The 288,358-nt window shown below is 39.8% G+C and overlaps 3 long non-coding RNA genes across 23 annotated transcripts; 2 read left to right on the top strand and 1 right to left on the bottom strand.

Moving 5' to 3' along the window:
• Positions 1-119,523: 119,523 nt before the first annotated feature.
• LOC309368169 lies at positions 119,524-132,690 on the top strand. The gene is made up of 4 exons (XR_014167587.1): positions 119,524-119,667; positions 121,313-121,596; positions 129,186-129,317; positions 132,136-132,690. It is a non-coding gene; the product is annotated as an uncharacterized lncRNA (long non-coding RNA).
• Positions 132,691-163,085: 30,395 nt separating this feature from the next.
• Positions 163,086-286,632, bottom strand: LOC309368212. Of its 21 annotated transcripts, XR_014167601.1 has the most exons (8): positions 286,527-286,625; positions 285,311-285,384; positions 279,408-279,454; positions 215,568-215,703; positions 209,597-209,730; positions 170,847-170,949; positions 170,347-170,380; positions 163,086-164,357 (listed from the first exon to the last, which is right to left on the bottom strand). It is a non-coding gene; the product is annotated as an uncharacterized lncRNA (long non-coding RNA). The 21 variants fall into 21 exon arrangements; XR_014167596.1 differs by lacking the exon at positions 285,311-285,384 and having other exon boundaries at positions 286,527-286,632; XR_014167598.1 differs by lacking the exons at positions 209,597-209,730; positions 215,568-215,703 and adding an exon at positions 282,746-282,885.
• LOC309368217 lies at positions 238,187-244,392 on the top strand. The gene is made up of 2 exons (XR_014167645.1): positions 238,187-238,437; positions 244,012-244,392. It is a non-coding gene; the product is annotated as an uncharacterized lncRNA (long non-coding RNA).
• Positions 286,633-288,358: the final 1,726 nt, after the last annotated feature.

Here is a 288,358-nt window from a genome sequence, read left to right as displayed (position 1 = left end):
GCCCAAATAGGATAGGTTTGTGGGGGGCCCTCAGTTTTCCCAGCTGTCAGTGGGACACCCACTACTTGTTCTGAAGCCCCACAATAGTTGGATAATGCCATTGTACAGCAGCACTTTGCCCTCCCAACCCATTCTTGCTATGGTGGCTACGTTATAGGGGAAAGATGCCCTTGTAACGAAGATTTTGGTAAGGGAGAAATCATTTCCACAATGAACACTAAAAGCAGCCATCTACAATTAGAAGGTGATGTACATTTTGTCACATTTTCATAGCTAACCTTATTTTATACTGAATGATGTTAATACATTAGCACTCCAAGTTAAGAATATCATTTACATAAAATCTCATTTTTACTTACAAAAACAAAAAATCAACTGGCCTGATTATTATTTTTCTGTGAAAAAAGAGGATAATAAGCCTTGCTGGAGTTCAGGCTAGCACTTTTATTGCCCAGATTTCAGATGCTATTGTTGCTTTTCTTCCTCTCTTTCTAATGATGCATTGCCTACAACAAGCCTGGTAAGCTTACATGATGTATATGAATCCTAAACGAAATGAAATTAAAAGTGAGCAGCTTAGGGCGCAGCGGGCACTATGGAAATATTGAATAGGGTTAACAGAGTACAAGCCACAATAATGGTGTGAAATCACAAATGTTTTATTACTCACTAGCAGAGCAATCCCAAGTATAGGAAGCTACTGGTTTATTTATATTCACATGCATTGATCCCAGGGTTCTTTTTTGATTTAGCATGTGCTTTCAGGTTGAAAGGTCTCTTCTGACATTCACATTGGGTATGGGTTCTACCTTTGGGTTGCTGATTTGCTGGATTTTTTCTCACTTGCCTTGGATCTTTCACAAGTGAAAAACACCCAAATCTCACCCATCCCTTCTTGAACAAAGCTGTATTTCCAAATAGCATGATCCACTGAGCAATATCTGAGTACTTATAACATCACTGTGTGGCTCACCACTGAGCAGTACACGCAACTCTCAGCTGTACTTGCCAAGGGAGAAAGTGGTTTTTTGGCTTCTGAAAAAGCGGTTCACAGAGCATATACAGATTCTGGATCCTGCCCACACTTCTTCTCTGCAGCTAATCTAATGACAAACATTGCCAATGTTTAATTCATTTTGGCCATTTTCTCTCCTCTCTCTCTCTGCATGTTTGGCTGCCATTAATTAACTTTGCCACTCTTCACCTCAGTGCTGCCATCTGATCCATTCCCCTGCCCCCGTTGCTGCATTTTGGCCCATGTTTGATGTATTGCTGCCATTTCATTAACAGACCCTGCCATTTAATTTAACTTTTGTTTTCTGCTTTATTTAATTGCGGCAGCTTGTGACCATGTCACAGTTTTCTTGGGCTTCTTGGTTCTTCCCTCTTTGCCACTAGCTCCTTTATCTAGTGGGATAAGATCAGAAATTCTCACTAGAAACCATAACATTATGCCACACAATGTGCCCGTCTGACACAAGGACACACTATGGACCCATACAATAAGGCAGAGCTTTAAAAGTGACTTTGCCACAGAAGAAAGCAGAGCACCTTTTCTAGGAGCTCCAAGATTAGTAGGGAACCCCTCTCCCATTTAAATTGACCTTTCTTTAAAAGCTTATGGAAACATGTATGGTGTATGTAGATACATAAATATTCCCAATCCCTCAGCCGTGTTATAGGGCATTTTGGTAAGATTCACACTTAAGCAATAGCTCCATATTTATTTGACTACATATTTATTGCATATTATGAATCTGTGATGCTTTCTCTTTGGAGCAAGCAAATTACAAAACAGGACAAAAGAATTTTGGCTATGGATGTTGACCATTACATTACACACTTCGAGATGCCATGCAACAGAGTTTCCTGCACTATAGATGCTTTATGGTTCATCATTTTACAGGCAAGGGGCTGTGCAGTTTGTTTCCTCCACCCTATTTAATTTCTGTTGTGGAGCATCCTCACTGCATTTTGGTTATTTATTGTTCCTTGCATTGTTTGTTCTCAATCCCTCATGCATAAAATGATCACTGCCTTGCTCAGTGAGAAATCTGTAGAGAGCAATAGCAGAATAGGTCATGCACAAATTGTCTATGTTTCATTAAATATTAACACAGCCACAAACTGTACATAATTTAAATTATACTATCCTTTTGAAGTTTGGGGGATATTGACAAACAACTTGAATTTTAATGCAGTGCTATTCATATCTGAATACTTAGTGGATACATTAGAATATATTTTATTTTATTTTATGGAGCAGTTCAATTTTTTTAAAAAAACCCACACATTTTCTTTATGGCTTACATTTCTCTCTACCTGTTCCTTACACTTTCCTTTTGTCAAAGCTCAGGTTGCAAATAAGCAATTCAAAACTCTTTTTCTTTCTTGTGTCTCCTAACCATTAATTTAGAGTACTTTGGTTTCCATCTGGTGGGAAGATGTATTTTTGTAAAAAGACAATGAAAAAGATTGCTGATTACTTTGCATCCCAAGTAGTGCTGGTGCTTGAATATTATAACACTGCTGGTTAAAGAAGTGAATTTGCCAACCTAGGTAATCACTCTCTAGATATTCATTGAGGAAAGGTGCCCTGTAATGCATAGTGCAAGGTTCCCTTCTGAATTTTGATTTGAAGTGCTTATGGTAATGTCTACACTGTTGCTAAATACACATAGATTTGGACTGGGGTGCTTATACATTGAACTCTGTGGGACTTTCTTCTGAGTAGACATGCTTAGGACTGCTCCGTACATCTTCCAGTTGCATGTGCTGCAATGTTTTCCAGTGTTTCCTCCTATAAATGTATTCCACTGTCTCCTGTTGTAAATAAGATTGTTTTATATTCATTATTCTGTGTGGCCAAAAAAGAGGTATAATTATCAATGATGAGAAAATGTCCAATTATAGAAATAATATTTTGCAAAACTGTCAAGACCATGTTTGTATGTTGGCTTCTGCATAATTAGATGATAATCAAATAATTGGATTGGATTTGATTTGTTTAGTAAAAAGAAAACACCTAGCTTCTACCAGGCCAGAAAAAGATGAATGCATGAAATCTATCATTCATCATTATTTTTATTTTTTAAAAGGTTGAAAGCCAAGAGAACAGGAAAGCAATAAGACTACTAATTCCTGAAAAATGTGAGGTGAAAGCAGCAAACCCTGCTTGAAAATATTGAGACATATTCTGAGGGTGTTGCTGCTGCATTTTTCTAAAAGACCTCAATATATTCTTCACTATGAGTCACTGTCCTGTTGCTCAGTTATATTCATATACAATTGAGTGCCTTTCAAATATATTTTTAAATTTGTAGAACAAACATACTTTGTGTGTGTGTGTGTGAGAGAGAGAGTGAGTGTGTGTGTGAGTTCACTTTATGCCATTTATGTTTGTTTTAACAGGTGATGCTTCACGGCTTGTTAAATGTTATATTTTGCATTTTTGTGGGGTGGGTGGGAAAAGCATATTTTCTTTACCTTTACCTGTGTTGTTACAGTCCTCATCCCCCCAACACTTCCTTGAATGAAGGGCTGTTCCAGGGGTAGTGTTGTTTGGGGATTTGATTTCCACTGGAGGGTGACTCACTTACTCTGTTTTAAAATAAATATACACTGGTCTTATGTAGAAATATACAAGTAGAGCATACATGGAATTAAGCAGCAAAAACAACAAGCAGGCTGCTGCCTGATTTGCTACCTCAAATCAAATCCCCAGAGGTTCATAGCCTGCATCCCAAAATGCTTCAAACCTTCCGCTTTCTCTCTGCATTTCTGAGTATAAGCCCTATTCAAATATTTATCATAGGACATAAATGAACACTCAAGGAGAGGCCAGAATGTTCAGTTCTGCCCTCCGCTCCTCATCCTCTGCATTGTCCATGATGACTGCAATGGGAAAACCTCTTGAGCCCATGAAAACTTCTCTGTATTCTGTGGTTGCAGCATGGGGTGAGAACGTCCTAGCATGGCTTTACATAACCTTCTCTACTTGCACATTCAGTTTAGTTGCTAACGTACACCTAAAGAGGGCTTATCTCTGTCTGAAAACTGATTTCATCAATACCTCTCACAGGGAGACCTTCCATCAGCTTCATCCCCTTACCCGTATCTGTGTGTGTAGCAAGGGGTTCACCTTCTAAGCAGCCACTCTCATTCCAAACTGCATTAATATCTCATTAAGCTCCATAGGATTATTTTGCAGCTTCTCTCCAGAGGATATGTTTCATTAATTGTGCTTTCATTCTTTTTTCGTCCCACTGGAAAGTAGAACATTTTAGGTCAAACCAATCTGCTATGTGGAATAACATTTTAACGTTCCATAACTGAAACATCTCCTAAGCACATTGTGAAGAGCATCCCAATCCTAAATATTTGCTTAGGGAAGCAGTAGCTTGCAACATTGCCATAACAAGTGATATCATGAACTCAGAAAGTGCGTGAAGAACAACATAGCTTTGGTTTCTTCCAGTAACAATCCAGATACTGCAGAACCTCTTTTCCATGTATAGATGAATTGTGCTAGTTCCCTTGACTTCAGTGAGGCTGAAAAGCTGCTGGTGTGTTGTGTAACAAGTTGACAGTTGCCTGCTTGCAGCTACTGCAGGGTTATCCTACTGGCGTGCACATAGTGGCACAAGTTGGCTTTCTTCACTGGCAGATGGAGCATTTTGCCCTGGTTTAGGTGCTTCAGGGTCAGAGAGCTGATTGATGAGATCAGACTGCAAATGTAATCGTTTCTGTTGTACTTACATAATAGCTGAAATTGTGATCTCCTATGCGCAATGATCCCTGTTGACCTTACAGGAACTGCAATTCAAGCAAACAGTTTTATCCTCTATGTACACACCCTATAGATTTACAAATGCATTTGCCAACCTTAATCAGTTTTAATCAATTAATCAATTAAAAAACTATTGAAAATGGAAAAGGTTCACCTGAATCATTAAGCAGCTTTCCCTTCCTTCCTTCCTTCCAGAAACATGTTACAGTTATACCTTGAGTAGAATGTGCTTCGGGTTGAGCGCGTTCGAGTTGTGCTCCGTGGCAATCGGGAAGTAACGGAGTGTGTTACTTCTGGGTTTCACTGCTCGCGCATGCCCAGACGCTCAAAATGACATCATGCGCATGCGCGGAAGCGGTAAAACACAACCCGTGCACGCTCAGACGCGCCGTTGAGTCTTACATTCCATTCGGGATGCGAATGGGCCCCCGGAACGAACCAAACCCAGCAGATCCATTCCATCAACCTGGGGTTTGTGGAATGATGAACTGATCCTGGGACTCAATGCCATGCCAACCCTTGCCCTGCCTGCTGCTGTCAGTACAGATTTGGCCTCATTTTATCCCATTACTGTTGTTCAGTCTGGTTATTTTGCTGCTCTCATGGGTCACATAATATGCCTGCCTGGGCAAATATTCATAATAGTATCACATTGAATTCTACCATATTGTTTTAACCCATATGCATTTTGTGTGAATTAAATTAGATGGGTTGTCAAATCCAGCCAACTGTAATCCTATGGTCCCTAAGAAGGCATCACAGAGGCCATAGAACACATCAGTTCTCCCTTTATGTAGGTGGACGGAGGTCTGCCCTTAGAGAGAGCCAGCATCTGTTGCCTTCATCTGCCTTTGGTGCTGCCTCCCTGCTTTTTTAGAATTGTAAGATTTCACTTCTCCACATTTTCCCCATAATCAGATGACAGCCTTATTTTTGAAAGGTCAAAAGGTATAATGACAAAAATGTCCAAAATGCATGGAAATGTCTCATTTATAGAATCGTGGACAATTATTTTACTGCTTAGACATTACAGATTTTATTCTCTTTGAACAATAAGAAAAATGGCTGACCTGTCTGACTTTACCTGGGTATTGAAATTGGCTGGTCTGTCCATAGAGATATTTCTTCCATATAGTTGAATGCACCAGTTACCCCACAACAGGGATTGTTTTTAATGGATGACTGAAGCACAGCTGGTAGCAGGTTCAACAATCATTGCATGATGTGTCCAACCTTCTGGAAAAGACATTTATGCCCTTTTTATTGAACACAGTTAAAAGGAAATTTTAAAGAACCCTGCTTCACAGAAGGAGCATGTCTTCTCTCAACAGTGCATATACATGCACTCCCTTGCCAGTGTGATGTGGGGGTGAGAATGTTAGACCAGTTCCATGACCATCAGGGTACAAATCCCCACTCAACTGGTATGAAGCGTACAGTTTGCATGACATCTCCTTTTCGGATATTTCAACACTGAAACCTGAATACCCTCCAGAATTTGGCACCCCAGGGGTTAACAAACACAACAAAGTCATTTTATTGCATCAAAAGGAAATTAGCATATTTATTAAATATGTTAAACAGAATCAATTGACAGAGACTTTCATAAAAACACACTAATTATATGCTAAATTTGAAAGAGTTTAAAACTAATATAGGAATTAAAACTAGGATGCAGTGACATTGCTTAGGGTAAGAAAGAGGATGGTGGCTGAAATGAGGAGAAAACGTTGATTTGGCTGAAGTGTGGAGGTGCTAACAGGAGAATTTTGGATCATGACTAGAGTCATTTGCTTTATAAAAAGGAGAGGTGGCCCGAGGAAGATGGGAGTTTGGATAGTGATTTTGTTTTCAGGAGAAAACTGAAAGTTGGGGGAAAGGGACTGAGAGTAAGAGTTTAGTTTCTGCAGTAGGTGATTATAAGCAGTATGCGAAGGGACAGGGCAGAACAATGGAATAGAAAGAGCAGATCATCCCAAGACAGAAGGACGTGACAGAGATTGAATAAGAATGGATGAAAAATTCAATTCAGTTCTCATTTAAAGGTTAACTCACATAATTCACACTTTCCAGAACAATATGCAAACCAAAACACACCCACCCTTCAAAAAAGTCACTTTCCTGAATTTGTAGTGCAGCTCTCCAGACAAGTAATGTGTACCGAAATGCATTGGGGTAAAATGTGCATGTACTTTAGTAGTGAAAATAGCATCCAAAAATGCATTATATAGGACAATTATTATTTTTTTGCAAAAGAGGCAAAATCACATACATAAATATATATGAGGACACATTTGCACTCAAATGCTGGTGGATTTTCACAAGATTTTTTTTTTAAAAAAAAAATCTTGAAAACAGATAAGGAAATGTGTAGAATTGAATTTAAGATGGGGGGGGGTGAGAAACTAAGAGAAACTGAAATTGACAGATTCATCCATCTCAAAGTTTGATTGGGGAAGCTTGGGGAAGGTGGAAATGACTGGCAGAGTCTCAGTGAGACTGTGATGGTGTGTGTGTGTGTGTGTGTGTGTGTGTGTTCAAAATATAGCAACCCTAATTCTAGACCAGGTGGAAAGAGGCCTATAAGGCAGGGAGCAGGACTCCTTTGGAGGAAGTATTGCAGGGTGAGGCAAAGCAGGAAATAGAACTGGCAAGCAAATGGGCTTTCCAGAAATGAGGGAAGGGTTGTATAACACCTGTCCTTTTTTCTAGTTACAATTAGATAGCCGTGTTGGTTTGCTGTAGTTGAAACAAAATCTTCCAGTAGCACCTTAGAGACCAGCTAAGTTAGTTATTGGTATGAGCTTCTGTGTGCATGTATATCTGAAGAAGTATGCATGCACACAAAAGCTCATACCAATAACTAACTTAGTTGGTCTCTAAGGTGCTACTGGAATGATTTTTTTTTATTTTGTCCTTTTTCTGTGAGGCTGGAGTTCAATATGGATGAGCTTCAGCACCAGAATGAAATATAGCAGAAGGCAGAAAAGAGGATAGGAGTGGCTGTTGGTCCATCAGAAGTGCTCTTGTGTAAAAGCAATGAGGTTTCTTTAGGAATTACAAATTTCAGCCATATTTGGAGCACAAATGTGGAGTACATACAGTGTTGGAAAATGAAATCTGGGTTACTGTTGCGTGTCAAGACCCCGAGGCCTGCCCCTTATGTTGAATAAGAATGAACAAGAAGGGAGATCCTCTGGCCACGTGGTTGCTTAAAAAGGGGCAAGCCGTGCCCCCCCCGCCAACTGGATTGGCCAGACGGGGGCCGTGATGTGGCCAGGGACTCCCTGATAATATGGGGCTTCGCCCAGCCCCACTGTGTGTGGAGGCCACGTGGCCTGACCGCAGGACCACGCCACCCGGAAGTGGAGCAGCCTTGTCTGCTTCAAATGGTAGTAAGTCTACAGAGTCTCAGGCCAAGAGATTTCCTTGTACCTGGAAATTTCAGGAATGGAACTTGGGACATTCTCCATACAAAAAATGTGCTCTGCCACTAAGTTGTGGGCCATAGCATATGGCCTCTTTATGTTTATTGCCCATTACCTTGGCTTTTATGGAATTATCTAGACTCTGGACTGCCTTGGAGGCCCTAAAGTGAACTGAAATGTGAGATTTAATATGTTTCAATACATAACAATAACTTGAAAAAGAATTGCAACTTTTTTCATATTCAGAGCTGGGAAACTTTAATAGTACTAGTAGTAGTAGTAGTAGTAGTAGTAGTAGTAAAATACCCTTTAGCCAAAGATCACAGGGCACTTTACAACATCAAAATGAAAAATGAAAACACAAAATACATATTGTGACAATAACCAGCAGTAATCCCCTCCCATGAACACATTTACAATGCAATAATGTTATCGTTGATGTGAATAATATTATTCAAGGCATAACACATGGTAGCTTCTCCCAATCTGGTGTTTTCTTGACTCCCATCAGCCACATCCTGAAGGGCACCAGGATGGAGCAGGCTGCTGTATAGAAACACAGCATCCTGCCCAACAGATAAAATATTTATCCAACAAAACAGCATTTCAGACTATCTGTGTATATCTCACTGTGCTCAGTAGGACAATATTATGCCCAAGTAAGCGTGCATAATATTGCAGTTCTAATTTTGTTTTATAACAATAGGCATTGAAACACATCTTGGATATAAAAATACTGGATTTTTTTCCTTACTTCCCTTAAACAATCAGGTTGATGTATGCTTGTTGCCTTATCGTACTATTTGCTCTCGTGGTATTTGGTAATTTCCCAGAAATGAGAGATAAATGCCCTTTTGGCTGTTTTAAACCACTTTAGCTTCTAAATCATTTTAAATGAGTCATTTTATTTAATTTGCTTAGCCATTAAAAGGTCACTCTAAATAAACATGCACAGTACCCAAAGGTTTCTTTGCTGTCAAACAGAAGGTTTTATTGCTATAATTCTACAGATTCTTTCAGCATATATTTAATTGATATAAATAAACCTACACAAGGTGCCTACTTAATGTGAACAGAAAATACATCTGGATTCTTTCTGAATCCTAATTATGTCTATGTGTCTAAGACATTTACAGAGATCAAGAATAGAGCTTTCTACTTAATTGCAAATATAAGTCATATATACTCTTATTTATATTTAACAAATACTTTGCAATTAAAATGTAAATTGTTTGGGGCAAAAGTGGACCCTAGTGATAAGGTAAAGACAGAGTAAAAAATGCTTTCCTTACATAATAGTATTCTTGGTCGTTCTTGTATTTAGCATTACAATTAACAGTATCTATACTGAGACAGGAGAGGTGAGCCTCCTTCTGTGGCAAACTTTGCCCCTACCACCCCAAAATTAAGGCATGAGTCATATCAAACAGATTTAACTACAGGCTACAACTTAAATAACTGTTATGTCTAATATATATGGCACATGTGTCATACTTAAGTATTCTGTTTTAGACACCTGATAAAACCACCCCTTCCGAGCAAATTTACCCAGATATATAATTATATACACTATACCCTTAAAGTGTCCTGATTTTCCAGGGATAGTCACAGAATTACAAAAGCCACACTGGCTTCTGATTTGATCTGGGAATGTCCCTATTTCCTCCCCCAGTGTTGCCACCATTGAGCTTGAGGATGTCTCAAGGCACTCATCTAAGTAACACCCCCATCCCCATTTCGACTCATGCTGTACCTGCCTTGTTTAGGCCCGCCTGCCAACAACAAAGTCACACAGGTCTCATGCATATGGTCCATGTACAGAGGACCCACATAAAGCCTGTGCATAAAGCCTCAGACAACCAGCTGCATCTACCAATCAAGTTGCTTCTTCTTGCTTTGTCCCATGGTGCAACAATTTTTGATGGGGAAGGTGGAGGAAGAAGTAATTGAACCCTTTTTGCTCAGCCATTTCTCGCCCAACAAAAATGTGGAGTTGGCAGCAAGCAACTGCGAACCCTGAGGAGGAGCTTTCTCTGCAAAATGTGTGTGGGAGGGGACAGAAGGATGGAAATCACCCCATTTGCTCAGCTATTTCTTGCCCACCAGCCAAGTGGGCACTGGTAGTGTGCAGTTGTTTAGCTCCACAAAGGGAGTTTAAAACAACAAGTGAAGAGGCAAAAAAGAAGTGATGTGGATCACCCTGTTCATACAGCAGAAGGGCTTTCTTAGATGAGAAAGATGATAGATGATAGATATAGATAGATGATAGATAGATAGATAGATAGATAGATAGATAGATAGATAGATGATAGATAGATAGATATGTGATAGATTAGATAGATAGATAATAGATAGATGATAGATAGATGTGTGATAGATTGGATAGGCCAGGACTAGCCGCCTGAGAACCAGTTTGTACGCAAATGCAATTCTAGTTCTAAACGCAGCATAAGGGGTCTCTATAGTATCGTGTATTTTAAAATGGGGTTTCAGAGTTTTTAGGGGGTTTTGAATGTTTTATGTAGTTTTGTAGTAGTTTTATGTAGTTTTTCAATTTCATTGTTCTGCATGGGACAATGACAATAAAGATATTGTATATTGTATATTATAGATAGATAGATGATAGATAGATAGATAGATAGATGATAGATAGATAGATGATAGATAGATAGATAGATAGATAGATGATAGGTGATAGATGATAGATTAGATGAGATAGATGATAGATAGATGATAGTTATAGATAGATAGATAGATGATAGATAGATAGATAGATGATAGATAGATAGATAGATAGATAGATAGATAGATAGATAGATGATAGATAGATAGATAGATGATAGATAGATAGATAGATAGATAGATAGATAGATAGATAGATAGATATAGATAGATGATAGATAGATAGATGATAGATAGATAGATAGATAGATAGATAGATAGATAGATGATAGATAGATAGATAGATAGATGATAGATAGATAGATAGATAGATAGATAGATAGATAGATGATAGATAGATAGATAGATGATAGATAGATATAGATAGATAGATGATAGATAGATGAAGATATCTTACATGTGCCCTGGTAGAATTCTGTCAGTTTCCTGGGACTTGGAACACATAAATGCACATGCAGAGGCACCATAGCAGTCACGGGGCACAGAAAACATGTTCAAGGAACCACTCAGAGAATGCACTACTTTTGAAATTGATGATTCAACTGTTCTTAAAAATTAAATATATTCAACTTCTTTTCAAAGTCCTTATAGACAGTTTTGACTTTCAGTATGAGGTAACTATGAGGTTGTCATGATGTACCACAGAAAGCTTATTTTACCTGTTTTCTGGGCATGGATATTAACTCTAAAAGCACAGAAGCTGAAATGACAAACTTCCTTGGAGGAGTCTGCAGGGAATAGGCTGCTACTATCTAGACCAAAATGCATAATCCTCTACTGTTTGAATAGTATGAATAGAAGTATTAGATTAAAAAGAGAGAGCCAACTCAAGCCTCAGCACATTTAGCTCCTACAAAGAGACAAGGAAGCCAATTGTGTTAGGATGAATAACTGGAGCATCTGCAGATTATGTTATCGCAAGCAGGATGCCTGACACATTTTGGATTTTAAGCTTTCTGTCAACAGCAATGGTATAAGTTCTCTCATGTCATTTGAGTTTATGGCATAGCATGGTTTCTAAATATGGATCCAGCAATTGGCTTTAAAGGGATACTCTAGATGAAGGAGCTAGAAGTTCTCAGTTTTCAATTCACAATTTGTCTTCCCAATTGTTTAAAAATAGCAGGAGCAAAATAATGTCCCTCCCCCCCAAAAAAATCACACACATCTATTAAGATGCTGAGTTTAAGAAAGAAAGCTTAGGTAACCAAGAATGGATTTTTGTTTGGAAGGATTGCGAATTCTGCTCAGTTCTGGTACTCAGAACAAATCCCTATGTTCAGTAGCTTCTCAGAAGCACCACAGTCTTTAATTCTAAGTATATGTATTTGTTCTGGGCCCTATGGATCTTTAGTAAAACATAAAGTAGATTCCATAAATCTGAATAAGCCCTTCTGTGCCCTACCACATTTAGAATATTCAAGCTGGGATGGGAGAAAATTTCAGTTCAGTTCACATTTAATAGTGAACCTAACAAAACCGCACTTTCCTAACCAAGACAGGAACTGTCATCCTTCAAAAGTTGCACTTTTCTGAATTTTGCAATGCTTTTGTCCAGCCAAGTAATGTGCATGAAATGTATATTTCAGTGAAGATAGTGAAAATTTTGCTTTCAAAGCAAAATGGCTGTGAGCTCCAAGGAGAGCTGCCCTATATAGGCTTTCCTCTCCCCTCTTCAGCAAGGGCTCATGGGACAGCTTTTCTCCATGAGCGCATCACACAGAGAAGACACTGGACAAAACCTTGCCCAGTATTTTGTTGCAATCTATGGGCCACAGTGCCACTGGGCAAAGGCATCCTGTTCTTATTAGGCACGGAACGGGGCTTCAAGAATGCACCATAATAAGGAAAATTGCATACATAAAATGTGTATATTTAGGGGAAATTGAATACAAAACTGTTATATATGAAATGCACACCCAAAAGCTGGTGAATTTTCATGAGGAACATTTTAAGGAAGTTCACAAACTGAACTTAAAACAGGAAAAACCGAGAGAAAAACTGCAGCACTGCACCCAGACAAAAATCCATGGCTTGCACAGCCACTCCTGATTTAGATGTTACAGAGAATAGAACTGGTTGTCATCAGCATACTTATGACACTTTGCTCCAAATCCCCTAATGTTCTATCCCACTGGAAACAAAAGTTTCTTGTGATACCCCACATCACATATGCCAGGGGACCAACAAGTGGTCTCCCAATACTTTTCTCTAAAACTGGCCTTGCAAGCAAGATTGGAAATACTGAAATACAGTGCCTCAGACATCCATCTCACAGTTGGCTCAGTAGGGTAATATGCTTATGTTGGACTAATACCCACTGCACTGCGAGAGAAAAGGAATTATGAATGGGTTAATGTACCTAGGCCCAAAAAGCTAAATGGACCTCCTGATGTATGAATAGTTTCTCTTATTTCCTCCTTGCCTTCTGCTATAGCTAGCAATAGCTGATGTCATACCCTCCAACTTCCCTCAGATGAAAATAGGGACATCCTATTCTACACCAGTATCACTGACAGGGGAGGGGACATTTTAACATTAAGATCTTTATTTAAAAATTGCATGATACAGACAGTCTCTCCCCCCACCCCTCGGAAGCGCAGCTAGCTGCAGCACCCACCCTCAACCCCCATAACTTACATTTTTAAAAAGCTAATATGAAATATATGGTGCTTCAAAAGTTCACAGGAATAGACTGTTCTTTCAACTGCTTGGAATTTTTGAAGTTTTAAAAACTTCAAAAACGGAACATTTTTAAATGAAATGTTTTAAATAGAACATTTCATACCTGCATGATTCATATCAAGATTATTGTTTCCCAGTTGCTTTGGATTAACTACTACTCCAAACAAATCTTATTTGCATTAAAGCAGAGTTTTAATTAAAAACTATGTATTAAAGAAAATTAGTTTACCCAACTGCATACAAATAACAAAAGTATTGCTTGTTTCATCATCAAGTTGCTCTTTCTGGTGAAATTATTTTCAGTGACTATCAAACCAATAAATTGTGGTTGTATTTTCAGTTCATTAAATATACAAGAGGATAAATCTATGCTTGGGGAGTGGGGAAGATGGCAGAGATAGTTTTTTTAGGCAGATGATTCTGAGGGGAAGAAATATGCACTGTATTGAGGAATAATATTTTTTTCAGTGAAAGCAAAATATCACCAATAATACAAGGATGAAAATGAAGAGGGAAAAAAATATAATGACAAAAATTCTTTTTGATATATAAACATTAGTAGAATAAGAATATAATTTCTTAGTTTTAAAAGAGTGGGAAATATAAACGTATCACCTTTAAGGAGCTTTGAAGTAGTAAATGATCATTTTCATTTGCTGGGCTGGACAACCACCACCATATTTGACTCTCTAATCTGCTGTTCCCCAGCAACAAGCTTCTTTTATGTTCCTTAATGTGTCACTCAAATAATGAAATAATCCCTTTGAAATTCCTTTATTTCACAATGGTTTTTCCTCATGGAAGATAGTGACCGGGATCCAAAGAACCATCTGAAAATAACAACAACTCTGGCAAATATGAATTCGGATTTAAATCTTCCTGACTATATCTATCGTTTGTGAATGTGTTCCATTTCAACATCTATCTTTCTCTTTAGAATTGCAAAAGAAATGCATTTTCTACTCAGCTGTATGGCTAACTGAAAATAAATATTCCTGAATGCCACATTCTGTGTAGTTTGTGATGTTTTTCAGGGACTGTTCTTATTTTCCTGCAACTTTTCCCCTGAAGTGATGAAGCCTGATGTATCAGAAGGTCATTCATCTTGGGGTCTGGACTTTGGCCAGATCAGTTTCTTTGCCATAGTTTAGAATAATGTTTGTAATGGCCAGCTCCTTAATATACTCCATTGGACAATGACAAAAGGAAGATTCAGACTAGGAATGGGGGATATATTTAATTTATTTTTCATTCAAAGACCAACTCACCTATTTTATAATACCTGAAACAATCTGCGGCCCAAAGCGCAGCTATCTTTCAAAATGCACACTTTTTGAATTTTGTAATGCAGTTCTCTAGCCAAATCATCTGCACTAAAATACAGAGCATATAATAGGGTAAATAAATGCATGTATTTGTGAGAGTGCCATACAAAAATATAGTTAAGAGGAAATTCACATGGAAATGCTGATGAATGTTCATGAGGACAATAAAACAAAAAAGCACTAACTGATATGGAATGGTGGAGAACTGAACTTAACATTAGAAAAATTGGAAACTGAAGGAAGCTGAAATTGGCAGATTCATCCATTCCTTGTTCAGACTACCTCCCAAATGTGTCAAAAGAACCCATAAGAGGAGCTGTGGGCTGCATGGATTATTCCATGCCTTCCATACTGATGTATGTTCACAGAGCTCCTCCACCTGAGGAGGGGACTCCAAAAGTTATCCTAATTTTCACAAATGCATATATCTTAATTTCAGAATGCAACTTTGGTATGTAATAAATATGAGTCATAGTATGAACCTAATATTTGAATAGATGTGCAATGAAGCTTAAAACTATGGTGACAGCAAGCAGCCTGGCATCCCATACCAAATAAATATGCAAACGAGCTTAATGCTCTGCTTATTAACTCCTATTTTCTGATAGGTCAAGGATGAGATTAGGGTGTTGGTTTGAGCTACCCCGTAGAACTAATGGTTCCCCCCCCTTATATATTATGCTCTGAATAATGCAGTGACCTTTCAGTGGTAAGTGTTCCTGGGCTAATTATGCATTTGTGTTTAATTTGCATGCCAATTATGCAGAAATCTATCCAACTAAACTGAAACTTTAAGCCTTGTACAATAAATAAGAAAAAATAATAATGGCTGTCTTGTCAACTGGAACATCACCCTTGCATGTTTTAGCTAGTTAAACCTGGACAAAGTGACCTATGCTGAAACTAAAGAGGGATCATCTTTGCTATTAAAAATGGGTGCTCTGATGTATCATGATTGACTAAAATAGATATGTAAAGGAAACTCTCAATTCAGAAAAGGAACCATACCAAATGCAAGCATTGGTATGGTATTAGCAATGTTGTTAAGGAGTGACCATATTTAAAGATTTTTTTCTTTCATTTAAGGGTATCCCTGACGCACTATAATATCATTATTATGTTTACGTTTAGCAGGATCACCAACTTTTTTGGACCAGTGCCACATTTGAAATTTTTTTAAAGTGCTGTGGGCAGCAGTCACAAAATGGCTGCTATCTCAGAGGCATAGCTGTCAAGCATCCCTTATTTGGAGGAACAGTCCCTTATCCCAGTGCCATGTCCCGCTGCTGTCCCTTATTGATGGATGTCCCTTAAATTTCCCGGGTTTCAAAGGAAGCAGCTCCTCTCCCTCCCTCCCTCCCTGCCAGCCAGGGAGGAGGGAGGCTCCAACTGTGTTGCTTGGCTGCCTGGCCCGCCCCCCTCTGGCCTCCTCTCACCAGCCTCAGCCCCTGGGAGCCCCTCCCCACTGGGACTGGTGGGAGCCTCGGGCCTTTCCGCCGCCATCCTTCTCGTGGCTGCTGAACTGAGCATCTCTGCCTGGGGCCTCCCCTGTGCCCATTGCCGCCACTCCCGCTCCTGCTAGGCCGTACTGCGGCTGTGCCACTGAAGGACCCGGATGAGATGGGTAGCCTGGCATGGCCTATGAATTGCTGAGGTGCCTTGAGAGGAGAGGGCAACCATAGAGAAAGCAGTTCAGAGAGAAGAGGATGAGGCGGAGGCGTGGACAGGTTTTCCAAGGGCTACAAGGGAAGGACCGCAAGCACTTCTCCCATAGATTTGTAGTGGTAGACTAGCGTAGATGGTCTGATCTGCGGGTTTACTTCAGGCACTATTCCCCCCCCCCTTCCTCCCGCCCTGCCTGATGGAATTGAGAGCTGCAGATGGAGCATGAGAGAAAAGATACAGAACTGAAGCAGCATCTTTGTAGCTTGGACTTCGTTTTGCGTGAAAAGTGGTTGCTGCTTGTAGTTATTTAATTGCAGTGTTTCATCAGCTGGTGTCTTGAGCAGCAACCTCTGGAAACGAAGGGCTAAAAACTGGTGCTGCTCTCCAAAATTATCTGGTCCCTTTTAACTTTGTATTTCAGCTGGTTGTCTAAAATCCCTTATTTTGGCTGCTGGTCCCTTATTTTCAAATCTGTAAGTTGACAGCTATGCTCAGAGGAGGGGGGAAATGTATCCGAAGTGGAAATGTTCAATATAGGAGAATCAGATTCTGATTCTGGACTTCTCCTGTCACAGACAGCTCCTTCTCAATAAACCTTGCTATCTTTTCAGATTCCATCACCTCCTCTTTCTAGTCTTCCCCCTCTTCTCCCAGGCTCTGAGTCGTCTTTCCTTGGGGGTTCCCCAGCTGGTTGCTTCCACCATTACTCTGTGTCTAACCACTCCCTGGATTTACACAACACCTCTAAAAGAAACCACTGCTTTTTTTTTTAACATCATGTTTGTTTACTATTACCACTTCCAAGTGTACATTGCATATTCTCTTTTTCATGGGTAGAGTCAACATAGCGATCCATAGTTTAAAGTAGAAGTCGGCAAATGTGTCCTCTTTTTATGGCAACCTTGACAGGACAAAACTAGCTGGTGATTTTGTGGTTGTAGAAGTGGGTAGTCTTCTGTTCTCACATGCAACTATGTTCCTTTACCTATGTGTACACAGTGGGAATATTTGTGTAATGCTTGTGAATATCAATTGCAGCATTAAAAGATAAAGGTAAAGGGACCCCTGACCATTAGCTCCAGTTGTGGCCGACTCTGGGGTTGCGGTGCTCATCTTGCTTTATTGGCCAAGGGAGCCGGCATACAGCTTCCGGGTCATGTGGCCAGCATGACTAAGCCGCTTCTGGTGAACCAGAGCAGCACACGGAAACACTGTTTACCTTCCTGCCGGAGCGGTACCTATTTATCTACTTGCACTTTGACGTGCTTTCAAACTGCTAGGTTGGCAGGAGCAGGGACCGAGCAACGGGAGCTCACCCTGTTGCTGGGATTTGAACCACCAACCTTCTGATCGGCAAGTCCTAGGCTCTGTGGTTTAACCCACCCGCGTCCCTCTAATTGCAGCATATAGCAGGTTAATTTTCAAAAGGGTAATCTATGGCTTGATCTATGGATGGCACTGTGTTGCAATATGGAGCTGAACTGAAGAATTCTAGTTCCTCCAGCCCATGGCTCTATGATTCTTTGCTGTCACTGTTGCCTACCATTTACTCCAGCCAGAGTGCTGAGTTACAAACCAACCTTCTGCTGTTTGCAGCTCTGTCTTTCCTGTTGGAAATAAATTGCATATTTAAAAAAGCAAATGTAGCTGCCTAATCAGTTGCACATTGTGCCACAGCATGAATTATAGATAAACACTGGTACAAAACAATTTAATAGGTTCTGTGATTTTATAGAGCCTGAAAAAAGGAAAACAAAATGCAGTATATCTGTGCATATAAGTGTGTGATGCATTCAAAAGGAGCAGATGTAAAGCTATGGCAATATAGATTTTAACATACAGTTTAATTGCAAGAGCACTAGCAAATTGTGTAAAGAGAGGAGGGGAAAAAGAAAAACTGTAAAACTAGGCACACACAGTATTTTGCAGATGGCTGGCAATGACTCAAGGGCCTTTAGTCAGCAGCTGTAGAAAGGGCAGATCTGGCACACACAAAATGTATATGAACTATCATTGGTTATCCATGGGTCGTCTCTCTCTGCATCTCTTCTCCAGTAAAATATGTACACCATTGGAGGCTTATGGCTTCATATGTGTAAGAGTTTTGCCAATATTTGCTTGGGGAGAAATGCTTAACAGGAAACCTATTCTAAAGTTGGACTTTATGCTATATGTGGTAGGTGCGAAGCAATGTGATACAGCTACATTTTGATAGGACAGCATTTTAAAAATAACATTGTTGACGACAAGTGCTCATATGTGTGGCTAAAACAGTTAGGCTATAACATTTGGATCAGCACAGACTCAGCATCATCTTACAACTTATAGCACAATGGCTGGGAAACTGTAACTACAGATTTCCTAAGAAAACACTGTTGGTTTAAGGTAGATACACATGCAAGCATATGACCCTTTTGAAGACAGCAAGTGGCCTTGATCACATTCCCAAATTAAGGAATATTTCCTCTTCATTTTAAGAAATGATAATCTTGAATATTTGTTTTCTTAAGAAAAGTACTTTTAAGTACTCTGGCTAGCATTACATTCTTTTTAAAAGTGATTCAAAGTTTAGCCAGTCTGAAGTATTGGGATTCAAAATGTTTTGGGCTACATTAAGGGGAGGCGATTTCACAACATGGATTATGCTAACATGTTAGAATGTGTTTCAATATGTTCTTACACCACTGTTTTTGTATTTGCTTTAAAATCTGTTTGGTGAATTTAGTGCATTTTATGTTTTGTTCTGCAAGCTGCCATGTGAGAGCTATGCACATTCCCCCCGCCCCACAAAATTATGGGCACCGTAGTTTATATAGCCCTTAACAAACTAGTGCCCAGAATTTTCTAAGGAGGGAAAGGTGCTCTGAATGTTCCTTGAAGCTATAATGTGTGCATAGCAGAGTCAAGGGAAAACCCAGAAATATAAGAGTGAAGTTTACAGATGATACCATGAGATCATGGATACTGATGTCATCCTAACTATCTTTGCCTATACCTATAAGTAATTCTCATTGATTGTAATCAAACCTTTTATCATGTAATACTTTCCTACGATTAAGACCTATTGGACTCATTGGAACGTATTTCTGAATAGACATGTATAGGATTACTTTATTAGGATTTGAAAGATCACCTCCATGAGGCCATCATCCTTAACTTACATTCCAGTGGAATCTGATGAGTTTGCCTTGCAGGGGACTTTATTCCCCTGATACTTTATATATATATTAGTTGGAAATAATCACCAGTGAGATGAACAGCAGTACTGCTAGGCCATGCACTTAGAGATGCATCATCTTGTATCCAGAAGCTTTAGCTTAATTGACTTGTGAATTGGACTGTTAATCACCCCAACTTGAGATATGATAAGAAATTTTAAAAAAATCATCCACTTTTCCTATATAGCAATGCAGTTATACAAAAATAACTGCTAAGTAGTCAGTGAATAAGCAAATTGTTAAAATCTGCAGTTTTAAGAGTCCATTTCTTCAGCAGAAAAAACCCCTTTCATTTCATATGCTAAAGTGATGACAATGTATTACTATTCAAAATGACAGAGTGACAAGAATGTAGTGATTCTGTAGCTTAGAGTAGCAAGGTTTTTTGTTAATTTAAAAAATGCATAGGCTTGTCATTGTAACATATTTTCCTTCTCTTTGGCTTTTCACAATAACTCTGCATGCTGTTGCTGTATTCCCGCCAGAAATAATATCAGAAAGGACTGTTTTCTTTTGAAATCACCTGGTAAGTGACTCACACAAAAGGAGTATAAACCAGAACCTCCCAAAGAATCATATCAGTGTTAGTCTGTTTTGCGAAGGAGATGTTTTTTCAAGTGTACCCTGGTAATGACTGCTTTTCTCTGACATGGTTGAAAAATTGATTGATAGGGGGAATTGCTAGCTGGCCAATCCTGCAGCCAGGCTCCTTGCCTGCAGCCAGGCTAGCTATACAACAAATTCAATTCTCACAGCTTTCACAATCTATTGGTTATTGGCTCTTGCTCTTGCTAGCTCAAAGCATGATTTATGTGTCCATTTTAGTACCTGCATGCCACAAAGAACACTCCCCTCCACAAAAATTAATCCAGTAAACCTCTATTAAACTATGTTTCTTCACAGGCAAGGTGCTCTCTGCCAGTAGGAAATAATAATTTCCACCAAGGAAAGTATTGTCCTTGCTAAATATGAAATGAAATAGTAATCTATGTTGCTGGGTCAAAATAACCACAGTTGTTACACACAGACCTCAACATGGAGATTGTGAGGCAGGAATTTTCAAATCTCCATCTGCATGCCTGAACTGGCATCCCAAGCAGTGGTGGTTGGTACCCATTGGGACTGATAGGGTGGAAAACAGGTGGAGCCACAACCAATGACAGCAGAACCAACTGATCTTACTTCTATGAAGACAAAACTGAGAAAAGGAGGAGAAAATCAACAGCTGGGACAACATCCTGGGGCGGTTTTAAATAAGAACACAGGAAGGTAGGGGGCTGGTTAAGTGCACACTGAGCTTTGTGGGGCAGTGCCCCATTCTCTCTAATTTGAAAGCCTCTAATGATCACAAGGGATGCTGTTCCAGGAGACTCCACTCTTATCAATGCTATTTTTCTAGGGGAAAAGGTGCCAGAAATCACCACGGACTCTTCTCTTGTTCTCTTATAATGGCAATGGTGCCCATCAGAGAGGTGGCAGAACTGAGTTCTGGTGAGTTCTAGCTGGGGGAAAAATCCTGCTTCTTACAATCACCAAAGAAAGAGGAGTTTTTCACTAGAAAATGCTTAAAATAACTACTATGATTCAGCTGCCATTCTGCCTGAAAACCCCAGATATCAAACCCACCTCATGTCACTCTCTATAAGTTCTGAAGACCTTTACACCATATCTCAAACAAAATCTTAAAGTTACTCATTCATTTCACCTAAATACTTCAATCTGGTAATTTTGTATTTGATGCAGTTCTCTCTTTTTCTTAGGATAGTTCGCATATTATTTACTTCGCTTAATTTCTCCACAATTGATTATTATATACTTTGTCGTTTACAGCTGAACGTGTGCCAGGACTGCATTGAAAAATACCACATCTGAGGTGGTGTTAAATCTTTGACAGCCCATTCATCACTGCATGCTTCAGTAATCAAGCGCTGAAAAATTACTGCAAATAGGATCACCAATCATCACAACCAGGTTTCTTTGAGGCAGCATGATGCAGTAATGCCACACAAATGCTATGACTTTCCAAATAACTTCTGACCCAATTATAAGACTATAGCTGTCCTTAGATGGTTCCCTAATCACATGGGGAAGGAGTATGCATACACACCCATGGGTCCATGGGCAGATCTTTAGAATTTTGCACAATTAGAGCAAAGCTCTGAATATGGTTTTTAAGCATATTTGATTGAGCACATGGTAAGAAGGTCCCCAAGGGCAGTTATCTGGATTTAACAGGATTTCTGATCATGTGGGAAAAATTGTCAGTATGTTCAATGGAACCCTGAAAACCCTATTCAGAAAAACATCTCAAGAGAAGTTGGTGTACTTGGGGACATTGGACGGGCCCTGCTTCCAGCTCTGCAAATTGTGTGTTCAGGCAAAGACCTCGTGGTTATTATTACTAATTTTATTTATAGTTTATTTTTTCTTCCAAAAGTGAACAAAGCAACTTATAAACATTTTAAATAGTGTTTTTTTAAAAAAAGTAAAAACAACCTAAAATGCAGCAATATGCATAAAAGAGAAAATCCAGCTTAGACCCACCTCCACTTAAAACAAGTATGCAGTAAACTAATCTCCGGAGACCTGGGTGAATAAAAACAAAAAAGTGATATGTCTCTATGGGGAAAGTGCTCTAAGAAGAGGGATTTTCCACTGAGAAGGCCCACTCTCCACACAAAGAAGGGCCTCAGAAGACAACTGCTGCTGAAAGCAAGATAATGATATCCTTATGATTGCGAAGTGTTAGCATAAATACTTGAAGCTCAATCATGGCTGCTAAACCTAGAAGGAAAATATACTGCTAAACCTAGAATAAGAAGAATATTTTCAAAGGGGTGTATATAAAATCAAATGTTAAAAAAGAGGCAAAGATCCAAAGGGTAAGCTTGTGTAAATAGAAACACTTTAAGCCAGCATCGAAAACTAAACACAGAAGATGCCTGCCAAAGATAGAAAGGCAATGAATCCCACAATCTAAGTGGTGCTGTGTTAAATGCTGCATTCCCTTTTGCTGCCAAATGGATGTCACAAGGGTCATGTGGCAATATTCCTCTACCAGATCTCAAAGATCTATTACTGAACCTAATAGAAGGGCTACATCCTGTGGACCAGGAACAAGTCCATTAAAAATATTTCCCTCAGCAACTGAGTTTCTATTAAGGGGAACAGAGGCAGGGGCACCAGCTCCGGAGAAACCTAAGCATTTTAGGGTTCGTGCAAACCCAGAGCTCACAGCCAGCCAGATATACTAGGCTTTTTCAGTACGACTGCATTCACTGTGCAACTTCCTGTAAAATAAAAAATAAAAACCAGATCACTTCTAATGGAACAAATGGAAAGCTTTTATCAGGGAAATGATAGATCTAAGTAGTCTAAGAGGCAGACCCAAACATCACCTTTCTGATAGCTGTCTTTGTAAGCTAAACTAGATGATAAATAGTGGAGGCAGTGTATGAAAAGGCCAGCCAAAGATAAATGGCAGCAGTACTATGAGAGCTCCTCATCCACACAATAATCAGGAAACAGAGCTGTCAAGCACACTGAAGCCTCTTGAGCCAATGGGAGGTTTGCCACAGACTTCACTGGAGCCAGCAGTTTATCCAAGTGACTTGTTATTCTGCTGCTGTCTCATTATAGAGTTGACTGACTTTTCCAACTATGACTCCATTTGGAGGTGTAGAGACAAGAAGTCCAATGTAGCACAATTAAATTCTGTTCATGTCCTCTGCAAAGTGCAAGACCCTTTACATCATGAATGTATATCTTTTTGACCTAGCAATGTGTGACCTTTCCTGATGTTTCCAAACATCTCTTCATCTAAATATCTCCCTAGATTTTGGAGTACCAAATTATCCAGCATTTCTTTTGAAGCTGAACCAATAAATTAGGGATACTCTAGCATTTTAACATTATTCTTTCTAAAATTTTAACACAGCACTGCCCATGGATAATTTGGCTAGATTTTTTTACCCAAGGCAGGTGGACTGATTTGAAGCTTTAGCTGGAAAAACAAATATTCCCAAGTACAGGTCCACTTAAGAGATTTTGTACTCTTGCCAGGGACTGACTGGGCAAGGAGGAGTGGTGGCAGCCAGTTGCCAGGAGGTGCCAGAGGGTGACATTGGGGAAGAAGACTTTGAACCTGATTCAGCCAGGTGGGGCAGGAAGGCACCATCAATAAAGGGAACAATCAGGGAAGCATTGGAGCCAGAGGGTGGGGGTGAAGGGGAGAGGCTCAATGTGGGCACAGACTATGATACGGAAAGAGTAGGGGTTGTGTCTCCTGCTCTGCAAGACAATCCTGTTCTGGGTCCTTCCCCTCCCCCTTTCTCAGCTCAAGAACGGAGGGCAGAAAAAAAGAGCAAAGTATTAAGGAAGGCTGGGTCACAGTGGAAGACAGTTGTCAGGGAATCTTAAATGAGGGGAGGAAGGGCTGGAGACCCAGCTTCTGCAACTCTCATCTGAATCATGTTTGTGTCCTGGGTATTAAGCAATAGAAGTTAATTGCTGTCAAGTCTAATGCCAGCTTCTGATTTATAGGATCAAGCAACGGTCAGCAGGGCTATCCTGACAGCCTGACTTCTCTTGTCTTAGAGCTAGCTGGGGAAACTGCTACACTGCAGGGTTTCATCCTAACCTCCTTTCCAGAGAAGCAGACCCAGATATTACAGAAATTCCAACAAATATTTATTTGGGACTGGAATATTTCAAATTATGCTTTGAAGGTAAATTGGTTTCTTATGTCCTATGCCATATAAACCCAGATCTCTCATAACTCTATGGTGTCTTGTTTCACCTCAACTCCCAGCAAAGTTACAGTTCTGTCTCCACACATTGCTTTTGGCCTGTATTCAACTTGAATTGGCCTCCATAATCTTTTTCCAGTAGTCTAGTCCATATTACAGGGCCCATGTCTTTGTTTTGGTATTTCAACTTTTTCCCTAAGCCTCTCCATGCCTTCCTTTTTGACTCCTCTCTAACCTCTTACCCCCTCCGTCTTAAGTCCTGGAGCAACTGGCTGTACTCTGTTAAATATATATTAAGTATGCATAAAATGTAATGTTTGTATGTATTGAAGTTAGTTAAAAAAAATAACTGAAAGGTTTGCATTTTGCAAAGAGAAGTTTGCATTAGGCAAGTTAGTTATGTGTAACATGTTTGGGTTTAGGTTCCAATGTGCCATATCATGTTTAGGTGGAATCTACACACATATAAAAACTGTTTTGAAAATGCTTTTTTTAAAAAGCATTTTTTAAAAATTCATTGAATTTCCCATAAGGCTCACCCTGGCCATCTAGTGTCACATTTTATATTGCACTTAAAAAACATTTTAATGTTTTATTTGTAACTGTAGAGCTAAATCCTTCGTGTTTGCTGTTAAACAGTAGTTTTCTCTAATTGAAAACGGAGAAGAAATCGAGACTTCCGGTCGGCGCCAGCGTTTAATGGCGGTCCTTGCTTCGAGCTCCGAAGCAGGACTGCTCCACGAGTTCGGGTCTAACCTGCTACGGCGAGCGGGGGACCCCTAAAATCACAGGCGCAGAAGCCTGTGAACAAGGAGATTCGGTGGGCACCTTTTGCGCCCCCCGGTATCGTGAAAGAGCCTTTTTAAAGGCTCCGGAGCGGCATCGGGTGTGAGCGCGGTGCTGAGAGTCGCTACCCAGCCCGTGGAGTGAAGCCGCGTCGCCATGAACGGAGAGCGCCGATTCCTTCCTGAAACTACAGACAGACTGCAACACCCGTGAGTAAGATTGGGAGACTTAACGGGACATCAAATTCTGACATTTGGCTGAAAACGGGAAAGGCACAAATTAAGGAAGTCTGCCTCCCCGAACTGCATGATAAACAAAGCAACGAAAGAGCAAGCTGCATTTAAAAGAAAAAATTCTTTGTTAACCTGTCAAACCTGACATCGAACTTAGACCTCCCCCCATCAGGCAGGAGAAGGGGGGAAGAAAATTGGACTTTGTTAACCTGCATTAAAATAATCGGATGGAAAAAATCTTTCACTGCCAAATCCCCTGGGTCGGGCTGCCTGAGTAAGGCACCAGGAAAGCGAGCTATCAAATCAATTTGGATACAAAGTGGGACTTTATCTGAAACAAAGTGACAGGACTTTAGTGGAATTATTTTGTTGAACTTTTGGTTGAAACAAAGTGAGGATTTACAGTTGGACTCTTGAACTTTTTCATCGCTCTATGTTTCCTTGTTTCTTTGTCTCTTATTTCCATTTGGATACAATTGAATGCTCCCTCTAGAGGGTTCAGAGGGAAACAGTTACATTGAAGAAGAAACAGTGGGATTTTCCACTTGTAAACTTTTCCTGTGAGAACGACCTTGAGGACATGAGCGGCCCAGTGGATGAGATATCAACCAGATCTAAAGCAAAGCTAGCACAAAAGAAAAGGGGCTCAATATCAGGCACAACACCAGCTGCACAGGAGAAGGCAACAACAGCATCTATGGATTCTATGACACAGGCACTGCTTAAAATAAACCAATCCTTGGAAGCACTGACAAAGCTGTATACAGAAAATTCTTAAAAATTGACAGAACTGACAGCAAGATTGGACTTGAATACTGCAACTGTGACATCTAATACAGATTCTATCAACAAATTAATTCAAGAAAGCTCAGAAACAAGAAAGATTGCTGAAAGTGCTAAAAGTACCGCAGAGGAGACAAAGGAAAAGTTTGTGCCGATTGCAAAAAAAGTGAATGAACATGATGCAACTTTGGCCTTAATGGAACTGCAGAGGAAGGAGAAAAACCTGAAATTAAGACTGGTTCCTGATAGTGAGGGGGACAACCTTGCGGAATTCCTTACAGAGAACTTTGCAGAATTTTGGCATGATGAATTGGAGGAGGAAGATGAGTTCGTAATAACTACAGCCTTTCGGCTGGGCAGGAGGCAGGGCAAGAAACCAAGGGATTGCCTAATTACATTGAGATCCAAGGAAGAAAGAGATAAAATATTGAACCTGCATTATCAAAAGGCACTGGTGATTCAGAATTGTCAAACACAGATCTTCAAGGACATCCCTAAATACATTTTGGAGGTGAGAACCTTCTATAAAAATCTAGTCGACCTGCTGAAGGAAAATTCTATTCCATTCAGGTGGGAGTTCCCACAAGGACTGTCCTTCAACTTTAAAGGAAAGAAGATTAAAATAAGAACAATTCAAGATAAAGAACAGTTTCTGGAGAAATACTCAGAAGATCTGCAGAAAGGAACTGTAGGGGAGAAAGAACCAACTGACATTGCAAACCTATCATTTGGACTCCTCCCAATACCATTGGAGGAAGAACAAAAGCTTGGAGCAGTCGGAGGAAAAGGTACCTAAAAACAAAATGTCTCTGCAACTTCTCAGCTGGAACTGTAATGGTTTGAACCTTCCCCAAAAAAGATGTCAAGTTTTTCATATTTTAAAGAAAGAACAATTAGATCTAATATGTCTGCAAGAAACCCATATTGCCAGGATACACAGGAAACTTTTGATAAATAAGAGACTTGGACAGGAATTTATCTCATCAGATAAAGTTAAGAAAAGAGGCGTGGTGATCTATGCAAAAGAAAAATTGGCTCCAAAAATGATATTTAAAGATGAACAAGGAAGATACCTGGCAATTGAAATACAAATTCAAGGAGAAAAAGTTTTGATAGTTGGGGTTTATGCACCAAATGAAGGGAAGGCTGAATTTTTTAAGAAGTTGCATGAGACCTTAATGGACTTTTTAGACTATAAAATCGTAATGATGGGAGATATGAATGGAGTTGTCTTCACAAACATGGATAAAGCACAGAGACAAGTGATTTCCAAGGAAGGGAGACTGCCAAAGACCTTTTTTGAAATGACTTTATGACTATGGACTTTATTGATATTTGGAGAATAAGGAACCCTCTTAAGAGAGAGGGAACTTTTTTCTCTGAAGCAAAAATGACATGGACAAGAATTGACCAAATTTGGATTACTAGTAGCCTGGCGCCAAGAATTAAAAAAATAGAAATCTGCCCAAAAAACTGCTCCGACCATAACCCGGTAAAGATGGAGATGAAACTAACAACAACTGGATCCTTTAGATGGAGAATGAATGACACCCTATTCAGAGATGAAGAGATCTATAAGAAGGCCCAAAAAACATTGAAAGATTACTTTGAGATAAATTTGAGAACAGAAGTGGAGAAAAGAACAATCTGGGACGCTAGCAAGGCCGTGATGCGTGGTTTCTTAATTCAACAGAACTCGATAAAGAGGAAAAAACAAAATGAGAAGAAAGAAAAAATCTTGGAAAAAATGAAAGAAGGAGAAAAGAAACTGAGATCTAAACCAAAGTCTCAAGAGATTTTAAGAGAAATAAAGTATTATCAAATGCAATATATGGAACTGATGAATCAAGAAATAGAATGGAAAATAAAGCAAATGAGACAAAAGACATTTGAATCGGCAGACAAATGTGGGAAACTTCTGTCATGGCAATTGAAAAAGAGGCAAAAATTGAACAACGTGACAAATCTTGAATTGGATGGAAAAATTATCCATAAGCCGAATGAGATAAGTAATTGTTTTCAAAGTTATTTTAAGAAATTGTATGCACAAGGGCCAGTTAATGAACAAGAAATAGAAGAATTTATTAAAAAATATGGACTACCAAAAATTTCAGAACAAAGTAAAATGATCTTGAATGAGAAAATTACAGAACAAGAAATAGAGGGTGCCATTCAGAACATGCAACTGGGAAAATCAATGTGTCATGGGCTCAGACTAACTGCCAAGTTGATGCAAATGATTTAAGGAGTCAGTGGTCCGTGATACTGTGGCACTCTATGTGCTTTGCCCTTTAAATACACAACGGTCCTTTATGGCAGCATTATTTTTTACCCAGTGTGGAGAAGTGAAATGTTGTGTCAGGTGTCTTCCAACCGATGGAGTAACATAAAATGTGCCAAGTATGCACAAAAATGCCAGCTGAGTTGGGAGGCAAGTTAAAGAAATTGTCCAGTAGCACAGAACACCCATCTGTCAGTGCACAATGCCATGTGGACTAGGGAAGAGTTGCCAATTCTGTCATGTGACATTGGACAGCTCCAGAGGTCTTTGCCAAAGGTCTCACAATTATTAAGGCAGACAATACATTGAGATATTCAACACCTATATGCCAATGGTATGATGCCATTGAGAACATTGTTGATATGCTAGCTCTCAAATTATATTTCAGTTCCATTTGGCTAGTAGCAAGTTGGATTGGTTCATTTCACCTGCCAATAAACATGCATAAGGTTAGTCAAGTTGTTCTCTCTCTCTCTCTCTCTCTCTCTCTCTCTCTCTCACACACACACACACACACACACACACACACACACGAGAACCTGGTTATTATTATTTTTACAGCCTTCAGGACTTCTTGTTTCCATTAATGGTTAATAATAAATAATACAAAATTCCTCTAGAATAAAAGCAACCTGCTATTACATCAATTTACTGTTTCCTCGGAATGTATAAGGTGGTATAAATTTTGGAGGCCTATACTGAAATAGCATATATGATGATGTCAGGGATGCCCTGGAGATATGCTGCACAAATGGATCTACTCTAAGTTACTCAGTTAAAGATATGACCAGTGAGATGTACCTATCATCCATCTGCAAAGTGAAACATAGGGTTGTCTTTTGAATGATAAGATCTGCATGGACCTAAATCAATCAACTGTGTGCCCTCCAGAAATCTTAGAACAGCCCCAGCAGGATGGCCAATGGGCAGTGATGATGGGACTTGTAGTCCAAAGCACTTGGAGGGGAAACTTGTTGTAGGATGCTGGCCTAAAAGACTGAGAATCTAGGAGAATTTCTGGACCCAGATAGTATTACAGTCTCAAGTTGATGCCATATGGTTAAATTATCCATGACTCTAAACCTCATGAGCCCCAGGCAGCACTGCAAATGGTGATGGGTGATGGGAGTTGAAGCCCAACCACATCTGAAAGGCCACAGGCTCCCTCCCCTCCTTCTTCATACACTTATGGAAGAACATAGTTGCAGAGGGGTGGGAAAACAGTTGAGATCATAATACAGAGAACGACTTTAAAGAGTATAGATATCCTATAGAGAGAAAAGGAGTAATTAGATTTGTTAAATTGGTTTTAATTGTTAATATTGTAGTTGTTAGACGATGTGATACAACCATGAACAAATAAATAACTTCAGTGAGTATGTCAGCAATGAACTGTGTGTGTGTGTCTGTGTGTGTACGTGCATATGTGTGCATGCACTGAATAAAATTAAACAAAAATCTGATAGCAGCTGAAGGTCAGTCTCTTAGGTATCTTGCATCACATTATGTTACTGGATGAGTTCACTCACTCATCATTTTTTACTGATTTCTTCTATGAAATACATGCTGTGTTATTTTTTCTCCAACTTCTTACAACATAAGATGGTAAAAATAACGCAATCCAGCATATGGTTAAATTGCTTCAAATTATACGTTGTCATGCCCTGCTGGCTAATTGGCACATAGAATTATCTTGACCCCTATCTCAGTGTACACATTTTGCTCATTGCAGCAATTGTTTTGAAAGTACAAGATTTACAGCTTGTTGAATATAGTTATTTTCTAAAGCTTATGCAAATATTCCCAGAAATCAACAAACAAGTGAGAGTGGTTAATTACTCTTCTGCTGTGAAATATACTTGGTGAGAATATGAAGCGGGGGGGAGCTGCTCTCCACACAAAAAGGGAAAGGAACTGGAGATATTTCTTACTGCTTGATTAGTGTGGCCAGGCTTATAAATACATGCCCATTGCTTATTGCTCAGTAAATGCATCAAATGCTTCTGTAGTAGAGCTCTCAAACACAATGGGTTGGATCTGGCGCAGTCCTGGGGCAATCATTCTGGTCAGCCTCATATAGATGTAAAGCAATATTTGCAGCAAGATGGAGCGTTGTAATACTCCACAAGATGAACCTTAAGAAGAGGTGTAGTCACTTAACCTCACCTTCCAAGAATACAGTGGTACCTCGGGTTAAGAACTTAATTCGTTCTGGAGGTCTGTTCTTAATCTGAAACTGTTCTTAACCTGAAGCACTACTTTAGCTAATGGGGCCTCCTGCTGCCGCTGCACGATTTCTGTTCTCATCCTGAAGCAAAGTTCTTAACCCGAGGTAATATTTTTGGGTTAGCAGAGTCTGTAACCTGAAACGTATGTAACCTGAAGCGTATGTAACCTGAGGTACCACTGTATGCAGAAAGGAAGGGAAAGAACCCTGTAGGACAGTGATGGCCAAACTTGGCCCTCCAGCTCTTTTGGGACTACAACTCCCATCATCCCTAGCTAACAGGACCAGTGGTAAGGGATGATGGGAACTGTAGTCCCAAAACAGCTGGAGGGCCAAGTTTGGCCGTCACTGCTGTAGGAAGACCAAAAGCTTCCGCCAATCTGGTATGCATGTCAGCTGAATACAACTGAAGGTCAATATGAACAAAGTTGCTGATAACAAATTCATCAATAAAAGCTGCTCCGCAGCTCAGCTGTCAGGTGCTTGATCAAGATTGCCACCAGGGCTAAAAAGGCAGATTTGCTTTCCAAATGTAAGCCCAGCTGAATGAATTAACAAAATCTGTCTCATGGTTTGCAATTACAGTACCTTACCTATGAATGGATGACATGAGAATGCAGCCTATAATTTACAGGATCATCTCCAAATCATGGACTGTTAGCAAGCATTCACAAAATCCTCCAGAAATGTGCCAATTTTTGCTGGCAAGATTTAAGTAGCCAGGATGGGCCAGGACCCAGAAACCCTGTAGTGGCAGCTTATACTTTTCCAAGCATGCTATCCTTACCCTCAGGAAGCTTTGGCAAAAGCAGATCTAAACGGATAAAAGCATTTCAAAATATTTGGCAACCCTCTAGCTCTTGGGAGTGAGTTTTGATTATGCAAGATCTAGTCCAGATTTTTGAAGAACATCTAAGTGCTGTCTTACAAATAAAGTGGAAATATAAGTTAGGAGAGAACAAATAACAGAGCACTTTACAGGTGATAGGCACATTCCAAGGTCCCATGACCCAAACGTAAGTAAAAGTCTCCACATAGAATTGGCTTTTAGAAGCACCATCCACCAGGAGCTCTTTCTACTCAAGTACCATTAAAATGAGTGAGAGTATGGCTGTCTCTCACACCAATGTCTGACCAGCATTATGGGTGAATGTCTCCTGACTCACTTCAACATTAGCTCAGGGTGTTTTTTAAAATCTCAGAGAATTGTTGTTTAAAGGGCATTTCTTTCAGAGAGTTCATTATGTTGTAGGATCTCTTTCCCATTTTCCACCACCATAATGTAGCTTGTGAAGGTCAAATGGCAGTAAGGTGCTGAGGGCTTGGAGGATAATGGAGGCCTCATATTTAAAGGATGCTGAGAGGGACCAACAATCACCCTAAGTGAGCCTCATAAATTGAGCCCCCGGTGCATTCTGACTCAATCCATTGTTAACTACATTTCTTTCACACTATTGCAGCAATAGATCATCTGCATGTAAGAATGGACCTCAAACCTGAGGCCTCTGCTGTTAGCACTCATGCCATCACACCCCTGTTCTTCATAAGGATATGCTTTGAAAAAGGGAGACCAGAAGTGAGGAAGGTACAAGCACTGGGGTGAGCCCATTAGAAGCAAATCTCAGCTCATAATGAGCTTGGGGGCTGATCTCTTGAGCATATTATTACAAGTTCCCAGTTATTGAGTTTGGTGTCAGCACTAATATGTACCATTCTACATCTGTATAAAGAACAAAAGACACAGCTTCAATTTATTATTTTTCCTGTTTTTAACTCAAGAATAAGTTTGAACTTTTATATTTCTTAAGAAATACATCCAAGGTTTTGTTAAAGTATTAATCTCCCACCCTCTTTTAGTAGCTATAGGATAGCTGGCCATATCAAGATAATTGAAGCCAAGGAAAATTGTCGGTGAGACCAGAAATAAACTATACCATGACAGTATTTGCACAGATTTAAAACTGCAGGGACAGCAAAAAACAGAAAGCAATGAAAAATGCTAAAGGTTTTCCCCTGCAACTCCCAATGTGGATGATCTTTTCTTTCAGTGAAGGAGCAGAAACCATCTGCTTCAAAACATGTCTTTTTGTGCAATGATCTGTAAACACAGCTCTGGGGGCCTGAATCAGAAAGTGCCTGTAGTTATGAATTATCTCAAGAAAATATGATGCATGGGCAATGATTGTGCTCATATCAACATGATGCTTATAGATGGGTCCAATGCCTCCTAAATATGAGGGTGAAATTTGTTATTTATTGTTACTAAATATTTAGCATTTTATTTATTTTAAGTCCTGATGAAAACTCATCAGCCAATTTATCCTAATAGACACATGCCTGTATGAAATTATGCCAAATAAACGCATTTTGCAGAGCAGTTACTAATATATGCATTTTTATGCTCACTTTACCCCAATATGGGCATTTTTACACATCACTTGAATGGAGACCAGCATTGCAAAATTTAGAGAATTTTGAAGGGTGGCTGTGTTTTCACTTTTTAGACAGTTTCAGGAAGAAGAAGAAGAGTTTGGATTTGATATCCCGCCTTTCACTCCCCTTCAGGAGTCTCAAAGCGGCTAACATTCTCCTTTCCCTTCCTCCCCCACAACAAACACTCTGTGAGGTGAGTGGGGCTGAGAGACTTCAGAGAAGTGTGACTAGCCCAAGGTCACCCAGCAGCTGCATGTGGAGGAGCGGAGACTTGAACCCGGTTCCCCAGATTATGAGACTACCGCTCTTAACCACTACACCACACTGGCTCTGTGTGAGTTAGCGGGGTTCACCTTTAAAAGAGAACAGGATTTAATTTCTTCCCCATCCCTACTGCCTGCTAACCAGCTTGGAATAAATCTGGGGTATAAATTTAAGAAAATGAATAAAAGCAGGTCCATTACTGCTTCCTTCTGCATAAACATAATGTAAATACAAATACAGTAGCTATATGAACCAAGTCAGACCCTCCCATATTTCTTTTCTTCCAGTATTACAAGGATTTATCGAGTAACTGCTACAGTGTACTTATCTGTTCTCTACTTTCTTAACTGCAAGTAGCAGTAGGTGCTACTTTGACACATTAAACCTTTTAAAATAAATCACCATGTTTCTTTTTTAAACATACATACACATACTATTCCACCTTTGATACACTTAATACCAAAGGACTATAGAATAATAATACAAAAAAACTGTATGCCCTACAAAGTTCACAAGAATATAAACATGGACATCTTAAACACACCTCATGCAATTATTTCTTCCCAAGCTGATTTAAAGCAACATTGTATGTTTCTCAGTGCAGCCAGTATTATGAACATGTGAATGGAAAAAAAATATTTCTGCATAAAAATAGATCTACTGTAGCAGAAACATATTTTGAAACAGGAAAACACCATATTCAGCCACTAAATTCAGAACTTAGTCTTCCTATCTGTACTGATCAGCTGCTTGGGAGAATGAAGGTGAGGCATCAAGACTCAGTCCTGGTTTAGTTTTGTGCCTAGCTTACAAATTGTTTTGCAGTTGTGGAAATGAATAGACCCATATCCCTTCCTCTCCACCAAGCATGCAATTTTTCTCACACTTTTTATGAAGTGGGAAATTTTGTGATCCTCATGCATATGGACTTCTTTCCTAACAGATGGCCCAGGCCATAGATTACTTTAAATGCATGGTGGAAGGAAATAGGAATATGCCCACTCTGGCACATCGTAAAGGGATCAGTCAGTTCAAGAAACTTTCAAGGCAAGCAGTGTTCAGGTGCCTGCAAAACAAGGGATGGGACAGGAGTGCATACGTAAGTCTCACCACAAAACCAGGTGCATCAGCTGTCTTTGATGTCTTCACACAATTAGGAAGAATGGCTGAAGATAATTTTAAAGTGCATTGAATTGAATATGCTTAGAAACATCCCCTCAAGTTTCCGATCATGAGGAAAGTGCATTTAAGTCAAAGAGACTAAAAATTATCTTCAGATCTTCACATGGATTGCATGAAGATATCAAGAGCAGCCATTGAACCTAGCAAAATGATCGGGGGGGGGGGATTAGTCTTGTGTGAACACCCCTTCCCCAGTTTAACTGCTTGTATGATCAGGCAAATGACTGAACACAGCTTATGGGTCAGTAGAAAAAATAATGGTTGTGTAAGCAAAGTGGTGAGAGACAGGAGCGTAGTTCGGGTTGTTGGCACCCAGTGTACATGTGCACCAGGGATGAGGTCTTTGACGGCCACAAGGAGAAGGAGGTGCCATCTTAGCCATGAAGGCTCAGCCAGGGGCATAGCTTGGCTTGCCTCCCTGCAGCTCCATTCTTGATGAGGGAGCCTGTCATGGGGATGCCTGGTAGGGATGCCTTCACATACCCTCAGAAATCTGCACCCAGTGCCATGGTCCCCCTGCTCCCATGCTACAGCCCTGGTGAGAGGTGGCCTCCACAGAAAGAGCAGCAAGCACTTAAGCGTCATTCTTCACTCACTATATCCTCATAAGGCCAGTGCCAGGCATATTACAGATACTCATTTCTCCTCCAACCAAAATCATATCATTAATTTAGTTTAAGGAGACTTCTGTATTGCTACCAGTGCAATACCTGTTGTTTCAATACAATAATTTTGCCATTTTTACAGGTAATAATTAGAGAAACACCGAGACCTGTTTAATCCATTTTCCTAATAACAGTGCTCCTATTCAATCATATCTTCATGCCCCCCAAAATGAAGCTTTATAAAATCTCTAGATTACAGCTCTTTGCAATTTATTTTTAAATCTGCTTAAGGCTTTAAAAAGGGAGAGTGTGAATTGGGACAGCATGGAATACAATTCTGATAGGCTAGCCTTTCCGGGGGTGGGGGACGGGACTATGCAATGCATGCAAATTCAGAGACTTTTCTATTAAAAAGGTGAATGTGGTTAGTAAATACTGAGAATGTATCCTGCTGTCAATCCATATTAAAGTATTATTGTTTTTGTTAAGGATATGGATAAAGTTTAATATCCTGAGTGTTTTGATAGGAGCCACATCTGAAAAGTCTAGAATGAATCATAAACATAACTTTGCTCCTTATTTTGTTCCCCTGTAGCAATACTTGGTTGCCAATTCCTGTCATATCACCTGAAACACTGGGTTTTGTTTTGTTTTATCAGAGTGACTGAGTGGTTGACCTAAAATGAAAGGGTTATATTCAGGGACAGATTCTTAAAGTCCTATACAGCCGCCAATACACATCAACAAATCAGCGAACGCCCAAGAAGATCTACTGATTTCCATGCAGAAGAATCCAGATTCAATCTTGGCATCTCCTGAAAAGATAAATATCATCACCTGATAATTGCTGCATATAAAATAGTTCTTAAAGGTTCAACTTCAGCTTCAATGGTCACCGCAAATGTTGGCTTGCATGCTCAGTGTCTATGTCACAACTGTGAAGGTCACAGGCATTTATTTCCAAAGCTATTGAAGCATTGTACTTAGGGTGGCACTTAGGAGTCCTGCTTTATTTTATAGTGCTGAGTAGTTCCAGCAGGACTTATGCCCACGTTTTACATTTGGGAAAGTTGGTTCCTGATTACCAGTAGTTCTACTGAATGGTTCATCAATATGTGATCAGAGGTTTGGGGTGAAACCCTTTCTGGTATGCTTTAATTATTAACCAATAATGGCATTTTACATAATATTTGGAATTTTCAGTTCCCCCCCCACACAAAAAAAGAAATTCCACATGTTCGTATGATTTAGTACATATATGTATACCTTATGATATGCATATTATTGCCTTCAATTAGATTTTTGTGTGAATATGAGAACTAGTGTGGTGTAGTGGTTAGTGTTGGATGAGTTCGAATCTTCACTCAATCATAAAGCTCACTGGGTTCTCTTGGCCCAGTCACAATCTCTCAGTCTAACTTACCTCACAGGGTAGAATGGAAAGTGAGATGCGTGCATGTGCTTTTCCCTTGAAGGAAATAATGGTACATAGATGTAATACATAAATTATTATCAAAAATTTATTGCCTTCCATATATATGTATATAATTCTCAAGGTGATGTACAAAATACAATTAAAAACAGTTAAAGTCAGAATGTGATTTTTTTTTAAAAAAAAACAATATAAAATGGACGCACATGGCAGAAACCTAGCTGTGAAGGCTTGTCAGAACAATATTTTCTTCATTTGTTGATAGTGGGCACCTGCTATATTCAGAATACTATTCCACAGAACAGGCACAATCTCAGAAATTAGTGAAATTCTCCAGTTTTTAGAGGGCTATAGCCCCCTCCCATATGGTGGTAATAATTTTCCCCTGTTTCTTGTTCAATAAACATAAGAAGCAGTCTCTATGTGAAACTTGATAAAAAAGGGCGGGGGGGGGGACTAATCATGAAAAAAAATCATGCTGTGTAGCTGACTGTTTTCCTCTACTTTGATTAAAAGGGTTTCCTGCCTTGGGTGGGGTGAAGAGTGTCCCCCATTGCTACCTGTAGGCACACATTTAGTATTATTATTATTTTATTTCTTCATTGCTTATAAGATCATTAGAAGTTATGCATATAATCTTCCTTATACTCTTCTTTATTCAAGTTAATAAGCAGCTATTTATATGTATTATCTTGAATGAAAACTATACATATTGTATTCAGCCGCGACTCTCGGGAGCTTTGAAAGGTCAAACAAACTGTGCATTTTAAAAGAAAATGTTAAATTACATGGCCACTTCTGAACCTGCTGTTTTTTGATTAAGTAAATGGTTATGGGACTAACTTTGCCCACTGTGGAACCTGGAAACAAACACTAATTTGCTTCTTTGTAGAAGGACAGGACTCATTGCTTGCAGCAATTTACACTATAGGGGCCTTGCATAAAGAAATATAAAGCAATCTCCAACTGCTTTATTATGTAAGCCATCAAAACAAATACTTTCATGTTTGAGATTAAAGTAAAATATACTTCAGGTTAACCATGCTGAAAAGCTTTTCCCCCCTCCCATCATCCGACTTTCAGTTTGTAAGGCGGGGGGAGCCCATTCCCTTTACTGAAAACAATGCTGAAACTTCTCAAAAATAAACCCAAACAGATTCAGACTGAACCAGAAAAGGTGGCAATAAGGCCAGTTGCAGGACTGGGAAATATGTAGTGGTGAAGTCACCACCCGATTTCTCAGTTTCTAATGTGTCAAGAGAACTGAACACTATCTAGCTGTTAAGCACTTAAAACAATTAAAAAAATATAGAAATGCAATTAGACATTTGCCATCACATCTCCTTTGGCTCTTACATTCCAAAAAAGCTTCCTTGGGTGTTACTCAATGAAACCACATTCACACAACTAGTTGAGTGAATGGCTCCTAAGAAGTAAAATTGCAGGTGTGTGGGCCCAATGTAAATAGAGCCTTTGGATTGGTGAAATACTAGAGCAGTTTTGATCCTTTGCCCTCAGCAATGTTCCCTGAGGAAAATATGCCACTATTTTTTGTTATTGATGGAGTGATGCCTCACACATTAGTTATTTTACCTTAGCTATGATCTATTTTATTTTTGTTTGATCGGGTTTTTTTGGGCAACCATCTGTCTTGAGGCAATGGAAGAGTGTGCTTTTGGGGGTAAAGTCAAACCATTGGAGAGTCACAGTGCCTGCCGTGGCTGTGTAGACCAGTACAGGAGACACATGTTTTATTGACAGTGGGACAGATGAAGGCATCTGATTACGCCGCTACAGATGCAACACAGTGTTTCTTCTTCCTGTGCTCCTCCCAGCGGTCATTTTTCTTCTTGCCTATAAAGTCTTTCAGGCTTTTCTCAGGTCTTTTGTGGCAATCTCTGCTGGAATTTCTCAGAACTTTCATTGCATTTTTACTCTAGTGTAGCAATCTCTGTTTCCTGAGGTTCTAAATAAAGTTGCTAAGCATTGGCTGAGCATTCCCTCTAGAGTCACAAGCTCTTCTCAGCATTAGCCAATGATAGGATTGCCATATTTTAGGAAGACCCCAGAATTGTTGAGCTTTTTTTTTCAGTTTGGGTATAATTCTACTTCATCATTGGCATACAGCTATGATCCAATAGGGCAAGGTATATAGCCCATGAACTGATGATGAGAACTCATCAAGTTTTGGCCCCTTGGTGTCTGCATAATATGACAGAAACTTCATTAGCAGAACCCTGGTTTGACCAAGTTAAACTGTCACCCTGCTAGTATCTCCACAACTCCCAGCAAAAAATTCCATGCAGCTATGTATAAATCCATATATATATCCCTCAAGTAATTAAGGAACAAAAGAAGAAAAGGCACACTAGCCTGGGAACTTCCTCTCTGCCCAGAACATTGGAGGCTATACACCACACCCCCTCAACAGTATTTATAGGAACTCAAACACTGAGATCCTGCTCTGTTCCAGTAACAAGAAGCCGAAAGCACCAGCCTGAAGATGACGAGTGAGACCTCGTCGAAACGTCGCCTAGACACCCCAACTTTTACACGGGAAGACACCCGAGGACACCAAAACCTGCATTCCTGTACCCGTGAAAATCTACGAAAGCAAATATATATATGTAAATAGAGCAAATATATATATGTAAATGATCTGGCTGACACAGGCCACAAAACCACAGCTCGCCCCTATACACGAAGCCAAGCCAGAGCACAACTAAGTGCAGTACAGCCATCTTCTCAGAAAAACTCTTCACAAAGTTCAAGAGGTCAAGACACAAAGACTTTAGCAACTAATCCACACCTAATGACCCACCTAAGTGGCACTCAGGATATCACTCAAGAAATCACTCAAGATATCCCTCAAGTAATTAAGGAACAAAAGAAGAAAAGGCACACTAGCCTGGGAACTTCCTCTCTGCCCAGAACATTGGAGGCTATACACCACACCCCCTCAACAGTATTTATAGGAACTAAAACACTGAGATCCTGCTCTGTTCCAGTAACAAGAAGCCGAAAGCACCAGCCTGAAGATGACGAGTGAGACCTCGTCGAAACGTCGCCTAGACACCCCAACTTTTACACGGGAAGACACCCGAGGACACCAAAACCTGCATATATATATATATATATATATATATATATATATATATATATATTGATTCCTCCATAATTCTTCTTCCTGGATTGGGCCTCCCTCCCTGTTTTTGCATTAGGCTGGAGGAGCCCTCATTTGAATTAACTGTGTTAATGGTATAACATTCATAAGGCCTAGATGTTTAAAGATCAGATTTCAAAGTACTGATTCTACAGCATGGATTCTGCAGTGTTGCTGCTCAGATTATATTTTAAATATTCTGCTAAAGCTTTGATATATTAACATTTAAATGAATGTTCCATGGTTAAGTCTGCTGGCAAGCTATATGCCATCAGATGAAAATTGTTCATATGCTATATTCCCACCCATTCCAAATAGTCTGTGGTATAACTTTAAAAATAAGATCAGATTATTCTGCTTGGCCCTGTATTCCAATTAAATTCAGCATCAATACTTCCTACATATATTATCCAACCACAAGAATGTGAAAGTTTGATTTGACTTTATTGTAGAAGAGAAAACTAACTCCTCAAGGCTTTGAAGTGCAAAACATAGTTTAGCAAAGAAAGATGAGAGCAGCATATATAACTACACATAGCTTGTTCATTTGACATGTAGAAATATACAGATATTTCACTTGAGTTGACAGAAGTCGCTCGACAAATGAAACTTTTCTAAAGCAAAATTACTTTGCCAACTTTGCCAAATGTGCTGCTTTTAGTAAAACTGCATAAATATTGGAGGCTATTCTGAAATTTTTGTTGCATAACTAGAACAAACCAATCTGTCAGTCATTGCACCTGCACAAACAATACATGTAATTACAAAGGAGCTGGTGAATGTCTTCTCAACTATCCTGTGTTTCTATTTTGGTAGCTTTACGGCTGAAATTTGCATTTGAAGCTTATTATAAATTTGGGGAAATAAAAATTCACCCATTTGCATTTCTTTATTTCCCTTTTTGATTTGCCAGCTGTTTGCAGCCAGATCCTCAAACACGTTTAAATCAATAATAGTCCTTAGGTTAAATCGGATTCACTACAACACTCTTTTTTTCTTCTGATTAGTATATATTGGCCAGATCCAGATATCATACAGGCATCTGTTGTTTTCTGTTAGCTGACAGGAAAAAAATAGAGTGTTTTCCCTGAAGGTAAGAGGGGTGGAATGGGAATACCTACACCCAATATATAATCCAGGTAGAGAACAGATATATCCCTTGACAAATGACCTTCAGATTCTTCCATGAAGAAAGTTCTAGTTCCAATCCCTAGTATCTGCAATCCCTAATTTCTCCAGGAAAGGCTCCTGTATGCTGCCATTCAGTGTAACAACACTGCACTGGAGGGGCAAATGGTCTGATTCTGTACGAGATCTCCCTGTGTTCCACAGCTCGCAAATCCATTATCTAGGACTGAGGGTCTCGTTTTTAAAGAACTCAAGGTTTCCTGTACGCAGCTTTCTGAAGTTTACCTCATTTGACAGCTTTACTTTCCTATATTCAGTTCAGTCATTCCTAAGTTAATAATTTATTGCTTTGAAAGCAGCATTTATTTTTATCATGGTCTTACAGACAGCAGCTGAATTCTTAAGGCTAGTTATCACTTAAGCTTTCGTTACTTTCACCTTCCTGTTCATGATATTACAGTTAAGGGACTTTGAGTGTTCCCATTATAAGCTCTTGTTATCAGTGCTTTTTAAAGCTTAGCATTGAATAATACCACATAGAACTGAAAGATGGTATGTAAGGATCCTTATTCTAACCCGAAAGTAGTTTCTGGAAGGTAGAAGTGCTGACACAGCATTGACACTTCTTGAAGATCTGGATATGGAGAATGGGCCCAGCGCGGAGCTATTAGTATTAATTACTAATAATAGAAAGCAGTGGTGCTACCCTTACCTAAGTCTAACTACTTCATTCAGTTCTCATCTAATTTTACTGTTAGAAGTTTCCTTCTGATTACTCTTCTGTGATTATTCATTAAATCAATTAGTAAACTCTTAGCCTACAAATACTAGGGGTGAGGTTTGGCTTTGTGTGTGAGTCTATGACAGATGGACGTTGGTTCAGCCTCTTCTCTTGCTTTAATACATCATCAGAGCAGGTGCAGTTATTATTTAATATTATATTTTTTAAAAACTGATTTTCTGAGATTCTATATGCTGCTTTGGGGAAATACTGCATTTATTTCAATGAACTAAACAAACAAACAAACTACTCCTGGTTATGTGAGGCAGCAAAACACATAAAAAATATTAAAGGTCACTGACTTGGGGAAACAAGGATAATATTGGACTTAATGGGACTACCTAAGAAGGTGGTAGCTTCTTTGTCATTGGAGGTTATACTAGAATTCTACAATTCTTTAACTCTGTGACTTACTTGTGAGCAGACAGAGGCTGTGAAATGTATAAAAAGTCCAAGGTATCTCTGCAAAATCGAGTATTTTCTTTTTCTTTTTTTAAGATTCAAGATGCAAGCTTTTAAAATTAGTGCTGGCATCTGATTCCAGGATAAATACTATTTGTTCAATAAATATATTTCAATACTTCATTGTCCTAATTAAATGTGTATTGGCTTAGGTAATTTTGTTTGTGCGTTAATAAGAAATTTGTCTTGTAATCATTTTGCAACAGCCTTTTGTACTGAAAGAGCTGGCAGACAATAAGAACAACAATAGTTCTAGAAATTTATGTCAAAATATTTCTACTTATGTTTGGGTGCCCTGGTTTCATGCCTGTGATCTCTCTTGTGCCACACTTAATAGCTAAACCTTTCTGCATTGGCCTTGTTGCCTCTACATTTTTTTCTTAAACCAGACTAGAAATTTTAATCAGTGTAGATTCACCCTCCTATGATCAGTCAATGCCAGCTTTTATGCTTTTCCTGCAAAAAAACCCAGTGCATTAAAGGTGAACATTGAGTAGAATGATAGGAGGTGAGAAATGAGGGAAAATACTACTTTGTAAATTGAAATCATCCAGGCTGTTTGTACATTTGTCAATAATAATAATAATAATAATAATAATAATAATAATAATAATAAAAAATTTATTATTTATACCCCGCCCATCTGGCTGAGTTTCCCTAGCCACTCTGGGCGGCTCCCAATCAGTGTTAAAAACAGTACAGCATTACATATTAAAAACTTCCCTGAACAGGGCTGCCTTAAGATGTTTTCTGAATGTCAGGTAATTCTTTATCTCTTTGACATCTGATGGGAGGGCGTTCCACAGGGCGGGCGCCACTACCGAGAGGGCCCTCTGTCTGGTTCCCTGTAGCCTCACTTCTCGCAATGACGGAACCGCCAGAAGGCCCTCGGCGCTGGATCTCAGTGTCTGGGCTGAACGATGGGGGTGGAGACGCTCCTTCAGGTATACAGGACCGAGGCTGTTTAGGGCTTTAAAGGTCAGCACCAACACTTTGAATCGTGCTCGGAAACGTACTGGGAGCCAGTGCAGATCTCTCAGAACCGGTGTTATGTGGTCCCGGCGGCCACTCCCAGTCACCAGTCTAGCTGCCGCATTCTGGATTAATTGCAGTTTCCGGGTCACCTTCAAAGGTAGCCCCACGTAGAGCGCGTTGCAGTAGTCCAAGCGTGAGATAACTAGAGCATGCACCACTCTGGCGAGACAGTCCACGGGGAGGTAGGGTCTTAGTCTTCACATACTCCTCATCAGTCCTCTACAATAGATAGGTAAAGGTAAAGGGACCCCTGACCGTTAGGTCCAGTCATGGACGACTCTTGGGTTGCGGCGCTCATCTCGCTTTACTGGCCAAGGGAGCCGGCATACAGCTTCTGGGTCATGTGGTCAGCATGACTAAGCCACTTTCTGGTGAACCAGAGCAGCACACGGAAACACCGTTTACCTTCCTGCCAGAGTGGTACCTATTTATCTACTTGCACTTTGACGTGCTTTCCAACTGTTAGGTTGGCAGGAGCAGGGACTATGCAATGGGAGCTCACCCCATCATGGGGATTCGAACTGCCGACCTTCTGATCGGCAAGCCCAAGGCTCTGTGGTTTAACCCACAGTGCCACCTGCATCCCTCTACAATAGATAGCCGAGTATAATAACAGGCTGGAGCTGGTGTGTGTGTGGTTGCTCATGCTAATGCGGACTGGAAGAAAACATTTGAGCATAATTTTGTGTGAACACATTAATTCAATTCTTATTTGTCTGCAGCATGTTGCACCCTCTGAAAAGGACAGAGGAATCCTACTGAGGAATCACAGAACACCAGGTTCATCTACAGCCCTATGCCCCCCCTTCCCACCCTCCACCCCAATTCCAGGCTGGTACAGTTAATTTACCTAAGGATAAGTCCCCTTGGGGAATCTATGAGGCTTAGGATCAAGCAGATCCAAAACTTCCAGAATGTTGGATCTACCCAAACCAAATTGCTCTATTTGGGGAGTTTGTGCTAGCTGCCACTGCAAGAAATCCCACTCCAGTAGCTTCCCATCCACCAGGGTGAAGCTTGGGATTTTTGCCATGGCAGTGTCCCACCACCAACAGTCATGAGTTTTAAAAGTTTGCTTCATTCTTTTCCTTTTATCCTGAAGATGTGGAGGCCTGACCTAGTGCCAATATAGATCGGATCACATGGTTATTGCCCACATTGGCTGAATTTTCCTTGCAATGGTCTCTTTGCAGTAAGTGGCACTTTTTAGTCATCCTGGAACTGGATTTTGGCAGAAATCCAACCCATATCAGATGCACACATTGGGCAGTATACAGGGAGTCTCACATGTTCTTTTCCTTCAGAATAAAAGTTGCAGCCGTTATGGATGTGTACACTGTTCAAAGGCCTTTGTGTGCTGTGTGTCCAAAATAGACATTAACACTTTCCATAAGTGACTCTTACGGCATAACCCATCTGGCTGGGCCTCCCCAGCCACTCTGGGCGGCTTCCAACAGAATATTAAAAACACAATAAAACACCAAACATTAAAAACTTCCCTAAACAGCCTTCAGTTTTCTAAAAGTCAGGTAGTTGTTTATTTCCTTGACATCTGATGGGAGGGCATTCCACAGGGTGGGTGCCACTACTGAGAAGGCCCTCTGCCTGGTTCCCTGTAACCTCACTTCTAGCAGAAGGCTGTCAGCACTGGACCTCAGTATCCGGGCTGAATGATGGGGGTGGAAACGCTCCTTCAGGTATACTGAGCTGAGGCTGTTACCATGTGAGGCACAGTGAAAATGAGCACACTCACTCTGCCCCCTTTTCGCTAGTCTCATTGTCCTCACACATATGGAGAGCAACCTGGTGTGTATTTATATGTATATGTATAATTCTAACCTGCTTTTCACTGTAAAAATAATAGCAAAGTGCATAACAATCGCAATAATTTTCTAGATGGGTGAGCATTCCCTGACTCTACCTTTGGGCAGATGCCTGTGACAGAAAATGTCTGCATCTAACTATTGTCAGCTTAGAACCTCAGCAAAAACTTTTGTGCTAATGTCTGCAATATATTTACATGCTTCGTACTTTGCTTTTTATACCTTTTAGTGCTTATGTAGGTAATTATGTCATCTCCGTTTTGCAGCATGAGGCCATTATGTGGTTCCCAAGTGGCCCAAGATCCCCTTTCCAATGCTAATTGGACAAAGGTTGTTTAGTTTTCTTTTTCCTGATCTGCTAAGAAGATTGTTTAAAATTCTTCTGCTCTCTCATTATGGCTAGTATGTATCAAATCTTTCCAAATTAGCTGCAGTTAAAAGCTAAAGCCTACATGCTGAAGCAATAAGAGAGCAGCAGGAAAGTGGGTGAGAGAAAAAGAGGAAGATTACTAATGACCTTTTGCACAATAAAAAACTTATACCACAGAGGTTAAATGCCTAATTATAGATAAAAACCTATTGGCAGGCCCTGTTGAAAACTCACTTGAAAACTATTTATCAGATCTGCTCAGAAAGACTTATAGGACCTAGCCAAATCACTTTGATTTCTAAAACATGGCAAACTGTACCATGAGAGCCACCTATCCCATATTTTCACACATTATAAAGCCAGGATGGCCACTTGGATAAGGCTTCTAACATGGAAAGACCTTAGCCAATGAAAAATAGAAACTGATAGTCTGTCAATATTGGTCCTCACAGTTTCATTTTTTTTCCAATCCGCTCATTCAGTTCTCCACATTACTGCAGCAATTTGCTTCTTTAAAATCCTCATGAAAATTCATGAGTATTTTTGTGAAAATTTCTCCTAATAAACACATTTTTTTTGTATGAGATTCCACTAAATTACTCATTTTTGCAAGGGGCTTTCCATAATATAATGCATGCTGCAAGTTATTTTTAATAATATAACACTTTCTCCCATATATTCATTTTCATAAACACTGTTTGATTGGAGAACTGGATTACAACATTCAGAGAAATGCAAATTTCACTTCCCATATTGTTCTCCACTTCCCACATTGTTTAAGAAAGTGAAGATTAGGTAGATTCACCTTTACATTTTACATTGCTCTGCCTTAACAAAAAAAATAAGTTAAGCTTTACAGGAAGAAATTTACCAGATTACCAAAATTGTTGTTGTTTAGTCATTTAATCATATCCAACTCTTCGTGACCCCATGGACCAGAGCATGCCAGGCACTCCGGTCTTCCACTGCCTCCCACAGTTTGGTCAGGCTCATGCTGGTAGCTTCGAGAACACTGTCCAACCATCTCGTCCTCTGTCGTCCCCTTCTCCTTGTGCCCTCAATGTTTCCCAACATCAGGGTCTTTTCCATGGAGTCTTCTCTTCTCATGAGGTGGCTAAAGCATTGGAGCCTTATTTTCAGGATCTGTCCTTCCAGTGAGCACTCAGGGGTGATTTCCTTAAGAATGGATAGGTTTGATCTTCTTGCAGTCCATGGGACTTTCTAGAGTCACCTCCAGCACCATAATTCAAAAGCATCAATTCTTCGGCGATCAGACTTCTTTATGGTCCTTCATGGATCACTGCCTTGCTGTGGCAAGGGGCTTGAATAACTCAGAGAAGCTATGAGCTATGCCGTGCAGGGCCACCCAAGATGGACAGGTCATAGTGGAGAGTTTTGACCAAACGTGATCCACCTGGAGCAGGAACCGGCAAGCCACTCCAGTATCCCTGCCAAGAAAACTCCATGGACAAAGACAACAGGCATATTACCAAAATATTATATCACAAACCAACAACCAGCAACCCCCAGTAAACAAAAACCCCAAGCTGAGCTGACACCAAAAAAGGAGGGAAAGCAGGTGGGAACAAGCTGTATTTTCGACAGGCTTTCTGGGTTTGAAAAGGGGGGAGCCAAGCGATTGGCCCAACCCCCTGCAAACTGAAGGGGGAAGGGGGGTTGTTCCATCCAAAAACTTTAACAAGGAAACAGAGGGGAAAGGACAAAGGAGGTGAAGGACAGAGCCACTGTTGGGGGGGGAGCAAGCAACAAAGTCCCGATGTAAAACACCAACTGCTCCCTCAGGCCAATAAGGGGCAAAACAAATCAACCCAGAGGGGACAAAGCAACAGAAACCCACAGAAAATGCAAGGCAACCGCCCCCCAAGCCAGTCTCCAAACCTCATGTTCTGCAAACCACTGATGATTCCACTTCCCTTGAGGCACTCCACTCAGAAATCTGCTGCCAAGACAAAATACTTGAGCCCCTGCTTCCCTGCAGAAACGGCTCCTCCTGGCTCTTGCTGCCCACGCTGCCAAACCAGCCGAAAAACAACAAGCTCCTCCAGAAATCTTGATCCAACAAAAACCAGCAACGGAATGAAAGTGCTGCCGCGGCCGCATTTGAGTGGCTAAACCCCACTCCCAAGCCTCCATCTGATTGATTGGCGACCTGGGGGCATGGCGCGGCAGCCAGGCCAGCTGGGCAGGGGCTGGAACACCCACTGCCAACGTGGGAAGCGGCTCCTGCTCACAACTCCTCCCCTCTGTAAGGAGGAGAGGCTATCTTAAATGTATGAAACAGTCAGTTTGCTAAGGCTGGGTTTTTGTGTCTCCACAAACTTGTGATTTTTACATTCAGTTCAGAACCGCTGAGTGACAAGGCGCTGGGATATGTACATTTGCATGTGAACCTTTCACAAATGTGCAGCAATGAGCAGTCAAGAGGCATGTTGAAATATAGCTACAGTGTGAATTGTCTCAACACGCTTTTTACCTTTTTAATGAAGCCTTGTATCAGTCATACAAACACGTTAGCTCTACCTGCACACAAACAATTTGTTTATCAAGCGATTTGTTGTATGAGGTTAATGGGAGTGTATAATTTGGATTCCATTTCAAATTGATTAATTTAAAAGGATATGTTGCATTATAAAGGACTATATTATATTATATTATATTATATTATATTATATTATATTATTATAAGTAATAATCACAGGCTTTGATGCCATGGTACAAAATTGAAATGCAACCCTTTAAACATCACTTTCAATTTCTAGGGTGATTTTCTTTGCGAGTTGAGAGAAGGCATAGCTATGGCTACTGGTTTTTCAACTATGTCTTTCACTATTATGTGAATCGCATATATTATAGGACAAAGGCCAGAGGTGCATCTAGCACTTGTAACAGGGAAACTGAAATGTATTTCTATTTCACCACCAAAGATTGTTTGAGACCCTTTAGGGCTCTTTTGCAATCAGTTTTCTTTGCTGTAGAAAGTTATAGATTCTTTTCATATAATGAAAAAGAAATATAGAATGGTAGTGCAACCTAATCTGTTTTCTTTCTTTCCTTCCTTTTCCAAACATCTAAGTTACATGGTGGAGAGAGAGAGAGAGTAAACACAACCAGCCTTAAGAATAATATATTTAAAAATAAAAGTATGCAATGAGAAATCCTTACATCAATGGAATGTCCTCCTCAAGACTACATTGAATTCCAACCTTGATTTCTTTCCTCCCAGACTACTATGTTGCATTGGAAGCTGAATTGGAAAGTAATCTTGGTTTTGAAATTGGTTTGTCAGGCAGAGAGGAGCTACATTTGAATGGAGGCCCCCTCCCCCCCAAAACAGCTGTACAACAGTCCTTTGAATCCTAGCCTGCTACCCATAAAGCCAAGTAAATGAGTTTGCTCAAACCAATGAGTTTGCTCACATCCATATCATACACTTAAAGCATATGGCTTTCCCCAAAGAACCCTGGGAACTGTAGTTTGTTAAGGGTGCTGGGAATTGTAGGGGTAAATTACAGTTCACAGAAATATGCATTAAATGATTGAAATGTGTTCAAAGGCTTGCCTAGGAGTCGGCCATAATTTTGTTTTGTTTCTTTCCAACCATGTGACTCTGATTGCAAACATACATACAAGGCTAAGTCTCTCATCTACAATCCAAATTATCTCCTTTCATTCATGCCTCTGAATATTTACATAGTGTTGTTCTTTCCGCAAGACATCAAACTGTTCTACAAATATTGCAAGATGGGTGAGGAATCACCTCACCCATCTATGCAATGTCTCTCAGAAGGAGAATGTGGTGTTTAACGGAGCATAGCAATACCATACAATGACTTAGATGAGAAGAGAAGAATGCTGAATCCAATTAAAACTGCAAGGGGGGGGAATTAAATAAGCAAAATGTAATTACCTGAATTGGAATTTAGCCAGGGCACTATGATTAACATTTACTTTTGGAAAGCTGCTCTTAGTTTCTTAGTAACAACTGCTATAGAAATGTTAATGCTACCATAAATTATCCATAAATATTCACATGACTATACATTGAATTAACATCTGCTCCCCCATGTCACTTTATGCTAATTTTTCCATTAAAAATTCCAATGTCATCACATTTTATTTGCTTAAATATTTGGAGCACCAATTACATCTGTACACCACAAGAATCGTATATATATAATGTAACCTTTTCATATGGAATGCAGGATGGTCATACAGTTATATATGTGGTGTTTAGATACCACTTTATTCCATTTTCCTGGTATTTCCTTGTCTGATAATTTTCACATTGCATATCAGTCTGCAAACCTAGCATAAGTTATTTATTCATTTAATAAAATTTATATACCACTTTATTGCCATTCAAAGCTGTTTTCAAAGAAAACCTAGTGGATGTTTCATGCTCATTTCTGTTAATTGTGTCCATAAAGAATGTGTTTTCAATGTCATTAACCTGGAAAATTGTAGGAGGAAAAGGTAGTATTCTGGCATACAGTTATTTCCTGCAATTTTCTTGTGTGAATTATGGGGGAACAGAAGCACATGAGTGCATAAAGGGTGGTGGTCCAATGATGTCTGCTGTTGTCATACCACATCCACTGGCATGAATGAAATTTAGTGTGACATGAAAGCAACAGTTTCATAACGCAACAGGTAATGCAGTGTAAAGAGAACATTCAAAACGGGTACAGAAATGTTAGAACCGGAAAAACTAGCTCAATAATCTCCACACCTGAATGCACCCCTAATATGCTACTTCACACAAATAATTCAGAGAGCCAACTGCAGTTCTTGTCCTCTACTTCATGGTCTGCATGGTCAGATTAAGGACCAATTTGGACAATGATTTCAGAGATCCAGTACATGTGGAACTGATGCACCAGCCCCAACTCTGTCATCCATGCAGAGATCTCACATCTCACATGAAAAGAGTTTTCATGTATTCACTCCTATACGTATAGACCCAATGTGTGTTACTGAGTTCCCAGAATTGATTGTGCAGTTGTGTGCTATGTGTATAATAGGGTGGTTCATTAAAAAAACTTTTAAAAAAATGTGCCTGCAACAAAGGTCTTATCTTGGTACACTAGGGATTTTATAGCTATATCTGAAATTTCACTTAATATCTTGACCCTGCTCTACTGAATTGAAATTTCAGCCTTCACGACATAGGAAAATGGCCAAGTAAAATGCTATTTTTGTGGAGGAGGGTCAAGATATTAACTGATAAGATAAGACCTTTGGAGCAGGCATTTTTTAAAAAAAAGGTTTTTTATGAACCACCCTAGTGTACAACGTATTACCCATCTAAGCCCCATATTGATTAATTATCCCTGCCTCCATCCCTCTTCTGGATACTGGCAGTGACTTTCACACTGGGAACCTAGGAAAGCAACACTGCTCCATCTATCCAGCTCCTTGCCCACCACTGTTGGAAGCCAAAACAACCATGACAAAAGATGAAATAATGAATATCTGTCATAAAGAGAGTTTTGTTCTTTGTTTTTGTTTTTAAAAAGCAAATTTATACATACATTCTAATATACATTTGTGACTACAAAATTACAAGATCCAGCAATCTGTTCGCAGGCATCCCACACAGCAATTCCTGGGAGTAAATTATTCACTGCGAATTATCTGCTCTGTGATCATTATTATTATTATTTATTTAATTTCTATATCCCCCTATGCCCGAAGGTCTCTGGGCAGTTCACATAAAATATAAAATACATACAAAATACATAAAATAAAAACAAAACCAGCAACCTAATAATAATAATAATAATACCCCAAAAAGAGCCAGCATTTTTAAACAGGGTATAGGACGTAGATCAAGTCAGGCAAAGGCTTGGTTGAAAAGGAACATTTTTGCTTGGTACCTAAAGGTGTATAGTGAAGGCACCAAGCAATCATAGCATACACCATACATGCATATTTTCTTATTTAATATTCTATTTTTTGTTAAAATTGATACCACCAATGTTGGATAAATTTAAATTATGATTTTATAGCAAGAAATATCCAACTACACAAAATGAGCTCTCTAAGAATAGCCCCGTTTTGCAGAACATGGCTGTAACTTCTATACACATATTCATAAAACATATACACCCCAATCTGAGATGGGTGAATTTTGTGTATTTCTTGTTTGAGTCACTTTCACCTCTTTGTGCCCGCCATTTCATTTTGTTCCATTTCTGCATTAATGTGCAACAAATTATCTCTCAAAATACATATTTAAATATGTTATAATTATATGCAAATGTATATTTCCCCCTTGAAATGTGTTTCATACGGCCCAGCCTTCCCCTTCTCAGTATAAGTCAGCATGTAGAATCCCACCAAATTACTCCTAAGAGTCTGCACTGTAGGAATAGTAAGCCACAAATTGTGGGGCTAAGTAGGAAATTGTTGGATGCTTTCACACTTGGCAAGAACAAGAACATTCTCCCCCATCAGCTGCATATTGTAGTAGAGGGCTAGGGATCCTCAGGCCCAGCCATTGAACGTGGTCCTCTCTTATCTAGCCCTCATAATTCTCCATGGCCACATGCCTCTCTGGCTTTGCATTACACCCTGAGTGTTTTTGCCTGGCTGAATTGTGTACTAGAACTCTGATAATTCATCTTGCTTGTCTGTATGAAAGATGGTGTATGAGAGAGTGTAGAAACAAATTTACCGTACAAAGGAAAACTTTCATTGTTTGGCCTGCTTTGGTCTCTGGCCTTACCCTCTATGTGACCATCAGAAGGTTGCCCAGAAGGGAATGCAACAAATCTCCACCTTTGCTGTAGTATTCAGGGTGTGGGTGGGTGTGCCAGTAGGCTAATTTGGCTGATTTAAAGAGCAATATTATTTTGACAAACAGGGGAAATTGTAATGTGAGCTCAGTCTGGTGAGCTCCCTGGGGCCACTTTGGGTTGGAGGATCTCTATTCAGCCAAACTCTTGCAGCCAACCTGCAAGATGGGCTGTGGAAAGGGAGCTCCTCTTGCACCCTGTTGGCACCATCATATCTGTGGCTGACTAGCCAAAATGGTATAAGCCAAACAAATGTCTGATGAGTAGACCTTTCAGGAAAGGACAAGCGCTGCTCAGTCAGCAGTGTAACGCTTAGGGCAGAATCGCCCATGCTAGATAGAGATTTGCACCTCTCACGGAAGTTTGCGGGACTCATACTAAAAGGTTGTTATTGAGTGAGGGATCATGAGTGAGCAGGATGATGATGGCACAATGCAATGCAGCCAACTGGGATTATTTATGCAATGACATTGCTTAGAATGAACATTATCACTGAGTGGAAAGCGAGAACAAATAAAAACAGCGTACATGAACATTTCAGCTGGATTTTTTTTCGGGGGGGAGGGTCACTAAAGGAGTGGGGGTTCAACTGCGCACTGTGCACAAGATTGCAGCCTGCAGAAGCTGGAGCTAGGTTTCAGATGGAGCTTCTTTGTGTATAACAATTTTCTCCAACCTGCATATGTTAGACACATATAATCATTGCTTCACTTCAGGTTTTCATTTTCTTTTTATCTAAACATCCCTATTTACACTTCATTTTAGCATTTTATTAAATGCACTTCATGTAGAACGCCTTGATAGGAAATAGTCTTGGTGGGATAATTAGTTCAAGCCCTGAATGCCATATACAGATTTATGCTGGCAATTAGCAGGTCAGGTAACCTGCTAGAAATGTGCATTTTTCTCAAGCACTTTATAAAGGTGTTTTTTTCCCCTTCCTTTCTCTGAATATTCTTACCTCTAATTAGTGCTAATTAAACCTATGAGCATGCCTCCCCAAAGAATAGATCCTAGTGGGTAATCTCACTTTTAATGTTATGGATGTCATTCTCTAAAAAATATGTTCTCATGAGCCAAATAAATTCTCTATTACAAATATACACATGATTCAGAGCCATACATATGTTGGGGCTTCCCATTCTCTTCTACAGGTAGGCCTTTCCTATGGTGCTTCTCAGCCATTTCTCTCAAAATGGAAGTGTGGGAAAACTCTCATCTACAGCTGGATTACAGCTTCTATGTACTGAGGAAAAATATCAAGTTATTGTTCACAATTCAAAGCTCTGTGCACACATAGGAGGTAACTGAGCACACTGTCATAATTTTCTCTGAAACAACTCTTTAAAGTTGGCAACAGTGGCTGCATTCATATGTGGTACTCATTCAGATGTGTGTTAGTTTTCAAGGTTATAATACTGGCACTTCTGTCCCGGTTTCTAGAGCATTACCTGGAACAGTGCCTTTTAATTGATATACCACCATGCTGTGCTAAATGTCATTCACCCTAGTTGGCTTGGTGTGACACAACAGTAGCCGTCATTGGACGTGTTGTCACCCTTTATGGCTGTGATGAAAGAGGTGGATGGGATGATTGTTGGCCTCTTGCTAGCTGTGCCTTTGCCCATGCAGTTTGATTTCAAACCTCACATGCAAAAATAGATGGACAGTCCGACTCACCTGTCAAATTTGGCCCATGGAGGATGGAGAATATAAGGATTCATCCCAAATGCTGGATCAAGTTCCCAAATCTGGCAAGGTATACTAAAAGAGGTGGTGCCCTAAACTTCTATTGATAACCTGTTTGTAAATTATGTGTAGACTAAGATATGTCATATACTCTTGGTGTGGTAGCAATTGACATTGGTTGATTGATGGTCTGTGTATGTCTAATACGGCAGTGTCATCAGGAATGTGGCTGATGACAGAATTGCCTGGATCTTCATTAGAATGGCTGTTGTGGTTGCTTTAGTACCTCCTTTCTCTATTGCAAAAAATGCCCGTTTGATTTTGCTGTGGAAAGCTCTTCAATCTGAGCAGGCTGAAAGCAAAGAGAAAGGTTACCGTACTTCCGTCATAGAGCTTTAGTATGCTGATGACAACGTAGTGTGTGCACTCTCAGAGGATGACCTCCAAACCATCCTAAATATCTTCGGAGAAGTTTACGAAAAGCTTGGCCTATCGCTCAACATCCAAAAAAACAAAGTGCTGCACCAACAAGTACAAAATAACCCCTCTGCAGTGTCACAAATCCAACTCAATGGTGTAACGTTGGAAAATGTCGATCACTTCTCCTACTTGGGCAGTTATCTTTCCACAAAGGCAGACACTGATGCCAAAATCCAGCATCGCCTGAGCTCTGCGAGTGCGGCTTTCTCCTGATTGAAGTGCAGAGTGTTTGAGGACTGGGACATTTGCAGGAAAAACAAAATGCTTGCTTACAAAGCTATTGTACTACCAACCTTACTGTATGCTTGTGAAACATGGACCACTTATAAACGCCATCTCCAACTCCTTGAAAGATTCCATCAATGGTATCTCCAAAAAATTTTACACATCACTTGGGAAGACAGGCAAACTAGTACCAGTGTACTGGGAGAAGCAAAGATCACCAGTGTTGAAGCAATGATTCTTCAACATTAACTTTGTTGGACTGGTTATGTTGTGTGGATGCCTGATTATCGTCTTCCAAAGCAACTACTCTTTTCCGAACTTAAAAATGGAAAGTGTAATGCTGGTGGTCAACAAAAGAGGTTTAAAGATTGTCTCAAGGCAAATCTTAAAAAAAATGTAGTATAAACACCAGCAGTTGGGAAACACTTGCCTGCGAGTGCTCCAATTGGAGAACCACCTTTACCAAAGGTGTCATGAGCTTTGAAGACACTTGAACTCAGGACACAAGGGAGAAATGTGCTAAGAGGAAGGCACACTTGGCAAATCCAGACCGTGATCAACTCCTGCCCAGAAACCAATGTTCCCACTGTGGAAGGACGTGTGGATCCAGAATTAGCCTCCACAGTCACTTATGGGCTCATTGTTAAAACTGTGTTTATGGAAGACAATCTTATTCGGCTATGAGTGATCGCCAAAGAAGAAGAAAGAACCAACTCTAGAAAATAGTGGCCACATGTTTTCATGCAACCAGCTCTTGTAAATGACTGTGTACAATGGCAACTTTTATTTCACTCTTTTTTTCTCTGACATGCCTTCCTCTTTCTGTTGCTGTCCGCTTTTGTATTACACTCCTAGAAACATAATTGTTATTGAATTGAGTGCCCTCGTGCTGACTCCACATGCTGGCGTTAACACTCGTTGGTATTGGATGAAAAACTGTCTTTTTGAAGCACACAGGTGTTGGTAATTGATGTCATGCTCTGTTTGTCACTAGATTCGTGTTAATCATCCAGACTTCTCCCAATATGCTATTCTTTGATTGTCACTGGGTCTTTAAAAAGAAAAGAAAAAAGAGAAAATAACTTATCAGATAGAAACAACACATATTTTTCTCGATCATATTGCTTATGTCTTTAGCCCTAACTCTTAAACAGCAGAGCTTGAGACAACAGTGTTGATTTTCTCCTTTTTCCATACATGATTTTCAGCTGTCACTCAAGTTGATATATGTTCATTTTTTAAGTTTAGGCCATGATCCGGATAACTTTAGACATGTTAAGATACCTCTTCCCATTTCTGTTAACAAATGTGCTTCCCATGAGCTCATAAACACAGTCTTCTCCTAAACACACACAATCCCAAGCATGCTTATTTGAAACCTAATATCATCAATAAGAGTTACTTTCTACTTCTGTGGGGCATACTGAATGGGTATGAACCACCCTGCATAGGCAAACTCGGCCCTCCAGATGCTTTAGGACTACAATCCCCATCATCCCTGACCTCTGGTCCTGTCAGCTAGGGATGATGGGAGTTGTAGTCCCAAAACATCTGGAGGGCCGAGTTTGCCTATGCCTGGAACATCAGATACTAGGAGCAGACTGGTGCCTTCACACCCTCATTGTGAAGCTCCTAGATAAATCTGGTTGGACACTGCTGTGACAAGAATACTTGACTATATGGATCCTTAGTCTGATCTAGAGTGGTTTTCCTTTATTTGATAATTGCCATAATTAGAAAAATAACTTGTGTCCTTTGATATCAGCCCCTTAACCCATGGCTAGTCAGTTCACTGCTTCTATTTGCAGCTCTCCATCAGTATTGCAGCCTGGGGAAAAACATGTTTCATAAGTGACAAGCATGGCAGAATAACCAACTGCTAAAGTCTATCTGGAAAGCCATTGTTTCTAAACTATATCAATTAGAAATGGCGAGATCGGTGACAACTCCACTTTCCTCTAGAGTGCCTGTCTATTCTCTATTACACAGCCTCATGCATTTCAGAGACACGCAGTGGGAGTATATTTTAAGTCTGCTTGCCCAGCTTATTACTTACTCATTTTTCATACATACTCACAGGGGGAAAGGGATATTTGCTATTATCCTAGTATTGTTACACTGATGAGGTGCCATTGCCTTTGGGGATTTTGTTCCTTGGCTCATGAGCTCTGCTCCCCACCCCCACCATAGGAGGGTATGCAGAGCTTATTGCTTTACTAAATCTCTCTTCCCCCTCCTTCTGCAATGAGGAAAAAGAACATTTACTGCCATCATAACTGCTCTAAACTGATAGACTGTTATAGCCTTTGGGTGGTTTGGCTATAGTTCACAAGTCATTGATTCATGAACTTGAGTTATTTTCTGGAAGGAGAATTAACTGCCCCTTCTATTCCCCCACTTGCCTAATGCAGAAGAAAAATAACTACATTTAAGGATTCACAGTTACAAGTTCTTTGGTTTTTTTTAAAAAAAAGATATTTGGTGTTGTGTGGAAACCTCTGTGATTAAAATTCTCTTTAAAACTAACAGGTAAATCCTTGCTTGATATGTCTAACTGCATAGACATAACAGTACAGTCAACTGTAGTATACGAACAAAATGTGCTGTCTTGCTCCTACTAAGCCAACACCTCACTCGTAAACCTATTGACCCCAGGCCTGAGCCAATTGTATTTGAGTACTCAGGCACTGTCTGCCGGCATAGGTATGCCAGAGCTACACGATACACAATATAGTTATGGATGGATCTGGATATCTTATCCAGTGCTCTTTTTCTAGAAAAAGAGGTTCCGGAACTCTCCATGAAGGCCTCCCTTGTTCTCTTATAATGGCAATGGCACCCACATGAAAGGTGCCAGAACTGAGTTCTGGTGAGTTCTGGCTGAAAAAGGCCCAATCTTACCTCCAGTTATGGTATCTATGTCATGGGAATTAAATGATATCAGAATGTTTGAAGGCAGGGGTTTAATATGCAATGAACTTCATATATACCATATCTGAGGGATGCTTCAAGTGGTCATCAGAAGTTGTGTGGGAGAGAGAATAGATGAGTTGCATTCAGTGCAGTGCCAGAACACCTATATTGATAAAAGTGCCATGGATAGCATCACAATATGGCTACCATGGGCAGCAAATGAAATGTAATATTGGTACTCCATACCAGTGAGAACTATCACCAAAACGTCCTGATTTAATTTCCCGATTTCATGAAACGGACAGGTGGATACTGGAAACAAGTACTTATCCCACTTTACAGAAGATGCAAAGCATGTAAGTCATTCATAGTTCTTCTCTAACCACTGCTATCAAATATATAAAGTGATCCCTGCAAAAGCGGCAAAAAATATAGAGCAGTATCCAGCTAAACAGTTCTCGCACAAGCACTTTGACTGTGCAATGAAACTTCCTTTCTCGTTGCAGTAATCCTGCAGTATTGACTAATATGCACACATTTACAAGCAATTTCTCTTACTATAATGCAACATTGTGTACTATTTTGAACAATATATGCATTTCCATCCACATTTTCTCCTAATGTGCATTTTTTTGTACAGAATTTTTGGTTAGAAAACTGCATGGCAAACTTCAAAGAATTTTGATGGTTGGTTGTATTTTGGTTTGTGTATTTCAGAAAGCGTAGAGAAGGAATCTCTGTATTAAAATAAATTTCCCCCGAAAGTTGGGAATAAACCCAACTGAAATCAGTTGGGCCAATTTCCAAGTAAACAACCGTAGAATAAGAAAATCCAGCCATACTGGATCAGACCAAAAGACCATCTAGTCCAGCATCCATTCCCACAGTAATCTACCAGATACTTCTCAGAAGCCCACAACCAGAGAATGAACTTGTATTCAGAAGCATCATGCTGTTGTGCTCAGGTCTCGCTTGTGGTCTTCCCAGAAGCATATGGTTGGCCACTGAATGCTGGACGAGATAGCCCATTGGTCCAATCAGGTAGGCTCTTTTGAATCCAGAGGATTCATATAACCATCACAGCTCTTAGTAGGGTTACTGATTGAAATAATAATAATCACATTTTGCAGCGGGAAGATGACTTCCTGAATTCACCCCTCTGTAGAGTTCCTATGCGTGTACAGTTAACTTCCAAGTCATAGAGATGGCAATGCCTTCAAAACGGGCTGAGAGTGCTGTGCTGAGTGGCTGCTTGAGCCTCAATATTTCTTCCTTATCAGTTATTACAGGATGCTGCTCAAAAGGCTTAGAGATCACAGCACTATAAATCACAATATAATGCAGGTAAGGTACCTCTCCAGACCACCTTCTGTGTTTGTGTGATAATATTTAAGCTCACTTAGGTTGGTGACGACTGGCGCCTTTCTTGCAAATGTGTGGACTGTTTCACTGTTCTTCCCAAGAAAATTAATAAGCTTGAATATACATTCAGTGAGAGAGAGAAATAGGAGTCCATTTTTGTCAGACTGCTCCTAAAAAAGGATTATTTCCTTATGGTAGCTATTTCAGGATTACAGTTAAGCCTTCTAAGGGCACTGGGACTCAAACAAGCAAAGTACCATATTTTTCGCTCCATAAGACACACCTGACCATAAGACGCACATAGGTTTTAGAGGAGGAAAACAAGGAAAAAAAATTCTGAACGAAACAATGGATGTATGATTTTTGTGGTTCATGCTGTGGCCACAGACATGATATGTGATTTGACGGTGAGTTTGGGGTAGCCCAATGCAAAAATCCTGAGGATCCATGAGGATTCATGCTTTGTAACCATGTTTTTGCATCATTGCGGCCTCACGAAACAGTGGATGTGTGTGTTTTTTGGTGCAGGCTGTAGCCATGGACATGCTATGTGATCTGATGGTGAATTTGTGGTGACCCAATGCAAAAATCCTGAGAATCCATATGCTTTTACCTCCCCCTCCCAGGCAGCCTCCTTCATCTCTAGAGACCCTTATCTCCCTCCCAATCGCTTGTCAATCAGCTGCTCAGCGGCTTTGCTTCAACACCCCCTTCCCTCTTGTTTGCCTTAGTGTCTTTTCCTTAGCTGGAGCAGTTTTTTTCTTATTTTCTTCTAATTTCTCTCCTCGTTGCTTTAATCTTCCTGTCTCCTCTCCTTGCAAGTTCGTTGTCTTTACCTTCCCCCCTCCCAGGCAGCCTCCTTTATTGCTAGAGTCCATTATCTTCCCTCCCGATCGCTTGCCAATCAGCTGCTCAGCGGCTTTGTTTCAACACCCCCTTCCCTCTTTCTAAAAAAAACAAACCCAATCTGCTTTTTGCCCCTGGGCAATTTGGCTCCAGGGACCACACATTCACTCCATAAGGTGCACAGATATTTCCCTTACTTTTAAGGAGAGAACAAGTGCGTCTTATAGAGTGAAAAATACAGTACTGGTGGAAAGAATGAAATGCTTTATAGCTGCAAAGAAGGATTTTCTGAGCCTGGGGAAAAAAATCTTTCTTTGGGGGAAAAAATGGCTAAAGAACCTTTTATTTGCATATATATATATAATAACCTGTTCTGGGCTGCATCAATAGGAGTATAGCATCTAGATCAAGGGAAGTAATAGTGCCACTGTATTCTGCTCTGGTCATACCTCACCTGGAGTACTGTGTCCAGTTCTGGGCACCACAGTTCAAGAAGGACACTGACAAATTGGAACGTGTCCAGAGGAGGGCAACCAAAGTGGTCAAAGGCCTGGAAATGATGGCTTATGAGGAACGGCTAAGGGAGCTGGGCATGTTTAGCCTGGAGAAGAGGAGGTAAAGGGGTGATATGATACCCATGTTCAAATATATAAAAGGATGTCACATAGAGGAGGGAGAAAGGTTGTTTTCTGCTGCTCTAGAGAAGCGGACATGGAGCAATATATCCAAAGTACAAGAAAGAAGATTCCACCTAAACATTAGGAAGAACTTCCTAACAGTAAGAGCTGCTTGACAGTGGAATTTGCTGCCAAGGAGTGTGGTGGAGTCTCCTTCTTTGGAGGTCTTTAAGCAGAGGCTTGACAACCATATGTCAGGAGTGCTCTGATGGTGTTTCCTGCTTGGCAGGGGGTTGGACTCGATGGCCCTTGTGGTCTCTTCCAACTCTATGATTCTATGATTCTATGAACCTCTTGACAGCTTTTGCTTACAACAGTTGGAGACAACCCCTGAGCCATGACTAAATGGTAAATGAGGAAGGTTTAGACCAAATGTGGCTAACAAGTGACCCTCCACATGTTGTTGAACTACATTTCACATAATCTCTGACTATTGGCCATGGTGGCTGGAGCTGATGGGAGTTGTAGTTCACAAAATGTCTGACTGGTGCTTACATGTGAATCAGGCAGAGCCAATGCAAGATATTGTGCTGTCTAATTGGGCAGATCGTACCACCACTTACTCCCCATTCCTGCCCCCCCCCACTTTTGAAGTTTTTAAGAAATGTCCAGTTGGTGTTGGTGAGGAATGTCACAGTAGGTAGAATTTAGGTTTGATCCTGCATGGCTATCCTGATGTTCTCAACCTTTTGGTCTCTCTGTGCGTGTGACTTAGGTGAAAAGGTCATCAGATTACATGACTAGCATTCATTGAGCCCTTACCTCAAACTACAACGAGAATACCAACTAGGCCTCTTTTTCCTTGTCTCTTTTTCTCAACATCTCCTCTCACCCATGCATAGTGAGCGTTCTGTTTCATCGGGTCCTACATGAACTGCTTTGAACAGTAACAGAAAACTGTATTGTAAACATATTTGGACACTAGGAAACAAAATATTATGTTTATATGAACACTAATATTACATATATTTTTCCACAGAAAATACTTTGGAGTGATAGCTGGATCATGCATTCAAGGTTATGGTAACCAGGGCTTTTTTCGCCCAGTGGGAACTCACCAGAACTCAAAAAAGTTGCAGTTACAGATAGGTAGCCGTGTTGGTCTGCCATAGTCAAAACAAAGGAATTTTTTTTCTTTCAAAAAAGTTGGTTTAGAATTGGAGTCTAAACTGATACCACCAATGCAGACAAGTAAGTGGAAGAACGTCAAAGAAAGTGGGCTGATTGAAGTCGGAAGATCAGAAATAGGAAAAGATATTCAAGCTGTATCTTCATCAGTTTCTGTGTAGCAAATAATATACCCAATCTATAATGGGCTAGATTAAGGATAGATTTGAGTGTTGCAACTGAATACATATATTGTTACAGAAGAGAACATGCTCACTGACCACAAGGAATGTGAACATCTACTTCAATTTTGCTTTCCTGTTCACAAGAGTTAATTTACTATCCCTTTCCCTAAATTTATTTGCTCATATCACAGTAACCAAAGTTGCTTGCCATTGTGTTTTTTCTCTATCTGTGCTGTGAAATCTTATAAACTCCTAATCTTGCATATTTAAAAGACCTAAAAGTAGCACTTATAATTTTCTCCACTGCCATCCATTGTTAATGAATCAATGCCATTTCCATTACTGCAAATATGTTCATAAAACATTTTTCCTCATTAAAAGTAATTGATGAAGCACCATATCATTTTTATCTTCTCCTTTGGATTTTCCATTTAGTGACTAAATGCTTCAACAATTGTATCTTCTTTGTGCAGACAGGGAAGTTCAGTGGAGTCCCATGATATATTCCTTTTCTGATTATTGGAAGTTCAAAATTGCCCAGTATCCTTAGGGTTTTAGGAGAAAATCCTAATGTATTGTTATAATCCATTTAACTTATTCAATGTCAAAACCTTATTAAGCTTGAAATGTTGTGAAATAACTCAAGGGGGAGGGAATGTGCATGAACAATTTTCCATTGAATTGTTGACTGTTACCTGTCTTTTGGGAATAAAGTTAATATTCCAGTATAAAAACTAATGCAACTGTGAGACCAAGTCAGTGGTTAACACTTGACATGGACAATTATGTGTATAATTTTAGGGGGGGGACTAGTTACAATGGTTTTCTACAATGGTTAAAGAGCTTCCAGAATTTATTGATTTTAATGTCTTCTTCTGAGATGGTGCTTTAAAACAACAATAAAAAATATACAATTACTAGATTGTATTTTTTAATAATTTCTGGATCTTCTGGATCCATTTATGTTGTTTGAGGATAAAGTGGCCTTGGCAATATGGGGTGCCTTCAATCAGCTTTGACTTGTGGTCCAGCTGTATCCCTAGTTGGCTAGGGACCATTTAACTTCTGTTATGTATGCTTTGGTAGCCTCCTGACAAGATAAGTGCAACATTTTATATAGACAGATGCCTTCAAAGGCAGTTAGGAAACTGCAGCTGGTGCACAACTCAGTTGCCATGATCTAACTGAGGCAAGATGGTCTGAGCATATAAAACCAATCCTGGCATGCTTAGTTTTGACCCATAAAGCCTTATGTGGCTCAGGACCCCAATACACAAGGATCCCCTCTCCCCTTATGAGCCAGTCCAGGCCCTGCATTCAGCATTGGAGGTTCATCCTCTGGGATGAGGTGATATGCAAATATGCAGTTTCAGTGGTGCCTTCCCACTTATGGAGTGCTTATTCATATGAGATACAGTGGCTTAAACTGATCAATTAGAACTCATACAAGTGTAAAGTTTATACACTTGATCTCACCTGGTAGGCTGAAAATCAATCACTGAACTAAGGTTCCCTTTACTGACTGTCAGCCCTTGTCTAATTTATGATATGGGAATTGCCATTTCGATCTTGTTACAAGTAGCACTTGAGAAATATTGCTGCATCTTTTCTCCCTTTTATTCCCTCTTCATACCATCTGACCCTTAGATTTTCTGTTCTGCTCTTTTTGCTATTTTCAGTTCTAAGTCAAATCCATCATTCTCTTTGTGTTAGTGTAAAGAAATATATAGAAACTATTGCTTTCCCCTAATTTTCCTCCTGGCTCTAACAGAGGTAGAAACAGCTGAATCAATCAGATTATAAGTTTTATCTTATTTTGCTTTTGCGTTTTTCCGTAGCTAAGAATCCAATTAAAACTTTGTTCAGGAAGCTCAGGCTATTTTACTGACCTTAATTTCCCTTCTCTACTGAAATGAGAATTTAATAAAATCAAATGAGGCAGAAGAAGGAAACTTATTTACATACGGGATGGACTGCTGCGGCAGAAGGGTTTTGTTTTTTCTTAGATTAGGGAAATTCCTTTATGATAGTTAAAGTACAGGGCCGTCTTAACCACAGGAACTAGGCGTGTGGGGCACTTGGGCGACAGGCTCTCAGGAGCACCAGAGTCTGGGGCCCGAGAGTTGAGTCTGGGGAAGAGCCCACCTGTCGGCTAGAGTGCCATGGTGGGCTCTTCTGCTAAGGGCAGCTCTGCGTTGCAAGTTCAGGGGTGACCAAGCCAGTGAGACGCTGAGGCAGCCAGCTGGCTCCGCCCTCCTGTGCGCCTGGGACTGGGCAACCGGGGGGGGGGGGCTGCCAGGTGGATCTTTGCACCCGGGTGCTGCATATGTTTAAGACAGCCCTGTTAAAGTAGCCTCAACAGTAGCTCTCTTCAGTGTGCAAACGGGGTGGGGGGGTGAGAATCCATGGGGAAACCCCAGTCCCTGCATGCACTCTGCAGACTAATGTGTGATTAGGGTTAGCCTAAAGGCCTTACTCAAATGCTGGATGTCTGATACAGGGACAGAAATCATGGAGAGAAGTTTGACAGCCTCTGGTATTCAAGCCACTAACTTTTAATTTTCATGGCTATCAGTTCCCTGTTATGAAAGATTTTGTGGAGAGCTGCAAAAGTATATCAATAAACTGGGCAAATGGGCAGTAAAATGTCAAGTACAGTTCAATGTAACCAGATGTAAAGTTGTGCATTAGATAGGATTCCTAACTTCACATATACACTAATATACTGACAATGAATGTCTCAGATGTGTTCTTGGGGTTCTGGTGGGTAACTCAATAATGTTCCTATAATATCTAAGATCTGGATTGAATCTTCTCTTCGAAGCTATGTAGAAATTCACTAAAGCTGAAATTCTATGTTCCAGCAGAGTGGAATTACATATTGTAGCACCAATGGGAAGATTATAAATGCATGGCAGTACAAATATTTTTTACATCATTTATACTTCCTTTCCCAGGAATTCACATGACCAAGATGATATGTACACTGGCAATATGACATTCACATTGTGATAGAGATTGGGCACATTAAGGGGATCAACATCTGTGAAAAAAGGAGCCCACTGTGAAGTTTTGATGGTGACTGCCTCAGGCAGAAGAACTTTGGCTGTGACTTTGCCTTCAGGGTGGCTCCAGTTCATATCTCAAGGAGCTAAGACTGCTGCTACTCAGCCAGCACAGGCAGAAGAATGGTGGAGCAAGGAGCAGCTGCTATCACCCAAGCCTGAGAAAGGCTCTGACGCCTGGGGAAGCAATCATGAAGGAGGGTAGAAAGTTACTTCTCCACAATATTTTCCTGGCTCAACTGCAGTTCTGTATGCAAGGAGGCAGTTTTCCTGGCCATACTAGACAAGGATTTGGGAGGACCTGTCATCTGGTGCCAGCATAAGATCCCCTGAACCTTCTTCTCCCCGACATTGAATCCTTGGAAAGGGGGCTATTGGGATGTACCAACTGGATAGCAGTGACTGTACTGCCTGGGAACAGTGGGTGAAGTTGGGAGCCTGATCCTGTATCTAATGTGAAACCTCAACAAATTGTGAATAGCTCTGCTTGATCTGCATTTAAAGCTTGCTTTGATTCCCTCATGGAGACCATGGACCCTGAAGCATTTTATATGTTCCTTGCACATGCTGACACCACGCCTGACATCCCTGTTTGTATTCCATTAAATGGGTTCACTCTTTAAATCTACCAGTCACCAGTGAGTGTGTGCCATCTTCACACATTGTCATTTCATTTATTTAACTGAATGCACAGTCAAGATTGACTGTCATCATTTCACTGATCTTTACCCCATCTCATATGCATATCCAGATGAAGATATGAAAGAGCCTACAATGGTGGTTTTTGTCCAAACTGTTGCGAGCTTCACCTATTTAAGGATATGTGTTGATATGGAAAAGCTGGCTTTAAAGAAGCACTGTAAAAACTGAGGTATGTTGTTAAATGAAAAATGGATGATTGGAGGGGGGACTAATGGCAATAGATAACAGAAGAAATGTGTAGGCAAGAGTTAAATATGGATGATTGTCAGAGAAGTTGAAGGAAGTCCAAAAGTATGGAATTTGTGAAAATTTGGATTAAAACTGTATATTTATGTTAAAAAATCAATAAAAAGTATTATAAAAAAGATATGGAAAAGCTGATACATGTACAGTTTCCACATGTGTATAATAATAAGCATTGTTGATAAGCATCACACACACACACCCCCACTGAATTTCAAAAATAAGTTATGAAGTGCCGGAGTGACATACTTATCACAGGCGGTAGACAAAAGGTGGCAAGTCATTGTTAATTTTTATTACTTTCAAATCAAAACTGCTTCTGTTTAGAAAGATATCAAGAAATATGCTTTCATTTTTACACTACATTCAGTTTATAGTCTTGCATTTCACTGCAACTCTGTCCACCTCTTAAAACAAATGGCTGCTCAAAGTCACTTTCTCAATCTGTGACAAATAGGCATTTATTATTATATCGTCCTGTAGCAAGCATCGTTCACATTAAAAGGGAAGGCACAATTCATGGCCCTCCTGCTGATTTTTTTTCACTTCCTCAAACCTTCTTAAACTCTGTGATATCTCATTTTGCACTAATCTTGCTAAATTTCAGAGTCCTGTAAAGCTGCAGAGAGTTCAGATTCTTGATATTATGCAAAGTTGGAAATATACAGTATGTGTCCTTGAAAAATCAACATCCACTCATAGATTGTCATTTGTTCCAAATGGATTTTTAAGTGCATATTTTTGTATAGGAACCACGTGGTTAGTAGAGGAGACATATCTCTAATGAAGGCATACTACTGCTCTTCACCTCTCATATTCACCTGTCACATAGGTCAGGTATAATAATGGTGAGGTGAAAGAAAACAGGAACAATTATATTTATTTATTTATTTATTTTTGCAAGGTCATTAAATTACCTAGTTTGTCACTAGAAAAATAGATAATAAAAATGTATGATGAAAAGGTTTGGCTATTTATTTATTTCCCCTCCCTCTCTTGCCTCCCTACCAGCTTATCAACAGAAGATATTTAATATGAGAAAGAGACAAAGAGAGAGGAGATAATTTTTATTGGTAAACACATTGGTGTGTTTGAAAGAACAAAACTGCTTCACCCATATTGTGGTGTGTTTGGAGCTTGTAAAATTGTTACTATTTATTTATTTATTAAGCATATTTATAGTCCACCCTTCATCACAATTGATCCCAAGGAGGCAAGCAATGTACAAGTTACAGTGCAAAAGTACATAAAATCACTAACACGACACCCTCCATCAAAACTGCAGTTCAACATTTGGAGTGTCAGATGTCCGCTCCAGGAATCTGAATCTTATGTAGAAAACAAAATCTAAAGAAATAAAGAGAACTGAAACTCAACCAGGCCTCTACTGCCCTTCTGACTGGCCAAGATGTTGGGAGGGCACATGGAGTGGAAATGCATGTATATAAGCAAAGGTGGAAAGCAAAATTGCTTAGGCAGAGTCAGAGTTAGAGCAGTGTTGCAGCAAGAAGAAAGGTGAAATAAAAAAGAACCAAAATGGAAGGGACTGCAGTGGTCCCTGAAACTAAACTGAGATACATAGGGGAAGCTGCTCTTATGCTAAGCACTGACTTGAGAAAGGAAACTGTAGGTTTAGCTAGGTGATCCCATCCCCTTTGTGTTATTTTTTGTTTTGTTCATAAAGCTAACTTCTCAGGGTGATCCCAGCAACTGAGCTGGGGTATAAATGCTCAGGTGGTCATTAAGGTACTCTGGAGCCAAGTTGTTCAGAGCTTTGTGTACCAATACAAGAATCTTGAAACTGCCCCTGTAACATATGGCCAGTGCTGACGTATCACATGTTGTTGACCATCTTTCCCCATTAGCAGCTGAGGCACACACTGCAACCAAGCTCACACCGCAACCTATTATTTTGGCTACAATATAACAGCTCTTTCCAAGTCTAAGTTTAACAGAGAAGTTACAGATAGGTAGCCGTGTTGGTCTGCCATAGTCTGCCATTGAAGAAGTGTGCATGCACACGACAGCTCATACCAAGAACTAACTTAGTTGGTCTTTAAGGTGCTACTGGAAGGAAATTTTTTTTTGTTTTAACAGAGAAGACACTGTGGGTGTAGACCTCTGCAGGTACATTGGCTTCTGTGAGGTTTAGCATCTGTCTGCCTCAGGAGACAATGGAAGAGTGCACCTTCAAGGGTAAAGTCAAACTGTTGGAGACTTAGATCACCTGCTGTGGCTGTAGAGAATGATTTGGGGAGAGGTATTTTATTGCAGCTGAGACAGATGAAGATGTCCAGTTTTGCTGCTACAGGAGCACCATAACGTTTCTTCTCTTTGCATTCTTCTCAGTGGTCATTCCTCCTCTGACTGTCTAACCGCAGACACTGTGATCATCTGCAAGGGATTAATGTGGCCAGCCTTCATGTCTCGTTTGCAAATGTCTTTGTAATGCAGAGTTGGTTTGCCACCAGGCCTAGTACCTGAAGTCAGCTCATCCTTGGGGATCCTGCCGTCTTTTTACATTGGCAACTCCTAAATGTATGTAATGCATCAGTTCTAAGTTTTCTGACACACAGTGGTGAAGAATGTGAGGTAATGCCTGCTAGAGATCTGTGAATGGAACTTTTGCCTATCAAGAAGTAAAAGGCCTAGACCAGAGCTAATACAGATTTGGGAAGTCCTGCAGCAGAAAACCACTGTTCAGAACTGAGGCAAAACAAGTTACAAGGGGACTTGTTATCCTCAATCAAGAATAACCCCCCGCTGCCTGTGTGACTTACTTTCAGCTATTGAAAGATCTGTTTGTAGGTTAAACTACAGGTCAAATAAATCAGAGCCACTGAGACTTGGAGTTAAACTGAAACCTCCAGTCTCGAATAAATCTTCAGACTTTTCCAAACTAATGCACCTTCAGTCTCAAAATGCTCTTTCATTTCAGTAGCCTCTTGGGCCAATGGTTAATGAACAGATATTTCACCAGTACTGCCTTGATCAGAATCTGTACTTTACAAATTAAGATGGAAAGAAGGGCATGGAGGGAAAAGGCAACATGCAGTAGACTTCTTGACCTTCTAGGATTTATTTTACAATGAAATCGTGGTCAGGTGACCTAAGCTTGGAATGGGCAATTTCTTTTCCCTTGTTAAATTCCCTTGGAGGCAAACTCTTGAGGACTGTATGCCAACAGTAGGGAGGGATAAAACTGGCAACAGCCAGCACCAGGGATGCGCCAATCTGTCTCTCTTAAGACAATCTTTTATTCCACCAAATAAGTGCATTGTTTCTCTTGCTCCATTTTTATTTGCTAATACTTTTCTGTGTTTCAAGGCTGAGTCAAGAATGACTTTCTGGGCATAATATTTGCAATGACCAGCAGCCCTCATTGCTAACACATTTTGACAGAGTGAAATGATGAATTGGATAGACTCATTAAAATTTAAAGCATTGCATACATTATTGTGAGAGTAAAAGTCACTAGAACTTACTTTCTTTTTTAAAAAAAATAATTTTTATTCATTTTTCAAACACATAATAAAAAACAAACACAACACAAAACAAAAACATACAAAACATTAAACATATATACTTTCATAACCTTAATTTCATATACCTTCTTTCCTCCGACTTCCCCATACCTTCCTTTCGCTGCATCCTTATTCTGCAATTCTTTAGCAACCCTTTAGTCAATTTATCAATTAGTTCCCTTTCATTAAATTTCCTTAAACTTATTAGTTACAGCTGTAATTCTCTACTTCTTACCCCTTGACATCTTAACACTCCTCAATTTTACAACAGTTTTTAAGATATGTTTTGAATTTCTTCCAGTCCTCTTCCACTGTTTCTTTCCCCTGGTCTCGGATTCTGCCGGTCATCTCTGCCAGTCCCATGAAGTCTGTCACCTTTGTCTGCCATTCTTCCAGAGTAGGTAGTTCTTGCATCTTCCAATACTTTGCCAGAAGAATTCTTGCTGCTGTGGTAGCGTACATGAAAAAAGTCCTGTCCTTCTTTGGCACCAATTGGCCAACCATGCCCAGGAGAAAAGCCTCAGGTTTCTTAGGAAAAGTCCACTTAAGGACCTTCTTAATTTCATTATAGATCATCTCCCAAAAGGCTTTAATCTTTGGGCAGGTCCACCAAAGGTGGTAAAAGGTACCTTCAAAAAGTCACTAGAACTTTCAAAGCCAGAAAAGTCAGGGGAAAATGAGACACAACCCAGTATCCAACGGATGTTTTCTTATCAGTTTCAACAGGTTCATGCAGTTGGTGCATTTTAATTGAATTATAGTCATACACCCACACCCAATCCTAGTTTTAAACAAAACTAAACCTTTACATATGCTTCACTGAGTTTTGCTCCTGACTTGTTTGCACAAAGTTTGTGAGGAGGTTATACTATCTTGGTATGTTATTCATTATGATATGTTTGTGGGGAAATCATACAATGTCACATCAAGCACATTTATCTCACACATTCCAGTGCATTTTCCCATGATGTTGCTCACACCCAAAGATTAAATCTTACTTGCAAAATAGAACCTCCCTGGAAACGCCCTTAGCTATATCTGTCAGTATATATAGACAGTGTGAAACAATCCCAAATAATAATTTATAGGCAATTATTACCTTATAGAATATGGATGCTGTGTGTGTGTGTGTGGAAAAAGAAAAAACCCATTAACAAAAACATGTATTTGCACTCTTTGAAAGGGGAATAAATGTTCATATTTCAGAAGACTCATGCATTACTATGTGCCATAGTAATGCATGATTCTTCATATATATATAATGACACTTTTTCTCAAAGGTAGCAGGGTTTGTCATGTTAGATTGTTATTCATCTGGGATACATTTAATAGTAAAATCCTATACTTGTCTACTCACAAGTAAATCCCATCTCTGACATTTGAATGGCTGGACTGCATTCTCTTGTACAAAGATAAGAGCTGTATCCATTGCTCCACCAGCTACTGACACATAGCCCTCAGAAGGTTACCCATGAGGAAATGGAACTAAAAATGATTTGCTACTCCTGCTGTAGATGTTTACCTATGATAAAGTCTCATTGAACTCCAAGTAGACATGTAAAAAATTGTCCTGCAATTCTTTATAAAGTGGAAAGAAAACTCTTCTTTTATTTGCTCCAAAGGTACACTGAAATCGTTAATTATCTCCCTAATCTTGAAGACCACTGGCTTCAAGATTTATTTTGCATTTATTTTGCAAACTGCTTTCTAGCAGACAGCAGATATTCATGATTTAGCAAGTCTACTCTCGGGAATCCTGTGTTAATTGCCTCTAATATTATTTATAAATGTTAACTGCAAACAAAAGCAGTGTGACTATATTTCAGTTTCTAGCAGGGGTAGGGGGTCAGCTGACAACACTCACCACTGCCATGTTTTTATAAAGGCAATCAAATCAACATTGTATTTAGTAATAATCAAAATAGCAAGGCCAAATTTCAGGCAGACCACAGGTTTGAGTTTTCTTTTTAAATGTCCATTAAGTATCTGAAGAAAATTTTGTTCCCCACTTTCAAAAAATCCAAATCTCTGGGTACTCAAATGTCAGAGGAACACATTCTATATGATATATTATTTTTGACAAGCCATTTGCTTTTTGGGGAAAAACAAAACAAAAGCAAGAACAGCTATGTTCTTTAGTCTCTTTTTTTGGAACACATTCTCAGCTACCAATACCCACTGTAAAGATCTCTTAGCAATGAAAATAACTGTATGGTAAATGCATTTCTGAACAATTTCCCAGTGAAGCAGAAGTTGTCAGGAACTATTGTTGTGGAAAGAATGTAAAATAACAAACGGACTGAAACACACTGATAAGTTCTCCAGAATGGGGGCTTCAACCTGCCCTGATCTGGTACCCACCTTTAACCTCCTGCTTGCAACTTGGGACTCATTTTCAAGTGTCTTAACCTTGTATTGGGTGGTTAGTTGGGCAATCACAACAAAGTTTAACCTTAAAATGTATAGGACAGGTAAACCTGTACATACTCTGTTGTGTGATACACATAGCGTATTACAAAATCAAGACCAATTGACTCTCAACCAGTTTAATGGGACATTTGAGCTTTGCCCATAAAGATCTTATTCTAGCCAGGGGTGATTGTTGAAAAAACATTCCCAGAGGTAATTTTCAACTGTTAGTTGGTCCCTTGCTTTTGTTTGGAGGCCCAGTAGAAAGTCTCAGATAATATAACTTGTTTTACCAGATGGTTTGTATCCAGTGTTGTGTTATGCAGCTTGTTTCATTGGTGCAAGGGTTTATGTTTGTGCAATGGAACTTTCTCCCCTTGCACACTCTTTAACTCTGCTTTGGGATTTCCTCCAACCCCCTGGAGCAGATTTGGGGAGGTGCAGGGTACATGAAGGTGGGAGACATCAATACAATTAATCAGGAAATGGAAATGCAGACCCTCCAAGTGTCCCTATTTTCCAGGGACGTCCCTGAATTAGAGAAGCCGTCCCGGTTTCTGATCTGATGTCAGAAATCAATGTCCTGTTTTCCTTTAGGATGCCCCTATTTTCATTGGAGAAATGTTGGAGGGTATGGAGTTATGTGACCCCTGAGTCATCTGTAGGGAATCCTGTATAGTGTACTTTTTTAAAAAAATGTTTAACGTTTTATATTTTTATATACGTTGGAAGCCACCCAGAATGGCTGGGGCAACCCAGGAAGACGTGTGGGATATAAATAGTAAAATTATCGTTATGGAATGGGCTGTCCCTATTTTCATCGGAGAAATGTTGGAAGGTATGGAAATGTTTGCTGTTGGATGAAAATTAAACCTGCTTCTCTTTTTTCTCACTTCATGGCAAAATGGATCTTCAGAGCCCCTCTGGAAGCAGCTGGAGGCAGTAGGAGGCCACTGCTGAGAAATGGATGGTTGCAGCCCACAAGCCATCTCTCCTTCCCACAGTGCAAAATGGGAGGTGTGTATGTGTGATACACACACATATACCAGTACTTTTCTGTTTCTCTTGAATCCCATATATTGCAACATGTAAAGAAGCTAAATTGGGCAACCTGAAGCAAATACAAAGTACAATTTGCTTATTCTGAATATCAAAATCAGAACTCTTCTCCTCTGCCATCATCACCACTCTTGAAATAGTGTGTGGCTATGTTTGGCAAGTTCCTCAGACAATATACCCCTTCATTTCAGAATAAAAGTGAATTTTGCTCAACTTCATTACAGCTAACTAGATTAGGTTGCAATCAGCCAATCCCAAAATCCAACCAGATACGTTGCTTGAATGAAGGGGGCCTCACAGAAAGATTAAGCTGCCTTGGGATTCCTTTGGGACCAAAAATATGGGATTCTGCATGAAGATAATAGGAATATCATTTTATCCAAGTCAGAATTTACATCTACTATATGAACTTCAGTTCCAAGATGTAACAGAAGAACACAACTTCTGTGATCCTCAGCCTCTCCTCTTGCTTTGAAGTGATACCCTTGAAAGCCACTGTGGTACGGTTTACAATGTTAGGGTTTTGCTAGGGAAATCCAAGGTTGTTGTTTTTTAACTACTCAGTCATCAATTCACTAGGTGATCTGGTGTGTGCTCCAATATCTCAGCCTAATCAACTCCACAGGGTTGTTTGGAATAAAATTCTAGACAGTCCCATCTGCTCCTATGGGGGTGAGGGGTGCAGGGGGTGACATACAACTGTGGAAATACAGTGCCTTTGTTATAATTCCTTATATGGTTTTTCATGATGGTGACAAAAATATTGAAGATATTATAAGTGAAGTGCAATCTTCTGCCTTCTGAAAAATAAAGAGAACCAAAGAGAGACAGACTGATGGCATCCCAGTCTTCTGCAAGACCGCATGAGCAATAGTGTAGAGCTTGTGTTCTGCAAGAATAAATATGCCCCCAGATGGACTGCAAAGGATAGAACAAAAGGCTGGCTGTCTTTCGCATCACTGTTCTTTACCTGGAGCTATGGATTTAAATCTATTATCTTGCCCTTTGTTACATTGTTCCTTTGCTCTTTAATCACAGAGGCTAATTAATCTCAGCATTTATCAATAGTTTATGTAAATCTGGGTTAATTTTGGACTATTTTATTATTTTCAAATAGCCTGATCAAGCGCTGCCGGTGTTGCAAATGAGCACATACAATAAAAAAACCAAAACAAAACAGAGAATGCATTCAGAGCGATGCCGAAGTTCACCCATCCATTATGTTAGTTTTTCCATTAAGGATCACTGGCTAATGGATTTCTGATGTAGATGGAAGTTTTTGTGCCACAGAGATATAGCTGTGACAGATGAGGTCACAATAGCTTTAACTGATAGTCTTTCAAGGCTGAAGAGTTTGCTTTCATGGCTTCTGTTGAAGCATTTCAAAGCAATCAATGATATTTTGTGCAGCCAAGTTTTCTCTTCAGCAAAACACATTCTCCCTCCCTAGCAGGCAATAAGACCTTACCAGACTTATTTCCTCAATGAAATCATATTAATTAGCAGCTGGCAGAGGAAGGAGGGCAGAGGTGAGTGTAATGTTTATGGCAGATCCATTCCTAGACCCAGACTAGGATTCCAGAATGCTCTGGGCTGAGCATGGAGTGGTCTACCCCAGGACATACAGTAGGCAGACTGGTGGAAAGGGAATTCTAGAAGGAAGAACAGGAGTCTGTGTAGCAATAAGCAAGCAAGGAACTCGAAAATAAACCTGCTATTTAATAAGCATAGTCTGAGATAATAATGCTTATTAAATAGTCCTAGGCATCTGAATACAACACTGAGTGAGTCAAGGAACGATAAACGAAAGGAAAACAACCACTTGCCTTGTATGCTTCAACCCCTCATCCATGTACAAGAGTTCACATAGTTATAGAAGAGATATAGTATTTTACCATTCTCATGGCTCTGTTTCACAAGAAACTGCGCAAGCAGAATGACACCTTGGGATTTAATTTCACTTTCCTAGTGCAATGCTCTGTCATGAAATGTCTGTTTGGGGATACAACTTGAGATCTAGAAAGAATTCTTAATGTAATGTAAAATTTTAATGTAAAATGTTTTGCTAATCTGAAGTTAATTTTGAAACATACTAGGTGGGTTTTACCTAACGTGGCCCATCAGTTAAAGTCCTCCACAAGGACTACCACTTGTGCAACATGGCTTTCCCTCTCTCCACTCCCATATGCTCCCACCCCTTAAATTGGTTCAGGGTCACTGGCACCATCTCCAGGGGGGGCCTGGGGGCCTGGTCACTCACAAAATTTTCACTGTGGGTGCCAAGCCTTCTCCTCTGCTGCCCACTGCCTTACCTCTGACTCTCTGGTGTGGTGGCAGTGACTGAACTGGGGCCTCAGCCGCTACTGCGGGGCCTCTGTTGGAGCCCATTGCAACTGCAGACATGGTTCTGGGGTGCCTCTGTGGCCACAGAGGCCCCCAACAGAGTCCCTGTGGCAGAGGCCTTGGCCCAGTCACTGTGGTGGCACTGAACAGCAGCAACAGTCATGATGTCAAATCGTGTGCACACGGCAGTGGGCACCCACAGTCTGGGGCCCAAGTCAGCACCTCTGACGGCTGAGGGGGAGAACCCCCAGAACAGTGCACAGGAAGAGGAGGAGGGATTGCTGCATCTGGAAAGCTGCAATTGGATCGTGTTCATTGGAAATTGAGTCATTGTCTGGCTCTTATGGCATTGTCTGGCTCTTATGGCAGTTATCATTGGAATGTTCTGATTTTTAGGGGATGGATTATATTTAATAATATCTTAAAGCAGCAGTAGTGCCACACCTTTATTAGAACCAACCAAAATCTCACAACATAGTAAGCAGGCATTTGGTTTGCAAAAATAAAATAAATAAAAAATTGGTGACTATTCTGTGATTCATGTGTTGGCCCTAACAAAGTATTAAATATGACTACTTTTCTCCAGTACTACAATCTGAACATTTTACGCTGTCCCCATTGAATTTATTCTAGGTTAGTTTCCTCCTTATTTCTCCTAACATCTGCTGTTATGGGAAGTGATTTCCCCGCTCTTAGGATTCTTTTTTTTTAAAAAAAAACAAGCAAACATTTTATTAAACACTTCTTGGTTTACAAAAGTATGTGCAATGTCATTTATTTCAAGTTACGTTTTCTACAGATCAATTTCATTTATTGAGACATTAGTGTTACCTTTGGAAGAAAAGGGGGAAAGACGTGGAGGGGGGCATGGTGAGTGGGGGTGGAGTCGAGTGGCAATGTTTCTATTCTACTTAATGTATGTGTGGGGTTTTGTGTCAGCATCGCTTGTGTGGGTTCTCTTTACTATTCGCTTGTGTTCCTTTGGTGGTGAGAGAGGTTGGGGTTGGCCTAGGGTGTAGTTGTTTGTTTGTTAACCCTGAGGTTGTATAGCTGGAATTCACTCCTCATGGAGCAGCCAGAAACAGAGCAAACTGAAGCTTCCCAGGCTAATCTGCTAAGAAGCAAGTCATTTTTACCAGCTACTAGGAATCAGCTGCTTGTAGTACCTGAATTTCATCATATTAATGTACCAATATTTGAATGACATCCTTAATTCCCCTTCTGATGATTATTATTTAATTTAGAAATTAAAATATTCTGATTTAGATCTAAATATAAATTATTAAGTGTTTATTAACCCAGATATTAATGTAAGAAAATTCATGTCTGCATTTTTTTTTTATTTAAAAAAGTGGGCACAATCCAGCAGAAGTTAAGCACTTTAAAACCTTATTTGCAATGGGAAATGGTTAAGCATTTGCTTAATGCTGCCACTGCTAAAATGTAGATCCTAAAGCTACAATCCTATACGTACTTACCAAGTCCCATTAAATACAGCAGTACTTATTTCCAAGTAAGCACACTTGATATTGCTTGATATTGGCTGCTCACTGATATTCTCTCTATCCATACTTTCTCTCTCCATGTACCACTTTGATCATCAAGGGTTCAATCAGAGATTCCTGGGAGTCGTCAACATGTTGATTCTGATTTTAATGCATATTTACATCAAAATTTCCTTCTCTTTTCCAAAAATGCACAGGTCAAGAGAAATATCCTTGTATCAAGTTTCATGTTGCTAGGGATGCTTGAAAAATTCAAGCCACCTGCATTCCAACAATTCAACCTGATCAGCACCTGCTGATCTCATCTGTGGATGAGAACTTTGTTTTCAGATTGCTTGAGTTTTCCACACATCATTACAACTAGTCCCGGGTATTGCCTTTGAAATTTTGTTTTCTTATTTTCTTTTGCATGTAACAGATGCTCCAAGCAGCTTAATAATAATAATAATGTAGCTGCTGCCCTCAGTATTGAAAATGGAACACCAAATGCCTTCCTGGAAGCAATGGAATGTGATAACATGCCATATCTCCCAGGAAGATTGTATAGAGAAAACATGGCTGTCCCCTTGGACCCATGTTCTCTCCTGCATTTTCCCCCTAATCAAGGGAGGCTCTTGCAGTAGTTGGGTTTTTCCGCTTCCTGGAACAACAGTTACTCATGAAAAAATAAGGAAACAATTTCTTTAAAATAGCCCTTGCATGACCTTATAACTGATGGCTGGATCCAATATTGTGTGACATGCAACAGAATTTCCATGTCCTCTTCTCTCCTCATGCCCCCCCAATCTGCTCCAGAGGGTCCCCCAGTTCTCTGGAGCAGATATTGAGGATTGGGGGCTGCAGAGGAGAGAAGGGGAAGTTCTCTTGCACAGGTTGACTTCTGATGTGCAAGTGGTACAGCAATGCTTGATATAACCTCTTCAGTAGCTACTTCTACTCAACATTTGCAACCTTCTTTTTATATTACAAATGTGTCCCAAAATGTTTCCTGAAACACATTCAAATTTATTGAGATACATTCATATTTGATTTTGTGAACTGTATGTTACAACAATCCTGCATTCGACTCCTAATTTCCCAGCATTTATGGAAAGCAAATGAAACGAAATGTATAAGAGATATTCAAGGCTGTGTTTTTTAACTATATCTCTGTGCATTTCATTTTCAGCCATGAAACTTTGGCGGTGTTAATTTGTGAGGGGGTACTAAATTGAGACAGGTGCTAATTTCATTCCACTATACCTGCTGTGACCTCTCAATAGGTTACTCAGTTAATTGCTCTGTTGCTCACTGCTTTCTTTGAACAGTAGCTGTAAAACTGTGTGCTTTTCTCACATTGCAACTTACTTCAACTCTGCGCCTGAAAGTACAGCTCACTGAAATCTGAAAAAAGTTACCCACAAGTAATGGATACATCAAAACCACTTAATGTAGATTAGCTGTCCTTTAACACCCATTATTACCCTGCCATGTTGATAATCAGGGCGGTTCATTAGTTGCGATTAGTGACAATTGCCCCACTCCTGATTTGATTCAGTATTGTGTTTGGCAAATCAAGCTATAGAACACTCCACAGCTAAGTAAGCCAGTGAGTGGTAGTGTGTGGGTGTGGGTGTGTGGGTGTGTAGTGGGAGGATTTCTTCTCCACTATGGATTACAGAGTATGACACAGCATGGAACCAAACATAATCTGTAGATCACATCACAACCAATAAGCCGTACCCTCAAAATCTAAATGATCCTGTGGAAATAGAAATAAAGGAGCAGATGATGATGATGATGATAACAACAACAATAATAATTTATACTCCGCCCTCCTCGGCCAAAACAAGGCTCAGAGTGGCTAACATCAAATGTATAGCGCATTAAAGATGTCTTCCAAATAACCTGGTCCTAGGTTGTTCATGGATTTATAAGTTAATAACAAGACCTAAGCAAGAAATCTCTTTTGCCACTTGTCTACAATTTTGCTATCCTGAATTTACTTCATAATGCAATGTGCATTAAATTGCTATGCATGTCCACCTTCACCCACAAACCCCAACATCAGATTAGCCTACTGGCAAATTCTCACTGCACTCTGCTGGCAATATTATGGTTACAGTATCTATTTCTTGCTTATTTTTTATTCCAAATCCCACTCCAAAGTTGGTGCAGCATGAGCTTTTAGATCAGTTGGTTAATGTAAGTCTAGTGTAATTCGTGATAAACATAAGACATGTCTTTAGTGATGACAAGCATGTGTTTCATTCCCTTGTAATACATTCACACTGCATAGCACGGATATAATTTTCCTGCTGTGCCGCTGTAGTTTTCAGATATTATCTCTACAGGAAATAATAGCAAGTAGATAAATTAATTAGGCATTCCACATAACTACAATAAAGGTGTGTTGCTACTGAAAGGTATATAAATCAGAAATATTACAAATATGTATCACAACATCGTTTACATCTTTTATACCAAACACAGCCATAAATAACTCAGCTAATTAGTGATACCTATCCACACTGAAATTATTTAAAAAGAGCTAATAGCTCTATTGTAAAATATTATTTATTCAAATGTGTGTCTAATCACCTACTTTTGCTATTACAAAGCAACTATCAGAGCTAGCTTATGCATGCAGCTGCATGCCTAAAATGCTATAGTGGAATTCAATTACAGGAAGAGTGGACGGCAGTCAACCAAAAATTAACTTTGAAAGTTTTATTAGTAAATTAGATGGAAATAAAATGTGAGCTTCAGTGCTATAATTATATCCTGCCCTCATCTTAGAATCACTGCAATTTTTTTTTTTAAAAAAGTCACAGAAAAAAATTCATATAAAAGGAAACACACATCTGGTAACGGAGAATAAACAGTTGCAGAAATATTTAAAATACCAGTGAAATACATATGAGTTTTTCATTTTATTCTAAAATACTGAGATTTTAAGAGTGCTGAGAGTTGTTACGAAGCCCCTATTCCCCTCCCTAAGCTGCATTTCCCAGAGTGGTTTAACTAGCCATCAAATTATGATCCAAACGTGTTATGACAACTTATTAGGAAAAGTAGGGATGTGAAAGAATAAACTTGTGTTGTGAAGCATCAAGATTCAACTGTAGACGAACTTTCAAATACATGTTACCAAACACATACTCGGGGCACATGCAAATTTCTCCAGATTTTTATTTTAGTGGTGCTGGGAGTATTTTTCAGGCAGGATACAACAGCTACATTGGGTATGCCCAATGAGATTATTATGATTTTTTTTATTATTACTTTAAACAATATACATCTTTTTGAAACTTCTAACACAATCTGCTTTTTGAAAGATGCCCTTGGTACCAAAAGTTAATATCATGCTGACATGTTTGAGAAATGAAAGTCCCAAACCTTTCATTTTGAATAACTTATATGGATTTGGACCTAGTATTCACTAAAAGAAAATAAAAAGTTCCTAAGACACAGAAAACCTATTTTGCAGACTAAAAAATCTAGCACCAGATACACACATACATTTTACCAATGTGAGAAGGTTACAAAGTAGGTTTGGAATAATGATTTCACAACAACTGAGGTACTATTAGGTAATTTGTACTGAAGTGGTCTATTTTATCCACTCTGTTAATACAAAATGAATTATGCTTAACATGACTCATTAATGCAATTTTACCAAATTTTAAGAAAGGAGGGATACTGAGAAGTGGACCTTTCAGCCTCTCTCAACCATTAGCTTTCTTTCACTAAAAGTTACCTTTGTACATTTTCAGGTACAGGATTAAAAGAATAAAAAATTGAGCACTCTTTCTTTTGATTTCAGCAGGGTGTATACTGGCTTATGTATTTTCAGAGCAAAGTTTAAAAGTACGTTGCTAACAGTGCCATTTGCTTGCATTTAACTCCTCCTTGGACATGTATGGTACAGTTCAAGAAAGGGAGCAAGAAAGGAAAAAGAATACTGAAACAAGAGGAGGGTCTTAGGAAGAAAATGGGAGATATATAAAAAATAAATATGCAGTTTGTGAAAAGACGGTATGGCAAGTGTATGGGTGGCAGCTAACAAGAAGGTTTTTCAGTATTGTATTCTGTTTCTGTGGGAGAGAGGGAGGGAGAACAAACTTGTGATTCAGCATGGGTTGAAGATGAAACAAAAAAGCACTAATTATTTTTCTAAAGCTAATGTGAAGAAATTAAACCAGTATCTGGTACTTTCCCTTTCCACATTGAATCGTGTCATATTTGGAAACCTAAGCTATAATCACTCCTGTAACTTTCTGAGTTGCCAACTGTTGCTATGTATTTCTTCAAGCCTCCTAGGCAATATGTTTATCTCCTCACCCCAACCCCTCTAAATCAGAGTGGGGTTCTGCTTTCAGTAAAAATAGTAGTAGTCTTTCTAAGTTGGAATTGTTGAGCTAGGCTTAAGTGAGTGAGCTGCTTTCTATAGATGAAGTTATTTTATTTTTAAAAGAAGGCACATTTTCTTCAACCCTTCCAGCACTGAACAATTCATAAAACATTTGTGCAAGACACTTGCAGACTGTATGTCATCCCAGCTTCCAGCTGTACAGAAGTACAGAGACTCACTCCTGGCCTACATTTCTTCTATTCCTAGGCTGATGTGGCATCTAACCAGGTGGCAGGAGGATGCCCACCCGCTCCTTCTGGAGACACCTGCCATGGGCCAGAAATCAGTTTTGCTTGCTGAATAGCTGCCTGAATGGGGTGAAGGTAGAGTGATTTCACCTGTAGCTGATCAGCCTTCAAGGACACAGTGCAGAAGGCACTGATGAGAACCAGCTGGCTCTGGGCTTCTTAAACAGAGCTCTCAGCAGCAGTCAGATGCTGGAAAGAACGCCTGTGGTTCCTGGATCTACCTTCCTGCTTTCCATCTGTATCCTTGGCTCTGTGATCATCTAGATTCCTTGACCTCTGGAATAGCTGATTTTGTATGGGGATTCTGCTCTCAGGCAAGTGTTCTTTGGAGACTCCTAGCCCCTGCTTGCTCAACAATGGGACTCGAATGGGGCTACTACAACATCACTACCTAGTTACTTCTATGACAATATTTCAAATCTCCACAAATAAGGTTGGCTTACAGGGTTGGCTTACGGGGCTGGCTAAGGTCATTAACTTAATAAGGAACCTTGTTTGACCACTACAGCCAGACTTCTGCAGAGGTATGGAGCAGGAGTTTTATTATTATCAAACAAAAATGCAGCTAGTCTAGTTACATAGGACTGCTGTTGCATCATTTTTAGTTGCAAATAATGTTGTGCTTTGTGATTTTCGGCCAATATTTTTATGTTTGTCTGTATTGGGGTACATCCCCCCATTTAAACAGAATTAAGTTCTGTACAAAAACGGTATGGCTCCAGTGAGTGCCTTAATACCATATCCACACATAATTTATCAAATTTGGAGATAGGATATGGTCATATTATTATGATCTCCTTGAGTAATACTGGAACAAGCTGGAAATTATCTGCTTATCAGAAGAGTGGCAATAGGAACAGCTTCAAGGCAGGTGCCATTTGGAACTAAGGCAGAATCAACTCCTCCTAGGGCTTTATATGAAACTTAGGCTCCCTGAGGAACACACACATAGCAAACTGCCTTCAAGCATTCATGTTGTGACCAGCTGTCTCAGCTGTAAGAACACAACCAACATCTGTTAAGATTAAGCTCCTGCAAAAAAAATAAAAATACTTTGGTTGGTTTCATGACTTGCTGCCAGAAATATCAGTAATGTGTCAATCTGTTGCAGATATGCCTGGAACTAAAGTTATCGACTGAAAAGATTCCTATAAATGGTATAGATTCTATAAATTTGAGTAGTCTAATTGTTTCCATCCCCATTAGTGATGTGTTTAGTTCCAGTTTACCTAGCTCTGAATACTTAATTTGTTTGTGAGCCCTTAGGAATCCTTATTAGTCTGAACAAGAAAGAGAAATTTTCTAACTACATATCAGCCCAAGAAAAATTGCCTAAAATGTTTTTTAAAAAACAAAAAACAAAAAATACTGCATATATAGAAAAACCTATTCAAATAATGTTCCAAAATCAATAAATGAGAACAAGTGGTCTTAAAGCATCCCTAACAAAAGTTAAGCTTAAAACCGTAATTTTAAGAAAAATTGTTTACTAATTGTTTTCTAACAAACATTTATGACTACCATAATAAAACTAAAATACGGTAATATCTATGAGCATAAATACTGAAGGATAAAGTTACACCCTGCAAAATGCATTTCGACCTTTGAGGTTTCCTGGGGGCTTAGACATGATAAATAACAAGTTTTCTCTTGTAAAGTGAATAGAAGGAAGCCCTTTTCCGAGCACAATTCAAAGTGTTGGTGCTGATCTTTAAAGCCCTAAACGGCCTTGGTCCAGTATACCTGAAGGAGCATCTCCACCCCCATTGTTCTGCCCAGACGCTGAGGTCCAGCACCGAGGGCCTTCTGGCGGTTCCCTCGCTACGAGAAGCAAAGCTACAGGGATCCAGGCAGAGGGCCTTCTCGGTAGTGGTGCCCGGCTTGTGGAACGCCCTCCAACCAGATGTCAAAGCAATAAACAACTACCTGACATTCAGAAGACATCTTAAGGGAAGTTTTTAACATGTGATATTTTAGTGTATTTTTGGTTTCTATGGAAGCCACCCAGAGTGGCTGGGGAGGCCCAGCCAGATGGGCGGGGTATAAATAATAAATTATTTATGCCCACATACCCCTCATTTTAAAATTCAGATACATTTGTGAACTTTCTATTTTCAACCAATAATTGCTGCCAAATCAACCTGACTACCAAAATCACTTTATGGAAGGCTGCACAAAGGTGAGAATATATGTATGGTTGGGTATAAAAAGATGTGCCCTAGCATTATATGTATATTCATTAGTCAAGGTGCAACTTCTGTGGTCTTAGGGACAGGCTGAAACTGAAAAAAATGTAGTCTGATGTATGTGCGTGCCAAGTATGATATAGTTGAAAACAACAGCATTCCCAACTTCTCCCCAAAAGGCATAGTAGGGACAAAACAAGCTGTTGCTTTACCAGGGGTGGGGTTCACTAAACTCTGTCTAGAACAACTTTTTGACCTTCAGTGGTTTATTGTTATTATTAAACCAATTATCATTTTCTAGCACTGAAGATCAAAAAGCTGGATTAAAAAGTATTGAGTGCCAATTCAAAAAAATCAGAACTGTAGAGTTGGAAGAAATCCTGAGAGCCATATAGTCTACCCACTGCAGTGCAGGAATCTCAATAAAAACATCTGATAGATGACCATCCAACCTCTGCTTAACAGCCTCCAAGGAAGGAGAGTCCACCACCTTCTGATGGAGTTTGTTCCATTGTCAAATGGCTCTTATACTCAGAAAGTACTTACTGATGTTTAGGCACAATCTCTTTTTTTGTAACTTGAATCCTAGTGCAGCTCATCAGGCCCTGGAAATGTGAATTAATTCAAAGTCTTTTCATATCTTTTCATATCATGGACTGCAACTGCCTCCTTGCATCATTTATTCTGTTATCACCATGTTGGGCACTGGTTTCCTTTTGGGTGAAGACACGGACAAAGTACGTGTTGAGCAGTTCTGCTTTCACTGTTGCCCAATAGAAAGAAAACGTTTATTATTATTTTCAATCTTGTAAGCCTGGGTTAATTCTGAGGTTTAGTCTCTGTCACCCTCTCCCTGCAATTGTTAGCTACTTGTGATTAGTTAAACATGAGGTTGTTTCTCTCCCCTTCATTTTATATATAGAACTTTTTTCTCTTATTATGCTTCTAATGTTTTTATTGTGTAACCTTTTTTATTTAATTAAATAATTGTATCTTTTATAGTTGTAACCTGCCCTGGGACCGTGTGGTAAAGAGTAGGTATAAATCTAATAAAATAAAAAAATAAGCTAAACCGTGCATTAGGCTGTTAGCCTTCTATGATGTAGTAAACAGGGAGTGTTCTTGATTGAATAGGAAGATCAAAATGGTGTTTCATTATTTGTTTTAAAACTATCTTGCACCAACCTGAAATATAACAGCAACCTTACTCTAAAATTGTCAACACTGTGCCAGTTGATCCTTGCATAGCTAATTGCTCTTTTCAGATTAAAATACATAGTTTACTTACTGCAGGTGCCTGAAGGAAAATGCTTTCCAGAGAAAACCATGGAATTGAGGGGTGCTCCCCACCTAGAAAGAGAACCAGGACAGGTCCACTTAGAAGAGAAAATAACAACAAAAGGTCTTCATCATTTTTAGTACAAATAAGGTAGTTAACAAATGTTGTTATAGGCTATAGATTAGTCAGGGGTTAGTCATTATATCTACTGCATTTCATTTTTCTTGAAAGGGCTGAACTATTTTATTTAAGAACAAATACAGAATTAATTGCAATAAGAAACCAGCACAAAATAGACATGGGCATTTAGTGCAGCTGCACAATGCCCACAAATTGACAGGAGATGAAACAAATGTAAACTTTAGAGGAGGTGGGAAACTATCATCTTCAAGTAGGACCTGAGAGCTCTCCCCTCAACCTCTACATTTAGTACATTTTTGTCAAGTCATATATCATTGGTGTCACACTGCTGTGATCACATTGAGTAACAGTATCAGCTTTTGAAGAGAACAGGTACAAGCTTGCTGGAAGTTTCACTGTCTCCAGACCTCAAAGACTGACCCAGGTCTTGACTTTCCAGTTAATCATACCACCTGTTTCTTAAGGACAAGGAAAATCTGTCAGGAAGGGAAAGGAGCAGTTCACTTTGCCATCAAAGCAATGGTCACATGTTTTCTGAAGCAAATGCAACCTTGTCAAATCAGCATCTATCATTATAGAAGCTATTAACCATTAATTACCCTTTTTGTGGGGCTCTCTCATCCTAACCTGTCCTGAAATCAAACATTAAACACCCACCTGCAAAACTGACAGAAGCTCAGATGTGTTAGAGTAAAAAGTACTTCCTTCCATTGATAGCGTTCCTATTTTTCACAGTAGCTGTTTAAAAGCTTTTGCTTTTACTACTGAACAATAATAGTCTGAAGTCTGTGGTGAGTCTGGAAGGAAGATTAACCCTTTGCCCCTGTACCAATTCCCTGAAACACACACAATGGAAAAAGTTGGATAAAGGTGTGGGTGGGGGGGGTGGTCTAAACAGGAAAGTTTTGCTTATTTGGCCCTTGTCCATAGTTCTAACTACTTTTTGGAGAAGGCTAAAACAATTGACTCAGACACGACTTAACGACTAAACAGCAACAAAAAGATTTTTTTTTAACATTTATTCACCCCTCAGTCTCATACAGTGAAGGAGGCAAATCCCAGTGCTCTGTGCTTGTTAAACTGAGTGGCCCTCCAGATGTTTATTATTCATTTACAGATTTATAATCCACACTTTCATTTTAAAAAATCAAGGTGGCATACAACATATAAAAATACAGTCAGCAAAAACACATTGTTGGACTACAACTCCCATTATCCCTGGCTATGGTAGCAGGGGAATCCAACAACACCTGGCGTCCCCCCCAAGTCTGCCACCGCTGCCTAAGGCAAATCCTTTTTGGATAACAAAACATGGAAAGGGATTTCAAAGCTGTTTTAACCAGAGACTTGATAGGGAAGGGGTACAAGTTCTAAAGCTGAATTTGCATTATGCTCCTGTTTCCAAATTCTCTAGCAGTGAACTAACTCTCCAACACCAGCAGGATAATTAAATTAAATGCTCCTGCCAACACTTCATTTATCTCAGTGAATGTGTTGACCACACAGAAAAAGTTTAGATCATTTGCAATGCCAGGAGCATGTAGTAAGGGCAATTTTAGAAACTGTCAGCTACAGTCGAGTCATGTTTTTTTAAAAAAAAAATATATATACTGGAATTATTCAGGTTCAACGGAAAGTACTTCTTGCCCCATTAACTTTATGCCTGCCCTATGTTCTATGTGAAAATGCTCCTTCCCCCCCCCCCCTTGCAAAGCAGAGTTTTAAGATAACTCTAGCTGCAAGACTGTGGCCAGATATGCATACCTACACTCATTGACTCTGAAGGGAAGAGGTTCTCACAAATGGGCTTCAGATTGTAGCCACTGTGAATAGATGTTTTAATAATTTAAATCCCTGTGGTCCAGCTTGAACTTAATCTCAAACTCCTTGTTCTCTGGGTTCTATGTTTATCTCACTGTGGGTCCCAGGATGGGAGAACGAAAGCTCCAAAATAGAACTTTTTTCTTTTCTTTTTTCTTTTCCAAACGGGGAAAATAATTGAAAAGTCATATGACTTCAACGTTTTCACATTGTGATCATTTAAGTTTGCACCAGACATCTTCTGCCAAATACATTTAACCTTTTCATTATGAAAACACATCAATGCTCCTGATCGGAAACTGCGCCTTGTCCGTAAAAATGGAAAGAGATGAAGTCTAGACCTGGGAGTATAAAGTGAGAGGTTCCAAGAGAAAATCCAGAGCTTAACAAAATGTGAATTTGGCTAGAACAAAGTGTCTGGCCTTGAGCAGCAGCGGGTGGTGACCGTTGGGGCTGGTAGGACAGAAGACCAACAGGAGGTGTAGCTGGAGCCAAAGACAGGCAAGAGTCAGTCCCTGATTGGTTGTAAGTGAGAAGACAAGCAATTGTGGGCTGGTTGAAGGCAGACAGAGGTTGAAGGGGCAGTGCCCCATTTGCATACTTCCATTGAGGCTAAGAACCAATTAAAGAAGCTAATGACGGGTCGCATGAACCCCTCAGTCTCATACAGTGAAGGAGGCAAATCCCAGTGCTCTGTGCTTGTTAAACTGAGTGGCCCTCCAGATGTTTATTATTCATTTACAGATTTATAATCCACACTTTCATTTTAAAAAATCAAGGTGGCATACAACATATAAAAATACAGTCAGCAAAAACACATTGTTGGACTACAACTCCCATTATCCCTGGCTATGGTAGCAGGGGAATCCAACAACACCTGGCGTCCCCCCCAAGTCTGCCACCGCTGCCTAAGGCAAATCCTTTTTGGATAACAAAACATGGAAAGGGATTTCAAAGCTGTTTTAACCAGAGACTTGATAGGGAAGGGGTACAAGTTCTAAAGCTGAATTTGCATTATGCTCCTGTTTCCAAATTCTCTAGCAGTGAACTAACTCTCCAACACCAGCAGGATAATTAAATTAAATGCTCCTGCCAACACTTCATTTATCTCAGTGAATGTGTTGACCACACAGAAAAAGTTTAGATCATTTGCAATGCCAGGAGCATGTAGTAAGGGCAATTTTAGAAACTGTCAGCTACAGTCGAGTCATGTTTTTTTAAAAAAAAAATATATATACTGGAATTATTCAGGTTCAACGGAAAGTACTTCTTGCCCCATTAACTTTATGCCTGCCCTATGTTCTATGTGAAAATGCTCCTTCCCCCCCCCCCTTGCAAAGCAGAGTTTTAAGATAACTCTAGCTGCAAGACTGTGGCCAGATATGCATACCTACACTCATTGACTCTGAAGGGAAGAGGTTCTCACAAATGGGCTTCAGATTGTAGCCACTGTGAATAGATGTTTTAATAATTTAAATCCCTGTGGTCCAGCTTGAACTTAATCTCAAACTCCTTGTTCTCTGGGTTCTATGTTTATCTCACTGTGGGTCCCAGGATGGGAGAACGAAAGCTCCAAAATAGAACTTTTTTCTTTTCTTTTTTCTTTTCCAAACGGGGAAAATAATTGAAAAGTCATATGACTTCAACGTTTTCACATTGTGATCATTTAAGTTTGCACCAGACATCTTCTGCCAAATACATTTAACCTTTTCATTATGAAAACACATCAATGCTCCTGATCGGAAACTGCGCCTTGTCCGTAAAAATGGAAAGAGATGAAGTCTAGACCTGGGAGTATAAAGTGAGAGGTTCCAAGAGAAAATCCAGAGCTTAACAAAATGTGAATTTGGCTAGAACAAAGTGTCTGGCCTTGAGCAGCAGCGGGTGGTGACCGTTGGGGCTGGTAGGACAGAAGACCAACAGGAGGTGTAGCTGGAGCCAAAGACAGGCAAGAGTCAGTCCCTGATTGGTTGTAAGTGAGAAGACAAGCAATTGTGGGCTGGTTGAAGGCAGACAGAGGTTGAAGGGGCAGTGCCCCATTTGCATACTTCCATTGAGGCTAAGAACCAATTAAAGAAGCTAATGACGGGTCGCATGAACCAGCAGGGTGAGCTCTGCTAACTCCCCTGGGCTGCATAATGCCAGTGGCTGGGTTGTGGGGAGGAAATACACAGGATCAGTGTATACACACACCAGTGCCAGAAGCTGGCTATTGATGTCTGAGCCAGGCTCCTTTAGGGCCTCATGGACCTTTTGGCACCTGGCCAGCCTACCCTCAATTGTAGTGCAGGATCTTTTTCCAGTTGTTTTGAGGCTTAGTAGGAACTTTTTTTTGCCTGTTCATAGATCGGCCTTGTCAGGAAGGTTCTAAACACATACATACCTTTTCTGTACCGGATGCTGGAGGGTGTTAAAGGACTAGTGAACCAGCATCTTTAAATAGGCTAACCTGTCACATTTGAAAGGAGGGTGCAAAATGAAGAAATGTACTGATGAATGCACTTAGGCACTTGTAAAGGTGATGGACATCTGTGGAGGCCAGATGGTAGGAGATAGGAGCCCTTGAGGAAGATGAGGCAGGCTGAGTTTTGGAGCCCTAGCTGGGAGTGGCATCAGGAAACAATCCTTGCTCACTAGGTGTGGTCCTCATAAAGCAGTCATGGCCCTGCTGAGACCCTTGGGCTTGCCCATCACATTGAATTAAGTTCGTCTCCCATGATATTCATTCCTTCTGAAAGTGTTTGAATAAAATGTCACTCTAGTTCAACTCATTCTGTGTTCTTTTGCCTCGTAGTTGATTCTGGTAAAAAAACAAATAATGGAAACTGGTTGTAAAAAAACTTCAAATCCCATAGTATGCTAATATGTTATACAGTAGGTGTTCAAGGATCAATCGCTTGTCCCAGTATGAAAATATTAGCATTTTGTGTGAAAGATAGATAATTAAAAATATCAGTACGTCAATTTCAAGTTCTCTAGAGTAATTGAAATAGCCTTAGCACGTTATAATCCCCAGAGAGGCAACTCCCAGTTTGTTAGTAAATCAACTTTGGTTCCTAGTTCATTCACTCATTCCTTATATAACATAACTGCTTATATTTTTATGCCCAGCTGCTGGAGGGAATCTATCTATATACTGGCCAGGGTTCTTTAGGTGCAGAAATTATATGAGCTGAGAGCATTGCATGTCCTTTGTTTTGAAATCTGGGGATTTGATTTGAACTAGGGTCATATGGACACATCTGACAGAATTCAAGGTCAGAAGGTGAGGGAAACAATAATGTTTGTTTTGAACTTGGCAACTTTGAAATGAACTGGGAGGGCATTTGATGGATCATGGTGGACCTCAGAGGACAGAAGGAGATGACTTAAAAGCTCATGGGTCATGCAGCACAATGTCAATAGAAATGAGTATTTCAGGTTCAGCTAGTAATTGAAGTAATGTAGTCCTGCTATAAATAGAGAAGATTCATGTTTTGTTTGGTTCATCAATATAATCATTTGCATAGTACAATGCTTATGCTTACAAGACATATTAAAAACTGTTTTAATAAGCAATATCTTTGTACCTTGCATTGGAATCTATAAAGTCCTTTTAGTTTGTGCTGTTATGCCATGAGAGAACTGTTTCACCCCAACATATTCTTGATTGTTTTTGTATACTATCAGAGATATCAGAGTTTTCCTAACTTAACTTAAAGGTCATCACCAGTTTCATTCTGGCTTGTTCACATGAAATGTTATTCTTGATTTATTGAGCATTACTTCACTACAATGAGACTTTTTGTCCAGGATATATACAGCGGCAGAGCATATGCCCACGCTGCCCAGGGCGGGCACGCTCCCGAGGGGCCGGGGCACAGAGGGTGCCCTCCCAGGTGCGGGATAGCTGCTTGGGTGCATGGAGTGTTGCACGCGCCCTGCAGCCGGGGGTGGAGCGAGTCGCTGATAGCGGACTTTCGCTGCCCGCCCGCGACTCCCAAGGTGTCAAAATGAAGGGGGAATGCTGCCGGCAAAACGGTGCAGCTCCCCCCTTCCCCTGACAGCTCAGGGTAGGCTTGGGAGTTGTGGACACGCTGCATGATGAATGTCACCCCTCTCAGCGAAGACACCTGGGGCGGACCGCCCCCTTCCCCTTCCTCCACCCCTAGATATATAACAGAAAAGTTACATACTTTATTCCTGACCCATTTACACAGTCCTTTCAAGCAACCCAAAAGAAAAAGTGCTTCACTTTCTTATGGTTGAATCTTCTAACTTTATCATTGTAACTAGCAAACATCAGCTAGTGACACATTCAGTAGTACTTTAAGCAATATCAACCAATGCTGAAGTATATATGTGAACAAACCTTGTTATTTAGACCCTTGCACATTTAATTCATTCATGTCATTATACCACACATTTACATTGAAAGCTTGTATGGGGAAGGTGTCTCACTGCCTAGACCTTCCCCATAACTGCACATTCAACAGCAGTGGAAAAGACCAGTAAGTGCACTTACTGGGCCAAATTATACCCACCATTACCCCTATTTTTATTTCTTTAATGGAATATAAATGTCCCTTATCTAGGCTCCTCTTGGTTGCTACCCATGGCACTATTACCAATATATGAACACTAGCACCTCATTTTTGTAGTGAAAAAAATGCCCCCAATAAAACTGTTTGCAGAATTTAAATACTGGTGTCACTATTATCTCTCTATTGTGTTATGGATTCTGTATTCATTTTCTTTATTTCATACTAGGCTTAATGAAATTATTGTCCCAGTATCACCATTTACTGTTTGTGTTTTGTTTCCTCCTATACCCATCATATTTGGATTCCATTCTTCCTACAAGAAGCTTATGGTGGCATACATTGGGCTTTCCCCCAACCAAGTTTGCCCACACAACAATCCTGAAGTAGGTTAGCTTGGAGGTGGACATATTAGGAGGGACATTCCACAGAGTAGCAAGGAGGATACGCCATACAGGATAGGAAAGGGGTCTCTACCATTAGAGCTCTATCCTTGTTCATGGAACTAGATGGGGGGAAAGGAGAATCCACTGGTATCTAGGCTCATACTTCCTAAAGTGGTGAAAAAAATCGCTGTGAGCTTTATCATCTATTACATGAAAACCGTATTCCACCTTTCTGCTTCTAAAATGGAATTCAGTATGGTGCATACCTCATAGATTACATAGTCCAACCTTCAAAAATCTGACAATAGCCTGAGCCTTCTCAAGAAGCCCCCTTTCTAAATAGAGTTCTTCCAATTATCGAAGATGCCCTGATTTTACAAACTTATTTAGATATTTGAACATCAGCATATATCAACAATCAATATTGTTTTCTTTGTTTTATGGTCATGTACAGAATATAGCTTAAAGTTGGGCTATCATTGACAGTAGAGGTGGGGAACCTGCAACCCTCTGGATGTTGCCAAACTACAGCTTCCATAATCCCTGGCTATGGGCCATGCTGGCTGAGGCAGATGGGAGTTTGAGTTCAACAATGGCTGGAGGACTGCAGAATCCCTATCTTAGATATCCAGTCAGCCAGGGAATGTCTTGCATTAGTGTTGTATAATTTTATATGGAAAATATACTGCAGTACCCCACTCTTTAAATGTAGAAACTTTTGGGAACTATCCTTAGCTTCAAGCAGCAGCGGATTTATCTGTACTGTGCTTTGCTGTTCAAATCCTAATGAGACACTTTATTAACATATTTATTGCATGAGTACAATGTCAGTGGCATATTATTAAGGGACACTTTTGAGGGAAGAAATAGGGTAGGGTATTTTCTTTGTGTTTGTGTTGGAGCGGAGGCAGGTGCATATTTGAGTTAATGGACAACTGCTAATTTGGGAAGTTTTGTGAGTACACTGGTAGCATATCATATTTCCAGGACTTATTACAATTAGTAATGGAAATCTCCCTAGATTTGGAGGCGTATTGGCTGTAATGATATAAGTTGTTTTGATAAACCTAAAGATAGGGATGCGGCAGCTGGAGCCAGTTGATGCTCCTCCCTGTGCCCAACAGCATGGAGCAAATGCCAAAATGTGGGGAAGTGGCTCAGGAGGCAACTGTCAGGTGCTTGCTTTTTAAGGGCTCTGTCAAACAATGTTTAGTGATGCAAACAACTCCTGTGAGGTAAATTGGATTTCTTGTTGGAGTGTGGTATGTAGGCTGAGACCTTTCATTAGGTACTAAATCAAATATTACCGTCAAGTGCCAGGCATCTGCTTATCCTACTTTGCTCTGAATCTCTCTCCCTCTGTCTTTTTAGAATGCACAGGATGACAAGCTGCTTGTTAGACCTGCCACATAGTACAGGTAAATAATGAACATCTGTTAGCAGTTGTAGCTGCATGACATTACACGCATCTTCTAGTTACGATGACTGTGAATAAGGACTTGAAGTAAATAATCTGGGGAAATATGCCTTTTTCTTCTACTGTGGGAAAACCAACTTTTTCCATCTTCAAAAATTCAGCATCTGCTGTTAAAATGAATACTTTTAGTGTTACCACTAGGAATGGACAAATCTGTCCATTTTTGTTTCACATTTTGCCGTTCTTTATTCTAAAGTTTGGTTCGCCACATTTCCTCATCAGTTTGCTTTTGCTTTTTTAGCTATTCACAAAAACGTGTCAGCATTTTAGTGCACTCTTCCTAATATACACCTTTTTGTATGCATTCTTTTCCTATGCATTTTACAAGAATGTAAGTTTCTTCTTAATGGACTCATTTCTGTACGCTTAGAAAAGAATGGAAAACTCTCTCACAAAAATTATAGAAGTACATATTAGTTCATCTACCTCCCTTCCATCTGGTCTAGGGAACCACCCAACTAGTTAAATTCTAACTGAATTTCTCTGTCATTTCTATCTCCAAGTACAGTGGTACCTCGGGTTAAGAACTTAATTCGTTCTGGAGGTCCGTTCTTAACCTAAACAAAAAAATTTCCTTCCAGTAGCACCTTAAAGACCAACTAAGTTAGTTCTTGGTATGAGCTTTCGTGTGCATGCACACTTCTTCAGATACACTGAAACAGAAGTTTCCAGACCCTTCTATATAGTGAGAAGGTGGGAAGCGGTATTACTCAGAAGGGTGGTGGGAATGGGTGATGGGCAGATAGCTGTGATGAGCCTGTTGACGACTCATCACAGCTATCTGCCCATCACCCATTCCCACCACCCTTCTGAGTAATACCCCTCCCCACCTTCTCACTATATAGAAGGGTCTGGAAACTTCTGTTTCAGTGTATCTGAAGAAGTGTGCATGCACACGAAAGCTCATACCAAGAACTAACTTAGTTGGTCTTTAAGGTGCTACTGGAAGGAATTTTTTTTGTTTTGACTATGGCAGACCAACACGGCTACCTATCTGTAACTGGTTCTTAACCTGAAGCTGTTCTTAACCTGAAGTACCATTTAGCTAATGGGGCCTCCCACTGCTGCCATGCCATCACCGCATGATTTCCATTCTCATACTGAAGAAAAGTTCTTAACCCAAGGAACTATTTCTGGGTTAGCAGAGTCTGTAACCCGAAGGGTCTGTAACCCGAGGTACCATTGTACCTCATATTGTTCTTCTTACAAGTATCATCTTCTGAAATGGAGAGCATAGCATATATCATAAGCCTGAACAGGCATCAAGTGGTGTTTCATGGCATTTTAACCCCATTTAACCATCCACATTCATTCTCAAATCATTAAGCCTTTAGTACAGCCCTTTAAGTACCCATAGATTAACTGCAAGCAAGCAAGAAAGCAAACAAACAAATTCACATTTTGCCTCTACCTACCCCTCCCTCCCAATTTTTATTCCATCCCTCTATTGTCTTCTCTGGGTGAAATTTTAGGTTATAAGCTTTGGAACAGACCACACATTAGCAACTGCAAGGCAGACTATATAACTTTTAATTTTTTGTAGCTTACTTATTTCTTTTTTCTCATGATTGAATGTGGGAAGATGTTTATCTGCTTCCTCTTTTTGTAGTGTGACTCCCTTTAATATGCCTCACCTGGATTCCTTAATTACAACGGTAATTGTCCCAAGTTTACTAATTAGCTTTCATCCAGGGGAAAATAGAAACGGTGAACCCAGAAAGAAAACCTCATTGCAGAAAGCAGAGAAATAACCGAGCTGTTTTCAAAAATGCATTTCTTATTTATCAGAAGGAGTATAAGGAAAATCTTTGAAAATATATATTCATTTATATATGACAGGATGGACGTTCATGTGCCAAAGATTTGCAGAATACAGTAACTTTGGAAGGCCAAAAGAAGTCTGTTCTTCTAGAGGAGATTTACCTTTGGGGAGACTGAATTCTGAATCTGAGTTAGTTCTATGGATGGCAAGCAGTGGAGTATCAATGATTAGGGGGGAAAACCAATAGGAATATGTTTTTTGCTAACATACCAAAAGAACGCAAAGGAAAAAAATTGACCTGAATGACTTGTTTCTATATAAGGGGGCTTCCTGTCCAGAATTAGGGAGTTCATTCATATTGCTGTTTCATGTGGATAATCTTTCTATACCTCTGTTAATTCTCCATTGTTCATATGTTTTCCTCCAGATCACTGCACCCCCAGTTTTCCTTCCCTCAATACAGGGTTTTTTATACCAAGGATACTCTGTGGGAGAACATCTTATGCATAACAGAGAATTAATGAAGGAACAGGAAGCTTACTGTCTACATTAGCCAACAACTCTTTCTTCTGAGAAGACAATGCATAGGGATATGATGTGGTCAGATGCAAAAGAGAACAGGGTTCCTGTACCTTTAATAAAGGTATAGGAGAGGGAATTCCAGCATCTGTTGCTTATAATACAATCCTTTTTGGTAAATTACCTCCCCATCCAGGCATTTGTACTTACTGTATGGAACAATTATGACACTTTCTGCTAGATAAATAGGTACTAGGGAAAGTATTTTTAGAAGTGTACTAGCAAAAAGACAACCATGACAGAGATAGCCAGAAGTAGGCATTTTAAATTGAGTGTGTGCATGAGAAGTATTTTTGGAATCTTTTGTTTTGATAGTGTGTATTGAAATAAAAAGAGTATTATTGAGAGTACTGTGGGCTTGTTTCCCACAGCATTGCAGCGCTAGAGTCCAAAGCATCTCTCCCAGCCTGCCTTCAGCCAGCCTGCCCAAGATGGATCTGTTCTCTTTAAGCTATACCAAGCCTCATGCCAAAGGACCCAAACTCTTCCTGTGACATCACACCTAGTTACCCTGGCAGCCTTCCAAATCCCCTATCCCTGTTCATACATTAGGACAGGGGAGAAGGGCAGTTCTCTTGCTGGCCCTCAGATTGCTTTGCATAGGCTAGCCCAGGAATTCATATCCCAAATAATCAAAATCCTACCATTTATTAATTTCTAGGGTTTAGGGCACCCCAACTTATAACCATGTATTAACTTTGCCACCTTCATATTTGGTTTCTATAGCTTAAATCTCCAAAATACACTAGCCAGAGATCTTGATAGCCAATGGGCTCATATCCAGTTTATGTCTAAATCACAACAAAGGTTTTTGGCTATAGGGAAGTCTCTTTGATTAATGAGCTGTGCAGCCAGATATTGGGATACATGTGGCACCCCAGGAACTGTCACCCTGAAATGTGGCCCCAAATCCTCTGCCTACACTTGCTTTCTTCCTGTGCTTTGTGGCTTAGCTTCCATTCTCTCCCCTGCTTGACAGAAGCAGTGGAGGTAGAATTATAAGTGGGTCAGGGAGAAGAAAATGTGGAGATGGTGAGGGCAAGGAGCATGCCAGCAGAATGTGAAGGGAATAGGGAACCTCACAGCTTCCTCAGACATGCTAGCCAGTATTTACAGTTTGTCAACTGTCTAAAATGATACATTTCTTTTCTCCAATATAAACACTTGTAAAATCACAGTGAGTGGATGCGTTCAGACAGTGTGTTGGTGATATTTGTTGCATGTAATGGCACAGTGAGAGTAAGTGACTCTATTTTAATGGATCAGATACCTAGCGGAGAAAAGGAAGATGACACAACAGCAAAGATGCACACAATATTTTTTTCTCTGTCCTGGGGAAAGAGTGAAATCAATACAACATGGAAAGTTACTGTGAGTTATTCAACTCTCCAACGGGCTTTTCATCTGAAGCAGAACATAGGGCATTGGTCTCTCTTATCTATCATTAAATAGCATCTCATGTAAGAAATAGTTACATGCAAATACATGCAATGTTTTTATTTGCAAGTATAGACACACATAATTTCCAGTGAGTTTTTATTTCAAAAAATATTCCCCCAGATTTTTGAGTAACATCCAATATTAGTTAAACTCACAGTATACTCACTGAAATCTGTGGACTTCAGTTACTTTGGGTGAGATCCAATATGTCAGTGAGTGAGGTGAGATGTCCCATTCTCACTTCTACATCCATGGAGTCCCCAGTCTGGTCTGCATGGTCCTCTAATTCACCAGAGTAGATTATGAGGGGAGCGGGAGCTTCAGTAAAAGGACAAGGAATACCATTTGCACAAGTGGGACATCACAACTGTACTTCACCCATTAATTTCAATGAGGCTGCTCTACATACAAATTGATTGGATATCACCCGTGAAGTTCAAAGAAGGTGGCACATGAGAAGGTCTTCTCTGTGGTGGCCCACAAGCTTCAGAATGCCCCTCCCATTTCTGAGAGGTGTCTAGCCTCATCATTGCTTAATTTCCGATGAGAGGGCAAGACACATCTTTTTGCCCAGACATCTGCAAATGGATATCAAGCTGAATTGATATTTCCTTGCTTAGTGCAGGAACTTGCTTAGCATGAAATTTCATTGATACTTTAAAAATCATAATTCCAAGTGTAGTTTTCATCAAAGTTTTATAGAATATGTTATTTTCATTTGTTATACTGATTTTGTATGTGAAACACCTTGGGACCTTATGGTGAAGGGCAGGTTGCACACATTTGTAATAAACAAACAAATAAAGTTTGGCAAAGTTTTATTACAGACCTCTGACGTACAACGTGCCTTTCGGAGCATTAACATTAGGAAGGCAGCTGGACCGGATGGAATCATGGGACGGGTTATTAGGGATTGCGCTGCAGAATTAGCTGGTGTATTTACAGACATTTTTAACCTATCCCTGTTGCAGGGTTCTGTCCCTACCTGCCTGAAGACATCGATTATAGTGCCAGTCCCCAAGCAGTCAGTGGTGGTATCTCTCAATGACTATAGACCAATAGCCCTAACATCTGTCATTATGAAATGTTTTGAGAGATTGGTGCTAGATCATATTAAGGCTGGTCTTCCATCCACTCTAGACCCGTTCCAGTTTGCATACAGAAGAAACAGATCTACTGATGATGCTATTTCCATCGCTGTCCATACTGTACTGAGTCATCTAGAACGACAGGGAACCTACGCAAGGCTGTTGTTTGTGGACTACAGTTCTGCCTTCAATACAATTCTGCCAGACAGGTTATTCCTTAAAATGACCAATTTGGGTATACATCAGAAGATCTGTCTGTGGGTAAGGAATTTCCTGACTGATAGGCCGCAGACAGTGAGAATGGGACCTTACTATTCTTCTACTCTAGTATTAAGCACAGGAGCCCCTCAGGGATGTGTGCTAAGTCCCTTTCTCTATTCCCTGTACACATTTGATTGCACCCCACTGTATAAGTCCAACACAATCATCAAATTTGCGGATGATACAACAGTGGTGGGGCCCAGAATGTTATTGGGCTCCAACTACCAACCCTGGATGAGATCTTCACGTCTCGCACTCTGAAGAAGTCACACAATATCCTGAAAGATCCCACCCATCCTGCTCACAACTTCTTTGAACTGTTGCCTTCGGGCAGAAGATATAGGACAATGAAAACACGAACCACACGCCTTCTGAATAGTTTCTATCCAAGAGCTCTGATTGCACTAAATAATGATCTCAGGGCCAGTTGCAAGAAATAGCAAGCAGGGAGTAGGAAGGAATGAGATAGGTTTTAGGTTATGTTATGCCTTTAATAGGTTATGTTATATTCTGGATTATGTTATGTTTTATAGATTATGTCTGAATAGGATGAGAGTGTTGGAGATACGTGCAAATGTGTATGTGAACCCGGTCTTTGGGTGTTTGATTTTCGTTGTTGTGTATACTGTGTATATACGGACAATGACAATAAATTTATCTTATCTTATCTTAAAACTAATTATCTCCACTATCAAAATAGCATCCATCATGTATACAGAATGTATGTGGACAGGCAATCACTTCATTCACAAAATGAATGTAGAAGCTTAGTAGAATAGTCCACCATGTAATGAATTGTCAGAAAGGAGAGACTTCCTTTAATTAAAAAAAGTAGTTCTTCAAGTGAACCTGAATTGGAAATAGTTTTGGAACTTTACTTCTGAGGGTGCACTGGGGCAAGGGGAGGGAAGGAAATGCTAAGCATACATATTTTGAACTAAATGTGAGAAGAAAGCATAAATGAGTTTTGGTATATGGGGAAAATATGGTGGGAAAGAACAGGAAATAGATGAGTAACTTTTTGTGTAATATTTTGATCTGATTTTTTCATGGAGATGATGGAACTTTTCCCATCTGTTCCATCTTCTCTTTTCAAACTGTTCATTTTGCAGGTGTGGGCATAAGTGTCTACAGCAAATAGTTGTAATATCTCTATTTCCCAGCAATAGTAATGCACTATGCCTGGTATTTTGCTTAGCATTTAGAGACACGACAAAGTCCCACACACAAACACACAACTGAAGCTGTGGGCATCCTCAGCATCTCACATTTACACTCAAATGGCAGCCTGTGGTGAGAAATGCCCTTAAATTATACTCCAACCATGTGATGCATTTAGAATTCACAGGTTCCATCTATTTTGGTATATTTCCCTGTTGATTAACACACACACAAGTCTCATTAACTTCCAAAGATGAACACATGTTTTTGGGTCTCAGTGCTCATCCCATTAACACAAATTGCAAATTGCAAAACTCCATCAATTTAAGTGGTGGCATCATCAAAATTAATGCTGCTCAGAGAACAGATACTTTGCACTTTTAAAAAAATTAACATTTAGGATGCAGTCCCAAGCATATTTAATTAGGAATATGCTATATGGAAATCAATGAGAATGCCAGGCTTGGGATCAGGGTGTCAGACGGTTAATTCTTTGGACCAGCCTTTGGCAACATGATAACATTCAGATGTTTTGGAATACAACTTCCATCATCCTCACCAAACACACAGGGGTTATTTGAACTATAATTTGTTGTTTTCGAACAAGAAATGACTTAACTAAGATTTCTTTAGTCAAATGACATTATTCCTCACTGGTATAATGAGGCATATTAATTGCAATATAGTACAAATAATGTTTAGTTGCCCACATGTCTGATTGTGTAGAGGGCATAATGATTGACACCCCAACACAGGCAGCTGCAGTAATCCTGCCAATAGCTGCAGATGCATATGACTGCATATGACTGAAACACCCCCTTTTGATGTTCCGGCTATTAGGACAGTATCCATGAGAATAAGCTTTTGATGTTCTGGCTATTAGAACTGTATCCATGAGAATAAGGCGGATCATGTGGTTCTTCCTTTCATGTGACTGCAGCCTTAAAGATAACTGGGCCATGTGGTGGCAGTTTTGATCATAGAATCATTCAGTATCCTTTGTTTGATGCATAAAATCCAAAGCTAGACCATCCTGATGGATGGCTGCCTAGTCTTGACTTGAATACCTTAAAAAAAGGAGAGCATGTCATCCTTCTAGGTCTCCCTCTAAACTGTTCTTACTATCAAATTAGGGAACATGGGAAGTTTCCAGATATTGGCCCATCTAGCTCATCTGCAGTGACAGGCAGTTACTCTCAAGAGTTTCAGCCAGGTATTTTCCAGTTCTATCTGAAACTGCTGAGGATTGAAGCTGAGACTTTCTATAGGCAAAGGAGATGCTCTATCACTGGGCTATGACCCTTCCTCTAAACCAGGCATAGGCAACCTCAGCTCTCCAGATGTTCTGGGACTACAATTCCCATCAGCCCTGACCACTGGTCCTGTTAGCTAGGGATCATGGGAGTTGTAGTCCCAAAACATCTGGAGGGCCGCGGGTGCCTATGCCTGCTCTAAACACATGAAGAATTGGGCTATTTAGAAAACATACGAAGAAACCTATGAAGCTGCCTTATACTAAGTCTGAACATGGGCCCCTGTAGCTTAGGACAGTCCACACTGACTGGAAGATGCGCTCACGGTTTCATGGAGATGCCAGAGATTGAGCAAGGGACCTTCTGTATGCAAAGGAGATGCTCTACACTCAGCATAGCCTTGTTTCAATGTTCAACCAAAATCTACCCTTCTGTAACTTAGACCCATTTTCTATCACCTATGGCAGAAGAGAACAAGTCATTGTCCTCTTTTATGTGGTGGGCCTTCAGGCTTTTAGAGAGCGTTTTCATGTCTCCTCTCAACCCTCTCCAGTCTAAGCACACCTAGTTCTTTCAATCATTTGAATTTGCCCAACATTTTAGCATTATCTCACCAACAAATGTGACGTTTCCATTTTCTCCTGTTTATGTGGCTGAAAGGAAATGAAGCAAGACAAAGGGTTTCTATTCTGTTTGCCTAAGCGAGATGAAAAATAATTATTGCACCAACTGCATTTTATTAATACGACGGATAAGGATAGTCTTCATTAGATGGGTGCTATGGCTAGCCTCATCTCGGTGAAGAAAAAGGGAGGAAATTGCTGTTTTAAATGCCCTACAATGGAATCCAAACTCATCTTCTTGCAAACTCAGATACAACTCAGTGCCTTCATATTAAACAATTTATTCTAAATGCCTAAAATGAAGCATAATTATTGCCTCATTTTACACTATATTCAATTCTTCTCAGAAGAGATTGGCTTGATAAAGAGCGGATCTGAAAATGAGATCAGAAGAAAAGAGAAAAATGTATTCTACTTTAAGATATTTCTATCAGCAGCATAGGTTTGCAAAGCAAAGGACATGATTCTTAAAGAGAACATGATTCTTAAAGAGAGAGAAAAAAGAAAGAAAGAAAGAAAGAAAGAAAGAAAGAAAGAAAGAAAGAAAGAAAGAGGCAATGTCAGCTTAGGTATTAGCAGTGGCCCACTGGGGATGGACAAAGGAGCACAAAAACAGAGACCCATATCATCCTAAGAACTCTGTGCAGTTCAGCTAGTTCCCAAGTAGGCTGAGGCGGCTTGGTCCCTGAGAGAGAAGAACTGCTGATTATTTTAAATGTACAAAGTAGCTGAGGATTGTTTCATTCTATATCTCACATTTAAAAGAAGGGGCCAATGGCTGTTCAATCTGGCTATACCTTTTAGAAAGGCTTCGCCCTGGAGCCACTCCAGGAATTGTGGCAAGACGACAAGAACCAGACACACTACTTGGACTGATCCCTCACAGGGGCACCCCAATTCCAGGCTGTAGTGGTGGCCCCTATCCTAAATGAATTTTGTATTTAAATACAGATTTAAATCCATATCTTAAACATGCTTCCTTTCAAAACACTAATTTTACCCCCCCTTTTTTTTGAGCTAAGTATAATGTTGCAACATTTGGGAAGTGTGAAGTCTAATGGATAACTGCATACCATTCCTAGCATTAGTCCAAGAGGTGCAGAATATTAGAATTCGCAGACTGAATTCGTCAAACATTCATAGTTATAACATAATATAAAGCATTGCATTAATAAAACAATGGTAACTTATTTTTATTGTTTGCTTTTCTTTTTTAAAAAATGGCATGGTTTTTCTTGTTTCTTTTTGTCCTTTCCAGTGTTTCTTTATTTCCAAATAAAGATAAATAAATGATGCAATCATGATAAGTATATGTTGCACATAATAATAAAGTTACTCAATTATACAGAAACCATAGTAAAATATATCAGAGTAATGGAAAGAGCTTTCTGTGCACAGCCCTGGAAAATCTGATTCGAAGGGCAGTATGTCAATCTGTAAAATAATGATAATAATATAAATATGAATGAACAGTAGTGTGAAACACAACAACTCATGGAAATGCGAATACATTCTGCTTTCATAATATTCTTGTTTAACCCTGTGTCTAATTTTATCAGATATTATATTCAAATCTCAAAACCAGGGAAAATTCTATGCCTCCCTAAATGTCACTCTTGTGTTAAGTGCTTATTGAATAACTAAAAAGGTAAGACAGGAATATTTTCAATGACTGTGTGAGTTTTGATAGAGATGCACAAATGAGTTCTTTTGTGTTTAGCTTCCAATTAATCAAAAATAAATCTAGATAGTACTTTAAGAAAAAGTCCTCCTATTATCAGGCATGAGTTGATTCAGCTGTGGTGGCTCAGACATTTCGAAATGATCAACAGTGCATTATAGGCATCAAATGAATCTGTGCGCAGATTAATGCACAATCTGTAACTAGGTGGAAGACTTTAATTTAGTTGAAAACTTAAGTTCCCAGCACAAAACATACAAATTGTACTAAAGCTCTAGCCACTTGGGGACTGGTTCGCACTTTGTAATATAATGAAAATAACTTTATAAGCAGTGAGTCATTAAGTTACTTTAATTTTCAATCTGTAATGCAGTGGAAAAACTAAAGGGAATTCTATAGTGCAGGTATTAACACAGTCAAAATTTTAAGACTTCCCTCGAGAATAGTTTCTTCAGAAAGTTTTTGGATTCCTGGAAGAAGAGGAAAGAGTGAAAAGGTTTTTCTGTGCATTACTGACGCAGAGCATCTCCATAAACTATTTTGAATATTAACATCTCTATAAATTCTGTGGCAGCATAAACCTGCCCAAAAGGAAGTGAAGGTTATGATTTACCAGTAGGGAAGAAATTAGGAGGGCAAGTCATTTCAAGAAGACAATAATGGGGAAGAGATCCTAAGTGGGGTTATGGAAGAGTGGAGGGATGGCTCCTTTACCACATTTCAAGCTCTGCCAACTCACCCTGCTCTACAGGTGCCAGCTGTGTATTCTGACAATACTTTTGGATCTAACTTTGTCACTAGAGCCCAAGGAACTTCTGTGTCATGAAGTGCCATGACTGCCTATGGACAGAAATAGCTTCACCATGGTAATCAATGCACTGGTACCCTCCCAATCAGACTTCTGTAATGTGCTGCATATGGAGCTGCCCAGGAAGCTTCAATGCAGAAGCAGAATGCAGCTGAAAAAAACATGACAAAAGCTGCACTGCTGCCTGCCCACTCCTAAAATGGCTGCCTGGTAAGGAAGGTGGTTAGGTTGCACAGTCCAGTCAGGCCAATGAGGTGCTCCTCTGAGGTGCTGGAGAACCTGGTCTGTAGCCAAGCTGGCCAACTACTGCTACTGGGCATGCTCCATGAACTGGATGAAATTAAGCAATGAATGAATTAGAGGGACCAATGGTCAGCTTGCTTCCAATGTTCATCCACACTATACCCAACCCTTCGGCAGTCCAAGGAGTTGCTGGAGTTTGCAAATTGTGGCAGTTTTTAAAAGGTGACATCATAATCACATAAATTAGGTCGGCCACATAAACAACATCTGCACACTGGCACTGGGTCTCAATAGCGAACCAGAAATAACCCAAAGGCCACTTAATGTCATCATTTGCAACCATGCAAGAGAATCCCCCTACTATTTCCAAGCAGGTGCAGTGCTGGCACTGATGTGTTATATCGCAGTTGTGCACTGCCTCTCATTCGCAAGCATAAAGCGAAATCATTTTGCAAGGCAATTATTATATATTATCATGAACATAAATCACCACTTGAGCTCCATTAATCACAAAACCTATAAGAATGCTGTTTCCACATTTTCTCATTGAGAGCTTTATAATTATTTGCAGTATCCAGACTGTTAGCACAACAAGGATCATAGCTCTGACTTCAGCTGTTCCATTTTTAATAGATTATTAATGCCTGCAGAAGTTTAGTTAATTGTATGTATTGTGATCAGTTTGGAAGAGTTAAATATACTGAGAGTTGTCAATATATAGTTTATGCTGGTCGTGCACTGCAGTTACGATTGCCATTTTAACCTTTTTCCTCCTTTCGTCCTCAGTACATAGATATATATTAAGGTATATCACATTTTTAATGATGTCATGATGGTAATATGTGATTGATTTTCCATTGTATCCTCCCAGTGTATGAAAAGAAATTAATGATTCTATCCAAGGTCAGAGCTATCTTGGAAGAGGGCATTTATGAGAGAACATACTTTTGACTATCTTTGAGCAAGGAAACTGAGTATTTCAGACCAGTGTATGCTCCCTTTTAAAGTTTTAACAAAGAAACTGTAACAGAGCTAAGCAAAAGTTGTAATAGGAAGATATAGGAAAGGACACATAACCGCAGGAGAATAAGCAGGAAGGGGAATTTCTGTGATGATAATCTGAGAAGTAGTAATATTTAGTATAGGACAGAAGTTTAGTATAAAAATACATTATCTGAATCTCATAAGAACGTAAGAAGAGCCCAGCTGGGTCAAATTAAAGGACCAACTAGTCCAGTATTCTGTATCCTTTTCCATCAACCAAATACCTGTGAGAAGGCCACAAGCAGGACATGAGCTGAATAGTTCTCTTCCAGTCATGATCTCCAGCAACTAGTATGCCACCCCTGACACTGGAGGGAGTACAGAATCCGCATGACTAGTAGCAGTTGATAGTTTTACACTCCATGAATTTATCTAATCCCTTGTTAAAGTCATCCAAGATGGTGACTATCACTACATATTGTGCTAGTGAGGTCCATAGTTTAAGTATGTGCTGGTGCAAAGAAGTGCTCCCTTTAGTGTGTCCTGAACCTTCCAAGAGTCAGGTTTACTGGATGACCTACCAGGCTTTGTTTAATATGAAAGAGGAAGAAAAACTATTCTTTCTCCACACCACCCCCAACTTTATACACCTCTATTACATCTCCTCTTAGTATTTTCTTACCTAAAAAGCCAGATTTCGTAACCTTTGCTGAATCCCCTTGATCATTTTGGTTGCCCATGATCACACAGAGAGCAGATGAAGGAGGTCATGGCAAACAGGCCCAACTTCAGCACCTGGTCTCTTCCTTCCTCCCTATTTTTCAAAACAGTTCTCAACCTTGGGTCCCCAGATGTTTTTGGCCTACAACTGCCATCATCCTTGACCACTGGTCCTGTGAGCTAAGGATCATGAGAGCTGTAGGCCAAAAACATCTGGGGACCCAAGGCAGAGAAAGGCTGGTTTAGAGGCAGGCCAGACATATACAAAGTAAAGGTAATGGGACCCCTAACTATTAAGTCCAGTCGTGAACAACTCTGGGGTTGCAGCACTCATCTCATTTTACAGGCCGAGGGAGCCGGCGTTTGTCCGCTTCCGCAGACAGTTTTTCCAGGTCATGAGGCCAGCATGACTAAGCCGCTTCAGGTGAAACCAGAGCAGCGAACAGAAATGCTGTTTACCTTCCCACCAGAGCGGTACCTATTTATCTGTTTGCACTGGCGTGCTTTTGAACTGCTAGGTTGACAGGAGCTGGGACCGAGCAATGGGAGTTCACCCCGTCGCAGGGATTCGAACCACTGACCTTTTGATCTGCAAGCCCAAGTGGCACAGTGGTTTAACCCACAGCGCCACCCACGTAACAGATGCTTATTTCATTGTTTTTAGTTTTAAAATATATTATCCTTAATAAAAAAGGACACTATTCTCAAATAAATATTGGAACAACAGAATCAAACACCATTTCCTCCTGTAGTCAGGATGGTGTTAAGATCTGAGTTTCCAAACAGCAAAACTGCAATTTTTTTCCCCTTTTTAACCAAAGCTGGTGAACTGCATTTTTTGCCCTGATATGATCAGATCTCAGTCGGTGTTCCTGTGACCAATGATAAAAAACAACGCTTTATTTTAAAAGGACAGATAGTACACTTTGACAACATGGATACTGCCGCTATTGCTTCAGTCTATTATACTTTGTTTCTTTGCCCTTAATTCATGTTTCTTTGCCCTTAATTCATGCCATAAACTTTATGGAATAAAACATACTGAGGATCTCTGGTGCATCGTTTGAAAGTCACTTAAAGTCCTCTTCATCATTGCTATGAAGTGAGATGACTGACTTAAGTAGCTGCAACTCCTGTGGTGTTTTTTTTTTTTTTAATGTTCTACTTAAAACATGGCAGGAGGACATTAAGCCTAACTTTACTTGTGGCTGAATCTGCCATTTTGACTCAATGATTCAGACACAACAGCTGCTGCAGAATGGTGAAGAATATCACATGTTTATGAACCAGATAGTTCCAGTTGATATCTTAGCACTGTCATGAACAGAGCCTTAGAACCAGACCCTTTTCAACATGTTGATAACAATATTGGTCTATATTCTTAACATACTAATGGTCACCAATATTGTGATGATTTGTTGCTGTTGTTTAGTCCAGTGTTTCCCAACCTTGTGCCTCCAGATGTTTTTGGCCTACAACTCCCATCATCCCTGACTAGCAAGACCAGTGGCAAGGGATGATGGGAATTGTAGGCCAAAAACAGCTGGAGGCACAAGGTTGGGAAACACTGGTTTAGTCGTGTCCAACTCTTCGTGACTCCATGGACCAGAGCACGCCAGGCACTCCTATCTTCCACTGCCTCCCGCAGTTTGGTCAGACTCATGTTTGTAGCTTCGAGAACGCTGTCTAACCATCTTGTTCTCTGTCGTCCCCTTCTTCTTGTGCCCTCAATCTTTCCCAACATCAGGGTCTTTTCCAGGGAGTCTTCTCTTCTCATGAGGTGGCCAAAGTATTGGAGCCTCAGCTTCACGATCTGTCCTTCCAGTGAGCACTCAGGGCTGATTTCCTTAAGAATGGATACGTTTGATCTTCTTGCAGTCCATGGGACTCTCAAGAGTCTCCTCCAGCACCACAGTTCAAAAGCATCAATTCTTCGGTGATCGGGCCTTCTTTATGGTCCAGCTCTCACGTCCATACATCACTACTGGGAAAACCATGGCTTTTACTATACAGACCTTTGTTGGCAAGAAGATGTCTCTGCTTTTTAAGATGTTGTCTAGGTTTGCCATCGCCTTTCTCCCAAGGAGCAGGCGTCTTTTAATTTCGTGACTGCTGTCACCATCTGCAGTGATCATGGAGCCCAAGAAAGTAAAATCTCTCACTGCCTCCATTTCTTCCCCTTCTATTTGCTATAAGAAGCTGATGATCTGAGCCACAGTCAGCTCCAGGTCTTGTTTTTGCTGACTGTATAGAGCTTCTCCATCTTTGGCTGCAGAGAATATAATCAATCTGATTTCGATGATGCCCATCTGGTGATGTCCATGTGTAGAGTCGTCTCTTGTGTTGTTGGAAAAGAGTGTTTGTGATGACCAGCTTGTTCTCTTGGCAGAACTCTATTAGCCTTTGCCCTGCTTCATTTTGAACTCAAAGGCCAAACTTGCCAGTTGTTCCTTTTATCTCTTGACTCCCTACTTTAGCATTCCAATCCCCTATAATGAGAAGAACATCCTTCTTTGGTGTCATTTCTATAAGGTGTTGTAAGTCATCATAGAATTGGTCAATTTCAGTTTCTTCAGCACCAGTAGTTGGTGCATAAACTTGGATTAGTGTGATGTTAAAACGTCTGCCTTGGATTCGTATCAAGATCATTCTATCATTTTTGAGATTGCATCCCAGTACAGCTTTTGACACTCTTTTGTTGACTATGAGGGCCACTCTATTTCTTTTACGGGATTCTTGCCCACAGTAGTAGATGTGATGGTCATCCGAACTGAATTTGCCCATTCCCGTCCATTTTAGTTCACTGATGCCCAGGATGTCAATATTTATTCTTGCCATCTCACTTTTGACCACATCCAACTTACCCAGGTTCATGGTTCTTACATTCCAGGTTCCTATGCAATATTTTTCTTTACAGCATTGGACTTTCCTTTCGCTTCCAGGCATATCCGCAACTGAGCGTCCTTTCGGCTTTGGCCCAGCCGCTTCATCAGCTCTGAATCTACTTGTACTTGTCCTCCGCTCTTCCTCAGTAGCATGTTGGATGCCTTCCGACCTGAGGGGCTCATCTTCCAGTGTCATAACTTTTATATGCCTGTTGTCTTTGTCCATGGAGTTTTCTTGGCAGGGATACTGGAGTGGCTTGCCGGTTCCTGCTCCAGGTGGATCACGTTTGGTCAAAACTCTCCACTATGACCTATTCATCTTGGGTGCCCTGCTTGGCATAGTTCATAGCTTCTCTGAGTTCTTCAAGCCCCTTCGCCACAGCAAGGCAGTGATCCATGGCCCTCTTAAATTGTATCTGTGGAGTTGTCATGGGGACCCCCTCCCCGAAACTTTCCTATGTAAACAGGGAAAGTATGAAGTGGGACTGCATGAATATATGGCTGTAGGCAGTTACTATCCTCTTTTTCATTGGGAACCCTGATGATCAATATAGTTAAATAAATGTTTTTTCTAATGTTCTACAAATCTACATTGCTGAGATTTATCATCTTCAGCATCTGTCTCATCCATATACACTAGGCTTGAGATGAATGACAGGAACAGCAGAAAATACTGTCTCACATGTGGAATATTCAGAAGCAGGTGGATTGGGAGGTTAAATAGTCTGGTAAATGATGCATTGGAAGATTTAGCAGAAACTGTTATGAGAAAAATTGTCTTCCTACCTACAGTGAGGAGAAGTTTGCCCTACCCAAGCTCTCCTTAGAAGAGATTTGAGTTGATCTCTCCCAGGAAGTCATCTGGGCAGGATTGTCCAACCAGGAGGGGATATATTTGGCCGTATTTCACATCAATTTGCCCCTTTCTAACCCTTGTGATCCTTGTGGTGCCCTCCCTTAACAATGTAGGCTTTTGCTAGCTGCCTTTTAATGGGCTGAGTAAGAATTTTGCAAGGAGCCCCTGTATTCAGTTTTCTTCATTTGGTCAAATTGTTCTTGAGGGCTGGGGAAAGAAATTAAGATTGTAATTGACAGCTTCCCTGAGGTATTGCTAGTTTGGGAGTACTCAGGAGTTATCACCCAAAGCCTGTGACTTTGGGGTACTTCATAGGGCCAGAATGTGTGCCTCAGTGGAATCTCTGAGTCAACATTTTAAACTCACATATCCAGGGCTCACCTTGAAAGAAGGGAAATTTATCCCAATCCTTGTCTGGGAAGCCACAGAATGCATGAACGCACATGCCCAGAGGTTACTTTGACTTCACCTGCCTGCAATTAATTTGATTGACTTTTATCCTGCAGATCTTCTAATTGTTGCATTTTAATAAATATAACCTTTCCACCAATATGCTGGGGGAAGCCAGTAGCTTTGTGGTTGACCAATGACAAATTTCTCCCTCTGTCTTGCTCTCGCTTTCATGGCTGATTTTGGATATTTAGAACAGCTGGACACACAAAGCAGTTAATACCCTAGCACATCTGACTGTGAGAATCAAAAAGCATTCATCATGTAAAAGCCACAGGGATAATGCCATGAAGCTGAAAGTGCTGAGAACATTGATATTCAAGAGGCCATAGACAAGGCATTATAAAAGAACATTCAGAAGCACGATGAAGTCAGCAAGAACCACATAGCCACTCCAGGTTAATTTGGCTATAGAAATGTTGTGGTGCCTTTGAATTCTGACAATGAGGATATGATCAGACTGCAGGGTCTTCACAGGGTTTTATTGACAGTTGACTGAATGGATTGTTAACTAGATTTAATCTCCACCTTGTATTCAGGACATGACCCATCTGTATCTAGCCCAGTTACAGTCCCCAGACAACTATCTATCTATCATCTATCTATCTATCTATCTATCTATCTATCTATCTATCTATCTATCATCTATCTATCTATCTATCTATCTATCTATCTATCTATCTATATCTATCATCTATCTATCTAATCTCCTACATTTCAACAATTTATATGCTACTTAACTGCTTAAGCTCCATGGGGAGCCTGGTCATGCGGTCAATCCAGCAGGGATGAAGTTACCAACCATGAGCTGATGGCTTGTAATTTCAACCCAGGTTCCTGCAGATTTCAGCTGTGTGATCAAGCCCCCCAAAAGGAATTCAGTCAGCCAAATCCCTACCTGCCCCTCACCTATGATGCCAGGTGCAAGGCAGATGCATGCGTTATGCAGAATAGGATCTTGCAGGTGAAGCCGGTACCTGTGCTGGGCCAAATCTGGCCTAAGGACTGGAGGTTCACCCCCTTGCCTTAATGCCCAAGTAATACACAGTAAGGTTAAAAAGGTCCAATGAAGAGAAAACCAGTTAAAACTGACCATAAAACCAGAAAACTTACTTAAAATGCCTGATGAAATAAAAAGGTCTTTGCTAGATGCCAAAAGTTCAACAGGGCGTGTCGGATCTCAGCTGGGAGGGTCCACAATACTGACTGTACAGCTCCTGGTGGATACAACCTCTGCATCTGAGCCATGGGGGACCATTATATTAAAAAAAAACTCTCAAAGACCTCAGCTATCAAGTAAGGATATACAGAATCAAGCAGTCCTTAAAGAATCTATTTGTGGGTGTGCATGCGTTTGGGGGAGAGGAAAAGTTACTGTTCCTGAATGGGCTTATTTGTGTCAATTGGCAGTGGTGGCCTCCTACATGTTTGAAGAATTCTCTCTTGTCTGATTCCCTCCTGAAAAATTAGTTTTGGTAGTATATCCTTATCTCTAAACCAGGTGCTGTTTGCAAGCCAGTTCTTCTATATGCTTAACTTCTTGATCATATAATGCTATCACGTGTGACTTGACTTTTCATCTGTGTCCCACCTCACTCTATTGAGGAACATGTGTAATTTATCTTCTGTTTTCTGACTGTCATGCAGCTGCAATTCAGAGTGTGTTCATTTTGGGGAACTGATATCCTCTGAAGGTGGAATTCCTTTAGAACAGGAACTTGACAGCACAAGCACTAGCTGTACACATTAGACCACAGGTGGGCAAACTGTGGCCCACCCAACTTCATTTAATGTCTTTTAAAGTTTCTTCCTTCCTATTCATTTCATTCTTATTTCATTTTTGTAAAAATCTCTTTCCTTCTTGTATGTCATTTCTCAGCTTTCCAGGAACAAATTTGATGAACATTTTGTTTAAATTTGGATCAATGTATTGTTTACATGGGCATGAATCCTTTGAAGAATTTAATTTTCTAGTTTTGTTTCCTAATCTGGAGCAGGAGACTGCTTAATGGAAAAAAGGCTTTGGATTTGTGTTTCAATTATACACCAGCTCATTCAACGATATGAATGTAGGGCTTTTAACTAAAGGACCTATGGGTTTTTGTGCACAGGTTTTAATAGTTGTAAGGCTACCTAAACAATCATTTCCACTAATATTATGTAACTAATCTTATGTAACTAATGATGCTCTAATCTTATGTAAAGATTTCGATCATTGCAGAATATAGTGTCGTATGGCAACGTTAAAGTAACCAGCTTTCACTCAATAAATTAAAATTTGGTTGAAAATATAATGGCTTAGTTTGAGAAGGTTGGATTCAATTGAAAATGTCCATATTATTATCATAATTAATGCTTATTCTAGAAGCAAGGAAAGCATGGAAGAGTTTGAAATGGCCAAAATAATTCTAAGATCAAACTTTGCAGAAGCTAGATATGTGACCCGAATTGTTATTTATTTATTGTTTCCTTATAAATAGCAGTAGATTTAGTTTAAAAACCTGTTTCCATAGGAAGTTATTATAGATATTTACAATCAAAAAGATAAAGTTTCTTTCAAGATGCCATTTGGGCAAGCACAGGACCATGCAAATAACATAACATTATATTATGTAAATACTGCCCTTTAAGACTCTGCGGAAGTGGAACAATGTGACCTATTAAAACATAACTCCCCCCTCCTTGAGCTGTTAATCTTACTGATATTTTGGGGAGCAACAAAATGCCTATGTCTGAGTTAAAATCCTAAAACCGAGTTTGACTTGCTGAAAATAACCAATTAGGCAAAGAAAAGGATGAAACAAAAATGACAAAAAATAAGAGATAACTATGCCTCCCTCCAGGTCATTAAAAGTGTACTGCAAAATTCTACCCCTCTCTAGATAAGCTGCTGTAACATTTTAAACAAATAACACCTTACTGAATGCAATCTGGGTCATCCTCCCCAGTTCAAAAGCATGTGAGCAGATTCCTAGCATTTTGTTTTGCTTTTTTTATCACAGTACAAATTAGAAGCTCTTCTTTGCAGAGGACTGGCAGCTCCTGCTGAGGACTGCCCTGCACATCAAGGCTGATGTGTTTAGAAAGGCCAAATGCTAGCTGCCTTACAGAAAACAAAAATCACTGAAGTAGCAGCTCATTGGATTATAGTGCGTAGTTTTATGATCACACTGAGAAGTTTGGTCAGTCACTTTAAATTAGTATCATCAATGTCAAAATCAAGTCACAAGGACCAAATGATCATTTGGAGAACATTTGGCGATTAACATATACTTCTCATTTTGCTTCTGCTTGAATTGGGTGTTAGAACTTAAGGGTTCACTGCTATACACATCTTGGGTCCAGTAAGGGTCCAAACACACTTTCATTTGTATTGGGATTCATGACACAGTCCGAGTGATGATGATGATGATTATTTTGTCCTGCTGCTTTCACTGGGACAAACCTTTGTTTACTGCTGAATTGGAATAAACATCAATCAGATTTCCAGAAGATTTGACATTTGCTTTGGTTCAGCAGTACACAGTAGGACAAAACTTTTGAGAAGTCATACACAGGATTGTTATATAACTTAGCAATGTGTGTTCCATTTTTAAAAGTTACATAATATAGTGATTGAGCATTAAATAGCACATTGTTTTAAAATTAAACTTCTAATTATAGCAAGGCACAGATAAAATGACTCCACATTACGGGTTGTACTTAAACACCTTGTTTCAGGTAGGATTAAGCACACCTAAATGCAGATTGTGGCCATATCTTCATTTAAAATATGGTAATGATAAAAAGCCAAAAATGTACATATTTCCAGAAACAAAGGTCCTTTGAGGAGTATGTCACCATATATATTTTTTTCCTTTCTGTTCAATGAAAATGATCTTTTTATGTGCCAGTATTATGAGCAATGGATATACCCTGTCTAGGTAAAATTACTCTGAATAATTCACGCTTTTTCCATGTAAATGGAACCGCAAAAAAAGTTTGCTATAGTTTAGCTTTAAAAAACTGAAGTTTCATTTCTGTTAGATGAGAATTTAGAGAAACATATTGATTGTAGACTGAAATGTTTCTCATTTGTTTTGAAAGAGAAATGCAATCTTACTTTTTTATTTATATGATTGTGTTGTTTTTGTTTTTTAATATGTGCTGCTATAAATTCTCTGTTAATTTGGATTCCATCATTAGTGTGTGTGGAAGGGTAATTATTTCTAGGCTTTAGTGTGAATTGTTAGGGATTGTTGAGTACAAACTGAATGTATTCATGTGAGATTTTTGATATGCTTTGAATTGCCATGCAATGCTGTTTCTATGTTTTATTATATATTGTTATCTTATCCTGTTACAATACTGTATTATATTATTGTGAGCTGCAAGGCATGGTTTACCATGGAAAGGCAGCATACAAATGAACTGATGATAATAATGACTTTTTTTAGATGCTGGAGTGCAGTGAGTGCCATTTTCATTCTAGTTCTGTAAATCAATATTATAGACAAGTCTGCCATCCTGTAGTTGCAACTTATGTTTCAGATCTTCCTTCCTTTCCTCTTCAGATGTATATTTCAAAAAGTGAAAATCTAGACAGAAAAATGAGCTTTTTTTACTGGCTGATTTCCACCTGGAAATCGCTGCTTGTGACTGCAGTATTCAGTATTCCGGATATGGCATCAGATTTAGAAGCTAATAATGTTCAAGTGTCCAAAATATATTGAAAACACTGGGGGCCAGAACTAGTGCTCTACCAAAACCTCTCACCCACCCACCCCCCATTAATTGATGAAGAGTGATCAGGGGAAAATGTAGAAGACTCTTCCTGGGCCTTGACTCGCAGGGACCCTGCCCAGAGCCGGAAACGTGGCCCAGATGGCAACGAAGGGGCATCAATCTCTGCCCCCAGCTGGACCACTGCGGGCCCCCAATGCCTGGCTGCAACACCACCCACCAGAAAAGGTATGTGGACAGCACTAGCCAAAACTACCAGAATCATGAGAGATTACCTTTGTTGTAGACAAGCCATGGGGGACATTATGGTTGGTTTTTGTTTTCTGGTTCACCTTTTTCAAAGCAGACGTATGTGAGCCAAAAGGCAAGAATCCCATTTGCTATACATTTTCAGTCACTATAGCAATGATGGGGATATTTGCAGAAGCGATATTTCCAGGGCTTTTTTTCAGCCAGAACTCACCTCTCAGGTGGGCACCATTGCTATTATAAAAGAACATCGTGAGTTCTGGCACCTGTTTTTATAGAAAAATAGCACTGGATAGTTCTAATGTGAATAAAAGCATTCAGGCAGCTTTTTGTACAATAGATAGTGATGAGAACAATGTTTATATTTAATGTTCAGCAACAGTTGGACCGAAAGTGTGCACAAAACCAAATTAAGACTTGTAAAAGCCCCCCCCCCAATTAATTATAGCTCATACATTGTCACTCTCAGCTGCAGCAGAGACTAATGCTTGGCCTTATAAAGAGACATGCATATTGATTTTACAGTGCTGAAGCCATCTAAATCATACATTTTTCTATTGATATAATAAGCATTGCCTGCATGTATTGATTGCTTACCCCACAGAGCAGTGCCAAGTTACTATTGTGGAGAATGTAATGATGCTGAACATTTCTTGCGCAGATGATGGGGTAATGTTTAACTGCTCTGTGTCCTGTTCTTTGTAGGTTTACTAATAACCTCCTTAATCATTCCTCCTCTGAATAGCATGGATCCAGAAGCAGATACATAGCCTAATGATAAAATATTGTTTACAGACTATTTCATACATTCAAAATAAGGTAAGTCAATTATTATAACAACACCTCCCATCAACTAGTCTGGATGCCAATTTTACTTAACATTTTGCAAGGCCTTCATAGGAATGACACATGCCATGCATCACCAGATTAGGCAAACCCAACTCTCATTAAGTCACCACTTTATTCAGCAAATAGCTCCATTAAAAATCAATGGCATCATTTAGGGAATAAGATATTAGGGTCCCTTACTTAATAAAGCAAGCAGAATCAGGCTCTTTTGTCTTTGCTAACACAGAGCTTAGCATCATTAACAACTTTAGTTCTCTGACGTTGATACTGTGCTCTGATTAATTAAAATTACTACAGCACTTAATGTTAAATGGGTTGTGTGTGTGGCAAGTGTTTTCATAGCCATCATTGTTATTTATTATTTTTACTAGAACTGTGCAAACATTTGAGTAACAGGATCCTAAATTACAAAAAAGCTGTCTGGTTTCATGTTTCTTCCTTTCCTGAAAGCTACAAACTCTCAAGAAAAGACACTATAAAATATTCCATGCATCTTTTAATGGCTTATTATCTATTGATTTGCAAGTGCCAAAAGAAGATCCCTAATCAGCGCAAAGACTTCCAATTTAGCAAGTATCTGAGCACATAATTAGTCACCCTCAGTTCTTATTTGCCATACTGCAGGATTTCACAGTGAAAAGCTTGGGAGCTGTTATTCAGTGATTATAAACAAAACAAAACAATTAGTTCAGAGCTAAGGCCATCCCATCTCACGGTGGCTCTAGCTCCACAAAGACAGGAAAGCTATGACTAGTACCTTAACGTACATATCACATGATCCATGACTGTGTTGTGCAATGTCAAAAAATGTTTTTTGGGTAGTGCTGTGGGTTAAACCACAGAGCCTAGCAGTTGCCGATCAGAAGGTCGGCGGTTCGAATCCCCGCAATGGGGTGAGCTCCCATTGCTCGGTCCCTGCTCCTGCCAACCTAGCAGTTCGAAAGCACGCCAAAGTGCAAGTAGATAAATAGATTCTGCTCCGGCAGGAAGGTAAACGGCGTTTCCATGCGCTGCTCTGGTTTGCCAGAAGTGGCTTAGTCATGCTGGCCACATGACCCGGAAGCTGTACACCGGTTCCCTCGGCCAATAAAGTGAGATGAGCGCCACAACCCCAGAGTCGGCCTGTAGCCTTATTGGAATTCACCAATTGAATTCCCCCCATACACATACAAACCCCATTCACCTCCCCAATCCCCTTTACCCATAAACTTCCCAACGCCAGTGGCACTTATATTGCTTTTCTACCTGCAAACCAGTGGCACACTACTGCTCTCTACTGGTTTAACCCAGCGGCACCCTACTGCTCCTACTGGGCGGGGCTGATCAAGCCCCTGACTCCCACAAAACAAGCTGTGGAGCCTACCTTTCCCTTCCCTTGGGCACCCTTTTCCCGTGCAGCTGCTGTCTTCTATCTCTGCTGTGTCTCCACTCAGGTACGGGGTGGGGGGCTCCCCCTAGAAATGGTAGGGTGCACGCTTGGAGCCACTGACGCCGACCGAGCTGTTTGCTAAGCAGTGACACCTCGGTCCTTTTTCCTTGTCCTTGGAGAACGCGGAATCCCGGACGAGCCCCCAAGAAATGTAACCTTATTGGAATTCACTGATTGGGTCAGCGTTGCTCCGGGACAGGAGGAAGGAAGTCAAACGACACCTGAGGTTGATTCAAAGAAAGAGTTTATTCTGCTCTCCAGATAGCAGAAGGCACTTGTGTGATCAAGTCCACAGCAAGTCCAAAGAAATGACAAGTTTCATGCAGTATGTATATCCTCCAGGCACCCTCTCCCTCCTTCCAACCACATCAGCTTGTATACGTAGGTTGACATATGTTCCTGCTCCAGCACTCTTAACCATAAAAGGGATTTCCTTCCTGCACTCCTGACCATAAAAGGATATTCCTGTTCCTACTCCTATCTTGGAGCAAGAGGTCACTACTTCCGAGAACATGCTCTGGCGTTAGTCCCAGACTTGGGTCTCTGCGTCATTTGTGGTCAGGACATAAGATATGTCTGTGTCTGTTCTACTGGTAAAGTCAAGGCCAGTCTTGCCGTCAAACTGATAAGGGAGAGAGCTGTGTTCTTGTTTTGCATTTGCTCAATGGCTAAAGTTTATGCATTTTAGCTAAGGAGAAATGGGGATTTTGGTGCAGTTTAAAAACTGCCGGCACAGTCAGTTTTGGGTTTTGGAAATCCATTCCTTCAGGCCAGGACTGGACCTAATGGTCAGGGGTCCCTTTACCTTTACCTTTACCTTACACTTTTCCTTGGTCTTTCAGGCCAAAATTCAGGTGGGTGGTATAGAGTGCCTGGGACCAACAAATATGTCTTGTATTGTCTTAGTCCTGTATTGGAACCAATTCTCAGCATTTTTAAACTTGTATTTGTTGCAATTTTTATTGGATTGGCTTGAAATTTGGCAGATTTGTAAACCCCATCAGGTAGATTATGTCTGCAGGTTCCATTTTTGCTGAACTGGCAAAATGTCAGGGAATACCCGGATGTATGGCAACGTGATAGAAAAAGCAACAGAAACAGCTCAAAAAGCTTAAAATAACTATTTTTGGGTTAGGTTCCCATCAAAAAAGCTTAATTTTGGTGGCTTTCTAAACAAAAACAAAAAATCAATTACAGTGGTACCTCAGGTTAAGTACTTAATTCGTTCTGGAGGTCTGTACTTAACCTGAAACTGTTCTTAACCTGAAGCACCACTTTAGCCAATGGGGCCTTCTGCTGCTGCCATGCTGCCGGAGCATGATTTCTGTTCTCACACTGAAGCAAAGTTCTTAACCTGAAGCACTATTTCTGGGTTAGTGGAGTCTCTAACCTGAAGCGTATGTAACCTGAAGCGTATGTAACCTGAGGTACCACTGTAAAGAGGCACAGGAGTGCTCCTTTGCTTTTTTCCCCTAACCACTTTTGAATTATATTCAGAGCATCGTATGTATTTTGCCAACTTTTATGTAGGTGCAGAAGATTTGTTATGGCAAGAGCAGGACCTCACAACTTCAGGGTCTGGAGTATTTAATCTTGTCTAAATGGTCCTCAACAAAAAGTCACTGATAAATACTGCACTGGCAAAAGTGATGTTGAACTTATTCCAAGTGGTCAAGGGTGAATCAGTCTAGAATATTTCCATGTACCATGGGATATGCCACATTTCCTCTCTTAATTCTGATAGGATATAAGAATGACATGCTTTTTTTAAAAAAAGGGAAAGCAAACATCTCAAACTTTTCTTTAGTTTCAAGAATAATAATTGGGTGAAATTTGCAAGCAAAGCTGTCCCCATTTGGCATTTTATATCCACATCAGAAATGCCATGAGATGATGCTCTTTGTGTTCCCTGATCCACCCTATCATGCCCCACGGGAGCTTGGCTTCCTCCTCTTGAGGTGCACATCTTCTGCAGACCATGCTCACTTCTGTTTCTGATTAGGGGTTTTTGCAGAGCAGACATACCCCCCTAGCATATATAAAGACCTTCAAATGATTAAATACCACAAAATAAAGTAAAGAAGAAAGCTTTCTGGTGAAATGCAAAAACGTAATTGTTATGCCAGACACAGGATTTCTATCAGGAAGCAACTATTTCTTTCACTTATTTCCATGAAGAGGGATTCAATTCACCATGAATACAACCAGCTTATGTCACCATCTATCCACCTCAGTGATTATAAGAAGCAACAGACCTTTGACCAGGAAATGCTTGAAGGATGTAAGTTACACTCAGACAAGTGTTCGCACAGATACAAAGCTACCTAAGTGCTTTGTCAGTCGAGAGACAGAAGTTGATGTAAACACAGTACAAGATCTTTCATGTGTCAGGTTCAGATGACCCCAGGCCCTCCTGAATAAAGCTGTCTAGAGCTGATGGAGAATACAGCAGACAACTGTCAGCTGTCATCCTTCAAGTTGATGCCCTTCAAGGTATAGTGACGTCCCACTTTACTTTGAAATAACATCAGTTAAATATAACACTGTAATCAATATATGAGTGTTTAGGACACAATTGCATAAACTTAATAGACATTGGCTTAGGGAAACTGAAAAGAAAGAACTTTAGAAATTTCCCAATTGGAAAAAAAATCAATCAAAAAATCATTTATTTACTTTTTGAGTTGTGTTAAAAGCTAGAACATTGTGCTATTTTTAAATAGACTGATATAAAAAACAAAGGAAATTGCTTTTTAAAAAATAAAAAAAATCCAGCATCTTCTATGAGCTTTGTATTCATCGAAGCTGAGAACACATTACTCTAAATTCTGAAAATCTAAACAATTATACAAATGCTGTTCTTTTTCTTCTTCCTTGCAAAAATGAATATTCTGGAGTTTCAATATATAAACCATGAATGATCCAAGTGCTAATTTTAGAATCTGCATTCTGAGTAGGATGGGGTATCTGCATACATCCAGATCATTGAAACATTTCTACTTTATTCCAGGGCTGAGACCCTTTTTCAGCTGGCGGGGCATTTTGACAGGTGGGTGAGACTGCCCATCTGTGAACCAGTAGGTGTTACAATGGCATCAGGTTACCCAAAGTATTCCCCCACCCCTTGCAGACTCAAACTACAAAGAAAGATATTTTGTGACGTCGGCTTACTGGAAGTCCCATTTCAGGCAGTGGTATAAGATATATTGGATGCACAGTTAAGGTATGTGAACAAAATATAACTGAAAGGGGGAGGTCAAATAGAGGGCGAAAATACCCCTCTGTATAGTTACACACAACATGGGTGATAGTGTACTTCAGTGTATCTTTGGTCTATCTGAATTAAACTTCCCAGGACATTTCTCAGGAGGGAAGCAAACAAACACAGACCAAGTGCATCATGAGCCTCGATTGTGTCTGCCAGTCATCTGGTTTCAAACTGTCAAGTCATGTCTACAGCATTCTCTTTATTGGTGACCTTTGCAGCTAGTGACTTTGACAAAAGTCTTCTGCACTGAGGGAAGTGTATTTATTTATTTTTTACATAGGTTTCAATTTATGATATTAGTTTATGATATTGTTTAGTGCAGAATGGACAAGAGAATTTGTCTTATTATTTAGGAAAGAAGAACCATTGGAACTGGACCAAACAGGCCCAAACGGGAAATTTGCACTTATTTGCTTATTGAAAAATTTAATAATAATTATTATACATGCATTTTTATATATCTCCTAGTGTTAAACATAAAATACCCAATCTCCCAAACACAGAATAATTATTATAAGAGGTAATAAAGGAATCCCATTTTGAAAAGCATTCGATTTGTATAATGTGCCCATTTCTTCAGTAGACCATATATGTTGATTCGGCCATACTTGCAATTTCCAGTATTGTTAGCCGCGCTGCTCTGATAGTCCAAATTATTGAGGTCCCCCAATACTGGGCAAGGTATTTTCTAAAATGGATGCCTCACCCTTCTCTGCAAGTTGACATTTTCAGGCCAGCTTAGGAAAAAAAAGAATTAAAAATACAACATACATATTGGTAGATCTCTGACAGGTTTGCGGCCGATCCTCAAGAATTCTGACTCCCAATTATTTAACAATAGCCACAATAAAAAGGTGTTCTCTTTATTAGACAGCTGTGATGAAGAAACTGGAGATTTGGAACATCAAGAAAGGATTTCCGTGGTAGGACTATGAGTTCGGTTCTAGAATTACAGGAAGAATCCTAGCTGAAAGTATGTGCAGAGAGAGCCAGTTCTTTATTTTTAAGAGGAGGTAGCTGCTGCAATCTTCCAGAGCAGATTTTGAAAGGGAACAGAGGGCAGCAGGGTTAAGAGAAGTAGATCACTTTGTATGAGTGCAGTGCTAATGCTCTGCAAACCTACAGTATTGGTTGCAACCCTACATCAAGAAGAGGTATGCCACTTCTATCCCCCCCCCCAAATACCAACTTCCTCACTATGCTACACTGCAAGCTATTTTTAAACTATTGTTATTCAGAAAAGAATGGGAGAAAGTCAACAACCATCAAACAGCAGGGACAATAACAACACTAATAATGCTAACACTAACTACTGTACTAATAATATATAATGTTATTTTGATTAGGCTTGAATAAACGTGTGTTGCTGAAGTGACATAATAGAAAACGAGGCAGAAAAGCAGTTTGTGAAACTGGAGCATATGTTTAATTCACCTTGGGAGTTCTCACTGGCATACCTTACTCTGGGTCACATCTGAGCCCTCTGGAGTTTTTCCAGTGCATTCCAGAGCATATCTATTCAGAAGTAAGTCCCACTGAGTTCATTAGGGATCCCTCCTAGGGTGCTGGATTGCAGCATCTATGTGACTTGTGACCTTCCTAAAAAACTCAGGACTCCCTCTAAGTTTCAGCTAGATCAGCTTGATCTATTTCAAGGTGGTGGTTTCAGGGAGTTCCTCCACATCCACCCTATTCCATTTGTTACATGAGCTTTTTTATTGATCGTTCCCCCTACCACATAGACAATAAGTCTACAGTTTGGTTCATACATAGTTTTATTTAGGCAACAGCTTATTTAAATCTTCTGTGCTCAGAAATTGGTTTGACAGTGATATTATTACATTGGCAACACTACTGCATTAGTTGACAACATAATTGTTAAGCCGTCTTCACCAGCATTTTCAATTTCAATCAGCAGATATGCACAGTTCAGGTAGATATGTGCCTCTCTTTAGGAAGTGATTCCTTTTATCTCACACTATATTAGCAGCACCCTGTACAATGCTAGAATTCATCCCCCCCCCCTGCCTCCCACACCCTCCTCTACAGCTTTGTATGGTGCCCCTGCAGCACATCACCCAATGGGAGCACACTGGTCATGCAATCCTAAAACTGCCTCTGTTGTGAGGATGCTTATAACCTATCATCAGTTCTCTTCCACCTGACAGTTCCTAACCAGATGGGTAGGGAATTAATAATACTAATAATTTGAAACTCTTTTGCATTTATTATACATTTGTTTCTTCTGCAGTCTACATTTTTTGATACACTGCACATAAAAATTGTATGTAGCATCATAGCAACTAAGGAAGCAGTCTTATACCAAGTATTGGTCCGTATTGTCCACACTGACTGTCCATGGTTCTCCAAGGTTTCAGATAGCTCTGTCTGGAGATGCCAGTAATGAACCTTCTCCGTGCAAAGAAAATGCCCTAATGATGAGCTATGGCCCTGTGGTGATCCCAATTCTGCCAAGAGACAAAATGCCTTACCTGCTTACTTTTGTTTCTTCTTGACTTCAGTGACAGAGGTTTGTCCTGGTGTGGAGGAGAAAGTTTATTTGTGTTGTTAAAAAAAAGAGAAAAAAGGATAGCATCTTGGATTAAGGTGCACTCATGGCATCCACATTCTTCCTGTGATGAGAAAGGTGGAAGAAAATGTATTTCTTGGACCACTTGGCATACTCCAAGTGGACACAATATTGTAATGCAGCTGGATATATGCTTCAGATGCCTGCAGCCTATTGCATGTGAATCGTTACTTTAGCCCAGCAGGATCAGGTGACCTGGAACAATAGCACCCATTTTGGATCTGGCCCTTATGTAATTGCAGACTGGTTTAGAATCTTGATCTGAGCTGCTGGCAGACACCCTGAAACCTCACTGAGCCAATGGCTTGCTTCCTGCATGCTTTTAGTAATCACACTGTTGTCATTGCATACATTTTGCCTCATCCAACATGGTAATGATTTGAGTTAGACTTCCCTTCTCTGATTTAGATTTTGACCACCTGAGCATGGATTTTCTTTAAGTCACATACTCATAGCTGTCAACTTACAGATTTGAAAATAAGGGACCAGCAGCCTCGAAAATAAGCGATCAGCAGCCAAAATAAGGGATCAACAATTACTTTGATAAAATACATATTTTGTTGCATGTAAATGGCTTTAGATGCCTATTAGGTCCATAAATTACCATATAGCATATATTCAACACAAAAAAAACCAGCAACAATTTGTTGTTGACAAAGGACAGCTGGTTCTCCATAGAAAGGGCCCCATTACCTTCAGTAGCTTATTTAAGGGACATCATCAATAAGGGACAACAGTGGGACATGGCGCTGGGATAAGGGACTGTCCCGCCAAATAAGGAATGCTTGATAGCTATGCATACTTGCTTATACAGAGAACTGATGAGCCAGATCTTTTAGATGTTAAGAAGGTGCAACTTTTAAATAATAGCTCCACTTCACAGAAACCTGTGTGAAGATTGAAATAATCTAATTGCCTGATTCTGTTACCTTTTACAAAGTAGCACTCAAGGTGCTTTATTGGCGCAATACTTACTACACACCCCCACCCACACCAACCATTAACAATACCGCCTCCAGCACTGTAAAGATGTTTTTACTCCTGCCAACCACAATGTGGCTGTTCTTCATTATGAAACTATATCAACAAATGAGCATATAAGATGACACCTCAAATGTTTTAATGGAATTATAAGGAGATGGTTTGTTGCAATAGGATCTGCATGCATATTTTCATTTACAGAGCCACCATTTTCATTCCTTAGGTGGACCTCTCAATTTCAGTTTCTCTCAATTTCTCATTTTTCCTGGCTTAAATTTATGGATCCACATTTCCACATTAGTTTGCAATTTTAAAAGGGGGGGGGCATAAACATTTTTTGTGTGAATTTCTTCTAATAAGCACATTTCTCTATGGAATTTTGTTTAATATAGCAACTTTTGCAAAGTGATTTTCATGAATATATGTATGTTTGTGCACAGTTTTCTAAAGCAAATGCTCCCCCCCTACACTTTGCCTGGCTGCACATCTGCATTGAAGAATTCAGAGAAGTGTGAAGTTATATCTGTGGGGTACAAGTGTATAGCCACTTCACCTTTGGAAGGAAGGTCAGAGTAGAAAACATGATCCTATTATCCTTGAAAGCAAAGATGCCTATCACTTGTGGGGGGCACCCCTGAAAAAAAACCACACAACCCAGACATGCCTCCTTCTAGCAATGGTGATTTCTGCCTGTTGGGAGGAGAGTGAAGACTGGAAAGGCAAAGCCCTGACACACCAACTCCTCCACAGCCAGAGCATCAACCTAAGTAGGAAGTCCATGAGTACCCCTCCCACCCTGTCATGTCCTTGCTGTGGAGCAGATAGTGGATCAATGACCCAGTGTTTTGTTATTCCCCAATTAGCTTAATATCCTGGAGTTTGGTAAGAAGTGAAGGCACCCATGAGAGAGGATGTGGACTGTGAAATGATGTTACAGTCACATGGTGCGGGCAAGCAACATGCTGTAGACAATGATGATGTCAGTCCTGATGAACATTTGCAGAAGCTTTTAGGCAGCCTAACCCAGGCATTTGTGAATGATGTGCAAATTTCAGAACAGATACACGCCACTCTAAAACTTGATGATAAATTGATTTGGATATGATATCCTTATTACCAGAATATACTTGGGGTTTTAAGCTGCTTTTTAAAAAGACAATGGCATTCCGTGAGTGGCTTGTACATAAGTGAAAGAGGCAGTTTGAAGCAGGAAAATCTTGTTCTGGTCAGAAGCACCAAACTCCATGAATAAATCCTTTCGAAATGAATTATTCCTCTTTCTCTAATGAACATATCCTATGCAACTACTAACCTAGTTGTGATTCATCTGATTAGAATCCACCCCAACATAATTCTTTATGTTGAATTTTTGTCTATGGTAATCCTGTTTTTGACATAGCATATTAATTTTAACTTTTTTAGGGGGCAGTGGAAAGATATATTTGTGGCATCTTATTAAATGCTTCCACCTCATTTCATTTCTGTGCATCACTGATTTGCGGTAGAGTCTAATAGTTTACTTACTTGGTTTTGGTCCCCTTTCCAATCATTCCCTTGTATTCAAAACAATTACCAGAGAACACACATTAATATAAAGCCTTGTTGCTTGACTAAAAGAATTGACTGAACAAACAGTATTAATTTTAACTCTCTTTAATACATTTCTCTGGCAGTCTTTCAAACTTTCCCACTACTTTCTCCCCTAAGCTTACCATGCCTCAGCTAATTCCTAGTTAGGTAGCCTACCTATATATCTCAAATAGGATGTTTTATTTTATTACCTGCAATGTGGATTCCTTTTCTTTCTTGAATGTCCAGCCACATCACTGCTACAGGCATGGCTGGGGTAGCATCTGAAGATGATGGACTGATAGAGGTATGAGGAGGTGCCATTAAAGACTGTGACCAGAACCACACTTAGGTAGCCTGAAATCTTGGCAGTGATATGGCCTTGGATAGGTTAAGCCCTGACTGCATGGTGTGGATGGTTGAACATGCTTAGTTGTGTGCAATGGATGAAAGGAATCCACTTAATATTTATAATCCTAATGTGGAATGGGAAGGTAATAGTTGCACCAGAGGCAGATTTAGGCAAACATGACCAGTTCAGTTGCACTAGGTGCAGAGCCTTGAGTATACCAAAAATCTTATAATAATAATAATTATAATAATTTATTATTTATACCCCACCCATCTGGCTGAGTTCCCTCAGCCACTCTGGGTAGCTCCCAATCGAGTGTTAAAAACAATACAGCATTAAATATTTAAAACTTCCTTAATCCAGCGCTGCCTTCAGATGTCTTTTAAAGATAAGATAGCTGCTTATTTCCTTCACATCTGAAGGGAGGGCGTTTCACAGGGCAGGCGCCACTATCAAGAAGGCCCTCTGTCTGGTTCCCTGTAACCTTGCAATGAGGGAACTGCCAGAAGGCCCTCGGCACTGGATCTCAGTGTCCAGGCTGAACGATGGGGGTGGAGACGCTCCTTCAGGTATACAGGACCGAGGCCATTTAGGGCTTTAAAGGTCAGCACCAACACTTTGAATTGTGCTTGGAAACGTACTGGGAGCCAATGTAGGTCTTTCAAGACCGGTGTTATGTGATCTCGGCAGCCACTCCCAGTCACCAGTCTAGCTGCCTCATTCTGGATTAATTGTAGTTTCCGGGTCACCTTCAAAGGTAGCACCACGTAGAGCGCATTGCTGTAGTCCAAGTGGGAGCATGCACCACTCTGGCAAGACAGTCTGTGGGCAGGTGGAATGGAAGGCAAGAAGGGTGGGTATGTTGAATTTTGGTGTCACACAGGTTGCCAAAAAAAATTGAGGTCCCAAGATCTGGCATTGGTTCCACTCTTTTCTGCCTTCACCAGACCCCACTTGGAATATTGTTTTCATTTTTGTGCACCACAGTTCAAGAAGACAAACTAGAACATGCGCAGAGGAGGACAGCTAAGTTCACAAAGGGTCTGGAAACCAAGCCTTATGAGGAACGTTTGAGGGAACTGGGTGTGTTTAGCTTGGAGAAGAAGTGACTAAGAAAAGATATATTTTTGAATATGTAAAGGGCTGCCACATGGAAGATGGCGCAAGCATCATGAATAACTAAACATTATGAATAACTTTCTGATTATAAGAGCTGTTCAACAGTGGAATGTACTACGTTGAAATGATTATTGAGCTGTGATTTCTGCACTGTAGGGAGTTGAAGCAGATGACTTATTGAGTCCCTTTCAAATCTGCAATTCTATGATTCTATGAGGCCAGTGAGTTTGCCTCTGCAGTTGCTATGCCACTGCCGAGCTGCTACCACTGACAAAGTTCTTTTTCTGTCCAAAAGAACCTCCAAACTAGGCCACTCCCAATTCTGGCTATCTCTCATTGATCTATCTCTTGCCTTGCTTGAGAATAAAGGGGTGGGGAGGTATGGGACAGCACCTAAGTAATGTCTTCTCACTCCTCCCAACCTCTGGCAATTACACCAGACTTTTAGCTGGAAGTGGCTTCATGCTGCATTTCCAGTCTGTCTCACAAATGCGCTCCACACACACCCCGACCTGTTTGTTTCTGTGCCAGGAAGCAGTATTGTTCTTGTATTTTTATGTTCAGAAGATTGAGCTGTTCTTATTTTAGAAAATCCAGACCAATTTATTAGGGATTTATCATGTGATGCTCTGCAACAGCCTGGCACTATGGAGTTCTATTATGGTGATTTATGAAGGCAATGATAATGACACCTACAGTAAAACGTGCCCATGGGATACCTTGTCACAAACTGACTGATTAAATTTGATGGACAATTTAATTTAGTTACTAAGGAAAACTAAACAACACCCCACCTAAAAAAAAAAAAATCCCCAACCTTCAAATTAAAAATTCACCATTATATTTATATATAAATCAAGCAATTCAAGACAGATTCTTACAAGAGTGATTAAAGAGATAGGCTGTTGCAATCATCATCTGTGCACAAATTTCTTTTACCTTTCTGAGTGAACTTAATTGAACTCCATGGGTCCATAACATAGGACCATAAACCTGTGTTGGGATTATGTGTAATCTTTTGATAACGGTGCTACATCAGTGGGAAATGGTGCAAACCACAGCTTGCCAATTTGTTGCTTGTTCTTAAACACAGCCTTTCTCAATCTTTGTTTCCCAGATGTTGTTGGAGTATAACTCTCATCACTCCAAGCCAGCATGGCCAGTAGTCAGGGATGATGGGAACTGTGGTTCACCTGGGAACTCAAAGTTGAAAAAGACTGCATTAACATATAAACTGATGTCGACGCTATGGAGCTATTGGGAGGCATCACAGCGCAAGGAGTTCCATATTTGTGTTTCTCGCATGCTTATTACCTGAGTTGTTGTTTTCATAATGCAAATCAAGATCTATTAATATGAATCAGTCTTTTAGATACATCTAATTTAGGAATGATACCACATTAGACTTAACAACAGGATGAATTTTGTAATAGTTGAGTTTTGGAAATTGGGGTTTTATTACATTCACTGATCACTACCACCCCTGTGTGTCAGAACTCTCATTTTTAGCCCCTTTCCCACATGCCAGGGAGAAAGAAAGGATAACGTTTTAGTGCTGTAGCCCTAGACCTTGCAGATTTCACCTACCATATGCATTTAGCAGCTGCTTTCAGGATCCAAGCTACCAACCAACTTACTTTATCACTAGGCAAGGTCCAGTTATAATTATTTAACTATTTATAGAACAATTATTGAAATAAGACTACTTACTGCCAGATCATCTCCTCCTTGATCATCTCCAGTGTAAAAAAGCAATACATTGAAGCACAGCCCTTTTAAAGTGTTTGCGCTCTCATACCAGCATTATGCAATCATTATGTAAGTTTTTCCTATTATGCATGTATGATTGAGAATAAATATTTTAAATATTATCAACGTTCACTTGTAAGACAGACACTTTCTTATTTTTGAACAGTCCCTGATTTGCTTATCTAATTTTTGCTGTTGATTTCCTTCTCTCCATACAATAACTGGGTTGTTGTTGTTGTTATTTGAATGGGGGAGTCGATTTATTTCACATATACTTTCAGCCATTGTGCCCCATTTTAGAGTGATGTGGATCTGACTGCCAATGATGCTAAGATTTCAGAAAATAATGCAGAGTTCAGAAAATATTATTGTATTTTTTACAGGTTTATGCGAGGCAGCGATCAAATTGTATTTGTTCTCATCAGTATCACTAGGTGTTCAATGAAATGTGAAAATATATTCATGAAAAATTACTTTTTAACACATTTGGGTTGCTGAAGAAAACACACAATCAGGTAATGTCCCTATTCTTATTAATTTTATTGTTGATTTGTGGAGGGGGAGAGAGAAAAAGAAATGTGCTAAAAGGGTGCCGGTACTTTTATTATTTGTGTGATGCCTGACAAACAGTGTTACTCAGCAGATTTTTATTCAGAGAAAATTGAAACACGTATTTATAAATTTAGAGGAGACATTTAAGGTCATTTTTTTTTGACAGAATAGCTTTAATGTATTATGTGAAATGCAGAGATTTGAACATGTGTTTTTTCTCATACACATTCATTAAATGCAGTGTAGAAAAAAAATGTCCTGTGATTGTCACATAACTCTCTAAGGCTGCACATAATTAGGTGTGATCCATTGTCTAGAAGAAGTTGGGATTAATGAATTCTGCATTTTCCTAATTTACATGCTGACTCTGGTGCCTTGAATGTCATGAGTTGAAATCAGTGGAAGAAATAATGTTTGTTTCAAACTGGACCTAGTCAAATGGTTTTCAAGCTATTCAGCCTTGTCACTTAGCTCAGAGTTGCAAAAAACAAACAAAAAAAAACTGGAAAGAAACAAATCAACTGTGAGCTCATCTGTGAAAGTCCACACATTTGGCTCAGTGTGTCATGTGAACCAGGCCACTGTGTTGAAAATCGCAGTCTTATTACAGATCAAGTCACTATTTTAGTGTTACCTAATCTAAGGATATCTGGGATTTCTGGAAAGCATATTTAACAATGAAAGCTACTAATATAATAAACTAGTAGATGATAATGATGATGATGATGATGATAATAATAATAATAATACAATTTTATTTATATCCCACCCTCCCCAGCTGAAGCTGAAGCTGGGCTCAGAGCAGCTAACAGCAATAAAAGTAACACAGCTTGATGCTGTGTTTATGTTAGTCTTTGTTAGTAGAGAAATCTGAAAGGGAAATGAGTAACACATTCTGTGAATCAACTTCCAACAAGGCCCTCCTGGTTTCTAAGATGCTATTGCTTCATCCTTCATTTTAGCAGATCCAGCAGTCCTTCAAGTGTTCATGGCAGAGTTGGTATGTTCATCATAAGTGGCAGTGACAAAATATTTTTATGTAGATGTGTAGGAGCCAACTCCTAGGGGCTAAAAGGTCTTCATCCCCTCCAATAAAATATTTGAGGAGGTTGGGCCCCCCAAAGTTGATGGGCATTGCCATTCAAATGGGGTATGGGTTTGTGTGTGTGTACTGTGTCACATGATTTATTATGTGGGCGGGCTTACCTGCCCACCCTATTTTATTCGGGTTTGCACGCCTGTGCAGATGTAATCGTAGAGTATTACAGTAGCCAAATTGTTATAGCAAACTTAACTAAAGATGCTAGACAACATGTCAGTTTAGCAACTATGAAGAAATGCTTCAACTTTAATATAGAACTCTCATAAATTTGTACCTGAAATCATATAAAATCCTAATCTCATTCAGTCTTGCTGGTCAATAAAATATTCCTGTTTCTTCCTTAAACATATTGCATTATTGTATCAGAATGTCTTATAGGGGAAAGTGGGATGCAGAATTTGCCTTCTTCACTGAGTTCCTGCACATGCAATATAATTTGAAATAACCCTGTAGAATCGCTTAGCTTTCCGATAGAGAACTTTTAGGCTCCAGTTAGTTAGTAATTTGGTGATGCTGCTGTTTTTGAAAAGGGATTTAAATGAGCTGTGTAACTGGAGCTTTCAGGGATGCTTTTATCAGATGTATTAAGTTTCTTGAATCATTTTTTTTTCTTATTTACTTAGCAATCTGTCTTGCACAGACAGATTAATTCTTGCCATAGTTCAACGTAATTGCCTGGTAATCTTCTTTGGGTTTATGCCAAACTATGCATCCATCCATCCATCCATCCATCCATCCATCTAGCTAACCTACCTAATGGTGAACATTCCCTGAATAATAGTTCCATGAATAATACTAGCTGCTTGGGTATTGCTCTTTGGTTTTTGATCCGAAACTGGGATAAAGCCATACTAGCCTGGAGCCAATGTCTTATTGAGAAGGTCAAGCAATCAGAAGGAGGCATCCTTAATGTGTCACCACCACCTTCTCAACTGTGTCTCTGGATTCAACATGGTGACCCACCCATCCTAATATATATCCATGGTGAACTAGTTAGTTTCCTGCTTGAGGACCGAGCAGGATTTTTGGGGATGAGGTTCACAACTGGCCTAAGAGGACACCTTTCCCACCAACCTCTCAGTGTTAAAGCAAGCAGGGATGTGGTGCTGGTTGATTTAGCTAACTGGATGCATGCATGAGCATGGTTACCTTGCTCATAACTGGTAGGTGGTACAAGAAGTCAGGGATGTTAATATTTGCTTCCCAGTGAACACCCTAAGGCAGCTTGAGGAAGAAGGGTCACCTACCCAACCTTCTTCTCTTTGCTGACTGCAACAGAAGGATTATGTGGCATGAGTCTTTGCATGAGTACATGGTTCCTTTCCCTGCAACAGTGATGAGGACCGGAAGGGGAGCCATATAGGAGCACTGTATCACATGCCACTTGTGCCTGTGCTTTCAGATGATGATAGAAATCCTTCACAACCTGGTTATCTGTGTATGAAGTACTATTGCTAAGAATAGGTTTACAGCATAAAATATTAACTGTAGGCAAGAACTAAGTTAGGAATAGCGAACATAGACTATTTAAATCAATTTTGCCATTTATTTTGATTCATATCCTAACATATAATTGATGCTCCTAAGCTTGACAGAAATTTAATCGCAGTGTCACTAATGAAATGTTGACATTATCAGCAGCTCTCCCTGTAACGTATCTTTTATTACTGTGTTAATAGAGTGTACGCCATTCAAATTATAGAGATGGAAGAGAAACCAAGGGTCATTTAGCTCACACTTCTAAGCTGGCAAGATATCCTATGCACAAACCTTTCCTGATAGATTCTCCATCCAAATCTGTTCAAAAGGTAATTATATAACTTCACTGGGAGACCTGTTTCATTGCTCAGCCATTCATACAATTAGGAAGTCATCATTCCCCCCGCCCCGATAGCCAGTCTACATCTGCTGTACTTCAGTTTGAATCTATTGATTGTGGGCACCAGTGCCTTGGAAGATAATCAGTCATTCTTCTCATTTTTCCACCACAACAGTTTTGTTGTCAAATTTCCCTTAAGCTTTTTCTCCATGCAGAGAAAGCCTCATTGTTTAATTAGCTATGATTCATGTAAACTTTTATTTAGGGACAAGGGGATTTCTCCCATTTCATTTCTTTACTGCTCATCTGGTTTGCTCTGGGGTTTCTCTGTGATTACAATGTTTCCAAACTGAGCAAATGAACAGTAAAATGGCAAATGAATGTAATGTATGCAAGTGTAAAGTAATGCATTTCCCGGCAACCCCCCCCCCTCTAAATTCATATATACGCCTATGGGATCTGAACTGGTGGTGATTGACCAGAAGAGAATAAAAAAAAAATCAATATCATAATGGATACAGATATATGGTGTGACCACACTAGGAATAGTGTGTATAGTTCTGGTTGCCTCACCTCAAAAAGGATGTCATATAGCTTGGAAAGTTCAGAGAAAAGGCAACCAAAATGATCAAGGAAATTGAACAACTATCCTATGTAGACAGGTTATACTATTTGACGCTTTTTTTATTTTGAAGGGGGAAGATGAGTAAGGGGTGTTACATGTTAGAGATTTATAAAATTATGCAGGGCGAGGAGAAAGTAGATGTTAAGTCTCCCTTCCAGTTCTAGAACCCAGGACCATTGAATGAAGCTAAATGTTGGAATATTCAGGACTGTAGGAGCCAACTCCTAGGAGCTGAGGTCTCATTGCCCTCCACAAAGCTGATGGCTATTGCCATTTAAATAGTGTGTGTGTGCGCGTGCGCGCACCAAGTTTTGTGATTGATTATGCAGGGCAGGGCTTACCTGCTCCCCAATATTTTATTCAAGATGACACCCCTGTTAATAACAAAGAAAATACATCTTCACACAGCACCTAGTTAACATATGGAATCTGCTCCCACAAGAGGTAGAGATGGTCTCCACTGTCAGAGGCAATATGCATCTGAATATCAGTTGATGGGGATCATGTGTAGGGAGAGGGCCGTTGTGGGCTCAGCACCAGCCTGTTCTAATTATGGGCTTCCCATAGTATGGATGGCCACTGTGAGAACAGGATGTTGGACTAGATGGGCCTTTGGCCTGATTCTGATAGGTTCTGAGAGAGACACACACACACAGAGAGAGAGAGAGAGAGAGAGAGAGCGCTTTTAAAAACAAGGAGACCAAATGTCTGTGTGCACAAAAATGGTAAGCCCACCCCTCCAAATTTATTCTGTGCAGTGCAGATTTCAACAATATTCCTCATCTCATTTATATCCATAATTCACACCACATGTGAATTGGGTAGCAAACTGAGAGCCAACATTTTGTCCCACCTTGGTTCATAAAAGGAAGTAACCTGTGACAAAAATTCCTCTCATGCACAACACAATCCTTCCCTTTTATTTAGTCAATGTCAGGACAATGAATTGTGACAGTGACTTTCAGATATGATGGGTCAGTACAGATTTATGGTGTCAATGTTTGTTTTCTTCCTTCCAAATTAGGAAGGAACAGTGAATTTTATCACCACCCTGCCACAATGTATAGATTTTAAGCACTGATATTGTTATGAATAGTCACAGTAATATATACAAAACCAGAAGAAGCAAATAAGCTGACGTTTGTAATAAAAACCTAAGGCAGAATAGTTTTAAATGTAAAATGTAAAAATAGAACATATTTTGTTTTAAGTGAAATTGACTGTGACAAACCCAAAGTGTGCTGTTTTCAAGCACTTTGTTCACATGCCATTAAGTCCATTAAGTCGCTATTATCTCGATTTGGTATTGTGAATGGCTTCTCAAATCCTTGCTGAATCCCCTTTGAAATCATTAATCCAAACATTGCTTTTATGCTTCCTTTGCCAGTTAGGTGCACTTTGTAGCTGTCTTTAAAATGTGTAAAAGTAACTATAATTAATGAAATAACAAATTAAAAACAGACACTTCCCCATCAAAAAAGGAGGAACCAGAAAAAATGAACTTGACAATTACAGAAGTATGCGCATTTAAAGTGATGCATTTTCTGGGAAATCATTTATAATGTGCAGTTCACAAAGTCATAGTTTCACAATTGTAAAGGGCTCAGAGCAACATGAAGTTCATCTAGCACTATCCTTGGCAGAATAACAATACCTTACAGAAGCAAACAACCCTAGAAGATTAACCCACACAATAGCACAGTAAAGCCTATCATAAAAAGAATTGGCATCACTTCAAAAATTGCAGAGTACAGCCCCCTAAATACAGATATACTGTTACCTTCAGTGGAATTCTGGTAATCTGAGGATGAAAATATACAGCCAGTTATAGATGGGGAGGGGAGAGCAGACCCCACAATATAGCAACTCTCACCTATCTTCCCCACCAACATGCTGAACAAATCCCATCTGTTTACTAATGTTCAGATGAATGATGAACAATATTGATCATTTGAATATGGTTGTTTGCACTGGTGAGCTATGATCCCAGAGAGAGCATTCAATCATTTTATCACACACACCCCCACCTAATCTGTGGTGACAAAAATCAGACTGTATTGAGGGTGGAGAACCATGAAAGCAAAGTGTAAAAATGGCTTTTCATGCTTTCCTTTCATATCTCCAGAACTTTGTGGTTTTCACTTCCAGTTGTGTGACAGAACAGCAGATTTTTCTGACATGACACCCCTATTATTATTTCAAATGTCTTCTGAAAACTGTACTGTTTTGACAGGGCATCACATAGTTATTATTATTATTTAAACTAACCAATATATATTAATATTTTTACTTATGTCTTACAACTATTTATATAATCATTTTATTGTACTATGTTTTATATGGCGTAACCCACCTTGCTATATGTTATGACAGCTGGTTATAAATTTTCGAATGAATATATAAAATTCATGTGCATGTGGGCTTCTGTCTCCTCATGATTCCCCCATGAAAATGGCGAGAAATACCACCAGAATACCACCCCAGATTTAATCCCACAATTTTCCAGGTTAACAGTGTTGCAAGCTGATTTTTTTTCCTGACAGCAGGCAGCACAGAAATGAGCACTAAAAGTCCTGCTAGATTTCCAAAAGTGGATTTTACATCATGGGAAAGATCATGAAAAAAATATGAAAAAAGTATCAGGTAAGGAAATGTCAGGGAAATGCAAATGGGCAGTTTCTACACTGTCATGTGTTTTGTAGGAAATGGCTTGTTTCAATGAAAAACAACAACACACTCCACAGTTATCACAGGCCAATAGTATTTACTATCTCATTTTTACAAAATTTCTCTCTAGATCAGGATTAGGGCTGCATTCCCTCATAGCCAACCTTTTAAGGGCTACATACAGTGCTGGATGTTCCCAGAGATATTTTTCTAGAAAAAGAGATGGCAGAACTCACCATGAACAGCTTCCCCTTTTTTCTTTTAATGGCAATGGTGCCTACCTGGAGGTGCCAGAACAGAGTTCTGGTGAGTTCCAGCTGAAAAAGAGCCCTGGGTGTCACAAAAGTGGAATTAGCAAGACTCTCCATCCTCAATGTAGGGAAGCAAGAGGAATTATCACAGTTCAAGGACAAATTCTAGCATGGTAAAATCACTAGAGAAGGCTGCATAGTAGAGGCAATAAGGGGAGAAGACATGATCTGGAAAGAGTCTCAGGGGCTGGATAAAGAGGCCAAGAGAGCTGAATTTGCCCCTAGGCCTGAGGTCCCCCATCTCAGCTCTAGATTAAGGCACACCTGTATGTCCTGTTTCGTCTGACACAGCACAGACTGATTAATATGATCAGGCAAGTTCATTTCTCATTCAGACTAGCAGCCCATTTGTCTCTTTGACCTCTGTTGTCCATCCTCTGCTCCTTTCATTTTACCTTCTGGTTTTCTGTCAGTTCCCAGAGTTGTCCTAATTCCTGCTCATTATTCTGAATGGCTTGTAAACTTTATACAGTGGTACCTCGGGTTAAGTACTTAATTCGTTCTGGAGGTCCGTACTTAACCTGAAACTGTTCTTAACCTGAAGCACCACTTTAGCTAATGGGGCCTCCTGCTGCTGCCGTGCTGCTGGAGCACATTTTCAGTTCTCACCCTGAAGCAAATTTCTTAACCTGAAGCACTATTTCTGGGTTAGTGGAGTCTGTAACCTGAAGTGTATGTAACCCAAGGTACCACTTTACATGCTTGCAAGTACTTTGATGGGCATCAATGGGGATCCAAGTCTGTTAAAAATGACCAAGGATGTAAACAACAAACTTCTGCTTCATATAAATCATTTGCCTGGTTGTTTTACCATTTGCAAAAAAAAAAAAAAAAACCCTTTCTTTAGATAAACCTTTTTAGGTCAATTCTATCAAAGGACTTTGACAAATCATCTAGACATTTCCACATGTCTATATGCTTTCTGTCACCATCAGTTATCATAAATTTGTTGCCTTTCCACCATCCCAAAACTCACACAATCCCTAAAAAAAAATGTAAATCAAAACCAAGACCTATCCTGATATATGGAATATGTTTAATCCTCTGGCCTTTGCAAATATTATCTCTGCTATTATCTCTGTACATCCATCAGAGCTGGGCTGCCCAAATATCAATGTGTTTCCTTTTTGCAGCAATGGCTATAAGGTTTGCTCTTCTTTGTCCCTGAGCATATAACAACTCCTATCAATATATCATATCTCATCATCTATTTGGCCTTCACTGGACAGCATTTCCTTGAATGCAGGATGCCTAGTTGTGTATCATTTTACTTCCTATTTTTGTGGATGCCTCTTGAGTCACATTCTTTGTCCCACTTAACTGTGCAGTTTCTCCATTCCACACCATATTCACAGAATTAGATTTGGAAATGGGTTAATGTCAAGCTAGAAAGGTTTATCTCCATCTGGGAAAGCTTCCTCACAGTTATTTCAGTTTAGTGGCAGCTTCAGCAAGTTCTTGCTGCCACTCCCAACAGGGAGTCTTTAACAATTCATAGAATAGCTGGACAGCTTCTTTATAGAGAGCTGTGAATTTGCTACAAAAGCCTGTTTTTCCAATAAAAGTCTTTCCCATCTGTAGCTAATAGCAGTGTAAGCTCCGATTCCCAACTGAATCCCCAGAAAATACACATTGAGTTCAGTTCGCAGAACTTCGCCACCATGTGCTTTAAAGGAAAAAAATCATGTATTTTAAGCACCATGATCTTGTCACATGACATGTGTGGGAGCATGGACGGGAAGACATGCAGCCTGGTTTGGGGACTCCCAACAACATGTTGGAGAGCAGGTAAAAATGGTGAATCAGAAAGAGGGGTGAGGAGAGGACTTCATACACAACTGCCCTCCAGACCACTGAGAGTTGCTGATGCTGTCTGCCATTTGAGGCCTACAAGTGTAAAGGAACATCCTGTTAAAGAAAGAGGGCAGAAGTTGAATCCGACTGACCACAGAGCAACTCAAAACAGATCAGGTTCCTTACTGAAGTGAAAAGTACAGATTGAAATCAAATCTTGTGATCAGTGCACACTCCTAGTCTAGAGAGTGGGGTGTGACAGAGAGATCCTAATTTGCAATGGTTCCATGACATATTTAATTGCATTTAAGTGTGTGTATTGTTATATTACTTAAGAAAGCTTTTAGAGCCATTATAATTCTATCTGAATTCAAAGCTCTATTGTTTTCTGCACTATTTACATATATTAGCATAATTAAGTCTAGAATGTTATGCAGCTCATTTGTTCTCTGAAAATAAAATGTATAAAGTTATAAATAATGAAATTATATAAAAAACAATAAAAATAAAAACATAACGGTTTTCAGTTTTATTTTGATGGCTTTATTCCTTTGTAAAGTATATAATTTGCAGTACTGTATAACACATACCAAATCAACTGAACTCTCGTTAAACTGCTGCATTTACTACCTTTTGAAAAATATATAGTCTTCAGGAACACTGTATATTACACCCCTGGTAGTATTGCTATCTGGAGTCAAAAGAATGTATTCTAAGAATGGAAGATAAACTTTTTAGACTGTGAACTGAGATGTATTAGTATTTGAAAATGTCATCAAGAACATGTTCATATTTATAGTTATAAGAATGGTTCACATCTGGAAACCAGTAGAGATGAAGCATATCTTCAAAAGCAGTTTCAGATTCCAGTGCTTAATTTTGTAAAACTCATAAAATTACAATAAAAAAAAACATTGTGCCCTATATCTTGTATTGCCCTCCATAATTTAAAATCCTTAAGTCTGAGCAGTAGAATCTGACTGTCCTTAGTATTAGTGTTGGCATATATCCGGATTTTCTCAGATATATTTGCGATTCCAATGACGGAATTAGCGTTGGAGGGGAATTTCAGGAAATTGTGGAAATGTCTGCGGTTTTGAAAAGTGGTCCCCAAAATCAGACCAAGATAACAAAAACGGAGATGGATGCATCTGTCAATTTCAGTTTCTCTCTGTTTCACATTTTCCCAAATTTAAGTTCACTGCACATTGTCACCTCAACCTGCAATTTAACCGAAAGTAAAAAAGTAAACATTTTAATCTATAAATATATTGATTATATACATTATTTTGTCAATTGAACATACTGCTGTGAGCATTTTCTCCTTAACAGAATGCATATTTGTATGTTATTTCCACCGACAGATGCATATTTGTTCTCAGTTTTCCCTAATATACACAGGTTGGTGTTTTTTTTTACACTTTATGTAAAAGCACATTTCACAGATGTGTAAAAAATGTAATTATTAGATCAACTCTCATTAGTTATAGGATTCACAACCAAGTTATAATGAGGACATGGAATTTGATGGAAATGAAATTTGATTAGCATCACTTTATTAATAGTAACAGAACAAAAAATTCAGAATTCTGTTTATAGATACCTATGTTTAGTCTATGTGTGGATTCGTATTCATCACATACACTATGAAAAGAACTGAATAAAAATATCTAATATAAGCTAAAATGTAGACATACATTGGACCAAAATATCAGATCTGATATTGCAGTCTGGGGCTTCAGAGAAGCCTTAGGGCAGGCATCCCCAACCTTCGGCCCTCCAGATGTTTTGGACTATGATTCCCATCATCCCTGATCACTGTTCCTGTTAGCTAAGGATCATGGGAGTTGTAGGCCAAAACATCTGGAGGGCCGCAGGTTGGGGATGCCTGCCTTAGGGGAATTTCATTCTTTTGGTGGCATGTGTCAGAGATTGGACTTGTTCAAATAATGATTTGAGGAATGGTAACAATAAACATCCTATTTATTGTTGTTCTCAAATTTATATTTTATTGTCTCATGATTCTCTAGATCACAAAATGACCACAGCTTCTTAAGTGTCCATTCATGTTTACAAACATAGGACACTGCAGAACCATGCGACTATTCTGCTTGCACCAGAAGACTTTGGAGTTATATGCTTAGTATCAGCTCTCCATCTCACATACTTCGGAAACTCAATGGAGTCTAAAAAGTGCTTTATAAAATGGCAGGGGATCTGCTGTTCAAAGAACATTGTCAGATATCCCAATGGCAAAAATCCAAAGACCCAACTTGGTGACACAGCTTGTAGGCATCAAATGATTGTGAGGGCTGAAAGCCGGTGCTAGTCAGTAATAGCAATTGCTGAGCTCACATGATGTTGTCCCTAGTGCAGACCCATTTTAAATATAGGAATCAAAATGGGAATGTCAAGTTTTCATCACTACAGTTAGTTTGTTTAAATTTCTGTTCTGTTACTATTAATAAAGTGATCCTAATCAAATTTCATTTACATCAAATTCTATGTTCTCATTAGAACTTGGTTCAGTGCATCCTATAACTAATGAGAGTTGATTTAATAATTACCTTTTTACACATGTCTGTGAAATGTAATCAATTGCTACCATCAGGAAGTTGATATTGATGTTGAAACCTCTAAATGCCTGGAGACAATAATAAATGCTTATTAGAAAAAGAAAAGTATTAAATGCTATTTTCATTATTACTTGGCTTAGCCACAGGCCATGTTGCTTCCATTCTACTGCAGTTCAGTTCCCCCCAAATACTAAATAAGTCATCTCACTGTCCACTACATAATTATTTATGTGAGTTATGAATGTAAATAATAATGTAACTATTCCTATACCACTTATTTCCATTTGAAGGGAACATTAAAATGATTTTTAAAACAAGTCATTTATTATGCATCGGTTGCAAGCACTTCCTCCCTCTTTTCTTTCAAAAGCACATTGTGATCAAATACCAAATGGATTAGCTGAATTGATTTCCTTTGCAGAACTGGGTCAAAAGTGTGAACAGTGGCAGCTTCCGCTTTTCAATTCCAATGGAATTCTCCGACATTCCTCTGACAAACTAATCCAATGTGTAAGAAGTACAGAATCTCCTCTTTGCATGTGAAATTGATTTGATAGGAAGAACAAAAGGGGCACATAATCGCTATAATACTCTTTCCTATTTAACTTCCTGCAATTCTAACCCCGCTTACCTTGGAGTAAGCCCAATTAAATTCAGTGGAACATTTGGTTAATATTTTGTCTTAAGAGTCTAGACAGTAGGATATTCTTGCTTAGAGCAGAGTAGTAAGTCTTTTGTTTCCCTTTCAGGTCTTCTGTGATGTAATTTTCTATGCACACTGACCTTTGATATGAAGGCAAGAGTAACCAATTGATGCACTGATGACTAGAACGCTGTTCAGCCTTTCTGATGGCACAGAGGGACTTCCTAGAAGACTCTGGCACTAATGCATGCAGCAGCAAGAAAGGCCACTATATAATAAGAGAAGCAGAGATTAATACTAATCTATAAATTAAAAAATGTGGAACAGGTTCTGAAGTTTAGGATAAATAAGCCTTGTCTAAAATGTGTGCAGGTTACTACTGTAGCAAAGGTATATATTGACAAAGAATAAAATATGCTGCAGGAGGTGTAGATAAGATGCCTATGTTCATTTGTTATAATAAAGCTTGTTAACACAGCAGAAATAGAAAATCCTGTTCCATGTACTAAAAGTATTTTATTGATGGCCACCTTTCTTTCTTTGTTCAGTCGTTCCTTCTCTTTATCCCATATATATTTTTGTTTTCAAAATCAGGCTTTCGAAATCTGACTGCATACCTAGTAATTATGGCATTATCTTGAGAGTTGATTCCAACTCTTTTTTCAAGCTTGCTTTTCCATTGAAGCTAAATCCACTCTGAGAGCCTAATCAATACCGTGAGGATTTATGCCCATTGCTGTAGATCATAACTGCAAACAACTTAAACCTTTTGTTGTGATTCAAAATATGTCCACACCGAGCAAGAAAAGGAAAAATAATACTCTTGCTTCAATAACAGATAAACAGATACTTTGTAAAAAATACCAGAGCATATAGCACACAGGGTGAGGAGGATTAGGAAAGCCATCCACATGAGCCTATTGATCTCTACATCTGACAAATTGGTCTTTGAAAATGCTTGAGACTACAAAAGAAGAAGAAAGTTGTTGAACTAACATTTTCTTAAGCCATTCAGAAAGGCTCCAATCTAAGCTGTACCTTTGATTTGAATATGCTAAGCTATGTAGCTAAGGCAGACAAATGAACATTAGTTTCTTCTCAGACTCCTTTATAGATCTAATTTTCTAAAGCATAAGATCAAACTCTTTAATAGAAAGAGGCTAACATTCTAATTTCTTTACATCACTATGATCCAAAACTTCACTTTCTGGGTTTCATAAGGCTTCTGCCTCTTTAGAAACATGGACTAGTACGGTTTTGTCCTGGCATTGCTGGAATCATCACTGTGTGGATGTCAACAGGAGCTCAGATTAGTCTCTAAAATATACTTTATATAGTACAGGAAAATCTACAGAAACAGCTCAACATAGCTATCCTTTAATTTCTATGTACAACCAATAAGTGATCATAATCAGAGTGGAGCTTTAAATTTTGGGCTTTAAAATTTCAGTGGCACCCCTGTGCTCTGCTAAACTTCAGCACCCCACCTGCCTCTAACATTCTGTTGTTTGTCATTCTTGCGACATCACCGGTGGCACCCTCTTAGTTTAGTGCCCAGTGTGGGCAAACCAGTTGTGCTCCCCTAAATCTGACTCTGATAAACATTTCTATGGTACCACCAAGGTATTTGTTATTTTCCTGGAATGCTAAATGGAATGTAACCATTTAAAGTTGACACTACCAGGTTCTTTTGGCACATTTAACCTACAAAGTAGCATTCAGTTTCCAGTAGGGTAGCTGTGTTTATTTATTGTAGCCAAAGCATCAAAGTATCATCCTCAGTTGAGAGGCTCGTATTTTTAGGTATGTATGGGCATGTGAGTAATAAGATCCCAGACTTCAACATGCTCTTGACACACTAATGATGCATTATTGGCAAATAGACTACAATAGAGTTGCCCAAATAATTTCCCCTAACCTTGTTCACTATTTGACCATCCTTTGACCATCTTTGCAGACCTCTGAGCTAAAAAGAGCATGCAGGAACAGTGCTGGCTATTGGTATGATAAACTGTGGTTGATTAGACTGAGCTTATTGCATCTGAATTGGGCCACTGTTACCAGTAATTTACATTACTAAGGTCACATATCTAAGCATGGTTGTGAGGAACTAAGTCCTATTGAACCCTACGGGGCTCACTTCCATGTGAACTTGCTTAGGAGTGCTTTTCACCTAACAAAATTAAAAAGCCATTGGGAAAAGGCATTCAGGTTTCAAGCTCAATGGGTCATGATAAGTAGGTACACACCATCACCTTGTCCTTGTCCTGATTTCTTTTTTCCCCATCCCAAATGTGAGCTGAAATCTCATAGAAAGTCAAAATCTGTTACCAGCATTGTGTATGCAAGCAGTAGAATCGAGAAATTGTCCTTGCTACTTTTTATTATTATTTAAGGACAACATATGTCTATTTCAGGGCTAATTAATCTTTGAGTTGTTCTCGTCATTTCATTAATTTGTTGAGAACTTAAAGACACCTCAATTTGTTATGTGTAATTTACATATTGGATTGGATCCAGTCTGTTAGTTGGACTTAGATACCCTTAAAATGAATATGAAAATTTCATTATCCCATTGATTTCTGTGGGAACTATGTTCAGCTAACTATTAGTCTGTATCCAATCCAAAGTCTCTAAGTCTGCTAAAGTTGAGAAAATTTGCAACATATCATTAGCAAATGATAAGAAGTCAGACTATTACTAATCAATGAAAGTTCCAGATGTCACATTAAAAGATTAAGGAAATTCATCTTCAAGGTAAGAGGCATTTTTCCTACAGCCTAATTAAAGAAAATAGACAAATTGAAATTCATTACATAAAACTAGGTCACACAAGATACGATAGTGTTCTTTCTTGTTGAAGGTATCCCCCCTCCTCTTTCTCTTGTTGCCATGTTGCAAAGCAGAGAGAGAGAGAGAGAGAGAGAGAGAGAGAGAGAGAGGGAGGGAGGGAGAGAGAGAGAGAATGAATAATTTTGTTTCCTACCAAAAGTGGAGTTCAGATAGCCTATATATTGGAATTTCACTGATTTTGGATGCTAATGGTTATTACAGATAACGTTGAAGAAGTTCCTTTGGAAACACCAAAGAAACACCAAAGAACAGACCATAACAGAAGAGTACAGATCCCTGGGATAACAAGTGTCAACAAGTGTCAGCCATTTTTCACCTTCTCACCCCTTGCTTTTTCCTGTAAGACCTATTGCAGTCGTCAAGAGTCGTCAACAGGCTCATCACAGCTATCTGCCAATCACCCATTCCCACCACCCTTCTGAGTAATACCCCTCCCCACCTTCTCACTATATAGAAGGGTCTGGAAACTTCTGTTTCAGTGTATCTGAAGAAGTGTGCATGCACACGAAAGCTCATACCAAGAACTGACTTAGTTGGTCTTTAAGGTGCTACTGGAAGGATTTTTTTTTGTTTTGACTATGGCAGACCAACACGGCTACCTATCTGTAAGTGTCAACCTGGAAAAGGAAAATAATTTATTGCATGTATCTTTAATCTTTTCAAACTCAGAACTCACTTTAACCCAACCATTCATTTGAGGATCCATTTCTTAATCTTTTACTATATATTTTCATTGTGGTAATGCTCCTATCGTGACCCACCTTGCATCAAGCTGTGAGCCAGGTGAAGACCAATGTATGGCCCTGTGTTCTAGTATCATTTGAGAGGTCTATCCACAGCATGCATAATTTTATCACCTCTCGCCTTTTTTAAAAGCTAAAAATTCCCAAATGTTGTTTCCTTCAGAGGGCTCTAGAATTTGTTTCCTTTTCTAAAACTTTTCCAGCTCTACAATATCCTTTTGGAATTGAGGCAACCAGAACCGTGCACAGAGCTGTATAGCCGCATTATGATATTGGCAGTTATTTTGAATGTCATGCCGCCGCCTCTAGCCTCAATTCTGTCAATACTCAGATATCCCAGCTTTTATGAAACACATGTTGGAAGTAAGGCAGTGTTAGAAGAAATATAATACACACTTGGCATCAGAATTAGCCTTCTATATGCATGGCAAATTAACATCTTAAGGCAGGAAATTAGTTATAAGCTTCTGTTTGCACCATACGTCAGGTGTCTCGAAAGCATGAAAGTGTGACTAAAATTCTCTCAGCTAATCATTAGCCGATTCTGACAACAAAAAAAATATAGTTTCTTCACCAACTAGAAGATCTCCCTATGGGAAATCTCAGAGGGGAAATGTATTGCAAGATGAGAATCCACATCATCAGCAGCATTATAAAAAGTGTAAAAACAATATTTACAATTGATAGCTATACCCGGGGCATTGTGGAGAACACAAAATGGAGGCTAGGTTGTCACACAGTTGCTGCTGCTTAGTAAATTGGGAAGGGGAGAGAGAGAGAGAAGGAAACTGTTGCTTTATTTGCTAATGGTGAGCTCCACCTCAAGGAACTGTATGGATATCTTTCCTCTAGAGCAGGCATCCCCAACCTTTGGCCCTCCAGATGTTTTGGACTACAATTCACATCATCTCTGACCACTGGTCCTGTTAGCTAGGGATCATGGGAGTTGTAGGAGGGCTGCAGTAAAAACACCTGGAGGGCTGCAGGTTGGAGATGCCTGCTCTAGAAAAATTTGGGGAAATGGTTGCTGAGGTTCCTTTGCCAAGAAACAGAGTGGATAGTGTCGGTGACTATTTGTGCCTAACTGTAACTTTCTTTTTGAAAAGTCTAACATGAAGATAGTAAGCAAGAAACAAAAAGTTACATATAGGAAGAAAGAGACCAAAATTGATGCTTCAGTTTAGAAATGGGGGAGAAATTCAAAGCTATCTAATTTTCAGTTTCTGCAGCAATATGCAAACTGTAACCCTGCTAGCCTTCAGAATTTGCAATTCTCCAAGCGTTATGATGCAATTCCCCAACCAGATAACATGTACAAAAATGGGGAGGGGAGTGTCCATTAAATGCATATATTAGTGCAAGATAACATAAAATTCATCGCATTAGGGAAAATTGCTTGCAAAAATGTTTGCCCAAGCAGGCGCAATATGTGAACCATGACAGCAGCAAAATAACCAGACTGTACCATGATGCTGGGATAAAATCAAGCCAAATTTTTATTGACAGCAGCAGGCAGGGCAAGGGCTGGCATGGCATTGGGTCCCAGGATCAGTTCATTATTCCACAAACCCCAGGTTGATGGAATGGATCCGCCAGGTGTGGCCCATCCCAAACCCAGTATCTTGGGAGTTGGCCAGAGCCACATTTGCATGTAATGAGTATGGGGTGAAACAGAAAAGAATGCCTTCTTGCATCCCTAGTGTGGATTGCATTGGTTTTAAAGAGAAACTCTTGGCATTTTGTTTGTTTCTTGCTAAAAAAGGTAAAGGTAAAGGTAAAGGTAAAGGACCCCTGACAGTTAAGTCCAGTTGCAGAAGACTCTGGGGTTGCGGTGCTCATCTTTCTTTACAGGCCGAGGGAGCCGGTGTTTGTCCACAGACAGTTTTTCCAAGTCATGTGACCAGCATGACTAAGCCGTTTCTGGTGCAATGGAACACCGAAACCAGAGCAGTGCATGGAAACACCGTTTATTTTCCTGCCGGCATGCTTTCGAACTGCTAGGTTGACAGGAGCTGGGACCAAGCAACAGGAGTTCACTCCGTCGTGGGGATTCGAACCACTGACATTCTGATTAGCAAGCCCAAGAGGCTCAGTGGTTTAGACAACAGCGCCACCCGTGTCCCTTGTTTGCTGCTACCCGAGCTATAATAATAGTAATAATAATAATAATAATTTATGACTTACCCAATCCCTTTTATGAATTATGGACCAGCTGCCTTTTGGTCTCATGCAGCCCCCGGAATAACTCACAATCACAAATTAAAAACATAACAAAAATAAAAAAACAACAGCAAACTAAAAGCCAAAGCCAAATCTCAATGAAGTCAAGGGGAAATCACTTTTACAAGTGTTCTCATCAAAAGCTTATGTACATTAATTATTTTTTCCCCTTTAATGGAACAATGATCTGTGCCAAAAAATTCAACAATTCAAATGCTTTTTATATAGAATATAACTTTGATATTGGGGGGGGGGAGCAGTCCTACTAATCCATAATGGAAAGTGTGATGTCCTTTTCTGGATCTCTTATCTTTGGAGATAAATAACCTCCATGGACATGTAATCTACGTGGCAATAGTCATGAATATTAAAAGGACAGATGTGTTTTTCCATCAATAAATTGCAGATCACTGAACAGACATTTCAGCCATTTTTCACATTTTTAAAAAGAAATTAGTGGTGCTGTTTCATGTACTCCAGGGTCAAGTTCACACACTAATAATGCTTCCAGCCTGTTTGTGCAGGTGCACTTCTGTTTCCACAGTGTAGCTTTTGGCAGCCTATCTTGCATTTATAAATGTTTAACAAGTGCCCTAACTTAGAAGTTCACGTAGTATATGGCTAATAGATGATAAAAATGTATGACACATTATGTATGACACACAAAAGGGCCTTGGTATTTAAATTATGTTCCTGCAGGTGGAGCATCACTCCAGCTTGGCTGCTAAATGTATCAGGTGTATCTCACCCTTCTGAGAATTCATCTAGACCCCACAGGTTAAACAGGAGCAATGCGTGTGCCTTTTAAATGCATTCACCAGTAAAATACATAGTATGTACTCAGGTTTATTTCATTTCATTTCATTTTTAATAAAAATCTCAAAGTGGTTTAAAGCATATTAAGTCAATAAATAAATAAAATAATACCCGGGCGATGTTCCTCCAGGTGGAAAGGGTTTGGCAGCGAGTGACCTTTACGCCTCACAGCTGGGCGATGTTCCTCCAGCCTCATGAGGAGCCTCTTTTGTAGGGCTGGTGAGTGTGGGCCCAGCCCCCTAAAGAGCCTTGCAGGAAGTGGCCTTCACACTGTAAAATACAAATTCTTGTGCACATTTTTTTGCATACTGAAAATGCATTGGAACATCTAGAGAAGATTGTAATCCAACTGGCAGCTGTTTTTCCATCCACAAACAAGCTCAGGAGCATTGTTTTGGATCTGTCCACTGCAAAAGCAATGTAGTTAGAAGCTTGAACATATCGCTCTTTCTATAAAAGATAATAACCATGGTTTTATAGCATCCCTTAGTTTGAATTCCTTTCCTTTTTAAAAGTCCTTGCTGTACTTCTACTTGTAATTGTTCACTGCGTTTGTAAATGATTAATCCATTGCTGTAGAAGGGTACCTGTGAGATTTCTAGCTACATGCTAGAAATGTTTGGTTGTGCTGCTAAATATGATTGCTTTATTCAGGAATCTTGGAGATTTGATCAAAATAATAGGCCTTCTTAGTAGTGATGCTTCAGTTATGGAACTTCCTCCGGAAAGCGCACCCTTTTGGCCTCAACTAAAGATGCAGCATCTGTTTCCTTGGGCATTGAGGGCATACACTGAAGCTGAAGTCCAACAATTTTAGCAGCATTATCTGCTTTCCTGGGCACTTTGGTTTTAGATATGTAGTTTCAGATGTTTTAATTGCTGTTTTGTAATTGTCATGTTTTACCACAGTAAATGTGATGTGAGCCAACCTGGGTTTCTATAGGAGGAAGGGCAGAATAGAAATACTACTACCACCACTACTAGGTAAAGGTAAAAGGACCCATGACCATTAGGTCCAGTTGTGGTCGACTCTGGGGTTGCAGCGCTCATCTCTCTTTATTGGCCGAGGGAGCCGGCGTACAGCTTCCGGGTCATGTGGCCAGCATGACTAAGCCGCTTCTGGCAAACCAGATCAGTGCACGGAAACACCATTTACCTTCCCGCCAGAGCGGTACCTATTTATCTACTTGCACTTTAACGTGCTTTTGAACTGCTAGGATGGCAGGAGCTGGGACCGAGCAATGGGAGCTCACCCCGTCACGGGGATTCAAACCGCTGGCCTTCTGATCAGCAAGTCCTAGGCTCTGTGGTTTAACCCACAGCACCACGGATACCATTAAAATTGATACAGAACCCAATCACAGTAAACTACTTTGAAATTATTGAGTTTTCAGTCGAAGATATATGTATGCTTAAATTCCTCCCATTGAACCAGTGAGGCTTCAAAGGACTTAACTGATTTTCACAAAAGTTAAAACTTACTAACCAAGGTAGAGAGTGGGCTATTTCCTTCCTTCCTTCCTTCCTTCCTTCCTTCCTTCCTTCCTTCCTTCCTTCCTTCCTTCCTTCCTTCCTTCTTTTCCCAAACAAGCTAAACCCCTTACTAAAAAATTACTTTTTTTAATGTATGTGTTTGGTTAGTTCCCCCACCCTCTGATTTCATTGGGCAACTATTTTAAACACTGGAAAAGATGCCAAAATATTGTTCCCCTCTACTTGAAATGGTATCCTTAGCAACAGACCAACAAAAGGCCATTCACCTGGACCAGACTGCATTATTATAATTTCAATAATTCTATTTTGAGGATAAAATCTTCCACTTACAGTTAACAATGACATTGAATATACAATTTAAATTCCCAAGCAAAGCAGTTTGATGTGCTTTATAATCCTATTCAGCACAAGAAAGTAATTCTGATTGAATTATTTTAAAGAAATGTTTCATTTTTTCATTTTTTTAAGGAGCTTGTCAAGGAAATTTGTAAATAAATGGTAGTTTTAGATAGTTAGCTCCTTTGTTTAAGACATTCAGCCTAGAATATGGTTCTAAAATGCAAATCATTATTATCTGAACTCACGATGGACACATTTTCCTAAGCTCACCTTATAATTAGTTCAGGTTTTTCTCAGCAAACTCTTGGCAAATATGGTGCCAGTCTTAGCAATTTCTGAGAAAGCTCAGAAGACAAAGCCTAGACCTTAACTCTCCTTCCACCCCCAGAAAATACAGCAATTATGTGTGTGTGTAAAAAAAAAGCTATCATCGCTAACAATGGAAGCTTTTAAAAGCCAAATGGCTGCACAATGGCTGGAGCCAAGAGATGGAGACCATGGGTCAGGTTTCCCCACTCCTGGGCCTTGGGGAGCATATACACAGCACAACTGCAAGTTTCTTTTTTCCACAAAAAAGTCCCATTATTCATCACAGGCCTTGCAATCAGTAACAGAAACTTTATTAGCAATGCCACCACTGTACACTTTCTGGATGGAACTGAACTCTGGCAAGGCCTTCTTTGTAGTGGTCCCCCACTTAGGGAATTCCTGTAGAAGTGAAGGTTTTCCGTTCCCTTCATTTTTAACATTTGGGTTATTCTTAACTTTCTTGTTGTTCCAGGTATTTGGTGATTAAAATACGTTGTTTATGGAACCCTGAAAATTTTAGCTGTAAATATATATATTCCATCTTGTTTTGTTTTCTGCCTTGAATTTCTTTGGAAGGAATGATGCCTCCTAAAAAACTGCCAACAGTTACGATACTTTTAGATACTTTTAGATTGCATTTGAAAGTGGTATTTGCTTAAATCTTTTGTCTGAGAAAGCTCTTGATGTTATTGAAATCTAATGGGAATGCACTATGCTGTATTGCTGACCTAAGATGGAGAGACCAAATTTTGAAACATTTTATGCATTCACTGAGCACAATGAATAATTGACCTGAAATTCAAGGATGTAGTTCAAAAGGACACTTAAATAGCTGAAGTACAATAAGGCTAATGACCTTTTGATAACCACTGATGGAGAGGTAAAATCCCAATGTAAAACATGTTTTGAAGAGGGAGCTGATGGCAGCCTTGCATTAATTATTAAATATCAAGCTATATCTCAAAAGGGCATGTGGACGGATGATATATTTTTAAGGCGAGAGAGAGAGAGAGAGAGAGAGAGAGAGAGAGAGAGATCATCTTAGCCAGAAAGACCAATAAGCAAAGCCTGATTATATGAAATATACATATTTTATTTCCCTTGATCAGCAGCTTACAAAAGTAGAAACAAAAATATTTAAATATAGCTAAGATTATTTTTAATTTATGAATAGTGATATACCTAAGTATTTCCATGCCAGCTCTATGAGTTTCACACACAGAACAGGGATTTGTTAAAATCCACATACTGTATTGTGTCTCAGTTTATGAGTGTATCTAACATTCATAGAATATACAGCACATTGAATTCCACAAACTGTCATCTGGCTTAGACATAGGTACACTCCCAAAGACTGCTATATATAGATGTAGCACCTCCATTAGTGAGACTATTATGGGGAACAAAAAACATTGGGGAGAGAGCAATTTTGGACTAGAATAAACACAACATCATTTTCAAACTGTTAAAATCGGTGTTTTCCTCATACCAAATGACCTAAGAGGGTCACATTGTCTCTGTCTTCAACCAAAAGAAAGCAGTGATCAACCTATCTGCAGCCCAAAATAGGAAAACATGTGTTAAGGAAACACCTAACTTCTTTAAAGGAATTCAAATCTCTATGTCCTGATTTGCTTCACCCAATGGCACTGAAGGAGCTTGTGGATGCAAACTCAGAACCACTGTCTATAATCTTTGATAATTCTTGGACAACAGGGGAGGTGCCTGCAGACCGGAGGCAGGTGAATGTGGTCTCCATTTTCAAAAAGCGAAAAAGAAGACCCAGGCAACGACCGACTGGTCAGCTTGATGTTGATACCAGGAAAGGTTCTAGAGCAGGTAATTAAACAGCCAGTTTGTAAGCACTCAGATGCGTTGAATATCAAGATCCAGGATGGGTTTTTCAAAAACAAGTTATATCAGATGAATCTCATTTCATTTTTTTGGTGGAGTTACAAGTTTGGTAGATCAGAAGAATGTATCCACAAAAGTATAATGTCTAGATCAAGGGAAGTCATAGTACCGCTGTATTCTGCTACTGTGAGAAGGGCTGCTGGACTAGCTAGGAATTTGGCATGCTCTATCAGGGTTCTTCGTAGGGACGCGGGTGGCGCTGTGGGTAAAAGCCTCAGCGCCTAGGGCTTGCCGATCGAAAGGTCGGCGGTTCGAATCCCCGTGGCGGGGTGCGCTCCCATTGCTTGGTCCCAGCGCCTGCCAACCTAGCAGTTCGAAAGCACCCCAGGGTGCAAGTAGATAAATAGGGACTGCTTACTGGCGGGAAGGTAAACGGTGTTTCCGAGTGCTGTGCTGGCTCGCCAGATGCAGCTTTGTCACGCTGGCCACGTGACCAGGAAGTGTCTTCGGACAGCGCTGGCCCCTGGCCTCTTAAGTGAGATGGGCGCACAACCCTAGAGTCTGTCAAGACTGGCCCGTATGGGCAGGGGTACCTTTACCTTTTTATCAGGGTTCTTCATATGTTTTTATCACAATGAAGATGGATGGTAAAAATGAGATACTCTGAGTATCTACAAATAATCACTTTAAGGTTCTCCGCTGAAGTTGTATCCTCCTGCTCTCACTTTTATGAATCCTTCCTTTCATGATAACTGTTTTACATTAAAATTTTGTAGTGGCTACCACGATGGCCTGTAATTCTAACCATAAAATTAGGTTACCAGAAACATGACAGTTGCTTCTGCCTCACAGTTCTTCCCAAGATCATATAGTATAACACAGCATGTGACGTGACACTCTCACAGTGTGGTGCTATGAAATATGCTACTGGGGAGAAGGGGCGCAGAATTATATAATGGTAGCATCTTTTTATTTCTTGTACTGTCTAGCTCTGTCGTGAACAGGCTTTCAGATTCCATTGATGAATTGATTCCAGGTCCTAGGGACAGTGTGTTTTCTGCAGTGGTCCCACATCATTGGAATGAACCCAGGGTCATTCAGTTGGAGACTGTTGTTACAGCCCTTTAGGAAAACCGTCAGGGCCATTTGCCTTCTGAAGCTATCTCTTGAGTTGTTTTATTGCATGGCTGCCTAATTATCTTGCATTGCAGGTGTTGGGAACTTTTGGACCTCCAGATATGGCTGAGGCGCAGCTTCTATTATCTCTGTCCATTGGTATTTCTTGTTAGGGTTGATGGGTGCTGTAACTTAAGCAACCTCTGGAGGGCCAAAGGTTCCCCACCCTGTTCAGTTAGGTTCTAATACTCATGGGCTAAATGGTGACTGCAGTGCCTGGAAACAGTCAGGTCATGTATCCATAGCAGTGACCAGAGAAGGAATAACCACTGGGAGGAGTGTGGAAAGAAGAAACACCATGGTGCATCTGCAGGAGCACAACTGGACTCCTTCATCTGCCCCAGCTGCAACAGAGCATGTCTCTCCTGCATCGGTCTCTACAGCCACAACAGGTGCTGCAACCTTTCCATAAGCACACTCCTCCATTGTCTCGCAAGACAAATGGATGCCAACAATCCCCCCCCCCCGATTACTGGTTTTTAGTGAGTGGCGGGTTTGTGTTTTTATTTCATAAGCTGCAATGAGAGATGTTTTCCCCACAAAGATGGCCTCAAAATATTTTAAATATCATTATGATGAGGTTGAAAGGAAATGCAACTCAGCTTACAATGCTGCCCTTTCCTTTATCTGGTATTGATGCCCACTAAGCCAACTTCAATTTTTTAAGAGTTCTGACTATGGAGCATGGAATATAGCTCGTTGCTTCTCAAAACGAATAGGATACTTTAGAATCAGACGTCAACAGGATGAATTGCCGCTAATGAGCTACATATCAAATACATTTTTCACAAAAAGGAGTATCAGGGAAATTGTAACCTGCGCCCATAAATTGGGAAACTAAGTAAATGATTCATTAGGGATTATTTTTCCTTCATAGGTATTAGCATATAGATATTTACTGTGTCCAATTTATATTACAGCATTTATGGCGTATATGCAAGTGATTTCTTTCCTGTTTTTAACATTTAATGCCCATCAAAATCTTGAAGCACAATCTGAAAGAAAAGCATTGGGTTACAGCCTGGTTGTACAATGGATGCTGGTCCATTAGGAGGAATAGGGAATTGCCTCACCAACCTCAGTTGTCCCCACCTGCCTACCTTCTTACCTGCAACTAGTCCAGGGATGTGGTTAACGCCTTGGACTCAGAAGAGTAGCTCTCTGGAAGCTTTTTGGAAATTGTTCATTTTTTAACACATCTGCCACATGATTTAGCAAGAAGAGTCTACATAGAGATGCATATGCAGATGAATAATCAAATGGGAGGAATGCTGAACAATGAAACTTTCAAATATTCACCATATGATTGATGAATCATCAAGAATTGTAAATATGTTATTGTGTTTACAAACAGCTTCCATATTTTGTACAATTATAACATATGCACACAAACACAGGTTGAAGCTAATTATATGCACTTCTTATTTTGAAACTCATAGGTTTAAGCAATGTTTTTTTGTGATAGTATTCAATGTTACAGAATACTGGGACCTCTTTCTTTTGTTGCTGATCATAGAAGCCATTTTGTGTTGACATCCATGATGCTTATAGCAAGGTAAGTGTACAAAGTCCTGGGTTCAAGCATGAGACACCATGTAGGAATGCAGCTGTATGTTTTTGCAATATCACAGCCTATTCTGTCTTAATGAAAAGGTTGAGATATAGCAATTTCTATATCAATAACTTAGTTTTCTATCTTGTCCACTGCAGGTTAGAGGGTACCAACTTCCATTACAGAAAAATAAATTCATTTTGCAAAACCTCAAATTGCATTCACAGGTGTTGTATGCATTCCTAATGTAGCATTTTTGCACCTTGTGTGTGTGTGTGTGTGTTTTGAGTCAATGTTTTTATCTTAGTAGCAACAGCAGAAGGAGTAGAAGCAGCAGCACTGATACTTCACATTTCAATCATCCTTCATGGTGAGCACAAGTTATTAACTCATATTTATTTCCTTCAGCTCCTGTGGCTTAGCCATATGTCATCCTCTTGTTCCATTTTGTCAAGATCACAAACTTGGGAATAATTGCTGTAGCTGAGATTCTCACCAAATCAACAAACCAATGGATTCTACTGTCTCAAGCGCAGCAGGTAACCCTCTGCAGAACTCTCAAATTCTTCGCTCAACAAGTTGAGTCGCAATCGGTGACAGAAAAGAGTGAGCACGCATGCCTTGTTAACCGTGAAGTATGAGAAAACAGGCAGAAGCAACAACAAAAACAACTTGTGAAAATCTAATAGGCCACTTTTATTTTTTGCACAACAATGAAACAAGCAGAATGCATACCTAATTTTGGTACAAGAAAGAAATGTTTCAGTGCATTTCTGGGTTGCAGTCACAAAGGGTGTTCTCCTTCATGGAGAGCATGTGTTGCGGAGGGGCCAACAGGACACTCCAAAGTTGTGGGGCGGGCTAATTGATCGTTGGCCACAAGATGTGATTGGGCTTCCCTTGTTGTTGGGAAGAAGCTAATGTTGCCATTTGTTGATTGACAGCCAGAAATACTAAAACTCCCTGCACAAGGCGTAGAGCTTTCTCTTTTTGCCCCATGCATCGGATTGCCCATCCCACCCTCCCTATATTTAGGGTTGTTCGCTTAGACCTTGCTATGCCTGTCATGGGGTCGTCTGCTCTTGGGGCAGTGGCCTGGTAGGAATTTTATCCATCTGGCTGATTGGCTGGGGCCATTTGGTTTTTGTCTACTGCATAGCAAATCGTCACAACTTGTAAGGTTGCTGTTAGGCATTGGTTTATGGTTTGGTTGGTTGAGGGGCATGGATTGGCTGTGCCTGCCCCTCTCATGCTGCTGCTGCAAGGGATTCTGTTAAAGGAATACAGGGGCTCACTATTGTTCACCTCCGCTTTTGTTTACCCTGTCAAGGGACTCAGGACATGCAAGAGCCCCCGGTTGTATTTGGGGAGGGCTGAGGGCAGCTTCCCTGCTCTGTCACTACCCCCAAGTGTAATCCCCTTTTCTGACTTTCGAGGGCGTGCGGAATGTCAGTCTGTCCCCCATGGGGGGAGAGGCAGATAGCCGCAACCAATGCCTAAGGAACCACTCACATTTTTGTATTTTAATAAAGTTGTGGCCAAAATTGTGCCAAAAACCTTAAACAAAATTTCTGTGTGATGTGTGAGTTATTGGAGTGGCCCTGGGGACCTCGACACGCAAATGTGAGAGAGCATTTTTTTTCCATCTTGAACATAATATGCATTGACAAACTTAATTTTTCTGTAATAGAACAGTAGTCATATTGAATGCTGATTGGTACAAAGATGGGATAAATATCAATGCAACAGAGGAGGGCCAGAAAGAATCTAAAGATTGTCATGTCCTGTATCATTCATGTAGGAAAAGAAGCAATCCTAGCTCAGTATTAGGGCACATGCTTTACATGCAAAATGTCCCTCGCCTAATTCCTGTAATGTCCAGTCAAAAGGCTCAGCTAGCAGAGTTCTGAGACTCTGGAGAACTTCTGCCAATCTGAGTAGAGCAGTAGACCACAGAGAGACAGATGGACAAATAGTCTGTCCTGATATAAGACAGCTTTAATATGTACTTACACTAGATGGTAGAACCCATACAAGCATACCACCCAGTAAATGCAGATGCTGCCAGCTTTCGAATAGTGGATCTGACAACATTCAGGCTCCTTAAAGCCACATTCATAAGCCTCGTCAAATGAAAATGCAGAGCTAAAAAAGCCAGGCCCATAATTATGGATGGCATATTCTCTGCACCATTATTAAATGGCAGAATCTCATGTATTAATTTTTCTACATATGGCTCAGAGCTGCTATAGTATTATAGGCAGAGTGTTGGATTTGGATAGGGGAGTCTTGCATTCAAATTTCTACTCCACCACATGATGTAGCCCCAGCAGTTCACTATCAGTCCACCTAACTTAGCTGACGAGATTGTAATGAAAACAGATATGGCTCCCTGAGATCTTTCTCTGAAAGGCAGCATGAAATACCTAAACTAGTGGATGACAGAATGGAAGGCCTTCAAGCTTCGGATCACATTCCATTCAAACAGAAAACCTACTCAGGCATTCATAACAGGGCTTAAATAAACATGTGAAGAGAGTAAAGCATGCATGAGTGTGATAACTTCACATCGCTCCCTCTTCACTTCGATTTCTACGTTTGCTGTGGAGTAACCTCTGTACATTCAGCCTTGCATGCACATGGTAACAGGGATGGGAGAAAGGCTACTGTGCTCATGCATACTTTCTCTTTTTGACATGTTTATGTAACTCCTATTATGAATGTTTAAATACACTTATAAGTGTGAATGGGTGATGTGTGTTTTTCATCCTTACTCTGGTTTGACTACAAAGCTCATACATCCAAGCTCTCCCAATAGTTAGCAAGGTTCTCCTTAGGCGGCTTTATTCCACAAGTTCCACAAGTCTTCTATAATCAATGAGTTTATTTCTCCCTTTCTCTCAGTGATATTTTTGCATTATTGGTCTGTAGTCTTTTTCCTGTTTTTCTAACCTGTATTTTTAACTTGATTTCAAAATTAAATTCCATGTTACAGGGGCTCATCCTAAGATAGTAATATTTATAATGTTAAAAACTATCTCACATTTTTCCCAGACAGGGACTCAAGGTGGCAATGAAATGCTAAGCATTTTTCCGAGCAACCTCCTCCATCCAATATTTTATAGTAAACTGTGGCAGAACCACTTTCCCCAGTTTGCCATGGGGGTGCTGGCATCTGCTGTTCAAGAAAATGGAAGTCTAAAAGTTCCTCAGGGTCATGAAATTGGTTTTTACAAATTTTGGGGGCTGGGGTGTGCAAAATGAATATGAATACTTATCCAACACAGGTCCAGTGAGATCCATTCCAAGGTACTTAAATCATGCATTCACTAGATGACATTTTGAGCTAATAATCCACTACCCCCCCCCTCTTTTTGCCATCTCTAAAACAAGAATAGAAATAAGTTACCTTCTGGGGCTGATTGTGAGGTATGATAAGGTAAGAAAATGTTATCCTGTCTAATGCTTTAGTGATAAGATTCGATATTTTTAAACCTAATATGAAAAGAGTTCAAAAAAATTTAAGCAACTTTTTGAAAACCCACTGTTAAAACAACGTGTGTGTGTGTGTGTGTGTGTGTGTGTGTGTGTGAAAGCTTCTAGTCCTCATGGACATCCACAAAAGGATAGCAAGTGGTCAATGATACTTATACTGTAGGTCTCATCAGTGCAACTACCTTTCAACCACACTGGATGGGAAGGAGCTATATAAGTATGTTTTTATGAAAGCTGTGATTGAGACTTCTTGAGTAGTTTTCTTTCATAATTACAAATGTGATTCACAAAAGAGTATTGAAAACAATTCCAACAGAATAGGTTAATACTGTAATGTGTACTCTTCTACCACCTGTCATTTTCTAATCTCTCTTCTAGTTACCTACCAATTAACTGGGTCTGTCAGCAAATCTGTGTTGTGCATATGGATAGTAAAAGAAAAAGACTCCTCAGCTTCTGAAATATGGCATCTGCTCTTGCTTTGGGAATGGTGGCTCAATGTTATATTTGTGCAACATGCTGATGTTGCTCTCACATTGGAAGTCCTGTTTATAGCAGGGGAATGCCTTGGCTTTCCGTGTACCCCAAAATACATGGCAAATTCATGAATTCATGGGGTGATTCAGGGAAGGTTATCACATTCTGAGAATTCAGAGTCAGATAGTGCAATTAATAAGGTGTCTTGAGGTGGATCAATATGTGGCCTCAACTGCTCAAGTGTGTATATCAAAAGTTAAACAAAGGGACTTAGGCAGCTACCTTATATTGAATCCACCTAGTTGAGTATTGTATACACATAAAAAGGTAAAGGACCCCTGACAGTTAAGTCCAGTAGCAGACGACTCTGGGGTTGCGGTGCTCATCTTTCTTTACAGGCCGAGGGAGCCGCCGTTTGTCGGCAGACAGTTTTTCAGGGTCATGTGGCCAGCATGACTAAGCTGCTTCTGGAGCAATGGAACACCGAAACCAAATCATCGCACGGAAACGCCATTTACCTTCCCACTGGAGATGTACCTATTTATCTACTTGCACTTTTTTGGGCATGCTTTTGAACTGCTAGGTTGACAGGAGCTGGGACCAAGCAACGGGGGTTCACTCCGTCATGGGGATTCGAACCACCAACCTCCTGATTGGCAAGCCCAAGAGGCTCAGTGGTTTATAATAATGTAAAAAGTACCCTGTTGGATCAGAACAAAGGTCCATCTAGTCCAGCATCTAGTTCTGACAATGGCCAACTAGATGCCTATTGGAAACCCTGCAATTGACATTCAGATGCATGCCACCTCTGATACTAGTCTAATCCCTATTAAAGACAGTTCTGTTGGCAGACATGACTACATCTTGTGATAGCAGATTCCATAGTTTAATGATACGCTGTGTGAAGAAGCACTTCCTTTTGCTTGTGCTGAATCTTCTGACACTCAGCTTCGTTGAATGTTCTGGGTTCTAGTATTATAAGAGGAGGAAAACTTACCATGGGTAAATTTATACACTGACCAGAAGCGGCTTTTTGTTATTGGGATTACCTGCTCTTCTCTTCTGAGGCACAATTTACTTCCCTAATTCAAAAAAAAACAAAAAACCTCCAAATTAAAAAACACACACAAGTTAAAAACAATTTAAAGCAATTGAAGCAATAATAAAAGCAGCAGCAGCAGAACACTCCCCCCCCCCTTTAGCCCAAGAGTCTGGTCAGCCACCTCATCTTCTGTAGCTGCAGTCAGTCAGGGACCCAGATTCCCAGACCTGCAAGGCAGGGAGCAGGTACTCCAGGAGTTATAGCCAAGATTTTAAGTGTAAGTTACTGACTTGAAGAGTTACTCCTGATTTTAATCAGCCTCTAATACTCCAACACCTGAAGTTACAGAATCTGAAGATATATCATGGTAATTAGGCTTTCATTAGTTGAACCTCCATATCAATTACTCCCTAGGCAAAATACTTTGGGTCCAAAAACCTCTGTGGAGCATAAATACTGCATGTGAAATATATCTTTGCTTCCCTGTAACCTAATGAAAATCAATATTGATGGCAGGCTATGGCTATAGGCCAACTAGATGTGGTGCCCAAGGCATTATGGCTAATGTACATCTTTCTATAAGGCTGACTGCTCTCTTCATTGAGGCTAACAGGAAATGTACAGATCACAGTGGAAAGAGATGGGAAGTTTAATCCCCCATTATCCCATGATTCTGACAAAAATCACCTCCCTACTTTGCTCTTGTGCATTGAGAAGTAAGATGTCATTGCCATCGATGTCAATGCAAAGGGCAATGTTGATTGCAAGGTGTGAGGTTTTAAACTCCCACTGTCTACTTGTTGATTCCCAATCCAGCTCACCACTCTGTGGCATCTGTTTGAGAAATTCACACACATTAAATGCTTTAATGTGGGCTTTTGTCCTACCAGTCAGATAATGTGGTCAGATAATATGTTACTTGTTTTTAATCTGACCTCCTTGCCTCTGTTGTATTTTTAATAACGTGGTTTTATGATGATACTGTGATATTACTTGCGGTAAGCTGTCATGAGTGATGCATATGCATTACAAGGACATGATAGAAATTCTCATATAAATAAAATGAAAACAAATTTAATCTTATGTCTAGTTTGGTCCTATGAGGCCCATTGATTTCTTTCCCCAATGACTGTATGCCACTATTAATTCCCTCAGTATTACCTTCTAAACAGTTGTTTTGTAGGAAGAGCTTAGTACAAGAGAAATAGCATAAAGCAGACATAAAGTAATCCTTTGCAGAAGTTTTAACAATATCGCTGATGAACTGCTATAAAAATGCTTGAATGAGAAGGAATTAATATGGAAATATGACCTGTCTCTGCTCCAATTGTTGTATACTAGAAAGTTTAGAAATAAGTGGCAAATGCCACAATAAAGGGAGTTCCCCTGTGAACAACAACCCAAGTGAAAATTCAGTGTTTGAAATGTTACATACCAAATTGCTAACAATGAGGTTAAAAAGGTAAAGGGACCCCTGACCATTAGGTCCAGTCGCGAACGACTCTGGGGTTGTGGCGCTCATCTTGCTTTATTGGCCAAGGGAGCCGGCGTACAGCTTCCGGGTCATGTGGCCAGCATGACTAAGCCGCTTCTGGCGGAACAAGAGCAGCGCACAGAAATGCCATTTACCTTTCCACCAGAGTGGTACCTATTTATCTACTTGCACTTTGATGTGCTTTCGAACTGCTAGGTGCGCAGGAACTGGGACCGAACAACAGGAGCTCATCCCGGTGCGGGGATTCGTACCGCTGACCTTCTGATCGCCAATCCCTAGGTTCTGTGGTTTAGACCACAGCGCCACATGCTTTCCGAATAATGAGGTTAATTTACCCTAAATCCAAATACTTCAACCAAAGCTGGATTATATAATAGGATTTCAAAAATGTAGTGTGAACATATTCACCCACATAGTGTTCAGTATTTACTCATCAGGGGTAACACATTTCGGGAGTTATACATATATATTACAGCATTAGAAAAATCATGGCAACTTCCATATTTGTTCTTGTTGTTTTAATCGCATCATTAAAAGCTTTTGGAGAAATAGATTTGGTGGCATGTTCTCTCTTTTTTTCTAACGATATACAAACTTTAAAAAGGTAAAGGTACCCCTGCCCGTACAGCCAGTCGTGTCCAACTCTAGGGTTGTGCGCCCATCTCACTTAAGAGGCTGGGGGCCAGCGCTGTCCGGAGACACTTCCGGGTCACGTGGCCAGTGTGACGAAGCTGCTCTGGCGAGCCAGCACCAGCGCAGCACACAGAAACGCTGCGTCCCTGTACAAACTATAACTATTATAAATGCCATTTTAATACCTCAGTATTGTGCTGTGTCAGCCCAAAGCATGTGTATTGAAAATGGATGAAAAAAACAACAGCAATTTATATTACTATTATTTAGATTCCTTACCTGTCCTTCACCCAAGGTGGGTCCCAAGGTGGGTTGCAAATATGTATTAAAGGCAGTTAGAACAGATTACAATCAAGAGTATAGGGTGGGTGATGATAGGGTAGCCTTTGAACTACTCTTGACCAAAAATACCGGTTATAGATTTTAATAATTTAAGAAATCAAACTTAAAAGGAGATATTTTGCTTCTCTATTTTAATTAACTAGTTATTTCAATATGATCTTTGTTTGCAAATATTCAAAAACTCAACTCATTTTCTCCAAGAAGAAACTCAATTCATTTTCTCCACCTCAATTCATTTTCTCCAAGAAGATGGAGATAATTCTTATGTTATTTAGACATGTACATTTAGTACTTGATGTTGTATCTCACTCACTAATTTGCCCTTTAAAAGAGGCCAGATCTCGCTCATCGGTTAAGTGAGATAGATCAAATGCCAAGAACAACAAATTGATTTGTCCAGAGTTCTGATTCATCACTTTGCAATGTGGAGATTGTGATGTGCATTTTCTTCCCTATCCATCTTGCAGGAAGATAAAGCCTTATTGAGTGTCTGTGAAAAGCGTTTTGTGTGAGATAAACAGACATCGGCACACCTGCTTATCCAATCTTGTTCTCATGTTGTGTGTGCTGAAACCAAGATACGTAGCTAGCATATATTGAAGAAGCACAACATATATTTAATATTACTTCCTGAACTAATAAAATGTGAAGAAATTAATGTGAAATAGAGCATCTTAATTTGCATTACAATTTTTTTTACAAACAGGTCCTACAAAGTTCTAAACTCATGCTGAACTTTTAGAATGACTGATCTGCATTGAATCATAGAATTATGTACATGTTCACAATTCCAGTAAGCAATGTCTCTCAATATATTTTAGTATTGATAGAAACTAAAAATAAATGGTGTCAAAATGCATGCAATGTACAGTACATCTAAACACACACAGTAATTCTAATGCATGTGCTGCTTGTGAACTTGTGGTTCCTAAGACTGGTCCTAAGTCCCATAGAGCACAAGCGAGTGTTGTTGTTGTTGTTGTGTTGTTGTCATTTAGTCATTTAGACTCTTCGTGACCCCATAGTATAACATAATATAACATATTATAATATAACATAATAACAAGTGAGTGTTACTGTCAAGTAAACATGCATGGATCCATGCTGTACATCTCTTTCTGGAGTGGGACTGACTGGGGCAGGAGATTTTATTCCGAAATTTCTCAGTCAGTCCTTAGATAATCAATGTGATACAGCAGCAAAGGTCTAAATTCAGTTTCTATTATTAATTAATTACTTAAATTTGGAAACTGCCTTCATCCATAGCTCTTGCGGCGGTTCAAAACATGAAAGTTCAATATAAAAAAAACACAAAATACATAATACCCCCCAATAATACCCCCCACCCTTCTCTCACAACGCATTTAACTGGGTATCAGATATAATCAGTCAAAGGCCTTGTTGAAGAGGAACATTTCCCCCTGGTGCCCAAAGGTGTATAATGAAGTGTATAACTGCAGAAAAGGCCTGTTCTCGTGTTGCCTCCCTCCAGAACTCTCATGGTGGAGGCACACAAAGAAGGACCTCAGATGGTGTTTTATTCAAATAATCATATGGGCACAGGAAAAAGCATTTCAAATTCTGGCCTTCAATTTAACACCATGCATAGAAATTGGATTTTACCACACATGGGCAAATGCTAATGAGCACACTCACTTGACCTATTTGTTCTGTTGAACTTGCATAGACCAGAGACCACAGAGAAAGACAACAGTCAAAATGCATTTGGGTTTTGTGATACTTTGAAAGTTGTAACTGTTCACATTGTTAGTAACACCCATCTACCCCCAGCAGCAGCCCAGACAGGGCCTTTTTACTGGTGGTTCCCCATTTGTGGAATGCCCTCCCTAGTAAGGTGTTTTTGCCCACATCATTATTAACTGGATTTTGAGAACATTCCTGTTTATGCAGGCATTTGGTGGCTGAAGAATCATGTTACTGGCAACCCCGATATAACTGGATGATATAATGTTTTTAATTGTAATTGTTTTCAGAATGTTATATCTATTTTAGAATGCTTTTTTTAATAAAAAAGAAATGTGGATGTGTTTGCTGCCCTGGACTCCTTTGGAAGGTAGAGCATGATGCAATTTCAATAAATAAATACACATTTTGACAGGATATAGGTTTTTGATTAGGGTTTGTTTGTTTGTCTGTCTTGCTTGTGAAATAGGTAAGTGCATCTTGTCTGCTTTTACTAGTACAATGGGAGATGTCAGTCCCCACCCCCACCCCCAAATGTGTATAGCAAACTTATAGCAGCTTAACAAAGTTAAGGTCAATGGCATTTGGAGAAAACACACCTGGGGACTTGCACAAACAGGATGTCTTCAGGAAGGGAAACTGAAACAAACTAAAGTTTAAGGACCCTCATAATTCAGCCCTAATAAAAATAACAAACACATGCATACAAAGCACAGAATTGCTCCTGGTTATGTCAAGCCAATTATGACTAACCTGTTTTCCTCCCACAGCCCATCACTTTCCTCTTTTGCTTTGTTTTGGGTTCAAAACAATTCCCCGCAAAGGTCTCAAACAGCACATTGTGTGTGGAAGACAAGCATATCTACCCAAAAGCATTGTTTCTGCCGCCAGTGTCAGAAAGCCGTTTATCGCTGTCATTTTCCTGTAACACAAAAAAACCCTGTCAGTGTGAACAAAGGAAATATCTGGTACTACGGTGCAAGATACCTTTTAGCTGACATAAAAGAGAAACAAAGGGAATGAAGGGAGACCTATTAAGGTGTCTTTCCCCCCAACATGAAATGGAACAATGCTGAACCTTTCTGCCAACAATAATAAAGGAAAGTAAAACTTGATGGCTTCATTATATTTTAAAAACATTTTGTTTGGTTTCTTTTTTTAAGTCTGTGCATGTCACATAAATTACCAAATAACATAGAAAGAAAGCAACACTGCATCAAGTATGTGTTTAGGATATGTAATTAATGAGTTGAAATATATAGAGAGAGAACTTTTTCAGCAAAATGAGGTGCAGCTACAATAGGCTCTTACTGTAGTTGAGAATTTTGTTAAGATTCTGACTGTTGACAACCAAAGGCCCATCTAGTCTGTCAGTAATATAATAGAATGCCCCTTCCAAAGTTAGTTTGATTTACTCCATGAAAAAGGGACCCCATGATTCAGTTATTTCTGCCTATCTGGATGATAACTGGTTAAGACTCCAGTGTTACTGGTCTGTGAAAAAGCCACATGGAAACCTACTGGAAGTTGATGAACTGAATCAGAATTAGGTAAGGCTCTAAAGTTATCTCTGATTATTATCATTAGAATTCTTGATGAATTCCACTGTAGTGACATGCTAACAGTCTTATAATACCAATGTAATTTCAAATTAAAATAATGATGCTTATAATTGTACATCTCCACTCAAAAAAAATACCGTACCTGCAGATTAAGGTGATGTATTCTAAACCTGATCACATGGCACACATTTCATCATAGCATTTAGCATGTTACAAAAGAGATCATTTACTAAGAATCCCACCCAAAGGCATAGAAAATGAGAATTTTCTGTCCAACGAAGTCACACGCGTTGAAATGGATCTAGTCACTTGCCTTGTGTCTCCCTTGTTCACTGGGGGAGTTTCCTGCTACCAACCCCTACATGTTGTCAGCTGTGCTGCAAGTGCAAAGTTGTATTTATGGGAGGGGCTGCACATGTCTAATAGTATGCATAAGCAGCCAATTGTGTATACAATATACTGATGATGCATACAGTATACAATTTTTGTTCACAAAGTATACTGCTTAGATTCAAATATGAAATATTTACCTTAAAGGTGGAACAAGACTTTGAATGGATTATAATGTGATATTTAGGAAAGGACCATAGCTCAGTGGTAAAGCACAGGTGTTGCATGCAGAGAGTCGTAGGTACTATTTCTGGTATATCCAGTAAAAACAAAACAAAGTAAGATAACAGGTGAAGTGAAAGAGCCCAGAGAGGCTAGCTTCTGCATACACAATTGGAAGAAGCACTGCTTCTGATACCAGTTGCTGGCAACCACTGGAGGAGAAACTGCTATTGTGCTCAGGTCCTGCTTGTGGATTTCCCATAGGCATCCCAAAGGATGGTGGACTAGATGGACCATTGGTCTTATCCAGCAGGCTCTTCTTATGTTCTTAGGTGGACAAATAGTCTGATGTAGTCTAAGGATGTTTCCTATGTTCTTGATGTAATAGTGATCAGGGAGGGCATATCTTTTAAATATAGCATCTTCTTCATTGTTTATTGTATTTGGAGGTAGTAGGTCCAAGGCCACCTCCAGCAAGACCTTGATGCCCCTGGAATTCCTCCTCTGGTCCCTACTTCTGGTGGGAGCACCAGTGATGGCAGCTCTACATCCGTGGAGCTTTTCACAGGCATGAGGGGGGTCTGGGCTGAACATGTTGCACCACCATCTTTGCTGATGGAGTGACACCACCAATAGCACTTCCACCCTCTTACCCAGCCAGCCTTTTGTGGGGGTTCAGGATGGCTCAGTGCGCTATCTATTACCATTTCTGCAAAATGTCAGTCAATTAAAACACATTTTAATTAACTAAGTAACATAGCCTTTCAATGCACATTTGCTGGACACTAGATTACACAGCTATACCTGTCAAGAGATGTGTGGTATGAGGTGGTACCATCAGTTTGTAATTAATTAGGAATAACAGGAATGCAAAAACACACATTTATTAATTCAACACTAACAATGTAGTCTTATTAAAAACAAAAATGCACTGTGCCTAATCCTGGCATTTAATATTTTGGTGTAATGGGTTAGGAAAGCTTCACAGTAAACACAAGAAGAGCCCTAATGGATCACACCAAAGACCCATCTAGTCCAGCTTTCTGTTCTCATTACGGCTAACAAATGCAGAGGCTAAAATTCTTAATTAAATAAATTGGCAGAACTGCATACTTGAAAGTGAACATGAATAGAAAACTTGGCAGGAAGGCCCCATCCTCCTTCATCACTGTCCAGCAGGAGGTGGGAAATTATGTGCATAGCCACTGCCATTCATAAATGGATTTTATGCCGTCTCTTGAATACTGCTAGACATTCTGGTGCCACCAGCAGAGCGCCAAGACCTCTAGCTGTTGATCTATTTCACAGTTTAATTTTAGTTAATGGTGTATGTGTGTGATATATACAAAGAGAATATGGTTCCCGTCTCCACTAAAGAGGAAGTTTGAGATGTCCACCCTTTAGTCAATATGTAAACAATGAGGTTATAGTATTGCTTAGAAACTGGATCAGCAGCAGTGCACCACAAAATCAAATGAGAATTGTGAAAAATATATTCCATACAAATAATCCCCACACCAGTTTTCCCCCAAAACCAGATTCCTTAGGTTTTGTTATTGCTGTTTTAAACTTGACATATTTAAAAAGGATGGTGCAAAAACATTGAAGTTATGAATAAAATTAAGCTGCCTTTCAAAATCTGTATTAGTGTGAAACTAAGGTCCTTGTGAGTGAGAGCAAATTTAGCTGTTCCTTCATGGTTTGACTTTAAGAGGAAAGTGGTTTCTCTGGCAACTGTGGGGAATAAATGCCCTGATTCAGCCTTTCTTCAAAGAACACTACTTGCTGAAGGGGGAGGGGAGGGGAATGACTACACTGCTCCACAGTAGTGATGTTAAATCTGTGACAGAGGCACATCCATGGAACAAGGAATTAGGCTGTGCACCTGGTATTGTAAAACCAGGCCAGCTCTGCCCTCCACAGCCACTCATTTGAGCATGGACATAGGAAGAGGAACACATAGGTATGAACACCTGCTCATGCACTGGGGTTCTATGCCAGATGGCTATGCTCAGCATGTAGACAACCAAGGGCAAGACTAGTCTAGACATGTGACAGTAGGGCAAAAGTGTGGCTCCATTCCTTGTTCCTCATGTGGATATATGAAGGGGCTAGCCTTTCCTTCATTTTCCAGTGGACTGGCATAGAAATAACAGCTGTATGCATGTAAGCTTCTTGCTGCCACTTTCACAGCAGGCAGTTGGTTGGACTATAGTGCTGATAACACCAAGGTTGCGGTTTCGATCCCCATATGAGACAGCTGCATATTCCTGGATTGCAGAGGGTTGACATTTCACCACAGATTAAATTGATTGATTAAATCTATAGAAGTTTATCCTTTGGTGTTACAATATGTTAGAAGCCAAACTATGAAACACCTGAAACAACTGGTTATCAATGTATATTCTAACCAGTGTAACCTACATATAGGAGAGCCTACAAATATTGAATGAAAGGGGGGGGAAGGGAATCTTTTAACAATATTGATTTTGATCAACTTCGCTGGACTGGTCATGTTGTTTGGATGCCTGATTATCATCTTCCAAAGCAACTACCGGTACTCTATTCCAAACTTAAAAATGGAAAGCATAGTGCTAATGCTGGTGGTCAACAAAAGATGTTTAAAGACTCTCTCAAGGCAAATCTAAAACAATGTAATATAAACACCGAGAATTGGGAAATACTGGCTTGTGAGCACTATCCAACTGGAGAGCAGCCTTTACCAAAGGTGTCATGGACTTTGAAGACACTTGAACTCAGGATGAAAGGAAGAAACATGCTAAGAGGAAGGCACACTTGGCAAACCCTCACCATGATCAACTCTCACCCGGAAACCTATGTCCTCACTGTGGAAGGATGTGTGGATGCAGAACTGGCCTCCACAGTCACTTACAGACTCACTGTTAAGACCGTGTTCATGGAAGGCAATATTACTCAGCTACGAGTGATCGCCAAAGAAGAAGACTCCCACAAGCTACCACACAACAAAAACATGAGAAGTACTTGCACATCTGTGACTAACTGCTTCACAACATCCATTTTTCATGGTTCACAGGAACACAGTCCTGAAGGAGAAGCATAACCTCATGTGTTGTACAGTTCAGTATCTTACAAAGTGAACAGGTAAAACTAATTTATGGGTTTTTCAGGAGGAAGGTGATGCACTGAGCTTCTTCTGATGTACCAAGTGAGTTAGAACTGCATGGTAGGAATCCTTTCTTGACAATCTGTTCCCCTTTCTGTAGCTTTTACTCCTTGCTGCTCCTCTCTTCCTTTGAATGAGAAGCCCATTTTTCTTCAAGAACATTCTTATATTCTTTTAAAAGAAGGTGGAAAGACATAGATCCAGTGGAAGACTGAATGTGGTCACCAATAACTTGTGGCTAAAAATGATTCCTCCACTGCTGCCTCAGGTGGTATGGGGCTGGTGGGAAGTACTGCTGTAATTTTGCCATTAACATTTTTTAATTATTATTTTCTGGTTATAGGTTGCATTCACACAGCAGTTTATTCCATTTTCTCATTTTTTCTCCTAACAGTAATTAATAATAATAATAATAATAATAATAATAATAATAATAATAATAATAATAATTTGTACCCCACCCATTCTGGGTGGCTTCCAACAAAAGATTAAAAATATATTAAAACTTCGGACATTAAAAACTTCCCTAAACAGGGCTGCCTGTTTATTTGAATTATTATTATTATACGTATTTTAATTTTCACACAATGTAAAAGTAAAATATAGCAAAAAAATGGTGCAACTTTCGCATTTATTTCCATATTATTTGCAAATGGATTTTTTTTCCTTGGAAGCAAATGACATGAAAATGAGCACTAAACTTGAGCTGCATTCTGCTATATCTCTGGAAGAAGCTTTTATGTCATGTGAAAGTGAAAATATAATGCAGAAATTGACAGTGAAACCACAGTGATTCCCAGTATGGTTTTAATGAACAATTCCCTATGTTAGGTGTCCTAACTCTCAGCACCCTTAACAGGCTTTGGTTCTTAGGATTCTTGGGGAGGAGGGGGAGGTATAACTGTTAAAGTATTTTAAAAGTGCTTTAAATGTATGGTGCAGACATGGCCTGGGAGAGATGCACACTGAGGCTCAGACAGCACATTTGAAACTGGGATATTTGGGGGTTCCTTCTGGAGTGTTAAGCTGTGATACCCGTCCCCCACACTTAACAAAATACCTGAAAATCACTGCTGACCTCATTCCCAAGAATACTGAATACCTTTTGAATTCTCATACTCTCTGTCTGTCTGGGCAGTTCTGGGGATTCCATTATACAATGGTACCTCGGGTTACATACGCTTCAGGTTACAGACTCCACTAATCCAGAAATAGTGCTTCAGGTTAAGAACTTTGCTTCAGGATGAGAACAGAAATCATGCTCTGGCGGCGCAGCAGCAGCGGGAGGCCTCATTAGTAAAGTGGCGCTTCAGGTTAAGAACGGACCTCCGGAACGAATTAAGTACTTAACCCAAGGTACCACTGTAATAGCATTTCCCCTTGCCCCAAGAAAACCCTACAACATTGGGAAGTCAAGTATGCAATGCTGCCCTGCTTTCAGCACCCCAATGACCTCTGCTGGTTTTACCTTTCCTGATTCTTTCTTTCAACTTTCCACAGGCACCCAGTTGACCAATGATAACAGAATGCTGGACTAAATAGGCCTTTGGTCTAATCTAGAAGGGCTCTTCTTATTTTCTGTTGTTCTTAATATTCCTCATATTCCTGGCGTATTCCTCAGGTAATTGGAATGCCTGTAGTCAATGACTTACCTCAGGATTTTAAGTACCAGTTAATTTTTCAGGCCTGAGAAAAGAAAAAGAAATAGAATTAAATTAATACTCTTCACTACTTACTACGACCTCTGCTATGAACAAGTAATGGACGATCGCAGTTTGGCAAGGAGTTTGAAGACTAGTCAGTCTAACTCAACCAATATCATTTCAGTGAAATAAGAATCATAAATTTGCTGGACTAGCAGAAAATAAAGCATCTTAACCGGTGCTATTTCAGTAATCGATATCTAATCTGAGCTCACCACATTTTTATTTTAGTTTGAAAGTGAGAGGGCAGAAAGGTGCTGACTTCTGTAGCCAAGGAAGGTGCTCAGCTTCTTCACATTCAGTCCCCTCTGCTGTAGAACGATCCACAGTTTCTTTCTTCTAACATTGACAAAATAGGCAATCCATCTTTTTCCACTGAGTTATTTCTACCTATCTAAACACAAGTCCTGCTTTACTAGGCATTTTTAAAAAAGAGAGTCTGAACTGACCTTATTGGCATATCCTACAGCATGTAGTCCCTCTTCCAATGGTTATGCCCCAGAATTGTAGATGTGTCTGAAAACCATGTGGAGATTGCCTGACGGGACACCTCTTAAAGCATTTTGTGCAAAAACACAGAAAGGAAACATAAGAGGTGGTCATTAATATGTAGGTATTTACAGCTGTGGAATACAAGGGCACAAGAATACTAAGACTTCACCTGTTTCTCCATAATTCACAAAAATATTTGTTAAAAACCTAGCTTCCCTCTGCTGCTGCAACTACATGACCTATGGTGCAATCCTCAAATTATTTCCTTGGAAATGCCCTCTTTAAACTTTTTATCCTTCTTAACTTTATGCCAGAGGTCTAGTGTCTAAGGAATCAACATCTTTCTATCAAGTTCAGCTTCCTTGATATTGATATTCCCCTTTCTTGTGTGCTGATCTAAGGGATAAAATAATGTTGCAGTTAGGCTGTGGCAACATAGTCATTTGACTGCTTCACTCAGATCACATTTCAGTGTGTAGTAAGGCAATTGATGAAGCAGTCAGATGACCACTTGTAAATCTAACTTGACTCAACGCACATTCACACAGTTATAATGTGGGGATGCTGAACTGAAGACATGAAGAGGATGGAAGAAGGATTGTATATATGCTATCCCCACTCCCAACCTCTGCTAGATTTTAAATCCCCTATGGAACAAAACCTACAGGCATGGAAACTGTATATACACATAAGTTTTGAACTTGAGGTTGGCATCTTGCAAACAGTAGAATCCCTAGCTGTGTCAAAAAAGGCTTTGCATTAAACAATTGCCATGTGTTTTATTATTCAACAAATGGGGGAGGGCTCGGGGCCTTGACATGCAAGTAAGGCTATTTTGCCTGTTCCACCCCCTCCAAAGGTTACTCTCCCCATGCTTCCAAAATCAGCTTCAGAGGATTTGGAAACCATCTGGAACAGCATAGAAGGTGGCATGAGGTGCTGTAGGGGGAATGGGGAATTATGAATAATTGCTTCCCACCCCGTCCATTTTAGGAAGCCCCTTTAGGTCAAAGAATCTTTACTCAACATCAGGGATGCTACTGAATGTACCCCATAGGCTCTGCTCACAAACACTTGAGAAAAACGGGCACTAGGCCACTCTCTTTCTACATGCACCATTTCCCTGAATCTCTGTGAGCAGCTGCAGTGAATTCAGAGAAAAGGTAAGAGGCGATGTGACCAAAGTTTAGACAATATTGCATGACATGGAGAAATTGGATAGAGGAAAGAAGTTATCCCCCCCTTTCTCATAACACTTTGAATTGTGGGCATACAAGAAGATGAATGTTGAAAGTTAAAGGCAGATAAAGGAAGTTTTTCACAGAGTGCATTGTTAAACTTCCACAGGAGGCAGTGATGGCCACCATCTTGGATGGCTTTAAAAGAGGATTAGACAAATTCAGGGAAGAGAAGGCTACCAATGGTTACCAGTGCATGCTCAGAGAGAGTAATGCTTCTGAATACCAGTTGCTGGAAAACACAGAGTGGGAGAGTGCTCTTGTGCTTTGGTCCTCCTTGAGGGTTTCTCACAGACATCTGGTTGGCCACTGTGAGAACAGGAAGCTGGACTAGGTGGGTCATTGGACTGATCCTCTTCTTACGTTCTTATTAATTGCTTGAGCAGCACTTTTTTTTACAAAATGCCAACCCCTCTATCCCTTTTCTTTGAAATATGATTGATAACTGCTGCTATTCTAAAAGTTTTCTCATCCACTGAATCAGAAAAGTGTCCATGTCCAATCAGCAATTTGCTGAACCCTTTTAACAGGTCCTTGGATTGTGTAAAGCCCCAATACTGTCATGTGTCCATGCTCTTTATAACTTTCACATAAAAGTCAAATAAAATAAATGAATAAAATTATAAATTTTTAAGTGATGAGATCTTCAAGGGTAATAAGTCAAACCAGATTGAAAATAAAGTGCCAAAGGGCACATGGCAGACTCTTTCACACTAAAACTCACTCCACTTCATAAAATGTTTTTGGGGGGCACATTGTATAGTGTAATATATTCAGAATCCCAAAATTATGAGACAGATTTACTACTGGAAAGGCAACTCAATTGTATCGCCATCCTGAGTAGAAATGGGTATATTGCTCAAATTTGTCTGAGCTGCAGTCTTATTATATAGTCACTGAACATGTAATTACACCATCTATTATTATAATTGCTTTGTCCTCTGAAGACATCTGAATATAATTAATAAGACAGGGCAAAATTATATGTTATAAAAATATTGTATGGTACATCCTGATACAAAGATTCCCCCCTCCCCATACTAATAGTCTTTTAAGTCTGCTATTTCATGCTCTTCAAGGTACAAAAGCTTTCTAAAGTGGGGGCGGGGAGACATATTTTTATTTTTGCAGCCAGTGTTTATAACAGAACAGGTAAGGCTAAATGTATGAAAGCAGTATTGCCTATACTAGTTGATCCAGCTTAGGACTAGCTATAGATATATGTGAACAGACTGCAGACCCCCTGGCTGGGTGACGAAACCCAACATGCCAATAGATGCTGCATGTACATTTCTTCCCACTGAGCTGAGGCTGCACAAGCAAACAGAAAATCATCTAAGAGAGCAAAGTAGCTATTTGGGAAGGAGAGCAGAAGGGGCACTGGATTGACTATCTTTGTCCCTGGAAAATAGCCAGTTGATATAGCTGATTCCTACAGGGCTTTGTGTGTGTAGCTCTCCAAGGTTCTCTGGAGCTGTATTGTCAGAACATGGTCATCTTCTTCACAATGTCCCTACTGGAACTAAGATCTGCCTAATTTAGGCACGATGCTGGCAGACCTATGCACTGGAAGTTGGAGCTGCTGAACTGATAGAGAAAGCAGGGGTGAGTCCTTCTTTAAGAGCAAGAGGGTTGTCTTAGTAGGGAGTTCAGAATCCTCCCTCCAACTTGCAACCTACCTTTCCTCAGTTTGACCCCCAATATTGCTTTTGCTTCCAGCTGGGCTCCGATACTGAAAGTGAGCCAAGCTTGGAGAAAAAGATTGCATGGGGAAAGTAGTGTTAATTCCAGGTTTGGGAGGGCTCTGGCGCATGACATTTTTCATGAGCTCACTTAATGAATCTTCCTCTGCATGCAGTTAGGTATATGGAGGCTCTTGCTTGTACCCTAGCTGCGCATTGGTCCGCAACAGATGCCCTGGCAGAAAACCTGCCCTATTAAGCAGTTGGTGGAGGGGACCGAGGCATCTTTTGCTGCCTAAAAAAGGACCCTTCTACTCCATTGATTTTGATGAGAGCACATCAGATCCAAGTTTAATTATGCCAGTTTGATGCCATCATTTCTGATTTGGCTTGTCATGTCTACTTTGGCTTCTTCATTGTCAGAAAGAGACATGCTGGTGACCTTGTCATAATCATTAATGAATATTAATTAATCTGCCACAACTAAGTATTTTTAAATACTGTTTAAACCCCAAAGTGAGGGGTTTCTTGAAGAGAGATGGGTTGTTGTTAGAGTTCTTCCTTTTCTCACTTGTAAACTACAGAACACCTAGCACATTCACATAAACACTGCATTTCTGTTTTCCATTGTGAAACCTCAGCAGTTTCTCATCCTCTGGTCTTTAACAGGATATCTTTCAAAACAAACTTGAAGAGTAAGCTTATATTAGAATATATTATTGTAACTCCTGATTTAGGGATGCTTCATTAGGAAACATGCTAGGGCCTCCATAAGCTCAATCAATCAATTCTATTTAAAATTCTTCACCAGAGGTAGCTCCGAAAGTACTCTAGTATTTGACATTTTGCTTTAGAGCTGAAGTACAGGAAAACAGGCCACGTGTGAAGGTCACTGACATTTCGTCAAACAGATTAAGCATTATAAAGTGTCAAGCAACATTGTGAGATTTTCATTTATTCATGTAAGTCATGGCTCATCTTCAAATAGGGTGAGTTTATATCTTTAGAGTAAGAAAAAGAACAATTATGGACTCAGAAACCCGAGATGTAAAATAAATATGTGCTGTGTGTATGTGTCTGTTTTAAGGTATGTAAAATAATATGCACCAGACAGATACAAGGCAGATCTGCAGAAATTGATTGACACTTTCCAGAAATAGATGGGGTAAAAGCCATTAAAAATAATTGTAAAAGCGCATTTTGAGTTAGCTCAGTAATTGGTCAATTTTCCTGTACAATTGTTGGTGAAATTTTTAATGGCATGTAACTTTCTTCCTTTCATGGGAACAGCATGAAATATTGCTAAATTCAAAACAACACAGAAAATAATAGAGACTCTATTATATAATAACAGTGATAAAACTAGAATACAATTTACAATACTGCAATAGCTTCACTTAGCTTCTGAGTTTTGCCTTTTGCATGCTGCTGATTATTATGCTGTGGTTTCTTTCTCTCTTTTTTGGTAAAAAATAGATGCACTTTATCTGGTAGACACTAGGAGCAATGATTCTTTCCCATGGGACCTCACCACACACATAATTTTTGTGCCTGTGCTCAGCAAAACATGGACTTAAAAACTCATCTTTAGATTGCTAGGATGGCGTTGTGGATAAACTGATGAACCTGACCTGAGAGAGATGGTCAAATACCTGCTCAACCATGAAGCTCATTGAGTAACCAGTTGCTGGATCTTCACCTTATATTACAGACTTGTTGCGAGAATAAATATTAACATGCTTAAAACTCCACTACATAATAGATCCTGCCAGGAAATAGGATTCCAGTTCACAAAAATCAACATGTGATAAAATCAACAGTGATGTCTATTCTTAGAACCGATTTATCACAGTTTTAGCCTACTAGAATGTAATTGTCCTAAATATGGTCACATGAATATTTGATGCTTTCAGATAACCTTGTCCAATAAGAATCTCATTAAACAAGGGTGGGGGGGGAGAGAGACAATGATGGGTTGGAAAGGCTTATTGGATTTCTGAATCCCCCTTAACATGACTTACCCATCTCCACCTTAGGAAATACCATTTATTTCCCCCTTATTTCCCCCTTATTTCCCCCTTATTTCCCCATTTATTTCCACCCACACCCATTATCTGGATCTGACTCACCCAGGAGAAGAATACTTTTAAAAACAAAACACCTTCCCTTATTAGTTGTGTGATGCTTCCCCAATGTTACTTCACTGTTGGTGACACTCTTGCAGAGAATACCACAATGAAAGAAAGACACACCAATGCACCAAGAACATTTTTGCTATGAAAAGTTTTAGGATTCCAGTAGGGTGCCACAGGATATGCATTGGGGGTGAAGCAGTAAATCAGTCCACCAAGGCTGCATTTTGTGATTGGTATAATTCAAATGACCGTCTGAGAGAGTGTGAGAACAGGAAGACCATCTTATCTCCTCCGCTGTACATTACTTTTAGAATGTACTTTCACTTCTGTTGGTTCTCCTGGGGCTGAAAGAGAACGGTTGCCATTATGCTTTCTCTGTGTAAAGTCTGTAAATAAAACATAGAATAGAACTACGGAGTCTCCTGCTTATTGCTGTACGATGCCAGGAGAATAGTGTGCACAAATCATTATGATTTCTGTCACTGGGGTGTCTGGAAAAGAAGGGATAAGCTTCCCCAGAACCATGCTCACCAGAGGACGCCCAGAGGACTGGGGGGCTACCGACACCCCAGGGCATTTTCTAACAGTATGGCTGTCCTAAAAGATCTGCAGGTGCAAGCAGTACTGAAAGTAAGGTGAATAACTACCCCAATAACATCATGAGCACAAATCATTGTAAGTGCACAATAACGTTCTAACTGTACACTGCCCCCCCAGTAATTGTTCGGTTTTTTTTCTTTTATAGAAGAATGAAGGGGAATTTGCTCCACTTTCAGCCCAAGTAGTGTACAGCTCTTTTTCTGTCACTATAATTAGGCTAGAAACAAACATTCCTTCCGATGCCCCAGTTGAAAAGCCACAGGAGCACCCCCTACCACACACACAAGCTGTAAGACTGTTGCATAGATAGCCCTACACAACCCCCCACCATACAGCCAGTGCATTTTAAAATCTGAAAGAGTCATTTGGCTCTGTGTTCCTATTGCAGGCACAACTGAGGCATGATAGCATTAAATTTGGTGCTGCACAGTGTGCTACTGTGCTCAACCAGCCAAACAACTGTGATGGCCCAATCAGCATTATTTATGGGTGATTAAACTATGGGGCAAATGTTTCCCTCTCACCTTTAACACAGCGGTATGAGCTGAAGAGTGCCAGCTGAGCCTCATCCATGTCAAAATGATAAAGATCTGGAACAAGATCTACATGACTTTGGAATTGGTAGGCAATTATGTATATAACTTTAAAAAATAAAATAATGCCTGGCTGATAGTTGATCAATGATCAGGGATCAATAGCCCATATTTTCTCAGAGACTCAGACAATTAAGCTCAGTTTAACCTACAGAAAGGCTTCGTCATAGGAACTTTTCAAGTCTGCTTACCAGGGCTGGTTACCTCACGGTTGTATAGACTCCTGAGGTCAGTTGGTTTCCCCAGACAGCTTCCTCCATGGCTGTTCCCATCTCCCATACCAGAGATGGCTTAGAATGTTTTCAAGTCCCTCAGGGGAAAAAAATGGAATTATGCTTATGGACTTGTTGGTATATGTGTGTCTCAAGAGAAAAAAGGAGTGTGCCTCCAGGGGTGAAGTCAAACCTGGAGTAGTATGTTAGCAGTATGGAACTGACTGCAAGCCTGGGCAGTGTGCACAGAGGGCTTGGACTGCCCAGACCCCCCCCCCCCCCAGCCTTGCTGATGTGGTCCAAAGGAAAGCAGAGCAATATGTTTGGCACCAGCTTAGCTGTAGGAGTTGATAAAGGAGGCATATAGAACATCACCCAACTGTCCTAGGGATTCCACTCTGGATTTCTGTAGGGTTTACTCCTTAGTCTTTTCCTCTCCCAAAGATATTCAGCTGAGGTCTAGGAACAAAGTTTTCCTTCTCCTAGATGGGCTACTTACCCAGGTTGATGAGCCCCATCTGCCCCTCACTTCCCTCTACAACATGTGCAGAAACCTCCATTTTGGCTGTTGTATCCCTTCAAAGTCCCATTGAAATTGGTGAGATGCTTTTAAGCAGCAGCATCCCAAGTCTCGCTGAAGTTACTTAGTGATGTTCAAGCTCTAATTCAAAAGATTTTTTGAGTAGATGCACCATTGGTCTCATCTGCTCAATCTGCTAGAGCTTGTCTCCACATGCAGGAGAAGTCCCTAACCAAGGGTTTGAGATGCATTGGCTACCCTCTCCTGGTTTAAGCAGCCAGTAAAAGCCATTCCTGTGGTGTGACTGTTGCTGCATGCTGACAACATCTAGAAGCCACAGGTGAGAGCTGAGTGCAGGTGGATTAACTACCTCAGAAGGGGCATAATGTGTGAACACTAGAGGTACTACCCCTCCTCTAACACCCCATGCATCCCTTATGGACTAAAAATGCAAAAAAAGGGGGGGAGACAGGAAAATATGGACTGTACTATAACTGTACTAATATTCACACATGCCCACCTGAATAAATATCACAGCCTACATGACTGTACACTCTCCCCCCTAAATTGATGTGCTGGATTCTAAGTTTTTAAAATTCACAAATCAGTCAGTGGCATCCACAACAAAGGGAAATTTTAAGGCATGTATTTTGAAGTACAAAATATCACATACATTTTGAAGACGTCGTAGAATACTATGCAGAAATCTTATTCCCCTTCTGAGACATTCTGTGTGTGAGGCAGGCATGAAATCTGCACTAAGAAGGATCAAAAGTTGTATGTTATCAAATACGAGTTGTTTCTTTGATCAATACATAGCACAGTCAGAGATTATTTTACTGGGGGGTGTAAATAGCCATGAGTCTGAAACAGTGGTATCAAAATACAATCTTCCAGATGTAAGATCCTCAAGTCTTGTCAAATATTGTGACTCGATATCTGCCTTTGAAGCCTATTAAAATACTAGCTAGAGTCAAAGAGCTTAATTCTGTCAGTAATGCCACAACAGTTTACGCCAGCTGAGAATTTGACCTGTAGCCTCTTTTTTGAATTGCCCTCCAGTCTATTAAGCTTACAATATTTTAAAAACATAAAATCAAGAGGCAGAGCACTTGCTGTGTCCAGATGCAGAAATGAGAATCACCTTAGCAGCCGGAGATACAGCAGGGGGCCTGAAACTCCTGCAGCTTATAAAGCGTGTTCTCACTAGCAGAGAGCACGTGTTGCGGTTGGGGAACAGACCACCATCATGACTAGGCAAATTTGTTGGGAACCCAAGCCTGTAAAGGGTTAAATGGGTTGCTGGGGATTTTTGAGTGTTGCCAATTCGGAGGAGGGGTCAGAGTCTATAAGTAGAGGAGATAGACGAAAGGACATCCTCTTGGCCGTTTTGCATCGGATCACATGGAGCACTGGGACAATCTTCTCATTGTCTGGTTACATTTCTTTATTTCTTATTTCCCCCTTTCTTTTTAATCCTCTCTAGTCCCTTAAATAATTTAATTCCCCCTTTTTCCTGTCCGATTTCCCACCCCATCCCTTACCCTGCCCTGTGGGAAGATTCTCCCTGTATCCGTGGCTTGCCTTTCCCAATAGGGAGAGAACCCCCGTTAGGGGCTTTCTTTTGCAAAAGGTTTCCCCCATTTCTCTCGTTGAAATTGTGGGGCTAGTCAGGGCTGTTCCCAGCTTAGCTGGAATCACTTTCGTTTATAGTATCCCCATAGGTTGGCTTTAATTTGAGTGTGTGCAGCGCTGTTGGCCAAATTTTAAGCTAGCCTTGGGTGGGAGCACTAATTTGGTTTCCTTTAATATTGCTATGAGACTAAGATTCTCAAGAGCAGATACAGGGAGGCCTATTCGGCCTGCACATTAACTTCTAAGCCTAAGTGCTACAGGTAGCAGTTAATTGTTAAGTCTCTGTCACGTGACTCATTCTTGCTATAGGAATGTATCTGCTTGCAGGCCCAGTTGCTCCTAATGTATATCTGAGGCAGACAGAGGGCCCCAGAGGCTCTCTGTGCCTCCAAGGACTATGAGTACTCTGCATATGCTCTTGAACTATGCCATTTCTGAACAAGTTTATTTTCTTTAAGTTTGTTTTGCCCTGATAGTGGCAACTGCCATTTTAGAGACGAGCCATTGTGGCTTAGTGGCAAAAGTGTAAGACTAGGACCTGGGAGACAGGGTTCATATCCCCCTCTTAGCCATTGTTATAACAAAACAAAACTAACTGCTCCTTTTAGGTTATTCTGTTGCTGGGTAGTTCTGCCCATTTGTGATAAAAGAACTTTGGATTTCTTGAAGGGGTGCTTCCCTGTAAAAGGGCAAGCAGGGGTACCTGGACAAGCGGTGGGCTACCTCAACTCTCCTATTTCACTGGAAACATTTATGCCTGGCCTAGCAGGTGTTCCTAGGGCTTTGCCCCAGAATTCGATGGCCTGGAAGCATCTCCAGCCTGAATAGTGTCCCCATGTGGTCTATAAGCAATGGTTTCCCTGGGTCAGTCATAGTGCCGGTAATGCCTAGGTTGCAGGATTGGTCCCTGTATGGGACAGCTGCATGCTCCCATACTGGTCTACCTGGACACTTAGGTCCTTTTGGTGGTTACCTCACTGCCAGGGATGTAATGGGCGCCACACTTGCAATATGCAAGTGGGAGAAAGCCCCTTTGCGTGCCCGCATTGCAGTTTGCTCTGTGCGTTGCAGGACACGGTGCTGCACGGGCTGCAATTGCATTGCATTGCATGAGAGATTTGCAGTTGCATTGCACAAAGGGTGTGTTTGCATTTGCACGGAGTGTATTGTTGCATTGCACGGAATGTGTTGTTGCATTGCACGGAGTGTGTTGTTGCATTGTACAGAAGGTGGGGTTGCATTGCACGGAGTGTGTGCGCGTGTGTGCATTGCACGGAGTGTGTAGTTGCATTGCACGGAATGTGTGTGCTTTGCATGGAGGGTATAGTTGCATTGCACAGAGTCTGTTTTTGCATTGCAAGGAGTGTGTGTGCATTGCACAGAGTGTGTAGTTTCATTGCATGGAGTGTCGTTTCATTGAACGGAGTGCGTAGTTGCATTGCACGGAGGGTTTGTGTGTGCATTGCACGGAGTGTGCATTTGCATTGCACAGAGCGTGTTTTTTGCATTGCACAGAGTGTGTAGTTGCATTGAACGGAGTCTGTAGTTGCATTGCACGGAGGGTTTGGGTGTGCATTGCACAGAGTGTATAGTTGCATTGCACAGAGCGTGTTTTTTGCATTGCACAGAGTGTGTAGTTGCATTGCACAGAGTGCGTGTTGGAAAAGGAAGCTGGCTCGGCAGTAACTTTGTCAGGACTTCTTTAGGGGTTCTGGCCAGCGTCGGCCCTGTAAATTTACATATCATGATGGCAGCACTAGATGCCCCTGCCCAAGTGGGGGGCTGGAAGCTGGCAAGCAATAGCTCAATACCTTTTGCCCATATTCCCATTTTATTTAGGGATCCAGTGGGATATCGTTGCTAAAACAAACCACTTGCCTATGGAGAAGCTGTCTGCCTTGAAGGAAGTTATTTTGTAATACTTCCTCTGTAGCAAGTGATGGTTCATCAGATCCGTTCTTGCTGGGTCACTTAATTAATCTTCCCACTAGGCCACGCTGCCTGCGGCCTGAGGTCCCCTTACCTTTGTGTATGCCTACCAAGTGTGGTGAAGGCAGATATCAGGCGATGGTAGCAATTCCTGAATGTATGAAATAGTAGTTCGCCATGGCAGGATACCTTGAACCCGCACAAGGATTTTCAGGTTTATGCTGGTGCTGCTGGATCTTTGCCCTTTGGTTTTATTTCAAGGGCTGCTGGTGTGCAAAGCTATGGCCTCAAGCCCGGTGTGATGAGGCAATCATGTGACATAACTTTTCTTGAGTTTTTCCCCATTGTAGTAGCAATTCACATGTGGCCCAAGGAGTTCAGTGGCCATCGGATCTGCTTTTGGTCTGATAACCAGGTAGTGGTGAGCGTTTTGGCAAAACAGTCCTCATGCTCCAGCAGATTCTCCGCCCCTCCGCTCACGCTTTCGAGCTGCGCCGCTTAAGGTTTAATATTGTGCTTTCTACTCTCCAAATTACGGGATCCTCTAATGGTGTTGCTGGCACTCTATCCCATTTTCAGAGGAAGCGCTTCAGATCCTGGGCTCCAGACTCAGCTGTTGCCAGACTTTTCCAGACCACCTGTGGCATTGTGACAACAATTAGCATTTATAGAGAGCAGCAGCTTCCATTTCCTCTTCTGCTTTTAGCTCTTATGGGATGGCCTGGATGGATTTCTTAGCCTTAAGCTGGCAGTCCTTGGCCATTCAGATGAATTGGCCCCCATCCTCTGAGCAGATCCTGCAGTATTTGGTCCACCTGCTGCAGATTGGGCGTGCTGTTATAACTATCAGAATTCAGTCCGCTGCAATGTCTGTTACACTGAAGCTTTAATTTTCAGAGACCCTTATAAAATTTGTAGTGCGTAGGGCCTTGGAAGGTTGGAATAGGCTCCAACCTCATAGGACAGCGGGCAGGAAGTTGGTCAATTTCACCTATGCAGTATCTGCAACAAGTTAAAACTTGTCTGCTGGTTAAAGATCAAGGCGAGATTCCTTTCAGTAGTCCATTGCATTTTCGCACTGAGGGTTGGAGAAATGGTTGTTGGTGCCAGCACGGGGATGAGAGTCTGGAGGCTTATTGCTTCAGGACTTTTCCTTATCCTTTGGAGCTTGTCATTAGAGTCGGGAACTCAAAAACAGACTTAGTGGGCAGGAGTGCCACAATCAGGGTTCCCGCCACAGGTGAGGAAGGCCCTTGCCCGGTTATGGATAACAGAATATTTGGCTTTCATTCCCTGGGGGCTGGCCCGCTCCTAGTGCATGAAAATGGGTTCCCATTAGCCAGGCATCAATGTGCTTACGTCGTGCACCAGTTATTACGGCCTGCGGCTTGCTTACCGCTGAACACACCTCATTCCTTCCGAATAGGACTGCTGCAAAGGCTGCACACTGGGGGCCTTGTCAGTAGACAGGATTGTGAATACGGGTCTTTGGAAGTCTGACGCTGACAAGGGTTATATCAGGAAGTGTCACAATGATGTCTGTGCTGATGCTTGTCTGTTATCTCCTTTTTTTTTCTTTTCCTTCATAGGAGCAGCTGTGCACATTTGGGTCACAGCATCGTACACTAGGCTGGCAAGCATGTTGACGAGTTTGGACTGGGGCGCCATCTCAGTCTTCCTGCCCATGTGAACATTTACTGGATGTCCTGATGGAGAATGCTTTGGCAGGAGATCCTTCCTTTGGTGTGGTCGAGTGTGACCTGTGCAGGTCCTTCCGCAGTGCTGGTGGTACAGCTGGGCGAGAATGTTTGCTGTCTTCCTCCAGCATAAGTTTGCATTCCTGCATGCAAGAGGACTTGGATTGAGTTGATGGCAGCTCTCCCTGGACTCAAAATAATTTAAGGCATTGGTTCAAGGTGGTCTGGAGGGGGGGGTTGGAGCACCTGTCCCCTCCAATGCGCAAAGATATTCCATTAAGGGAATCCAAGGATTCACTATGTTTTTGTCAACCCCTTTCGAGGGGTAGGGCTACGCAAGAGTCCCTGGGAGCATTTGGGGGTGAGCTTGAGTCTGATCCTGTTTCATTGCTCCCCCACGCTGTTTATTTGTACTGGCGACATGGTGGGGCCCAGTCCTCAGTGCTGCCCTGTTAAGGTCAGGTGCAGCTAGTCGGGAACCAATGCTTAGACAAACTACCACTGAGCAGGCCAGGAAGCATGTTAATAAGGCGATGGACAATAGAATAAAATAAATAAAGTAAATAAAATATCAAATAAATAAAATAGGTCCTTGCTTTAGGTGGTTCTGTAATATTGCACCCTGCTATTTTTCTTCAAGACTGTTCCCCTCTTTAGGGCAGATGGGGTGCATCTTTCCCCTAAGGGGAACGACACCTGGCGGGATGCAATTGCCTTGGGATTCTTTGCTCCCCCACAATGTTGCTGGTACTGTCGATATGGTGGGGCCCAGTCGTCAGTGCTGCTCTGCTGAGGTCAGGTGCAGCTAGTCGTGAACCAATGCCTAGATAAACTACCACCGAGAAGGCCGGAAAGTGTGTTACTAAGGCAGTGGATATAAAATACAGGTTGTTGGAAATCGAATGCATTCAAAGGTTATGTTCATTAACATTATTGGTGTCTTACAATTTTGCTTGTTTTATCTTATCCCTGCTACGGGGGAAGCAGGCCCTTGCCCTGTAAAAGATCTTAATAAATACCTGGCGGTATGCGCCCCAGGGGATGGGCCTCTGCTATGGCATAAGAATGGTTTGCCCCTGTCAAGACACCAGTTTGCAAAGGTGATGCGTAAGGCGATTCTGGCTTGTGGCGGCACAGCCCAAGATTTCGCCCCCCATTCTTTTAGGATAGGGGCTGCCACGACAGCAGCCCACTGGGGCTTGTCAGCTGCCAGAATAAAGGATTTGGGTCGCTGGAAATCAAATGCGTTCAAAGGTTATGTTCGCTGACAATTGGTGTCTTACACTGCTTTTATTTTATACTTTTATTAGGTTTAGCGGTTGTCCGCATTTGGATGGTGGGACACAGTATCGTCCATTGGGTTGGCGTCGCAGCACGGCAATCTGGATGGGGTCCAGATCTCGGCCTTCCTCCACACATTCGGTTGTCTTGGCTGTCCAGACGAGGAATGCGCTGGTCAGAGTTCCTGCCAAGTATCCAGAGGCAGTTGCTCCTGGAGGGGCCGCCAGCTGCTATGGTGGTGCAGCTGAGCGAGAATGACCTGGTGACCATGGACTGTTTGTCACTACGTGCTGCAATTCTGGGTGACCTGGAGACGCTGCGGGCAATGGTGCCAACAGCGAGAATCTTTTGGTCAAAGCTTTTGCAACGCTGCGTTTGGAGGGGCAGTCGTTGCTCGGCCGCCACTGAAAGGGCCAGAAGATGCGTCAATGCTGCAGTGGTCAAAAAGGCTTTGGAGCTGGGTGGTGATGTGATTTCCCACCCCGAGATTTCTTTTCAGAGGCCATCCTTTTCAGAGCTGATGGCGTGCACCTTTCTGCTTCAGGGAATGAGGCTTGGATTGGTGCGGTGGTGACCAAGCTGAGGTCTTGGTTGGGGCTGTGAGTGGTTTGGCGGTGAGCTGAGGCTCCATGGCGGTTAGGCATTGGTTAAATTGGTGCTTGGAGGGGTAAGGTGCCTATCCCTCCAAATGATGCGAAAGGGAATTCCGTTAAAGGAATCCAGGGGCTTGCCATTCTTTCGTCCTTGTCCGTGGTGCCGGGCTTGGGCCGTGCAAGCCCCACCGGAACATGAGGGTGAGAGGTGATGGTCTGTGTCCCAGCCTCATTTTCTCACCCAATACTTGTTTCCCACGCTGGCTTCCGAGGTGCCCGGAAGGGACCAGCTCTGTCCTCTGGCTTCCGGTGGTGTCCGGAAGGGACCAGCTCTGCCCTTGGGGGCAAGGACAGATAGTCATAACCAATGCCTAAGCAACCACTCACATTTTCTGTATTTTAATAAAGTTGTGGCCAAAAAATATGCCAAAAACCTTAAACAAAAATTAACGTGTGATGTGTGAATTTTTGGGGGGTGGTACTGTGGAACTCAACACGCAAAGCGTGTTCTCACTAGCAGAGAGCACGTGTTGCGGTTGGGGAACAGACCACCATCATGACTAGGCAAATTTGTTGGGAACCCAAGCCTGTAAAGGGTTAAATGGGTTGCTGGGGATTTTTGAGTGTTGCCAATTCGGAGGAGGGGTCAGAGTCTATAAGTAGAGGAGATAGACGAAAGGACATCCTCTTGGCCGTTTTGCATCGGATCACCCGCCCCCCCTCCCTTCTATAGGGTGGTTCTTGGGTTCAATTGACCTTGCTATGCCTGTCATGGGGTCGTTCGCCTTTGAGCGGGGGCCTGGTAGGAATTTTGCCATTTGGCTGATTGGCTGTTGCCATTTGGTTTTTGCCTACTGCGTAGCAAATCGTCACAACTTGTAAGGTTGGCGGTTAGGCATTGGTTAAATTGGTGCTTGGAGGGGTAAGGTGCCTATCCCTCCAAATGATGCGAAAGGGAATTCCGTTAAAGGAATCCAGGGGCTTGCCATTCTTTCGTCCTTGTCCGTGGTGCCGGGCTTGGGCCGTGCAAGCCCCACCGGAACATGAGGGTGAGAGGTGATGGTCTGTGTCCCAGCCTCATTTTCTCACCCAATACTTGTTTCCCACGCTGGCTTCCGAGGTGCCCGGAAGGGACCAGCTCTGTCCTCTGGCTTCCGGTGGTGTCCGGAAGGGACCAGCTCTGCCCTTGGGGGCAAGGACAGATAGTCATAACCAATGCCTAAGCAACCACTCACATTTTCTGTATTTTAATAAAGTTGTGGCCAAAAAATATGCCAAAAACCTTAAACAAAAATTAACGTGTGATGTGTGAATTTTTGGGGGGTGGTACTGTGGAACTCAACACGCAATGCAGAAGTGGTGATTGAAAGCGAGGTTGGGGCCACCCACTCATATGCACTATCATTGGGAGCATATTGGGAGCCCATTTAAAGCTTTTTTGGTACTATTTTTGAGTGTGATCTCCTGAAGAGTACCATTAACTGAAAAGTTTCAGCTGCTGCACTCAGCAATCATTATCATTTGCAGTAGCTGCTGATGGACAAAATTTAATTTTACTTTCTCAGTATTATAGAGATACCTACAGATGCAATAATTAGACAGACATTACCCTGAGGAAAGAGAAGGGCTAATGTGAATAACGTATTGATAGCCACATGAATGCTCAGCCATATATACAAAATTCTGGAACAGAAAGGAAAACATGCAGCATAATTGTATGTACACTTATTGGAAGTACTCCTCCTCTTCCTCTATACACAATATGCTAGAATAGAAAGGATAACATACAGCATAATTGTACAAATCTATGGTATGGCTGCATTTGAGATACATTGCCACCCCATCTCAATATATATATATATATAACTGGGGGAAATGATCTGGAGGATGGTGTGCCTTCTTTACAAGTAAAAAGTGAAAGAATTTGTGGTAATTTATTTATTTAAGAAAAATCCAACTGCTGGGAACTTCAGGCAGATAGAAGTTTATAAAAAATTACAATTGTTTATAGGAGGTAGAGAGAGAAGACCATGCCCCTATAACTTAAGGTAACCCACTGAATCTATTGATTAGCAATAGATTCAGGAAAAAACAAAGAAATTACTTTGTAATACAACAGGCACATAATTAGCATACAAATTCATTGCACTTCCATGCATAACAGAAGTTGTGTGGAAGCAATGATTACAAAGGGTGGTTGTGAGTTTAAAATGGCCACAACTTGGATGGGTTTCATTTCACAGTTTGACACAAGGCTGGGGCAGTAAAGTGACTTCCCAGTGGGAAGTAGGGTGAGCACCACCTCCCAGCTATGGATACAGGCAAAAATGTAAAGGACCCCTGGATGGTTAAGTCCAGTCAAAGGCGACTATGGGGTTGCGGCACTCACCTTGCTTCAGGCTGAAGGAGCTGGTGTTTGTCCACAGACAGATTTCTGTGTCATGTGGCCATCATGACTAACCCGCTTCTGGTGCAACGGAATACTGTGACAGGAACCAGAGTGCACGGAAACACCATTTACCTTCTTGTTGCAGTGGTTCCTATTTATCTACTTGCACTGGTGTGCTTTTGAACTGCTAGGTTGACAGTTGTATCCTTATGTATACAACCCAATGTTATCACTGCGTACAGTGAAATCTAGGTCCAACAGTTGTAACCACAGCACAGCACCAAAATTGTACATGTGGGTAAAATTCCCAACCCTATCCCACCAACAAGTGGCTAACTGCTGTCCACACCAATGACAAGCAGTTTAACTGGAGATGTGATCAGGGAAGTCAACAACATTGCCAAAACTGAAGCCTGATCCCCCTTCTTTTATAAACCAGCAGGCCATCAACTTGACTGGGGCCTGAACCATGCCTTCCTATATAACGCTGAAGCTGCTAACCACATTATTTCTTTAAAGAAAGTTGTGGCCATGATTAACTAACTTCTTATTTTTCAGTTTCTTCTATCCTTGGGTCTGAGGAGAAATAATTCATCTGAAATGCAGAAAATACTACCATAAGATTAAATTATTAACAAATTTCTTTATCTAAATGATTCTGGAGAGAACTAAACTATATGTGAAATGAGATGGATCTCATCCTTTCATATTTAAATATGAGAAAATTTCATCACTACAGTCATGTTAAGCTATTTTCGGATGTTACAGTGTTTGCTTCAAAAGAATCCATTGGCATGCAAAATCCAGTGTTCTTGCAATTGCAGGGTTTTTTTCTGATGTGGGATTGCATCTCTCCTCTCAAATAATTATAAAGGTTAGTTTGGGTTGCAGTTGAGCTAAGTAATTGAAATAATTTCAATTTCCTTATTTCTATGCCTTTCTGCTAAACATTTCTTTAGCATTCCAGCCAAATCACAAGCAGAAGATGAATAACGTGAAAAAAAATAAAGTAGTTTTTTAAAGGAAAAAAACCGAACATTTCCTTTTAACCAGAGAACAGTAGCATAAAATTTCTCTATCGACTATGTCACTAGACATTAATAAAAGAGCTGCAAAATGAATACAAATAAGCGATAGCATAATGGTGCCAAACATTTTCCCATGCAATTGTGGATATCATTTCTAAAGAAATATTTAAGTTATCTAAGCAATGTTTTTTGAAGTTTTTCCATAGAAGTCCCAATGTCTATATATAACAACCTTCTTATTTTTTTTTTAAAATAATTTTTATTAAGGTTTTCCAAATTAAAACAAATAAAATCCAATTCATAAACTTTTTCCAATATCCAGGACTTCCCCTCCCCACCCCCTCTTGTGTTCCAAATCTTCCAAAAAAGCAATAATATTCAACAAATTCTTATTCCCAAAATACACTCATCATCAATAACTCAATTTATCCAAATTTCCATCCCCTAAGGTCGACCTATTCCCTTCCACGAGTTCCCCCCTTTCAAATATAGTACAGATGAAAATAGAATAAAAACAAACAATAATTTTACAACCTTTGGATTCCAAATTTCCCTCCCCTCTTTCCCTGTTGCGTTCCTCCTATCCCTCCACTTCTAATGTCTTCCTGATGAACCCACATTTCACTAAACCCACATCCCTCTGGTTCTTTACCGGTCTTTTTTTTTTAAATTACAGATGTCCAATCATAGAAGGAGTCTATCAAAGGGGGCCCATTTCTTCTATCCAGATTTTTATATATATATAACAACCTTCTTAAAAGCAAGGATTTTATATTGCCAATGTACTTAGTTTGTCTAACTAACTACTCTGTAAATAATAAAGCTCGCATTTGTAAATGGGCACATACTGAATTTGCCACATCGCTGGGTTCTTCTGTCTCACACCCTCTAGTCAATTTTGTCATGTTATCTGCTCTGCATGGAATCAGAGACGGTTTTAGAGTAGCACAATCGGTTTGGCCACACCGGGCACTGCACTGCATAGGGTAACCACAACAGAGCAAAAGAGACAAGGGCCACCAAATTTTAGCATTGCACAGGGCACGACTGACATTTCAGAGCCCAACACTGATGGAATCAAGTTTGAGGCAACCTCAGAATAGCTAGCTAGAAACTTAGCAAAGCTTCAACCTTACCTCCTCAAGCAATCACAAATCACATTGTATATTAACTGAGTAATCCTATGCATGCCTACTCAATGGATACTCCCAAGTACAGTAGGAGGATATAGGATTGCAGCCTTCAGCAGTTAAAGGAAATTACATTAATAATGCAACTGTAAAAAGACACAGCAAAATTCAATGACTTTCTGCATTTGAAAGTGTTTTCTGCTGAGAGCTGTGGTGTATAAAATGTTATAAATATGTGAAACATGAAAGAAAATATTAAAAGAGAAAGAGAATATTAATAAATGTCAAATGCTTGTGGGGGGTTTCCTTTTAAAATGCTTATTTCTGTATTGACAGGCACAAACAGGTTGCACTGTTCTTTCCATTTGTGCAGGAGTGGCTAAACTATTTTAGTCCAAGTGCCGAACTGACTCACGGCCAACCCTCTAGAGCCATATGTCACAGTGGGTGTGGCTTAATGTCAACACAGCTTCTTTCACAGGAACATTTTTGACAAACCAGCCACTTTGCAAATAGGGTTAATTTTTATCCATTTATTGAATTTTATAACACCCTTCATCGGAGGATCAGTGGGCAGTTTATAATGTAAAAGCACAAAAATATATACCATAACAACAACCAAAAGAATAACTACCAACACCATCACAGAGTCTGAAAGGGCATAGATTGTGGAATTAGCCAAAGGCCTGTGGGAAGAGGAATGTTTTGCCTAAAGATATACAACAAAGGCGCCAGGCAAGCCTCCAGCATTTCATAGTGAAACAGTTTCTGTCATGCTGGATTTTTAAAAAGTGCATGCGTTTGAGAGAAGGAGAGAGGGAAGATGACCTTATCTACATCCAAGTTGATGCAGAAGTGGAGTTTACATCACTGGATTGTGTCCATATATAGGCTTCAGCCAAAATAAACTGAAATAGAGATTTTTACTGTAGGTCATTTGGACAAGGTCAATAAGAAAGAAACAGAACAGTGACCATCAGAGGTGCATCCATATTCAGCAGTAGGATTATTATGCATTCATGCTTCTGCACGTTTGATTAAAAAATCATTCTTGTTTTCTCTAAATATTATTTGAGCTGCCTGAGCCTTGAAATAGCAGCCCAAGACTCTCTAAGAGAGTCTCTAGAGAAGCTATGAATCTTGCTCAATGCCTCTAGTACCTGCCAGTAAGTTCTGATGTGACCATACTTGCATCAGTGTAGGCATTTCTTCTTGCCAGACAAAATGATCTCCACTTTCCTTCTGTATGCCATTCTGGGGGTTCTCATGACCCCCCCCCCCAGAGCAGGGCTTTCACAAGATTTTTGGAGTGGTGGTGGTTTTAGTTTGTCCTTCAAAATATTGAAAGTGGGTTGCTCTGCTCTGCTTATAGTATGCCTCTTCCTTGAGTTTCTCATCTTCCAAGGTCCTTATTTTGCAATAGGAAGGGAGAGCAACAAATATAAAGCTACCAACTATTTGTTCTGTTCAAAGTAGTAAAACACTAGCAGCCATTTTGCCATTACTTATTTCAAAGCCCAAGGAATTTAATTAACATTTTCCACACTTCAAATTAAAATTCAGCCACTAAATATACAGAGTAAGCTGCCGATATAGTTTATGTTTCCGTCCTCAAGAACAGTTGTTAGCTCTGCAGAGTTTTCGACGAGTGAAGACTGCCATCTTCTGACTTCCAACGTGATGCTGAAGAGTTGAACAGACAGCTTAGTTATTCATAATAATACCTGTCACAGTGCTTCCAGATGAAAACTCTTGGCCCGTATCTTGGCCATGTGTTCTGCTGTGATGGATATCAACCAGCAACCTACAGAAGGATGTTTCAGCCTTGCAAGAGAAAACAGTCTTTTATGCTAAAAAGCAAAATGCCTGTGCTCATAGGCTTCCCTAGAGATGCAATATGTTCCCATCCTTCAACTCTATGGACAATAATACTTTTATAACTTCTATTCTGTGTGGTTAATAGTACATTTTAAAAATGCTATTGTCCCTATAGAATAGAAGGGCAAGCACTTTTAAAGAAATCATTTAGATCAACATCAAATGTTAAAAACAATTTTTCACATTGCTTGGGTTAAAGTAAAAGGATTATATAGCCATTCGAAGCCCAACAAACAAACATTTTTTTTTAAAAAAAGGAGGCACAGGCATACAAGTTTCTGAATGAAGTGCAAGAACAGGTGAACTCAAGTAAGCATCTTTTATTTACATTTAAAAATAGGGTCCTCTATACAACCATAGATAACTGTTTACAAAGGGAAGCACTTGATCCCAAGTGGGCTCTTGCTTACTTCCTAGGTCACAGTCATTATTCATTAGGAAAATTGATCACTTTAGATGCCTTAGTACACAGGCAGAACAAATGGGAGGGTAATTGTTGTAAGTTTCTGAGTGGGGGGCGGGACTTAGCTCAATGGTAGAGCACATGCTTTGTGTACAGACAGGTTCAGTCTTGAGCATTAGCATTTCCATCTGGTTTCAGGACCGAATCAGTCTTGGTCACCCTGTTGCATTACCTGTATCAGGAGAGGGGCAGGGGAATGCAACCCTGTTACTCTAACTTGATCTCTCATAAGCTTTTGATACCACTGACATGTGGTATCCTGTGTTGTCTGTGTTGGATAGTTATTGGAGGCTGTGTACTGCAGTTGTTCCAGTCTTACCTGTGTGGTTGAGTCCATGGAGTATTGTTGAAGGAGTGCTTTTTGACACCCTGGCACCCTGGCATTCTGCAGGGCACTCTTGTCCCCAATTCTAGACAATAGAGTTTAAGATCATAAGATTGGGTTGGTCCACTGCAAAAATCTGAATTATTTCCCCCTTCACCCCTAATTTTGACCCCTTAAGAAATGTAACAGCAGTTATATCTCTCTGCAGATCTAGATTAACAATCAAACCATTCCAGGAACGTGGACCAGATACTCAGATATTTCTCACTTGCCTCTCTTCTGTTTAGTGAATGCCACTTTGTCTTTTATTCTACCTTCAAGAAATGGTACTGATGTGCTTTTAGATTCCAGCAGATTTGATTACTGTTATTTGTTTGCTATTAGGCAGGAAAAAAAGCCCTTTTGTTAGGAGTTTGATATCCCAGCTTGGCTCCTAAAATATTCCTTTTCTACCTGAGAATGTGCTTGTAATAATTCAACAAAGCTGTTAGCCTGAGCTCTAAAGAGGATCAGGATTAAATGAGCACAAGGAAGTGCATTATCTTCCCCGAAGGTGATCTTTTCAGCTCATGGAGCAGGTCACAAAGCCCTATCCTACACCTGTTTACACTTTATCTTGAGGTGGCACTGCTCAAATTCATCTGACTAATGGAATCTGAATTTACTCTGCTTGCTCACTTGCCTGCTAACATAAATATCTCCAAACAAAAGGAATCTTGACCCACTTTCATGAATTAAACGAGAGAAAGAAGACTTTCTCAGCACTGACGCAGGCTGAATACACACACTGTAGATTGTATATTTTGAAGGCTATAAACTAAAGTCACTTCATCATTTGCAACTCCAAAATTGCTTCCCTGTGAGGATACTGTGTGCTGTTGCTACATCATATTATGAGCTTAAATTGTGGACCAGCACTCTGCTACAGAATGTCTGCATAAAAGCAACAGTGGCTCCTAGTTAGGGTGGTCATGTGTACTATTTAGAGAAGAGAGTCCTCTACTTGAAGGGCTGCCTGGTTTAATATTATTTTGAAGTTAAATAATCATAATAAGGGAGAACAGGGGTCTTGTAGATGTCCAGGATAAAAGACACTCAGGACACCTAGACACAGTTTTCCGTACAGTTGTAGCATATTTCTACGTAAGTTACAGCAATTGGGTGACATCCAATGATCATTATACTCAGAGTAGACCCATTAAAAGCAATGGTTCTGTGGGTTGAGCCAAAGGTGAAATGTTCCTGGAGGCTTGCAAATGCCATCTTGGTGGTCAAGAACACCTCAAGATTATTTTTTAATTGTTGTGGGAATGAGCTCATAGATGTATTGGACTTGCATGGAGATAAGCACAAAAGGAAAGCAAGCCAATTAGCATATCAGTGAGGCCTGGGGTGCTGGGCTCTTGGTGCAGAGAGGGGAGCTATCTGCAAGTCATAGATGCCTGCCTCCTATGCTTTCACCAGCCAGATGTGATGGGAGACTCTGGGTAAACAGACACATGCTGTTTTGTGTTTAAAGAATGTATAAACATTTGCCTGAATGTGGACTAGTCAGGCTGACCTTTCAGTGTTGCAGTGTCTGTCCCACATCTTTCACAGCAGTGGGGCCTTGCAGGCTGACTTTACTTTATCTTATAATAAAGCCCCAGAACTGATCACTCTGGCATTTTGGACGTCCTTTGGTATCCCTGAACCAAACCACTCCCATGAGCTCGCCTTATGGCTGGTAGATCAGGACAGGTCTGCTCTGAGAATGACTTAGCTAGCTCTCACCCAATATTTCTACATGTACATCTATACAGAACATTAAAAATAGGGTGTGCAAATGTTATATACGTAAATCCATGACTGCTTTTGTTCTCTTTTTTGTGATGTGTTTCCTCTTTCTGTGTGATGTGCAAGTGGACACCCTCCCTTGAAAAAGTCAATTTATGTGGTAGAGAGGGATGGGGAACCTGTAACCAGAAAAGGAAGGAGAAATTCGATTCAGTTGTCATTTCGATGTGAACCTATCTAATTCACACTTTCCGAAACAATATGAAAACTGCAACATTGCCATCTTCTGAAATTCACACTTCTCCAACTGTTGCAGTACAGTTATCGAGCCAAGTTATGTGTACAAAAATGTATGTTCTAGGGTAAACTGCATAAAGCTAACATGATAATGAAAAAACATACAAAAATGCATTACATTAGGTGGAACTGTTCTGCAAAAATGTGTACATTAGTCAAAACTGAATTAGGAGAAATTGCACTAAAGTGCTGGTGAATTTTCATGATGACTTAAAACCCCCCAGCACAAACTAAGCTAGAAATGTGAGAAACTGAACTTCAGATTGGAAATATGATAAACTGAAGCACCACAAAATGGTCACATTTGCCTATCTCTATCTGTAGTCATCCTATGGTAAAGCAATAACTTAGGACATATGCATTGAACTGTATTGTGGGGAAAAAAATGTTTCATGGGTAAGCACAGTTATATGTTATAGCATATGAGCTGTCTCCTGGTTTCTGGTTTTCTTTATGCCCATTTTTTACACCACTATGCTTCCAAAACAACTACAAAATGAATGCATATGTTGGTATTTAATTTGTCCCATGAGAGAAATAATCATAATGATCTCCAAAACTACTTACTAAAATGTATTCAGAATCCCTTCTAGACTTTTACTACAAGAGTACTCCTCCTGCTTTTAAAAAATAAATAAAAAGGATATATACTATACATGATATTTTACTTTCCATGCAAGTGGTAGTGTCTGTTTCATTTTAAGACTTATGACATATAAGCAACTACTCCTTCAGAAATTCCCTCTTTTAAGTGGCTGATAATCTTCAGTAAAGCTCAGAAACTGAGCATCTTGTGGGAGAATCAATCAATTATTTTATCCTTTTTTTACATTTCGAGTCTGCCCATTAACCACAGTCTCTGGGAAGTTCACTTTTTTAAAAGAAACAAAAACCAGATACATTGCAGCAATAAGCCTATCAATTATATGCATAAAGTCAACACAAGCAGCATAAATTTATTTTACAATGATAAAACCCAGCTGAAAGCCATTTGTTCCATAGACTAAAATACACTGAAACATAATTTGTAAAAGTATAAGAGACTAAAATAGTTTTCATGTGGCACTGAAAAGACCTTATTATATGTGCTAGTCGAGCCCCCCCCCCTGAAGAAGTCATAGTACAACTAGAGTGTCCCCACCAAAAATGACCTCTCCCTAGTGGTCATCCACTTCACTTCTTTAAAGAGAGGAATCTAGAGCAATAAATGTATCTCAGAAAAGATGTATCAAACAAACAAATCAGGTCACGTGTTCCAGGAACTTTCCAAGATGAAGAGGATTTAGTGCCATTCTGTGATTCCTTTTTAAAGGAGCTAATATGTTTTTTATTTATATGTCATATAGTACCATTATTCATCAACTAATGGGCATGCATTCTCACCTACTATGGCAACAATACACTTTATTTAAACACAAAGGGAGATCACTTTATTTTAAGCATAAAAAGAGAATGTGAATCAAGATCCTTAGTCGTCTTTTTATCTTTCTGCTTTGTAATATGTTTAATGTTTTCTGTGCTTATTGTAATCAGAATTGGTTAAAATAAGTGAGCAAGGGTTACCAGTATTGTACACAGGATTAAGAGTTCGATCATTGTAATAGTTTAGAATTCCAAGACACTCTGATTTTTTCCAGTATCTTAGCCTTGATTGATTTCTCAATGAAAGCTGTCACAAAATAGAGCTAGCGTGATAATGCATCAGCTGGTACCATGTTTTCTGCTGTGGTTGCCCATCAGCCTTAATGAGCACACATTGCCAAGATGGCATTTGTGCTTACTTTCAAGTGCTGTTTCCTTGTGGTGTTATCAAGGCAGAGCTTTTTGGACAAATGGCCAGGGCCACACTAAACTAAACTAAATGAGCATGAAGGTCCACAAACACAGGACTCACCACATTTGGAATATATAAAAAAATAAAAAAATTGTCCAGTAGCACCTTAAAGACCAACTAAGTTTGTTCTGGGTATAAGCTTTCATGTGCATGCACACTTCTTCAGAAGTGAAGTGAAGTAAATTACCTCTTAGGCCCCCTTCCCTCCTGCACACACACACACACCTCACGTAAGACCCTTAAATCCAGTGTCTAAAATAATCTTACTGCACTATTGGTCTCTTATGGGGTGAGTACACAATGAAATGGCCACTGACCACATCCAGTGATACAGAAACTCAATAATTGTATAGCATTAATAGGTTAGCCTCCTATCATTTGAAAATGAATGGTACTTTTCAGAAAAGCTGCAGCAATATAATATAAATTTAACAGAATTATAGATAATCAAAATGGAAGAAAGGTCCTAAATAGAGACACATAATCTGCAAGAAATAAAATAAAAATCCCTCTAGTGTTTTGTTGGTCTGAAAGCAGTGATTGGCAAATTAGCTTTTATGAAAAGCTTAATTTGGGTTTACTAATGTAGGCTTACACATGGCCTAATTCTTAATCAAATATATTGCAGCAGCAGGAGGCCCAACATTCAAATAATGATTAATTGAAAATTTAATTAAATGCTCCAGAATGCAGATGAAAGTGTTACTATAAAGTTTTGGGTCATGTTATTCGTACAGCCCTCTAACAACTGAAGATGAAGGAGCTGGGTCACAGCCTAATTGCCATCACTGAAGTTGCTTTGAGAGGTTTCCAGGAGTTCCTGTAAGCCATTGATATTGGGACTGCATCCCAAAGTGCTCTGCTAGTGCTAACCATGGATCGTAGACTGCAGAAACTTGAAATTTCTCCTTTACAAACCTGTCATGTAACACACCACACAAAGATTATTTTTAGTCCAATTTATTTCTGGGAATATAAAACATCAAATTTATTTTTCAAGGAACAAGTACTATATGCTTATTCATCTGTTTACAACGTGACTGAGTGTATTTTTAAAATGCATCTTTTTGTGCAGACGCTAAATTTCAGATGGAAAAAGGGAATAATTATTTGTGGCCAGTCAGTTTGTAGTTTTCTATATATTTTAGACCTGTTTTATGTGAATACTAACAGAAAACAGAAAGTGTCTGGCATTGTTAGGGTACAGAAAGAAAGAAAGAAAGAAAGAAAGAAAGAAAGAAAGAAAGAAAGAAAGAAAGAAAGAAAGAAAGAAAGAAAGAAAGAAAGAAAGAAAGATCAGTGCAATTTTGAGACAAATGATTAAAATCAAGGCAGTTTTGAAAAATTCAGCCAGCCATCTTGATTAAAAATAGCATCAGATGATATCCAAACATACAAAAAAATCTGTTCCTCGCTCTCAGGAACCATTGTGACAAATTTGGTGAGGATATGTACAGAGAACAGACACAAACAACTTTGATGAGGATGATGAAGAAGAATCATAGGATTTAGAGTTGGAAGGTACCTCTAGGGTCATCTAGTCCAACTCTTTGTAATGCAGGAATCTCAACTAAAGCATCCATGACAGGTGACCATCCAATGTCTGGTTTAAAACCTCCAAAGATCCTAAGGTGGCTTGGTTTCTCAACCCTTGATCATTTGAACTGCTCTCCTCTGCACACATTCCAGCTTGTCAATATACTTCTTGTGGTACCAAGAATAGGACACAGTATTCCAGGTGTGGTCTGACCAAGGCCGAATAGAGCAGAACTGTACTATGATTTCCCTTGATTGGGACATTACTGTCATTGCAACTTAGAAGAGCATTATATTTCCACCCCCACATTGCTGAATCACTTTCTTGACTTATGTTAAGCTTGTGGTCTACTAAGAGCCCTAAATTCTTTTCCCATGCACTATTAACAAGCCAGGATTCCCCCATCTTATATTTGTGCAGTTGGTTCTTCCTGCCTAAGTGCAGAACCTTACATTTGCCCCTATTGAAATTCATGTTGTTGGCTTTGGCTCAGTTCTCCAATCTGTTAAAGTAATCTTGAATCCTGATTCTGTATTCTGCAGCATTGGATACTGTTCCCAGTTTGGTGTCACCTATAAATTTGATAAGCATCCCCTCAGTTCCATCATCCAAAAGAGCCAGTGTGGTGTAGTGGTTAAGAGCGGTAGTCTCGTAATCTGGGGAACTGGGTTCGATTCCCCGCTCCTCCACATGCAGCTGCTGGGTGACCTTGGGCCAGTCACACTTCTTTGAAGTCTCTCAGCCCCACTCACCTAACAGAGTGAGTGGACAGGACCCTATGGCACCCTACTTGTCACTTTTTCCCAGGATGAACTGTTGGGTACTTGTACACATTGTGGAAGTGGGGAGTGATTAACAAAACCAATCCTCCTGGCAAACTGGGAATATCCCCTCACTCACCCAAGTTTAGGATATTCCACACCTTTCCTTTTGAGAAAAAAATAAGTGGCTCATGTAAATGTAAACTAAGCTTTAATAATAAAGAAAACTGTAACAAAATAAGATGATGAGAGAAACTAAATACTCCAACATGAGGCAAGTCTGATGCAAGAAACAAGAGTTGGTCCCTCTTAACTGACATTCTTAACTGAACATAATGGAACACACACTGAAGGGAGGGGCCACACACAAGCCCCGCCCACCAGATACCAAGCACTCTATTATTCAAATTAGGTCCCACTGGGTTGTTGTTTTTTACTGTAAATACTCTTCATTTGTGATGTATCCTTTCTTCCATTTCTTATACATGCCATTCGTACAGTACATCTCGGCTCATCTGTAAGCTCCTTATATAGCCACAATGGTTTCCTTAGGTACCTCCTACTTTTATTTCTTGTTGGAATTGTCTGAAACTGTGCCTTTAAGAAACTCCCATCCATCTTGGACTCCCTTTTCTTTGAGTATTACTAACTATGGGATCTCACCCAGTTTTCCTTAAGCTTTTTGAAATCAACCTTCTATGGAAGCATTAGAACTAATTTCAGGGTGTCTTTTTTTTTTTTTAAGAAAACTCCAACCCCATTTGATGAAAGGCAGGCAGTAGCTCTTTAAAATAAATAGATAAATTAGGCAGGTCAGAGTTTGAAGACTTTCTCTGGAATGAGAGTAAGATTCCTGCCCTGTGCTTCAGATACATTAACAGAAATGAAAGACAAAGTTGTCTCAATCCATTAAAATTGCTCTTCAGGGGGTCAGCATTTCAAACATGCCTCTTCTGCAGTAGCCAAGGACCAATCAGAGGTTATTTCTGAATGCATAGTCTGCTTTACAGGCTTCTGACCATGGCACTTGTCTGATTATAGCCTTTTCACATTAAATGATGGTTAAAATCGCTAAGCGGTAAGTGTACTTCTTAGAGAAGGTCATCACATTATAACCTACTGTGAAGAATTGGTTGCATGCAGGCAGTTTTCTACCCTTTGGCCATTCTCCCTTTCAGCTTACTAAATGTGCACAGATGTTAAATATGCATATATCATGGGTTTCTGGCAAACTGATCACACCAGGATACTCCAATAGACCCAGCAACTGAATCCTCTGGCTCTCCAGAGGATTTCAGAAAACAGTATGAGTGGTTACAGCCCTGTTGAACTCTCACTAGTATATTTAAAAAATATAAAGAGCAAAAATAACAGACATAACTTCTAGGTTACCCAATCAGGTTGTGTATTCCCTAGTTTGAATCTGTGTCAGGTTATAGTACATCTTCCTAAGGTATTTTAAGGAAAAGAATGCAGTACTTTATTACTCAACACTCAGGCCATGGCTCTGTTACTAAAACACAGGAAATGTTTAGACCTAAGCACAGCTAGAAATAAAATGCTGATGGCCCATTGCCCTGAGCCAGCACCATTACTAATGTTCCCTAACTTTCCCACCATGAAGCAACAGGTGACTTACTGATGGAACATGGGCTGAACAAATTCAGAGTAATTTAAAGAGGAAGCAGAATTAAATAGTGTGCACATGCTTTGCCTCCAGGTTCATTGGAAAGTCATCCTTTAAAAAAAATAAAAAAGAGAACCTACTGCTTATTATTTTTGTAAAATAAATAGCCCAGCTCTACATTTGCCTGCAGCGACGTGATTTCGGAGTTCTTTCAACTCTCTAGGGCACAGAATGAAAGTGGCGGCTCCCCACTGAGTCTAGCTGCAGCTGAATCCTATTTGTGATTTTTCTATGGAGAGGGAACTCATCATTTCTGGCAAAAAGAAAGTTTTAGTTTGACACGAGTTCTTTTTTTAAAAAAGAGTTTAAATTAAGGAAATTATTCCTATGAACTGTTAGCAGTTCATTCCTCAACACGACACATGCCACATCCTTCCCTTAGAATCAAATGAACCACTTCATTTTGCTCTCTGTAGGCAAAGCATAGGAAAACTTTTCTTTCTTTCTTTCTTTCTTTCTTTCTTTCTTTCTTTCTTTCTTTCTTTCTTTCTTTCACACTGGAACTCTCTTCCATGTGTGTGTAAGAAGCAGGTTTTCATTAAAAAATTGACAAGTGCAAAATACCCACAATAATTTACTCCTTACAGAAAAAAAGGCCCAATTGTCAGTACACTTTTGCTCAATTGTGACCTCAGAAACTGAGTCAAAAATCAAGGAGAAACTGGTAGATGTGGTCCAGGTGTTTAATAATCAGCAATATATATTTCTGGTAAGGCTGCTTTGTATCCACTCACTTCCCACCCAGAGGTTAAAATATGAGGATGCACTTCTGGGACAAAACTGTATGTATATTTAATTACCCTCCATGAAGGTTTTACACTCGATGGTTTCACATGTGAGGCAGAAAACTTATTATACAAAATGTATTTCCAGAGAATCTTTAAATGGCAGTCTTTACTGAACCAAGTCTCAGGTAGACTTTACCCACCTAAAATGGCTATTAGTCTTCTAACCAGTAAAACCCATCACATCCCTTTTAGGATTTAACTTCCCCTCAGAGAATCAAAACCATTTTGCCAGGTCTAGGCAACTACACACAGATAATCAGAACCTTATCTGTCCACAGGCAACCCCAATCTCTAACTGAGACCAAATGATCCCAATGATAGATAATCCCTATCTGAGCCCACTCAGACAGTCAAAGACTTCATCTGCTTACCCAAACAACAAGTACCTATCTCACCATTAAACTGTCGGCATCTAACTTAAATTCCACACACACTCTCCTGATTGGCTGATAGTTGCCGGGTCACCAGCAGGGGAGAGCCAGATCCTGCTTGTCACAATCAGCATCTCACAAACACATGTGGATCGAAACATAATTATCCTTCAGGTTTCACATTTCACTGAATTTTACCATGCAGTTCTTACCTTTCCCAAAATATCTCAAAGGACATTTCAAAATGTGACTTTCAAGTCAAAATACATTTATAAATGTAAGTTTTGTAAGGAAAAAAACATTCAAAATAGGTATTGATATTTATATGAAATATGGATTTTTATACATTTTCATCATCATGAAAATTTATTAATACCAAAATGGGATGGAACAGGGTTTTGGATGAATATTTGTGAAACTGATATAGATAAAAAAATAAACGGATCCATCCCAACTGATAAGTTCTTCTGTTACTGATAATTTATCTACATGTTTCTAACCATACCCTACAAATCACTGCTGCCTGATATGCTGTTCCTTCTTCAACAAAAGGCATTTTGTGAATTTGTTCCTTCTCTTCAATACATATTTAAGTTTCACATTTTAATGAATAGTTCATAATTTGTAGTACCTTAATCTCTATAATAATTAAAAAACCCAGCCTTGTCTACCTCTTAAATTATGAAAACAATATTTAAACTCTATACCTGCTGAGGAAAATTTTATTTGAATAATGGTGCGATATTAACAGTGCTTGAGAACCTAATTGATACCATATTTAGCAAAATGTAGATTCCATAGCATATAATTAAGTTTGAACTAACCCCTCTGTTGAACCACTAGATTCAGATAAATAAGTGAATGTGAGGAGAAAGTTAGGAGTAAACCAGAAGGCAAACTAAATCACTAATGAGTGCAACAGACCATTATGACTGATGCCCCAATTGGCACCTTAAGGAATGCTACTCCCATCCTTGAGTGGGAGTGTATTTGCTGCACCCCAGCTTACCCAGGAAGAAGGTTCCCCAGCTTACCCAGGAAGAAGACCCCTTTGGAGGAGTCGAGGAAGATTCACATGCCACAATAAGCTGGCTCCACCCTCAGTCATTCCTCACCTCTCATTGTGCCATCTATTCTCCTTCGGCATTATGGCCTTTGCTAGTTGCCTATTTGGGGGTGGATTAAGAATTTTGTGGGAAGCTCCTGATTGGCCTAGGCACTTCTTTGCCTACTCCATATTGCCGGGAGTCCTGTGTTTGGAGTGGCCTTTTGATTGGTTTAACTGGATTTTAGTATGGACCAGAATGAGAAATTTAACATTTGGTGGGATAAATATCTGGTGCATTATTAGGTTAAAGGCTTTCTTGGGTCACCCTATCCTGCCAAGATTTGAGATCTTACTTTTAAAAGACTTCTGAAGGCAGCCCTGTTTAGGGAAGTTTTAAATGTTTAATGCTGTATTGTGTTTTTAATATTCAGTTGGCAGCCACCCAGAGTGGCTGGGGAAACCCAGCCAGATGGGTGGGGTATAAATAATAAATTATTATTATATTATGTTTATCCTTTAGACTTGGCATGCACGCTGGGGTGAATGCTGAATCGGTAGGCTCATGGTGCACAGAAGAATACTTCCTTCTAATACTTTGCTGTGGGGACACAGGTGGCACTTGTAAACATGTCCAAGAAATGGGAGACAGTTGTTTCCTCCTGCTTTATGGAATTTCCTTCCCTGGGTTATATTTTGATTTGGCTAATTATTGTTGCACATTACTCCAATCTCCAAATGGTGTGATATGTTGGTAGATTCAGAACTCACAGGGTTAAGGAGTTCTGAGTGACGTCTCTCCATTCCTGAGGCGTGACTAGAAGGAAGGAGTGGCTTTGCTCACTGTTGTTTGTCTCTGAGTTTGAAGGAGACGGAAGCAAGAATGTGTGCTTTGAGCCCAGGGAAGTTCCGTAATTGTTTTACTGCCTGAATAAAGACTGAGTTATAAACACACGGACGCCTAGGTGTGTTTGATCTGCTTTACACCGGGGAGCAACAGCACGCTGCGTGAAACGCTCTGCATTTGTGGCTGCCGGAGGAGGACCAGCAGAGAGGCGCCAGACGGAAGTGTGCCGGGCTTCCATTCAAGTAGCTGCGCCTAATTGGGGTCCAATCCAATTAGCCACGTCAATTATCCCACATGATATTCCAGGGCTTCCAGACACGTATCTGGGGTTCAGCTACCTCAGAATGGGGGACAGCAGAGACTGTGATGTCTTTATGATATATGGTTTATTTGCACATATATACAACCTAAGCCTACAGAATTGACACCCCAAGAGAGTCTTGCTTCTCTGATAGCCACTGCTTTGGATTCCAGCAGAAATCAGGCATAGTTCTGTCTCCTAGCTACCCAGCCTGCAGCCTTGCTTCTAGCTTCTACCTTACACAACTCAACTCCCAAACTTGTCTTGGTCTTTCTAACTACCAGTGAGTCTTTCAAACTATTACCCATTTTCCATATGACACAGAACCACTTCCTCTATTACCTTAATGGGTCATACTTAGAGGGCTATTACCTCACCAGGAAGCTAGCCTGGCTTTTCCAGAAATCGTATCCAAGCTAGATCCAAGAATTAACTGTGGTCTCATGCACACAGCCAACCAACTTCCCTGTTGTCCAGAGACGGAAAAAAACTTAAACATGTTGCCGAGTTCCCCCCAAAATAGACCAGAGGCAATTGTACTTCATCCAGCAGAGCTTTACAGCTACTGAAGGCAAATGAGCATATCAGTCACAAATTCAATACATTCAGGATTGGCACAGTCCATAAGAAATCCAGTTGCAGCAGACTTAACCTAAACTTAACAATGACTTATAACAAGACTAAACATTAGCATAAACAACACCACACTAGAACAAAGAGATAGAAAGAGAAAGTGAGTGAAACCCAGGTGACTCCTGGCCTGACTATTATAGTCAGCATGACCATGACAGAAAGGATAATAGAACCAGTTTAAAACAGCTGTACTCAGCTTCCCAAAAGGAATAACTCGAACAAGAACTTTCTGCCTGTTTTTTTCACATAGAAAGAAACCTTCTAGAACACTCCTGAACCAATCAGAATAGGAAAGATTGATCAATACTTTCTGTACAAAGAAATGCAAACTGACACCCTCCCCAAACCCCCCTCATAATACTACATTTATATGTGTGCAGTTTTTTGCAGATCTTCTATGTTGCGCTCTCTCTCTCTCTCTTTCTCTCTCTCTCTCTCTCTCTCTCTCTCTGTGTGTGTGTGTGTGTGTGTGTGTGTGTGTAACTTCTTTTCACCACAGTTTGATTTTCTGAGTCTTCTTGATGAGAGTGCTGGAAAGCCATTTTGAAGCCTGTAGCCAGTGAAGCAAATTTGATGAACAACAAACTGCTCTATCTGCACTCCAAGGATATGTTCTGAGAGACAGTTTTTATATTGGAGCCTGTGTTGAAATAACCAACTCTGCCTGATCTTCTTAACATTCTAGAGTTCCTGACGAGATACAGTATCCAAATAAACCCAAGGTCTTTAAGATCAAGAAGAGTTTAAAACTATGTGACTGAGGGATGAGAGACGCAGACATACGTGCCAAGTGCTCTGTCTGCTGGTTTTAATACTGGGTTGGGAACTAAGAGAAGGGAAATGAATCAATTCATTATATTTGTATGGACCATGGACTTTTATCCATCCTTTCTTACTGGACTATCAGCTTTTATCCATTCTTATTTACTTTTGACCTTTCTGAGCCATCTGGTTTTATTAACAGAGAAGAGAATATTTTTAATAATAAAAAGGCTGACTATTGAAAGAACCACCCCTCTTTTGTTCAGGTATGCTTTTCAAAAGGCCATCCTTTTTAAAAAAAATAATAATAAATTTTTATTCATTTTCCAAACACGTAATTAAACACAAACAACACACAAAACAAAAACATACAAACATTTAAACATGTATAATTTCATAATCTTATTTTCTGGACCTTCTTTCCCCTGACTTCCCCATACCTCCCTTTCGCTGCATCCTTGTTTTACATTTCCTTAGCAACCCCTCCAGTCAATTAACTATTTAATTCCCTTCATTAAGTTCTTTTTAACTTATTAGTTACAGCTGTAATTCTCTATTTCTTATTCCTTGACATCTTAACACTCCTCAACTTTACAACAGTTTTTGAGATATGTTTTAAATTTCTTCCAATCCTCTTCCACTGTCTCTTTCCCCTGGTCGCGGATTCTGCCGGTCATCTCTGCCAATCCCATGAAGTCAATCACCTTTGTCTGCCATTCTTCCAGAGTAGGTATTTCTTGCGTCTTCCAATACTTTGCCAAAAGAATTCTTGCTGCTGTGGTAGCATACATAAAAAATGTCCTATCCTTCTTCAACACCAATTGGCCAACCATGCCCAGGAGAAAAGCCTCAGGTTTCTTAGGAAAGGTCCACTTAAGGACTTTCTTAATTTCATTATAGATCATTTCCCAAAAGGCTTTAATCTTCGGGCAGGTCCACCAAAGGTGATAAAAAGTACCTTCAGTCTCATTACATTTCCAACATTTGTTATTGGGCAAATGATAAATTTTTGCAAGCTTGACTGGGGTCATGTACCACCTGTAGATCATTTTCATAATGTTCTCTTTTAAGGCATTACATGCCGTAAATTTAACACCAGTGGTCCATAACTGTTCCCAGTCCGCAAACATAATGTCATTACCGATATCTTGTGCCCATTTAATCATGGCTGATTTCACCGTTTCATCCTGTGTATTCCATTTCAACAGCAAGTTATACATTCTTGATAAATTCTTAGTATTGGCTTCTAACAATTCTGTTTCTAACTTTGACCTCTCCTTCTGAAATCCTATTTTCCTGTCCTGTTTAAATGTCTCATTTATCTGATGGTAATGCAACCAGTCTCGTACTTTGGGCTTTAATTTCTCATAACTCTGTAGTTTAACCTTTTCACCGTCATATTCTAGAATTTCATAATATTTTGGCCATTTAGACTCCATATTAAGTTTCTTCACCTCCTTAGCTTCCATTGGTGACAACCACCTGGGAGTTTTACTTTCCAATAAATCTTTATACCGTATCCAAACATTGTACAATGCTTTCCTAACAATATGATTTTTAAAACCCTTATAGACTTTTGCCTTGTCATACCATAAGTATGCATGCCAACCGAAGCTATTATCATACCCTTCCAAGTCCAAAATATCTGTATTTTCAAGAAGCAGCCAATGTTTCAACCAGCAGAAAGCTGCTGATTCATAATAAAGTCTTAAGTCTGGCAGGGCAAAGCCCCCCTCTATCTTTTGCATCAGTTAAAATCTTAAATTTTATTCTGGGCTTTTTGCCCTGCCAGACAAATTTAGATATGTCTTTCTGCCACTTCTTGAAACAATCCATCTTGTCCAAAATCTGCAACGTCTGAAATAAAAATAACATTCTAGGCAATACATTCATTTTAATGACAGCAATTCGGCCTAACAAGGAAAGCCTCAACCTTGACCATATTTCTAGATCTTTCTTTACTTCTGGTCCAACATTTTTCATAATTATCCTTAAATAAGTTCACATTCTTAGATGTTAAGTTTACCCCCAGGTACTTCACTTTTTTCGTTATTACCAAACCTGTTTCACTCTGAAATCTCTCTCTTTCATCCATTGTTAGATTTTTTTCCAGCACTTTCATTTTCTGTTTGTTCAATTTAAATCCTGCTACTTGACCAAATATCTCAATTAGTTCTAATACTCTTTTGGTACTAGTTTCTGGCTGTTGCAGGGTCAATACTAGGTCATCTGCAAATGCCCTTAGCTTGTAATGTCTGACTCCGACCTGAACTCCTTTAACCAACTGGTCCCTTCTAATCATGTTTAACAAAACCTCCAGGACTGATATAAAAAGTAAAGGGGATATTGGGCATCCCTGTAGTGTACCTTTTTCTATAGGTATTTCTTCCGTTACCACATTATTTACAATTAACTTTGCTTTTTGTTTAGAATATATTGCACCTATACCGTTTTCAAAACCTTGGCCTACCCCCATCCCTTGGAGATTCTTCTTCATAAAGCTCCAACAAATATTATCAAAGGCTTTCTCCGCATCCACAAAAATTAAAACGGCCTTCCTGTTGATGTCCACTTCTAACAACTCCAAAATATCTATAATGTTCCTCACATTGTCTGACATATGTCTCCCTGGGAGAAAGCCGGTTTGGTCCTTATGAATCTCCCCTAACAACACTCTCTTTAATCTTTTTGCCAAAATGTCTGCAAAAATTTTGTAATCCACATTAAGTAAAGATATAGGGCGGTAGTTTTTGACCTGGTTCTTTTCAGTCTCTGTTTTCGGTATAAGTGAGATAAAAGCCTCTTTCCACGATTCAGGTGCCTTTTTCCCCTCCAAAATTTCATTACAAACTTCCTTCAGTGGTTGTATTAGCCATTCCTTCAGTGCTTTGTAGTATCTGGCGGTCAAACCATCTGGTCCTGGTGATTTTCCCAATTGCATGTTCTGAATCGCACCCTCTATTTCTTGTTCTGTTATTTTCTCATTCAAGATCATTTTACTTTGTTCTGAAATTTTTGGTAGTCCATATTTTTTAATAAATTCTTCTATTTCTTGTTCGTTAACTGGCCCTTGTGCATATAATTTCCTGAAAAAACTTTGAAAACAATTACTTATCTCATTAGGTTTGTGGATAATCTTTCCATCCATTTCTAAACTCGTCACAGTGTTCAATTTTTGCCTCTTTTTCAATTGCCATGACAGAAGTTTCCCACATTTGTCTGCTGATTCAAATGTCTTTTGTCTCATTTGTTTTATTTTCCATTCTATCTCTTGATTCATCAATTCCATATATTGCATCTGGTAATACTTTATTTCTCTCAAAATCTCTTGAGACTTTGGTTTAGACCTCAATTTCTTTTCCCCTTCTTTCATTTTTTCCAATATTTTTTCTTTCCTCTCATTTTGTTTTTTCCTCTTTATAGAGTTCTGTTGAATTAGGAAACCTCGCATCACGGCCTTACTTGCGTCCCAAATTGTTCTTTTCTCCACTTCTGTTCTCAAATTTATCTCAAAGTAATCTTTCAGTGTTTTTTGGGCCTTCTTATAAATCTCTTCATCTCTGAATAGGGTGTCATTCATTCTCCATCTAAAGGATCCACTTGATGTTAGTTTCATCTCCATCTTTACCGCGTTATGGTCGGAGCAGGTTTTTGGGCAGATTTCTACTTTTTTTGTCCTTGGCGCCAGAATACTAGATACCCAGATTTGGTCAATTCTTGTCCATGTCATTTTTGCTTCAGAGAAAAACGTTCCCTCTCTCTCAAGAGGGTTCCTTGTTCTCCAAATGTCAATCAAGTCCATAGTTTGTCATCTCAAAGAAAGTCTTTGGTAGTCTCCCTTCCTTGGAGATCACTTGTCTTTGTGCTTTGTCCATGTTTATGGAGACCACTCCATTCATATCTCCCATCATTATTATTTTATAGTCTAGATAGTCCATTAAAGTCTCATGCAACTTCTTAAAAAATTCAGCCTTCCCATCATTTGGTGCATATATTCCAACTATCAAGATTTTTTCTCCTTGAATTTGTATTTCAATTGCCAGGTATCTTCCTTGTTCATCTTTAAATATCATTTTTGGAGCCAATTTTTCTTTTGCATAGATCACCACACCTCTTTTCTTAACTTTATCTGATGAGATAAATTCCTGTCCAAGTCTCTTATTTATCAGTAGTTTTCTATGTATCCTGGCCACATGGGTTTCTTGTAAACATATTAAGTCTAAATGTTCTCTCTTCAAAATATGAAAAACTTGGCGTCTTTTTCGGGGAAGGTTCAAACCGTTACAGTTCCAACTAAGAAGTTGCAGAGACATTTTGTTATTAAGTACCTGTTCCTCCAACAGCTCCCAACTTTTGTTCGTCCTCCGATGGTGGGATGAGTCCAAATGATAAGTTTGCAATATCTGTCGATCCTTTTTCTTCTGTCTCTACTGTTCCTTTCTGCAGGTCTTCCAGGTATCTCTCCAAAAACTGTTCTTTATCTTGGATTGTTCTTATTTTAACCTTCCTACCTTTGAAATTAAAGGACAGTCCTTGTGGAAACTCCCACCTGAAGGGTATGATATTTTTCTTCATCAAAAGGCCATCCTAACTGGGTTTAACCTTTATAGCTTTGGGGGAATTGGAGGCACTCTTGCTTTTTTGGAGGGGGGGCGGCAGTGGCTCTCAAGTTCCAACATAAAGACTTTTGACCTACAAATGAGGGCTAGCCTGTGACACAAGAAATCATTAAACACCCACCAGAATGGAGTTGTAGTATTATACTGTGTTTCTGGGCCCACACAATATTTTATTCAAGTTGGCACCCTTGCTCCTCTCAGATACGGAATGATAACTTGTGAAAAAGGAAGGCTCTTCTATCCATGTAGGACTACCTGTACCATTCAGAACCTGGGGAGGGGGAGACTCCAGGTCACAGTGCAGATAGAAAAGGTTTAGTCCTCAAAAATGTATCCCTTAACACTGAAGGAGTTGAATGACCTTGGGTGCAGGGCTAAACACACATTTGCAGTCTCCTTGTATTCCAGCTGCCCCTTTGGTGTAGAGCACATGACAAGGGCTAATGATTTTTAAGTAGCTGGGATGACAAAGTGAAGGGAAAAGAAAGTCTATTTTATTTTTAAAAAATGAATAATGGTGTCAAAACAGTAGCAGATTCGGAAAACATTGATTGTAGGAAAGCATAAAACAACAACAACAAAAGATGGAAGACGAAGAGTTTGGGAACGGTTTCTGCATCCCCCGGGAACAGAACAGCTTCAAAAATATTTGAAACTGAAAATTCAACTCTAATGTCTTCAACTCTGTGGGAAAAAAATGCAGACAGCAGTTTGTGTCAAAATGTAGCATTCATCGCTACTCTTCTGAGGCACTTTTTAAGGTTCCTTCACAACAGCGAAGTCATTAAAGGCTCAGCCATGTAGCTGTTTGTTGGAAGCATTCATTTCTTATTGCCATCGTAAATGTCTCCTCTGCCCACTTAACAGACAACACGGAGAGAAGGGTGTATTCTCAATTGTTTCATTACTCTTACTTCTTGCCTTACCCCTGTTTTCAGGGTATTTTGGAGCCAAACAGTCTAAAATATATATTTGATGTTTAGCCACTGGATATTTCAAATGCATATATTAGTGCAAGAAATGAGAACTTTTAAAGACTATTCAGTATAATTCATGTTCAGAGAATATCTTTCCTATGTTATCTACCACAGATGTTTCTATAATTGTGATACATCTGGCAAATTGAATGTTCAATTGGCCTCAAAATTTCTCATTTCTTACCTAGAGCTGAAGTGGCTTCAAATCTGCCTTATCTATTTAATAATGCTTGAGTCTCCTTCCAAAGCTATTTTTCCTAACATAAACCTTCAGTCTGGTTGGCTGTACACCTACCCATGTTCATATTTTAAGATGTTAAAGATTATACAGTTGGAATTTCACTGTTCCTGACTTATGAGAAAACAGAGTTCCACAAGATTGGCATCTTGAATTTATGTAACAAGTCAACGTTATCATAACAATTTAATGCATCATATATACTGCATCATAGCTACATGTGTGAAAGTCTGCCTGCTCACCATATTCCTCTTTCCTCCTCCTCGACCTAGCTGACATGGATTGGACAGCTGCCATCAGAGAGGTTATTAAATACTCTACTGAGGTTGGGAACCTTGTGACCTTCTTTTTCCAAGAGATCCTGTCTCATTAACAACTGCATTGATTTATGAGGTCCAAATATAGTTGTTACTGCATTTGGGAGGTCCTTTTCACAGTCAAATGTATATAATGGCTGGCCACACTGCAGTGTGCTTGACACTAAACAGACCAGCAGGTCTTAGTGGTTCATTATGCTCTGCACAGGGATCCCATCCTGTGTACAGACTCTGCTGCATAATTTTGAGTCAGCCTGTCAGAATTCAGCATATGAGAATTTCACCCCAAATCCAACAGTATGTTGCTTAATCTGTCTGCCTCTCAGACCGTCTATTTTATGAACAATTTAAGTGACAGATAAAGGACACATGCTAATGCTAGCTAATCATTATAAACATCAACCTCTTCTGGTAATGATGTTAAATGTTGGCGAGATTAAAAGATGCACATCTTAAAACCGATGACAACCAATCAATATATCTCAATGCAAGTCTATCTTCTTATTCTTTTTTTACCACACAGAAATTAAACCCATTCACTTTCAATAACTGAATAAACGCTAAGTGTCATAAGGATTAATTGAGATTTGAATAGACCTATATAAATACAGTTATCAATCCTGCTTGAGCCACTATCCCCAGTGGTGCTTAAAAGGATGACAAATGACAGTTTATCATGGTTTCTCAATGACATAGCCTGAAATTACTGGCCTTGGGATATTCATGATACATAACCTCAGTAGGCATACAGCACACAAAACGAGACACTCGATGTTTATGATTTTAAGAAATGTTATCAGCCTATGAATTACATCAAGGGATACCTGAAGGATGGGGTTTGATGTAGTGTAGACTGTTCTACCTGCCTTTAGATAGGGTTACACTCCATGTAAAGGAGAAGGTGAGCTGCCCAGAAATACTCCTAGATTCTTTATTGCTGTTGGAGTCCCAGGTGATAGCAAGGGTTCAACATTGTCATTGCATTCACTTACATGTATATTTTTCTTTTCTTTATCTACTATTACGGAAGTAGTGTAGGCAGTGGAACCAGTGTGCACAACTACAGTTCTGACACTGCAAATGGAATGTCAGAAAGGGCCTCAGAGTGGCAAGTGATCAGATGGTGTAGGACTCAGGAGACATTTGCAAAGATTTTATTCAAGTAGGTTCATCCACCTTTGGCCAAAAGATCCCACAGGGGCTAAATGAGTGAGATACTTTAAACTGCTGAATATTCAATTAATTTATTCTTTGCTCATGTAAGTCTGAAATAAATGAGTTGGTCCCTACCATCATCTATGTATCTCCCCACCTTCTCTGTTATCCATGTAATTTATACGAAAGGATGTCTGTGTGACTGAGGGACAAGAGAGCTGTGTAGCTGCCCACCACCTTTTTAGATACTTTCATTCTATAGATCTACATTCATTCAGGGGTGTTACAATATTGGAGCTCCAGAGTGTGTGAGTGCAGAGGTCTTCGCATGTAGGCTTCCCAAATAAAGATGTACACACATAGTTCATGAACATTTAAGGAACAGGACCAAGAAGCCACTCTAATACTCTGCAAACCAGGGTTCTTGCAGCATAATACTTCTTTTTTGCAGTAGTAGTAGTAAGGTTTCCTAACTTTCAGAATATTAGTGGCTGGAGTCTTCTCTATATAAGGCAAGAGAAATTAACATTTTTAAGGTCTTTCCCCACCATGCCAAAAAACCCAACTCTATGAAAAATAGTGGGGGATGATGACAAATGTAAACATGTTTTTAAGCTAGTACACTTTCTGATCACTGCTGGAACAGAAAACAGAGGACAATTGAAATTTGATGGGAGTAAATCTACCTTCCTTCATGGTCCTCAATTTATTATAGAACAACAAGCATTTCTTTAAACTGCATTTCTGTCTCACATATACACCAACAGCAGGAGAAAGGCACAAACATCCTTGAAGGGGCACATATGATAAGGGTCATAATGTGACTGGAACAACATAATGTATCAATGAAAGTGGCTTTTAGAGGTCCTTGCTCAATCATTCTTTCTCAGGGATTGAATCTCTGAGATGGGAAAATCCATGAGACTTCACTCTATGTATTTACTGGTCTTTGTGTTATTGAGACCTCATCCATCATTGTTATACTGTTCCCCAAAGTCATATTTTCAATGAAGTGACAGGCAGATAGAATTAATATTCTGATATGATGCAGGCTTTGGGAGCCTGTTTCATTAGTATGGATTTATTTATTTAACAAAATCTGAATACTGCTTAACTGTAAATAAAACCTTTAAGCGGTTTAAGTGCCAAGTCTCACAAGGTACACCTACTGCAATATCAACAGTGACCTCAATTCTCCTTGTGACCTCAGTTCTCATTATGTAACCAAAATAACAACACCCACAAGAAGAGGTGGTAGCAGAAAAATGAGGAGAACTTTGAGGTGGGCAGGGGGAAGGAAATAAAAGGAAGAAGCCTAAGAGAGTGCCCTATCCCTATTCAGTTTCTCTAAATTACTATATCTGTGAAGGGGCCCTCTTCACACCTGACAGCTACAGTCCTTCCTGTAACACACTTTTTGAATTAATTATACTTACATAGGGCACTATCAGTCTAAACATTTTCACTAGGACATGTAGTTGTAATTGTGCAGTAGAACTTCACTGCCCTCTCAGCTCCATGTGTATCACCTGGGCAGCTCATAAATCTGCTCCAAAGGGTTGGGGAGACCCCTGAAACAGATTTAGGGGTCACACAGGGGCTCATGGATAGCAGAGATGGAATTCTCTTGGGCAACTAAAACTTCCTTTGCTGGAGGAACTGTTTAGTTGGATAATAAAATGATACCAAGTTGATATCAATATCAACATTTGAATGACACATGAACACTACTGGCTTGCATAAGGGGTGGGGAAACTTTTTTGTACCATATGCTAGATCCTTATCAGGATCAGCCTCATGGGCCAAATTTGACTAGGAAGAGCTATCCACCTGTTAGTCACATGGCATCATTATGACACTCTCTGCCAAACCTCTTTCTGAGGCCCCTCTACCCCACTTTTAATGCCACTTTAGCTTCAAAGAGCAAAGGGCTTTAACCTCTGCCTCTCAGTTGATAAGTGAAGATTAGCTTCTTCTGCCATGGCTATGCAATCCTTTCTGCTGCTCAGAACAGGGTGCACAGCCCATGCAGGATTAAATTCTGTCCTCCCACCCATCAGGTGATGTCACCAGTGATGTCAGTTGATGGGCAGGTGGGTATGGTTTGGAGAAAATGGCCTCATGGGCCAAACTGAACTCTCTGGTGGGTCATGATTGGCCCATGAGCCAGATTTTTCCCACTTTTGGGTTTATACTGAGTTGCTGTAAAATTTCACTCCATCAATTTTAATGTGCATATGGTTTGTTACACAGAACCAAGGAGTTCAACAACCAAAGAGCCGAAGCAAGTTTCTAAGATAACCCCACTCCTGGGGGGGGGGGAAACCCCATCAAACATCAGCTTTTCAAATTTCAAACGCCCATGCCAGAAATAATATTAGAAAAACTCAGAGATTTCTTAATACTCTTTCTGGCATTGGTGTTGTAGTTTCGGATTAGTAACAGAAGCTTAATTACTTATGCTTCAGGTGCCCCACAGGATGGCCCATTAGTAGCTAAAAGGCTTTCTGCATGTTGCCAAATCATGTGTAGCATGGGAGGACTTGGGAAGTCTCTGGCAATACATTGGCATAGCAGGTGTCCCTTCTGGTCTCCAGATGGAGGCATTGTTTTTGCTTGCAAAAAAAGAGGACATAAAAGGACCCATGGAAGGAGAGAATGGGAAGTCACGAAATTTTATTTATTTATTTTGTTTTCTATTCTTTTATGATTTCAAAATTTTATCCGATATTATTTCAGAGATTGTTTTTCCTATTATTTTTGTATTATTTCTGTTTATGCTCTGCCGATATTGAAATGTATCAGAAATGCAAATCATAATTTTTAAAAAATAGCTTTCATTTGGCATAACTGTAAGACTATGAAGCACTTCATTTACAATAGGAGGATAGGAAAAACAGTGGATAAATGCTTCTCTCAAAACAGAGTTGCAGCCAGCCCTGAGTGGTGAGCTGTGTGCATTTCCCCCATTTAATCCAATGGAAGACTGGTGCAGTGATAATACATCTGCAGAGCAAATCAAGTGAAAAGTATGTGGGTTGTTGTTTTTTAAATCTACATAACATTTGCAAGAACAGCAGTACTGGAATGTTTGTGTTGTGTAGGTGATAGATAGATAGATAATAGATAGATATAGAGATACACATACATACAAACACATTATAGGCGATATATAGATATGTCAATATATTGACGTATATTGAAAGAAAGGAAGCAAAGGAAAGAGCACAACAGGTCCATTCAACTTTCTCTTAAAATGAGTTTAAAAGTAGCTGATGCTAATATAGGAAAAAGATAGAGTTATTAACATTGCAAATTGATGCTAATATTGGAGAAATATATAGTTCTAGACATTGCTAGATGCAGATCAACAGATATTACTTATGTAAAATATTGTTACCTTACCTGCTAACTGTTCTTGAGGTAATTTACAATAAATATGGTGAAATAGATAATCAGAATGTTGGTCTCTCACTAAGTGGGGGCTTCCTCAGCCAGGCTCTTAATGATGTGCTTTCTGGCTTGTTTTGCTAAGAAGGAACTAGGGGAGAAAATGTGTTTATAATTGTTTCTTCAGTGATCAGATGTTCCAGCTGTCTCTTTTGTTGAATCACTGGAATACATAAATCCTTGAGGAACTAGAAATGCCTAGAAATGAGGAACACTAGAAATGTCTGGCAAACAAGCCAGTTGTTGGAATCCCGTAGAGGGCTTTCAAAACAGCCAGATGTTGGAATCCCTCAGAGGGCAAGTCTTCCTCATTTGGTCTCCTGGCTCCTGACTACAGACACAAATAGCAGCCATTGTGGGAGGCTGTTTAGAAGTCCACCTCCATCCTGTAAAAAAAATATGGTGCAAGTGCTGATCAGATCCTTTACAAAGAATACACATTATAGTTCCTAACACATGCAAGGAGAGTTCAGCCTCTCTCTTTACCCCCAATTCAAACTGCCAGCAGTTATCTCTATAATATAATCTTCCAGACTTACAGCACTGCAGAAACAATGCATATAATAGAGGAATAGTTATATATAAAAAAATCAAAATCAGCTACAACCACCTTTAAATATAATAAAGGGAAACAGTTATCTTTCCAGGGGAAAATAGCAAAGAAGAATGCAGTCTCAAAGGAGCTTCAAACAACATTATTAAAACCTCTCCTCTCTGGAGATCTGTGAAATGTAGTAATTGTCACATGCAAACCACACAAAAGTAGGGATAATGGGAGATAACTATTTCATATAGGCATACAGTATTTCAGAGGGGGGAAGGTAAATCTATAAATACACTCCAGTGCCTTACTGGATTGCATTCACAAACACAGAGTATAACTGTTTCAGCCATTGCAAATATTTGATTTAAGAAACCAGAAAAAGAGACAGGAGCACCAAGAAATAGATGTATTTCAAATAAATACTTCAAATATTAAACTCGCTCATAGAGTGCAACTTCTTCACCTTTAGCTTAGTCATTTTCTGCTTACCTTTATTTCTCCAGATAAATGGTTTTGGGCTGACTCATAAGGTAAAAGGTATGTCCATTTTGCTTGGTAAGCACTTGGGACATTATCAGTGGCTACTAGTCACAAGAGCTATGCTTTGAAATGCCAGTTGCTGGAAACCACAGGAGGGGAGAGTATGTTTGTACCCAGCTCCTGCTTGCTGCCTTTTCATAGGCATCTGGTTGGCCATGGTGAGATCATGATCCATCATCAGGCCCTTCTTATATTCTTTGGTTTCCTTTTAGGAAACACATCCTAAACCAAATGAGCCATAATGGAAGAAACATATTCACATTATGTTTGAAACAGATGAACTAAAAACTCAATCTTTCCCATGCAGAAGCATGTGCCATGATAAAAATATATAAAGTCATGGGTTTTAGAAGAAAAATGTCAATGCCATACACAACCTGATACATCACCTATATGTTTTTCCTCACTTAAAAAAAAAATACTGTTGAACCTTCCACATATCTCAGATTTCTGCATTTTTTAAAAATGTGCAGCTTTGGAATTTTCAATCCATGAATATTTGCAGGAGGGAAATTCTTTACATTCACAAAATATGAGAACTAGGACATACTTGATGACATGATAGGTATAGATTTACAAACACACAAAAATCTGAAACAACCCATTGAAATCATGCTTAGGATTTTTAGCAATGGCAAACTAGATGTTCCTAGACGCCACCATGGATGGAGAAGCAAGTTCAGGTTCATGTCTCCTCCATGATTCTATAATTCTGCAACTCTCTGAATTCCATGCATAAATAAGTAAGCACAAGCAATTTCCACAATATAGATAATGGAATATGTTTTGCAAGTGTGATGTATTGTAACACTGAAAATTTGGGAATGCATACAGTTCATGATCATCTCAGAATCAAAGTTAATTTGATTGTGAGTGATGTCAAGGTTAGTAGCCCAGAGTCTCCATTAATTTAGTTCAGGGGAAAAAACATCATCAGTAAATTAGTGTAAATTGTTAAAGTAACTGTATTAGTGGATTCCAGGCTTACCTGTCACATTTAATCAGTTAACTGCATGTGTGCTATCGTGCACGTAAAGAATTTCAGAAAGCTATCTCTGTACATGTATATGTTCAGAAATCATTACAATTAGAAATATAATTTACTTGGACTTAGTTCAGATAGATTTTAGTTTTTGCCCCCCTCTGAGATCCATCGATGGAAGAGCAGTGAATTAGGAGCTGACTGTTCAAATCAGCGGTAATGCATGAACACTTACTCGTTTCATCAGTAATGAAATGTCAGTCCCCTGTGCTGTTGATTCTAGGCAAGCTGTTTCAAGAATACATAATGGGGGACAGTCTTGTTTTACCCTAAGCATGTGCTGTTCAACTGTAATGAAGATCAGAGAATCAGAACCAGGCAGATCTTATTTACAGAACATCCTTTGAAAGCTTCAGGTGTAACTTCATCCAGGAAAACCACTTTTTGTTGACTAGAAACACAGCAGGTAAGCTTTTAATGACTGTTTGGCCACTGAGTTGGGTTTCTTTGGGGTAAGCCAGAAGTGACAACTAGGTTGCTCAATAAAATAAGTGGCAAACATCAAAATAATTGCTATGACTCAGACTCACTTGTACAGTGTTCTAATAATCCCCCATATTGATTTTATTTGATGTTTTCTTGTTTAAAACACTTTGATGCATTTTTTTCTCCAGATCTTGTTTCACATAAGCTTTTTCATACATCGTACTTTGCTGCCAAATGTAACAATAACAATAATAATGAACCTCTTTGGAAAACGATAAGTTTTCTTTATACTTCTAATTATGAAACTTACTAAAATTTTGAAGAATGTTTTCTTGCTTTCTTCTTCCTATCTCTGCCTGCTACATTTCCTTACAATAAGCTATCTAACTTAAGAACATAAGTCCTGAAACATCAGGACAAAGGCCTGTCTAGTTAAGCATCCTGTTTACACAACCAGATGCTTATGAGAAGCTCACAGACAAAACACGGATGCAGTAGTACTCTTCTGCTCCATGTTCCTCAGTGGCTAATATCCAGAGGCATGGGGATCCCAATCATGGATATCATAAGCAGTATACTAGTAGCCATAAGCTACACATCCAGTGATTAGTAAACTTTGCTTCCTGAAGCCCATAAAAGAGGGTTTTGGCAGAGCTCCATCCCTCATATTACTGGAATAATAATGCCTGCCAGGTTGGAAAGGAGTGCTCACCAGTAGTGGGATGTGTAGTGGGGCAACTATAGAACCACCTTCCTGACATTGCTGTCACTGATGATTAGCTGGGCAGGACTGTAGCAGGGTGGCAGTGAGGCAAGGGCAACAACGGTGTGTTGGTGGAGGTAACAGATTGGTGACAGCAGACCTGTTGGTAAAACTCCAGAGCCCTGACCTCACCACTGCCCTACTCCAGCGTTGTCAGTGTCAAAAGGTTGCCTCTACAGCTCTACCCCACCCCACAAGCTGCTATTGCAGTTCATGTTCAAATCAAAGATGAAAAATGGGTGCTTATGCACACCATCCCTTGACTGAGGTCCACTACCCAGAATGGTTTTCTACACAAAGTAAATCCATTGGTTCTGAACCCATGTTACTCATGCCAGAAGAAACAATAAATGTGTTCGTAGAGAAAGTGGTTGCCATTCAAGAAACCATTACTTAAAGTACATCTATTGAATGAATGGCCACAACTAATAGGTCCAAAAAATTCAATAGGTCTGCTCTGAGTAAACATTAGTTGACTACCACTGAGTACCTGGACATACATTTTAATGTTAACTATGGAATAGATGTTAAAGATGTAAGTTTAATAAGCATAAAGTGCAATGTTTACGTGCACTGAAGTAAAAGAAAACCAACTCATGCAAAGTTTGCATTTGCAAAGAGAAATTTGCATTATACACAGGAGGTTTCATTAAATACTGCAGAAAAGGTTGGATGTTTCAATTTTAGTCTTTAGGTTAATGGATGTCTTATCCTGAAAACCTGCAGATCTTTCTCAGCAGGAATGTGTAACCTGAGAACACAGCTTTTCTGTCAGTGATGGAGCCAGTAGCAGTAGAGGCTAAGCTCCATGATGAAGAACAAGCAAGTTGCTTAGGATCCTTCTCTGAGACAGAAAAGTTACTGAACTGTTTTAATGACAAAAAGAAGACAGGGCCACATTGCTAGTTTGTAAAAGAGTGATGTGTTACAAAATAAATGTAGGCAAAAATGCAAAGTATCTGTTTTATGACTGTTTCCAGTGCAACATTGAAACTTAATTTTGTGGTGGAGAGCAAACTAGGGCTGCCATACGTCTGGATTTCCCCAGACATTACTGGGTTTTCAAAGGTGGAATTGACATCCAGAGGGTATTTCTGAAAGGCACCACTTTGTCCTCAATCTTAGGCAAGTCAATTGAAAAATTGTTTTTGGAAGGGGGGGGGGGAGCTCAACTTTCCCCTGGTTTTTACTTTTTGAATTATGGCAACTCTACATAAGTTCCAGATTAGGGATTCCAACTGCAGAATCTATAACAATAGATATGCAAGGTGTTTCTATATTAGTTGTTTAAATGAGGAATTCCCACTCATTGTCTCATAAAAATGAGCAGCAATTGACATGAGAGAAGATATGTGCATGAGCCTGCTGAAATGTGGAGATATGCTGCTTACAGGGGGAGAACAATGTGTCTGGAAGTACCCTAAGAAAAAAATACTGTGTGCTACAGAAACTACTAATACAATTTTGATATGCAGGTGTTATAGAAGCTACTGGAACTATTCCAAATTAAATGGCTTGCAGGGATAGCTGACACAATTAAACACATTGGCTAGGATCCAAAGAACCATAGAACCATCAGGTTTCATGCAACAAAGGGCTTTGGGACTCATGTTTCTTAAACAGAAACCTCACATGGCACATGGCATTTTCAGGCTGATGGGGCAAAGATAATTGATTGTGATCGCTTCTTTTCCATTTTGAGCAACCAAGAACAAACGATTGTGAATTTTGTTAATGAGTTTCTCTTTTTCATTTCAATATGAATAAATGATAGTCTGATGACCTTCATATTAGTTCCTCGTGTTTAGAAGAAAGCATAATACCCATGATGAATCTAGTGCTGAAAATTTCTTTTTTTACGAAACAAATGATTGGAAATGAATGTTGAGAATGTTGGCCATAGAAAGGAAATAGCTGCCTATGCATAAATCTTACTGGGAAGCTTCAGACAAAGCACTACCTTGACCCAAAACTACTGCAAAGGATGAGGATGAGGATGAACAAGATTTTAAAAATAGGGCATTCTGCACGCCAGACAGTGAAAAAGACATTGCAAGCAATATTTGTTGTTACAATTATAATTTAAAATAATATACTATTTTAAAAAAACCTTACTTGTGCTCTGAAAACTATCATTTGAAGGATGTTTGAGAGTAATGACCAAAGAAAGGTATGGGATATGTGAGGGCTATGTATCAGATTCAGCTGAGGCCTGCGCCAAATTGGAACCTATTCAAATTGGACTTAGGTATGGGATGAGTTGGGTACAGTCACAGACTGCTGAAAGTTGAGTTGGATAGTCCAGAGTGATCCAAGGAGAAGCAAGCAATGTGTAAAATATGCACAAAAAGGTCAAGACCTACCTGACCTGAGGTTGCATCTTCTCAGGAGAAGCTAGGCCCAGGAAGGCTTCCTTCCTGACTCCCTGCCATGCAGGAACAATGCTGCCAGTCAACAGCTCCTGAGCAGAGGAATCATTCCTATGGAGTGCAGGTGCTGTTTCCCACCATGCAGGATTGGATCTTCCTGCTTTCCAGCTGGTAGGAGGAGAGTCTAATCTGCTCACTGCTCCTTTGTGTGTGGTTTGTAGACAGACAAGAGGTTGCAAAGGAGCAGTACCATCAGGGCTGACTTACCCATAGGTGCTAGGGGTGCAGGGCACCCGGGCGCCGGGCTCTCAGGGACACTAGGCTGAGAGTTCAGGGCCCAAGAGTTGAGTCCGAGGAAGAGCCCTCCCATCGGTCGGAGTGCCGCGGCAGGCTCTTCTGCTGCGGGCGGCTCTGTGCCGCGATTTCGTGAGCGACTGAGCCAGCGAGATGCTGAGGTGGCCGTCTGGCTGGTCCTCCTGTGTGCCTGGGACTGGGCAACCTGGGGAGAGGGGCACCGGGCGGATCTTTGCACCCCGGTGCCACATATGCTTAAGACAGCCCTGAGTACCATGCACAATCATACCATCCAGCTTAATAGGGTCCAATTATGTAGGATGCCAGTTACTGCTCCTGGTTTAAAATGTTGTGGAACAACAGGGGAATGGTAAATATACAACTCCAATGGAAGGACCTCAAAATGCAGGCCTAGAAGGATTCATAACTAGTCACATTGTCTAAATGTTTCCCTGGCTAGAGGTAAATTTCTGCCAATTATATATTAGATCTTCCCCCCCCCAAAAGGGTGTTAAGGCAGCTGAAAGGTGGGCAACACATCTGCCCAGAGGTAGGAAGATAAAAGCTCAGGCTCCTCACTACTTTCCCAGGAAAGTAAGGAAAATGATCTCACCGTAGATCACCTTTCATTTGCCATCACTAAAAACCCTTCCTCACTTATGCACCACTATTAGAGAGGAAAGTATATGGAAGTAGTTAGCTTCAAATGTTAATTAACTATTTTGAGCTTCACTGCACCTGTCACAAATACACCATTCATTGCATTTAAAGCCATGACTCTTTGGATAGAGGTTTCTGATGCTTCAGGTTTGAAACTGAGAGAGAGAAAGAGAGAACCTTGCAGGCATGATACGCTCCACTCCTGCTTCTGGCTGCTTCTGGTTAAGAGCTCTTCCACACATTTGCATCCACCCAGTGGCAAAGAGTTCCTCAATATGAGTCAGAAAAAAGGTGTAACTTAAGAATCTATGTTCTGGGAATTTGTATGGCACATGTCATACTCCTAGCCCTCCCATTTTCCTTCTCCTAGCATCAGGCATGTTAAATTCTTCAGCTTAGAATAGGTGTGCTAGAACTAGAATCAAATGCATCTGCCATTTTATATATACCTGTGCATAGTAAAAACGTTGCATTGTGTAATTTATATGTTTTTATTTTTAATTTCAACAAATCAAATCTTGGTTTGTGTTATTTTGCTTGGGTCACTCGGGCACACTTAGAAAAGTGTCTGTTGCATCTGGGGCAAAGATCCTGTCCCTCTTTAGGAGGTGGGTGGTGGGTGTCCCGTGAGCAATAGACATACACAATATCCATCCAGACCCTTGTAACAACTGGAAGCTACCTCAGAGAAGGAGAGAGGGCTTCACATGTTTCTGCAGCACTCCCCAGACTAAATATGAATTCTTTGCTTGGATATCCAAATTGTTTAAATGATAAGACAAAGCAATTGAAAGAGAAGTAAGATGTTTATTCATTTTTCAGAAGTTTATTGTTTAATTTCCACATAACCTTTCCATGCCTGCTCTCCTGGAGAAACTGTTTCCATGCTATTAAAATTTCCTTGGAATCCAGAAGTTTTATCTTCAGTAAACACGATGGCAAACACTCTTTATGGAGAATGTGGAGAATATGCATTGTCAACAGTTGCTTTGTGAAGCAATAACATATTCAGATCATCCTTCTCCTTGACTGCAAAAAAACATAGAATTTATGTTATTGGGCAGAGGCAGGCATATAATGAGGCAGGCACAATTTAAGCTGCCTTTTAAATTAATTATATATCTGTCTCTGTGCCTTGGTTGAAGCGCACCTTTATAGCATTGCGTGCTTTGCCCGATATAGCCACAAATCTCTTAAGTACATTTTCATAAAAGCTTGTGTGTTTTGTTTTTGCAGTTCATTTTTAATGGCAGCATGTTATTTGGGCAATCAGTCTGAGAAAAAGACTGATTTCCCATTACGTGGAATGGTACAAACAGACCTCTCTGCCTTTGCTTCACTCTATTAGATGCAACCTTTATTATTTACTTACGCAGAGCACTGGAGGTGAAATGGCTTTAATTGCTATTTGTCCTTTCTGTGTCCTGAGTTATTTTTAAGCCCCTATTACATTTTGTGGTTGTTTTTATTCAAATTTAATACCAGGCAGAGCAGCAGAAGCAAAGTTGTTCGCCTTTTTAAAAAAATTAATCAAGCTAACATTTAAAAAATGTAAACGTAACCCATGAACAACAAGAAAAAAAATGGATAGAATTAACAATACTAAATGGGCTCTCTTCAGGCATTATGGTCCACATTATTACAATTGCATAGACTGGGAAGGTGGGGCTGCACCCAATGGGACCTCCATCACACTCCCACCAGTATAGTCCCACCACCATCTATCTCATAGGCTGAAGGTCTGAAGAGGGGACCCTATTGTAGGTGTGTAGGCTCCCCTTGTCATTTGGGGCACTGCTACGGGGTCTAAGTCTATGCACATATAGCAGATTCCCTGCTTCAATCCTTCAATACCCAGGGGTTCTGGGTCTTCAGGAGTGTGATGGAGAGGGGAGAGCCCAGTGAGTGTCTACTCATAACTGTAATTGTATGAGATTTTGAATGGCCAAATTCTCAAGGGTGGAAAATTGCCAGCTCAAAATTAGAGTCAAGTCAAATTCTCCCAGAAGAGCCTCGTCTGACAAATTTTTGCTTCTACTCTCCCATTCAAATTCCTTATGAAATGTTGGAGAATTTCAGCTCTTCAAAATATGGTGTGGAATGCCTCCCATATGTCACCCACAGACAGAGTGGATAATTTTGAGAGGCTATTTTTGTTCAGCCTTGTGCAACATGTACAACCCTCAATCCCTAGGAGAGGCCATTTAATGACTTTTTCTCATCCTCAAAACAGCTATCAGGCAGTATGAACTTTGCAGTTTCCAGCAGAACTGTGCATTTGGCAGAATTCTGCAGCAACCCTGGATCCATCTGGAAAGTTGGTGCTTCACTGAGGACATAAGACCAGAAATTTCCACCTTCTCCTCTAGAGCATAAATCATCCTTAAGAGCCCAGTAAATGTGTTTTGTTTTGCTTTTGCTTTTTTAAAGCATGCTATGGGAGGACATAAAGAAGAAATATACTGGGGTAATTATTATTTTTCCTCAGCAAGATTTGAAATGGATGCAAAACAGATAGTAAAAGTGAATTGGACACAGTTACGTTTCAGATTGCAATGGAAGCCTTTCATGTGAGTCTTATGGGTACTTATGTGGACTGATGCATTTGCACCATAATGTTCTATCTGGCTCACACTGGGATGAATGCTGTGCTAATACTCTCTAGCAGAATCATATGCTAGGTTCTACAATGTATTTAAAGGAACAGCAGAGCTGGAACATTAAAGCCAAATCTGAGAAACAAAAGGGATGGGGTTGATTATTTTCCTTATTAAACCATCCATTGTGTCTAGGCAGGGGATATCACTTGTGAACAGCACTCTCATTAAGACCCCTTCCCCTCCATCTCCCCTCATTTATAGCCTTCATTGAGCCTAATATGTTACAGGCCATTCCGTTTGTTTGGTTTGTTTCTTTACCATTGTATTCAAGGAACAAAATGTTTAATAATGAAAAGCTTAGGATACACTTCACTTCCAAACCTCAAGGAGAGGGAGCATAAAAAAAACCATTCAAAACAGAAGCTGTGAAGTTAAGCTGAATGCCTTTTATAATTAGTTTATTTTGTGTTTTTGCAATTTCTGATAGTGTGGTATAGTGGGTATGGTGTTAGATGGGATATCAGCATTCAAATACTCTGTCAGTCATGAAAATCACTGGATGACCTTGGGGCAGTAACAGTGTCTCAGCCTAACCCACCTCACAGGGTTGTTGTGAGGATAAAATGGGGAGGAATAGAACCATATATGCCACCTGGAGCTCCGTAGATGAAAAGGAGGATATAAAGGTAATAAATAAACAAATGAACAATTTTAAAATAAGATTTATCCCAGTTGTAGTTTCACTTTCAAGCCATAGGAATCTATGAATATGCCTTCTACTGAGTAAGACAACCAGTCATCTTAATTTGAGGATAATGACCATCAGGAATGGTGGCAGTGTTGATGCTGCATATCACAGTGATGAAGGGGGCAGGGCAGGATGACAGTGAGGCCAGGGATGTCATATGATTCTGCCTGGATGACAGGTAAACAAGTTGATAGTATGTTGATGGCATCTTCTGCAATGGCAGAAAGAACCACTTTTTTATTTTCTAAAAGGATATAAATCACAAGGGCTTGTATAATCTTTAAGACAGGAATCTTAAAAGTAATTTCTTCTCACCTTCTATGTAGAATTTGAGAAAGAATTAAAATGCTATTTTACATTTCTTTTGGCATCACTGTAACTATATTTATCAGAATATTTATTGTGCAAAAAAGAAAGGTGATTTATTTGTACATAAATAGTCCAAAAATTCAATAAATAAATGTGTAAACCCTTGCCCACCAGTGAATCCTTGGTAACTAATGCTGACCAGAACATGCTATGGCCCATATGACTGGTAAATTTAAAAGTCAACTATGTTGAGTAAGACTAGTTTATATTAACTTCTGCTCATCTCCACAATACAGACCCTGCACTCAGCTTTTGTCACAGCAGTACAAACACAGTCCACTAGATAAGAGTAGACAGGTTGTTTCTTTTTCATTTGCTATTCAATCCACTTTCAGTGTTTCATTTTTCTCTCTCTCGTGCATTTAGTTCAGAGATGGTGATCCCAAGTGTAGTCTCCAGGGTCTCCCCATCTGGCCTGTAGTTTCTACCCCTCCATACACTGGTGCAACAATTAGGCTTAAAAGCAAGCTTCTTAGAAAGTGTGTGTGTGTGTGTGTTGAGAGAGAGAGAGAGAGAGAGAGAGAGAGAGAGAGAGAGAGAGAGAGAGTTAGTTCTCATCTTTGCCAGAAAGAACAATAAGCAAAGCCTAATTATTGAGGGGTGGGTAGGTTGAAGAGTAGAAGAAGTGGAGTTTAGACTTGATATCCCGCTTTATCACTACCCTAAGGAGTCTCAAAGTGGCTAACAATCTCCTCCCCCACAACAAACACTCTGTGAGTTGAGTGAGGCTGAGAGACTTCAGAGAAGTGTGACTAGCCCAAGGTCACCCAGCAGCTGCATATGGAGGAGCTGGTTCACCAGATTACGACTCTACCGCTCTTAACCACTACACCACACTAGCTCTCCACTAGAGGCAGCTGGGGAGGGGAAGAAGTGGGAGATGAAAAGAGCGATGAGAAAGAGAGAAGGTAAGAAAGAGACAAATAGAGAAAGAGACGAAATAAAATGAATATGTATGGGAAGGAGTATATAGAATGACGCTGGCTCTGGTCCAACCTTTCATGGCCAAGTAGCATCTGAATGTGGCTCTCTGGGAGGAAAAATCCCCTCAAATTTAGGTAGCCATTAAATTAATGGATATGAGTTAATGAAGTATGTTAAACCAATGAGAATATTTGTTTTCATTATTCACATTCAGGTTTGTTGGATGTTTTCATTCTTTCCTGTATTGCCACTGCCTGTGTCCATGGTGGCAGCAGAGCTGCATCCCGGGGGATTGCAATTTCATTTCCCCCAAATAATCCCGTACAACAAGCTAAACTGTCCTTCTTCTAAGCAGGATCCACAGCTGAAATTTGAATAGGGGTAGGCTCTCCAGTCCCTCACTGAAAGAAACCCCCATCTTGGGACATGGGCCAGTCCACCCTGAGGTGGATCTGATGTCACAGCTTCACCTCAGTTGTAGGAATGCAGTTGTTATTTCCCCCCTTCCCAACATCTACCCAACAGGCAGACTGGGCCAAGCACTTGCAATAGTATGTAGGTTCTCAGAAACAAAATCCTTGCCTTCCTACTGATAATCTGTACCCAATAAAGTTGTGGTCAGCCTTTCTCCCAGTTCTGTGTCTCCTGTTCTTATTTCATCATCCTTCTACCTAAGAAAGGACAGGTTAGCGTAAAAATAGATCTGGCTTTGTCTCAGCCTTTAGATTTTAAATGTCACCCTGACAGCTTCTGAGACTGACAGCCAAGTGGAGCCAACCAGAGAAGCCTCCTGTCTGTGACAATCATTGTGCTGCATTTTTAAAGTCATCATTTACTGTAGGTTTCCATTTCATATCAGTCTCTTCTTTGGAAAGTGGCAGTCTTGAATAAGAATGTGCTATTTCAATAAAAGTAATATAGAGAAATTTCATATATATTAATATTGATTTCCCAAAGGGCAGGTTCCATCATCACACTCACAGATTACCCATTCATTGCTATTTAACATCTTAACCATTGCAGACAGTTTCCAAAATACTGACTAACTTTGACATATGTCACAGGAATGCATGGCTAATGCTGGAAAATATAAGCCAATGCAAGTTCATTTTTCAGTAAGACAAACTGCTCCTTCTCAACAGAATTTCAGTGCAGTTGATTTATGGAGCCAACCACGCTGACACTTAGGAAAGAACAATTTCAGCATCAGCTAATACTGTTAAGTCGCAATAGAGCCTTATATTAAATTAACATATTTCAAAGCATGACAGATGCTTAAGCAAAAACATTTTATACCTTCAGATAAAAAAGAAGCTGCGAAAGAAGATAGTTATAGGTCAGAGGATAAATGGCACATATTCAATGGCCTTTATAGAAAGGAGAACACTGCATATAATATGTAAGAGTGGATTTAAAGGCTCTTCTACTCTCTAACTGTTCAAAAGGCATATGTAACCTTTGCTAGTTCAAAGAATAGAGAAAGGATGAGGAAGGGGGGGAACTATTTCCTACAGCAGTTCCTGACTACTTATGGCAGAAGAAGCTATACCACTTTCCTTGTGTATGTGACCTTGTATGTGACCGTTGGCTTGTATACAATGGTGTTGCTCAGTTCATGATAAACCTTACATCAGTGGAATGGTTTCACCACCTTGAAGCCACCTGCAGCCCAACTAGACCTGCTCTGAAGGGTCACTCAGTCACATTCAGAAGATTTCAATAGGTTAGATGGAGGATAACCCAAAATTGGTTATCACTCCATTCTGCTGATGGAAGCTTTAGCATCAGCTGAGTGACACCACTGGATACAACATCAAATTTTTTGTGCACAAATGGATCTAGAAGAAGAAAAAAACAAGACAAAACTGTCAGGAGCTGGGCCATTGGTAATAGTTTGAGATGAACCAGGAGTCAGAAGCTTACCAAGACCAAATAACAGACTTTATCCCTCTCTGAGTTTTCAGCTCCTTTGTTAGTGTGTTGCAGCATTGGACCCATTGCAGTATTGGACCGAGACCAATATGGAACCAGGTTTAAATTCCCATTCATAATCTGTGTTACAGTAATCCAATCAGAAGTGTAGCAGGGTATGGATTGCTATGGCAAGGTTATCCCCATCCAGTAATGGGCATGGCTGGTAAACTAGGCAGAGGCAGTAAAAGTCAGCCAATATTACTGAGCCACCTGGCTTTCCTGTGACAATGCTGAATCTCAGATTGCCACCAGATGACCTACAAGCCATTTAAAGCAGAGTGCAACCCCATTCAGAAGAGGTCGTGTTGGAGTCATCAGTGTAGTTAGCTTTCAGCTTCCAAGGTTTGCAAAGAGATTCACCCCATGTCTACTCAAAAGTAAGTACTAGTAATGTCTGTGTATTTACTCCCAAGTGCATATGCTTAGGATTGCAGCTGTTGTTTTATTACATTGATTAGTCATTCTTGTTGTGCTTTTTAATTTGTCACTCTGAAAGAAGTACCTCTAAAAACAGGCTTCTGGGCCTTTCTGCTCATTTTTCTCAAGACAATTTTGTAGTGGAAACAATTTAATTAGCTCTTTGTTATCAGTAATGAGATAGCTATTCTTCTCTGTCTTCAGCAATAAACATTAGTTCCAGTTTTTACCAAGTTTCAAATAAGGTCTCAGTGAACACTTTCACTAATAAAGCATTACTGTTATAAGTGGATATGTGCATTATCAAACTCTCTTTCTTTTCCTGAGTTTTAATTTGTTTTCCATGCTTGCTTGACTTTGATTTCTATAGTGAACTGAGCCATCACTTAATAAAAAAAAATTAAAATCATTTTATTTGCATATTTTCTATTGCATTGGCAGCAGAAATTCCTTAAAAGTGAGCATCAGTAAGAATTAATAAGGTAAATGATCCTCCACCATTGTTGGTTTTTTGGGGGGCAGGGAAAGGTGCATGCCCTCTGAGTTCAACCCCTTATGATCCTTTCAGTGAGAAGGCAAGGAACAATCCCTGCACCCTGAATTACCATTACATTTCTGCCCCCAAAGGGCTACTCGCTAGTGCAAGCTTCACTTATGATAGATTAGAGGTTATTCATCTGACCCCTGCTATTTTTCTGCAGTAGAAATGATCTCCCCCTATGCCCCCCAACCACCTACACTGGCACTCAGGACAATACTTTAACACTCCACTGATTCCAAAGGTTTAAACAAAATTCTCAAAGAAAGGCTTACAATTATTTAAGAGCAGTTTAGAATTCAGGTTACAGATAGGTAGCCGTGTTGGTCTGCCATAGTCAAAACAAAAAAAATTCCTTCCAGTAGCACCTTAAAGACCAACTAAGTTAGTTCTTGGTATGAGCTTTCGTGTGCATGCACACTTCTTCAGATACACTGAAACAGAAATTTCCAGACCCTTCTATACCCAGACAACACCATTACTGGCCCCAACAACATCACACATACCATCTCAGGACTATTTAATTGCTCATCGTCTAACATTGCATATGCCATCAAATGCCAACAGTGTCCTTCAGCTCTCTATATTGGACAAACAAGCCAGACCTTACGCCAAAGAATAAACGGACATAAATCGGACATCAGGAATCACAAAACAGAGAAACCAGTAGGAGAACACTTCAATCTCCCAGGACATTCTATACAAGATCTCAAAGTAGCTGTTTTACTACAAAGGAATTTCAGAAATAGACTGGAAAGAGAAGCTGCTGAATTGCAACTTATCACCAAACTTAAAACCATGGAGAAACCTGGCCTGAACAAAGACATTGGATTCTTATCTCATTATGCATGACAAAGCCACTTTTCACCTTCTCACCCCTTGCTTTTTCCTGTAAGACCTATTGCAGTCGTTAAGAGTCGTCAACAGGCTCATCACAGCTATCTGCCAATCACCCATTCCCACCACCCTTCTGAGTAATACCCCTCCCCACCTTCTCACTATATAGAATGGTCTGGAAACTTCTGTTTCAGTGTATCTGAAGAAGTGTGCATGCACACGAAAGCTCATACCAAGAACTAACTTAGTTGGTCTTTAAGGTGCTACTGGAAGGATTTTTTTTGTTTAGAATTCAGGGTTCAACCTAATGACTTTCCTTCTTCCAATTGTCAGCAGCTGCTCAACACAAAAAATTATAAGGACAAATATTACTTTTTGCTTGACAATGAAACTAAGGAATAAGGAAAACTGAAGGAAAAAAAACTATGCATATTGGATAGCCCACAATTCTCATGATGCATGATGTCAACTGCTTTTTAAAGAAAAATCAATGAAAATGCTTTAGTAATGAAACATAAATTCACTGGAACGAGTCTTTCACTTTGTTAGGGTACAAAAAAGATGGAATCCTCATTCCTTGCCAATTTGAATATATTTTGCAATACATGTTCTCTTTAGGTAATTATTTTCCTTTTTTTAAAGAATAGTGCAAACTAATGTAAGATGATTTTGCACTAAGTGAACAGGTACATGGTGTGTGTCTTACCATTCTGTATTAACTTATATGGTTAGTTGCCCTTACTTTCCCCTTCGGTTCTGGTTACAGAGCTGGCGGGAGGAAGATGGCCAGTGGACCCCATTCACACCTGGCTCCTGGCTCCCACTATTTCATCTTTAAATACCTAAGCTTACTTATAAACCATTTTAAGGACTTCCTTTGAAGTACATGTTTTTCTTATGCAACGTTCACACTGTGAGGCTGTGCAGGCATGATGAAAGAATGCTAGTAGAATGCAATGGACTCTACTACTATGTGCACTTTCATATATTTGTCTTCCTGACTATGTGTCCATTTAGAAATCCTAATCAGATCCTTGGTGTATGCAGAAGCACAATGCAGTGATCTCCTGGAAAGCAGGGTCACACACATTCATGCATACACCTGTTGGGAGTAGCAATAATTAATTTAGTTACAGTAATCCTGGAACTTAACACACATTTCACTTGTGCACATTCAGTTTTACATGCTTGGGGGGTGGGAATTAAATAAAATAAAAAATAAAATAAAAGCTGGAGCCAGCACTGATGGGAAGAATCCTTAAGCCTTTCCAACCATCTGACTAAATCTATTTAGGCCTCAAAGCACAATTACATGTAAGGGAAAAACCCAGCTAGCACTGAAAGCCTCATTTACAGTAGTGGATATATGAACAACTTTGATGGATTATACAGTTGGTTCTCTAAATTATAACCTAAGAGTCAGCAAGTATGACTGAATGTGTTCACAGTGGGTGGGCCTATCTTGCTCTTGTTTCCATGGCAATTCTTTCCCCCCTAGTTAGCTAAGAATTACAAACTGAAACACCTGTGTGCAATGATGCATGTGCCTAATAGAAAATCAGACAGCCAGCTGTTTTTTTTTAAAAAAAGGTTCTGGAGTTGGGAGTTTGGAAGAAGAATTCAAGTTAAATTGCATACAACCCTTCAAAACTTTCTGCTTATAGAAGTAGATCTGTACAAGGCAAGAAACTAATCTGTGTCCACAAAGAAACTTGCTGGATGTGGCCCATCTTAAATTAACTGCTTCATCTTGACTCCAGTAATCTGCTGCCACTTTTCCATACCCTTTTAAAAAATTTAAAAATGCCCAGGCAGGTGGAGATGCTTGCTAGTGACCAACTTAGCAACTTAGTGCAAGGTCTTTGTCCCTGCCTAATTACTTCCCAGTAGGGCTGTACTGAAATCTCTCCTTAAAAAATTAAGTTTTCTCTAGCTATAGTTAAAGAGAATTCCAGCTTTCTGGCTCTTTCTCAGGACATGATAGAATTTCTTTAGAATTTTGGTGGAAGTGCAGAAAAGCTTATCTTATCATTGTTTTGGGTGGCTTTCCATTTTAAAAATCTCAAGCACTCTGCAGCCTCCCTAGCTGCCCACTTATGCTGTTCTGAAAAAGGTACATGGGGTAAATTACCTCATGATGCCCTTTCAACAGTGGCATCACTGCCACTTACTGGGAAGCTGGGGTACGTTGGGAGGACGGTGCTATGGCAGTGCACTCACACAGCCCTGTCCTTGCTACTTTCCTACCCATAGGAGCCAACTCCTAGGGGCTAAGGGGTCTTGGCCCCACCAATAAAATATTTGAGGGGGATGCCCCCCCCAAGTTGATGGGCATTGCCATTCAAATGGTGTGTGCGCACCATGTCATGTGATTATGTGGGAGGAGCTTACCCCCATATTTTATTAAAGTTGGAACCCCTGCTCCTGCCCTATAATGACCCAGTAAGCAGTAGCCATACTACCATCAGGTCAGCTACACACTTCCACAGCATGCCAGCCACTCTTGTTTGTTTCACCAACCTCAGAAGCTCAGGGTGGGAGAGGACATTCTCTTTGGCAGCCCCTGTTCTAGAACTTGATCCCCACAGAGGTGCATTGGACATCTTCATAATACATCTTTGAGTCCATTTTGAAGACACACCTCTTTACCCTGGCTTTTGACACCTGGGTTCTATATTTTTAGAAACCACTTCATTTATGTAAAACAACTTACATTTACAGAGTTTTTTAACATTGTCTTTTAAATTTTGTAATCGACCCTGGGATCTTAGGGTGAAGCACAAGCTATCAACATCAAAAGTAATCTTGTAACATCTATTTTTCAGAATTAATGTAGCTAGTTCTTCATTGATGTACATCGTGACATCTCTTATATCATATTTTCTGAGAAATAAGACGACTAGGATGTTGAGATAATAAAACAAAATGCAATAAAATGGGGAAATTGCCAAACTAGAAATGGCAGTGACCTTTAAAATTCTCTCTCTACAGTGTCTTCCAGTCTTTAGCTTATTGTGAAACTTACTTTTAAAAAAGAGTATCTAATCCTTCTCATGGAGGTTTTGGTGAAGGAATGAAGTAAGCATCATTGGTTTAATCAGACGCTCTGTTAAAAGTTGCATTACTGCATCTCAAATAGACGCTCTGTTTCTTACAATAAAATGTTATAACGAGATGCATTTCATAATATGAATCTCAGTGGCAGGTGTTTAAAGTAATACAAAGGAAATTATTAAGTTAACTTCCACAAGACTAGTAATAGGTTCCCAAATAGCTCTTCTGCAGAGGCAAATAATTATAAATTTGAAAAAGCATACTGTTAATTCGACACCATTGTAATGACATCTCTGTAGGTGGCACATATCATGCACCATTTTATAAGCTTCTTAGGAGACTAATGGCAGCATTTGCACAATAGGGATACAGGAGGATGAGGTAGCATAATTGCAGCATCACTGAAGCATGACTACATGCTAATTAACAAAATTGGAACTGCTGCACTCATGCTCCCATTTCATCTATCTTATTTCATTTACTTTTACATGCTGTTATTGCCAAAAAATTGCTGTGTGTGTGTTGTTTGGATATTATGGTGATTATTGTCCGCTTGATGCTTCCATGCTGCTGTAGTACAAAAGCCTGGTCAATTGGCTAATGGTTTCATCCCAGAATCTGTTGTTCTTAAGAGTCTTAGGCAGTCATCACCTTTCTAATCTGGCTGCTCCTAGATCTCGCTACATTCACTTTGAATAGCAAAACTCAAGCTAAAAAAGCTATATAAATGTGTAATGCAATAAAAAGGTAAAGGTACCCCTGCCCGTACAGGCCAGTCATGTCTGACTCTAGGGTTGTGCGCCCATCTCACTTAAGAGGCCAGGGGCCAGCGCTGTCCAGAGACACTTCCGGATCATGTGGCCAGCGTGATGAAGCTGCTCTGGCGAGCCAGCACCAGCGCAGCACACGGAAACGCCGTTTACCTTCCCGCTGTAAAGCGGTACCTATTTATCTACTTGCACTTAGGGGTGCTTTCGAACTGCTAGGTGGGCAGGAGCTGGGACCGAAAGATGGGAGCTCACCCCCGCCATGGGGATTCGAACCGCCGACCATGCAATTGGCAGGCCCTAGGCACTGAGGTTTTACCCACAGTGCCACCCGCGTCCCTGCAAGTGTAATGCAATAGACACAGATAAATCTTAGCTGGCAATACTACATTTGGTCAGGTCTACAATTATAGCTGGACCATAAAGAAGGCTAATTGCTGAAGAATTGATGCTTTTGAATTATGGTGCTGGAGGAGACTCTTGAGAGCCCCATGGACTGCAAGAAGATCCAACCTATCCATTCTGAAGGAAATCAGCCCTGAGTGTTCACTGGAAGGACAGATCCTGAATCTGAGGCTCCAGTATTTGGCCTCCTCATGAGAAGAGAAGACTCCCTGGAAAAGAACCTGATGTTGGGAAAGATTAAGGGCACAAGGAGAAGGGGATGACAGAGGACGAGATGGTTGGACGGTGTTCTCAAAGCTACCAACATGAGTTTGACCAAGCTGCGGGAGGCAGTGGAAGACAGGAGTGCCTGGCATGCTCTGGTCCATGTAGTCATGAAGAGTCGGACATGACTAAAAGGCTAAACCACAAAACAACAACAATTATAGCAGTCTTACGGTAACCCCATAACTTGGAAATCTGAATCACAGTACAGCTCATGTTAGCATATGAAGGAGCTTCCAAAAATTGTGCTGCCTAGAATAGGGTGCCAAGAACCCAGTCAGTCAGAGTTCCTGTCCCCATGGAAGGAGCCCCATGCACATACACCTGTATAGATATGGTACCCACTTCATACTAATAGCAATCATGCATTCACTGGGGGCCAGGAATGCTGATTGTACATATTGGCCAAAGATAAAAAGTGATCAAAATGAGCACATTGTTGACTTGATGGCATGGGCTGTGCCTGCACTGTGAGAGGGAAGGACGCAAGGCAAGCTGGTGAGCTTGACATTGAAACTGTCACATGAATGTGACTTGGCTGTCACATGGAGCAAGCTTATTTTATTCTGCTTTGGAGACTAGGACCCGAACCAATGGCTTCAAGTTACAACAGAGAAGATTCCAGCTGAACATCAGGAAGAACTTTCTGACAGCAAGAGCTGTTTTGACAGTGGAATGGACTCCCTTGGGATGTGGTAGACTCTCCTTCCTTGGAGGTTTGTAAGAAGAGGTTGAATGGCCATCTATCATGCATGATCAAGATGAGATTCCTGCACTGCAGGGCGTTGGACTAGATCAGCCTTTCTCAACCTTGGGTCCCCAGATGTTTTTGGACTACAAATCCCATCATTCCTAGCCAGCATGACCAGTGGTCAGGGATTATGGGAGTTGTAGTTCAAGAACATCTGGGGACCCAAGGTTGAGAAAGGCTGGACTAGATGATCCATGGGATCCCTTGCAACTCTACAATTCTATAACTCTATAAAAAACAGTATTACAGTGAAAGCATTGAAAAATCATTTGGTCCCTAATTCTAAACATCAATGAAACACACTTCCATATATGAGGGGGTATGGCAAGGACATATTAACCAGAATTTCCCTATAAAAAGTAGTTAGAAATTTCTAGTTTATATTCCTGTCCATAAAAGTTGTTTAATAAAACGTTAGTAATTACAATGCCAAATTGGGTTGATACTTCTTCTAGCTGTCTTTTAAGTTTGTATTCTGTCCTTCTCCAGAAGCATCTGTGATTAGAAATAATTTTATAAGACAGTACTGATTATGTTGTTTTACTATATGCCATTTATCAAATACCTGCACAATGCTTTGAACAATGTACACTAACCAATGTACACCACACAATGAAAGTGTTTGTAAGGTGTATACAAGATAATAAATATCAGGAAAGACAGAGTGGCCATTTGCAAAAATGCCCAGACATGTAGCTGCAAGACTTGACATAATGTAGTGGTTGCTATTTGCCTTGATTTTGTAACATGGCAGAGCTACAGAACAGCAAAACGGGAAAAATGGGCATAATTTCTAAAGAGGGCCTGCTTTAAGAGCAGGACTGTGACCACCTGTTCAGCTGACCTGTTTTAGGCAATGCAAAAGGAAATGTTTGGTGAATAGCTAGAGAAAATGCAACAGTGATATCACAAAGAGCAGAATCAGGAGAAATGTGACAGAAGCCCCTGCCCAATTTGTTTGAAATGAGACTGGTCACTCTAGAATAAACAGCAGGGTAGGTATGAAGGATATGATGACAGCAATCAGGCACAGTAGGGTGTGCTTTGCCTTTGACATCAAATGCATTTGGCTGAGTGCCCACCACAGCCACTCCAGTAGGGCATAGACAGCTTACTAATGTAACCCCTCTTAAGTGATTTGATGTTGTTAGTGCACTACTCATGCATTTTATCTTTGAATTAAAAACACAACTATTATAGCATTTGAAAGTGACACAACATATGTCCATTCGCAGAGAAAACATGCACATGATACTTATTCAAATGATCAGAACACATTTTCTTCTTAAGCAAAACTCAGGAAATGAAACTGGGGGAAATATGACATAAAGCAACTTTACATGATAAAACAAATGGCAGCAATTAAAGGAGTAATCCTAAGCAATCTAGAAGGGGAGTTCAGGGGCTCTATCTTCACCTGCAAAAGGACATCTGCCCCTGGTGGTGGAAAGCTCACCCAGCATCAATATCCTTCTGATGGAAGAAGAAGAAGAAGAAGAAGAAGAAGAAGAAGAAGAAGAAGAAGAAGAAGAAGAAGAAGAAGAAGAAGAAGGAGGAGGAGGAGGAGGGGGGCGGGCGGTTCAGAGGCAGACTGACGGAAGCCTTGGAACTGCTTGATTCAAACCCTTCCCATTACATAAGTTACGTAATTTTGCCACAGCAGACAGTGAGCCAAATGTGATGGTAACTATCCCATTATTATGATATTGACCTATACCTGGGGAGATTTATTAGTTTACAGCTAAAGATCAATTTCTCATCCCAAATCTCTTCCAATACAACTGGAAGAGATAATAAGAGTACCACAAAATGATACCGTGGTTTAAAAAGGGACTAGTTAATAGTTCAGGGGCAATAGCAATAATAACAAGAAATCAATCAGGCATCACAGAAAAGAGTAAAGTAGCAAAAGAAATGAAACATCAAATGAGACAAAAGCCAAGTTCCCTCTCCCTTTTCAAAGAATCATTCTATTTGTTTTTCTTAGGGCAAGATAATTTCTAAGAGGGGTGTGTGTGTGTTTGGGGGGGCATCTTTATCTTACCCTAAAGACAAGGAGGCCTAGATTACTTTTTTCTTTCCTTTAAAAAAAAGTTTAAAAGAAGTTTTACCAGCTACAAGTGGCCAGTGAGTCTTTCATGTCTTGGCTGTGTTCCGACTTCCTTCCACTATGTTCTTCTTCCTGTGCCAGCTCACCATGGAAATAATGCTAATGCTAGCATTGTTTCCATGGTAATTTGGCACAGGAAGAGAATGCAGTGGAAGGAAGTCAAAACACTACTGACAAATCAGTCTTCCCTCCAAAGCCTCCTGGACCTTGTGATTATCATCAGAGGCCCTTCTCCATGTGCCTCCTCTGAGGGAGGTTGCAGAGGGTGGCAATCTGAAAACAAGCTTTCCCAGTGGTGGTTCCCCCATTTGTGGAATGATTTCCCTAGGGAAACACACCTGAAACAATGGTTGCCAACTTCCAGGTGCCAGGTTAAGACATTCTCATTTGTCCATGCTATGGTATGCTTTCTGCCTACTTTTGTGATTGGTTCGTATTCATTCTTTTTGCAGTTATTGTTGGATTGGCACTTTTAGGAATTTGGTTTTATTGCATTTTCCCTAGAGTATTTGGTTTTGATTATCAGGTTATTCTACCTTCTATAGATTTGTAAGGTGCTCTGAGATATCTTGCCTCAAAGTGATGAAAAAAAGTAATAGAAATAATTCAGATTTTCTTCCACACATATTGGAGTTAACATTACTGCTGGTCATTTAATCTCTTGTCAATTCTGTTCCAGGCATTCCTGCGCATTAACAGTGGGCAACAGCAGGCACTTTAGAACCCCCTCTTGGTGCCAAGTACTTTGCTATTCCTGTGCCCTAAAGTATCATGGAAAGTATATACGGCCAATACTTCTTTTAAACTGTCTTTAAAAAGGGAGGAGTGGAAGGCTACTTTCAATGGCATCATTTATATATGAAATATAGTATTTAATACTATACTTAATACTATATATTAAATATAGCAATCCAACGCCTAGTCGCGCTCTAACCCTGGTATTCTTAAAAATTCTTCCTAGTACAAGCCAGTTATTGGCACATTTTCTCTTTGGTCCTTCCCATGCAAATGAACAAATTAAATTGTCCCGGGGGAAAAGAAAGAATCTTAACTAAAACATATGTTTTCAAAAAAAGACAAAGGAGATTTTCACATATAGAACACTTTTGAATTGTCAACAGAGTTCTTGAAAGAATCAGCAGGCAATGCCTTCTTTAGGCTGTAAGAAAACAGATTGTATATTTATCACTTATTACAGAAGCATTTTCAAGATAACCACTTGCACCACTGATTCCAATCTCTGTGAGATGATTCAGTATAATTGATGTCTACAGCTAAATTGCTCCCTAACCTGGCTGGTGCCAGATATCTGAAATGGGGCAAGGAAGTAAAACAAGCATGGTTGTCAGATGTAAGACAGCTACATCTCCCACACGTTGCAGTTCCAAATGTACTGACAACCTGCCCATCTATGTGACATTTGACAATATCAGCCAGCTGCTAGTGAAGCTGAGTGGGATGTTACAAGAATTAGTCACAGGAAAGAGACCTTTGTTGGCTGTTCTTTTATGCCTGGGAGCATGAATTTAATGATATTTTGTCTTAATTCTATCACTATATAAATCAGGAGTGGGGAAACTTCAGGCCGTTGATGTTTCTCTTTTTTAAGAAAACATAAATCTTTTTTTATTAATTTTCTCAATAAACAATCATGACATTGAAAAAGAAAAAGAAAAAGAGAGAGAAAGAAGAAAAGGGTGGAAACTACACAAAATAAAACAATTTAAACATCTATATTCACTCTTAGTATCAATCCATATTTGGGGATTCATTGAATCCCCTGACTTCCCTCCACTCCCTCCCCTGGTTCCTTTGTGTTATTTTCATTTGTGCACGTCAACAAAAAATCTTTATCTCTAATTACTTCCTTATTTAAACATTCTCCATAACATTACAAGTATTGTTGTTTTTTAAAAAAATCCTGCTAATGTATTAACTTCCTTACATTGCTTTTGTATATATGCAATAAACATTTCCCATTCTTTTTCATATTTGCTATTGTCTTGATTTCTAAGTTTCCCAGTTAATTTAGCCATTTCTGCATATTCCATTAGTTTAATTTGCCAGTCTTCTTTAGTAGGGACTTCTCCTTTCCATTGCTGGGCTAGCAATATTTGCACGGCCGTTGTTGCATACATAAACAGAGTTTTGTATTCTTTTGGTAGATCAGTTCCTCTAATTCCTAATAAGAAAGTTTCTGGTTGTTTAACAAAGGTTATTTTAAACATTTTTTTCCCAATTCGTTATATATCATTTCCCTTTTTTTAATATAACCTTACATTGTCACCACATGTGATAAAACATACCTTCCATTTCTTTACATTTCCAGCACTTATTTCCCCTTGTTTTATACATGTTTGCTAATTTAACTGGTGTTAAATACCACCTATACATCATTTTCATATAATTCCTGTTAAGTAATGTACACACTGTAAATTTTATATCATTCTTCCATATCATTCCCAGTCTACCATCATATTATGTCCCACATCTATTGCCCACTTTGTCATAACACACTTGACCTCTTCATCCTTAGTTTCCCATTCCAACAATATATTGTCATTTTCTGTTATTTTTCTCTGGAAATTTGAAATTTCATAATTAAATCCTTCCTTTTTATCCTCTTTTAATATACTGTATCATTCAACTGGAAATATTGTAACCAGATTGTTACCTTTCCTCTTATTTTAACCCTCTTATTTCTTGAAATTTCTTCAATTTTAATTGGTTATCCTTTTCTGTTAACAATTCTCTGTATGTTGCCCAATTAGGATTCATATTTAATTTTTTCAAGGATATTGCTTCCAGTGGGGAACCCACCATGTTGTTTTTTGTTCTAACAAGCCTTTATATTTCCCCCACACTTTAAAAATCACATTTCTTATTATATGGAAACTTTTATGGATTTTTGCCTTCTGATACAATAAATATGCATGCTATCCAAATCTATTATCATGTCCTTCTAAATCCAATAAATCTGTATTTTTTAATATTAGCCAATCCCTCATCTAGCAAATGCAAGAAGCTTCATATTATAGCCCTTGATGCTTCTTCATCCAGCCTTCAAGAATTCTCCAGACCATGTCCTTCATAAATCCAACAATATGCTCTCCTTCAGTGCTTTTTCCTAGTTGGGATGTGTCATTGAACTGTGAAAATGCTTCCTACTTCCTTGAGTAGAGGGTGGAGATTGTGTGTGTGTGTGTGTGTGTGTGTGTGTGTGTGTGTGTTATATGTAGCCTACTGTACAAAGGAGACACACTCATTGCTCTGCCTAGTTTTGTCTCTGATCCCACTCATCTTTTGCCTCTGTGTGTGTCCACCACTGACATATGGCCCCAAAATTGCTGTCCACAAGGGAATATGGTTTTATGTGGAATAAATAGCCCATAACTTTTAAGCTCTGTGCAGGTGGTACAGGAAGGAAATTCATAAGGGCCAGTGGAAAGCAACTAGATTCATCAGAATGATAGAGGATATATTAGCCAATAGTTCACAACCTACAAATATAATACAATCTCATTGACCTCATACTACCTGGATCAGGTGGTGACATGATGACACTTATGGTCCACCTTCAGCACACTTTTAAATTGGTTGGACAGTACAGTGTAAATATCAAACAAAAGTAAAGCAAAATTACCTACCTGCATTATGATTCAGTGATGATAATGCTTTAGGTTTTCATGTTGACTTTGGCATCATTAAAATTGTTTCCATTTCACTGCTTTCAAAACAGTAAAAGCAGTAGAGTTCCTATAGGCAGAGTCAACAAATTCATACTTGCTGTTTCAGTTGAATTACAAAGTATGACGTTGTAAAGTATTAAATTACTTGCTTTCCTATAACAGGCAATTTCACAATCTGCCCCTCCAGATTCTCTTGGACTCCAGCTAGTTTTGCCAATGGTAAGGGAAGATACTATCACTCTTGGACAATACAGGTTATTTGGACCCATTCCAGTATGGGTTCAGGTGCAGTTATGGGGCAGAACTGGCCTTGGTCACCCTGATTGATGACCACTGTCAAGAAAGGGGCTAGAAGAGTGTAATCCTTCTCCTTTTTATTGATTTCACCAAGGCTTTTGATACCAACCATCTTCTCTACCACATTCCTGACTTGGCTATAGTTCCCTACAGAGGTAACCTTCCAGCAGATGACTTAGGGAAAAGGTGCTTCAGTTAGCAAGGCATCACTGGAGCTGTCCATGGTCCTGTTCTTGTTTGCTCTCTGCTTTGCTTTGCCTTGTCTTCCCAGGTTTCTGCTTCTCCTATGAGCCTCATGTTCTCAATGAGCGGGACACTAAGGAGAACTAGAAGACACAGGGACCTTAGTCCACTGCTTCCTTTAACAATCTTAAAATAATAAACAATATTAAAACTGAACCCACAGATGCATCCAACATTCATGGATGGAGAAACAGGAGTGGTTATTTCATGAAATATTCTCCAGGGAAAGAATTAAATTATCCAACTGTTTAGGAGGTACTCCAAAATGAACATTTTCAAATATTTGTCAGATAATAATAATAATGAGAAATGTAAGCTATGTCTTAGTTAGAGTGTGTGATTCCAACATGTCTTATACCCCACAATTGTCAACTATCTTTAGGGCACTTTCCACAATTTGAGAAACTATGCTATAGCCAGAGGAGGCCTGCTGACTCAATTTTCATATGATGAGAGTGAATAATTGTGTTCTAGGTTACACAAATTAATGGAGGATAGATCTATCAAAATGCATTAATGAGGAGCAACCAAACATTTACTACACCTCTTGCACTACCTCTTCCACATAAGGAATACACATACATATGAACAGTTAGCAGTTATGAACAGTTAGCTTGCTTTCCAGAAGGAAATCCAAAATCCTATTAATTTAACATTATATTTCTCTGTCAAAGTTTGTTCAGATTGAAAGCAAAGTTAATGTTGAAATTTTCTCTTAATACATCTTATTAGAGGAACATTTATTTTCCAAAGAAAAGACCTTTGGAAAATAGTTGTTTTGATGTAAGTTGAAATGATTTTATTCTGATGTATTAAAATGCAAATAACCTTTCCAATAAAAGGCAGCTGCCCAGTGTTAACCGAAAGGACAGTGTGTGAAGGCCAACTGTTTAACATTTACTGCAGAACGTCTGACCAATATGGCTTCAAAAGGCTGAAGAATAATTGGAAATTGAGGTTTCTAGTTTTATTTATTGGACTTTATGAGCTTTTTATGTATTTGGATTAAACAAAGATGTAAAACCCTGAGGTTAATAATGTGTAGAAAACTGAAAATATTTTGGTCCCCCCTGATCAACAGGTTAATGACACCAGTGCAGACATTAAATGTGCAGATATTTTACCTATAACACATTTCTAAATATTCTACTATAAATATTTTAATTTTAGATTTCATTATCTACATTTTTGTGCATTTTTTTAAAAAAAATATCATATTCCAATGCCTCTAAAAGTCTGCATGTAGATGTCTACATCATTCTCCAATGTTGTGCCCTCCAGACATTTTCAATTAAAGCCCCAGTTAGCAATGTGAATGGTCAGGGATGATGGGTGATGTAATGCAAGCACTAGACTGGGGAAAATCTCTCTTGTCATCATGTTCCAATGGTGTAAGCAACCCTTATTCAGGACAGCTTAATTTTAGAAGAAATCAATCAAACATTTAATTAAGCTCTATTGAAGGCAATGGAATTTAAGCAGCCACTCAAAATCAAATGTTTCTGAACTCAAAACCTAATTAGGTAATTTCAGATTATTGTAAACAAGGAGATGTTTAGTTGATTTCAGATGTGCCTGGAACAGGTTTGTTGTTGGGGTGTAGAAGAAACTCGGTACTGGATGTTGCTTTGCTTCCAACTCCATAAACATATTTTCTATTTCCTCCTACTTTCCCACCAAGCAAAGTACATCACCAGGTGTATCAAGAAACCATACTTTATTAGAAAATACTTCTTTTACATTGCCTATTTAATATGCCTATTTCCTTTGCCAGAAGGTGGAAGAAGCAACACAGGACCAAACTGGGACCTAGTCCTCACCAATGAGGAAGAATTGATTGATGAAGTGGAAGAACTGGGAAATGGGAGAAAGTGATTGTGTCCTTATGGATTTCAAGATACAGAGGCAAGGGAAAGCTGAATGTAGCCAGAGATGCACTCTGGGCTTTAAGAATGCCAACTTCAGAAAGCTTACGGAACTACTGGTTGAGATCCCACGGTTCGAAATACTCAAAGAGAAGGAGTTCAAGATGGATGGAAATTTTTTAAAGGTGAAATATTGAAGGCACAAAGACAGACAATTCCATCAAGAAAGTAAAGTTGGGAGGCAAGGAACTAAATAAATCAGTGTGGCTGCATAAGGAACTTGCAGATGAGCTGTGATTTAAGAAGACATGCACTGTATAAGAAGTGAAAGAAAGGGGAAATCAGGAAGGAGGAGTATACATAAGTAGCCAACAGTTGCAGGGTGAATGTCAGGTGGGTCAAAGCTCAGAATGAGCTCAGGCTTGCAAGATTGGTTAAAAATAATTTTAAAAGGTTTATTCAGCTATGTTTGAAGCAAGAAGAAGAATAAAACAAGTAGTAGGACCTCTAAGTGGAGAAGACAGAAAAATGTTATTGAGTGACAGAGAAAAGGCAGAACTGCTCAACACCTACTTTGTTCCTGTTTTCACCCAAAAGGAAATCAATGCCCAACCTGGTGATAACAAAATAAATGATACAAGAAGGGAGCTGCAGCCTAAGATGGGTAAAGAGGTGGTAAGGGAACACCTTAATACTTTACATGAATTCAAAAATCCAGGGTCTGATGAGTAGTACACAAGGAAGTTAAAGGAGTTTGTGGATGCAACCTCAGATCCTCTGTCTATAATCTTTGAAAATTCTTGGAGAACAGGTGAGGTCCCTGCAGACTGGAAGCAGGTAAAGGTAGTCCCCATCTTCAAAAAGGGGCAGGGGAAGAAGACCCGGGTAACTACCAACCAGTAAGCTGGGCATCAATACCAGGAAACATCCTAGAATATATAATTAAACAGTGGCATTTTATTCTGCCTTGGTCAGACCACTGTGTCCAATTCTGGGCATCAGAAGGAGCTGGGCATGTTTAGGTTGGAAAATAGGAGACTGAGAGGAGATATGCTAGCCATATTCAAGTATCTAAAGGGCTGTCACATGGAAGATGGAACAGGAGTGTTTTCTCCTGTTCTGAAGGGTAGAACCCAAACCAATTGATTCAAGTTACAAGAAAGGAAATTCTGACTAAACATCAGGAATAACCTTCTGACAGTAAGAGCTGTTAGACAGTGGAATGGACTCACTCATGGTTGTGGACTCTCCTTTGTTGGAGGTTTTTAAGCAGAGGTTGGATGACCAACTGTCATGGATGCTAATGTTGAGATTCCTGCATTGCAGGGGGTTGGACTAGATGACCCTCATGGTCCCTTCCAACTCTATAGTTCTATGATTCTATAAGGTTGATATCTCTAGCTATACAAAGTCCAGTGGGTCACACTTTGATGCTTACAAAGCCTACAACACTCCAAATATTCACAGTTTCTGGAGAGACTCCATATTACTTCCCACTCATCTTCATCTGAGTGAAATAACACAGAAGCATCACTGTGTTTCTTCACAGCATACCTTCATTTTGTCCAGCTTCCCCCCCCCCCCATCAATGGGCTGTTTCAAACATTATGGATCAAATCTGAGTGCTTTCAGAATCACTTTTATATGCCAGTACTTTGTACAGTGGTTGTAGCTTGTTCCTGTCTATGCAGTAGTCCTGAATCCAAGTTCAAGACTACATTATATATAACACAACAGCCAGAATTCAACAATTCTCAATGCTGTGTTTTGTTCGTGCCCAAAATGTGCAACTCCAAGTCAGTGTTACTGAAAAAGACTGATGATTAATGTGAGTTACTTGCCTAAATTCCCTATGGGTAGGATGCAGCACATTAGTATTTTTGGAGATGGCCCACTGTACTATAAGCAACAACCTTCTTAAATAAAGGAGAATGTTTTCTGTGGACGACATTTCAGAGAAGACTGAGTAATTTGTAGACATTAATAGACTGGGACTGACTTACTACTCTGACTTGCAAAGCAGAGCATTGTGGGGATTTTCATAGGTCTACTTTATAATCCCCTTAAAATGGAAGCCCATGCATGACTAGACAATTAATTCTCAGAGAACTCGAGACACATTCCCCTCATGCTCTGATTATGAAAACTGAGCAGTTGACAGTAAGTGAGCCAAAAAGACCCCACATGATTGGTCACAAGGAAAGCTACTTAGGACAACAGAATGAGCACGAGTCGGAGAAAGCTCAGCACCTCTGTGCTAAACAGATTTATCCAAGGGGGAAAGAGGAGACGGCACAGTTGAAAGATTACAAAAATGGAAAACTTCATGGCACTGTGCTAGAAGTGGCATTGGTGAAGTCTATTTTAATCCAAATGTCCAAATTGTACTAAAGAAAATGTAACATGGCAAGAACTGGTTTCACACTACAAAATTCAAATAATACCATTTAACTCATGTTTACAATTTCATTATATAATTCTATAAGCAGTCTATAGTCATAAACATTGCATACATTTGCAGAATCACACTGAATCACAATGAATCACACTGAAGTGAGGCAGCAGTATGCCCCCTTTTTCCTTTTGGGAATTATGTATAATTTATGGCTTTTAACTTCATTGTTCACCTTGTCTTTTTGACTAAATGCTGAAGAAAGTAATAAATTCATACCATAGTTTCAAAACCTCTACCTAATGCTGGAGGTCATTTGGATATGAGACTGCCAACATTGTCCAGAAAGACAGATTCTTTGTTGTCCCAATATCAATTAAAGTGAAATTTATCAATTAGTCTGTGTAGTACATGGGTCCATACTAATTCAGCCTGTAAAAGAATACCAACCTTCCAATACGTGCTGTGAAAAATTCTGCATGGAATTAATTCACTAATAATTTTTTACGTTGTATTTTTACTACATTATATATCTTAGCTAAGACGGCTTTAACCTTCCAAACTTCATCAGTGAATATAAATACATTTGCTTCCATTAATATAAAAATGTAATAATTAGTTCTCCACTGTCATGGAAGCAATAGAGGTTCACCTTGAATTAAGGAACTTGATTAGTTGGCTCGAATGCCCCATAGTATGTAAGCCAGATAAGTCACTAAGAATGTTCTCGTGCCATATTGAATGTTCTAAGACAATGTCACTTTAAGAAAGACTTTTAAAAGTAGGTTAACTTCATTGTTTTGTGATGACCACAGGACAGACCTGTGGCACACAGAATAATGTTTCAGCAAGCATTCTACAGTCATATACCTGTGGACACTGCAACATTAGCGGTGTGCATTGGCTCTCTGTGTACCCTCCAAAAGGAGGTGAATTGGAATGATTTGGGGTAATATTTCACATCACCAAGTTGGATTGCGCTGTTAACAGGGCATGCTGTAGCAGAGCAAGGGATGTCCAGTCTTCCAAGCAACTTGGTTGCCTTGGTTTTCCTATAAAGGCAAATGCATAGCTGCCCCCTCCACTTGAATGTTGCCTGCTATGATTGGCAACAGCTCCACAAAGCTCTTTCCCAAACCAGCCATTGGAGAACTTTCTTAACTGGAGGTAGTAGAGTTTGCATCTCTGATCTCCTACATGAAAATATGTGTGTGACCACTAATCTAGGTCCCCTCCTATATTTCTCATAGTAGACATATCTCCATAGTGACAAAGTAGCTCAGTTTTTAAAGATTTGAGGAGCATGCTTAAATTGTAAGGGGGAAAGTGAACTCTAGGCCAAATTCATATATCATTTTTTTCTTGATAGTTCAGTAAAGTACTACCGTATTTCATCTGTGAACTGATGATGGGCATGTTAATCTAGTTTTGAGGAACAACAGCAAAGTGCTTTCTGCTGAGCATCTACCTATATTTTTGGTCCCCAGCTGGGCTTACCTGTTGGTGGGAGGGGGCAGCAACACTACAGTCTGAAACAGGAATCTATGGACCACCCACCCTCTAAATGACGTACTATGCCCAGAACAATTTACATTCGAGCACTGTGGGTAATTGAAATGAGAGGTGGCTTAATACCCAGATACCCTGTGTCTTCTATGGACTGTAGACCTTTAGTGGGATTTGACTGAATCTTAAGTACTTCATTTCTGATCTGTTGTGGATAGAATTAAACCATATTTTCAAAATAGAGAATATAATGGTTTGTATTTTTCAAACTATACTTACCATGCAATCCTAACCATATCTACTCAGTTGTATGCCCTGTTGGATTTAATGGGGCTTTCTTTGAGGTAAGTGTGGTTAGGATTGCCATTTAAATTGGTAAGACTTTTTAAATAGGCTGTGCGTGCAATTTTCCAAACAGTTTTACTAGGAATTACTGGGCTGTAACTTTCCTTACAGTGTTTTATTTAAAAAAGAACAAATCACAAATTGTCAAATGAAAAAAAATATAATCCAAAGGTAACATTTTCAGAAGTGAAGTTATGGATATGTCCCTGTCAATCCACCCTTATTTCACAGACCCACAATTTTGAGTTGTTATGCATTACACAACAGTAACAGCACAATCAGTCTGAGACACTACAGTCTAAGACAATGTAATTATTAAATAAGAACTATTGATCTGTGACAAACAGTCTGGGGGTCTCAGAGCAAAAACTGAGACTGGTAGAATATGAAACAGCACTTAACTTATCTCATTTTCTCTTTTTAGCCTAAACTCACCCTTGAATACTTGAGACAGTGAAGTTGTGGCTACTTCCTGAAAGCAATGTACATATTATTGAATCCAAGTGCTGCAAAACTGCAACAAAAGTACACAAAAATGAAACATCCTGCTGGAGAAGGTAGTAAAACACCAGAATCCGTCTTCAGTTCATATAAACCTTTTAAGACTGAGTACTGTATTATGGGACGTGGGTGGCGCTGTGGGTAAAACCTCAGCGTCTAGGACCTGCTGATCGTCAGGTCGGCGGTTCGAATCCCCGCGGCGGGGTGCGCTCCCGTTGCTCGGTCCCAGCGCCTGCCAACCTAGCAGTTCGAAAGCACCCCCGGGTGCAAGTAAATAAATAGGGATCGCTTACCAGCGGGAAGGTAAACGGTGTTTCTGTGTGCTGCGCTGGCTCGCCAGATGCAGCTTGTCACGCTGGCCACGTGACCAGGAAGTGTCTCCGGACAGCGCTGGCCCCCGGCCTCTTAAGTGAGATGGGCACACAACCCTAGAGTCGGACACGAGTGGCCCGTACGGGCAGGGGTACCTTTACCTCTTCTGTATTATAATTTCTGCCTATTTTTAAAACAGCCCTTGACAAGTCCCCGTCCAGCCTTTCTTTTCTGGCATAGGCATCTGTTGCCCTGATGGTCAAAATTGAAAGAGGGTTGTTGTTTTTTAAGTTGTCTACTATGTTAATGGTATTCTATAAGGGTGGTGTGTTAATTGGCCCAAGCATCAGCTGCAAAGTAGGCATGCCAGGCTGGGAACTCCACTCACTTGAGCAGCTGGAAATTGATTTTACAAACTACTGTATTGCTGAGGTTGGGCGAGGAAGTGTGTGAGTGGGGGCCAGAATAAGTCCCTTCTTGGTTTCCACAATACTTTTGCTAGACCATATGTAAAGTTAATTCTCTGACTTATTCCACACATGCCTTCTAGAAGGCAATTTATGTGAAAGAGTGGGAATAAAATAGGGCTAGGGTAATATTTCCCAGAAAAGATTTTTCCAATAGATTTTTCAATTTCCTTTTTTAAAGCTCCTACCTGAAAAAGGAGAATATTTGTTTGTGCTCCCACCTGCACCCTATGCAAGACTGTATTCAGCAAAATGGTTTCCTGAATTTTGCTGCTTGTTGACAGGGTAAATAGTTTCAGCCACAACTGTGGACCCATTTGTTTTTTGTTTTTGTTTTTATGAGGGAAAACTTATCTCTTTTTTTCTTTTTTATTAAAGATTTATTGGTTTACAAAGGTATGCACAATGTCTCTTTTTTCAAGTTACATTTTCCATAGGTCAGTTTCCATTTTAAAATACAATTCGATTTTCTTTTAAATGTTGTAGAAGTGAGCATATGACTTACCTCCCCCCCCCTTTTTTATTACTTTTACTAGTCAGTGCAAAGTTTCCAGTTTCATCCAATCTGGTTTGTCAACATTCTTTTAGAACTGAAATGCAGCAAGGCACACCAGATTCGTATTGGTAATAATCAGTATCACCAAGGGCCAATCTATACAGCTTGCTGTTCAAGGTGAAGCAGTAAATGTTATACCACTGTCAAGTTAAGGTATATAGTACTAACTATTCAAATTATTATGACCCCTGAAAATCACAGATATGTTTTCCCATGCCAGCATAAAATACAGTAACAACAAATTAAATAATCAATGCTTTCTTGTCCTTACAGGCAACTCAAAATCTGCTGCCCAAGGCAGCTGCCCAATTCTAATGGTAGTATGGCCCTGAATTAGATAGATAATGTGAAGTTCTGAATCAAAGGTAGTGTAACTGCCACTAGAAGAAAGACCAATAAAAGACTCTGTTCATTTTCATTTACAATTGTACTTAATTATCCAGTTTCTACTTGCATGTTTATTTTTGAAAACTTTTGATTTATTTTTTTAAAGACTAACTTAGTTTTTGTGAAATTTGTGTCATATCCATCAACTACGGGAGGAAAAGAAATGCAAAATAAAACTTTCCTTCCTCCTCTTTTAATTTTCCAAGCTTCATTAAATTTGGTTTATCTATTCCATGGTAAGAAAATGCATTCCTTGAAGCAACATCTATCATCCAAAGAGTTTTTATAAACAAAATATATCCACATCTGTATTTCAGTTTCTGCCAATTTTAAATGGAGCTTTGCATAATTCATTTGAATATTTTTTCTTAGAGGCATAATGTTTCAATACACCATCGGAGAATGCTATTTTTATTGCCATCAAAAGAAGGTATAACATGTGAAACCATAGGAAGACAGGCATGAGCATTTAAATTGCTCCAGCTACTATGTCTCATTAGGAAAGTTTCCAAAGTAGATTCTTAAATTCCTCATATTTTCTGTGTAGCAGCGATAGTCAATGTGGTGCCCTCCAAATGTCATTGGACTACAACTCCCATCAGCCCCAGCTAGCATGCTCAATAGTGAAGGATTATGGGAGTTGTATTCCAACAACATCCGAAGATCACCATGTTGACTACCCCTGAATGAAATGGGACTGTTCAAAGGCAGAAGAAAATAAAAATAGATTTTCAGTAAGATTACAGATGGAAGTGGTGACCAAATTCTTTCCCAGTCATTGCTTCTGTGAATTGAAAAGGGAGCAAGATTTGCAGCTGTACTCTGACATCATTTCCCCAGTACAAAATATTGTATGAGGAGCTGACCTTGTGCATTATTGTGTGAGGAGCCAGACCCAGAACTCATTGCCAAAGGTTTCTCGAAAATTCAAGTGGGTGCCTCACATCCAGGGGTAGAACGGCTTCCTCTACACTATTTGCCAAGCAATATACAACTTCAATCGTTGCCAGTCCTTTGCATAATTATCCACATATCCTGTGAGCAGGAAAGGCAAGTGGCTAGAAAGAACCCAACCTCCCACATCCCTTCAACTTTCCACGCCATGGAGAAATGCTTGCATAGCATAGCAGTGTTCTATCAAGAGGGAAAGTCGGGCTTGGCAATCTGGCACTGATGGCTACCCTCAACGTAAGCCAAGGGGTTGGGTGCTAGAAAATGTATGCAGGATCCCACAAGCCATTGTACACCACTTACAGAATAGCTCATGAGGACTGGGTCTTTAGACACAGACAGATTCTAAATAAAGTAAGGCATTACTTCAGTGTCACACAATTGGTGTTTCATGTCTAATTTCCATAAGCTTTCAGGTTGATGGATCAGTCACAAGCTGCCAATTGACCCACTGAGCAGCTTTATCTCCTTGATGTCAATTGGCTTCTGCTGCAATTGAGCAATATTTGTGCAGTATCATATATCTCCATGATGATTCCCATGGAACACCTTAACTAGATTTATGGGAAAGGGCTCTTTCTCAGTAAAATGACAAGGTCAGCAATGAATATATGCATGTTGTCTATATGCAGTAGAAAAGAAAAGAAAAGAAAAATCACTCCAGAAAAACTAAATGTAGTGCTGAATCAGTTCTGAGGGTGCTGATAAAATACCCTGTATGCAAAATACTTTGTTTCTAAACAAGGTAAAACCACAAATAATGTGGAGCACAAATATTTCCTTTCGAGATGCTTCTACTCAAATTTCCAATTGCATGCTCTTATGACAGTGTTCTGGTGTTGTGTATTAATTAAAACTCAACCATTCTGAAGAGCTTGGCACCATCTTAAACTGACCTGTTTTACCTAATCAAAATGCTTTTTTCTTGGCTGTGGGTGGTATTCAACTAAGTTTAATTCAGAGTAAACCTGATGAAATTAATGGACCTAACTTATTCATGTTCTTTAATTACAATGGGTTTACTCTGAGTAAAACTTGAATACCACAATGTATTCTCCACTGTGTGTGTGTGTGTGTGTGTGTGTGTGAGAGAGAGAGAGAGAGAGAGAGAGAGAGAGTAGGGGGGTGCTAACTTGTGACTCTCCAGATGTTGCAGCCAATTGCATTTGATATTAGCAAGATTTTACAGTGAGCAGGATTCTAAGCTTGTAAACCTGAATGTGTTTAGAAGGCCTAACCTGACTCCTTGCTCCTTGCTCCCTACTCATGCTGCCTTTCTCTGTTCATGAACAACACCTAAACAGGGCTTGAATTGATTCGGGAGGTGGGTGAATCTGACAACTTCCATTGCTCTCAGTTTAACTTTTCCAATCTTAACTCTGGTTCACATTTTCACATCAGTTTGCATTTTTATGCCATCCGTGTGGAAATTCATCAGCATTCTCCTAATATACCATTCTGCAAGCATTTTTGCATTTTTACTGCTATTCTCACAGATGTGTGCATTTTTATGAACAATTTCACACGATATCTACATTTTTCTGTAAATCATTTTGTCGGAAAAATACATTATCACATTTGTAGAAGTGCAAATTTTGAAGGATAGCTGCATTTTTGTTTATTAGGTGGGTTCATCCCCGCCCCCAAAAATCAATTCTAGTTTAATTGCCTTACATTACTCCATCATCTTCTACAATTATGCATGCAACAGTCTACTTGGTACTTGCTTTCCTGCTTTTATTTCTAATTGTCCCATTTTCCTTTGAAGTCAAATAAACAGGTTTAGCAGGATGATTTCCACCCTGTTTCAATAAAGAGTACCAGTTCTTCGTATATTAACTCTCACCTCCGAGTAAATTGGTTTATTAAAATCTTTGCTATGAATTTGTTTGCCAGCCTTTTAGTACTCTCAAAGTGAAATTATCCCACCTTCCTCCCTTGACTCTTTCCCCAGCCACTCAAGTTGAGTGCACACAAGTTTTGAGCTTCATTTCCGACTCAGGTGAAGTGTTACACATTTACAGTAATTTGCCTTGAACATTCTGCTATCTGAAGGGTCTATAGCTGCCAAGCAGCTCAGTTGGCACCTGTGATCAAGTTAAATTAGTGAATCATCTTGCAAGCAGGAAGTATGCCATCCTAACAGATGGTTACGGTGTGTAGTCACAGCCAAGTGATCATGTATGTACATCACTTGCGCATGTTAAAGACAGCAGCCTCCACAGCCAGGTTAACTGACAGTCTATCAAATGCTTTCATGCATAAGATGACAAAAACATGGCTTTCCATATGCTCCACCTTGCTATTGCTCAGCTATATCTCACTGTGTACGTTTTCATAAGTTTCTATGAAAACAGGGCACTATAATAAGAAGGCATACCTGCATCACAGCATGGATCTTGGAGACGGGCACTTAAAGGCATTTTACTGAGATTTCCATTTTAAAAGAAAGTTGAGCATTGATAAGGCAAAGTATTATCCATTCAATCTCAGTTTTCAAAGCCAGACTGAGCTTCCATTCCAAAGCTTGTGCAAGATAACTGCAAAATGATGTTTAGAAACAACATTAAGCCCCCAGGAACAGCAAAGCCAGAATGACACCTTCTGTGTGGATGGCACTTTTATCCATGAAAGGCTTTTGATCCAGCAAATAGATACTTCTGGGGGAGGGGATCTGCCAACCCTCAAGAAGAATTGGGAGAAGCAGCCCAGTGAGTTACAGGAGGGGAAGTGGGCAAAAAGCCCCCTTGGCCACTAGCGGTAGTGTCCCCTGGTCCCTGGTCCTGATCACGTTCAGGAGCAAAGTTTGGATCTAAACTAATGGATCGTCTCTTGCTTTTCACCTTGTGTGCATCTCACAATGAAGAAAGCTGAAATATACTGAGCTTGTCAACTTGTGCAGGTAAACTAAAACCAACATCAGCTACAGGACCCCTGATGGCACCTTATCCAGGAAAGGCTTTTGATCAAGCAGGTGGCGCTCTCTCTCTCTCTCTCTCTCTCTCTCTCTCTCTCTCTCTCTCTCTCTCTCTCTTGTATTTCATTTAGATGTCATTTTCATTTAATCACTTGTTTAAGAAAGCATTTAAATGTGTAATGTAGCATTCAGTAGAAACCATTAGCTATGTGTGCTTTAGGATTCCTCTACTCATTTTAACATGACTGTAAATACAAAAACAAATGAAATGGCATTTGACCTTGAGTACGAATAGCCTGTTCCACTTAACTGTTCATTGCTGGCCCTTGGAATGCTGATCACATACAGAAGGGATTTAGACAAAATAGATTTGACTTTTTCAGTAAATTAATTTTAAACCAGCTTAGACATTTAAATAATGAAAAAAAATTCTAAATGAGAATTATGAAGGGAGATTTAGCTCACCCTGGTTAACAAAATCTCTCATCATGATCTTCGTTTAGCCAGTTCATTTAGAAACTCTAAAAATCCCTCCTCCTCCAATGTTTTAGTAAAATAGTTGAAACAGCCAGAGGACTTTTTTTTAAAAAACCCAAAAAACTGCAAATAAGCATTTTTAGGACAATTTGTTCATTTTATCCATTAAACAGAATTATTAACAATGCAAGAACAGGAATAACCAAGTAGAATAAGCACTATAATCTAATGAATTAAGTATTTGCAAAATACAGAGGTTAGTTACTAAAATTAGTCCTAACAATTAAAAAAAGCACAAAGAAGTTGAAAGGTTATGCTATGCAACACTTTATTTTATTTTTCCTTTTCAGACTTTGTTGTGTTATAGAGACGAACCCACAGCCCAACCCTAAGATTTACTGCCACAGAAATAAAGTATTGGTATGGACTGTTAAATGCATTGAGTGGTACTCAACTTACTTTTACTCAGTGTAGACCCATTTGAATTAATGAGCCAGCAGGCAGAGGACAAGGTGATGGTGAGGTTGGTGTGGAACAAGAAATTGGCTCCGCTGGTGCATTTGCACTGCACAGCCCTGCCTCACCCCTTACCAATGCAACCAATTGGACGTCAAGTGCTATAATATTTTTAAATGGATGATCAAATCTTCTCACATGTTTCTTCCAAGCAGAAGTTTGAAAATATCCAATTTCACTTTAGACAGAACTTTGTAGCAAATGTTGAAAGCTTGGGGGCATACATCTTCTAACAATTCCACTAGTGTGTTTTTTTTTGGGGGGGGGGGTTAGAGGTAATTCTTTTTGTTTCCCTTGAAATTTCTTCAGTATTTTGACCAAGCAAAACTTCTATTTCAGAGAAATTCAACGGCAGTTCCTGTCTTATTTTCCATGCTTCCTACCCTGGAAAGAAAAAAATAAATAAATCCAAGGAACTGAACATCAAATGGTGGGGAAAGCTGAAGTAAAAGATTGGATAGATGATAGTTAGTTAGTTAGTTAGTTAGTTAGTTAGTTAGTTAGATGATAGATAGATAGATGATAGATAGATAGATGATAGATAGATAGATAGATAGATGATAGATATAGATGATAGATAGATGATAGATAGATGATAGATAGATGATAGATAGATGATAGATGATAGATAGATAGATGATAGATGATAGATAGATAGATAGATGATAGATGATAGATATAGATGATAGATAGATGATAGATAGATAGATAGATAGATATAGATAGATAGATGATAGATAGATAGATGATAGATAGATGATAGATAGATAGATAGATAGATAGATATAGATAGATGATAGATAGATAGATGATAGATATAGATAGAAGATAGATAGATAGATAGATAGATAGATAGATAGATAGATAGATAGATAGATAGATAGATAGATATAGATGATAGATATAGATAGATGATAGATAGATATCAATAGGTAATAGACCGACAGAAAGACGTCCCTGCATACCAGTGCCCTGTGTGATTTTAACAGAGAAGGCTTTTTTAAGCAAATGCAAGATGCACCACCTTAGTGGGAGTGCTACTTCATCCTTGCATCTCTGGAGAACTTCATTATGCGTGCACCATGGGAAGACTAGCTTTTGCTTCCAATTTATTCTAGGAAGTAGAAACATCCGGCATGAAAGAGTAAAGAGCAGATTACCCTGTAGTTCATCTATATTTGCTTCCTATATCCTATTGTTTTTCCATCTGTTAAAAACTCAATAGACATCAGCCCTCTGGAATTAGATAATAACCTCGCTAAGCGGCAGCATAATGGGTTAATCAGTCAAGCAACGAGAAGTTTGTACTTTGAAAAGTCATAAAGAAATACTCCAAAGAGAAGCACAGCTGAGCGAGTCATTAAACTTAATGCAGATGTGTCGATGAAAAGTACAAGACAAAGGTACAACAGTTCATTAAGTTCTCTGCAAAACAAAAGTTGTTGTACTTAAAAAAAATCTACAGGCTATGAAGGCATATATTTGCACACGTTTGACTAAGGTCATAGGCACAAACTGATTCAAGCTAGTGGCAGCATCAGATTTCAAAGCAGGGGCTTGGAATGAGCATGCACATCTTCCACCTTTCCAAGCCTTCAGACTGGAGCCAAACAATCTAAGTGCCATGTTCAGCTGCAATGGGGTGACCTAGCGATGTCCACCCTCCCTACTACTGTGCAAACATTTCTAATCAAACCTTACAATACATTGACTTTATAGAGGGATCATGCAACCCTACAAGGTTGTTTCAGCAGCATCCCATTACCAGAATCCCCAGGGAATGGTCTTACTATACAGACATTATGATACATTTCTAGGTTCCTGGGGCACTGTCAAAAACATGTACACCAACATTTCAAGTGCCATGAGGCAAGGGAAACATAGTTCGCAGGACTCCTGTGATCCCTAATGAGGATATCGGATTCTGTGGAAACCTCAGTGTCCACATTTCTTGGAAAATATCTTGCTATGCCAACCACTTCTCAGTAGAAAAGTTACGCAATATACCGGTACTTGAACACTGAATGTGTAAGCTTATGTCTAAAGTCAAAGGATGGAACAAATGTCACTAGATCTATTGCTGGATAAGTGATTCTTGTATTTGTTTAAAAAACAATAAAAATTATTGGGGTGTGTGGGGGGGTGTTTAAACTCATTTCACAGGGATTCTGATGTTCAAGCTGCTTCCAGAGCAGTGATCTAAGGCATAATTGAGGTCCGATTCTAAAGTTTCTCCATTCCAATGGTTTTCAATTGTCATTGTTTCAGAGAAAGTTAGGAATTAAGATACTCATTTATTTCAGTGTGTGTGTATGTAAGCTAATAGATGCAAACTAACATATATATCAAGAAGGTTTTGACCCCCAAGTGTAGAGATGGGGCTTGAGTTTGAACAAGAACTTTATTGAAATTGAACATAGATGAAAGTGTTTTCCTTCTTCTGCAGCATTTTTGGGGAGGATCAAGCCCCCCTGGCTCAGGGTTAGTAGTTCACCTTTGTCCTATATATGCCCCTTCAAAGCCCTCACCACTACCACATGAGTCTCACAGCTTTGCATGAATGAGCCAGGAAGACCACAAGTTGGATTCATGCCCTTATAATCTCATAACCTTGATGGGGTGGATCTGAAGAAGTTTTCCTTCACCTTAACACTTGCTTTAGGGTGCTTACATGAGGATTCTCTTCATTTCTGTTGGACATATACTGCATCAGCCAGTCTATACAGCTGTGACAACCAATCGTTAACCAGGAGGACCAGCAGGTCATTGTAGCATAAATGAAACCTCCTTCGCCAGCAGCCACAAAACTGTACTTGGTCTGTCAGTAAAAACAACAACAGCTATGTGGCAGAAACCAGTTTAACTCACATTGTATTCTGGGTGGGGAAGTGGCTGCCAAGCTGAATGCAGAAGAAAAAGTATTGGAATATAATTGTATATCGTCTTACTCTGACTTTTTTTTAACTGGCTCACCAATTTACTCAGCTAGCCATTCTTTTTCCTCACCAGGGGACTAAGTGCAAAGATGCCTTTGTCTTGTTTTGAGGATTGGTTTTTACAAATGATACTTCACATTTCTGCCTAATGTCTCCTAACTTGTGAAGACTTGGCTTAGTTAAATCTTAATTGAAAGATGCACAGTTGCTGCATACATTTTTAATAACACTCTTTTCATAAGTCCGGAATTGTGATACATCATACAAAATAATACATTCTGATTGCTATTTGTTGTTGAGCGGAGTTATTTGGCCTTCAAAATAGCAAGAACAGCCTGCCCTTCTTCAAGCTGACACACACACAAAGCTAGAGCTGCAGTTCCCCTTTTCTTCCTCTTTTACCTTTCCCATATCTTCTAATTTGTTGAGGGAAATGGTCTGACACACCAAGTTCTTATGAATGCTTTTACATAGTCACTCTCTGTTATAAAATTATTGACTAAAACATATCCACTCCAGTTCTTTTCTAACGTTTTAGTAAGTAGTCCCAGATTTCTTTTGTCTGTTCCCTTAATAATGTATTCTGAAAGGAATGGAAAGAACATGAAGGAAGCAACTTGATCAACAAAAAGAAAGACAAACTGTTCTAGGTGCAGGAAACCACACAACGCATGAACACTCAAGGATGTAAGTGGGAGAGGGTAGCAGCACTGAATTATAGTAAATCAACTTGTTTAGAGCAACAGAATAAAGGAATGATGGGGGCTCACAAACCAGAGTGTTCCTCTAGGCTGGCTCACATCCAACATCATTTTATTTTTCTGAATAGCAGCTGTCTTTCCTGTGAGTCACACACTGGGTTAAAAAATTAATGGTGTGGCAAATGAGACTCCCTATGTTAGGGATACTATTTGTGGTGGAACCTTCTAACTTCAAAGCTCTAAGAATCAAGCATGGCCCTACCGTAAGACAAAGGAGGCAGGCACCTCAGGCAGCAAATGCTGAGGGGTGAGGAATAGAGCTGTGTGTGCCACATGGCCTGGCCTGTATTCTTTGTGCTGGATTGCTGCCCTTAGGTGGATTTGAGGATACTGTTCCCATAGCCAGTGTAAAAAAGGATTCAATTGCCAGATTGGTTAGTTTCTGAAGATTAGGGCTGCCATATTTTACAGAACAAAAAAGAGGATGCTATAACAGCCATTCAAAGCAAATAAATGACTCAAATTTTACCCCTGAAAAAGAGGACATGCCCCGAAAAAAGAGGGCATATTGACTCAATATCTTGTTCTTTGTCTCAGGCAGCAAAATGTCTTGGGCTGGTCCTGCTTAGAATCATAGAGACTGAATAAGAGACTGGTGGGCTTACCCAATGGAAGAGAAGGTTGAGTCTAGTCAATGAATCCTGGGTTAACTAAGAAGACCATTGGGAGAGAAAACAGCATGCAGAAGAGTCTGAGTGTTGACCAGAACATGGATAAAGACTTGCGAGATAAATGGGATCCTCCTTATTGAGGGTCCTGGTTGCACGCGGGCCCCTAGGACACCCCTGCAGGGTTAATTATTTAGGGGTGTAGCCTAAGCCTTAGCATTTTGACCCCAGGATCATGCCAGGCTGTTTGGGCCGATCGTGTGAGGCAGCGTGATTCCTGGGGTCTATAAAAGCGGCAGCGTGACATGATTTGGGGCACTTGCTTCGCACTGCTGGGCACTCATCCTCCCTCCTTAATGTTAGGTGTTGCTGCTTTGGCCTTGCTTAGGATTGGGCCGCCTGTTTTGGAACAGGGGCTGGGTAGGAATTTTCCCATTTGGCAGATTGGCTCCAGCCACTTGATTTTCTCCTACCTCCTCAGCAATCGTCGCAACTTTGTAAGGTATTGGCTTATTGAAATGTGGGGGAGGTGAGGTGCGGTCATCACCTGCCCCTCCAGGAATAGGGTATTCTGGTAAAGGAATCCGAGGGTCCCGGATCTCGTCTGAAGTCTGCTTGAGAGGCTAGGACCATGCCAGGATCACAGGAACCCTGAGGTGAGCTTTGGTTGGTCTTCATCGATGTTCCTTCCTCGGTGTTTACCCTTTCAGACTGCCAGTCAGAGAGGCGGGGAGTCAGTTATAGTCTGTTGCCAATGTCTAAGCCAATACCGCTCACTTTGCTGTAATCAATAAAGTTGTGGCCTAAAATTTTGCCCAATAACGTAAACTAAAATATGTATCCATGTGAAGTTATTTACAGGGGAGGGTCTTGGAGGCCTCGAAGCGCTAAATACAAAAAAATGGAAGAAGAAAGCAACCCTTCTAGTGGTAACACTACGATGGAGCAGAACTGGAAGATTATTGTAGGTATTCTGAGACCCTGAGGTTGATCAGCCTGTACGCACATTCCTTTCTATCACTATTGAAAGAGAGTGGGTGCTTTTTTCTGTTTATTATGCAGAGATTTATTCTGGGTCTTTGAATCAGTCCTAGTAAAAATATGGTAAAGAAGGTTAAGGTTTCTGCCAGTGCTGTGTCTTTGAACATAGGTTGATGAAGGTTGCAGTCCTAAGCCTCAGTGATGCCCATAGTCGTTAAAAATGAGTAGATATGGTAAGAATTGTGCTGATTACTTAGAATAAGAATGTTTAGACTTGCATTGCAATTCTTGTTAGTGTTGGTGTTGTTTGTTTTGGCTTGAGGCTGTAAGATGTAAGTGTACCAGGATTCAAACACACCCACACCCACCCACCCACTCACCCACGTGCTTCAAAAAATAAACAGTTCTGTTTTCTCCATGTTAGATTTCAAGTGATGTGTTATTAAATGGACTAAAATAATGCAAATGTAGTGGTAGAAATTTGTACATATATACTTACAATGACTTTTTAAAAATCCAAGTTTTCACATGTCACCTTGCTTCTGATATTCTGCAAGTATGCTATATCCTGGAATGCCTTCTCCTTAAAGGGCACATGTAGGATTCATTTTCCCATGTAATCTGAGCTAATACATTCTCCAACATATTTACACCATTTTTGTCAACATGTGAATAATATTTCTGTGTTTATTTAGTTATAATGCAATTAGCTGATAAAGGCTTATTACCACTAAGACCATGTTTATCGCACTAGTCCTGAAAGTCATTCAGCTCAGCTTTCTGTTTATAGTAAATAAAACTAGCTTTAGCCACACAGGAAATCACTGCCATCTTCTCTAAATGACATTTGAATGCTAACTGTGATCCTCATTGGCAAACTTTCTCCTTCCCTACTGCTGAGAATACAAACCAGATAGAGTTAGAAATTATGCATGTGGACTTTGAAGAAATTCAATGAGCCTGTCTCCATTGAAAGACTTATAGATTGATGGCAGATGGCACTTCACTGTCCTGCAGCAGGCAAGTAACATGCAACAATACAGAAAATAATCATATATGATAAACAATCTTCCCATGGAGGCAGACTCTCATTTCTCCTCCAAGTGATGATTTTGGAGTATCAAAAGGGTGCATTTAGGGGAGTATGACTGGTTTGGTTGCCCTGGGCACAGAACCTCAGGGGCGTCCTAGGGGGAATCACAACTATGATCCATAATAGAAGGTGAGAGGCAGGTGCCACTGAATTTTGGTATCACATGAGGCATCAACGACATTTGAGACCCTGAGATTCTTGTTTCTGGAAACCAAGCCTTATGAGGAAAAGTTCAGGGAATTGGTATGTTTAGTCTGGGAAAGAGGAGACTGAGAGGAGATATGATAGCCATCTTCAAATATCTAAAGGGCTGTCACATGGAAGAGGGAACAAGCTTGTTTTCTCCTGCCCCAGAGCCTAGCATCTGGACCAATGGTTTCAAGTTACAAGAAAGGGGATTCTGATTGAACACCAGGAAGAACTTTTTGACAGTAAGAGCTGTTAGACAGTGGAACGATCTCTCTCGGTTGGTGGTGGAAATTTTAAAGCAGAGGTTGGATGGCCAACTGTCATGGATGTGAATGTTGAGATTCCTGCATTGCAGGGAGTTGGACTAGAGGACCCTTGAGATCCTGTCCAACTCTACAAATCTATGACACTATTATCTGGACTTCAGTTTGTTTATCTGTGTTTAGTGTTTGGTCAGGGATCACATTCTTCAGATTTGGTTTTCTGCCTTTTCTAGTAAGGCAATGATGTGGTTTTACCTTTCATGCTTTTGGGCACTGGGGATCAAATACTGATTTGTGGGATCTAGAGCTATGTAAGTAATTTTCAGGTTCATCTGCATTGTAACATCAGCATTATCAATTTGAGAATCAGAATATGCCCAGAGTAGTGATGATTTTGATCCAGAATCTAGATAGGGTCTCAAAGGGCCCCGTTTTGGAAGCAATGCTAACCAAACAGAGGAATAAAATAACTGCCTCTCTCTAGTTCTTGGTCAAGTATTTGAAACTGCAGTAAATTCATCTGGACTGCAAAGAACCTTTATAATCTAATTTTAGTCTTGTAATTTGCCACCTAGGTTAAAATCTGGACCTAGCAGCAAAGGCAGCTGTCAGGTAGATAATGAGAGGGAAATATCGGTACAACTGGGCTAAGGTCATCAAACCATGACATAAACTGGGTTTGAAAGAAAGAAATGCCACTTAGTCTGCAGGAGCTTAAGACCTTAGTTGAAAGAGGCTTGATAGGGAAATGGCATGAATTGGGTAGGAAGAAAAAGAAATGGAAGCAAATATATAACCTCTGCTCTCACTTTGGGGATAATTATAGATCCCATCACCCAGAAAGAAGGGTGTGCTTTGTCACAAATGTGACTCTGTAGGAAAACATATAGATATGTTCTGAGGCTTCAGTAGAAAGGGGGAAATTTATTATCCCTTGTTGTACAAATGTAAGGACTACTTGTCAGAAATCATTACAAAACTTATTTCTGTTTTGTACATTAGGAGCCAAAGCTTCTTAGTATACAGATGCTGGAAGTAAGATTCTTCCAACCCCTATTGACAATGGTCTAAGTATATAAAAAGTATATAAAAGGCACACAGAAGGAAATGGTTGCATTCAATCATAGATCAGTAGCAATAGGTGCTATTAAAATCCAAAAATGCATAGTGGAGAAATGAAGATGAGAAGATATCTGGAAACAGAAAAGAAACCCAATTGTATGACCAAGTAGCACCACAAATATTGAGGTTTCTTTCTTCTGGAATGTTGGGATGCAACTCAACTTGCACTGGATGCTAATGTGTCTGCATTAGAAAGGGTAGATAGAAGAACCTCCAAGTTTCCTGGCCTGCCCTTTCTGACCTAACGTATGCCGACATTCCTTTGGGTTGCTGACCTCTTTTCTTACTCTCTTCATCTTCATCCTCATCTTGGAAGAGGAGACTTTTTTTTGTATCTCCCACTGAGATGCACAAACAAGCAAAGTTCAACGCATCTCCACCTGAGTTAGACAGAACTAGGATCTTTCCTATAAAGCATGTATTCCTTGTAATAAATGTTGTTTTCTTATTTTACAGAGTATCTCTGTGAATATATCCAGGTTAAAGTGATACAGGGATTCAATATTCATTTCAGTTTCTGCTGAAAGTTTTAAGTCTAAGCACCAACAGTTCCCTATGGGTCTGCCATCTCATCCTGAAAATCTTGTTCTATAATTAGTTTTCTCTTCTTCCATTTGCATCAAGCAGCCTAGCCTTCTCCCCATTGCCAGAATTGTCCTCTCACTGTTACCTTTGACTTGAAATTTGCACTAGCAAGTGCTAGCCTATTAGGACAGCATGCCCTTTGCAGATCTAGTCAACACTTCCATTGAAATGGCCAGCCAATAACGCCAGCCAAGGACCTCCTGAAGGCATAAAAGCAGTATTTCTTCCTCATAATTCAGTCAAGACAACATTGTACCACTTTACATTGGGTTGATGAGAGTCTTATGTAGCTCTCATGTGATCTTCCAGGTGGTAACTAAACACACCCATCTAGAATCAAGTATCTGCTTTTAACAGGAAGTGATTATAAATTTAGGTATGGAGTTGAAAAAGTGGATAGAGAAAAGGTTTTTTTAAAACCCCATATATCTGTTGTAACACTAGAACTGATGGATACCCAATGCAATTGCGTGTTGCAAGATTCAGGAAACAAAAGTGGAAGTAGTTTTCACAGAGTGCACATTAAATTATTGAACACTCTCCCACAGGAGGCCGTGATGGCCACCAACCTGGGTGGCATTAAAAGAGGATTGGGCAAATTCATGGAGGATAAGGCTACCAGTGGCAGTAGCCATGATGGCTTCGCTCTGTCACCACAGCTGTACATAGTAATGCTTCTGAATACTAGTTGCTGGAGGCTACAGGAGTGTGGAGTGCTCTTATGCTCAGATTCTGTTTGAGGGTTTCCCACAGGCATCTGGTTGGCCACAAGATGCTGGACTAGATAGGACATTGGCCTGATTCAGCAGGCTCTTCTTATGTTGGGATTGTTTTTAAGTGCAGAATATATTCATACAAGCATATGGTCACCCAACAGTAATGCATCAAACCCTCAAAACAGACATGAAGGGCTGCAAGTTCCAAGAACCCTGTTCAAATGGCCTACCAATTTACTCCCTTCTTCTTAACCCCTGCATTCCTAATTTCTCTCCACATAACCTACAGGCATTTCTTGCCATATCAGTTTTCATTCCAAGATGTGTAACGGCAGGTTCCTTCTGTCTCTCTTTCACAAGAGGAAAAAACTACTCTCTAACAAGCTCCTGCAATGGACCCCTTAGGGTCTCATTCTCCCCTGAATCAATTTCCATGGCAAGCAAAATACTATTCAGCATGCAGTCTCTTATAATTATTTGGTTTCTCTTTAGGGCTTACTCTAGCCCAGCACCTAAACTTCTCCAAGACAAAGCAAAGGGAAAAGTGGCCCATAGGCAATATTTCACCCACCCATGTAAGACTTCCCATCGGAAATCAATTTTGTCAGTAGAAACTGGAAGCAGGGAGTTTGTCTTAACAGTGCATTTCCCCAAGAGAACTTGCCTTCCACTAAGCCAAATCATAGATATAGCATATCAGAATAAGTATGTGTCAGAGAAGACTATGCTGGGAGAATTGAAAGATTCCTTTGCCTCCTGACAGGAGTCAGAAACATAGCAAAAGAATCAAGTGTGCTCTCGTGTCATTTCTGCAGCAATTTCAAATCGAGTCTTCCTCGAGTTAACCATGCAGAAAAATCCTAAATGAGATATACTCAACTCTTCCAATACTTGACTACTCATGGCCAGTTCTGCAACACTTGAGCACAGATAGTACTGTATAGTGTTTAATTAGGGCCAATGGTGGACTTTAGGCTCTCAAATTTCAGCGGCACCCAGGCATCTGATGCCTGATACTAGTCATAGGAACCTTAAAATTAGCAACTGTGAGGGTATGTTTCTGCTTTTAAATGATTTTAGGTTTTCTAAATATTTTTAGATGGATTTAAATTGTTTTTCAGTTTTGTAAGTATGTTTGCTGCCCTAGGTTCCTTTAGGAAGAAGGGATAATGATGATGATGATGATGATGATGATGATGATGATGACTGACCCTGTCCTCTCCCAATTCCAGATCACTGTTAAGTATTATGTCAACCAATATCCCAAGACACCAAACATTTAAAAAGGAATTGAATCTAATTCCAAATGCATTGTAGATCAACAATGGTATGACACAATGCCATATTTGTAGGCTTCTGATTCTGTTACCACCTTAACTGGTATTTGAATTTAGGCTGGAAAACCTAACCTTGAAGATCTGTACTCTAATATTCAACTAGGAAAGTGCATCTCATAATACTTCAATGTTAATTGTTTTCAGGTCTATTTTACAAAAGTTAAGAATGCTCACTGAGTTCTAATTAAGTATCTGCACAAGTGTTCTTTGAATCAAAGTCATGAATATCTATATTTCATTTTACTTTTAATTAAAGCATAACTCCTATTTCAATAAGTTGGCTCACTTTAAAAGGTAATAGAAGATGGCTACTTTGCGATTTGTAATCCAATTTATTTGTGTTGAAAATGATCTCCTAATGTCATTATACTTGTTATTAAATGTTCTTTGATATTGATGGAATATTGTTTAAAATGTATTTTTAATATTTTACATTAGACACTACCAGTGCTATTTTCTGTGGGGACGCAGGGGTATGCATACCCCTAAATATTTTTGAATCTAAGTTTGGCTTCATTGAGGGGCAGTATTTCAATATGAGTAGGAAAATGAGAATACCTCTAAACTTTTTTTTAAGAAAAAAAAGCACTGGGCATTACACATCAGTGGTGACAATAATGATGATGTTGTAGTCAACTGACTTTTACTCAGTGTAAATCCATTTAAATTAATGGTGATGACTTAGGGCTAGTGATTTTAGTGGGTCTACAGAGGTTTCCCAGTGGGGAGGGCAGTAGCAGGGGGAGTGGCATTTGAAGCGGGACCCCTGGTCATTGGATGCAACCAATGGCTTTTGCATGTGCTGGTAGCTCTTTCCACCGCATATTTCTACAAAAGATATTGATGGGTTCCCTTCAGCTTGGATCTAGTGAATCATGAAGCTGGACTTGATTCAGAACAAGGGAGGTGCCATCAGTCTTTAATCACAGGAAGTGTGCTTTATACAATTTTGAGGGAATGTGAATATGTGGCTGGCCCCCTCTCTAGATAGCCATGCATTGGCATATACATCTACATTGGCTACAAGTGAGCAGCTGTTCACATGCCAGTTTCCATGCTATCGGGAGCCAGGAATGAACAGGGTTTCCTCAGTACAAAGAACCATGCTGGCATATGGATTATCCCTGATAAAGCACTCTTCACGTACCTTTCCAGTGAATAGGGGCAACTGATTAAGGGCAATCCAATGGTGTTTTGTCAATGGGTTAGGTCAAGACCCTGTTGTTTCCAAATATTCACCAAATACACTGTTTTTACACATAAGGTGACAAACCTTGCCCAAATAGTCTTATAACAGAATAAAAACAAAACAAATTTCAAAATACTTATAATCTGAAGCAAGAAAAGGAGAAAATTAAAACCATAACAATGAAATCATAAAAAGGTGACAAAGTGAGACATACACATACAGCATATAGATACATTATCATTTTTATTCTGAAAGTTTTGATTATGAATTCTACCCCACCACCCCACCACTAAAAATATTGGGAGAGGCAAATTTGATTTGGGTAATATTTTCAAAGTTTAGAATAGTCAAAGAGTAAAAATCTTAAAAGATCAAGAGTTCCTCCCACTACTTTCCCTTGTTTTCGGCAGAAACAAATGGGATTTTTTCTTTTTCTTTAAGAAGCGAAAAACAGCAACTTGTTTGTTTTATAAGGTCACGGAGACAAATTGCCCTTTCTGCTGTTAAAGAAACCAGCTTGAATCTTCCCCTTGCAATTTGTCCTGGGTACTGAATACATTGTGTTTCCATATAAATGCAGTTAATGGACTTTAAAAACACAAGATAAATGGCAAGCTTCTGAAGTAAAGTCATGGTGCTATCAGGGGTCCTATAGTGCCATCACACTGATTACAAGTGAGTTACAGGTAGGTGAGAAGGGAGTAAAATGCTCACTAGGTGCCAATCACAAATAATAATGTGTCCTCAAATGAAGAAGTCCTCTGTCACTAATAATACCTTGCAATTTGCATATGTTCTACTCAACTATTTAGGGTGCTGGTAGACTTTAATTATGGCTGTTTTTAATGCTTTGATGCAATTGCTTTATTGTGTATTTCAATTATGTATGTTGTTACAATTGACTTTATATGTGTAAACCACCTGGAAGCCATTTTGGCATGCACATAATTAATATAATAAAATACAATTAGTACTGATGATAATGATGGTGGTGAACACCATGGGAGCAGGTCTAGCCCAAGCTTGGCATGCTCATTATAATGTACATGGAAAGCTCTCCACATAGACGGTACTTACATGCACTAGTAACTGGACTCTAGTTTAAAAGAAGATCAAAAGGGATGGCCCAATTAGCCAACCCATTTGTGTGTGGTGAATTGGGGTAGTTATTGGATTTGCTGCCCAAAGTGGTTTGGGAGTGAGGTTTATAATGGGTGGGGGGAAGAGGAAGAAGATGTTTTACAATTATAATTTTTACAATTATAAGCACTTCCCCTTCTCTCTGAAATGGCTTCATTCTGCTTCTCTTCCCTATTTCAGAATGTCCCAATGCCCCAACTCCTGCCCCCAGGTGGGCAAATGCTGAAACAGAGAGATGCCACATTTGCACCATATCTTTAAAGCAGTATCATACCACTTTAAAAAGTCATGGCTTTCCCCAAATAATTATGGGAACTGTAGTTTGTTAAGGGTCCTGACTCCTGAGAATTTTTAAGAGACTCCCAATTCTCTTCACAGAGCTACAGTTTATAGAGTGCCTTAACAGTCTAGGTCTCTTCACAAGGAACTATGAGAATTGTAGCTCTGTGTGAGAGTAATGGGGGGTCCCTTAACAACTCTCAACACCAGCAGCAGGAGGCCCCATTAGCTAAAGTGGTGCTTCAGGTTAAGAACTGTTTCAGGTTAAGAACAGACCTCCAGAACGAATTAAGTACTTAACCTGAGGTACCACTGTAATGGCATTTAAACTGTACAGTATCAACATGACCAGAAAATAGACCATCTCCAACCCAAGTGCTGCATTGAGACGCTTCCTTCATAGACTCTTGTTCTACACCAGGCTTCCTCAACCTTGGCCCTCCAGATGTTTTGAGACTACAATTCCCATCATCCCTGACCACTGGCCCTGCTAGCTAGGGATCATGGAAGTTGTAGGCCAAAAACATCTGGAGGGCCAAGGTTCAAGAAGCCTGTTGTACACTAATAAATACCTGAAAAGGGCTAAAGCCTACTTCAGCCTTCTCCAACCTGATATACTCCAGATTTTTTTTACTACAGCTCCCATCCTAGGATGGGACCATAGGAGTCCTCATAAGGGAGCTGGTCCTGAAGGAAGAATTGTGAGGTGAGAGACTCCATCAGGCAAGGCCTCTTTCCACCTGCCTTGCTCTACCCTCTAGTCTCTGCTTCTCAATGTGTATTGTATTGTTTTACGTACTGTGGCTTGCTGTTGTTTTATTGATTATAGTTTAGATATTATTTATCGTAACTGTTGAGTGGATTTCTGTTTAACTTTTATATGTTGATATTATTAATTTATACTATTCTAATGATTGTTGAATGTTACTTTTTTGATGTAGGTTGCCTATTTTAAAGTTATGTTTTATTATCACATTTTTGTATTACATTAGATTGTTATAAGTCGTACATTTTTTGTTTCATCAGCTTGTAAACCGCCTTGAGTATTGTAAGAAAGACGGTATACAAATTTAAAATAATGATGATCCTCCCTTGCTACTGGCCATGCTGGAAGGGACTGATGAGAATTTCAAATTCCAAAACATGTGGGAGGAACCAGGTTGTGGAAGGCTGGTCTTGGGAACGTAGCTAAAACATTATCTTCTTCTGAGGTATAAAATATTGTTCCCCAGTTCACACAACTCTCAATTTCTGGCACAGTGCTCTGCTTTCCCATTTATTTCATAAAATTTACATATGGCTTGACTGTAGAAAAAACCTCGAAGAGGTTTCCTGTCGCAAGATGTAGCTCAATCTCCCAGGATCCCTAATATGCAACATTATAGAATTTCAAGCTTGCGTCTCACATGAGAAACTTGGAATAAAAAGTATTTCACATGTTTGTTCAGCATTGTCTTAGTGCACCTATCTAGTTGTTTCAAATTTTAGTTTAATATCTATGCAAAAGCAACCTTTTTTTCTAATACCTGGCATGAATAGATAAATCTTTCCTGAGACTTGTATTTTCTTGACTATAATACAACTAACAGATTTATACTAGAAATATATAGCATCATAAATTCCTACCTTAAAACATCCTGCTTCTGACTCTTCTTATCAACTTTGATATAACATGAATCAGCACACTCAATAATCTTACACTCCCACCCCCCAATAAATTTTGCCCTGCATCTGTGCACTTGCCGATGCTTGGTTTAAAAATGGTATTTCTTGGAAGAAAACTTCATACTTGCTTTCTAGTCTGTCAGGTGAAGTCAATGGAAAATAACTAGAATCTTTTTCCAAATGGCATTGTTAATCAAAGGAGGATACAGCTTTATCACAAAATAAAAAGGGGGGGGGGTCAAAATAAAAATCTGGATAACTGCCATCAATGTATCAGTGACAATAAATTTTAAGCCTCCAAATGACCAGTGTTTTTGGTTGCTGACAGGAACAACGTCAGTTGCCCCAGGGACACAGAACACAATATAAAAAGCTGGCTGCTGAGTAACGCTTCAGGAAGTAAATGTGAATTCAGAGAACGTAGGCTAGAAACAGCTCCACGTTTTTGCAGTACTATGATATAACCTAACTGTGGAAGGGCAAGAAGGCAGAAGTAGAAAATCCATACTGGGAATGTGCTGCACATGTGAAAAACTGCTGTGAAGAAATACCATATATTCTAATATGGAAGCAGGTAGGACCGAGCAGGCAGGTGAATTTGTTATTGCTTTCCAGGAGGGAAAGGAGGAGGGGACAAGTTGTGGGGAGCTTGGCATGGTGCAAATGTACCAGCTGAATCAATCCAGAGTTCCTGCCAGTGTGTTTGCACCCTGCTGACCTCTCCACTGTCTCACTCCTGTCCCTCATGGTAAGCAGCAGCAACCCACCTACAGGAACAGGAATGTAGCAAATCTACCCTGCCAGGTGAGCCTCTTCTGCTCTGATGTCTGGACAAAATCAAAAATTCACAACGAAACCTAGAACAGGAATTTGGACTACCATCCATCTTCTGATCCAGTCTTCAAGGCTTTCCTAACCTCGTACCTGCCAGGTCCCACCTGCTTGATTAACTGAATAAAAGAACCCGGATGTCAAAGCAGCGGTGAGGAGTATTCATGACACTGAAAGTTAGTATTGACAATTTTATTAGAATGGTTTGGGGTTTTTTCATTTCCATGCACACCCAATGGATCTCCACAGGGATTGCATTCTGTTAGAAGCCTTGGCTAAACAGTGCTTAGATTCTACCTGCCTGCCTTATTTTAAATGCCTACATGGAGAATCCATGAGTCATCTTACAGGGAAAGTGGCTAAATAAATGTGTGCAAGCCAGGTATCATACATCTTCCAGACAGCTATGAGTAGACAGCTAAAAATTCCTACTCTTAGCATTTACCCTCTTTCAATATGAGAAGCTGGAAGATGAGGTACAGACCACTTCATAAACCTGGGAGGCATGGTCCAGTTACTCCAAATAGTTGGCTAACATCAAGGAGGCAGGTGCAACTAATTGGAATGTCTTGTGGGTCATTCTCAGGTGAGATAGTTCAAAATCCAGACCCCCACCTGACCCCAGATCTCTCTTGTGGGAAATCAATCAATCAATCAATCAATCAATCAATCAATCATTATAATCACTATTGTGGTCAAAGACCAGACAGCTCTTTTGTGGGAATAGAAGGGACATATGAAGTTACTATTATAGAGCAAATCAGCTAAATTCAGTGTGTCTCAGCAAATATGACCCAGTGCTAAACTAACATATGGTTAAATCCACTAGCAATTCATTGGTTGTGCTGGGAAGATATTCAAGGTCCCTTCACATCTGTCAGTAGCATGTCTCAGTTTCCCCAAGTTGTTATTCTCAATTATTTTCATCACCTCCCCAGCATACACAGATTGTAAGACTGATTCCTAGTGCCTTTGTTGCACAGATGGCTTCAATGCCTACCCAACATGAGCTATTCAAGTTGCTCTTGTTGTTACGCTATCAGTATACAGAGTGCTTTACAGAGTGAAATCAGGTAAGCTCCAAGGAGCTTGCAACCTATTTGTTGACACTACTGGTGACATACCGGGGAGGAGGAAGGAAGACTTAGGAAAATGTGACACGCAAATGGAGAAAGATAACAAATGAGAAGGATAACAAGGAACAAATTGTTCCTTGTTGAGTCATGAAGCCAATATTTCTGTTGAGGATGAGTATTAGTTTTGGACTACAACTCCCACCAGCCCTGGGCAGACCACCATGGCTGTGAGGCTTGAAGGACACACTCCCTGCTTTGCAGGCCTTTCCCATCTGACCTGGGAGGGCAGGGCCTGACTGATTCTAGCTACAAAAGCTAAGGCTGTTGAACAGACCTTTGTCATGGGGTATTGCTTAGGACAGAGCTTTCCAGACTTTTCATGTTGGTGACTCACTTTTTAGACATGCATCATTTCGTGACACAGTATTTCAGTTTTACTAGCAAGCCGGATATTAAACTAACCCCTTTCCAGCCCCAGGAGGAGTGCAGGAAGCATTCGCGTGACACACCTACACACTACAGTCAACACACTAACATGCCACAACACAGTTTGGAAAGCTTTGGCTTAGGGTTTTTTGTGGGGGGTATTGTTGCTGTTATTGATGTTAATTTTTTGTGGAGGGGATATGTATGCACTGGGTATGTACATATGACTATGTGTGATGACCACATTCACTGCTGGGAAGTGGCAAATGGTGAATTTAGCCCTTGGACAAAAAATAGTTATGCCCCTCCAGTGTACCACATATTAAATATTAAAAATATTTTTTTCACTGCCCATACTGTGTACAAGTAAATGTTTCCTATAACTTCATATGTACATTAAAAGCCTCAACTATTCTTTGTGCTTATAAGACTGGAGAGACAAACCTAAAATAAATGTTTTCAGTTCTAAGCAAATCATTCTTCTTTTCTGACAGTGTAATATTGCTGCAGTAGTATGCCCCTGATGCCTAGGCTACATCTAATTGAAACACCACTTTTTACTGTCAAGCTGAGCAGAAGTCAAACGCATATCATTTGTTTCAGTTCTGTCATGCCACACAAGTGTTGCATATGAAAGTTAGCTTCTAATGGGGGGAAATGTAAAGCAGATTATAAATAACTTTACAGGACTTGCATTATTAATATTACATTACCAAGCAAACTCCAGGAAAATCACATTTGCATATTGATACTATAAGTAAGTTTGGAATTAACAAGACAGCAATCAGGGTAACACAAATTGTGCAGCGATGGGAACCTTCAATCACAAATCATATGCTTTGCCTTCTCTTTGTATGCCTATCTTGATGTCTCACTCTATACCTCAAAGCAGGTCCCCTCTCTGGTTCCATAACCCACTTTTGGAATCACTATCACCACCAAACCTAACACATTCATCCATTCATTCATTATTTACATCAGAAATAGCAGTTAGCAGCCAAAAGGGTTCTTAGATTTGGGTTATATGAAAACCAATAAATTAAAACAAAGCCACCACTGCCCACAGGCTTACAACCCAAAAGGTTCAACATAGCAGGAAAACATGATAAGGAGGGAAAAAAACAAGCTGAGGCTTAAATAGTAGTTCTCATGTAGAACAGATGCAATGGAAACAATTATGGGACTAACGGAGCCTGGTAGAGCTGGTCTTTCAGCAGATCTGATGAAACAGGATTGCTTCCTATCTCTCTTGCTCAACATGAAAACAGGGAAGGTATCAGATTTGTTTCAAAAGACAAGTTTAAAGGCTTGGGGTTGGAGACACCACCAACTGGTTCTGAAAAGAATCCACAGAAGGGACGATGCATCTTTCATAATGTAGGTGCCACCATTTGTCTGCAGACAAAGGTTTCACTTGACTTGGTGGTGGTATATGGAGTTGAACATGCCTCTGAAGAGGATTGGTAGGTAGAATGGAATGGTCACAACCTTATCTTTACACTTGAGGTGTATAATTTTAGGACCCACTTTCTTACAAGTTGTTTTAAACTGTTTTCAGTTTCTAAAGATGCTGTAACACACCCGGTGACCTTTAGAGTGAAAGGTGGATAATTTATAATAATTAATAATTATAAATCATTTAGGGCTAACATCAGCTGTTTAAAATTGGAGCCAGATGAACTAGCCCAGTTTTAAATACTTCAAGCCTCACACAGTCCCATGGACTAGATCATATGCCTCCTTTTTGCCCTCGCCAAGGTTGGAACGATAGTGTCAGTTATCCTTTCTATAGCCTCACAAAGGAGGCTTGTTATGTTGGGTTTACCTCTCTTAGGGACAACCTCTCTCTGCCCACAGAAAGGGAAAAGCCAAACGATCCTACATCCCCTGAGAAATCTTCCCAGGTATCATAGAACAAATATGTATCCACAAACCAAAACTAAGTCCATTTGAGACAGACTCATTTCCCTCAAATTTTCTGTTCTCAAGATATGCTTATTTGTATCCAGCTGCCCATGACTGTATATATGTGTGAATAGAATGAACTGACTTTGTGCTTGTTATTAATTCAGGTGCCCTTCTTTTCCTTCTGTTTAAGAAAACAAAACGTAACGAGGAAAGTTTGTTCTGTGTTTTTTTGCAAAGCAACAGGAATAGCTCTTAACACTCCATTGCTGACTGTTTGTTCATTATAGACTGTACATAAAAATGGATAAAGGAAGAAAGGTTTCACTAAATGAGAATGGTTAAGAATACACACAAAGGGTTGTCTTCAATCAGTAATAACCTGATGTCAGGTAACATGTTTATTATAGTACTTAGTGCCCTGGCAGTGAAATGAGGGTGTACCTGTCAGAGATTACATACTTACAATTGTCAAATCAAGTCATTTAGTTACTGACATCATGACAGTAGTCAACGCCAGTTTATTTTTTCATTCCATTGTACCTAATGTCACCAGCAGGAGAAACATTTCAGTTTTTCTTCCACTCTGTTCACATGTTATGAAAAACATTGTACAATGACACAAATATGCTTGCACAGTCCCGGCTTTAATTGCTTAATTCTTGAATTTCAAGTACCTCAGAAAAGATGTTGAAGTTTGGTTTCTCTTCCTTGCTTTTCAAAGAAGCTTTGTGATCCTGTACTGGTATCTTTGTTTCATAAGATAGAAGTGAGAAGGCAAAACACACACACACACACACACACACACACACACTAATGTATCTGTCACTCACCGTACTTTGTTTATCTTTGACTTTTTTTTCAACTAGGATAATGAAAATCAATAAAGTAGTTTCACTTCTACGCATTCACAGTTTGCAAGCTGCTCTATATTATATCTGAGAGCTACGATTCTGCAAACTTGCTTAACCCTAGGCTTTGCTGGTCAATAAGAGACCATTTTCAATTTTAAAGCTGGTATGTATGGTTATATATTTCTGTTTTTAGAGTGAATCGCTTGGCTATGAAGTCACTCTGTATTTCCATTATGTGTCAACCTTTCATTTACAGTTTCATTACAAGTTTCTTTCCAAGAACTAATATTTCTCAAAGAGGGTATTATATAGGCAAATGCATCAATTTCGGTTTCTCTGAGGGTAGAATTAAATGTAGTGCTAAGTATTAGCACAAGCATTTCTCCCCTCCCCTCTTCTTGCACACTGTTTTGGGGAAATCTCCTGAATCTCCAGATCTGAGGGCAGTGCAGGGGGCACAGAAGGAGGAGTGAGCAAAGTCCCATTTTGCATTAGCAGACGTCTTTAAGCTGGCTTCTGCTACAAAAGCTCAGTAGTTGAATCTGACTCTCAGTTTCTCATTTACCCGACTCCCACACCAATTTGTGAATTCTTTTTTTTAAAAGTCCTCGTGAAAATTTATCAGCATTTTAGTACACATTTTTCTCCTAATATACACAATGTGCAAATTTCCGTAATGTACACAAACTTTCACTAATATGTGCCTTTCATGCACTGTTTATATACTCTGCATTCTTGCACACACTAGTGGGCTGGAGAATTGAGCTGCAAAATTCAGAGAAATGTAAGTTTTGAAGGATGACTGTGCTTCAGTTCACATATTGGTACAGGCAGAAAAGGGTAAATTGGCTAGATTCATCTTTAAATGTGAGCTCTGCCCAAGTGAGCTGAATAAAATGTATGCTGGGCCCATCCCTAACTTATACCTTGTTAAAACAACAAAGATGACAATGCTGCACACAAATGTACTGGATCTGTCAAATCAGGATGAATGCTTATGCTCATTCATCTCCTCATATAACCTTCCTACAAACAAATGCCCAATAAAGACTTTGTGCAGGATATTCATAGAATTGTAGAGTTTGGTGGGACACCAATGGTCATCTAGTCCAACCGCCTGCAATGAAGGAATCTCAACTAGATCATAAAAGGCAGAATTCAGGATGAATGTTTGGTAATCTGAAGGAGCCCTCCATGTGCTGAACATTTCACTTGCCTACAAAAAGTCTGGACATACAGTGATACATCTGGTTACGAACTTAATTCGTTCTGGAGGTCTGTTCTTAACCTGAAACCGTTCTTAACCTGAGGTACCACTAACTAATGGGGCCTCCCGCTGCACCTGTGCCGCCACTGCATGATTTCCGTTCTCATCCTGAGGTAAAGTTCTTAACCCGTGGTACTACTTCCAGGTTAGCAGAGTCTGTAACCTGAAGAGTTTGTAACCCGAGGTGTTTGTAACCCAAGGTACCAATGTACAGCCTAAATTTGCCCATGGAAACTTGAATTCTGTTTACGATACAGCATGAATAATAAATTATGGTTTTATTACAAGAAAATCTTTATCCAACAGTATCACATAACATATATACATATGCGTATGTGTGTTAGATACTTGTGGAATTAAAATGCTTGTCCGAAAATAGCAAATGTCACCAGTAGTTATTTATTCGCTTGAGGTGAAAGAATAAGATTAGTCACTTGACAAAATTGTGGAGCTCCTCTTAGATAATAGTACAAAAGGTCAAAATGCTGTATGTCAAGAACAAATTTAAACAGTAAAAACACAAATACTGTACATAGCAAAACAAGCCATCCTTACAAAACATAGATGAAAGCCCATGTATTGATATATATAGCAAGTCACAAAGGTTAGGAAATAACAACAGTGATGGCAGTCTTAGACCCTTCAACATTTTCCTGTGAATATCTACTTGGAATGGAACAAAATTATCAGCAGCAGATATGGGCATCTACTTCCCTAGTCCAAAGCAGTGAGGAAGAAAAATACGAAGGACAAAAGTGGTGCTCAGCTTTTCCACTTCTCCCCTGTAAAACTCAACCCTGCCACCATCACCACCCATTTGCAAATGTATTATGACAGGGTTATATGAAATTAACTTAGATCCATTAAATTAAACATGTCTATGCTAAGAAAATCTTATTGGATATAACCCAGATTTTCCAGGGTTTTAAACAGAAGACATTCCCAGGCTTACCTAGAGATGCTAAGGACTGAACGTGGAAACTGTTGCATGCAAAAACATGTGTTGTACCTGAGCAATGGGCTTTTTGATTATTATAAACGTAGTAAGCACAGTCTGACTTTCTGATGCACCCACAAAATGAATGTAGTATTCACGAATGAAGAAAAAAAATACTTTTTTCACACAAGTTATTAACAGTTAACAGCCAACTGAAATTTAAAATATGGTAACTTCCATGGTATAATTTGTTATCAATTTCCAAACAGTGTAGAAATTGGAGAAACACCACCATTTTAGTAGATCAGTTACTACGTCTGAAAAACATACTTTTTATTTAATTTCATTCTTCTTTTTTAGATGTAAGGCGTTCTGACAAACAACATGCATTTGACTTTATAGAGCCAAACATTTGGAAATTCAGATAAATGATCAAACATTTGAAGACCAAAGCTAGCATTCTCTATAATGTGCCTGCCCTAGGCATCTGCCTTGGCTCTCTAAGTGGTAAGAGCAGACCTGATTTTCAAATATATTTCATAGACTTGATGAAAGTGTAAAATGTAGCTAGATTAACACTGAAATGAAAAATACATGTGAACCTAAATATTTTAATTTTGACTCAGTGAAAAAACTGAAGCTGCAAGAGTGGTGAAATATTTAAAAATATGAAAGCAACTAATCCAAAAATGATATTTAAGAAGCACTTTTAAAAAAAATATATACACTTTTGAAATGGCCTAATGGGCAAGCTTGTTGAAGCAAATGCATAAATGTAATCAAGAAGCAATTAGAGGGAAATGATGTATTAAAATGGATAAACTTCAACAGACTAAATAGCTCTCATTTTGAATCATTTTTACAGCATTGTGAATTTAAAACGTAATGGGCAAAAAGGCAGCTTCTGCCTCTTCAAATTCTGGCAAGCTAAGAGCATTTTTTCCACTTGATTAAATCACTGTAGGAAACCAATATACATTGATTAACTTTCATATTTCTTCAAAGGAAGGGAATGTTGCATATGTGAAAACAAAACCACGTGGGCAGAGTTAATTTGAATACAGTTAACAGACATAGATGAAATTTCTCAAATCTAAGATCTGACATGCTCTAAGCATATTTTTTTCCAGAACTAGAACATTCACTAAACTTGATGAAGTAGGTTTCTGTCATCACAGAGACTTAATCCAATGCCCATGGCAGTCCATCAAAAGGATAAGTCCCTTTGTAGCCAGGTCAGAAAATAAAGGAGACAGTTTATTTTAACATGGCATTTATAGTTACTTTTCAATTATATCCCTGTGGTTTGCGGACTAACAGACAGACAACAAAATTGGAAGCCATTACAGTAGCCAAGACCCCATCAGAACTAGACATTTAAAGGAGAATCAGTCCTGTCTACCCCCAAAAAATTATGAGAATTGCAGATTATTAAGAGCATGGGAGTTGTTAGGACACCCATATTTCCCTCACAGAGCTACAGTTATCAGAGTGGTTTAACAGTCAATTCTTCTTCCCAGAGAATTCTGTCATTGTAGCTCTTGGAGGGAAATGTTTCTTACTTAACAACTCTCATCAGCCTTAAACTACAGATCCCAGGATTATTTGAGGGAAGCTACGGCTGTTTAAAGAGGTATGATACTGCCAGAGTTGAGAGGACAAATGCACATCATCTACATCTCAATAGTTTCACATCCTCTCTACCCTCTGCACGTGATTTATAGTCATCTATCTCATTTAAATATGTATTTGCACATATAGACTGCTCATATTAATCTATACATTTAATGGAACTGAGAGACGTTTTCCATAACTCACTTAACGTGATGAATATGACTTCTACCACAATAACCACGGGAGTCCGTCTGCAAAAAAATATACATTAACGTTTGAGAGGAAATGTAACAATCAAAGGAAACATCAGCAAAGATACCACTGAGATGATCCATCTACCATCTGAATCATCACAATGTACCTTTAAAATTCCTAGGAACTAACAGATAGCAGAGCCAGAACCCCAAAAAGTCAGGATTCTACTGTCATTTACTTTGTGATACCTGTGATACAATAACCCAGCAGATTGCTGAAGAGCACTTGCCTCCTTTAATAAAGTATTATAGGCAAGTGATTCAATTAGTCACCTAAGCTAACAGTATGCTCTGCACTGGGATGTATTGAACCTAAACCATCAATAGCAGACATCTGCCCAGTCTTACTAGGAAAATCACCAACGGAATAACTTCCATTGCTGGTCAAATATGCTTCTTGGAATCCATGCATTGTTCAAAAAGAAAGAAAGAAAGAAAGAAAGAAAGGAAGGAAGGAAGGAAGGAAGGAAGGAAGGAAGGAAGGAAGGAAGGAAGGAAGGAAGGAAGGAAGGAAGGAAAGCAAGAGACACACTTTTGGATTTTCCCCATACGGGAAATGCAAGAGATATCATTTGTAGTTCAGGGATCTCACAAAGTATGAGCTGTTCCAATCACCACTTGCCCACTTGTGACTGGGAAATCTAGATTATATATACTGGTTGAGCTTATGCTTTATTTGCCTTTTTTCCTTCAAAAGGACTGATTAAAATAGTTATTTTAAGTTTTAATGTTATTTTGCATTCATAAATCAACTGAATGGTGCATTAATTTGAAATTACTTGGCAAATGATTTACAAATGTCTAACACTCTGAGGCAGAATTTATGCAAATGGATTAACTGGGTATCTTAGTAATGCAGATGACAATTATTAATGTTTTTCCATTAGTACAGTTAAGATGCATGAAGTCAGTGGTATTTATGAATCCTAATGCTTTCAGTTTGCAAGCTATAGTGTTTGGTAAAGGGAAAAAACAAACTTGCTAATAGAAATGCACTTTTTATTAATTAACATTTCCAAGTGTATTATAATAAGTTGCTGATAACAAAATCTAATTTTAAATAAAGAATTAATCTGATGTCTATCTCTCAGGCTCCCACTTCAAAACGGCAAGCAGGTTTCAGCAAGTGTGTCTTCAATGTGTTTTAAGATACCTGGTTCCCTACCCCATCCACCCACCCACAGTTTTCACTTTCCTTGGTGTACAACATTCCTTCACTGCAAGGATGTAGGGAGTGGTGGCCACAAGAATATCAGAAAATTGTATCAACCTGGTGCAGAAAGTGACTCTTGTTTTGTTTTGTTTTAGTTTTAGTTGAGTTTTAGTTTTAAGCAGTGTGTCTTTAACAGCATCCAGTAGTTGAGGGAAAAAATGGAAGGGGTGAAGAAGTAGGAAGACTATTCTGAGAATGTGATGATTGGTTATGAATAGAGCTCTCTTTGAGCATTATTAGAATCTATTTCTTATAGTTGAAAGGGTAGATACAAAACTTCGCCTCCCAGTTTCTTGTCAACCTGCTGCCATGTACTTTGCTGAACTGTTCTTTAAGGATAAAGCATGGGGAAATGGGACCACTGTGTTGCACTCCTAAATACAGGGATGTGGGTGGCGCTGTGGTCTAAACCACTGAGCCTCTTGGGCTTGCCGATTGGAAGGTCGGCGGTTCGAATCCCCACGACGGGGTGAGCTCCCGTTGCTCTGTCCCACCTACTGCCAACCTAGCAGTTCGAAAGCACACCAATGCAAGTAGATAAATAGGTACCGCTGTGGCGGGAAGGTAAACAGTGTTTCCGTGCACTCTGGCACTAATCACTGTGTTTCATTGCACCAGAAGTGGTTTAGTCATGCTGGCCACATGACCCAGGAAACTGTCTGTGGACAAACGCCTGCTCCCTCAGTGTGAAAGCGAGATGAGCGCCGCAACCCCATAGTCGCCTTTGACTGGACTTAACTGTCCAGGGGTCCTTTACCTTTACCTTTTACTCCTAAATATATAAATTCAAGTCTGTCAAAAGCCTGACTTAGAATCTGAAATACATACCACAAACCTCTTTGGGTATGAATAGAGAGGGCTAGTACAGCCTCTGAATCTCTGCCACACAGAGCAGGCAGTAATTCCACCACTCTCTAAGTATCTTGGAGGCCTTGATGCTATCAAAGTGCAGAACAGGGGAGTTATTGCTACACGTATTCCAATGTCTATGGAGTGCCAGCGGGACAGCAATACCCTCTTAACATACCAGAGGCTTCCATGCATAGGAAGTTTCACATTGGAAGTTATTTGAATCTATTGATTCTCTAAGGTTAGCCTTCTATCGTACATAATTAAATGGCATTTGAGCAAAGTAATTTCTGTGGGATAACCAGCCAAATAAAACCAACATGCTTAAGTCTAATTAATGAATGAAGGGGTTAAGACCATAGAGTAAGCTGTCCTGCCAGGCTTAGCTCACCTTGGGAAGGACTTCGTAATCAAGCCTTTGTTCTCCTCCCAGGAGTCAGCTACACTGGTGAAGAAAAAGCGCTTTATATGTGTAGTATATGCATTATAACACTGTGACACCACATGGTGCTGTGGAGTTCCGTTTTTGCCAATATGATTTCTTATACAAAGTTTACAACACATTGAACTGAAATGCTTCTTTGATCCAGCCACTGTCTACCAAAGAAGCTCAATGTGTAAAGAGGTTTTGAGCTTGTTGATGCAGATCAAACTTCATGGCTATTACAGTTGCATATGTTCCCATACCAATAATTTAGGAACTCACCACTGAAGCTAAAGCCAAATTTTACTGTCTGTGCAACCTTTTCTGAATACTGTATGGAAAAGCACATGAATTTGACCTTTGGAGAGTTTGTAAGTAAACTATTTCTAACTTATCAAATGTGTGGACTTTTACTATGCTAAGGGAAGAGGGAAACTTTTGAAGGAACTTAGAAGGGCATATTTTAAAGGTCTATGTCTCCACACTTTTATTTCAATTTCTATATTTAAATCTCTGCTGGGGTTCTCTCACCAAAGAGTACTTACCCAACTTGGGTCTTTGCATCCAGGAATTCTCTTTTATACACCTATTTTTTCCTTGCCACTAATAGTTTCAGGAATAGCTTGCAATATAGCACGAGTGCCTGCTGCTCAAAGAATCCAGCTGGGTACATACAATTCCATGGGAATATTTAAAGTAGCTATTTGGATGCTATCCAGTCTTATTAAGTGCTCTAGAGTTGCTAATTTTATTTCTAGTGCATATATCTCAGTGAAGTGATGGACCTTGTCCAAAAATTTACCTAAAGCCAAATTTTCTCACTGTATCCAAGCAAATTGTTTCCATATAATGACAGTTATCCACTGAGACAGAACCAGCACCACATAAATGCTTGTTTTGGTATCTTCTGGGGCTCTAGGATGTCCACCTCTGATACTCAACCTTTAGCTTAAAAAACAAAACAAAAACCCTCAATTAAGCCGTTTGGAGCTGTAGCCTTTCCCCCTCTTCGTGATTGACAAATCTATCAATTATTGGTTCTCTAAGTTGTTGGTTCGCTAAGTTGTTCATTGTTCCAATCTTAAATTGTGAGATGTAACAAGAAACCCCAGGGAATGAGAAAGAAGTTGCATGGGCTCATCAGAGATAACACACCAGGAACAGTGAGTTGAGAGGTTTAAACTTAAAGCTTTAAGAAAATAAGCTCTGCTGAAATACACATATTCAATAACTGTACAGATTTTAATGACATATGGTACTTCACCACAGTTCCTTTTCTTTAAAAAAAACACAAAAAATGGTTATTTGCCTTCTCCGTCATGCTTTCATAAAGGACAAATATGCAGTGTATTCGGGGGTGATACAAATGTAAAAGGTACTGCCTTTTACATTAAAATAATTGAATACTTATGTGCGGTCAATTTTTGAAGGACCTTTCAAGGGAGAACATTAGGCCCTTATATTTAGCTGTGATGGATTATATCTGGCTCGCACAGGAATCAAAAAACAGGAACTGACTTGCATTCTCAAGCTGGTAGAGACACTAATGGCTAGCTTTGCTTTCTAGGCAATTTAAATTTGCCTTGTATTTGTCCATGCTGGGAGAGACCTGCCTCTGAAATCTTGGAGAGATGTTGCCAGTCGGTGAAGATAATACTGCGCTAGAGGGACCAATTGCCCAATGCATTATAAAGGAAGCAGTGAAAGTTGACAGTTCCCTGTAGTTTCTCATATTAAATTCAAACCTGCACAGGAAAAAGGAAGAAATTGAAAACAAGTGTCCAATATGGTCTCTCCCTTGTGGGTAATGTTGAGCACATGTTGCCCTCCCATGAGCCTCTGCATATGTTGATGCAGGTGACAGGAAGCATACAGTAAAAGGTTGTGTCGCCCTTTAACCTTCCATAATCCTTGGCCAAATTTCATTTTTATCAGAGATAGGAGCTATCAGAGGCCAGGCTGAGGAGAGCTACTCTGTTGAGGAATGGTGGGGGCCTCCCCCTCCCCCTGCTCCTGACCAGAATCCTGCAACTGCCCAGAAGCAGTGGAGCAGTATAGATTTGGAGCAGTGGTTTGCAGAGTAACATAGTTTGGAAGACAGCAGCTGGGCAGAACTGAGTGGGAACAGCTAGGAGGAGAAGAACAGGGAGAGAGAGAATTAACAGACTCCCTTCTGCTGGAAAGTGTCCCAGTGCTCAGTCCAAAGTCAAGGAGAGCAGATAAGGTAGCTACACAGAAGACCAAATGGTTGTGAGATCAGGTTACCAGACAAAAAGTGATGGAGGTGGCTGGGGGGGGGGAGTGGGTGGAAACCTTAATTAGGAGACCTTTCCTCTGAGAATGGAGTCTTTGTTCTTTCACTGTGAACATTAAATATCTCTTTAGCTGGTAAGACTAATCGCTTTGTTTTGCTCATCCACGGCCAAAGGGAGGGAGGAAGCCATTTCCCCGAAGCCTGGCAGGAGCACTGGGGGGGCTCAGCCCTCTCACAGAGGGAATTCCACACCTCCTTTCCCTTTTTGGTTTCTCTCAGTTCCCAAAGTGGGCAATATTGGACATGGCTGTCATCAGGCATGGGCCATGGAGTGGCTTTTCTGTTCTGTTCCCTTCCCTTGACAATCATGCAAGTCCTATATTGTCACATGGCACTAAAAATCCTCCACTCTGGGCTGTGTGGTGGTAATTTAGTGGAAATATAACAACAACATAAATTCCTATAAGGAAGCAGCCTTATCCTGAGACAGAACACTGGTCCATGTAGCTCAGTATTTGACACACACAGTCAGCATCTCTCTAGAATTTCAGACAGAGGTCACTCACAGCTTTACTGGGGCTGCTGCAATTTTAACCTGAACATAAGACCTTTTGTATGCAAAGCAGATGTTTTCTCACAAGAGCTATAGTGCTGAGTTCCTATAGTGCTGAGGCTGAATAGCACTTGATAGCAAACAGGATGCCGATCTAGTTCCTCTCTTCTGCATCTTCATCTTGTCTACCATCAGGCGGTGATAACTTAGATTGGATCCAAATGTTTATTTATGGATTCAGTTTTATACTTCTGTTGCAGCTTTTTTATTATTATTTGTGAAGAACTAGGTAATTTGCTTCTGGAAAGTGCTAGAGTTAGCCGTAGTAAATCTTTCACCAGAGTAGAAAAGTAGTTAAAATCAAATGAGCTGGGAGCCCATAATTATTTTATAGAAGTCTCAATAAAGACACAGATCCTGAAGGACACACTGGGACAAAAAGGTCAAATGTATAATGAAAACTATTCATTATAGCGACAAAACATGCTCTTCTAACATGTCTTGACAGAAGCCAAACAGCTTTGAAATACATCACATATAATAGTTATTGGAATGATTACCTTTCCTGTTCAGAGTAAGCCTTGTATCTGGTGTCTATACTCTGAAAATCAGCACATGGATCAGCTAATCCAGTCTTGAAGCAAATGAGAGAAATGTATATAATCATAACTTTCTAGTATTAGTAGCTGGAATTGTGGTTGGCAGTATGTATAGATAGGTCAAGGTTTAATAAACAACTCAATTAAAATCACTTTTTGGGTATGGGAATGTTGAATTTAGCTTCAGCTAGATTTCATCTTGTGCACTTGAATCCTTTTTCTGCATGGTTTTTAATATTAGAGAACTCTAAGGATCCATGTAAACAAAATCCATGTAAACAAAATAGAATGTGTAGTGTTTGATTTTCTTCCAAGAGATACCTGTCCCATTCCCAGATTCCTAAATGCTGCAACAGGTTGTTTGAGAAAGATAATTTAGCCTTGTCTTGTCACTGGGCAGTACATCCCCTGCATAGCTAAAAAGGACTGGCCCACAAGGTGATACATTTTAAATCCAATATGTATATTTTGTGATGCACCCAGAACCTTGGATCTTAGCTGTCAATCTTGCTTCCACAGACAGAAAAAAATTGCAAGACCCACAGATTTAATGAAAGGGGGGAAGAAAGGATACTTTGTAAAGAGAGAAAAGAAAAAATGAAGGGACATTTTGCACCATATTATCCCATGGTATTTCATTCAGTGGTGCCAACAATATTACAAAAATGAAACTCTTGTTAATTAAAACTGCAAGGATGCTAGGGAAAAAAATCAACAATGAGAGCAATAAGCACAAAGTGCCCCCATTTCTCATCAACTATAGCCTTTAGAAATTTACCACATAATGCTAATGCTAGTCAATCAATATTTCATTTTGGTGCTCTAAAATGATGAAATCTTTGACCATAGATCCTGATAGATTGAGAGTTACATAACATGAATGGAGGTCTGCCTTCACTCTCATAATTGCTCCTTTATTTAACTACATCAGATGAAATAGCTTTCATACTTCAGTTTAATTCAGAACAAATCCTTTTTCCAGATATTCTGAAAAATATATATCAGAGATTGGGTTTCTATTACTGTTTAGCAAAGGGATGGGAAACATGTGGTCCTTCAGATGTTGTTGGGCTCCTAACTCCCATCAACACCAACAAGTCTGGTCAAAAGTCAGAGATGATGGGAAATCAGAGACCCACGGTTCCACATCCCTGATTTAGCATAAAACCTACGGTACCTTGTCAAATGCCACATCACTGCAGTTTAACAATTGAAATGGGGATTTGTGTTTTCCCCCTTTCTGTTCTTTTATTGCTTCTTTGCTTTCTATAATATTCTTCTGGCATTTCTAAACAAAGAGAAATTCTAAAAGCAATTCTAGATTTGGAGCATGCAGAGTTTGCTACAGGCTTCAGTTCCATCAGTACACTTACTCATTTCTTAACTTTAATGATGCATTTCTAAAACGCTACATTTCTAGGGCACATATCTGAAAACAGTTGAAAACTAACTTGTGAACAACAGTTAATTTTATACTGAAGAGTCTGGAAACCCCTTTATATATTTCACCACTTGGGAAGGGTCTTTTTTATTATTTCTTCTTCATGACTTCTTGGTTTATTTCTGTCGCAATACTAATGAAGCCACAGGTAATCTTTTTGTTCATAACTCCAGCAGAAAAAGATGGCTACAACTCCCAACATTCACAAGTAGGTTTTGTTGATTTTATTGTGAGGAAAGGGAGTTAGTGCAATATTATTTATGAAATATATTAAAGCAATTAGGACTAACAAATTAAAAGAAGTTTGCTTTTCTTTTGCTTCTTTTGCAAAGCAAAGATTTTCCCCTAGGAAATAGATTCTATAGGGTCTCCTCAACAGTATATTATCCATGTAGAAACTGTTATGAGTTTGGGGGGGGAATTAGGCTGAATGCCTTGGCCCCCTTCCACTTCTTGGAATAGCCAGGCTACCCTTCTGTTGAGGTGATAGCCTGGATAATGGGCCATTAAGGGAACAAAGCAAGTGGATCCTTGCCAGACAAGAAATTGGTAGGGCCCCCACCCTTAACTCACAGGCTCAGTTTGTATATATAAGTATGTAAACCATATATTATAAAGACACTACAGTCTCCGCTCTCCATCATTCCAAAGGAAACACAAACCATGAGTAAGCGCTTGAAACCCCTGGAATCAGAGATTGGGGTCGTGTGCAACATCCGTTTTCTCCCAGCAGTTCCCAATGCAGCTGGGGTAGTATTTAAGGTAAAGGTAAAGGTAAAGGAACCCCTGACCATTAGGTCCAGTCATGACCGACTCTGGGGTTGCGGTGCTCATCTCGCTTTATTCGCCAAGGGAGCCGGCATACAGCTCCCGGGTCATGTGGCCAGCATGACTAAGCCACTTTTGCCGAACCAGAGCAGCGCACGGAAACGCCATTTACCTTCCTGCTGGAACGGTACCTATTTATCTACTTGCACTTTGACGTGCTTTTGAACTGCTAGGTTGGGAGGAGCAGGGACCGAGCAACGGAAGCTCACCCCGTCGCAGGGATTTGAACCACCGACCTTCTGATCGGCAAGTCCTAGGCTCTGTGGTTTAACTCACAACGCCACCTGGGTAATACTTAGATGATTCTAAATAGGCTCATCACTTGGGTCCCTGGATAACAGAATCTGCACTCTGCTGAGAGATGGGACACAAGCCAATTCCATGGAAATGGCCTACAAAATTGGGTCCCAGCTATAACATTTTGTGATTTACATGTTACATTTGTCATTCAGGAGCTACTTGTAGGAAAGTAGCAAAGATGTGACAATGGTACAATGTATAGGTCTCTAAATGAGTTAATGAACCACTATCAGATTCTCACTATAGCATGAGTAATCAAGCTGTGACTTCAGAAAATTCCCCCGAAAAGTATACTGAATTTTAATATATTATTCATATATTTAACAATGTCTGACTGAGACAGATGTTGGTAGAAATAGTAACAGATGCTAAATGATTCTCTTTTTATAAGACATTTATAAAAGAGAAAAAAAAGTAAATGTCAAAGTGATAGAGGTTGC

This window comes from Podarcis melisellensis (genome assembly GCF_964234715.1).
Source record: "Podarcis melisellensis genome assembly, chromosome: 4".
In the NCBI taxonomy this organism is placed as follows: Eukaryota; Metazoa; Chordata; class Lepidosauria; order Squamata; family Lacertidae; genus Podarcis; species Podarcis melisellensis.
The sequence above is the reverse complement of the archived record's forward strand: the minus strand, read 5'-3'. Positions and strand labels throughout refer to the sequence as shown.